This window comes from Haliotis cracherodii, unplaced genomic scaffold (genome assembly GCF_022045235.1).
Source record: "Haliotis cracherodii isolate W230 unplaced genomic scaffold, xgHalCrac1.p SCAF_1, whole genome shotgun sequence".
NCBI classification, from domain to species: domain Eukaryota; kingdom Metazoa; phylum Mollusca; class Gastropoda; order Lepetellida; family Haliotidae; genus Haliotis; species Haliotis cracherodii.
This window is the reverse complement of record NW_027266264.1, coordinates 2,086,409-2,351,275: the sequence shown is the minus strand read 5'-3', so window position 1 is coordinate 2,351,275 and position 264,867 is coordinate 2,086,409. Positions and strand designations below refer to the sequence as shown.

Below are 264,867 nucleotides of genomic sequence, written 5' to 3'. Positions count from 1 at the left end.
TCATCTGTTTACAAGTGTAGTACTCCTTGACACTGTTAAATTCCCTTATAACAATTATACAAGGGTCGCAACCCTTTCCAATGTAAGATTCCGACTATATCATAAGCATGTGCTGATGAATCCCTATCAATTAATGATTATACCCAGGTGTTCTCGAAAAGGTGAGCGTTTCCTGACCCACCCCACACAAACACGCACAAGGGCAAGTCAAATTCTCACCTAAACACATATTAATGCGGAAAAGTTTATAAGACAACCTGTGTATTTTGTTAGATTTCTTATAAAATGTTTATTTCCACTTTGTGTTTGTTGTGAAATAAACCTCAGACTGGTTTACAAGCCTCTATAGCGCAGCTAATGTGGAAAGTGTCTTGTCTAATGAAACGTCCTTTGACCAGGCGGAAAACATGTCTGTCCTGTGTTGTGTTACGCCACACTCAGCAATATTCCAGCCATATAATCAGATCTGAGCTAGACCACCGATACGAGTGAGTGAGTGAGTTGGGTTTAGCGCCGCTTTTAACAGGTTCCAGTTATATCGTACCGCGTCAGCTTAATGTGGGAGGAAAGCCCGAATTGATGCAGGTTTCAGATGTTACGCAGTCGAAACGATGACATGCTTCAACCAAGGCAGCCAGCATGACAATCCGATCACGTTAGTTACCTCTGTTGACAAGTATGGGTTGCTGAAGACCATTTCTAACCTGGATCTTCATGGGGACACTAATGTCCTAATAAAAGAGATCACATGTCCCAAGACATGCACTGGAGTTTTCTGCCATATTCTTTGGTTGAGGAATTTGTAATAGAATCATGACAGAAGATGAACATGTTTCATTTCAAACTGTTTATTTTTCACATGGAATGAACATGTAACCATGGCAGCGTGGAACACAAGAACATGACGTTTGAACTTCCATGGTTACGATAGGATAGGTGAAATGAGTGATGCTGTACGTATGATAAGTTATGGTCCCTGTCTCCTTGTCATCTCTGAAAGAAACTGAATTTCGGAAATTAGTAGAAAAGAGATGCACTCAATGTTCAGTGGTGTTCTCCGACACACATGTCATCAGCCGTTTTGCTATGTCTGTCCTTGTTGACACTTAGGTGGACATCTATTGCCCCTTGTGGACGACCCTGACCGTGACAACGTCCACACAACACTTAGGTGGACATCTATTGCCCCTTGTGGACGACCCCTGACCTTGACAACGTCCACACAACACTTAGGTGGACATCTATTGCCCCCTGTGGACGACCCTTAACGTGACAACGTCCACACAACACTTAGGTGGACATCTGTTGCCCCTTGTGGAAGACCCCTGACCTTGACAACGTCCACCCAACACCTAGATGGACGTCTATTGCCCCTTGTGGACGACCCCTGACCGTGACAACGTCAATAAAACACTTAGGTAGACATCTATTGCACTTTGTGGACGACCCCTGACCACGAGAACGTTCATACAACACTTAGATGGACATCTATTGCCCCTTGTGGACGACCCTGACCGTGACAACGTCCACACAACACCTAGATGGACGTCTATTGCCCCTTGTGGACGACTCCTGACCGTGACAACGTCAATAAAACACTTAGGTGGACATCTATTGCGCCTTGTGGACGACCCCTGACCGTGACAACGTCCACACAACACTTAGATGGACATCTATTGCCCCTTGTGGACGGCCCCTGACCGTGACAACGTCCACACAACACCTAGATGGACATCTATTGCCCCTTGTGGACGACCCCTGACCTTGACAACGTCCACACAACACTTAGATGGACATCTATTGCCCCTTGTGGACGGCCCCTGACCGTGACAACTTCCACACAACACTTAGATAGACATCTGTTGCCCCTTGCGGACGACCCTGACCGTAACAACGTCCACACAACACTTAGATGGAGATCTATTGCCCCTTGTTGACGACCCCTGACCGTGACAACGTCCACACAACACTTTAGTTGGAGATCTATTGCCCCTTGTGGACGACCCCTGACCTTGACAACGTCCACACAACACTTAGGTGGACGTCTATTGCCCCTTGTGGACGACCCTAACCGTGACAACGTCCACACAACACTTAGGTGGACATCTATTGCCCCTTGTGGACGACTCCTGACCATGACAACGTCCACACAACACTTAGATGAACGTCTATTGCCCCTTGTGGACGACCCCTGACCTCGACAACGTCCACACAACACTTAGATGGAGATCTATTGCCCCTTGTTGACGACCCCTGACCGTGACAACGTCCACACAACACTTAGTTGGAGATCTATTGCCCCTTGTGGACGACCCCTGACCGTGACAACGTCCACACAACACTTAGGTGGACGTCTATTGCCCCTTGTGGACGACCCTAACCGTGACAACGTCCACACAACACTTAGGTGGACATCTATTGCCCCTTGTGGACGACTCCTGACCATGACAACGTCCACACAACACTTAGATGAACGTCTATTGCCCCTTGTGGACGACCCCTGACCACGAGAATGTCAATGAAACACTGAGGTGGACATCTATTGCCCCTTGTGGACGACCCCTGACCGTGACAACGTCCATACAACACTTACATGGACATCTGTTGCCCCTTGTGGACGACCCCTGACCGTGACAACGTCCATACAACACTTACATGGACATCTGTTGCCCCTTGATCATACGGATTGTGAGGAAGTCGGTGAGCGTTGATGGTGGTGGATCAAGGGATGGTGAGGAGGGTGGTGTATATTGACGGTGGTGGGTCAAGGTATGGTGGGGAGGGTGGTGTACATTGACGGTGGTGGGTCAAGGTATGGTGGGGAGGGCAGTGAACGTTGACGGTGGTGGGTCAAGGGATTGTGAGGGCGGTGAACATTGACGCTTGTGGATCAAGGGATGGTGAGGAGGGCGGTGAACGTTGACGGTGGTGGATTATAGGGATTGTGAGGGGAGTGAACATTGACGGTGGTGGGTCAAGGGATGGTGAGGAGTGTGGTGAACGTTGACGTTGGCGGGTCAAGGGATGGTGGGGAGGGCGGTGAACGTTGACGGTGGTGGGTCAAGGGATGGTGAGGAGGGCGGTGAACATTGACGGTGGTGGGTCAAGGGATGGTGAGGAGGGCGGTGAACATTGACGGTGGTGGGTCAAGGGATGGTGAGGAGGGTGGTGAACGTTGACGTCGGTGGGTCAAGGGATTGTGAGGAGGGCGGTGAACGTTGACGGTGGTGGGTCAAGGGATGGTGAGGAGGGCGGTGAACGTTGACGGTGGTGGATTATAGGGATTGTGAGGGGAGTGAACATTGACGGTGGTGGGTCAAGGGATGGTGAGGAGGGCGGTGAACATTGACGGTGGCGGGTCAAGGGATGGTGGGGAGGGTGGTGAACGTTGACGTCGGTGGGTCAAGGGATTGTGAGGAGGGCGGTGAACGTTGACGGTGGCGGGTCAAGGGATGGTGGGGAGGGCGGTGGACGTTGACGTCGGCGGGTCAAGGGGATGGTGGGGAGGGCGGTGAACGTTGACGTTGGTTGGTCAAGGGGATCGTGAGGAGGGTGGTGAACGTTGACGGTGTTGGATCATAGCGATTGTGAGGAGTGTGGTGAACGTTGACGGTGGCGGATCAAGGGATGGTGAGGAGGGCGGTGAACGTTGACGGTGGCAGACCAATGTATGGTGAGGAGGGCGGTGAACGTTGACGATGGTGGATTATAGGGATTGTGAGGAGGGGAGTGAACATTGACGCTGGTGGGTCACGAGGATGCTGAGGAGGGTGGTGAACGTTGACGGTGATGGGTCAAGGGATGGTGAGGAGGGCGGTGAACGTTGACGATGGTGTTTCATAGAGATGGTGAGGAGGGAGGTGAACTTTGACGATGGTGTTTCATAAGGGTGGTGAGAGGGTGGTGAACGTTGACGATGGTGGATTATAGGGATTGTGAGGAGGGCGGTGAACGTTGACGATGGTGGATCATAGCGATTGTGAAGAGGGCGGTGAACGTTGACGTGGCAGGTGAACTTTGACGGTGATGGATCAAGGGGATGGTGATTAGAAAAGTAAACTCAGCTTTCCCAGACAGCCTGAAGATGCTGTACCAAGCCATGACCTCAAAGCTTCGTGTAGCGTGTGACAGCTCTGTCTCTCTGGAATACCTTCAGTGTTGATTGCAAGGCCTAGCTTTCAGTAATATTCGGGGGTATCAAGGAGTGGCTCCTCGTCATCATGTCTTATTGGGTTAATCATGTGGGAGAATAACGACATAAATGTAACAAACTGTGAACGTGATAAAGCCATGAAATGAAAATGAGAATGTGCATTTCAATGAAAGTATGTGAAAATAATGCAACGAAAATTAGATCCCTGTGAACGAAAACTTAACGTTAGATCGTCAGTTGGCATTACAAATGTATAACAAGCATGATGTTGACAGGGTTATTATGGTCATCAAAATGAACATGGTCAGCAACTGAAGTGGCACCTGCCTTGAGAGGCAAGGTTTGGCACGACTACAGCCGATATGGGGGCAACTTACTATTGAGAATAACGACTTTGGTGCTTGTAATCTGAAGATCCGATGTTCTGCAAACATACGTCCCAGCATCGGCCATCTTGGCTCTCTTGATATACAACGTGCTTATTATGGTTCTCTCCACGATAGACATAACGATCTGAATATGAAGTCGGTCATCCTGAGTGACCTTGTAGCCGTCCTTGAACCAATCAATGCCATCGGGGGGATAGCCATCTCCTGTGGCGTTACACACAAGGCGCAATGCATTTCCTTTCTCCACGTAACTGGGACCGGAGATTTTTATATCTGAAAAATAAAAGAAGATTTATGCCAAATACATTCAAGACAGAAATAAATATTGTTAGGTTTGAGAACTAAACGTACGAGAATAATAATGTATGCATAATTTGGTCTTTGATTTGACAGGTTTAAGAACATAAGAACATCAGAGACATGAAATACAAACACAATGTTAAAGTACTCCTAGATACATTATCAAGGCTACCACGTCATGGGAAAACTCTTATTCCACAACTGTATCAAGACATCTATGACAAATTGATGGTGACTATGAATAGCCATTAGAATGAAGATATCATAACGGGAAATGGAGCCTGTCTTGAGTGGCAAGGTTTGGCACGATCACAGCCGATATGGGGGCAACTTACTTTTGAGACTAACGTCTCGTCTCCGAGAAACTGAAACATGTGAAATAAAATGTATACATACTTTAATCTAAAGGAGGGCAGTATTTAGAGAATCTAAATATTGCAACAGTGAATATATCCACGCATTTTCAGGGATATTTAAATATTTGAATATTTGGTAAAACCAATATTTCCCTTGAACACTTCGTACGATATAATTTTCCCCGCTATTTTTACCTCCACAGTGCCTTAGTATTGTAAGCGAGGGAGAAGGTCTAATGACATCTTCCACCGCCCAGCATGCACGTGGATCGCAAATATGTCAACGTTTTTTCTCACCCATCAAACCAAAACACAAAACCATGCAACCCACTCCCTCAACCAGACACTCACTCACTTATTGCAAAATATTGCAAGCACACTTATACTAGAGGACGTCAGTGTATAACGTGTGTATGTCCTATACAAGTTTTAGCCTGTGTATATTTTCTGTTAGTATTTTACTCATCAATAATGAATGGAATTAATTACCATGTTTAGTTATGTAACGTCAAGTCCAAAATGACGAAGGTCAAGGACGTTTACCGTGTAGGGGACGCCACGAACACGGGGAAAGAGTTGACAGACCAAGGATTGAAATCGGGGCACACATAGGAATCGAACCAGGGTCATCATACCCTGGGAGGGAACGGACTTTAGCGCAGCGATTCACAGCTTTATTGGTGACCGCGTGTATACTATGCATGCCGAAGAATATTCCGAGAAACGTAACGAGGTTAATATTAAGAAATTTAAAAAAAGGCAAGAATGGTGCAATGTTCATATTATCTACACCAGCATGAATCGAAACATTCTTGGCGTGTCTCCTCAGAGTATAATGGGTATGGTGTGTGTGCTGATCAGGTTCATGTGACAGATATCATTGAACATATTCTGTGGTTCTGTTCATTCTGCAATCTACTGGTTTCATTCGCGAGTGGTTCTTGAGTCAAATTCGACTCCATCTATATCCTGTAATTGCCATTTTCTTGGTTCGTCAGCACCATGCTCTGTTGCCCTGCGACATTCGTTACTTTGGACTGTCATAACAGTGTAAACTGCATCGATGAAGTACAATTAAAACCGCACAAACACCATGCTAAACTCCGGGCAAACGAAAGCATGCACCCTTGTTTGACAATGGTTGAAATGAAACACAAGAAGTGATTATTCAATTGTGATTATAATTGTGTTTTGAACCTAACGTTAGTGATTCGGCGATTGTATTCAGACAGGTAACATTTTGATAACGTTTGTAATTGTTGGGTCAAATTCAATTTTCAAGTAAATACTTTCTTTCGCATGGCAGTTTAAAATACATTCTAAAATACATTCACTCTTGCAAGAGACAAAGCATACCTTGTACCGTCAGTAAGACATTGCGCCTCTGCATTGACTTTGATACCTGACAGGTATACAGACCACCGTCCTTGGTGGAGACGTGTCTGATGTGGAGGTTCCATTCCGGCGAGTGGCTCTTATGATGTACACTTATACGAGCGTCGCTGGTAAAAGCCATTGATCCAATAGTCAATGGGGACGGAGAAGACGTATGCCGCCACAATACCTGTAATGAGAGGAATAAGAAAGCAAAGTGACACGGAACAACATAATGGAAGGCAATGCTTTGGTTGTATTAACGTTCAATTGTAACTTAGGGACCGACAATTTGACAGTCTGGGTGGCTGTGGGGATGGAGCTGGAAGCGGGACATGGGCCTGGGATTTCGTAGAGACTGGATGTTTGTTTAACTACAGTTGCAATACAAGATACATGTATAATTAAAACTATGAGCCTATTCTTGAAGAAGAAACATCTCGCATCTCGCATCTCGGGTACCACCAGACATATGGAAGCAACATGAGTTCCCATGTTTCCATTCCATTCTTGGTCGCTAAACTGTCACAGTATACAACGCTCTGCTACAGGAAGAAAATCATTTCATTCCTACAGGTTTGTTATTATCCCGTATATTGTGTTATTCCTAGCGTTGACATCCACCCAACTCCTTCAGTGTCATGCAATGCAGCCATGGGGACAACAGACTTGTACACTGGTGCATTTTCCTGGTTGACAACACAGTTTGTGAGTTTTCCATGACGTTAAGTATAACCTTGACTTTCTCACGCAGGTGCCTCATCAAGTTAAAATAATATTGGTCGTTAATGAACTGAGCTTTCGACGTTAGTCCACCTGTAGTATTCCGAAAACCGAAACCATCACCTTGAAAGCTTAGTCTCTAGTTGATAGCTGTAAACCCAACACCCATCCACAAGTACAAAACCAGATGTGTCTGTCTCGAAATGACATTCTCCAGAAAGATTATGAAACAGGAACGTTTCTAATCAGGGGTCAGACGCCGTGAAAACCAACGTTATGAAACTTTTATAATGCCTTATTCATTCCTCAGAATGTTCTAAACTCCCTCGTGAGAGATGCCGTGTGTCTTGTGAAATCGATCATCAACACTCTTTTCATGTATTTATCAACCTTTTCCTTGGTATGGGCACTTGAATGTCTTCTTAATCTTGGAACATCTTCAAATGCTCATTCTTCCCATCTTAAACTCCGTTGTCTGCCACTGAACAGTGGCAAGAGAAGGAACATCATCCCCAAAAGTTGAAACCTTTGTCATGCCCACTTCATTTCTCAGACTCGTACTCAACTCTCTCATGATAGATGCTTACTGTATGAGCTGCGTGGCGTGCGGTGAGTCGTCGATTGTCTCAAATGCAAGCACGTACTTGTGTGGTGTCTTCATCATGGAGACTACATCTTCCTATCTTGACCGCCGCTGGCCACCTCTTAGCAGTGACCCATGAAGGAGCATCATCCATTAGAGTGGACACCATGTCCGCATGGATTACATTTGGAGTTAGCCCTTCAGTTTAGATACTTGGTGATAGCGCGGTAGAGATATTTTCCCATTTCCATCACCAGAGAATACCCAGTCACTTTCATTCCTGCAGAAATAAGCTGCCTGGTTGCGTATTTGATGCAAATGCGGCTTGTAAGCATGGGCGGTATTGTACTTAATGCGAGAAAACTGTTAAGAATGCACTATAACTTCTTCGGTGAAACAAAATGATGGACAGATAGGACGCACGGCCGAGACCTCCGACCCAATTCTCAAACTTAAACACCTATGATTTAATATTGCACTACGGATCGACTATGACTAATCATTGATGTCCACAGGGTGTCTCAGATTGCCTACTACTCAGCACAGTCAACAAAGAGAATCATTCCACAATTATACTAAGGATTGACTGTCATTACTTCAGTATGGATTCGAACATGGCGTCGCAGCTCAGTCAACACAGTCAAGCAAGAGGGGAAAAGACAGCCCTGCTGGGCTCGAACCTCCAGCTCAAAGACCAAGAAATATCTTCTCAAGTGAGGGTGAGTCTTTGACGGAGAACGAAACACCTGATGCCCTGACTCAGGCTATATCAAACGAGACTTTCCTAAACAAACTGATACCCGTCATTGTTCCTAAACTTATGTCAGAAATCCTTAAAAGGTTGGAGGAATCAGTCGAACGAGCTCTAAGATCAGCAACATCCGCCCTCATCGTCAACATTGAAAAACAAAACTCAGTTATTACTGCTTAAACACACTTGATTCATGAACTTCAAGGGAAATTAGAAACCACTGAGTCTAAACTTGAACAGTCTGTAGTCAGGTGTGAGGAACTAGAACAATATCCTCGCAGGAACTATTTAAGATTCATAAATGTTCCTGTTGCAAGTGACAAGGCTCAAACTGGCCAAATAATCACTGACATATGTTAAGATCGCTCAGAGTGATATTGATCGGCCGCATGTTATCGGAAAGATCACTTATGGCCGAGCACATTTCCTCGTTAAGTTTGTTGCTCACAATACCAAAACCCAGGTCTACATGGCAAAAAAGAAACTAAAGGGTCACCACTCCAGAACATGTGTAACGGGGCACCTAGCAAAGTAGCGCCATGACTTGGTGAGAAAACTTCTAAATCTAAACAAGGCCACTTCATTATATTCATTTTTTATCCTTTATGGGTGAATCTTTGCTTGCAAAGAAAAAGATCGACAACGATTCATGATAAAAAAAATTAAAAAAACTGACATAGAAAAAATGTTAAATGATTAAAACTCAAATCGAGGACAAAACAAACTCTGAGATCTCAAATCCATATACAATTAATTTTGTTTATGAGACTCGAACGTTTCTATAGAATGATGAATTATATATGAGATCAAGCTCTGTGCACTCAATATGAGATACAGCTCTATATCTTTCTTGTATATCATTCATGTCATTTTCTACCACATTCATATGTGTTGACCACAACACAAACTGCCAGTGTCCATACAACATGGCTTGGTAGCACAGTGTACTGCACTCCACTACATCTGCTTGTATCTCGCACATCATTGCATTTATGGACATGCTTAGTCCTAATGCTTACTATATGTATATGTTTATCACTGCAATCTATTTCATTTAGTTTGTCTGCTACTGTATATTTCATCACACTCACTCTTGTACTGTATGCACACACAAGAAGTTCATTGCATGTAAATACCCTTCATTTACTCATGTGTTTAGTGGTACAATGGTGTTCTACATTTACAAGTTTTAATTGTAGAACTTTGAGATGCTGTATCTGGTGTACGATTCATACTTGGAATAGACAAATTAACTTCAATTCACATAACATAAGCAATAGCAAACCTGTCGGTGCCCTTGCCCGGATAATACTATTTCTTGTTTTGGCCAATGACTGATTTGAGGGCGTGCAGAGCATCGATAGATTTGCATTACAACCAATTTTATTCAGCTCACCTAAAAAAGGGAAAATTCCGCATTATCAATCAATCATGCACTGCCTACTTTAGTTGGTTATTCCATGGATGTTTTGAACACTTCAAATCTCTGAATATGATATAGTATGTTTTACAGAGACACAACTTGATGATTCTGTAAACACAAATGACCTGAAAATAGACCTTTATCATTCTCCTTATAGGAGGGATAGGAATTGTTTTGGTGGTGGTATTATAGTATATTTCTCGGCCTAGTTGTACGTTAAACGTAGGGAAGATTTAGAATCATACAATTATAAAAATATTTGTTTCGCGGTTTTCTTGCCTCAGAAGAGAATATTATTATGTGCGTGGTACAGACCACCTAACACCCCTGTGTTGTATTTGGATCAACTAGAACACTCACTTGAAACTGCTCTAGAGTATACGCCTTACGTTGTTCTCGGTGATTTTAACGAAGATTTACTTAACAGCAACCTTCACCATCTGCACGATATTTTAGCTAGGAAGAGTTTACGTAATGTAATATAAGAGCCGACACGCGTCACTCAGCATTTACAAACTCTGCTTGATCCTATTGTTATCAGTGACGATTGCAATTGTATAGAGTCGAGTGTTGTCGACTTCAGCACGGATATAAGTGACCACAAGGGAGTTGTTGTTTCGCTAACGAACTGCATTGACATGAAAAAATCCTATGTAAGAGGGGTTCTAATTTATAAGATGGTGACTATGCGAAGTTACATGAATTGATTGAATCAACTGATTGTGTGTGCATGTTTAATAGCTGCGAGTCTATTGATGATATATGTGATATTTTTCCGTCCACATTTAAAAACTATATAAGCTTATGCATACCAAGCCGTGCTGTCACAATAAGGCCAAAAGATAAACCCTGGTTTGATAGTGAACTACGTAGAGTAATAAGAATAAGAGATCGACTGAGAAAAAAAGCTAGACGAGCATGCAACAAACGCGATTGATCTAAATATAGAAAACAAAGAAATAAAGTAAACAATTTGAAGAAAGCTGCCAAGGAATTTTTTTATCTTAACTTAGATGAATTATTATCTACACAAATCAAGTTCTAATTATTGGAAACTTTTACATCACTTGATCAAAGAGTCTTGAGCCAACGCCGTGATCCAACCTCTGGTCACTAACAACAACACTGTACCTGAAGCATTTTCTGATTTTGATAAAGCTGAAGCTCTCAGTTGCCAATGTTGACGATGAAGGCGCCTCACTACCACCATTTGTTAAACGATGTGATCATGAATTGGATTATACCATTATTGAAAGTAAATAAAGCAAGCGGTCCCGACAACCTGAATCACAGATTAATTAAATACTTCAATATCCATAGCCAATCCTTTACGCTTGTTATTTAATTTATCTCTTGAACAAAGCACATTCCCATCACAGTGGAAACTTGCTAATATAATGCCTTTGTACAAAAAGGGAGATAAATCCAACCCTTCCAATTACAGGCATATTTCACTGTTATCTTGTCTTGGGAAATTATTTGAAAGACTCATTTTTAAAAGAATGTATAATTACTTTCTGGAGAATTAACTACTTTCCAAATATCAATCGGGATTCATGCCAAACAATTGTACTACATATCAATTAATTGAAATTTACCATCACATTTGTCATTCACTTTTTTGTAATAGTTTTGTATGATATTCTGTGATATTTCTAAGGCATTCGACAGGGTATGGCACAAAGGTATATTGCATAAGCTTCAACAATATGGTATAACTGGTAAATTATTAGCTTGGTGTCGTAGTTATCTATAGTTAAATATAAATTAAATAGATATAATCTGTCAAAAATCTATCTGACATTTATAAGACCTATCGGAAGTATAGGACAACTGTTCTGCTTATAACGAAAATAAACTTGAATTAATACAACTTGACGCTTCCAGAATTGTGACAGGTTTGACCAAATTTGCCTCGAGAGAAAGTTTATATTTCGAAACCGGCTGGCTACCACTACAAGAGAGACGAAAACTTACGACAGTGCACACAATAATAAAAAATGAATGTCCCTCATATCTAAATGATTTGTTACCCCCAAATAGATCAGCTGCTTCAAATTATAACCTACATAACAAACAGAACATGTCTGTTCCTTTTGCCAGAACAAGTATTCAGAAATCAGACTCTTTAAAACAATGGAATTTACAAAATGAAAATATTAAAAATAGTATCTCTGTAGCTGAATTAAAAACAAAAATATATCAAAGGGTTATTAAATAACCCTTTGATTTCTTTTATGGTAAGCGTCAAATTAGTATTATCCACACAAGACTTAGACATAGATTTAGCAATCGAAAGTGATGATTTATTTAGGGTTAATTTGTCAGACACTATTTCTTGCCTTTGCGGTTCCCCATGCGAAAATGCTTTTCACTATTTTCTTGAATGTAAAAAATATTCTTTAATAAGACAATCTTTGTTTATCAACATTAGGAATATATGGACTCAGCCAAATTTAGAAACAATTCTTAGTGGTAACAAAAATCTATCTGAAGAACAAAATAACTTAATTTGTAAATATGTCCATCAATTTATTGTAGAAACAAACATATTTTAAATTGTATCCTAATACAACAAGAATTATATTTCACGAGCTACTTTCAATTTATCTGGATTTTACAACTGACTTGCACATATAATATATGGTTGTTTCAACACTCTGATTTTGATGTAAAACAAAAGCATTCTCTGTAACTATCACAGCTTAGTTACATGCTGGATTTCCCGCCCTTCACATAAAATTAAAATGTCTATAACATGTAGTTTATTAACTACTGTGTTGTTTTATAAATATATCATGTACCATTGTATACCATAAATGTAAATTCATCGTATGTATATATGTATATGTATGTGTGAGTGTATGTAGGTATATGTGTTGGTGTGTAATACTTTATATATTTATATATGAATATGTGTGTGTTATATTGTCTCATTACTTGTAATTCCTATGCACTGTACATTTATTCTGCACCACAGAATTCACATACCACAATGTAATGAAATGTATATAAGAGAATGCCTCGTAAGTGTGTCACTTGTGCCTAATCCATTTGATTTTCCGCAATAAAATATGTTTAAATAAAAAAATCCTTCGTAGTTTAGCTGAGAACATTTCAACCACCCCTCGTTTAATTACGTAAATAAGTTATACGTAACATTATCTGTTATCCTTCCTTTTTTGTCACATCAATACAATGTATATAATATACCAGACGTGTCCTACAGTAGATAAACCAGCACGAAACAAACACCCGGTACAAAAATGAAGCATTTGTGATTTATGAGTTGAATGTTCAAAACAAAACATAATATTGCGTTTTGTAAACAATGTCAACAGATTTCATAATGCATGCGCACAAAACACACTAGCTAGGAAGGGCATACACAATGCCATCTCGAAAGTAATCAAATGTAATAAATGTTTTATTTTGGATAACACTTTCGTAATAATGTACAAATTCGTGTACTTTTTCTGAACATGATCTAGACACTGTTGTCGGACTTTATTTTTAGTGGAAGCTCGGTGGCTGAGTGGGTTAGATTGCTGACTTATTGTGCTGGCGATAAGGTGCCTGACTCTGGCAGTATGTGTTCGAATCTCGGATGGGACTCATCCCCCAAAAGTACTGGAATTAAATTAAGTAAATGTTATCCCCAAACTAGCTCGGACTGGAAAGCTAGCTTAAAGAGGTGAGTCGTAAGACAAGTTCTGAACACAGAGATAGTATCCATGTTAATGTTGAAGATGTTGTGATTCAGACAAGATCAATAAATAATGGGTAGCCTCGCCAGAAATGTACTTGTATGCAACATACAAGACTGTGAAACGGGTTCTTTGACGCACATGAAGCCAGTGTAGGTCCTCAAGTAAATGAGAGACACGATCATGTTTATGAAGATGTGAGCCTATTCTTGCTGTTTGGAACTCATACCACACGACTTGCGTTTCACCACTTAGTTTAAGTCTGTTCTGTGACATTCAGTTCTGAAGGTTATTGCAACATTATGTTGTGTGTTCTGCAGCTGCCAATGTCATTACTGGTTATGGTTAAACGAGTTTGGGGATCAGTAAATTATGTGCATATTGGTGGCATTTGATCTGATGGTCTTCGATGACCATGCAAAGTTCTATTACATACAGGGTGAATAACACCGGTCTCAAGAGAGATCCTTGTGGCACACCACATATAAGATTTTCTGGAACCTAATTATCAGTGAAACCTGATACGACTGGAACTGGGACTGTGCAAAGCCAGAAATGTCAAAGTCACTTAAAAAACGTAAGGAGTAAATTATGTTCGCTGGTATCAAAAGCGACACTTAAATATAAGACCCAGTAAAGCTAAGTTGCCGTCATCCACCACAAGTCTGATGTCGTGTGATACCCGGAGGGAGCTGGTTTGGTGCAGAAGTATGGACTGTGTGCAGACTGAAAGGAACCATACAGATTATGACGCTGGAGATGTTCTGACTGTCATTCCCCGATTCCTTTCACAATAAGCTTTGAGCTTATAAACTTTCCTTCCACTAATTTACAAGGCTGAACTAACTAGACATAAAAAAGACCACTAAAACCGCCCCATTTGTTTCATATTTACATCTACACATTAAGATTCAGAGTGACATAAAACTAGCCACATGATTGCGTTCAATGTATTTATTATGGCCCTCAATACCTTATAATGGCTATCAAGGCTTTATTATGGCTTTCAACAAGTTTTATGATAGATTTGGTAGATATGTGACAATGACAAAAGTTTTACAAAAAATGTATTTTCTTGGTTTTCAGATGAACAATTGACTTTCCTTTGCATGTGTTTGTGAAGGCTGTCACCGGTGGGTGGCATAGGCTCACCTTTTCGCAAACAGGATAATATTACATTAACACCTGATGTGCAATGGAGTATGCTTTTAGCAGAAATTCCTTATGGTTATGGAAATAGTTGTGTCGCTTTGATTAGGCTTAGTACTGTATTGTCTTCATCATACCACACATTCACGTACTAACATGGAGGTTCAAAACCCAAACTTTTGTCTACAATAAATATAGTTAGATATTGCATGGACACGTTTATGAATACTGATATGGTTGCCTACTAATAGAATGACTCGATTCTATTCAATTTTAATTGAGATGTGTTAGTTAGTTTGTTTGTTTGTTTGTTTGTTTGTTTGTTGTTTAACGCCGCTCTTAGCAATATTCCAGCTATATTACGGCGGTCTGCAAATAATCGAGTCTGGACCAGATAATGTAGTAATTGACAGCATGAACATCGGTCCACCCAATTGGGGCATGATGACATGCATCAACCAAGCCGGCGAGCCTGACCATTCTTTCCCGTTAGTCGCCTCTTACGACAAGCATAGTCGCCTTTTACGGCAAGCATGGGTTGCTGAAGACCTATTCCATCTTTACGGGTCAATTCAATTGAGATACTGAATACGGTTGCAATTACACCTTATTTAGCAGCTTAGCGGTAATATTTTCAAGGTTATTATTCTAACCTCGCTATTGCCGAGGTGTTGCACGGCGCAGGGCAGCACGGCATTTGTGCCTTCAAACACAGTCACATTTGTGTCTCTCGTCAGGAACTTGGGCGTCAGGGCCTCGCCTACAACACAACCAACATGGTAAACTCTTCACAAAACGACACATTTTATATATTGTCTACGTCGCAGTCAGAAATATTCCTACTGTATAACGGCATGGGTCGGTCAAACTAGCGGTTGATAGCATTATCCCTGTCCCCCGTCGTTGAGATACGATAGCACACCTTGTCTCACTACCCATCTCCATTGTATTCACTTTCACAAGCATTAAATACTGATTTTGAAAAAAGAATTGTTCTCGAAAAACTGGACAAACATAATTGTTCACCAGTCACCAGTCACCAGTCATTAAAATCATGTGAATATCATGTGCAAGTTCTTACATGTGGTCTGCTAGTATGTATTTCCATTCATGGAAATTTGCCATTTTGGATCAATGCTTAGCCTCATTCATCATCAGTATCTGTACAGACAAGCAATAATGATGAATACATGGCACTTTTTTATGGATAGCAACTTCTTTCATTCTTTGTACGACGTTTCAGAGCTACTTCTTGCTCCTTCACCAGGTGATGGTCCATAAAATAGCGTCATGTAGTTATGTTCTGCCAACGTCTAAATGCCTATCAAAGGTTTCCAACAAAAAAAGACGCGCCACAAATACACAAGGCTAATGTTAATAGTATTACCACAAACAGGATTTAATGACACAATTGGAAACAACCCAAAAGAACACGGGCTAAAACTATATACTTGTCTTACCTTTTTCATTGAAACATTGTTGGGTTGTAATGCTCGATACTAAAACAGCGATCAGCAGTGCCGACGCCATCTTGTGTTATAAATAATATATACACTGCAAGGGTTTCAATGTGCCTGCTTGGACCATGCACTCAACAGGACAATGGCACTCTAACCGGATACTGAATAGTCAGTCACTGATATATGAGTCTTTGGCACATTAAGAGCTGTGTATGACACGTTCATATAAACTGTTTCGTTACAAAACTAACAGAAACGGGTTCAATTAATGTATTACTTTAGTTGTAACACGACTTAAGCAGCTAAATGTGTAAATGCATTTAAAGTATGCATAGTGGAATACAAATATATAACACAATGCAAACAGCCCACACTGTTCGTCCACACATTGGTATGCAGCAGTTGGGAGCCACACTCGTGGATCACAAAGTTGCTGTCACCGGCAGACAGGAAGGACAGACAGTGGACAGACCCAGGGCAGACAGTGGTCAGACAGGAAGGGCAGACATTGGACAGACCCAGCGCAGACAGTGGACATACAGTTGGCAGACAGGAAGGATAGACAGGAAGGACAGACAGTGGACAGACCCAGCGCAGACAGTGGACAGACACCGGGCAGACACTGGAAAGACCCAGCGCAGACAGTGGACATAGAGTGGGCAGACAGGAAGGATAGACAGGAAGGACAGACAGTGGACAGACTCGGAGCAGACAGTGGACAGACCCAGCTCAGACAGTGGATATACAGTGGACAGACTCAAGGCAGACAGTGGACAGACCCAGCGCAGACAGGAAGGATAGACAGGAAGGACAGACAGTGGACAGACTCAAGGCAGACAGTGGACAGACACAGGTCAGACAGGAAGGATAGACAGGAAGGACAGACAGTGGACAGACTCAGGGCAGACAGTGGACAGACAGTGGACAGACTCGGAGCAGACAGTGGACAGACCAAGCGCAGACAGTGGATATACAGTGGACATACAGTGGACAGACTCAGGTCAGACAGTGGACAGACACAGGGCAGACAGGAAGGATAGACAGGAAGGACAGACAGTGGACAGACTCAGGGCAGACAGTGGACAGACTCAGGGCAGACAGTGGACAGACAGTGGACAGACTCAGGGCAGACAGTGGACAGACTCAGGGCAGACAGTGGACAGACAGTGGACAGACTCAGGGCAGACAGTGGACAGACAGTGGACAGACTCAGGGCAGACAGTGGACAGACTCATGGCAGACAGTGGACAGACCAAGCGCAGACGGTGGATATACAGTGGACAGACAGTGGACAGACTCAGGTCAGACAGTGGACAGACTCAGGTCAGACAGTTTACACACAATGCACTGACAGTGGACAGACAGTGGACAGATTCGGGGCAGGCAGTGGACAGACTCGGGTCAGACAGTTTACACACAATGCACTGACAGTGGACAGACAGTGGACAGATTCGGGGCAGGCAGTGGACAGACTCGGGTCAGACAGTTTACACACAATGCACAGACAGTGGACAGACCCAGGGCAGACAGACCACGTGTCACCACACCCGACGAAGGCAGGAACTGGCATGTTGTCAAATGGCCCCCCTGAGACCACCCTTGATTCTTAGATGTGAACACGACCTAGCTCTCCTGCAAACAGACGTGACTAAATACATATCATCGATGTCTGCCCTTATTTCTATTTCATCTAGAGCCGGGAGCACGGGCCTAAGGCGTCGTAAATCGCTGTGCAGAGTTGCATCCCTTAGTCGTGACAGAAACGTGCCTCGGGTTGTGAATTGGGTGTTAGACCTAACTCGTTCACTCACTGACAGCCATGCCCGTGCATCGGGCTGTTAAATTGGGTGTCAGACCTAACTCGCTCACTTACTGATAGCCATGCCCGTGCCTCAGGCTGTGAATTGGGTGTCAGACCTAACTCGCTCACTTACTGATAGCCATGCCCGTGCCTCAGGCTGTGAATTGGGTGTCAGACCTAACTCGCTCACTTACTGATAGCCATGCCCGTGCCTCAGGCTGTGAATTGGGTGTCAGACCTAACTCGCTCACTTACTGATAGCCATGCCCGTGCCTCAGGCTGTGAATTGGGTGTTAGACCTAACTCGCTCACTTACTGATAGCCATGCACGTGCCTCAGGCTGTGAATTGGGTGTTAGACCTAACTCGCTCACTTACTGATAGCCATGCCCGTGCCTCAGGCTGTGAATTGGGTGTCAGACCTAACTCGCTCACTTACTGATAGCCATGCCCGTGCCTCAGGCTGTGAATTGGGTGTCAGACCTAACTCGCTCACTTACTGATAGCCATGCCCGTGCATCGGGCTGTGAATTGGGTGTTAGACCTAACTCGCTCACTTACTGATAGCCATGCCCGTGCCTCAGGCTGTGAATTGGGTGTCAGACCTAACTCGCTCACTTACTGATAGCCATGCCCGTGCCTCAGGCTGTGAATTGGGTGTCAGACCTAACTCGCTCACTTACTGATAGCCATGCCCGTGCCTCAGGCTGTGAATTGGGTGTTAGACCTAACTCGCTCACTTACTGATAGCCATGCCCGTGCCTCAGGCTGTGAATTGGGTGTTAGACCTAACTCGCTCACTTACTGATAGCCATGCCCGTGCCTCAGGCTGTGAATTGGGTGTTAGACCTAACTCGCTCACTTACTGATAGCCATGCCCGTGCATCGGGCTGTGAATTTGGTCAGCTATTTAAGGCATCTGGGTACAGTTAATGTCGAAGGATGCGATTTACATGCATCATGCGTGTTAAGTAGGGCTACATGTGTGGAGTATTTCATCAAATGAAAAAAAGGAACACACATATCAACGATATTTTTGTCTGTAGGAACTTGGAGACAAAAAACAATGTGAGGTGGGATGTTTTGTAGGTTGGGAAAAGAAATCTATTAATTATAATTAGAAGAAATTACGTTTTCGTGTAAAACATCGTACAAGCTAGAGGTCTGTGTGAATTTTGTATCAATAAATATTCTAGCTGTGTATGATATAACGTCACCAGCTTGTGATTGACCAATGACTTGTGGGTATGATACCGTATTCACGTATCTGTCACAGGCCAGGTAGCTGCAATACACTGTATGTACACCTACAAAAGGTTCATGGGGCATTTGCTGAGAAAACTAATTCTGAACGTTAACTACAATAGTCAAAGTAATTACATGTATAAGTATAATAAGGTCACAATACCCACTGAAATGTGTATTTAGCTAATGTGAAGTTAACAGAATGTTATCTAACCTCTACTTGATGTAAGGTAATTGTATTTAGTAATTCTACCAGTATATAGGAGTATTACCACTAACCAAACGACTGACGGTGATATTATTGTTTCCAGTTTCCGGACACTTTAATTTTTCATTATCATTGGACATTAATGGACACAATTTGCTTTGGTAAAATCGTATTGAGCATGTCGAATGTCGAGGGTTGTAATTGTACACACCAACTGTAACAACAGGGGGGACTTCTGTTAATTACATAGCAGTTGTGTGTGTAGATTACAAAGCATTTTGAAGTTCAATCATAATTTGGCTAGGAAAGTGTAATAAAAGTGCGCATGCGCCTTGCCCTTTTGATATTACGCATGCGCACAGACGGCGTCTAAAACGCAAGAATAGGAGGACGTGAGTACACGAAATGCCGCATTCTCGATTTCGTGTTTTTGTGTCCTGATTTGACAAGTCGCTATTGCGATATTGTGAAATGTTACATCATATCCAAATGTCGCCAAATCTCGCGTTCTTGCACTTTTGGCATCTTTAGCTTGAATGCGAGAAAGCGGGAGAGCGAGACAGACCGGTCACTGAGTGTATTCAGTATTATTAATACACAGACACCAGCATCAACACTTCCCATCCTCGCCACTTCTTCCCCTCATTAACTTCCGGTCCGTGTGCAACATTTCAATTGAAATACGTGAGTGGAGTCGGATGGGTGGGGGTGTCTGTAAGAAGTGGAGCTAGTCGGCCCTCCTTGAAACCCTTAGCTATGAACCATCAAACGACACGCGTGTAAAGCAAACATAATGTAGTAAAGGGCAATCACTTACTTCTTTGACTCTATATTTCTTGTCATATACACGAGACCATGTAACTGAAGCCTAGACATCATCATCATCATTTATTGTATTCTGGCCATAGGCCCATATACATACAATAACATTATATATATACAATTTTGTACATGTACAAGTATAAACATGCAGACTTATATGCGCAGAGATGTGCACGTGTACAATTTTGTGAAAAATAAGTTGCATCACAACACAACAAGTGTATTGATGTTTTTGGGTAAACCTTGGAAATATTTTGTTCTGAGCGATTCATAACATGGACAGACAAGCATAAAGTGGTATTCGTTTTCAATAAATGTGGGGCAAAAAGGGCAAAAACGCATATTTTTTTAAACTGAGGAAAAACGACCCGTATTACATACTAAATTGTTCAAACCTAATCTAAAACGTGTAAAACACACTCTAAGTTTTCTTGATGGCGGCTGTTCGTTGCAAGATTCATCCATGCACTATAAGAGGCCTGGCTGAAAAAATCTGCGCCTAAATATGATGAGCTGCGTTGATGGAGTTGCTTGCGACTTATTTTTCAACATAAATCCTCCCCAATACCACCACGCCCCCAACCCCCTACCGCAGGTCCAAACTGTTGTTGTGAGCCCTTTCAGTTGGAGATACTTGATACAGCGCTGTAGCAATGTATCCCCATTTTCATCACAAGAAAATACCTAGTCAATTTCATTCCTGCAGAAATATGCTGCCTGGCTGTATATAAAAACGCGGCCTGAAAGAATGGAAGCTATTGTACTTAATACGTGCAAACTGTTAAGTGTGTACTGTAAATCTTTCGTAGATCAGAACAGAAAAACATGCTTGATAACACGAACTTACAAACTTGATCCTCATCGCACCAGAGCCTCGAACTACTGATATAGTTTCGATGATACACGACTTCGATATAGTGAGGTTTAGTGTATATGGTTTGTACATCGAGTATAAGTTCACACAACACCGATTACCTGTCCCTCATTCAACTTATTCCAAATAAAAATTAGTTCCAAAGTGTTTGCACTTCGGGCCGAATGCCAGGGCTGAAGTTTCGGTATGGTTAGATGCCCGTTGTCATGTTCCCATGATATTGCTGGTATAGTGCTGAAAAAAGGGCGTTAAATCCCACTCTCAAATATACTGAACAACAAAAGTTCCTGTGACATTGAATAAGATTTAATGCAAATTTATGTTTTTGACCAATATCCGAAACAATTTCGGTTTGCAACAGATAAAAGACTGCTGTAAGTGTTCAGATGGTTTAATTTGCCGAAAATGCGACTTCCGAAAATGCGTGATTTCATACATGACCATGAACATGCCAAAATGTCAGTTTACAAACCAATAGCGTGTGTGTCCATGAAAATGGAGCAGGCGTCGCACAACGTCCTGTTGGTTATCTGTCCATATCTGCTGGAGCATGTTTCGAATTTAATGGAGTGTCTGTGGAACACGTGGTTGACGTCGAAGGCGCCGATCCATCTCATCCCACATGTGATTGGTGAGAGATAAGGGGAACGAGCCGACCAGGGATGACATTTACGTTGTTTTGTTGAAGGGGATCCTGAACAAGTCGAGCGGGCGTTGTCATGTTGACAGGCAAAGACGACGCAAAAACGGTAGAACAACAGGGCCGATAATCTCGACGCGGTAGCGCTGTCCATTGAGATTTTCCGTTACCAATATCAAACGGTTCCCCCGTCTTGCTGTAATCCCACCTCATACCATAACGCTGCCGCCCCGAACAGATCTTCTTCCATGACACAATGATTGACGTAACGTTCACCCCGACGTCGGTACACTCGAATCCGTCCATCGCTGTGGCTGATGTGAAAACGAGACTCGTCAGTGAATAGAACTTGTCCCCACTGCATGGCCGTCAAGCGTAGACGCTGTCTGCGTCACTGTAGACGTGCTTGACAGTTGTTTCCTGTCAAAATGAGACGTCTGGCGGGTCTTCTGGCGTCTGCTTTTCTGTACCAGCTGTGTTTTTGTGACTTGATTCCATACATGTACGACAATATTGAAAACCAAACTTTACTTGTTTGAAAAATACACTAAAATAGTGGTGTCACAGGAACTTTTGTTGTTGAGTATAGTTGTCAGAGCTATTTTCATCTTTACGCCAAATTGTATGGATAATCTAGACTGGTTATTCCCTTGCGTTGATCCTATTTTACCAATCAAGAAATGTGTCACTGAGTCGGACATTCAACAGAAGAGGCACTTTGAAAGATCACAAAGCATATTGTTTACAGAAAACTATAAATTCGTGTGTGTAAATATTAATGTTATCGTTTATTGATGCCGGTAAATCCGTTTCAATCTACCCCCTCTCTGTTCTCGGGTTACGAGTCTCGATAGCACTGGAGCACGAAGGCTTGAACCATGTAGTGTCATTAAAGGGATAAAGTGCCTTTAAATAGTGACAGCGCTAGTTCATCGTCGTCAAAAGTCTGCGGATCTAACGAATCTGGTTTCATTCGGACGGTACCCTTCTCAATGACAAGATTGACTTCTCAACGTTGTTCCCGACCTGTTAGAATTATGTCCACTCCATCACACATGCCTCTATCAGAATGCCAATCAAACAGGTTCTATCACACACTTTTACACAAATATGCAGCGAAACCCCTTTTAACGGACAGATCCAATAAATACATATCTGGATTAACGAATCATTCCTGAGTAACGCGGTTTGAGAATGTGGAGGCTCTTCATGAACTGCCGGGCAAAGGGAAATAACCCATGAAACAAACAAAACAATGGTTATCCAACGGTGATGTATTTGATAAGGGTATCAAAGTTGTGTTTTGGACCTTAAGTCCGCAGTGTCTCGGTGACTGTTTTCAGCCTAGTAACATTTTGTTAACGTTTGTAATTTTTGGGTCAAAACCAATTTTCAAGTTCGTAGTTTCTTTTACCCGGCAGTTTAGATTTACCGGTATTCCGGATTAACAAGGTGAATTCTAAAGGAGCTTCAGTTTATAATATATATATACATATATATATAACGGTATGGTGAGATGCTGACTGTTAACCTTCTACCACCTCACAGGCTGCTTGGGTGGTATACCCCTCAGGGAGCTGGGAATGAATGTCAAGGGCACACTGATCCTGTGGCCGGGGTAATGATATGATTTATAATTATCTAAGCGTATTTGAGCTGAAATGGATTCCGATGTGAAATCGAATAGAATACGTTGAATATTCCTTAGATCAATTAATATAGGATCACCGTATTCACAATCACACCAATCAGAACACAGAACACCCGACCACTCACGCAGTAAAACAGTTACGAATACAAAGAGACGAAGAATAAATAAAACAGGTTTCTTTAGTTGAAATGTGAAATGGACATTGAATTTCACCTTTCCTGTTTTCAATGTGTACCACTTAATGACAAAACTAACAATCAGGCAGTGTTACCACAGTGTCTTTATTCTTATCTACTCCCAACTTTACACGTTAATCCTGCACAAGACAAATGGTGCATCTCGAATCATGCATCTATGATGCGTTCATGCGTACATGTGATGCGTCCATGAGTATCCGCTCACACACCATAACAGTATCTTCGTGTGTGCCTCAAGCCAACGTAGCATCTCTTGAATGCGTGTTATTCTTCATATATTAAGCTACAGTTATGTTATTCGCGTTTCTTTTTGACTTGTACATTTTAAGAAATGCTTGTTTCTGGAGTACAGGGCAGTCTGTCAAAAGGCATCAGGGGTCAGATGAGGTAAGTGGAGGCTAGAACCGAGAATGCAAGTGGGAGACGTTGTAGGCGCGATGTGTGATATATTACAATGTGGCCCAACCGATATGAATGGCCGGTGGTCTGATGATGAACAAGAAAGTATTTGAAACTTATGTTTTGTCGTTGTGAATGAATATATATAAAACCATAGCGACAGAGGACATCACGCCCGTGATGGAGATAACGCCACACGGGTTGTCAATGAACATGTTCAGCAGAGAGGGCATATTTCAACACTTCTTTTTTCTATGTACATGTCGCTACAGCGACGGGGAATATCCTTCACTTGACACGTTCGTCATCACATAGTGATCAGAGGGTCGAGGTGTTGGTTGGTAAAACTGATCGGACGGTTCTTCTCGGGCTCCTCCGGTTCATTGTCGGAACTGTAACTCTGTACTCTGAAATTTACATGAAACGTGAAACATTACCTGAGCTAAATGGCTGACCATATGAAACTGATTTGTCAATATATTTGATAACTGTTTAGTAACTCATTTAATTGACAGGGCGGAGTGGGCAAGTGGTCAAAAGCACCAGGCAGGTAAGCACCAGGTGCTGAGATCGTATCCCGCTAGTGACCGGTTTGTTCAGCCTTGGGACCAACAATGTTTACAGTGTTGTCACCACCCCTAGTGTACAGTACACTCACTGGGCACTTAGTTCAAATGTGCCTCTGTTCACCCAGCAGCTAATGGGTACGCCTGAAAGCTATGATTTTGGGTTCGAATCCAGGCTCGCCCCGATTATGTTTCTAGGTTTGTCAGCACCATACCCGTGCTCGTGGGTTTCACCGAAGTGGTAAACGTCTGAGACCTGCATCACTTCGGGCTTTCCTCGCACAATAAGGTGAGACGCCGTGATATAACTGGAATAATGTTAAAAGCGGCGCAGACCCTACGACAGGACGATGGTGATGAAAGACCGTAAATCCTATCGGACCGTATCAAACCCATCACCCGGTGGTCTACGCATTGTCAAGGGACGCAACTCTGGACAGCGAATTCCGACTCCCGGTGTGAACTCCCCAAAATATAGAAGTCGTAGTTTGCTGTCAACGTCACGATTGTTGTGGTTGAGGAGTACATGTGTCGTCTGTATATGACAAAGATGGCAATAGCCAGGAGTACCTGTGTCGTCTGTATATGACAAAGATGGCAATACCTAGGAGTACCTGTGTCGTCTGTATATGACAAAGATGGCAATAGCCAGGAGTACCTGTGTCGTCTGTATATGATAAAGATGGCAATAGCCAGGAGTACCTGTGTCGTCTGTATATGACAAAGATGGCAATACCCAGGAGTACCGCCAGGATGACGATCAGAACACAGAGGCCGGTGGTCACGGGTGTATCTGAAACGAACATGGATTCGACTCAACATGTTTAATTGAGGAACTTTTCTTACCTTAACTTACACATGAACGCAGCATTCTGACAGGTGGAGATCCATTCTATTATTTTCATTGTACCCCGCTAAGAAGTAAGGTAAACATTTTATGTTCCCCGCTCAAATTCCCGAACAGTTGGCATTACCAACATACCAACTACAATTTTGTATCTCGAATTAATGATGTAAGACGCAATTACAATATTTTCCTGATAAAATCGGTCTGCACCTTACTAAACAGTTCAACTTTAGAGAGGGATAATCATATACATTTAAATATACACTTGATATATTACGAGAATCATTTTTGTGTATTAGGGAAGAAAAATTTCTATCAAAAGTGGATTATTTACAATTGAATGAGTATACGTCGCGATGTTAACCAGTAGTAGGCGATGAGAGTGCTACATACCGCTGAGGCGGACGTTGCCAACTTGTTTTGCAGCCCCGGTCAACCCGGAGTAGCATCGACCGCTGATGGGGTCGCACACGTTGCTGCCGAAACACCGGCACATGTTGACACAGTTAGCACCGTACCTGCCTTCGATACATTCTGAAATACAAAACCCATCATTAAGCATGCAGTATCTACTCGTACCTTATATAATTGATGCAATTAACAGTGACAGACTTACAGAAGTCCCCTTAACGATCATTAATGTCCATTCGGGTGACAGTTTCGGTTGTGTTGTTGCCGAAATCCTTTGAAGCGCTCTTTAAATCCTTCTCACTGTTCAGGCATTATAGCTTTCGTGTCAATATTTTTTAACGAAGAATTATTTGCACAGATTTTGCTCATTTATTCTGACAAATTCCCATAAAACACCCTACACCCCACACCCCCACCCCCCACCCCCAACAAGTTTATCATATGTAACCTTCCTAGAAACATTAATTCCTTTTATAAATAGTCCATTCTAGCGGAAGATCAGGGTCTTATTAATATCACATATTTAAGTATAACAACAGACTGAAAAAACTACACACTGTTTGTCGTTAACACACCTACCCGTTTTACAAATGTCGCCCATCCACCCTGCATCACACCCTGTGGGGCATCTGCCTGTAGTCTCATTGCACGGCTGGCCATCCATACACTGTCCGCAGGGAGTGCTACAGTTGAACCCGTACCGGTCGACCGGACATACTTTCAAGACAATTCAGAAATAGTTTCACATTTTATAATGTTTACAATTCGTCGTAAATTGAAACTGAGCCAACTTTTGAGATTGTTCTTATCCACCCCTCTCATAATCCCTTCGACCAGTAAATGAATACGTAGACCCATCACAGTCGTAGCGATATGATCACGTGGTCCCAAGGAACTCGCTGTCTATTGTTTTGAAAGGTGATTAAGAATGGGATGGGTTTGTGTGTTTAATCAGTTGATTTGTGGCCTCTAGGTGCTGGTTGACTGAGTGTAGATTGTGCTGTGATCACTTGGAGCGACAGTCTCACACGGTACTCAACTGTACTGGCTTCGCACACCACATCATCACTACTACTACTACTACTACTTCTACTACTCATACTACTACTTCTACTACTACTACTACTACTACTTCTACTACTACTACTACTACTACTACTACTACTACTACTACTTCTACTACTACTACTACTACTACTACTACTTCGCTCTCCCCTCAATTGCATACATTTACCAGTTATAGTGGTTTGATGAGCGTGGAGGCTCTTCATTATAGAATTATGTTGTGCACTGTTGTGCTGCTGGACGTGGTTTTATAGTTGCTTCGCACACCACTTCATAACTACTACTACCACTACTACTGCTTCTACTACTACTACTACTACTACTACTACTACTACTACTACTACTACTACCTTCGCTCTCCCCTCAATCGCATACATTTACCAGTTATAGTGGGAGGCGTGGTTTGATGAGCGTGGAGGCTCTTCATGATAGAATTATGTTGTGCACTTTTGTGCTGCTGGACGTTTACAGAACTGAGTGTCAACCAAGCGAAGTGCCACATTAATCAGCCCAGACTCATTTTTACAAGGAAAGGCTATCTGAACGACAATCAAGGACCAGTTTCGTCATTGTATCTACATTGCCACATACAGTTTCTGTCTTGTATCTACATTGCCACATACAGTTTCTGTCTTGTATCTACATTGCCACATACAGTTTCTGTCTTGTATCTACATTGCCACATACAGTTTCTGTCTTGTATCTACACTGCCACATACAGTTTCTGTCTTGTATCTACATTGCCACATACAGTTTCTGTCTTGTATCTACATTGCCACATACAGTTTCTGTCTTGGGTGTACATTGCCACATACAGTTTCTGTCTTGTATCTACATTGCCACATACAGTTTCTGTCTTGTATCTACATTGCCACATACAGTTTCTGTCTTGTATCTACATTGCCACATACAGTTTTTGTCTTGTATCTACATTGCCACATACAGTTTCTGTCTTGTATCTACATTGCCACATTCAGTTTCTGTCTTGTATCTACATTGCCACATACAGTTTCTGTCTTGGGTGTACATTGCCACATACAGTTTCTGTCTTGTATCTACATTGCCACATACAGTTTCTGTCTTGGGTGTACATTGCCACATACAGTTTCTGTCTTGTATCTACATTGCCACATACAGTTTCTGTCTTGGATGTACAATGCCACATACAGTTTCTGTCTTGGGTTACATTGCCACATACAGTTTCTGTCTTGTATCTACATTGCCACATACAGTTTCTGTCTTGTATCTACATTGCCACATACAGTTTCTGTCTTGTATCTACATTGCCACATACAGTTTCTGTCTTCTATCTACATTGCCACATACAGTTTCTGTCTTGTATCTACACTGCCACATACAGTTTCTGTTTTGTATCTACATTGCCACATTCAGTTTCTGTCTTGTATCTACATTGCCACAATATAGTTTTTTCTTGTATTTACATTGAGACCTTATAGTTTTTTTTTCTTGTATCTACATTGTCACTTTTGCATTGACTACAGACCAGATGCTATTCGTACTTGGAACATGTATTCACACTGGAGCCCTGGCTGCACGGCGAAGATGTGTAAAGCGTGTTTGTCAAGCTACATACCTCTGATAGTGACGTTCTCATACGGGCACCGGCCTGTCACCTTGTCACAGACTGACCCATCGCAACACTGGCACTTGTACTGGCAAGCCTCACCAAAGGTCCCGTTTAAGCATTCTGATAACATGCAAAATACATCTTAATTAACTCTCTCAATATTTCATATTAAAAGAAACCTTAAGTGACATTTGATATCCTGAAAGATTAAGAAATAAATATACTAAAGTAAGTAGTTAAATCTTTGATGCTTTTTTATCCAAATTTAACATATTTTTTCCAGTTTTGTTTGTTTGTTGCTTAACACCGCACTCAGCCATAGGACCTCGGTCTATAAATATCGAAGATGGACCAGTCAATCAAGCGATTAATATCATGAGCATCGATCCACGCAATTTTGGATACGACAACATGCATCTTCCAAGTTTGAGGATAGATATATATCAATCACTTGATTTTACGATCTAGACTCAATTATTTATAGAGCGCCGTCAGATAGTTGAAATATTGCAGAGTGCGGCGTTAAACAGCAAACAAACAAACAATTCCGCATGTATATGTTACATTTTAAATTTCAGATCTGACATTCAGAATGTGGGAAGTTATGATTCGCACCTCCCTTGCACTGGGCTCCGTCCCACCCTGGCTCACATCCGTCTGTGCAGTTTCCGCTGGTCCTCACACAGGGAGACCCATCTTTACAATGGCCACAAGAGGTGGTGCACTTCCGGCCATGTTTACCCTCAGGGCACCCTGTGTTTCAAACCATAAAGCGAGATACTGTTGTATGTAGGAGACAGGAACCTCTAATCTAGAGCTCATATACAAGTAGACACAAACAATCTGAACAGCTTGTTTTATTGTTCAAAAAGCGAGTTCTCTGTGCATATGTGTATGTCTACCTCGTGAATATAAATGTACTTCGATTACAGTGTATATCTACCTCGTGTACAGTGTATATCTACCTCGTGTACAGTGTACACCTACCTCGTGTACAGTGTATACCTACCTCGTGTACAGTGTATACCTACCTCGTGTACAGTGTATATCTACCTCGTGTACAGTGTATACCTACCTCGTGTACAGTGTATACCTACCTCGTGTACAGTGTATACCTACCTCGTGTACAGTGTATACCTACCTCGTGTAGTGTACACCTGCCTCATGTACAGTGTATACCTACCTCGTGTACAGTGTATACCTACCTCGTGTACAGTGTATATCTACCTCGTGTACAGTGTATACCTACCTCGTGTACAGTGTATATCTACCTCGTGTACAGTGTATACCTACCTCGTGTACAGTGTATACCTACCTCGTGTACAGTATATACCTACCTCGTGTAGTGTACACCTGCCTCATGTACAGTGTATACCTACCTCGTGTACAGTGTATACCTACCTCGTGTACAGTGTATACCTACCTCGTGTACAGTGTATATCTACCTCGTGTACAGTGTATACCTACCTCGTGTACAGTATATACCTACCTCGTGTACAGTGTATACCTACCTCGTGTACAGTATATACCTACCTCGTGTACAGTGTATACCTACCTCGTGTACAGTGTATACCTACCTCGTGTACAGTGTATACCTACCTCGTGTACAGTATATACCTACCTCGTGTACAGTGTATACCTACCTCGTGTACAGTGTATATCTACCTCGTGTACAGTGTATACCTACCTCGTGTACAGTGTATATCTACCTCGTGTAGTGTACACCTGCCTCATGTACAGTGTATACCTACCTCGTGTACAGTGTATACCTACCTCGTGTACAGTGTATACCTACCTCGTGTACAGTATATACCTACCTCGTGTACAGTGTATACCTACCTCGTGTACAGTGTATATCTACCTCGTGTACAGTGTATACCTACCTCGTGTACAGTGTATATCTACCTCGTGTAGTGTACACCTGCCTCATGTACAGTGTATACCTACCTCGTGTACAGTGTATACCTACCTCGTGTACAGTGTATACCTACCTCGTGTACAGTGTATATCTACCTCGTGTACAGTGTATACCTACCTCGTGTACAGTGTATACCTACCTCGTGTACAGTATATACCTACTTCGTGTAGTGTACACCTGCCTCATGTACAGTGTATACCTACCTCGTGTACAGTGTATACCTACCTCGTGTACAGCGTATATCTACCTCGTGTACAGTGTACACCTACCTCGTGTACAGTGTATACCTACCTCGTGTACAGTGTATGTCTACCTCGTGTACAGTGTATACCTACCTCGTGTACAGTGTATACCTACCTCGTGTACAGTGTATACCTACCTCGTGTACAGTGTATACCTACCTCGTGTACAGTGTATACCTACCTCGTGTACAGTGTATACCTACCTCGTGTACAGTATATACCTACCTCGTGTACAGTGTATACCTACCTCGTGTACAGTGTATACCTACCTCGTGTACAGTATATACCTACCTCGTGTAGTGTACACCTGCCTCATGTACAGTGTATACCTACCTCGTGTACAGTGTATACCTACCTCGTGTACAGTGTATATCTACCTCGTGTACAGTGTATACCTACCTCGTGTACAGTGTATACCTACCTCGTGTACAGTGTATACCTACCTCGTGTACAGTGTATATCTACCTCGTGTACAGTGTACACCTACCTCGTGTACAGTGTATACCTACCTCGTGTAGTGTACACCTACCTCGTGTACAGTGTATACCTACCTCGTGTACAGTGTATGTCTACCTCCTGTACAGTGTACACCTACCTCGTGTACAGTGTATACCTACCTCGTGTACAGTGTATACCTACCTCGTGTACAGTGTATACCTACCTCGTGTACAGTGTATACCTACCTCGTGTACAGTATATACCTACCTCGTGTACAGTGTATATCTACCTCCTGTACAGTGTATACCTACCTCGTGTACAGTGTATACCTACCTCGTGTACAGTGTATACCTACCTCGTGTACAGTGTATATCTACCTCGTGTACAGTGTATACCTACCTCGTGTACAGTGTATATCTACCCCGTGTACAGTGTATACCTACCTCGTGTACAGTGTATACCTACCTCGTGTACAGTGTATACCTACCTCGTGTACAGTGTATACCTACCTCGTGTAGTGTACACCTACCTCATGTACAGTGTATATCTACCTCGTGTACAGTGTATATCTACCTCGTGTACAGTGTATACCTACCTCGTGTACAGTGTATACCTACCTCGTGTAGTGTACACCTACCTCGTGTACAGTGTATACCTACCTCGTGTACAGCGTATATCTACCTCGTGTACAGTGTACACCTACCTCGTGTACAGTGTATGTCTACCTCGTGTACAGTGTATACCTACCTCGTGTACAGTGTATATCTACCTCCTGTACAGTGTACACCTACCTCGTGTACAGTGTATATCTACCCCGTGTACAGTGTATATCTACCTCGTGTACAGTGTATATCTACCTCCTGTACAGTGTACACCTACCTCGTGTACAGTGTATATCTACCCCGTGTACAGTGTATATCTACCTCGTGTACAGTATATACCTACCTCGTGTAGTGTACACCTACCTCGTGTACAGCGTATATCTACCTCGTGTACAGTGTACACCTACCTCGTGTACAGTGTATGTATACCTCGTGTACAGTGTATACCTACCTCGTGTACAGTGTATATCTACCTCCTGTACAGTGTACACCTACCTCGTGTACAGTTTATATCTACCCCGTGTACAGTGTATACCTACCCCGTGTACAGTGTATATCTACCTCGTGTACAGTGTATATCTACCTCCTGTACAGTGTACACCTACCTCGTGTACAGTGTATACCTACCTCGTGTACAGTGTATACCTACCTCGTGTACAGTGTATATCTACCTCGTGTACAGTGTATACCTACCTCGTGTACAGTGTATACCTACCTCGTGTAGTGTACACCTACCTCGTGTACAGTGTATATCTACCTCGTGTACAGTGTACACCTACCTCGTGTACAGTGAATACCTACCTCGTGTACAGTGTATACCTACCTCGTGTACAGTGTATATCTACCTCGTGTACAGTGTATACCTACCTCGTGTACAGTGTATACCTACCTCGTGTACAGTGTATACCTACCTCGTGTAGTGTACACCTACCTCGTGTACAGTGTATGTCTACCTCGTGTACAGTGTACACCTACCTCGTGTACAGTGAATACCTACCTCGTGTACAGTGTATAACTACCTCGTGTACAGTGTATATCTACCTCGTGTACAGTGTACACCTACCTCGTGAACAGTTCCTCCCGTCCCACCCGGCAGCACATCCATACAAGCAGGTGCCCGTCAGGTGGTTACAGGTGTCAAGGTCGTGACAGTGTCCACAGACGGACAAACAGCCAACTCCATAGAAGCCCTTCGGGCATTCTGCAAGAAGACAGTTGAATGTGATTGAGTTAGTAGGTAAGTAATAAGAAAGGAAGTGCTTCATCACTCGGGGTGAACGGGTACACATCTGTACACTGAGGTTCTGTACATTTGGGGACAGAACATCATGCAGATGTTTTGCACTTGCATCAGGTGCACTTTGCACTTGCATTTTCACCACAAATGCCATGGTTCTGCCTGCTTTAGTCACAGTTAAAAGACGTGAATTCTCATTTGAAGTTATTCCGAGACTTACAGAGGTGCAGCGAAATAATAAAGTTGTGCATTTAGAGGCTGGTAAGTCGAATCAGCGGTTGCTCGGCGCTTAAATGTGTCCTAGATCAGAATACGGAGGCATCATGGAACATAGAACATCACGTAATCGACATCGTTATAGAATACCACGTGTCACCATCCATTTACGGAACAGGTTTGCGTCGGTACACCTGCACTTCTTGGACTCCGGATAATCTCGGATCTAACCGCCAGGGAGCGTGTGCGTGACGCTGGCACACGTCCAAGATCAGAGCGTGGTCGCCATCCTTACACGACAGCATCGCCAGGGATTCAGACAGTGGTGTTTAAACCATCGCAACTGGTCATAACAGAGATTGAGAGCCGTCGTTTTCAGTGACGAATCACGGGTTCTGCTTAGCCACCCTGAAGGACGATTACCGACGCCGTCATGAACGGTATGCTCCGAGGTACATGCAGGAAGTGTACAGATTTGGTGGTGAGAGTTTTATGGGATGGGCGGGCATCTCGTACAGTGGGAGAACGGATCTCATCCAGGTCCAGGGCAAACTGAAGGCGCAAAGTTACTGTGATGAATCATCAGCAACAAGTTATTCCATTCATGAACCGTTAAAACGTCATTTACCAGCATGACAATGCTCGACCCTATACCGCAGGATTAACCACAGGTTTCCTGGCTAGGACACCATCCAGGTTCTTCCTTGGCCATCAAGGTCACCAGATCTCAACCCAAATGAACATCAAATTTTATGGGACGAACTGGAACGATGATGCAACGACTCCATCCCCGGCTTTGTTTTTGTTTTTGTGGGATAAGCATCAGAACATTCCAAGACCTGTAATCCGGAATCTGATTCAGTTTATTGGAAGACGATGCCAGACAATCATGGTGGTCAGAACGGTTATTGACATTCTCTGACCTTGACCTTTATTCATATGTCATTTGTTGTAAACCGCCTCTTTCCGTTGTGATCTCAACATGTATTACAGTGCTTTGTTCCTAATTGCCATGTAGCCTTTTTAGTAGTATATACACGTATATCCATTTAATGACATTACCGATAGACCGCCTCCGTGGTCTAGTGGTCTGCCCGAAGAGCGGAATACCAAAAGACGTTAGAAGATGGTACTTGTTGTTACCCTGCCTGACACTCCGCGTTAAGGGACTAAAACAAGGACTATGAAACCGACATAAGTCCCGGCTGCAACTGGTACTGGCAGTACAGAAACACGCGCATGCACGAACGTCACTATATATGTGCAATAATCCTGAACGCGACGTTAAACAACCACTTTACCTCAACTCACATTAACAATAAAGAACATACCATTCACGCACGTGGGCCGGGCGTACCCTGGCTTGCAGCTCCCTGGGCAGTGTCCATTCACCTTGTTGCACACTGCATCATTTTGGCAGTTTCCGCAGTTGTTGGTGCAGTTGGGACCCCACGTCATGTCCTGACACACTGTGGTAATAGTAACAATGACGAGTTAGTTGAGTGAGTGAGTATGGTTTAACGCCGCTTTTAGCAATATTCCAGCAATATCACGGCGGGGCTTCACACATTGTACCCATGTCGGGAATCGAATCCGGGTCTTCGGCGTGACGGGCAAACGCTTCAACCACTAGGCTACCCGACTGCCCCAGTCAGGTAAGCATGACGCCGATTTGAACACTCTGTGTGTGAGTTAAATGCCCCATAACAGCCGTAAAAAACTGACATATGGAACGTAATTTAACCTCCATGCGTACCGGGGAGATTTCTTTCAATAAGAATGTATGTAATGTTTTGCTGCTTATTTAAGCTTGCCTGGCAACAAACATCCTGGTAACAAATTTTGAAATGTATGCAAAAAGAATATGCACCAATTTGCTGTATGCCGTGACATATCGTAGAAACCATAAATGAATCCGTTGAATACATGCAGTTTCATAAACTAAACAAAAAGTATTAACACCAGAAAGAACGCACCAATGGTCAGCTTGAGGGTTTGGAGGTTAAAGATGAAGGTTGAAGGGTCTCGAAGTGGTGTATGTAGCATGATGTTTGGGGTGAGAGGGGAGTTGATTTAGGGGTTAAAGGTTAGTGTTGGGGGTTGAAGATGACCGATTTGGGGTTAGTGGTTAGTCTTGGGGGTTGAGGGTGAGTGATTTTGGTTAGAGGAAAGTATTGGGGGTTGAGGATGAGTGATGTGGGGTTAGAGGTTAGTGTTAGGGGTTGAGGATAAGTGATTTTTGGTTAGAGGTTTGTGTTGGGGTTGCGGGTGAGTGAGTTGGGGTCAGATGTTAGTGTAGGGTTTTGAGGATGAGTGATGTGGGGTTAGAGGTTAGTGTTGGGGGTTGAGGATGAGTGATGTGGGAGTAGAGGTTAGTGTTGGGGGTTGAGGGTGAGTGATTTGGGGTCAGATGTTAGCTTTGGGATTGAGGGTGAGTGATTTGGGATCAGATGGTAGTAGGGGGTTGAGGATGAGTGATTTGGGGTTAGAGGTTAGTGTTGGGGGGTTGAGGGTGAGTGATGTGGGGCAAGATGTTAGCGTTGGGGGTTGAGGGTGAGTAATATAGGGTAAGAGGTTAGTGTTGGGGATTAAGGGTGAGTGATTTGGGGTTAGTGGTAAGTATTGGGGGTTGAAGATGAGTGATGTGGGGTTAGAGGTTAGCGTTTGGGGGTTGAGGATGAGTGATTTGGGGTTAGAGTTTAGTGTTGGGGGTTGAGGATGTGTGATGTGGGGTTAGAGGTTAGTGTTGGGGTTGCGGGTGAGTGATTTGGGATCAGATGGTAGTAGGGGGTTGAGGATGAGTGATTTGGGGTTAGAGGTTAGTGTTGGGGGGTTGAGGGTGAGTGATGTGGGGCAAGATGTTAGCGTTGGGGGTTGAGGGTGAGTAATATAGGGTAAGAGGTTAGTGTTGGGGATTAAGGGTGAGTGATTTGGGGTTAGTGGTAAGTATTGGGGGTTGAAGATGAGTGATGTGGGGTTAGAGGTTAGCGTTTGGGGGTTGAGGATGAGTGATTTGGGGTTAGAGTTTAGTGCTGGGGGTTGAGGATGTGTGATGTGGGGTTAGAGGTTAGTGTTAGGGGTTGAGGATAAGTGATTTTGGGTTAGAGGTTAGTGTTGGGGTTGCGGGTGAGTGATTTGGGGTTAGAGGTTAGTGATGGGGGTTCAGGGTGAGTAATATGGGGTTAGAGGTTAGTATTGGGGGTTGAGGATGAGTGATGTGGGAGTAGAGGTTAGTGTTGGGGGTTGAGGGTGAGTGATTTGGGGTCAGATGTTAGCTTTGGGATTGAGGGAGAGTGATTTGGGATCAGATGGTAGTAGCGGGTTGAGGATGAGTGATTTGGGGTTAGAGGTTAGTGTTGGGGGGTTGAGGGTGAGTGATGTGGGGCAAGATGTTAGCGTTGGGGGTTGAGGGTGAGTAATATAGGGTAAGAGGTTAGTGTTGGGGATTAAGGGTGAGTGATTTGGGGTTAGATGTTAGCGTTGGGGTTGAGGGTGAGTGATTTGGGAGTAGAGGTTAGTGTTGGGGTTGAGGATGTGTGATTTGGGATTAGAGGTTAGTGTTTGGGGTTGAGGGTGAGTAATATGGGGTAAGAGGCTAGTGTTGGGGATTAAGGGTGAGTGATTTGGGGTTAGATGTTAGTGTTGGGGTTGAGGGTGAGTGATTTGGGATCAGATGTTAGCGTTGGGGGTTGAGGGTGAGTGATGTGGGGTTATTTGTTAGCGTTGGGGGTTGAGGATGAGTGATTTGGGAGTAGAGGTTAGCGTAGGGGGTTGAGTATGAGTGATTTTGGGTTAAAGGTTAGTGTTGGGGTTGAGGGTGAGTGATTTTGGGTAAGAGGTTAGTTTAGAGGCTCGAGGGGTGAAGAACGAGGGGTTTACTGTGAATGATGGTTAAGGGTGTAGCATTGATTGTTTACGGGTGAATGTGATATACGACGTAACGCCAGTTCACCTCTGAGTTTGATCAGCCTTATCTTGCGCCACTTCGACATGGTTTTCCCAAAGGCGTATGTCGTGACGGTCCCACCCGTTGCCGGCACTGACTGAAACACGTTTCTGAAGGAGATATACAAAAATACGTCATAAGATTGTTCACATCTTGTTTCATCTGCATGTAACCCGCAACGTAGGTGCAGAGGACTAAATACGAAAAGTAAAAAAAAATCCGAACGAATTTCTAAACTTTCAACAATGTGAACAGGGTCCATGTAGGCACTCTGCTTGTCTCGATCTAGGCATCCAAAATGTGTCCTATACAGTAAACTACGGTTATAACGAACTTAAAGGGACAACTCAATTTAATTCGTAATAACCGTAGTTCGTTATAAGCACATATACAGCATAATGGACGGGGCCTAAAACATTTCCTTATATCCGTCAGTTCGTTATAAGCGTGTTCGTTATAAACTTTTACTGTATTTGATATAACTGTTATATACACTGTTCAAATAGCCTCGGGGAGCCGAGTGGTTAAAGCGTTCGCTTGTCACAGCGAAGACCCGGGTTCGATTCCCGACATGGATACAGTGTATGAAGCCCATTTCTGGTGTCTCCTGTCGTGATATTGCTGGAATATTGCTAAAAGCGGCGTAAAACCACACTCACTCACTCAAATAGCTCCAACACATTAACTCATTCCCCACAGGAACTGACAGAAGTACCTCTTAAGGAGATCCACGAAGTATAGTGTTCCGTCGACGTATTGGACGTCGTAGTAGTGTGTGTTGTAGTTACTCAGAACGACAGTTGTTCTCATAGAACTTAAATCTAAATACTGAATCTTCTTTTTGCTTCCATCGCACCAGAACAGCTTAGTACCTGAAAATGAAGTCGAATCTCATGACCCCAACACTGCGATATATATATTGTCATGGTTGTGGCTAAAGTGTTCCATTTCACATTAAATTGAAAGAGGTAGGATATATACAAACGTAATACGATGTCATTTAAACCATTAATGAGGTATAAGGCTGGACTACCTCCCTTCCCATATAAGATTAGGAGTCGGGGTCAAGACAACTGCTGCTACTAATCAATTGTCCTCAATTAAATCACTTTATTAGTTATATCAATATATCTAGGTACATTTTATACACCGTGCAAATAAATAGAGCAATTCTAGAAAAGTTATTGGCTTCAAAAATTCATGAGACTAGTTTGCGATCTTTAACTGTCGATACTTCATCGTCCAAGTGAATCAGCATCTAAGCACATGAACCCTCTTCTACATCCACACTTGAACCATCATTCAGAACCCTCTTCTAGACCCTCACATGAACCCTCTTCTAGACCCCGACATGAACCTTCTTCTAGACCCTCACATGAACCCTCTTCTAGACCCCCCACATGAACCCTCTTCTAGACCCCCACATGAACCCTCTTCTAGACACCCACATGAACCCTCTTCTAGACCCTCACCTGGACCCTCATCTAGACACTCACATGGACCCTCTTCTAGACACTCACATGGACCCTCATCTAGACACTCACATGGACCCTCTTCTAGACACTCACATGGACCCTCTTCTAGACCCTTACATGAACCCTCTTCTAGACACGACATGAACCCTCTTCTAGACCCTTACATGAACCCTCTTCTAGACACTCATATGGACCCTCATCTAGATCCGCGTCTAGACCCTCACCTGGACCCTCATCTAGATACTCACCTGGACCCTCACTTGAATTCTCATCTAGATCCTCAACTCGACACTCACCTGGACCCTCATCTAGACACTCATATAGACCCTCACATTGACCCTCTTATAGATACTCGTCTAGACCCTCATCTAGACCGTCACATGGACCCTCATCTAGATCCTCTAGACACTCACCTTGACCCTCGTCTCGACCCTCACCCGGACCCTCACCTGGACCTCATCTAGACATTCACCTGGCCCCTTATCTAGACAGCCACATGGACCCTCATCTAGATTCTCTAGACCCTCATATAGACCCTCACATTGACACTCTTAAAAATACTCGTCTAGACCCTCATCTTGACCGTCACATGGACCCTCATCTAGACCGTCACATGGACCCTCATCTAGATCCTCTAGACCCTCATCTAGACCCTCATATGGACCCTCATAAAGATACTCGTCTAGATCATCTAGGCCGTCACATGGACCCTCATCTAGACCCTCATCTAGACCCTCACATGGACCCCCATCTAGACCCTAACATGGACCCCCATCTAGATCCTCTAGACCCTCATCTAGACCCTCATATGGACCCTCATAAAGATACTCGTCTAGATCATCTAGGCCGTCACATGGACCCTCATCTAGACCCTCATCTAGACCCTCACATGGACCCCCATCTAGACCCTAACATGGACCCCCATCTAGATCCTCTAGACCCTCATCTAGACCCTCATATGGACCCTCATAAAGATACTCGTCTAGATCATCTAGGCCGTCACATGGACCCTCATCTAGACCCTCACATGGACCCTCATCTAGACCCTCACATGGACCCTCATCTAGACCCTAACATGGACCCCCATCTAGATCCTCTAGACCCTCATCTCGACCCTCACATAGACCCTCATCTAGATACTCCTCTAGACCCTCACCCGGAGACACATCGCGAGCCTTAAACATGAAACAACAATAGTAATCCTGACAGTTTAATGAGAGTAAACATTAAGAGCAGCCTTACGGGACTCATCAAGCGAAAGTGCTATAGGCCACTTCATGTTGTCGGACTTCAAAACTTTTCGGCCAGTTCCGTCATAATTCGCCATCTCTATCTTCGCTGGCGTGCCGATGTCACTCCAATAGAACACTCTGTCAACGACAATACTGCACTTGTCATATGCATCATCAATGGCTTAGTTTCCACGAGAACCGTAGACAAAGCGGAAGTTTTCTGTCTATTTTCTACATGCATGCACTGCACTCCAAAAAGAAACGCGAAGTGGTAAAAGTAAAAGGCTGAAGACTCCGTAGTTTTCATGAGAAACAGCAAGATATTTAATGTCACTTAAGACAGCATGCCACGAACTTCCTGCTGCACTTCGTCTTGGAATGGTATTTGAATGATACGTGTTTATCACTGCATGTTAGAGAGGGTTAACGGACGACGTTCCTGAAGCCGGCTAATTGTGGAATGATGGTCACCATGGCAAATTGTAGCACATTCCACCCAGCTTCAGCAAGACCGACTCCCCTCATCCAGCTTCACTTAGACCGACTCCCCTCATCCAGGATCAGAAAGACCGACTCCCCTCATCCAGCTTCAGTAAGACCGACTCCCCTCACCCAACTTCAGTAAGACCGACTCCCGTCATCCAGGATCAGTAAGACCGACTCCCCTCATCCAGCTTCAGTAAGACCGACTCCCCTCACCCAACTTCAGTAAGACCGACTCCCCTCATCCAGGATCAGTAAGACCGGCTCCCCTCAGCCAGCTTCAGTAAGACCGACTCCCCTCACCCAACTTCAGTAAGACCGACTCCCCTCATCCAGGATCAGTAAGACCGACTCCCCTCATCCAGCTTCAGTAAGACCGACTCCCCTCACCAAGCTTCAGTAAGACCGACTCCCCTCATCCAGCTTCAGTAAGACCGACTCCCCTCACCAAGCTTCAGTAAGACCGACTCCCCTCATCCAGCTTCAGTAAGACCGACTCCCCTCATCCAGTTTCAGTAAGACCGACTGCCCTCATCCAGCTTCAGTAAGACCGCCTCCCCTCACCCAACTTCAGTAAGACCGACTCCCCTAATCCAGGATCAGTAAGACCGACTCCCCTCATCCAGGATCAGTAAGACCGACTCCCCTCAGCCAGCTTCAGTAAGACCGACTCCCCTCATCCAGCTTCAGTAAGACCGACTCCCCTCATCCAGCTTCAGTAAGACCGACTCCCCTCATCCAGCTTCAGTAAGACCGACTCCGCTCATCCAGCTTCAGTAAGACCGACTCCCCTCATCCAGGATCAGTAAGACCGACTCCCCTCATCCAGCTTCAGTAAGACCGACTCCCCTAATCCAGTTTTCTCGAGTTATAATCCAACCACAAACCTACGAGGTATTTTTTGAGGCAAGACGACAATGTGTCATACGAGTCTGTTGAAACGTTTTTAAATACTCTGGTAATAAAAAGTGCATTTTCCAGAACGTTCGATCAATTATTGTAAGTTGCATGCATTCTTTTGGAGTGTAGTTTCAAATATTTCTGGGGGTCAAAATGATTTTGTCTGCATAGAATGTTTTGAATTATTATTTCTTTGTCTTCTTCTTATCACAAACCACCTATTGATATATACCTATTAGAACAAACCACCTATTAATCTACACCTATTCGAACAAACCACATATTAATATACAGCTATTAGAACAAACCACCTTTTAATCTACACCTATTAGAACAAACCACATATTCAAATAAACCTGTTAGAACAAACTACCTATTAATCTACACCTATTAGAACAAACCACATATTAATCTACACCTGTTAGAACAAACCACCTATTAATATACACCTATTAGAACAAACCACCTATCAATCTACACATATTAGAACAAACCACCTATTAATCTACACCTATTAGAACAAACCACCTAATAATCTACACCTATTAGAACAAACCACCTAATAATCTACACCTATTAGAACAAACCACCTATTCAAATACACCTGTTAGAATAAACTACCTATTAATCTACACCTATTAGAACAAACCCCCTATTAATCTACACCTATTAGAACAAACCACATATTAATCTACACTTGTTAGAACAAACCACCTATTAATCTACACCTATTAGAACAAACCACCTATTTATCTACACTTATTAGAACAAACCTCCTATTAACATACACCTGTTAGAACAAACTACCTATTAATCTACACCTGTTAGAACAAACCACCTATTAATCCACACCTATTAGAACAAACCACCTATTAAAATACACCACCTGTTAGAACAAACCACCTATTAATATACACGTATTAGAACAAACCACCTATTAATCTACACCTATTAGAACAAACCACCTATCAATCTACACCTGTTAGAACAAACCACCTATTAATCCACACCTATTAGAACAAACCACCTATTAAAATACACCTGTTAGAACAAACCACCTATTAATATACACCTATTAGAACAAACCACATAATAATCTACACCTATTAGAACAAACCACCTATTAATCTACACCTGTTAGAACAAACCACATATTAATCTACACCTATTCGAACAAACCACCTATTTATCTACACCTATTAGAACAAACAGACGTCAAAATAAACTAAATGATCTTAATCTCACCTGTCTACCATGTCGACAGTTATAGCCAGTGGGCGGTCCATCCCTGTTCGGAGAAGGACTTTGTGAGCCGAGCTGGTGAGGTTATGCATGCCAACAATGTCGATCTTTTCTTCAGTGTAAAACATCAGACGGTTGATGTAGTCGATGGCAATCCCTCGGGGCGCTGCGGAGTGGGGAATACATCATTATAACTTATCAAAGATGGGCAATGGTGCTATGTGGTGTATTCAGAGCTAGTTGAAGTGTTTAGCTGATATCATTTCGGAACACACCATGGCACAGGATTATGCATAATGAAGCTATTAGATGTGGTTTCGGAAAATAATGAAACATGTAAGATAACGTTCCTCATTACAAAATGCATATTTAGATAAAAAAAAGTATGTAAATGGAGTGAATTTAAACTATTTTACCAATGACAACATGTAAATCACATACAGCATTAGGATTCCGTACACTAGTAAACACACGCCGCATGATACGAGAGGTGGTACGAGAAGTTCTGAGCCTCACATTGAAAGACACATGACTCAAAGACATTACCTTTATTTCTTTTCACATTGATACACTGTTGCCAAAGTTATATGATTATGTACTCGCTCCTGGGAAATACCATCTGAACCAATCACTTGCCTGTCCGTCTGGATATCTGTCTGGTGTTGCTGACGTCACAGGGGTCGATTTCATGGCTCTCTCTGCCACGCTTAACATTGTTGCCCTCATTATTTGGGCATCGCATGGCTCACCCTTCCCTATGGTTGTAGTCATATCTTCAGGGATAGCTTAATCCCTTTTTCTGCACGTACCTTTTCACTACACGTTCCTCAAGTTTTCCATTTCCAAACAGACTCCTGTTTATGTTACTGACTGGTCACAGCGAAACAATTTGATCAAATGATTCCCTGACATCATGTCGTGTCAACAGCAAACGACTTTTTACCATGTCGCAATTACTACATGCAAGGCTCAGAACTGATCAATCAACCCTTGTTCTCAGTCCTTCAATACTTCTTACAATACCAGATGTACATTATCAAGTTAAACCACGGTTCGAGTCAACAATATATATACATTTATATACATGTGTGGATGATTAATTGAGATATTATAGTGTCCCACCAACATGACTAAAGTCTAATCAAATGTTACATTTCTCTGTCATTTTTTAAAGAACCTACTTTCTGTTTCTGATCTGACCGTCCTTTCGTTCCGACCGTCAAGATCTGCTCGCTTTATTTTATCCGATCGTATGTTGGACCAGAATATTTGAGAAGTAACAGGATCGTAGTCAATAGCCTCGGGTCCTTGGCCTGAGTCCGACACGGGGATGCGTTCAATACTCTTGTTGCTCATGCTGTACTTGTAGATCTTGCCGTCGAAGTCCGTGACCAGTGTGAATAACTCCTCATAACCTGGACACAGAGGACAAGGGGACTTAGTGTCGTCGAGGACCACAGAGACAGTCAGTGTCTTAGAGGACCACAGAGACAGTCAGTGTTATAGAAGACCACAGAGATAGTCAGTGTTATAGAGGACCACAGAGACAGTCAGTGTTATAGAGGACCACAGAGACAGTCAGTGTTATAGAGTACCACAGAGATAGTCAGTGTTATAGAGAACCAGAGACACAGTCAGTGTTATAGAGGACCACAGAGACAATCAGTGTTATAGAGGACCACAGAGACAATCAGTGTTATAGAGGACCACAGAGATAGTCAGAGTTATAGAGGACCACAGAGACAGTCAGTGTTATAGAGGACCACAGAGACAATCAGTGTTATAGAGGACCACAGAGACAGTCAGTGTTATAGAGGACCACAGAGATAGTCAGAGTTATAGAGGACCACAGAGACAGTCAGTGTTATAGAGGACCACAGAGACAGTCAGTGTTATAGAGGACCACAGAGACAGTCAGTGTTATAGAGGACCACAGAGACAATCAGTGTTATAGAGTACCACAGAGATAGTCAGTGTTATAGAGGACCACAGAGATAGTCAGTGTTATAGAGAACCACAGAGACAATCAGTGTTATAGAGGACCACAGAGACAGTCAGTGTTATAGAGGACCACAGAGACAGTCAGTGTTATAGAGGACCACAGAGACAGTCAGTGTTATAGAGGACCACAGAGACAGTCAGTGTTATAGAGGACCACAGAGACAGTCAGTGTTATAGAGGACCACAGAGATAGTCAGAGTTATAGAGGACCACAGAGACAGTCAGTGTTATAGAGGACCACAGAGACAGTCAGTGTTATAGAGGACCACAGAGACAGTCAGTGTTATAGAGGACCACAGAGACAGTCAGTGTTATAGAGGACCACAGAGATAGTCAGTGTTATAGAGGACCACAGAGACAGTCAGTGTTATAGAGGACCACAGAGACAGTCAGTGTTATAGAGGACCACAGAGATAGTCAGAGTTATAGAGGACCACAGAGACAGTCAGTGTTGTAGAGGACCACAGAGATAGTCAGAGTTATAGAGGACCACAGAGATAGTCAGAGTTATAGAGGACCACAGAGATAGTCAGTGTTATAGATTACCACAGACACAGTCAGTGTTATAGAGGACCACAGAGACAGTCAGTGTTATAGAGGACCACAGAGATAGTCAGAGTTATAGAGGACCACAGAGACAGTCAGTGTTGTAGAGGACCACAGAGATAGTCAGAGTTATAGAGGACCACAGAGATAGTCAGAGTTATAGAGGACCACAGAGATAGTCAGTGTTATAGATTACCACAGACACAGTCAGTGTTATAGAGGACCACAGAGACAGTCAGAGTTATAGAGTACCACAGACATAGTCGATGTCGGAGAGCCGGCGTGATAACAAACCTGAAATCAAGTGCTGGACCAAACTTCCAGTCACACGATAGCATGTTTACTGATTTTGTAAGCAGTAAACACAATTACTCAGCAGTAAACACAATCCCAACATTTGATTACACTGCGTAGCAGCGGGTGAAATGTTCCCAAATTTTAAAAATGCAGGACATTAGTTTATTACGCACAGGTATGTAAGAAATTGTATTACAGTCCGTAAAGCCAGCATCTGCCCGATGACTACTGGAAACGTCTGTACAAATATTAACAAAATCGTATAAATGATCCATGAAGAACGAACGATATGAATCCTGGCGATTCCCGAGATACAGCCTGTCTTGACAAAGCTGCACACCAAGTTGTCTCAGGGCAAACATGAGTTTTACTCTTGTGGATGTACATCCACCTAGTGATAAAGTACATACTGCTCGAAAGACATTAAGGAGCACTATACTATCGTCACAGGGACAGATCGGGCGTTCTTTACTTCCTTTGAGTAGAATACTTCCGTGGCTCGGGTATCTACCACATAGTTCTGGAGCAATGCAGTTAAACATGGGAAAGCTCCAAATAAGGGCGTACATATGAAGGATCATTTCTGTGTTTTTTGTAAAGGAGTGTGTGTGTGGTTTTACGCCGCTTTGAGCAATATTCCAGCAATATCACGGCGGGGGACACCAGAAATGGGCTTCATACATTGTACCAATATCGGGAATCGAACCCAGGTCTTCGGCGTGACGAGCGAAAGCTTTAACCACTAGGCTACCCGACCACCCCTGTTGTCGAGGAAGCCACACTATTTGAGTTATGATTATTCCTACATGATTAATAAAATACACATACTGGAGTTGACTATTATGCTAAAAAAATGTGATTATTTTATAGGATTCACCATGAAATCAAAGTCTGCGCTTTCGTATATATCTTCCATGTCGGTAATATGGAGTTGCTGCAGTGAGTGCTTGCAGTGTTTCAGTGATACTAATTGACGACCGACATTTGTGTTTGTGTCCGCTCCCACTGGCTAATCACAGACACACGGGCTGATGGCGAAATGCGGGTGATGCACTCGGAAATACTCACTTTGCATTTAGTGAGACCCTTTGCACAAGATACATGTTGGTCATGTCACTAATTCTACACAGTCGGAAACGTGTTTCGACCCTCAACACAAACCTAAACACGTTGTCCCATAATTTTATTTGGTGACATGTTTAGAGAATATAGTGAGCTGGGTTACCTGAAGATTTAACCGCACTAAATTTAACATTTTAAGCCTCACACCGCGCTTACGGTTCTACATTCAAGTTAGCCAGGTTAATTCTACAGTTCACAGGGACGGTCGGGTAGCCTAGTGGTTAAAGCGTTCGCTCGTCAGGCCGAAGACCCGGGTTCGATTCCCGACTTGGGTACAATGTGTAGGGCCCATTTCTGGTGTCCCCCGCCGTGAATATTGCTAAAAGCGACGTAAAATCAAACTCACTCATTCCACAGTTAGCATAGCTCCACATTAAACACGCGGGATGCTTATTGTCCTAATTCTGCTTTGACATTTTAGAATCCTGCATTCTGATTGGTCCACCAGAGGTATCGTATTGGGAGGCGAACCAACATGTTTTTAATTTCGAGGTTTTGATTCCTGTAAATGTAAGTCCAAATAAATGCTTCTGGGTAGATATTAATTGCAAGATGAACTATGTTTGTGCAGACGGTGCTGTTATTATTGTTTTTATAAGAATAGTGTAAATTCTACCATGATATTTTAGATCCTGCATTCTGAATGGTCCGCCAGCTTTGATCATTTATGGACACATGGGTTAGATTGAAATCTCTATTTGTTGTGAGAAGGCCGCCTCTAATCTCACCCTTGTGAAGCATGTCAAGGCTCATGATGAAAACAAGGCATTCCACAGTTTTCTTAAACGAGCCAAGGATGTAGGACATAATCTCAATGTCAGTGTTGATTTGGTTGATGGTGCTGTAGTACTGGATGGTACAGAAATGAGTGTCAACCAAGCAAAATGCCATATCAAATCGGTCCAGGCTCAGTTTTTCAAGGAGAGACTATTTGAACGATCGCTGCATCGAGTTTATGTACAGTGTGTTGAGATGATCAGCAACACTGCAGAGTCCTTGCTTGGATGAGGTCAGCTGGCCTGAAAAGTGAAACAGAAGGCTTTCTGTTTGCTGCTCAGGACCAGTCACGTCCCACTCGAAACCGTCAATGTGTGATTTTGCATCAAAATGTAAATATGAAATGTAGATTATGCAATGAATTTATGAGACTGTCCAACACATTGTCAGTGGATGCCCAGCTTTGGCACAAGCGCAGTATCTTAAGCAGCATGATGGAGTGGCTCGATCATGTTATTACCGTCTTCACAATGCTTGTGGTTTTGACACAGAGGTCCATCCATGGTACGACCCGGAATATGTAGAGGGCGTCATGGAAAATGATAAATACAAAATTCTTTGGAATAGGCCCGTCTGCAGCCTCAGACGTATCCAGACCAACAAACCTGATCTTGTCCTTTTTGATATATCCAATGAAATCATTGAAATATTATTGAATGATCTGTCCCTTTTGACACCAACGTGATTAACAAGATTGAGGAAAAACATGTCAAATATGCGGACCTCGCTTTCAAAATGTCACGCTTGCATCCCAAATACTAAGTTGTCTGACTCCCCATTATTCTCGGTGCACTCTTACGTTTGGTACCTCCCAATCTGTTGACTGACATTGGGTGAGTACCCGGGTTTGCTACCAGAAATAAAGCCCTTCTGACAATCTGGGTAATGCAGAAGGCTGCAGTGTTGGGGAGTCTTCATATTCTCCGAACAGTTCTGGGTGGGTTTGACCAGGCAGCGCTTCCTGAGAGAAGTCCCATTGGCTGTCTGGGCTGCGTGTAGAGGGGTCAAGGGCCCTGAGCTGATGATGAGCCTAACCAGCCTGATTGAGCCAGGATCACCTAAACTAAACCCTTTATTTTAATCTGAACATCATAATGAGAAGGCAGTGGGTACCTTTTGATGCATGTAAAGTGAAACTCAGATATCGTCCGGATTAACAAGGTTATTAACGGATCCTGTTTATGTGTATTGGCTTATGTTTATGTGAAGGTTCCAAACAAGGTTAACGGCCTCCGTGCTAACTCTGACTGTATTCTGAGTTTACTGATACAACATAATGGATGTGTACTAGGACAGGTAGTTGAGGTGAGGTGAAATGGGCTTTAACGTCGCGCCCATAATTATTGCACGTATATAGCGACGTGCATGTACGTGTGTGTGTGGCTGCTTGTACTAGTCCGGACTGATGCCGATTTTAGTGCTAGCCCACTGAGATACCATCCCGCAGTTTAACATGCATACCCCACATAGACACAGTATACTGACTCCGAGCCGACCTGTCCTTGTTTTAGCCCCTTAATGCCGAGCGTCAGACAGGTTAACAACAAGTACCATCTTTTAACGTATTTTGGTATGACGCGGCCAGGGATCGAACCCCGGACCTTCCGCTCTCTGGGCGGACGCTCTGCCACTAGACCACGGTGGCGGCCGTTCTACGGAGAGTAATAAAGAGACAACTGACAACTAAACACTTACATGAATTACCTAACATCTGTATGAACTAATGACAGAGTGTCTTACCTCGTTTGAAACATGGCAGTGACGGAATGCACGACAGCAATAAGACAGCGTAGAGGAGGGACGCCATTTTGCTTAATGACGCCTCATCAACCTTTGCAGGGAAACGACGCTCTGACCACACTAATTTTTAAAGTGGCATTGCCCTCTCATAGTCTGTGCTGCAGAGACTGAACTAGATCGGAACACAGTGTGTCAATTCGTGTCTTGTCAACCTACGAGGTGTAACTTTAACTTGACTGAGTCTTGTCACCGCCTCCACAGAAGAGGCAACTTCCGGTCGCATGAAGCGCGGATCTCCCGAGCAGAGACAGATGGGGCAGAGTAACACCGCCGGAACAATCACATCAAACAATTATAAATACATGCTTTGGGGTTGTCAGGCAAATAGGGTGGCCCATAATAGGTATACGGGACAAATAAAACATCGCAATTTAACATCGTGGAAATGAACTTCGCTCAGCTGTCAGCGGGGTTGATTCATTTAGCGACTTTAAGGGATGTAAGCTATATTAACAACCATTGAGTAACGAAGTCGTGGACATCAGATAAGATTGTTATCAGTTAGAGTATGTGGTGAATGAATGGGGCCCCGCTTTAAGAAACTACAGCAAGAGCATTGAGAAGGCCACCAACAATAGAACCCTACCTCATCGCAGAAACGTATTTATTTGTGTTATTTGAAACCTAACCTGTACCATCACACACGCCATATAGAGCTATATCGGTATCTACGGTGGCTGGGGTGTGCTAGAGTTTTTCTGAGTTCTTCTCAAATCGACTCGCCTCTGAACATAAATCCATCTCTTTATCGCGCTTGTTTAGAACTGGCTACACTAAAGAACAAGACACCACAGCGAATGTCCACAAAAGTAATAATTAAACATGGCCGAGTGTTTGTCTGGAAATTCCAAAAGGTAAAGTGAAAAACAAATAATAAACTGAGGGGCCAAATGAAGTATAGTTACCGAGTTTTTTTATGTAATTGAAAAAGAACTGTTGTTAAATTTGATTGTGCATATTCAACCATCACTCATTTCTGCAATATTACTGTGAAAAGTAATGTGTTGGTAATTTTGTGTAAAAATAATTGGTCCACTGACGTATGGGACAAGAAATGAATTTACAACGTGACCCCTATCATGTTTGAAATGTTGTGAATTTGTGCCGAAAAAAGCAAATTATTACCCATCAGTAGTTGTGTATTATTGGATTTTTTGTTTAAATTGGTAATAGTTTAAATTCAAATAATATTTAAAAAAAATAAAACCATGTGGAGGTATTCTCTGGGTGCTGATTAAGCGCCAGGACAGTTAATGTTTTGGATATACTATCAACAACTTAAGATATTTTCAGTTGAAAACCAAACATCTGATAAAATCAACTTAGAGGTCTAGTTTCTTTTGCTCCTCAGTTTATAAAGAAAAACTACCAAGCGTATTTGGAACAATCCACCTGAAGATTTATAGAGTTCTAAGATTAAATTGCTATTGCCGAAACCCTGACTCGGTGTAGACAGAATGTCTACATAGGTTTGACCAGCCCTGACCTAACGCGGAAGTTGTATAGTTTATGAATGGCGGGAATTGTACGTGTGACTCGGTATGAGAGGAAAGGCAGTTTTCAATACTCCATGTTTATCAAAGCAGCGTGTAAATATTCGGACCAGCCATACCAGTGGGCGATGTCATGAGCACCCATGCGCCCACAAGTCAGGTCACAATGACATATACTCAGTTAGTTCACGCATTCTCACATTTCGATCCCCGTGTACGTCAGTTCTTGAAACAAGCATGGATGTAGCAGTCATCGTATTTTCCCCAACTTGTCAGTTACCAGTAATGTTCATACGCCCCTTTTTGTTAGCATATGTGAGCTATTCTTGGAATGATCGCACGTGAGCTATTTGTAGACTGTGAAGGCCATGTTTTACGAAACAACCTTATTTTATGTTCACCTTAACCACTAACGTTAGAATTAGGGTTACCCCAGTCTGAAGTCACGCCACTTTCGTAAAGCAACGTAACACATCTTCGGTGTGTCAACCTTGGCGCTGAGGTAGCACTCGTAGGGCTGTATGGCATCGCGTGGTGAAACCAGTATATTACTCGATATGCTGTTAAAACACGACAGTTTACCATTTCGTTGCATATTTCTAACACAATGTGTGAGTGGCGATTTTTAGAACGATTTACATTATGGTCAAACGCAATTTCTAAACATGAACGGTTACGAAACTATGGCTAACTTCCGCCACATTGTAACCTACCATTTTTGATAGCATGCCGTCGGGTTGTTTATATCCATGTGCCAGAGGTCTATTTAATTGATCCAAGGTCAAATCATGTAGCACAACAAATTCTGGATAACCAAGTTAGAGCAGTTGCCCTCAACTACCACAAGATGAATCAAATTGCGGAAAGAATGTGAAGACTCATATGCCTCGACAGTGTATCTGAATGAGAATCATACAGTTCTTGATTGTGTCAATTATCTTTGCATATAGACTATCAGAAGATGACAATTCCCAACCATGTACTATGAACGCCGCTAAATATATATTCACAATGTATTACATATATCGACTCACTCACGTCCTACTTATATTTCCCTACACGCTTATTTTATACGTCAATTGTTAATTCTAATCAGGTGTCCACGGGTATGGTATCTCGAAAGTCACGAAAATATTATTATACCCCGGATTGACAATATAGGCAATATCAGCACACACACCCCACACCCCCCGACCCCCCACTCCCCCCCTCCCACACATACACACACTTACCCCCACCAACCCTCCCCAAGCCCCGCAACCCACCCACCCCAACACCCCCACCCACCCTCCAAAACATTACTTCGTGTGGGCCTGTAAATCGGCGGCGCTTCCAAACACAACACTATAATTTTGAAAAATAAACTTGGAGGAAAATACAAACTTATTTTATATTGTTGTATTGCGGCGACACGTAAAACAATGCCGAAAGAAGCGTTCGTAAAATATATATATATTTCCATAGCAAATACATGACTTTTATTTGCAGCAACTGGTGCGTGTAACCTGGAACCAGTGCAAACCTACGCGCGACCCTGCCGTTACTATACTTAGTGAGTGAGTGCGTATGGTTTTACGCCGCTTTTAGCAATATTCCAGCAATATCACGGCGGGGGACACCAGAAATGGGCTTCACGCATTGTACCCATGTCGTGAATCGAACCCAGGTCTTCGGCGTGACGAGCGAACGCTTTAACCAGTAGGCTACCCGACCGCCCTACTGTACTTAGAAATGAATGTAATTACGAGTATGTAGGTAAATAATGTGTCATCGTACACGAATATTGTAAACCACATTTCTGATAAATGCGTAATACCATCTCCGCATGGGGTATTGGCCAATTGTGTATGTAAATAGTCAATTTAGGTCCATTTGCATAGTATATTAGTAGGAGAACTGGTCATAGCCATTTAGTCAGAATCTGCACAACATGTTTATTTCCGATTTCGAATTTCCAGATGAAAATGGTGGAAATGCACGCAGGGGTCCATCGTATTAAGCGTAGATTTAATCCCTTGATGTTTACAAAGCTATCAGTTATCTGCTATCCGGCAATGTGTACACAACCACTAATGCATCGACACTGGTTCCTGTCTGTATGACGGCTGAACTAACACAAACACTGGACTTTACCCACAACCACGCACACCGACGAGCTGTTCGCTATTGTTTGAATATTATATTTCTATTGACGGACGGCTGGTCCTGTAGCTAACGGTACTGTTATGGCAGTGCTATAGAATTAAAGGCTTATTTGAATTATGATTACACAACTACTGATACCGTATACGGGTGAAACTGAACAATCATGCCTCATCTAAATTAATTATTGACAATGCGATTTGGTGTCTAGACAAGTAAATCAAACTTTCAGCGTATTTAGCTCTGGAATATACAAACTGAATTATATACACAGAATTTACGTAAATACACAAGGTAACGTTTTTAATGAAATCGTCAGGTAAACACATCCGTGATCAACAAACGAGGTAATGGCATGTGTATGCAGACTTTCTTTAAACTAATAGTTCGGGGTTTCTGGAACACCAGATTATTATATTGGAGAGATTGATGGCGTTTGCTGGATATCCATCACCACGTGTGTGTTTGTGTGTGGGTGTCTGGTGTATGGATGTGTGTGGTGTGTGGGTATGTGGTGTGGGGGTGTGTGGGTGTGTTTGTGTGTGGTATGTGGGCGTTTGGTGTATGGATGTGTGTGGTGTGTATGGGTTAGTGATGTATGGTTGTGTTTGTGTGTGGCGTGTGGTGTATGGATTTGTGTGTGGTGTGTGGAGTTTGGGTGTGTGGGTGTGTGGTGTATGGATGTGTGTGGTGTGTGGGTGTGTTTGAGTGTGGTGTGTGGAGTTTGGGTGTGTGTAGTGTATGGATGTGTGTGGTGTGTGGGTATGTTGTGTGTGGGTGTGTGGGTGTGTGAGGTGAGGTGAGGTGAGTGTGGTGTGGTGTGGTGTGGTGTGGTGTGGTGTGGTGTGGTGTGGTGTGGTGTGGTGTGGTGTGGTGAGGTGAGGTGAGGTGTGGTGTGGTGTGGTGTGGTGTGGTGTGGTGTGGTGTGGTGTTGTGTAGTGAGGTGAGGTGTAGTGAGTTGGGGTGTGGTGTGGTGTGGTGTGGTGTGGTGTGGTGAGGTGAGGTGAGGTGAGTGTGGTGTGGTGTGGTGTGGTGTGGTGTGGTGTGGTGTGGTGTGGTGTGGTGTGGTGTGGTGAGGTGAGGTGTGGTGTGGTGTGGTGTGGTGTGGTGTGGTGTGGTGTGGTGTGGTGCAGTGTGGTGTGGTGTGGTGTGGTGTTGTGTAGTGAGGTGAGGTGTAGTGAGGTGGGGTGTGGTGTGGTGTGGGATCGTCCCGCTATTCCGGACCCTATTGTTACATAGTATTGTGTTACAACAGTCAAGATGAAAGAATAGCCACAGTAAACAATAGTCTAGTGCAAGACGGCCAGATCAATGAGTAACATTCATATTCAGATATACAAACATTGATCAAAAGAATCAAATCCAATCAGATGCAAAGCGCTGTCCAAATGTTGGATAAAATACTTCTGTCCAGACTGAAACCGTCTCTTGTGCTGGATAAGGCGAGATCGGGCTGTCTATGGTTACATTGGCCGGACGCCTTGCACCACCTACACGGAACGGGGCAATTGTATAGTGAACACCGGGCTGTTCTCACCATTGTGGGGAGATTTGTGTGTGACTCCACATCAGTCTTCTCCGAACATCCTCAACCCAGTAACTTGTCACAGTGTCTTTAAACTCTTCAATCTTGGCGTTTTTTCTCTCTCGAACGTACCACCACGCATCACTGATGAGTCGACTGGGATGAGTGGAAGGGCTCATAGAACACCTCTCTTACGTGGGGTCAGTGTTAAAGCATGTCCCCCCCCCCCCCCCCCCCTCCCTCCCTCCCCCTACACTTTTGAAAACAAAATGAAGCATGTTGTAGGCAGTAGAATTATCTGCGTGAGATTTTGATATTTTGGACCCCTCCCTTTTAAAAATGCTAGATCCGCCCTTAAAGTCAATCACCAAGCCGCATTCTGCGTATCTCCACGGGGTCTGTCCATTGTGAAAGAAACATTTCATTCCTACACCTGGAAAAGCTACAGCGTGGAGTGGAGACGTTGGTTGGGTTGGGTCGGCTCGGCGGTTGATGAGGACATTGATTATCAATCACAACATGATGATTAACCCTGATCACTTAGTCAAAACATAAGTGGGGTGAGGGAGCAGGGTTGTCATGACAACCTGGACCCAGACCCAGACAGGTTCATCCTGACAATATATAACATTTTTACCAATGTCGTCGACTTCCATAGCAGTAGCAGCGAAGCGTGCGTGAATGCGTGCATGAGTGCGTTCCGGATGAATATGACAATTATATCATAGTCGAGCTTGATCAAATGAATTTCAAGGATGACTCATTATCATATGGAACTTCCAACGACTAACAGGCAGCTCGGGTTGTATATTCCCCAGGAAGTTGAGTATACACGTGTAATGCACACTGATTTCTTGACCGTTGTAGCAGAGATGCGTTTTGAACCTATCCATCTGAGTCTTGCTCTTGTTATAAGTTATTTTTTATTTATTTTCATGATAACAAGCAGTTGTCACGAGCACCTGTCTGCCCATCACCTACCCACACCCACCCTTAAATATATTTAAAAAAGCAATATCTGTATATAGATAAGTGAATATATTTGCAACCCACCGGTTCTCCCCTAAGAAGTAGAAACCCGACGCTGTGAACATATATATTCAATCAATGAAATATGTCCGTGTGCCATGAGAAACTGTTGGGCCTTTGAGAGCAATAAATGTTTCAAAATGAAAAAAATGGACCAAAGTCCAAATTCGTCCTTTTTATCCTCAATATGGGGAACATGTACAAACATCAATGACCCGAGTATAATCAGATTGATTATTATGCATAAAACAAATCGGATCGTTTCATACCGAAGATTTATGAGGGTTGTCAGAGACCTCAAGATATCCAGGGTATTCTTGGTTATTTGTGGAGTTGACGATGCCGAAGGATTTCTCGAACCTCATGAAAAACATGTTGTAACCGTGCTATAGCATATTGTAGAGGCAAAAGGCAACGATTGAGATAAAAACACATATGATATCTTGCGCTCGGTAGTTTGCAGCAGCTCTCGTTTATCTTCCTTACGAAAAAATACTTTCCATGTGGGATATATGTGAGAATATGGCTCGTGGAAGAAATATGTGGCATTAAATCGGCATAGATATATTCACATACATATTTTTAAAGATAGTTTCACAAATATATATCCATATATATTTCCTCTAATAGGGTCTGTCATAAGATAAACTTGTATAACAAACTGGACCAGGGTTGATAAGACAATAACACATTGTATAGCTAGACATTGTCTAGAGTTGCGTACCTTTGTGATGCCAAGATCCGTTGGTCGCGGGACACATCTATCCAATGTGAAGAGTTCTGCCCCTTAGCCGTGTCAGGAACCTCTAATCTGTGGTTCGAATCCAAGTGGGTGATTTGTAAACTATATCTCATTTCTTCGACCGCCGCTGTTCTAGCTAACAACGTTTCTTCAACCTCTACTACTGGGGGAGTCAAACGGTTTAAGGTGACACGGTTAATTAGGCCCTTATCCATCAGTCCCCGTTTTATGTCGTGTGCACCCAACTATAACTCCTTTTGGAAAACAAAAGCATTAAAAAGCAAACAAAGATGCCAAACAACTCAACTGTTGCCCGGCCACTAGAAACTGTCACCTAGACAACGCTTGTCATACTGCGAAACACGTTAGTACAGATCTCTTGTAACGCACTCGGGTATTGGCAACGTATATAACATACGCACGCATGCGCACGCACACGGACACTCTAGTATTGTCAACGTATGTAACACGCACACGCACGCACACGGACACTCGGGTATTGGTAACGTATGTAACACGCACACGCATGCGCAAGCATATGGACACTCGGGTATTTGCAACGTATGTAACACGCACACGCACGCACACGGACACTCGAGTATTGGCAACGTATATAACACGCACACGCATGCGCACGCACACGGACACTCGGGTATTGGCAACGTATATAACACGCACACGCATGCGCACACACACGGACACTCGGGTATTGGCAACGTATGTAACACGCACACGCACGCACACGGACACTCGGTTATTGGCAACGTATGTAACACGCACACGCATGCGCACGCACACGGACACTCGGGTGATGGCAACGTATATAACACGCACAAGCATGCGCACGCACACGGACACTCGGGTATTGGCAACGTATGTAACACGCACACGCATGCGCACGCACACGGACACTCGGGTATTGGCAACGTATGTAACACGCACACGCACGCACACGGACACTCGGGTATTGGCAACGTATGTAACACGCACACGCATGCGCACGGACACGGACACTCGGGTATTGGCTACGTATGTAACACGCACACGCACGCACACGCACACGGACACACGGGTATTGGCAACGCATATAACACGCACACGCATGCGCACGCACACGGACACTCGGGTATTTGCAACGTATGTTACACGCACACGCATGCGCACGCACACGGACACTTGGGTATTGGCAACGCATATAACACGCACACGCATGCGCACGCACACGGACACTCGGGTATTGGAAACGCATGTAACACGCACACGCATGCGCACGCACACGGACACTTGGGTATTGGCAACGCATATAACATGCACACGCATGCGCACACACACGGGCACTCGGGTATTGGCAACGCATATAACACGCACACGCATGCGCACGCACACGGACACTCGGGTATTGGCAACGTATGTAACACGCACACGCATGAACACGCACACGGACACTCGGGAATTGGCAACGCATATAACACGCACACACATGCGCACGCACACGGACACTCGGGTATTGGCAACGTATGTAGCACGCACACGCACGCACACGGACACTCGGGTTTTTGGCAACGTATGTAACACGCACACGCATGAACACGGACACTTGGGTATTGGCAACGTATGTAACACGCACACGCACGAACACGGACACACGGGTATTGGCAACGTATGTAACACGCACACGCATGCACACGGACACATGGGTATTGGCAACGTATATAACACGTACACGCACGCACACGGACACTCGGGTATTAGCAACGTAAGTAACACGCACACGCACGCACACGGACACTCGGGTATTGGCAACGTAAGTAACACGCACACGCATGCGCACGCACACGGACACTCGGGTATTGGCAACGTAAGTAATACGCACACTCACACGCACGCACACGGACACTCGGGTATTGGCAACGTATGTAACACGCACACGCACATGCACGCACACGGGCACTCGGGTATTGGCAATGTATATAACACGCACATGCACACGCACACGCACACACACGGACACTCGGGTATTGGCAACGTCTATAACACGCACACGGACACTCGGGTATTGGCAACGTATATAACACGCACACGCACACGCACACGCACACGCACCCACACGGACACTCGGGTATTGGCAACGTCTATAACACGCACACTGACACTCGGGTATTGGCAACGTATATAACACGCACACGCATGCGCACGCACACACGCACACGCAAACACAAAAGGCATTTACCCAAAACTCATGGTTCGTTCATCTGGACAGTTTACGGTCTGCATTAACGAGGTTTAATTGCAGTAACCATAACCTCTATGAATAATGAGTCTGAATGCACGAAAAGCACTCACGTACGTCCTCAAACTGTCCTGGATAAATCTATCTCAAACCAAATAAACAAACAAATATGGCAGATGTACATGCACCAATCTTTAAAAATAACAGCTGTAGTGAATATAGCATTCTTCCTGCCTTAAACATGTTGCATGTAGACACGTGCAGTTCCCCGCCACTCGCTGATTTACCTTGACTTGTCAACATAAATATGGATTCGGCATATTTCTCCAGTGTACCGCATGGTGAATGATCCCAATTGATGGTCGGCTGTCAAAGTTTGCGAACTAAGATTCTTGCTAGCTTTATTTATGCCGAAGACCGGATGTCAATACTCAAGAAGATGAATAAGAAATTGATCTTCGAGACTAAAGATGTCTGAATCGACAATCAATGGCGGACACCACTATATCTTAAGGGACGAGATCAAAACATCAGTGACTTGAAAATTAATACTACCAAATTAGGCCCTGTTCTTCATGGTTTCCCTCAAAGTCAGTCCATCGTGGCCGCACCGAGCTCCATGCACTGAGATATGTTTGTCCAATCGATCGTGGGCCTCTTACTGCTCCCTAACCACGTTACACTTTTTCTCCTCAATCGATTTTTGAGACGGCCCCCACAAGTCAGGTGTAATTGTACTCTCAGCTGTCGCTCGGCTGCCCTTACGAATGGAATAATGGAAATAAACATATTTCCTTCGGGAATCGAAGTGTCACAGTCTCTGTCCGAAATCTGCCCGATGACGTCACAATAGGCAAGATAATTTGGGGTGATTGAAATGGCAAACTAAATGCGAGAAACTGGAATGGAAGGGTAGAATTATAAGTCAATTATTTCGGAGATGATTAAGGAGGAAGGGGGTAAGAGGGACGAACTAATCAGCATTGTCTGGTAATGAAAAGGCTAAGGACAACCCGGTGACAAGAAGACCAGCGTTATCAAATTAAATTCCATACGTCATGTTAGCAAGCAAAACGTAAAATGATGGATGCAGCGAGAGCAACCAGACTCCGCGTCTGTTGGGGCTATTGTTTTACCATGCATTCATTGTGGTGTTTGGGTTGAATAAAATGATTTAAGCTGTTTTCGTTGTTTAACTGCTTCTTGTTGAACTTCTTCTTCTATTTAAATTAGCCAGCGTGTTGGGTTTAATGCCGCATGAACAGAATTCAATTATATCACTGCATGTCCGCGCATTATTGGATTCATCCAAAGTGATCCAGGTTTCTGACGTTCGCGAAGCTCATGAACATTAGGGTATGGTGCAGACAAACCACGTACTGTAATCAGGCCGAATGTTAGATTCGAACCACGACCATAGGTTTCTCTGCGTAGCGTTTCGCGAACACCTGGTGTCATCACTGATTTTTAGTGATCCATTCATATAATTTTCACCTCATGTTTGCCTTTTACGTCCAATGGATTCCCCAATGGATAACCGAGACTGGTTATTCGCTGGAGTTGACGTTGTATATTTAGACGTAGGCTTTAGGCCGTCCGTAGTAACGCTACTGTGTTTGTACCTGGTCAAAGCATGTGACTAATGTAATTGTAGCGTACATGACACATTATTTCAGCTGGCACCGACATGCCATGTGACAGCATCCTCTACGGCTGTGTGGAACTGTGGCGTTCAGCAACTACAAATACTGATGTCTATTCCGCCACTTCCAGCATTGATATAGTCACTTGTTTTCCCTTGCTTCATGAATGTTTCTATAACCTGTCGTGATGTTTTTACCCCGAGGAAAGATGATTTGTGAACCTCGTGGGCTTCATCTTTCATCTTCACAGAAGCCAAAAAAATAACGTCACAGATTTATATGAAAAACATGAAGCCCTCGAAATCATTTTGCGAAAAAATGATAGAACACCAAGTGCGGTGGGAATCTTAGTGCGGTGGGATCAGTCCGATTGGTAACTCATAACTGTCCTTTTCATCCAGTTAAAGTCCTGCATTTGATGATGAATGGGGACATTTATTCAAACCCCAATTCCATACTGTTGTTTGAAGTTCCATTCGTTTAAGACGTTCTGCCAGGTCCGGCATTGCGCCCCTGTGTTGAGCCAACTGCTCTGATTGTGTCGCATGGGTTCTTCAATCGACCAGCACCGCCGGTGTCAGAACGCTGTAAGATGAATCGTTCATAGGCGAAGCATAAAAATCGCGATGAGTGAACGAGGTAACCTATTGGGTTCCAGATGGCAATAGTGATGCCGTCTTCTCGCAATGGATGTTGTCACCATGTGGTCAATCATTTGGTAAGATTCAGTCCTAACATGCAACCCAAAACACAACCACTTTAATAGTCAGCAGAAGTGATAATATGCTAAGGTTGAACATTTGATGACGATATTTCCTGTTCAAGGCTTTTAATAAGTTGAAGCAGGAAACAGAACGGAGTTTGTGATAGCAATCATACATTTGGTTTTCGTCATCATGTTTATTGCCTACCCGAATCATCTTATAGCTACAGTAATTGCAGAGTCATTCCTCGTGGGCAATCCCAACACCGATAAATGTCAACTTATCCAGGAGTCTACTGATCTGTTGATGTCTACCTCCCAACTTCCGTCCACCACAACAACATACCTGAGATCAGCTGATGTCTACCTTCCAACATCCGTCCACTACAACAACATACCTCAGATCAACTGATGTCTACCATCCAACTTCCGTCCATCACAACAACATACCTCAGATCAACTGATGTCTACCTTCCAACTTCCGTCCACCACAACAACATACCTCAGATCAACTGATGTCTACCTTCCAACTTCCGTCCATCACAACAACATACCTCAGATCAACTGACGTCTACCCCCCAACTTCCGTCCATCACAACAACATACCTCAGATCAACTGACGTCTACCTTCCAACTTCCGTCCATCACAACAACATACCTCAGATCAACTGACGTCTACCTTCCAACTTCCGTCCATCACGACAACATACCTCAGATCAACTAACGCATGCATACATTATAAAGAAAGTCGATTAAACATGCACAATAAAGCTCTTTTTAAATTTCGTTCAATATGTGTTTGTGTGGATACGCTGGTTGAAGGCAGCCATAGCCGGTCAATCATCGTACACTCACGTGTGAAAGAAACCCTGTCGAAAAGTTCAATCTTATCTTTAACTTTTCCTGTTATATTAAACGCATGTGTACACACTCGCATATACACACTAACACACGCGCACACACGCACGCAAGCACGTACGCACGCAAGCACGTACGCACGCACACACACACACGTATAAATATTCGCATACACACATATTCACACAAAGGAATATACATAATATTACATACATACACAGAGGCACATACAGACACACGCACATACAATAGTTTTCCCTCCATCTCTCCTTTCCTCCTCCCTCACACCCTCCCTCCCTCTCTCCCTCCCCCCTCACTCACTCACCGGATAAGGAGACAATAAGTACGTGTCGGTATCTCCAGTACAGTTGTATCCTCAATGTTTTATTGTCAGCCCGGATTTGCCCGTCTCCGTGAAGGACGTAGCTGTCGCTATCGAAGATAAATGGTTCCCCGGTGTCCGGTAAGTTGAATTTCTGGACTAGGCAGGTCCGGCGTTGTTTTGTCGACTTCTTTCCGTTTAGCCCAACGCTGAAGTGCACTTTTTGCCCAATAAACAGCACTGTCGTATTAAAGTCCACAGGACGCGGATCGAACATTAATCTGTCATCCATCAACTTTCTGTCAGTGGAAATCTTCTATGTACAAATCCCTCTGGTTCTAATTATACAGTTAGTGCACCGAATACGCTACCTAACTGAATATATTTCCGAACAACATGGGTGATGATAACGATAATGATAACAATAATATAATCGGAAAACTAGCCCGTGACGTGCATCTCCTTGTCCAAATCACAAGGCTACTACCATTATAAATCTAAAATGTAACACTGCATCAACAACAACGTAAACCAGATGTTATCACCCGAGGCTTTTAATGTTACTTGACGAAAAGGTGAATACCAAGAGGTTCTCATGACACCCAGCAAGTATATTTTACCTTCTCCTCTTTATCCGCACTAGTAAAGTCACAAAACCTTATCTGTTGCGTGTATATAAATTCGGTCAGTGAGTACAGCCGGCTTGATGCCACCTTTTACCATGGTCCTACCATGGCTGAGGCACCCGAAATGCGTTTTACATTTTTACATATGTGGGGAATTGAACCTGGGAATTCGACTTGGCGAAAGCTTTAACCACTGGCCTACCTCATTTCCTATAGTCTGAATGACAATTGGAAAATGTATACTTAATCTGACAGTAAAGGTATCTGAGAGAGTCTCGTGGTCTCAATATGCTCAAAAACATCTCCTGTCCGTTGATGCACATGCAACAAAACTGTGTATCGAACACAATGAGCATACGTGTTTAATGTGTATTGATCAAACATTTATGTAGTTTGAAGGTCTGATGTGAACAGAACGCAATACATGCTGTCAAACATTACGTTCTAACTCGTCTTGATATTTAGGAAAATAAAGGAAACTGCGACATGGTGGCACCAGGAGTCGAGAGGAGGACTGACCTGAGCTGAGGTGGAGAACAGTCGTTAAGGAATAACAGAAAAACATCCACCGTTGATGTACATCTAAAAACAATCAGCTTCTATTGTTCGCAGCTAGTGTCTCAAGAGAATTTACAATGAGCCTTGAGATAAGACAGGGCGTTTTAATAATATTTTCTCTTCAATACTTATAGTTAACACTGGAACCTTCTGCACTCTTATCCCCAGTGTTTTATCCAAAATTAAATTTGATCCTGAAGTGCAAATTGCGGTCGCATTTTGCAGATTTCCTTAGATGTTTGGAAGATTCACGGGGCCGTCGAGGAGACGCTCCGCGGGATGGGAATCTTCTTTATACCACAGATCGCATAAAAAGACAAATGCAGAACGTATTTTTGTCATTTATTATAGAAAATCACAAGAGCAACAAGAGCTAAAAAACAATGTGTAATTATTCTTCTTGTGTGGACGTGTAACGAGAAGATCTCTGGTTAACACTAAACAGAGCAGGCTTAAAGGCCTTGCCATATGTACAACAAGAGGACGCATGGGCTCTATCTTGGCAGACTGGAACACCCCGCACCCTTCTGTGTGGAGGGAAATGGCTGCGACTGAAATATATATGTTTGCATGATCCTAAAAAAATGTTTGTGTTTTGCTTAGTACATAATGTTACGTGTCTTTTTCCAAATTAAAAAAACAACTTAACACTTACTTATACGCTAACGAATTCAGTGTGAAACATGCAAACATCAAAGAAATGTTATTCAATCAACAATTGTACCATCAAATTAACTAGGTTTAGAAATCAATATGAATTGCTGCGAAGTAATTACAATAGGGGTACACAATAGAGTGACAGTGCAAAATTCAATGGGAGTACAATGTTTGTTTTTTATTTGTTTTTTAACGCCGCACACAGCAATATTCTAATTTTATGACGGCGGTCTGTAAAAAATCGAGTGTGGACCAGACAATGCAGTGATTGATCGATCCACGCAATTGGGACACGATGATATGCATCAACCAAGTCAGCGAGTCTGACCACCCGATCCCGTTAGTCGCCTCTTACGACAAGCATAGTCGCCTTTTACGGCAAGCATGGGTTGCTGAAGACCTATTCTACACCGGATCTTCACGGATCGGGAGTACAATGGCAATGGCAGTATAAACTGCATTAGTATTAGTAATGACAATAAAGTCGGTGATAATAATATTCACAAGCAGCAACAGTGGTCAGACTTCCAAAATAGGCATAGGCTGGATATCCAGTGTGGCAATATGATCTTCACACAATCGCTGGCTTTGATGTAATGAGCGAGAAGAATGCGCTCGCGCACTTATATGGTCTAAATAGCATTACCTTCTAGAAGTGTCCATACCATGCTGAGTCTATACCTGTTCTAGAAGATTCCAGATTACACTTGACTCCAAAAGCATCAATATATAGTAACTTCCACGCCACTGTCTACATTAGATAGCACCACATTCATGACAACCAGTTATTGTAAAAAAACATAATGCTGTGAACTTCTCCTGAATATAATTACAACATTGGTTAACATTACATTGGCACTGTCATGTAGCAATAACTACTAAAGAAAGATGACACATTAGTATAATCTTCGGTAAATATTACAATACCTGAAAACAGCAATCATTCTTTGAGGTACTCCGTTAACACAATGTTTGCAGGGAAGTAAGGCCTCGTCCTATTCTTAAAAAAATAATTAATGTGAATACAACGGGGAACACCAAAATGTCCATAATAACAATCTCAATATTTAAATATAATCTATTTCATGTCGAAATGGGGGGCATTGACAGTTGATACTCTCCGTCAACGCCATAGAATAATCAGTCTCGAATACCTGAAAAAAACCCAGGGATTAGAAGGGCTTAAAAGGGCTTAACAGGCACATAGTGATGAAAATAATAATTAATCAACATGCCACGAGGAGCAGTGTGTGCTTCCTGTGAAGACTTCAACGCCCAACACAGGGCTGTGTATCCTTGCTGTAATGACTTCAACGCCCCACACAGGGCTGTGTATCCTTGCTGTAATGACTTCAACGCCCCACACAGGGCTGTGTATCCTTGCTGTAATGACTTCAATGCCCCACACAGGGCTGTGTATCCTTGCTGTAATAACTTCAACGCCCCACACAAGGCTGTGTATCCTTGCTGTAATGACTTCAATGCCCCACACAGGGCTGTGTATCCTTGCTGTAATAACTTCAACGCCCCACACAGGGCTGTGTATTCTTGCTGTAATGACTTCAACGCCCCACACAGTGCTGTGTATCCTTGCTGTAATAACTTCAACGCCCCACACAAGGCTGTGTATCCTTGCTGTAGTGACTTGAAGCCCCAGAGAGGGCAGCGTACTCTTGTTGCAATGATTTCAACGCCCCACACATGGCTGTGTATTCTTGCTGTAATGACTTGAAGCCCCAGACAGGGTAGTGTATTCTTGCTGTAATGGCTTCAAGCCCAAGACAGGGTAGTGTATTCTTGTTGGAATAAATTCAACGCCCTACACATGGCTGTGTATCCTTGTTGTAATGACTTCAACGCCCCACAGAGGGCTGCGTATCCTTGTTGTAATGACTTGAAGCCCCAGACAGGGTAGTGTATCTTTGTTGTAATGACTTCAACGCCCCACACATGGCTGTGTATTCTTGTTGTAATGACTTCAACACCCTACACAGGGATGTGTATCCTTGTTGTAATGACTTCAACGCCCCAGACAGGACAGTGTATTCTTGTTGTAATGACATCAACGCACCACACAGGAGAAGCGTATTCTTGTTGTGGTGACTTCAACGCCCCACCTAGGGCTGTGTTTCCTTGCTGTAATGACTTCAACGCCCCAAACACAGAACAGTGTATTCTTGCTGTTATGATATCAACGCCCCACACAAGGCTGTGTATCCTTGCTGTATTGACTTAAACGCCCCACACAGGGCTGTGTATTCTTGCTGTATTGACTTAAACGCCCCACACAAGGCTGTGTATTCTTGCTGTATTGACTTAAACGCCCCACACATGGCTGTGTATTCTTGCTGTATTGACTTAAACGCCCCACACAAGGCTGTGTATTCTTGTTGTAATGACTTCAACACCCTACACAGGGATGTGTATCCTTGTTGTAATGACTTCAACGCCCCAGACAGGACAGTGTATTCTTGTTGTAATGACATCAACGCACCACACAGGAGAAGCGTATTCTTGTTGTGGTGACTTCAACGCCCCACATAGGGCTGTGTTTCCTTGCTGTAATGACTTCAACGCCCCAAACACAGAACAGTGTATTCTTGCTGTTATGATATCAACGCCCCACACAAGGCTGTGTATTCTTGCTGTATTGACTTAAACGCCCCACACAGGGCTGTGTATTCTTGCTGTATTGACTTAAACGCCCCACACAAGGCTGTGTATTCTTGCTGTATTGACTTAAACGCCCCACACAAGGCTGTGTATTCTTGCTGTATTGACTTAAACGCCCCACACAAGGCTGTGTATCCTTGCTGTATTGACTTAAACGCCCCACACATGGCTGTGTATTCTTGTTGTGGTGACTTCAACACCCTACACAGAACAGTGTATTCTTGTAGTAATGACTTCAAATCCCGAAACCGGACTGTATATCCTTGCTGTCTATTTGCTGTAATAACTTCAACTCCCCACGCTGGGATGTGCATCCTTGTTGTATTGACTTCAACGCCCCACACAGGGATGTGTATCCTTGTTGTATCGACTTCAGCGGTCTACACAGGGCTGTGTATCCTTGCTGTAATGACTTGAAGCCCAAGACAGGACAGTGCATTTTGTTGTAATGACTTCAACGCCCGACACATGGCTGTGTATTCTTGCTGTAATGATATCAACGCTGTACACAGGGCTGTGTATTCTTGCTGTAATGACTTCAACGCCCAACACAGTGCTGTGTATTCTTGCTGTAATGACATCAACGCCCCACAAAAAACAACAACGTGTCCTGACTGTATTGTGTCTATTATGACCAGTTCAATACTGTATCACTTAGACTCAGTATCGTTCATGAACTACGTGGGCCAGAATTATACTGTACAAGGACCACTACGGTGGTGTATCTACTTGGTTCAGTGTGGTACTGTATGTACTAGGGCCATCTACAAGGGTCTATATATCACCGTGTACGTATATAGCAGAGTCAGTATATCACAGCGTTCGTATATAGCAGGGTCAGTATGTCACCGTGTACGTATATAGCAGAGTCAGTGTATCACGGTGTACGTATATAGCAGGGTAAGTATATCAGAGTGTACGTATATAGCAGGGTCAGTATATCATAGTGTACGTATATAGCAGGGTCAGTATGTCACCGCGTACGTATATAGCAGGGTAAGTATATCACAGTGTACGTATATAGCAGGGTCAGTATATCATAGTGTACGTATATAGCAGGGTCAGTATGTCACCGCGTACGTATATAGCAGGGTCAGTATATCACAGTGTACGTATATAGCAGGGTCAGTATATCAGAGTCTACGAATAGCTGGGTCAATATATTACCGTGTACGTATATATCAGGGTCAATATATCACATTGTACGTATATAGCAGGGTCAATATATATTACAGTCTACATATATCTTCTTCATGTTAGGATGAGCACATCAGACATTGAGCACCAGAGTTGGAATCGCTGTGTCTTTAATCGTGTGTCACATCAGTACTCGTGCATCAGTGCGACTACCATCGAGGGAGTAAGATCTGGAATATTCACGTTGACGCTTTGCTTCTTCATCAGACTGGTACGATGTCTCTAAATCTCACCTAGATCATCATCAAGATACTTCCAAGAATCAAGCGTTTACAGCGTTATGAGCGTTTTTGGATGATTGTCCCGGAACAACCTTCTGCCATACTGTTATGTTCCAGTTGTATTAAAAACATTTTTTATAACGGAATATGTAAAATTTCACAAGTTTGCTTTTCGAGAACAAACTATGTTTATATATCTAATTTCCATTTGCAAATATATATGTATGCATGTGAATGCTGATACTTTTTTGTTTGTAAATATATTATATATATTCAAAACCTTTATGCACATGCATTTGTGTGTTCTGTGCGTGTTTACTTTCACTGATATAACGGTACACAGGTAGGTGCATCACATATACCAGCACGTATACAGATGCTGCCATGAAGGAGTGCAGATTGTCTGAACCTTGCTCACCCTGGAAATGTACGGTCATCTTATGTCGCAAGAGAAAGCAACCTACATCACCTACTTCACGCAGCCTCTTGTAAATAGACACGCGTCCCAAAATAATATACTGAACCGCAACAGGAACGCCACCCCAGGTAATATTGCATGAAAAGTTGCCAGTTAAATATCTGGGTAATTTTTGTCAAAGTTTATAAAATTAAACATTACCTGGTCCGGAAAAATGAAATTTGATGATAAAACCCCCGAAAGCAGATGACAATCAAACCGATCGCCCAAACGCATCACGACAACAGCCATGGTAACCCGATGCACGTGAGTTCCGTGCAAAATAAAATGCATGTGCGGTCCCCCATTTCTTGCCCTATAAAATCCACCCAGATCGGTTAACATTCATTCGTTATTGAATTGCTACCACATGCCAAGATTGACAAGAAATCAGCGACACCAAGCCCTTGGGCGATTGCAAGTTGGACAAACTGCCCGACAAGTAGCAAATGCATTTCAAGTCCACGTAAGGACCGTATACAGGCTCCAGCAACGGTACCAGACCACCAACACTACAGATGACCGACCACGTAGTGGAAGACCAAGGGTCACCAACCCGACGTCAGGATCATTAGATTGTGCAGCATCTTCAAGATCGCTTTGTTACTGCTGCGGAAACTGCTCGACAGACCATGGGGTACACCAGCGACACATAAGTGCGGACATCGTGCGTCGACGATTGAAGAGCAGACACCTCCACTGTCACAGGCCACACCGAGGACCCATTCTGACACCACGTCATCGCCGGGACCGTCTTCAGTTGGCAACATCGCACCAGCATTGGCGCCACCACCGTTTGAGAAGAGTCCTCTTCTCAGACGAGAGCCGTTATTGTATCTCAACAGTAGATGGCAGAGATTGGGGGGAACGTTATTCGGTCCAAGCATCATGGTGTGGGCAGGCATTGGTCTTGTACAGAGGGCGGCCCCGTGGTCTTCCAGAAAATCGGTCCAGGGACAGGCAATGGTATCACAGCAGCTCGGTACATTCATCAGTTCTTGAAACCACACGCCATACCACATTGGGCACGTCACCGCAACCACGAGTTTCAGTATGATAACGCCCGTGCCCACACTGCAAGAGCAACAAGAGACTTCCTCCAGCAGAATGGCATCAGACCCATGCAGTGGCCTGCCCTCAGTCCCGATTTAAATCTCATTGAGCACATGTGGGACGAGATTCAAAGACGGCTGAATGACGTCCGACCAATGCCGCCAACTGCAGCTGAACTGCGTCAGGCGTTCCTCAGAGTGTGGGCTCAAGTGCCTATGGCCTTCATTAACCGCCTCATCCATGCCATGTATCGACGTTGCACGGCAGTCATATGTGCACATGGCGGACATACGAGAAACTGACTTGTGATGCCATTTGTTCAGAGACTAGTGTTGTGCTTCACTTTAAGAACATTTGACACTTTAATTTCAACCTTGACTATCAGTTTTGCCAAGTTTCATCTTTTTAATATGTCTCAAAGTATGTTTACAGTGTTACTGTGAAGTGGAAGTCAATGAGAAACGCTTTCAGGGACGCATATTCCACTTCCATCACACCCACAAGACCAGTCGTCGCCAGCTTGGAACAGCTTGGAACAAGTCAGAAAACAGAACAGTTCGCTCATCCGTATTGACCAGAAGGGCCGTTTGCCTCTTGTCCGTGTTCTGCTGAGAAGCGCAGAGAAGCACACTTGAGAGATTAGATGTATAGGGTTCTCTCGGGACGTATGTGAATGTTTAAGTTATGGACATGCTTGTGTGCACACAAATGTTTAGCCATCTGGTACAATCTGGCCATATTCTACTCACAACCCACGGAAAACAGTAACAGTACAGTATTGGCTTCGTTAAACAGAAAACTTTGGAATGTCACGATGAAGTATGCCTCTTTCCTAGCCAGATTTTATACACATGCTTTTTGACTACAGTTTGAAACGGAATCTTTTTAACGCTTTGAATTAAATCAGTCACAACAATTGTAAAGAAATTTGATAGGCATGGGACACAGGAATGTGGCATTTGATATGATGTGTAATATGCATGCATTAAATATCGCCGGATGTGCTCAATTGTATACTTGCAGATGCGTCCAATGGGTGTCGATGTAGATATATGAAGTTGCAGAATGAACCATGCATTGAACGTGGTTCGTTAATAGAGCAAAGACAAAGCTAGATGCAAACTTTTTTAAAATGTCTTTCAGAGTGGATTTAGCCGGTGAGTGATGTTGTCCTTGGTAGAATGCACAAACTTGAAAAGAGGAAACAGAAATGGAAAAAACCCATTCTGTCTGGCTGCCCTACATGAAAAGTTTGTACTTGTTCCCCCTGACAAGGCCTCAAATAACACAGACAAACTTCATTCTGTTATCCATGGGGCTTTTGTTACAAAAGGTGAGTATCTTTATTCAGAGGTTCAAGACAATCTAAAAAATGAAAGCAAATGATTAGTTTACTGAGAAAACAAAATGTGAAATTCTGGATTTGCTCATTGGTAAGGCATTTAATCAAGAAGTAGGCATCCCCATGGGCACCAATTGTACTCCCCTTCTTGCGGATCTGTTTCTTTATGTACATGAGTTTCTGCAAGGTGATTGGCCAAGGAGTTGAGCTTTAGCCTCAGGTATATCGACGATTCGATATTGTTCAATAATTATCAAATAGCCAATCTCCTTCAACTGAATTACCCACCAGAACTAGAAATAAGGGAGACCAGTGAGACCGCCTCATCTTTTTTATAGATCTAGGCATAAAGATTCAGAGTGACAAAACACTCTTCACAAGGCTGTATGACAAGAGCGATGAGCGATCATCTTTCTAATAGAAACTATCCCTATATGTCGAGCAATATTCCAGCAGGTCCAGCCTTTGGTGTTTACATTTCACAACTTTTGAGATAAAATCGAGCATGCCCTTTCTACCAAGATTTTAAGAAGCGTCATACGACTCTTGCTCAGTTGTTTGATCAAGGGTATAACATTCGAGGCCTCAGTAAAGCTTTAAAAAAAGGTGTTTGGAAGACATGTATAGGACATTTCCAAATTTGACATATCAATGTTAAAAAAATAGTGTCCGGTGCTTTTCCCTATTTTGGTTTGTACCTTATTATATATGTTCCCGTGTTTTTTCAGGTGAACAGCTGACTTATCTTTGCATATGCTTGTGGCGGTTGCCACCGGTGGGGCAGGGTACGCTCACCTTTTCGCAAACACCTGGTATCATCACTATTTGATAGTGATTCATAAACACATGCTCATGATATAGTCAGAATCGTACATTCGACTCTGCTTTCTGCAGGGATTTCTTTTGGATATTGAAATGGTTTTGTCGCGTCATTGACAGTAATTGCAAAGTATAATTTTCCATAGGCTTCTGTGTATTGTGATAAGAAATATATTAATCACTTATGTCTCACTAGCGGTACGTTTTTTAATGTAAGTCGATACACTGTTTTTTGCGTACCTTTGTGGCAGTGGATTAGCGCCCTCCTGTCAGAGGGAATTATCGTGATTTGGCACAAGAAATGTAACCTTCTGCAATCTGGTGTCGGCTCTGTGACAACCGGAGAACCAGGAAGTTTGAAACTCAAGATACCAAAGTATACTTCCGTCATTAATTGTAACAGAGATTACTTTATTAAGCTTTGGTCAAGCTGTCATCCTTTCTTACTATGAATTTTCATGCAAAACCGTGTAAATGTTCTAGAAAAATATACAAATTATAACAAAAGAAGTTTGGAACATGTTAATGTCGCCAGTTAATGTGGCCAAACTGGAACGGAATTGTAAGAAATTAACTCGGACCTATATGGAGAATAAGCACTGTAAGTGTTTCTATGTAGACGTGTATTGTATTGTATGGCATTGCAGATAGCCCTGGGTAGTTGCAGATTGTGCAGCATTACATATAGCCCTGAGTAGTTGCAGATTGTATGGCATTGCAGATAGCCCTTGGTAGTTACAGATTGTATGGCATTGCAGATAGCCCTTGGTGGTTGCAGATTTATGGCATTGCAGATAGCTCTTGGTAGTTACAGATTGTATTGCATTGCAGATGGCCTTTGGTAGTTGCAGATTGTATTGCATTGCAGATAGCCCTTGGTAGTTGCAGATTGTGCAGCATTACAGATAGCCCTTGGTAGTTACAGATTGTATGGCATTGCAGATAGCCCTTGGTGGTTGCAGATTTATGGCATTGCAGATAGCCCTGGGTAGTTGCAGATTGTATTGCATTGCAGATGACCCTTAATTGGTAGTTACAGATTGTATTGCATTGCAGATGGCCCTTGGTAGTTGCAGATTGTATGGCATTGCAGATAGCCGTGGATAGTTGCAGAATGTATAGCATTGCAGATAGTCCTGAATAGTTGCAGATTGTATAGCATCGTAGATAGTCCTGAATAGTTGCAGATTGTATAGAATCGTAGATAGCCGTGGATAGCTACGGATTGTATGGCATTGCAGATAGTCGTGTATAGTTGTAGAATGTCTAGCATTGCAGATAGTCGTGTATAGTTGTAGAATGTCTAGCATTGCAGACAGCTTGATGCAGTTTTGATGTGTACTGGGAGTAAACAAATGGAACGCGTCGTCAAGTGTTCTATCCTTTTCATACTGCTGGACGAATCAGGTCAGGCATTTCACCATAACGTGTAAAACGAACACAAACAGTGACCAGAATTAGAAATTTTGATTTGAAACAGAAAAATACAATCTTTGCAGAAACCCATAGGACCAAGCGTCAGCCCAATTGATCTTCAAAGAAACAACGTGTAGCGTTATGTGCTTCCAAATAAACACACCCTGGGAAGAACATGATCACAGGTTTGTTGGGTACATGTATATCACTGAGCATATTAATACTGACAGTCAAACGCCGATTGTATCCATTGACACACATAATATGCTCGGCCTGACGTACTGCACTTGATTCATAACGCGGCATGGACATCATTTATCACTGAGTCAATGAAGAAAGCATTCGCATTAGTTTTTCAAATTTATTTTCTGTTTTGGATAACGTTTTTTAAACAATCAAGTTAAAATCAAGTTGACATCAACTGCATATTATAGCAACCACTGACACGATTAAATTAACATCACCGCATCGACACAGAAGCACAACGCAATCCCAGGTCATGAAGTGCTACTGAATTTACCCCCGCCATACAACAGTACTGAACGTCTTTCTGACATTTGTTTAATGATAGAACCAGTGCTGTGGTGTAATTCCTTCAAAACGTCAACGCCTCATGGTATACATCGGATTAAAGACACTCTACTGGCCTATTCTTCATAACAAACATCTTCCAACGGTAACATCGACCTGAAAGGCGGAAGAAGCCATCCAAAGTGATATAGCTTGGCTTCCTACAGTGGAACTGAGAGAGTTAACTCAGTGTCATCAGTAAGCGGCGTTGTTAACACCAGTAAAGTCTAGCTAACGTTTGTTTCATCACACGGTTGTCTAAAGGCAAGCGTTGCAGACAGTTATGACGCAGTGTCAATCACCAGCCAGCAGCTGAACCCACTAATCGCCCAAGCTCAGAACCATGTTTTTCATCGTCCGACCACTGCCCAGTCCATCCCTAACTACATCACGTTGTGTCTGTGCGGCATGACAGTCTAAAACCTTTCAGGCAGTGATAAGGATCTGTTGTCTGTCTTGTCAAGCTTACAGAAAGAGTGTGCGGTTTTGAGCATTGCTTCAGACTGGAGTTGTCACAGCACCAAGGAGATGAACAGTTAGCTTACATCTGATTGTCTGCTGATTGTCGACCAGGGGATAGAACCTCATACGACATCATCGTGCTTTTCACAGATATGGTCGCACATGGTCCGTGTGGACTGCCCCGACAATCCCGCTTTCTGGACGATTATGGTTAAGGGTTAATTATGTGCTCAGTCCCGTTTCATGTTTACATTCGTCCACAACATATAAAATCCGTATGGGTTTGATTTTCTTAATGTAGCTACCATCACAACTCTTCTCTGTGTGTTTGTCAAAAGGTTTCCCGAAAAAAATATATTTCGCGAAGACCACATATTTAAAAAAGGAATGATTACATAACATGGAGGCATCGCGTAAATGCTATACATAGCGAAGAATTCCCTCTACAGTGTGTATTGCAAATACAATCCTGTACACGTTTGTCATTACATCCATGTGTTTCTGTAACAAAAGAAGAAGTTGGTGTGAAATAAGTGTTGATTCAATTTTAAAAAGATGACATTCTAACATATAAATGTGATAGCTCTAATATTTGTGAAAATTAGCTACTATACCGGTTTGGTTTCATATAGTATACTTGGATGTATGTTGGAACCAAAACTAACTTTCGGCATGGTGAGTGCGAACGTCACCTACTGGGTCTTTCCGCCTTCCCTTCAACAAGAACGTCCTCGTCCAGTGAAGCGCGTGTTGTGACTGTGAAGTGAAAGGCAGTGAGAAACGCTTTCAATGACGCATATTCCACTTCCATCACACCCACAAGACCAGTCGTCGCCAGCTAACAGCTTGGAACAAGTCAGAAAACAGAACTGTCCGCTCAACCGTAATGACCAGAAGGGACGTTTGCCTCTTGTCCGTGTTCTGCAGAGAAGCACACTTGTGAGATTAGATGTATAGGGTTCTCTTGGGACGTATGTGAATGTTTGAGTTAAGGAAATGCTTGTGTGCACACAAATGTTTAGCCATCTGGTACAATCTGGCCATATTCTACTCACAACCCACGGAAAACGGTAACAGTATAGTATTGGCTTCGTTAAACAGAACAACTTTGGAATGTCACGATGAAGTATGCCTCTTTCCTAGCCAGATTTTATACACATGTTATCTAACTAGTTTGAAATAGAATATTTTTGTAATGCTTTGAATGAAATCAGTCACAACATTTGTACAGAACCTTGACAGGCACTAGATAAAGGGATGTGGCCTTTGAAAAATGCATTGGATATCGCTGGATGTTCACAGTTGCACACTTGCAGGTGCATCCATTCGGAGTCAGGTGCGTGGATGTTGATATATGCAGTTGCTCAATGAATAATGCATTGAAGTTGGTTCGTTGATAGAGTGAAGAGTACAGATCATATCATATGTATCAATAGTAACAACCTACATCACCTACATTACATCCACGTGTTTCTGTAAGAAGAAAAGAGGTTGGTTAGGAATAATTCAATTTTAAAACTAATACATTCAAACATATGAATTTGATGGCTCTAATATTTGTGAATATTCTGAAATATAGTTAATATATCATCCTGCTAATCTGTCATTGGCAAATTGCAATGGATGTAATAAATGACGTTTTTCTCTTTTTGTGAAGATATGAGATAATCAGGGCAAATTTAATATTTCTGATACAACTGAATGTACATTTGATAAATGATAAGAAGATGTTATTGGTATCAAAATATCTTTATATGTTTGTATGAATTCAACAATCTTTTTTAAAAGATTGCTTCGGAGATTACTCGCGTGTGGCCTATTGATATTACGAACCAGCTGTATATGTTTCTTCACTCAACACGAGCAACACCATGAGAATGTAGATCACATGCCGCAGTTGCTAAAACATCTCAATTTAAATTTCTCGTAATACTTTCGCATCAAAGTATCCTGGTGCAGTTTCTTCACTCCTGCTTGCACAGTCTGAACTATGAAGTGAACATGTCTTTATTTCATTTGTATGACAAAACAAAACAAACAGATTTGTGAATTTATCAATCTGCAACATGCGGTGGTACTCATGTCATATCAAAGAGAATCTTGAAAACAAATTCATTAGGTACGCCGTCTACGAATTAAATGTGCCCCAAAAGATAACCCAATGTGGAATTGGGAAGTAGGAGTGTTCAGAAGCTTAACATAGGCCATCACTCCTAACGTTGAAAATAATCTAAATTGAATACACAGGCGCTCAATACATGTGTTGCTATGGAGCTTTTTTCTAACATTCCCGTGTACCTGTACATACCGGTGATATATGTATTCAGATTAGTAATAACTTTATCACTGGCCCTTGCGGATACCGGAGCTTGTTGGCGACTGAACTATTCAACAAACAAGCTCAATGCACAAGCCAATTTGCAGTGTCTAATAACATTTGTTGGGCAATTTAATACTGATCGTGAATTGTATTCATATCATTTTATCAGCTAATCAAGGGCATAACGTTTAAATATCACTCAGTCATCACGTATCAAGTGATCCTTTACACATGGCTTTCTGAAGGTCTTCATTCTGCATCTTTGTAAGTCATTTTCACTATAATAGCCCTTTTCACAGGCAGGCATGTTATTATGTTCGTGTTAGTCAGTGCCCGGGGACATTATTACAATAACGCGGAAAAATAACCTGACATCCACACTCTCCAGCTGTAATCTAGTATTGTATCTTGTTAAATCATTTGTGAACTGTATGATGGAATCAACCTCTGTCTAGACTACTGTATCTATTGTTTGCATGCTTGGGTCAAGCAACAAATGAAGCTCCTCTTATATGTATATTTTTACATCAATTTAATTAACAACATCAGAAAAGGGTCCTTCAAGATTCCTTCCCTGTCAACAGGCCACGAGGAGTTATCCGTGTTCGTCACTCAACATGGCCAGAGCATTTGTATGAAGGTCATCCAGAGTCCGGGGGCAGGTGGAGGAGGTGGGGGAAGGGTGTGTGGAGGGGTGGGGGAAGGGTGTGTGGAGGGGGTGATTGAAGGGTGCGTGGAGGGGTGAGGGAAGGTTGTGTGAAGGGATGGGGGAAGGGTGTGTGGAGGGGTGAGGGAAGGGTGTGTGGATGGGGTGAGGGAAGGGTCTGTGAAGGGGGTGAGGGAAGGGTGTGTGAAGGGGGTAGGGGAAGGGTGTGTGGAGGGGTGAGGGAAGGGTGCGTGGAGGGATGGGGGAAGGGTGTGTGGAGGGGTGAGATAAGGGTGTCTGGATGGGGTCAGGGAAGGGTCTGTGAAGGGGGTGAGGGAAGGTTGTGTGAAGGGATGGGGGAAGGGTGTGTGGAGGGGTGAGGGAAGGGTGTGTGGATGGGGTGAGGGAAGGGTGTCTGGATGGGGTCAGGGAAGGGTCTGTGAAGGGGGTGAGGGAAGGTTGTGTGAAGGGATGGGGGAAGGGTCTGTGAAGGGATGGGGGAAGGGTGTGTGAAGGGATGGGGGAAGGGTGTGTGGAGGGGGTGGTGGAAGCGGGTGTGGAGGGGGTCGGGGGATGATGTGTGGAGGGGGGCAGGGGAGGATGTGTAGAGGGCGATTGGGGAGGGTGTGCGGAGGGGTTGGTGGGGGAACGGTGTGTGAAGGGGTGAGGGGAAAGGCGTGTGGAGGGGTTGGGGAAGTAGGGGGATGTGGAGGGGGATGGATGGGTGGTTTCGCGGTCTAAGCTAGGTGTCCGTCGTTATTTTCAATATAGCCTATGCAAGTCTATAATATTAGGCAAGTCTAGATTAACGCAGTGTTAGCAGTGAAGACAAACTCTTGTTTTTATAATATTTTATCAAGATAATTCAACAATTGAGTTTTTCTGTAAAATAAGTTCTATCAGAGACTAGATGTTAGTCAAAGTTCGTCTTGGTTCACCCTGGTGTTTGGTCATCGTGTGTGTTAAACGTAAAGGGTGGTAAACGTTTGTGCTGTTACGGGATATAACAACAATATTGTTCAAGGTGGCGTTAAACTGAAAACGCTTACTCACTCATTCATTTATACGTACATCAACTTGGTACGTTAGGACCGACGTTACAAGATAAGGGCATCAGGCCAACATTTGTATCTCCCCCTCCCGACAAGCAACGAGTCCCCGTGACACTGACCGGACAAACGGTAGCGCACTACTACTCCCGAGGGATATTCCCCTCCTTGACCGCTAAAGTGACCAATTGAGCTTTCTTTTATAGCGCTTTTAACTCCATTCTCCCTCAATGTTAATTATAGGCATTGATGCCCAGGTCCATTGAAGCTGGAGGGCTTCATCAGTGCAGAATAGGATATTGTCTTTCACAATCAACCCTGGTCATTGTGCTATGGAGCAAGGCGTAATTAGGTTCAATGTGACACATCAATCTTTCTCTTGCTCAGTACGTTGGGCATCCTTGCTTTCACTAAGATGCGGACAGAGGGTCCGAGAGCCTCTACGAGTTGGGACATCGGTGGAGGGAATCACAGTAACAATTGACCGATATACCAACGTGCATGATAAGACTTTCGAATGAACATTTGTGTTGATTATGTGTACCAAGGGAGAGGCAGGTGGAGATGATATGACCGTTCTATAAGTAATTTATGTACTTGCACTGCTGTTCCTACTTCCTACTTATTAAAGTTTGAGAATGAAGCAATGTCTGAGTGTTTTGCATTTGTTGAATTGTAATTGTTTGTCACAGTTAGACCAGACTGGTACCGTCAATACTACTAGAATATTTATAAATGTGTGTCTTCATAATCATGTCTACGATGTTGTATGGTGAACCATTGACTGTAGAATTCACCATGCAGTATCGGATATGAAAAGAATGATTGTTATTTTACGCCGTTGTTGGCAATATTCCAGTAACATCACGACGGCCCGTTTTTTTATCAAGTCACGGTTAGGAAAACCTGTGGTCGAAGTCATGAGCAATGATCCACGTCGTAGGGTTCCCCGTGTGTACAAGGAACGGATACAAACTAGAAACATAGCGTCTACTTTTAGTTATAGAAAATTCTAAAACTACCATTTTTCAATCAATGCATTTATTTAATAAAGTTCGAATGCCACTGTAATATTGCTGGAATATTGATATCTCATGCAGAAACCTTTACTCACTCACTCATGTCGCATGTCATACACGTTGCCGATACACATTACATTTATTAAAACATATTAGGACTACATTGAACATATTGTACAAGAACTGATATGATTTGCCTCATAGCGAACACTTCAATTACAAAGGGTTAGTACAAGCGTTATTGATACAGAATAATAGGTAACACCTGTACACATACAACAGTTTCAATCAATCAACAAATGTTAGTATCCCAGGAAAATACCTACACAGATAATAGGCACATCAGCTGTTTGGGGTACTTATATACACCTGTATCTTCTCACCTGTAATCAATACACGCAGCATCAGGCGTCCGTGCTCGTAGTATTGAGTAGCGTATAGACAATAATCGACACCAGCTTCTTTTTAGATACATTCGTCTTTCTAACACGTGAAAAACATTTGCACGAAATTCTGTTTACACTGTAAAAGGATACAGGCAAATATCCCAACATCTGCACGACATATTTCTGTCGATACATCAGAACGGCACAGATGATGATGCCGAACCTGTTTCAAGTGGAGAGATATTTCCTAGAAGCTTGATACGCTGTGAATCACAACTGTTCATAGATGGCGCTTCCAGGACGATGAAATGGGAAGAATCGTTCCCGGCTAACTAAAACATTATATTCAGAAGTGTTTGAGACACATCAAGGTTTATGTATATGGCCCTAGGAAACGTGAAGCACGGGGGGAATATCTTGATTGTAAAAAGTGGATTGAGCTGAAAGGTTTTGAATGGATGAAAGAGGAGAGGGGATTGCGAATCTTTTATTGGCAACGTTGGAAGGAGAAAACTTTTCATTACCGTTTTTTCAATTCGATTCATGAAATAGGTACAGTGTGGAACTCACTGACAGCCATATTTTCAGTTCCAAGCAAATGCGATAAAAATAACCTCGTAGTGCCCTGGTGGATCGGGTTGTGTTTTTTTATTCATCCCTTGAGGATAGCGTGCGTCGAGTCTGAATTTCAGATTATCCCCATCAAACTACAGAAAATGTCCAAAAACACCAACTCATAACTTGTGCAAGTTAAGCCATAAGTAATCCAGGCCGAGATTGCAAGAGATAAGCGAGCGAGCAGGACGTACCTGACGCTGGTCCATAATATCTCTGGTTTATCGCCCTGCTGTCAGTCAGCCCCCTGAAGTCTATATCCCAGGATTTCTACAATCAGCGAGGATAACACGGACATATAGATGTCTGGAAGTGAGTATGGCAAGGTGATGCCCCTGGTGCAGTTTGGAAATTAATACTCAGCTGTATGTGTAAATCAGGAAGGCAGTGAGAACTTCACCCAGGATGTTTTATCTTAGCAATTGTAATCTAGTTTTGTCTCGTTGTGTTGTGTATCTATCTATCAATCTATCTATATCAGTAAGTATCTATCTATCAACCTATCTACATCAGTAAGTATCTACATGTATCTATCAATCTATCTATATCAGTAAGTATCTATATTTCAATCTGTGTATATCAGTAAGTATCTATCTTTCAATCTATCTATATCAGTAAGTATCTATCTATCAACCTATCTACATCAGTAAGTATCTTCATGTATCTATCAATCTATCTATATCAGTAAGTATCTTCATGTATCTATCAATCTATCTATATCAGTAAGTATCGATCTATCCATCTATAGCAATACCTATATATATTTTTGCATCAGTATCTATCTACGTATATATCATTATCTATCTATCTATCTATCTATCTATCTATCTATAGAAAGCCATGTCTTTATATAAGTATATATCTACATCGGTAAGTATCTATATCTATCTACCTACAATCCTTCAATTTGACTATATATATCAATACGTACATGTATACATCTTTTCATATCAGTATCTCTATCTATATCAGTATCTATCTACCTACCATACTATTTAATATCTTTAGCAATATCTATCTATCTATCTATCTATCTATCTATCTATCTATCTCACAGCTATTAGCCCCTGTCTATCTTCCCTTCTGTTGATCTGTACGTGTAACTATCAAGCTGTATGTCTTCATATCGCTTTATCTTTCTGTACCCCAAATCCACTCCCCGCCTCAGTTAATGACCACAATTAACATCTAATTAATAATTCATACAATAAAATACTTCATTATCAATTCAGAACACGTTCATGCATGTATAACATGACATATAGATCGTACTAGTTAGTCACTGCGGTACTTGTTGCAAATTAAACCGACCTTTTACAGAGTTACCCCCCCTGCATTTCTACCAACCTTCTAACAAGAGTGCGGAGCTCATCGAATCTCGACAGCAGCGAAACTACAATAGCTGAGAGTGAAAGCGCCCCTCGCGTAGTTCTCCTAGCGATCGCCAGCCTCTGGCTGCTCACCAAGCGACGAAGGACGCGGGAAGTTCGCACACAAGAAATAGATATTCCAAACTTGTCAGCCCCGTAATGAACCGGTAACAGCTGCGAAGACGGTGGTATGGGGCGGGCTGTGGTAGTTGTGTATCCATCACAATGAAAGGGAGAGAGACACGCTAAACAGATATTGGCTTATATTGGTGTTTCTCCACGCTTGACCTGGGGAAAAAAGGAGGCGGTCTTTCTTTGAGTTGTGTGTGTGTCCTGTGTGAGATGTGAGGAGAGCGAGAATTGCAAGGGAGTAGCACGGGAGTCAGCTGACGGTGGGAGTCACTGCGTGAGTGGCTAACGCTTGTTCTGGTGATTGGCGGAGCCCCATGCATGTGCTGTGTACGACCGACTCAGTGTTCTAGACTCCGAGTAAAGGATATACACTATTGGACTTAACATCAACAGGTGGGTTAGTACATGTTCTTTTGCCAACCTGCAATATTCTGTCAGCTTCTCTTTCAGCCGTTTTGTAGACTTTTCAGTACGTTCAAAGTTTAGTCTGGCAAAATACTCGCATGTCTTCTCTAGCTGTGTAAAAACCATTACGTGAAATTAAATATAGATATATTAAGTTTGTGCCGGGACGACTATGCCAACTCAATATGTTATGAATGTGTTTGTGATTTGAACGGTTATCTGCTGTGGAATTGGTAATAGAAGTCTATAGGTTGATCTACAGATATCGTTTTGATATACCTTGAACTGATTATAGAGTTACATTACATTATATGTGATTCGTATGTATCATGTTTCGAAAAGTCATGTAAGTAATTCCGTGATATCAACCACAACGCGAGCGTTTTGTTGTGTTGTACACACATAGCCTCTGACAACTTTATCAAGCCGATCCCCGAGCGGCACCCACGTGTCAAGGCGCACTTCACGCGGTGTGATTAATACCGATATCGTTCCGTTCCTTTGTTCCCCCGGTATTGTAGACATTTATCAAAACAGATTTTACAAACGGGCGCACCCTTGACGCCAGCAACGAGACACATTTATGAGTTCTTTTCACGTATAATTTCGCACAATGTACACGTTGATACACTTTCAGACAAATTGATCGTGAATGTGTAACTGTTCAATGCTTTTAATTCTTAGCTAGCCTCTATTGTCAGTCACAAGCTGGTATGATATGTCGTAAGGTGGTAGCAAACGTTGTATGAATGTGGGTACATTCCACGAGACAGGCGAACAGAGAGGCTGTCAACCCCGGACTGCCGCATTCACTCCCCGACGATTATAAGTATTAGTTATGCTGCTTGTCCTCGTTACATCGATCATATCCTTTAAGTGAAAGATTTGTTGACAGTTTTGACATTTCCTGATTCTCGGGGAACGACGCAATTCAATTTAGTACTACCTTGAGGTTTAAACAAGCTTATCTAAAGTTGATGTTTTACACGTTTAGACTTAACGTTCAAAATTGGAAATGTGTTCACTGTTGGGTGTGTAGCAATTATTGTAAGATGGGACTATTAGGACGAGGGGCGAGGGGACGTGCTTATTGGACCTGCTGCAGGTACAGCCCCTGAAAAGTAGCTTATGTTTGAAGCCATTTGCTGTTCTAATGTTACACACTTACATTTCAAACGTCTATGAGGTGAGAGTAGAATTCAATTAGAAAAATGGATTGATTAAACTGACATTCGTGGCAGTTTCCCTTCACTCTTCACGCACCACCAAACACTCGCGATGCAAAGTTCAAAATTATTGATTGATTGAATTATGGCGGTTCAACATTTGGAGATAATATCAGGAGACTGGAGAGTACTTAAACTGTCCAGTTTGTGGGTTACAGAATAAAACAGCACTGTTACGGTGGCACATTCTGGCCAATAAAAGAATATAATGCAAACAAATACGTTTTTCGAACACTTTGGAGTCATTTCCAGACGTTGACAGGGTAATGAACCCTGCTTACAAAGGACATAGATGCGACCTTTGTGCCATATAAAATAAAATTAGCTGATGGACAGAATTACAATTAACGGAGCCAAGGATGAGATAATGGCGTTAGAATTATCGGTAATATCCCCGGGGTTGATCACGGGAGACATGGGGATGGTGGAAGGAAAGCCAACTGTTTCTACATTAGTTTGATCCCGGAAGACAGTACTGTCTAACTTAAATGTCATTCAGGTTCTTCGTGAATACAAAAAGTGGATGGTCCTAGCGGAGGGTGGGCGTGTAGTTTTGTACTTGGAATAGATGTACAATTTTAATTTACGAGCCCAATGCTACATAGCCTCTGTCCGATAACGGGAGAGGGCATGGTGTAGCGATACGGCTCCCTCTCTAATGTCACAAGGTTGATGAATTTGTCTGCATTTGCTACCATCTGCCAAGGCCCTTTGTGATGTATTGACAATACTGAAGAAACAAGTTAAAGGTTAATTGTTTTATATTGAGGTGTGTTGATACAGGTACATATAACCACGGCATTTACCACGGCACAAGACTATGATTGATTAAATCTAACGTTGAAATGATCCAGTCAGCCATGTAAGAGACATTAAGAAAGTAGTAATGAGGAAAAATAATCAAACTGAAGCTATTCTTGTTCCCAATATCTATTACACCATGTTCGCCAACTGATCAGCGGAACTGTCACATGGCTATTGCTATATGGAATAATCTAAATATAGGACGTATAGCGCCCATTACCATCCACTATAACCGAGGCAATAATACACGATGTCATTACACAACGAATCATATCTGTGTAATTAATAAGGCTGCAATGTAACGGCATGTCTGCATTCACAACTACCAAAATCGCGACCTAAATCAGACGTATTTTAGCAGTTTATGACCAAATGAAGTTCGGTGTGTTTGCTTGCGTATTGTAGTTAATAGTTGTGAACAGGTTGTACATTTTCAAACGCTGATGGTGCGCCACCGAGGCATTGGTATCATATTCATGTTCAAGGACTGACTCCAGCGGTCCTGTTCACTTGCGGATGACTGATGATTTGTAATCGTAAGACTCTGGGCAAATAGAATATTTTTCACACGAAGTTGTTCAATGTTTATTCTTTATAAAATCTACCATTGCCCTTATTACATATAAATCAGATTTCATTCCATTTATTGATTTATTGCCCTGTACGCTGAATGATGCTAGTAATAAAACTGATTTTGCAAAAGTATTGGAAACGATTTGACTGTAAATGACTGCTCGAAAAATGTGTTAACCGAACGATTCGTTTTACATATTTTGAAATTAATTTGGTGTGAGGAGTAATGTTAAAGTTTCCGGTATAGGAAACGTGACGAAGCTTTAGCTTGGTGTGATGTTTGTTGTACAAGAGGATGTAGGGCCATAGTTTAACACGCTGGTTCTAATTCCCTGGTATTTTTTCACTTTGTCACCGACTGCATGAAGTGTGATGGTTACCCAAAAATAGGCGGCGCTCATTATTGCTCTGAAGTTAATAGAAGATCAGACAGGAGAAGCAACACCGCCGTCTCTGATTTGTTCTGTACAGGCTTGCTGATAACCATGAAAGGAAAGTCCAAGCATCAAGTCATAAACTGCTTCAGCTGTATCATAGAATGCCATCTAGGCGACGTAGTCATTAATTCTTTGTTTTTATTTAGCCGAGCGCCTGTGTGTCTGCAGTCAAATGTACTTGATAGATTTTTCAATATGTAGGACGATCCATGATTTGTATCGTCTACAGACATTATTCGTCTCCTAAACTCCATAAACCTTTCCCTGCCCAGAGAATGTGTTGAATATGGTCTACAGACAGTTAAGTTATCCAAGTCCCGTTACAACTCAGAGAAAGTGTTGTACATGCTAGACAGTAGACACTCCATGTCCCATGAGCCTAACAATTCCTTCCGAGCCAAGGAAAAACTAAAACATCTACCGTCCTCATCCCAATCACTATATGTTCCATGGGCCCAACAAAGTCTTCTGAGCTTGCGGAGAGCCTTGAAGATCTACTGTCTTAATCCCCGTCACGCTATGTCCCATTGACCCTATCAAGTCTTCCGAACCAAGGAAAGACTTGACTATCTATTGTCTTAATCCCCGTCACGGTATGTCCCAATGACCCTATCAAGTCTTCCGAGACTGGGGAAAGCCTTGAATTTTTTCTGTTTTAATTCCCGTTACTAAAATTCCCATGGACCCTATCAAATCTTCCGAACCAAGGACAGCCTAGAATATCTATTGTCTTAATTTCCACCCATCAACATCCATGCAAGAATGTCCGTCCATCCGAAAGACAAGATGTGCCCACTAAAGCCATATAAAGCCTATGGCATGGTGTCACAGCCATGGCTGTTTCGCGATTCAAGCGCAAATATCCCATAATCTCAAATGGTCGGAGATGAAGTAAGGTTTGGCGTTAATGTCCAATATATTGTCTTAAACTTTGGACTTGAAAAGCTTTTAAGACATCAACCAAAATTGGTATTTAAATTATTGGTTCTCAAAGTCACTATTTATCTTCCTCACATAATTCCTTTTCTATTGAGATAAAGTAACTGTGAAAAAAGTGTTCTATTGTTCATGTGTCAGATGCTAGAAGCCAATGTGAAGCCATGTCAGTCCCAAGGAGTATAGTTGTGTCGATCTGACCAATTAACCACGAGGAAGTGTTGTAATGTCTGCAGACAAATACATCCCTTAAAACCCAATCATTCCTTTCGAAGCCAGAGGAGTGCTGTACGGTCTATGGGTTTAGTGCCGGTCTGTCCCTTGAATGCTAAATAAACGCTAACCAATCACCAAGGTGTCATCTTCCAAGATGATATGATGTAACCTCCGTGGACGATTCCCAATGCCGAGAAACAAGTGCATCATTGTATTGTTGATTTGATATATATAATTTATAAAAAATGTGACTACTTCCAAATGAGAAAGAATAGGAATGCCGTCTAAAATGTTACATGACAGTTCATATTTATGTTTTAAAAAGCTAATACAAGGAACCGTTAGACGGTAAATAAGGCCTTCTTAAGAATCTGATTGATGCCACTGCATGGATTCCGAGTGAAAACATGGACAAAATGACGCCCGTATTGTTAGATTCCTTGAGATTTCGTCCGTTATTTTCAACCTCGACGCCAAATGTCTTCTTTTCTTTTGATGGCTAGGTTTTGTTCCTATAATGTAGGATTCTTTTATGTGATTATACGCTCAGTTACACAGGGAAGACGTACTTTACGGTCACAGTTGGAGACCAATATTCACTACTTACAGCTATTTATTTAATCGATGCTGTAAGAGATATCGTCACTCAGCTAGAAGGTTGTTAGACGGGAGTCATTAATACATCTGAAATGACACCGTCAACATAATAGTTCGACCATTTGAATGCCTGCCTGTAATAATTCCTTTATATTTTTTATTATTCTCATCCCATTATTTTTGCGAAATTGTTGTTGATTAATCAATATTACGCACGCCTGTATTCATACGCAAATCATTTTCCAACAGCTCGTGAATCTTATATTTATATCGTTATCTATTCTATAAACAATTCCAGTTTGTTATTGGAATTTGTTTTATTTGAATAACTTCTTAATCTCTTTTATAAAGTGTTTTGATAGAATATAATGGTTACGTGTATATGGCATGGTAACATATTACAAGTATTCACTGATGCTGAATAACTGTAAATAGATGATAACAATCTGTTATCTGCGTTACACTAGGCAATAAACCGTTATCAGCATATTTATCCACCTGAAGGTCAATACATTTGTGGCGCCCTCATAGTCCATGTATTTAAGGGGTACGTGACATGTTCGCATGTTTTTTTTCGGATGGCCATTTGACTTGTCTTTGCATGTGTTTGTGACGGGTGCCACCGATGGGACAGGGTACACTCACCTTTTCGCGAACACCTGGTATCATCACTATTTGATAGTGATTCATAAACACATGCTCATTGTATAGTCGGAATCGTACAATCGATTTGTTATGAATAAGCAAAGAGTTTTGTCGCATTTAGTTTCAAATACATTGATCTGTGGTTCATTACTTTTCATATGTAGGACCTTGGCGTCATCTGGTTCTAATATTTGAAAGTTTATCGACTTTGAAGAACCATATGGCAGACCATATCAGTAGAATATTTCCAGCATTTTCAGGTTCGTAACAATGTGTTGCTGTACATTACCCAGGTGCTGTCGAAGAATCCTTATTTATGCAGTTTTGTTTAATTAATTACTTTAAAGATCATCCGATCCAAAACGTAACAATTCTGCAAAAAGTAAACCTTGGAGCACATCCGTTTTTCCGTCCCGCTGAGTCTGTTAAAAAAGCCCTTCAAAGTAGGAAGGGAAACATGTCTTCATTGAACACGAGTTTTGTCTTTCAACTGACCGACAGTCTTGAAATGGGGCTACTGTTTTAGAAATGTATTTTTTTCTATTTCGATCATCGCCCCTGAGGTTTTGGAAAACACACCATTGAATTTACTATTAAAAAAGAGGTAATAAGAAATGTCATTAATGATAGGTGGCATGCGTGGCCCACTGGGATATAGCATGGCGACTGCCTGGTCTCCTTCTTGCCCATCTCCTTATCAGCGACTCTAACTCCGTGAACATCTTCGACTTACATTAACAACTTTTGTGACATGAAAAAGCTGAAATACTGATGTCATCGCATTAAACTCGACACCCACTCTCATTTGTCACATCCGGAGCTTTAAAGCTGTTTCAAGTCATTCGTCATACATACACGGAACAATGTGGGGATCTATAGTTTTCACGATTGAAGATCGAAAGAAGAATAGTAATTTATATCAGTGGAAAGAAATGTTGTTTTCCTTAGTATTATTTATTGAAGCAGAATCCATTATTCAACACTACATCTGAGGTGAACATTACATATAGAGACAAATAAGACGCTTGACATGAAGCTCTTCTTGTGTTCCTTGTAGCTCTTGGATGTGTCATCTCATCTTATCTCTGACAAAAGCACATGTGCGAGAACGGATCCCATGATCCGCCATTTTGTTGCAGGAATTGGAAAGAAAAATGCCTTTGCTTCAATTCCATTTCAAAACAAAAAATAAGTGATATGTTTAATGGTATATTGTGTTGAATTTAACATACATTGGTTAACGAGATCCCAAGTATTCGAACCTTTATTAGCTTCAACGTATTATAATCACATTGCGTCAAGTACTCGCGACTCCTGAAGCTATAACGTGTTATAATCACATAGCGTCAAGTATTCGTGACTCCTGTAGCTATAACGTGTTATTATCACATAGCGTCAAGTATTCGTGACTCCTGTAGCTATAACGTGTTATAATCACATAGCGTCAAGTATTCGTGACTCCTGAAGCTATAACGTATTATAATCACATTGCGTCGAGTATTCGTGACTCCTGTAACTATAACGTGCTATAATCACAAAGTTACAATTTCCTGTACTTATATCCAGCTAGTTTCACAAATACGTATCGATATTGCATTTTATGAAATTATCCTCACTCACCAACTGAATAATGCATTTTACAATATATATAGAACGTGTAAATATTTTGTATTTTCCTTTCCGTTTTGATTTATACGTGTGAACGTAAAGACACGACGAGCGAGTGTTACCAAACGGGCGGCGTGTCCCTCGCCCCTACTTCCTGCAGGAGTAACACCATCGACACATTGGTACCTCGGGGTATCACCTGACCACATTTGCGTGTAAACGACTGAATATCGTGGTACTAGTCGGTCCCATGCGATTATCAGTATCATCATCCAAACGTCTTTATATATATCATCCCTATATCTATCAACATGCCATCTTCCCCCCTATGCATATATACCCATCCACAAAGAAATGCCTCTATACACGTTATAACGGGTGACATGATTTGTAATGACTTCGGATCCGTTTTTGAAACTCTCAGATAAGGAGACTTCGCAACAAATCACCTGGTCTTGAATGCCTTCTGTGTTCTGTCGTTAATGATGTTGCCGTGAATCACACCAGAGCTATTTTCTTCACAACAATGTTGCTCTATCAAATGAAACGTATATACCATATGTTCCATACACAGACTATACAAACCTAATGCTGGGCAAGTTACATCAAGTGTCATTTGCCACCCACAATTACAGTCTCCAAGAGATTTGTCACGAAAATGACGAAAACACAGTGACGTGAAGAGGATTCACAGCAACGATGACGGATTGGTATTTTAAGTCTTGACATTCCAATTTCCGACCCGCCCCCCAACCACGAAGACAGCCAGATGACCTTCTGTTGCGTGGTGGTCTTGGCTGATTGTTCCATTGTGTCTTGGGTGTAAAGTTGTCCCCAAAGGTGACTCAATAACATTTTATTATGCAATGATGTAAAGAAAATGCCCCTTTTTGTTATGTTGGCATCAGTATGACGCAGGGATGACGTCTTAATTCATTCATTGTTGCAACAATCCACATGGAAAGCGACATGAGCCATTTATTCTGTGTAATGAGTGAGTGAGTGAAGACCACTTTAACATTATTTCAATTACATAACGGTATTTCAGCTTAATGTGTTAGAAAAGCCCGAACGTTGAAACTCTTAATGAACATAAAATGCTCGCCTATAGATAAATAACTCCATATGTATGGGGTGTACAGTTAGTATATCACATCAGCTAACTACATGGTAGTGGAAGTGAACGTTAACGGAATGTAGCCACTCTTATAACAGTGACGCTCACTGTCTAAGTGTGCAAGATGTAGTGAGAATAAAATGCTACCATACATGACAATTCGTTTCACATTGAACAGAAATACCCACAAATAACAGAAATGAAAATGGCCATCTTCATCTTCCCATAGTTCTACAAATATATTAACATCAAGTAAATCACATTGTAACCTTAACGTGGGAAATTCAAAAGTGACGTCAATGATCGCAGATAAAATGTTGAGGATCACAATCAGCGAGAAGCTGGGATTCGAACCCACGATCATCATGATCACGTGATCATGGCACGCCTCAGGTACGTAACTCGTACGTAACTGTATGCCATTGTGGCACGAGGGACAATTGGGCCACCCGTGCCCTCGTCTTCATTGTATGAACACTGATACTGTATACTTCCATACTGAGTTAAACAGATTCCCTGGGACTTCTGCAAATAATTATAAGTACTTGTACATTAACTTATGGGGTACGTTATTCTTAAAAAAACCCAACAGTTTTATGTTATGCACTGACATCAACATTGAACCCGTTGTATATTTTAACGTGCAATGGCATTTCAACGGTAAATGTGAAGGACAACATCAATCAACACAACTATAGTACCTATGGAATCATTATTGAATGCGTTATCTTGGTTCTGTGTGATGCGTTACTCGTATTGTAATACATATCTTGGTTCTGTGTGATGCGTTACTCGTATTATTATACATATCTTGGTTCTGTGAGATGCATTACTCATATTATTATACATATCTTGGTTCTGTGAGATGCGTTACTCGTATTGAAATATATATCTTGGTTCTGTGTGATGCGTTACTCGTATTGTAATACATATCTTTGTTCTGTCTGATGCGTTACTCGTATTATGATACATATCTTGGTTCTGTGAGATGCGTTACTCGTATTGTAATACATATCTTGGTTCTGTGTGATGCGTTACTCGTATTATTATACATATCTTGGTTCTGTGAGATGCGTTACTCGTATTGTAATATATATCTTGGTTCTGTGTGACGCGTTACTCGTATTGTAATACATATCTTGGTTCTGTGAGATGCGTTACTCGTATTGTAATACATATCTTGGTTCCGTGTGATGCGTTACTCGTATTGTAATATATATCTTGGTTCTGTGAGATGCGTTACTCGTATTGTAATACATATCTTGGTTCCGTGTGATGCGTTACTCGTATTGTAATACATATCTTGGTTCCGTGTGATGCGTTACTCGTATTATAATATATATCTTGGTTCTGTGTAATGCGTTACTCGTATTATGATATATATCTTGGTTCTGTGTGATGCGTTACTCGTATTGTAATACATATCTTGGGTCTGTGAGATGCGTTACTCATTTTATTATACATATCTTGGTTCTGTGTGATGCGTTACTGGTATTGTAATGCATATCTTGGTTCTGTGTGATGCGTTACTCGTATTATAATACATATCTTGGGTCTGTGAGATGCGGTACTCATGTAATTATACATATCTTGGTTCCGTGTGATGCGTTACTCGTATTGTAATATATATCTTGGTTCTGTGTGATGCGTTACTCGTATTGTAATGCATATCTTGGTTCTGTGAGATGCGTTACTCGTATTATAATATATATCTTGGTTCTGTGAGATGCGTTACTCGTATTGTAATACATATCTTGGGTCTGTGAGATGCGGTACTCATATTATTATACATATCTTGGTTCTGTGTGATGCGTCACTCGTATTATAATGCATATCTTGGTTCTGTGTGATGCGTTACTCGTATTGTAATACATATCTTGGTTTTGTGTGATGCGTTACTCATGTTATTATACATATCTTGGTTCTGTGTGATGCGTTACTCGTATTATAATATATATCTTGGTCCTGTGAGATGCGTTTCTCGTATTATAATATATATCTTGGTTCTGTGAGATGCGTTACTCATATTATTATACATATCTTGGTTCTGTGAGATGCGTTACTCGTATTATAATACATATCTTGGTTCTGTGTGATGCGTTACTGGTATTGTAATGCATATCTTGGTTCTGTGTGATGCGTTACTCGTATTATAATATATATCTTGGTTCTGTGAGATGCGTTACTCGTATTGTAATACATATCTTGGTTTTGTGTGATGCGTTACTCATGTTATTATACATATCTTGGTTCTGTGTGATGCGTTACTCGTATTATAATATATATCTTGGTCCTGTGAGATGCGTTTCTCGTATTATAATATATATCTTGGTTCTGTGTGATGCGTTACTCGTATTATGTTATATATCGTGGTTCTGTGAGATGCGTTACTCATATTATTATACATATCTTGGTTCTTTGAGATGCGTTACTCGTATTATAATACATATCTTGATTCTGTGAGATGGGGTACTCATGTAATTATACATATCCTGGTTCTGTGAGATGTGGTACTCATGTAATTATACATATCTTGATTCTGTGAGATGGGGTACTCATGTAATTATACATATCCTGGTTCTGTGAGATGCGTTACTCATATTATTATACATATCTTGGTTCTTTGAGATGCGTTACTCGTATTATAATACATATCTTGATTCTGTGAGATGCGGTACTCATGTAATTATACATATCTTGATTCTGTGAGATGGGGTACTCATGTAATTATACATATCCTGGTTCTGTGAGATGCGGTACAAATGTAATTATACATATCTTGGTTCTGTGAGATGCGTTACTCGTATTATAATACATATCTTGATTCTGTGAGATGCGGTACTCATGTAATTATACATATCTTGATTCTGTGAGATGGGGTACTCATGTAATTATACATATCCTGGTTCTGTGAGATGTGGTACTCATGTAATTATACATGTCCTGGTTCTGTGAGATGGGGTACTCATGTAATTATACATATCCTGGTTCTGTGAGATGCGTCATACTTATGATAATGTAGCTTGGATGTGTGCGGTATGTCATGCATAAAATTATGCATGGTTTGGTTCTGCTTGATGCGTTACGCACACTCTATAATGTGTGTATTGGTGCGGTGCAGGAAACTAAAGTCATCTCATGATATAATGAACTCTGAAGGAAGTTCTAAAATAGTTGTATGACCGGAATTCGAAACAATTACCGTAACGACTACAGCAAGGGATTACAACACGCTTACGTCATATCCAAGTTGAAACCATCAGAATTAGTTAATTGTTGTATCAAATAAAACATAGAGTTAGTCCTAATTTAATATTATTTAGGATCAAAATCAAAGTATGCAGTCGCATGCCACAGATTTTAGTTTAATTCTGTCGCGATTATGCGACTGCGAATCCTATGTTCACACTGTTAATGTCGCTCATTGAGTCAGTGATTAACTAACTCAACGTATTTTACTTCTTACAAACTCCATGCCTTCGTCTGTGTCCTCTGTAAACTATGCACAAAGTTAGGCGAGAAGCAAATGTTATGTTGGTGGTAACATTTTGCTCACCTTCAATAGCAATGTGGGCAATGCAAGATTTTGGCCACGGAGGCGGTAATGAGACCTACTCGTTCACGCTGTGTGCCGGCTATTGATAATAACATATTTTGACACACTAAGCATTGTAGCCTGCAGACCAGCACGATTCTATTAGTGGGTGCTTGAAGCTATTTGTCCAACAATGTGATGCTTTGTCGTGTACAGAAATGACTTATTCCAGTGCTTTTCTGTCGCGCCTTCGCACGTCTGTTTGGGTATTGACAAAGAGCAATGACTTGAATTGAACCAAAGCAGTAACGCATAACTTTGAGCATATGAAGTTGGTCAAATAGCTGGCACTTGTTATTGCACTTTATTTGAAAATTACATTTTTTAAAAATGAAAGGACATCACAGATAGGACGTTTTTAAGAACATGAAATAAGTTTATAAATCCATTTTTTCGTTTGCAAAACACGAATACACACCCGCTGATGAAACGCTGACTGAAACGTGATATTTATATCTATAAGATGTAAATGACAGGGGAGCTGCTGAATGCATCTAAAGGCTCAGTGTTTGCATTCATGACATTTATAGAAAGTACTCATCTATCGGGCGAACTTCTTTCCTTAGCATCGCGTGCGAGCAAAGAGAAAAGGAATTAATAATTTACAGAGACCGTCAGTGTATTATTGCATAATCTCTGTTATTTAGCTTCGCGGGATGCACAACGTTCCGCGATGTGTTGGGTCGCATTCTGAAAAAGTCAGAAACGCATCAAAGAGGGTGATAATGGCTTGGTTAGATGGAAAAGTTCACCACCTTTGAGCACGTAACTGCGAGGAAGGGTACACGCAAGTTGAAGTCATTTTACCAACGCCTTCTCCACCTACAGCTGTCGAGTTCACATGGCGACCGGAGAACAACAGCCTCGGTGGTCGAGACCCACCTTATCGCCGCAAGCCCAATCGCAGTCTGAAGTTGATACGTCGGTTTGTGGGTGGCTATTGGATTTAGGGTATTGGTGTGAAGCGGGTGACACCTCATGCACCTACATTGATTCTTCATCGGTAGTAAGGCCTCCATGAGAGACGTTTTATCGTAAAGACGTTATCTGTTGATACAACACTCGGCAAACTTGACTCCTGACTCTTTCTGGGGTTTGGGTCCTGCCTCCCACCGAAACATATACAGAAACATGTGATGAATGTGACAAAAGTTACCTTGTTCAATATTTGCAGGAAATGGGTACCAGGTAGGATGAACAGTATGGATGACCTTCAAGGCATTTTGTATGTATACTGCTCGGGGAGCTGAGAATGCTGATCCAGTGACCGGGGTAATAATGTGACGCGAGAGCATCGCTCGCTGTGGCGTGGTTCGTGCGCTTTATGAGTCGCCTGTACGTGCTTGGGGGTTTCCGCGTTAGAACTGGCCCTCCTCCCATGCGTGGGTCAAACTCAGTAACCCGGATTGTGTGACATCGAACTCCAACGGCGTGGATCATTGCTCACAAGTAGCAATCTGGAGATTGCCTGGTTCTGATTTGGAGAATAACCTGCGGCCATCATACATGTTGAATATTGCGAGTGCGGTGTTAAACAAAATAGACACACACAGGCAGACAGACGAACACTACACATTCATATTGCCAGACAGACGGACACTACACGTTCAAATTACCATACAGACGGACACTACACGTTCAAATTACCATACAGACAGACGGATACTACACATTCAGATTGCCATACAGACGGATCCCTAAACATTCTGATGGACAGACGAACACTACAGAGAGACACTACACATTCAGATTGCCATACAGACAGACAAACGGACACTACACATTCAGATTGCTGTACAGCCATGCAGACGGACACTACACATTCAGATTGCTATACAGCCATGCAAACGGATGCTACACATTCAAATTTCTATACAGACACACAGAGACGGATGCTACACATTCAAACTGACATACATACAGACAGACAGACAGACAGACAGACGGATACTACACATTCAGATTGCTATACAGACTGACAGACAGACTGACGGATACTTCCCTTTCAGATTGCCATACAGATATGCAGACGGATACTACACATTCAGATTGCTATGCAGACTGACAGACAGACTGACGGATACTTCTCTTTCAGATTGCCATACAGATATACAGACGGATACTGCACATTCAGATTGCCATACAGACAGACAGACAGACAGAGTGACAGGATGTACTCCCTGCTGCAGCGCTAGTGATGCCTAGTAGGAAACTCCACCGAAGAAGTCCTCCTTTCCTACAGTCATTCCAACACACGTGGACTGTTATGTCTTACAGGAAATGTGTTACGAAGTATTGATGCGTGATTGTGTACGTTTATGTAGACCTGCTGACACGCCTTTAAGTGGTGCAGAAGCGTAATATTCGTTGATGTAGGCCCGCTAATGACTTGACGCCATCAGTGTGTCAGTCTTCAGATCCCTGATGCAATTACCACCATACTCCGACAAGTCTAAAACACACACAGATTACTAATTAAGGCCCTGGCAGGAACTGGCTTATTCAAGCAATTAAAAAAACATACGCATATTAGAGTTGATTGAACATGCTCAGAGAAACCAGCATCCAAGTCCAGGAGGAGAGAGGCATGGAGATCTACGCCAGCAGACACTTCTGTTACCACCAGTTTATAGAAAACGTTGTATTGTTGACGTTTGAGTAGCAATGATAGGTTGTTCATTGTCTCATGGGAAGGTAGCGAGGAGAGAGTAGACACATGCGGTGGAGGTGAAGTATCCGTGGCTACGTCTTATGTGCTTTACGAATACCGTTATAGTTATCCTATCACCTTGAGAATCGATTTGTAGAAACTGATGTCAATTTTAGCCTCATAAGGAACAGAACTTTCTACACGAGTCGCTGTTTTTGTGTGTAACCTTCTTGAACTCATCCCGAGTCACCATCAGTAGTTTCCGGATGTAAACTAGAAGGTTTTATGCTTGTGTGGCACCATTAACCAGTGATCACTCCTTCCCTCTTTTGATCTCATGCCAGCTTTATCAAACTTTATGGTAGCTTGGAGACACGTGTTTATTGTTTATGTACAAACTTAAGGAGACTGATCCTGGACCCCACAATCAGTCCTATCTGCATAACAATTCAGTTATGTCTTGGGTTGTAATTTTTATTCATTGAAAACCACCTTCCTTTGATGGTGATGTGGATTGTTGGCTTGGATAGCTTCATCTTCTCAGACTCTGTTCCTAGGACACATAAACATTGATGACATGTTCACATTCTTGTCTCAAACATTTGCATGATTATGACCACGTTATTGCCTGTTGCGGCTACTGAAAAGGTGGAAGTTAGCATGTTGACCATTTCTGGGAAATTTCTCATGCATAAAACATACTGCTAATTGATCAAATAGACGGTTTGCATTAATGGATATGACGAACTGGAAGTATACGCTTATCATTGCATGTCATTTAATCAATATCGCTCGAAGTTACCTCCAGGTACCGACCACTGACCTATCGCCTTTCTATCTCGAGGTGAGACCACGCACATGTTACCATCCGATCTCGAGGTAAGACCACATATGTCCCATTTTAATCTCGCCGTACCTTGGAGTACAGACCACCATCCCTCGTGTGGCCCCTTCTATCTCAATTGTCTTCGAGATAGGAGTGGTCACATAGGTGTTGTCATTGAGATAGAAGTGGTCACATCTATGTGAGCACTTCTATCTCAATGACAACACCAATGTGAGCACTTCTATCTCAATGACAACGCCTATGTGACCACTTCTATCTCAATGACAACACCTATGTGACCACTATTATCTCGAAGACAACACCAATGTGACCACTTCTATCTCGAAGACAACACCAATGTGACCACTTCTATCTCAATGAAAACACCTATGTGACCACTTCTATCTCGAAGACAACAGCTATGTGACCACTTCTATCTCGAAGACATCTGCAGTACGCAGAGGCAACGCTCGTGACTCTTTCTGACTCGGAGTTATCACTTCATTTGATGTGACACCGCTTCATCGCCTTATGAAATTAAATATACTACAACTGCCCTACAACGTTAGAAGTGTACAAAAGTTGACAGAAATAGTTCAAGTTTATGGTGTCTCTTTGAAAGGTGTTAGTCAATAGAAATATATAAATATCCCTTTATTGCTGCCACACCACAGGCGTGGTTGTAAATTGAGTTTAGTGCAATTCAATAGGTACGCTGCACCATGATCTTATATATAGGAAGCATAATGCGATATGTGCCCTGCCACCAGGTGCTGAGATAATTAAGTTATATTTCTCAATTGTGTAACTGATACCCACGAAATGAATGCACGGGAATTCCTTGCCTTTGTTCTTTCAGTGATGGTGATGAATGATCACATAAAGTGTAATTCACGAATGAATTTCCTCAAAACTAATATTAGATTAGGGCAAATCGATACCCTTTTTAGCACGAGTGTCTGAATTTGTTTAATACTCCATACTTCTGTTTCCTGTTCTATTGAGCAGCTGTTGACATATGCACATTATATGCAAATGGATTCCATTTTGTCATCGTAAATTATTTTCTGTTAACTTATTTTTTGTAATGAAATATCTTTTTCATATGGCACGGTAGTAAATCATAACGGTTGCAATGGGTGTATGACGCTCAGCCGTATTAGTTGCAGGAAATTAATGGCATTTGCTAAGACTTGCAATAACAACAGTCGTCTATTGAACAATAAAACAATAGGGCGAAATGAATACAATTGTGTTTAGGGCACAGGGACGATATTGTGTTATCCATTTTGTAGTGCAGGTAAGTAAATAAATATCATAGCCAACAATCTGTACGTGCTCTACATTCTGCTAGCAAATATCACCTCTCCCATGGCCTACTGGTATTTCTACAGGAGTCCAGACATATGCGAGAAGTAGTTGTGCTATAGCCATTATCTGTTGTCGTCATCTATGCTAACCCAGGAACGGGCAGATGCTTCAGTTTTATAGCTTCACTAGCTGATGTAACCCCTCGTCACCACCAGTCTGGAATAATGCTGAGCTAAGTAGTATATTGAGGTAACCGCTATGGGGTCATTGCATTTGCCGTTGGTAATATCCTGGTGTTGGTATTTCTGGAACGTTTGATATATTGGTACTTTTGGGGCTTCTTGCCCTACAACATAGTATCCCCCATGTTGTAAAGAAAACAGTTGGTCCGGAACCCTTTGATCATAGTTTCAAACAGGAATCAGTAAAGTTCAGAAAATTGAAGCCTTGTTTGTGAAGAATAACGTCAAGAGAACTTTATAGATATAGTTGTCTTACTTGGCAATATTACAATTCATTGCTTCGGTCACATCATACATATTGCAGGTTAATGTGGTATTTCATAAAGCGTAGACATGGAAAACATCACATGATGAATGCATTCATCTAGACAGAGTGAAATAAGACTTTGGGAGGAAGACAAGAAAATCTTTCATCTGATCCGTCAGTAAACATTCCAAATGTGTATGTATATAAATGAAAACAAGATCTGAAGGGAAAGGAGAAATAAAAACTCTTGATTTGTTTTTGATGAAAACGTTGCTTCCATGTTCCACTAGATGCCATTGTTGCTTAGCATCACGTGCATATGTAGGATCTACCAGGTTCAGTTTTTAACATTTCTGTTTATCTTCACCAACCCTGTGCAAATGGCGTTACCCTGCATCGGGTACTGGGGGAGTTGGTTTTCAGTCGCGGCGGCATTCAGCATACACATCTTGTAACAGACGTAGCCGATGCGAACATTTCAACCATAGTCTATCCACATTCTTATTTCAGAGTGTGATAATTTGTCATGAGTGTCGTGTAATAGTTTGGGCTTGTCGACTTTAGCCGTCAACATATTTAATTCTAAATGGAATTATCTTGCCTTCCGTTTTTATGACATCGCAGTAGTTCTGTAAGAATGGAGGCCATATTCGTGTAATCGTTTGTTGAAGCGATATCAGGGGGAACAAACAAATCTGAGAGTAGGAACTGGTCTTCAGCAACCCATGCATGTCGTGGGAAGCGACCAACCGGGTCGGGTGTTCAGACTCGCTGACTTGGTTGATGCATGTTATTGTATCAGTGTCTGGTCAAATACTCGACCATTTACAGACGATGGTCATATAGCTGGCATATTGTGAAACTGAAAACTGACTTCTGATGTTGTGTTCGTATCTAGGTAAACTCTGGACTCTACCAAGGACGGACGGATACTAACGGATACCGTCACTTTATAGTTTTACCCAAGCTGAACATGTTCGTTGATCAAGAATGTACTTTATAGTTTTACCCAAGCTGAACATATTTGAAGATCAAGAATGTATTTTATAGTTTTACCAAAGTAAAACATGTTTGAGGATCAAGAATGTATTTTATAGCTTTACCTAAGCTGAACATGTTTGAGGACCAAGAATGTATTTTATAGCTTTACCCAAGCTGAACATGTCTGAGAATGAAGAATGTATTTTATAGTCTTACCCAAGCTGAACATGTTTGAGGACCAAGAATGTACATTATAGTCTTACCCAAGCTGAACATGTTTGTAGGATCAAGAATGTACTTTATAGCCTTACCCAAGCTGAACATGTTTGGGAATAAAACAAAGTAAAGTCTACTCATTCGGCAGGATAAAACTATTTATTCGTCTCATTTGCAGCTGATTGTTCGATCAGTTATCTTCATTTGTGGAAGGAGTCCCAACTTGCTGTAAACACGATTCACACGTAGTGTTAACACCATTACTTAATGTAGTTCTATTACTATCAGTGGTACCTCGCTACCATCAGTGGTACCTGGGCATATATGGTATTCGAATTATTAAGTAATTAGCTTGCTCTTCATTTGAAGAATACGAATGTGTACGTGATTAGGAAATTGATTAACATGGCAACAAAATAAACTTCTCTCGGTTATCCAAAAATGGGATCTAGGCCAAGAGAAACATTAATTGGCTAATACGTCTTTTTAATACCAGAAAACGAGGCTGCAGAACCTTGGAATGTACTCCGACATTGAGATCCTGAAGTAATTGGCCAAATCGTCCCGCGAGGAGAAAAAATAAGTCCCTCGCTGTCTTGTCTGATAGGCTGGTGCCAACATATCTTGATTTCTAATTTGTTGGAGATCAACGTGTTGAAATTAGGATTCTCTGTTTAGCCAGGTTTCAAACTTTCTTGCTCACAAATAAATCAAGAGGACTCCCTATCAGGGTGTATTAGGCTCCTGTTGCTCTTTATCAAGTTAAAAACAGAACCCTAAAAGTGTTCGAAAGAATTTAAAGAATGATAGTCAAAGCTGTTTGTTTCAACTTGGCGTTTGGAAATCAGCTTAAGATGCTGAATGCGATATTAGGGTAACATTATTTGTATATTTGATACCTTCAAACTGGTAATTTCATCATATGATCAAATAGTGATGACGCAAGTTTTAGTTTAATGCTGGTTACTTCAGAAAGTATTCTCATTTTGTTATCTAATTAGATTTCTAGCTAGGCAGTTATCAGGGCGAATGATGGGAGCTCTCACAAAAGGTCGGTGTTTGAATCGTTACACAGAACAATTTGTGATGCACAGCGTTGCTATAACTTATCATGTTCCAAACTGCTTAGGGTTGAAAAGACGTTACTCAATCCATTCTTTATCCACCACTCAACGTCTTGTTTGTAACTTTGTTTTGCATTACACTTGAAAAGGCCTCCTGGATCTCTTCGAGGTACCCAGCAGTTGCAGAGCCAGTCATAACATTTTAATTCTTCACCTACACAATCACTCCCAAGTATTTGGGAAATTTTGAGAGCCAAAGAGTACACTGCGTAAGGACGTATCTATTTAGGCACACAACACACGCGATGAAAGGGCACGTTTGTTGGGAAGCTTTGAGAGAAAGGGCCTCTTCTGCTTCCTGGAACAATTTGTATGTCATCTCCTAACAAGCTCCCTGTCAGTAACTGGTACCGTCTCGCTGAAAGATGCATATTTATTTTTGCATCCAAGCTTTGGTACATCTTATTAGCCTGCCATGGCATACCAAAGCCCTATGCAGTAGCAGGGCAGGTTTGAAATCGGACCAGAAAAGATTTAATGTTAATGTTAGTTATTCATGCTAGTAAAACTGCATAAGTGAACCAGTTTTATTTTCAGTTGAACCATAGTGATTATCCAAGGACTTGATATATTCATGAATAAACGCTCGACCGGAATTGAAAATGTGAACCTTGATTGCTGTGTAATCTAATTCATCAACGATAAATATATTTTTAAACATTATGATACCACATGTCGTAACCACATGTTTGAAATTCAGTTAAGGTTTTAACGATCAGCATCTTAAACAAAATCTGCATTTGAATCAGGAATAAAAAAACAGTGAATACATCAATTTTCCGTTTGTCATTCAAGTGCAAATTGCTTGGTTTTGCAGAATATTTTCTATAAGTCAAGCTGTTCAGTTCTATCAACATTTGATGATTTGTGTTGCTATTTTATCAATTAGTTTAGAACTTGCACAGCTCAACATTATTTAATAACGCATACCCCAATGCTTTGCAACAGCCATGAAATTTTATCAGCACCTGAAGCAGATTCTGGAAGCTGAAATAGACACATTTTACGTTGCATGTCTTACATAGATAAATCCGTATCTTGCTGATTATCGTGATGTATTCATACGCTACAGTAAAGGTTGTGGAACTTTTTGTCATGAATATCTCCGGATACCATTATTTTAGCACTTATTTATGTAAAGGATATTCGTTACATGAGAGGATACGATTCATCCGTTGACATTCCATTGCATATTGAACGCGGAAAAGCTATCGCAAGTTATAGCTTGCAAATTTTCCTCGGGGTTTTCAAGTAGAGCTGAGTTGAAGGGTAAGGTTGGCCATTAAACCAATCAGGTGAAAGATTAAAGGAGAGAAGTGATCAGACAAATATTGGAGTGCCGCTACAAGATCGGTCAGCGGGAAGACAGAAATCGGGACACACTTCAACTCAATCTTCAAAGCCGGAAAAAAATACAGAAGCTTTTTTTCTAGAAGAAACCGATTCCAAAAATATCTTCTTTTGAAACATTTTAATGCGGAATAACACGCACTTTAGATATAGGTATATAAATCAGTTACTTAAGTTTTCGAGGTGACATTCTTGCAAAGAACATAGATAATGCTGATTGCAATCAGTTGATTCTGTGTAAGTCCTGTCCTGTGATAAAGAAGGATGTCACCCTCAGCTGTATTGAAGATTTTTCTGTGAATTTGTCTTAAAGATATTCTTCGTCATTTTGGAATATAACAAGATGTGGCATTTACAAACATAAATTGTTATTCTCGAATTATCTGGAATGTTTGCGAAATTTAGGCTATCTCTAAATCGATAATGAAACGTAGTGGGCCACGTATTCTCCTGTCGGCGACTGGCCCCTGATAAAGAACACAGCTTTTTTCTCAAACGCCAAGCAGATTTCGTTGCCATACAAACTGAATTAGAGAAGGTGAGATTTAATGTCTGAAACGAATGCCTTGAAATAAATTCCTTGCGGCGATAAAAGTGTTATAGGAGATAGAGTCGTGCAGATGATGAAGGAACTGACGAATCTCTATCTGCAAGTGCCACCAGCCCTGTGGAGCTTTTATCTAATCACGAAGAGATGCTCAACACGGGTTTAACATTAAATCCCACTAATCCCGTGATTCAAATAAATGAGAAATAAAGAGTATAACTCAGAAACCCATTGTGTAAAGGTATCTTTGCCCTTGCTAAACTGTATATTATGCTCTCTGTTGAATTTGAAATATTTTCTCCCATGAACTTAAACCTCATAACTCAGCACTAACTTGTGAGAAATTTCCCCTGCTAAATAGAAACTAGAATGTGCCATCACGTGCACAAATCTCTAGCTGTCAGTTGTTCGAAATTAAACATTTGTTTTTGTAAGATCCAGGGGAATACAAGCACTACAGATTGATTAGTAGGCTTTGAACTAATGAATCGACCAATTTCAATGTCTTGAAACACATCTTTTAGCAAAATATGAAAAATGAAGAATAATTGTCTGCGCGAAAAATCTGATATATCAACACAAAGCTTCACGAATGATGTTGAGTAAATGTATTGCCAATACATAAACCTTCTCGTGGGACCAAGAGATCCGTTCCAGATAGCAGCACAAGCACAGGCAGGCACTTCTCCCCGGGCAGATTGGCCAAATGTAGTTTGTGTTGGTAATAACGTGTTCGTTCCAAATAACGATAACCAATCGTCCACCATGACGTTTGGGAATGTTCGAATCTGATTAGTCTATAAGAGGTTCCTAATCACAAAAGTATGCTCTAATCAAAACATCCAACGTTAATATTTATAGGAAAGTACATGTTTGTCAGTCGTGGGCAGTTTCAAATAATGGTATTAACGTAGGTTACAAATGCCGAATTACTCTTCCTAGAATATTCAGTGTTCAATTATGCCACAACAAACTTCATTCCCTGATCCATGAGGCATGTGTTACAAACGTGGCGATCATAGATGTAGTTGCTTCTTCATCTTAATAGGTTCCCGACACTTTGTGACAAATGAACGCAAATGTCATCTGCAATTTCTGAGAAAATAATATGTAAAATGCTGGACTTCCTCATAGATGACATCTATCTGAAATGTAGGGATAAGACATTCAGACATGAAGTAGTCTTCCCCTTGGACACTAATTATGCCTCACTTCCAGTTGTTTGTTTATGCATATAAATTGGAATTTTTTGCACAGATTCACATGTCAAAACAAAGGACATTTGGCCAAGACGTTCAACTGGAACCTCAGGCATACCAGTGCATCTGATGACTTTCAGGTCATGGTCAAATAATCACTTCCCTTTCACTTATGTAGCATCCTGATTTGGAATTAGAAGAGACCAGTGAAACAAAAACTATCCACACGTAACATGAAAAAATGACGTCAACTTCCCAATATACATTTTCCCGTTTATGTCGAGCAATATTCTAAACTTTTGAGGTACAAAATACTCTTTCTACGAAGATTTCAAAGCGCTCAAAAGTTGTTTGATCATGGTTAGAATATTCAGGGCATTCGTGACGCTTCCAAAGCTTTTTTACGCAGACATGTGGAGGACATTTCCAATTTTGAAACATCAGTTACAAAAATGCTGTACGATGCAATTCCTTATTTTCACTTAAAAATGTGTCCCGTGAGCTTTTATGTGAACAATTTACTTGCCTTTGACGAATGCCACTGGTGTGTCAGGATACGCTCCCCTTTACGCGAACACCTGATGCCATCACCATTTGATAGTGATTCACAAACATATCCTTGTGATATAGTCGGCATTGCACAATGGATTCTTTTTTAGATTTCTGATGATTATGGAAAGAGTATTTTCGCTTTTATGTGTTCTACTTCCTGTTGTATCTGGAGTCTGTTTCTCTGGATTGTTGGAGACCGAACTTCTAATCTGCGTTCCTACTTTTTCCCACTATGTTTTCAAAGTTTGGCTTCAACCTAACAAGGGGAAATGTTGTTGATGACACTTCCTAACCTATAAAGTTCTTCGATGGTTTAATGTATTTCAATTTGGCCTGCATGAGTTAATGTTGTCCAATAAAACCAAGTTCATCTGTTATTGTTTTTTCGATGCTTGTTGGAATTAGTTCGTATCAAGTAATGCGTGTCAGACGAAGTCTTGACAGATAATCGTCCCTTGTGACTTTCCGGGTTCCAAACCAAAATCTAAATGTTAACATAATCCGCATCTGACAATATTTCTTCGACTGGTAACCCAAGGACAAAGTGTCTGGAGAGCCTTTCTTATCACAAGAGCACTACCGGATGATATCTTATGTCCCCGCTTGAAATTGAGTCATTGCATGCATGTCTCTGGCTCTATTTTTAACGCATCATTGTTTTAACAATGTATGTTGGTTTTAATGCAAACACAATTATTTTTAATGATCACTACTGCGTAACATGGAAATGCGCCTTTAAAGGTCCATCCTGTCTAAATATATCCCGCTTGGTGGCGTTGTTTCAATTTCAATACATTTTAGCCAGAAAACCCTTTCCAAAATTCCATACAATCTATTAGAATTAGATCCATTATACTATTCCGACTGTGTAGTATGCGTGTATGTATGACTCACTATAAAAAAATGCAAGTAGTGATGGTACCAAGTGTTCGCAAAAAGGAGAGCGTATCCTGGCCCACCGATGGCACAAGTCACGAACACATGCAAAGGCAAATCTGATGTTCATCTGATGGCAATAGTAACAACGAAAGTTTGATTAAAATCCGAAAAAGAACTCGAAAAGCTTTCACGTAAAATGTGCTTGTAACAGTATGAAAATATGACGCTATCTCTCTGGCTGCCCAAGCCTTGAGAATATGTTATACAAGCATTACTATTAGCCGAATTTCAAATAGAGAAGAACAGGGCAGGTAATAGGCATGGTTGTCGAAAATCCGTCATGTTTGCTGGGCACCTGTTGTGCAGGATTGACTAATGGGCCCAAGGATGGAGTGCAGTGATAGTATTTGCATGTACAGCTGTACTCACACATTCAATATATCTTGAAAAAAGATTACAGAAAGGTGTTTAAAAGCTTTGCATGACAAAAACATATTTCATTTGTTGTGACTTACACACTTGAGATGTACCTGTCAAACTAAAAACATCTTCAGAAGAAACACCAATTACGTTCAATGACTTCTGTTGCTGGATCTACCAATTCCAAAGAGACACTAATGAATAATTGATTAACAGTAAATCCACCTTGGATGTAATTGGTTTATTTACAATATAGCTAGTTTCCAACATCCTGTTATAAATGTGAGTTCTCTTTTCAGTGTGTAGATTGAAAGCAATTCAAATGAATATCATAGACACGAATAAAATGACACATATTATATAATTCAAGAGGACGAATATTGAACTCATTATGTTCTACGTTAGTAACGTCGTATTGAAAACTATCGACATCAAGCCTCATCTAACTGAATGGCTTGTACTTCAACAGAGAGATTACGTCATTCATTCTATGACGACGAAATTTCATTCCAAAGTGACGTCATGTGTGAAGTATCTGTCTCGTAGGTCACCATTGTGTCAATATCTGTGTGTGGCTACACAGGCAACTTTTTGTTTCAACTGATTAGCTGTCACACTTCCATCACTCGTGAAACGTAAATAATACGAATCTGATTTATGTTCCTCTTGAGACCTAGGTTGACCGATGTATATTCAGTCTACGTTTTATGGTTGTGATTGAAAACCCCGGATATTAATAGTGATATTTATGCTCCGTCAGCAATAAACACAATGTTTGTGGTGCATTTGAAAGCAGTTCTTTGTGCAAAAGACATTCTTTGTTTCGTAAAACTCTCATGATATTTCAAGTTTCCTTTGAAATACAACTCCACTATACATTTCCATGTCTCGTTAAAGTTTTAATATCTCTTGTCAAACCCGTGACAGCCTCTAAATCACGAATCGATAGTATTAGAAAGAAAAACAAAATCAAACGTGAGGTTGAAACATCTAAGCTATTGGCACAGGGCGAGATAGTTGTTCGCTCTCTACAAGTCTTCTTAGCACTTTAGGAGGCAAAACCAGCTTCCTAGTGGGGAGATAAAAGAGACAATTATCCTTCACTGACAGCTAATCGTTTTGTGTAGTAACTCATCCAATCTGAATAAGCGCGAAGTGGTCGATAAATCACGAGAGATATGCATTTATTACCACGCTTCTTTACGGAGTAACTGTCACTTGACACAATAACTAATATTCTCGAATTCTCTACCACCTGTAGTCTCTTCAGATTGAATTAATATCCATCGTGGTAACGTTTGTATAGCAGGATGTTTAGATTGTACTGAGTAGATAATAAGCAATCAGTGTTTGCAAGTGGTGTTCTTGTACAAATGCGTAAGAACAGACCCTGGTGTGCTGTTCATCAGCATTATGAATGAGCATAGAATGTTTTATTTACCTTTTAAGTCATCTCCATATCCACTGCCTTTGCCACTCGCTTGGGTTTTCTGGTACATAAGTTATAAGTGAACGAGATTTATACTCTTTAATGAACATTATGGAACATTGACAAACTTTTACACCTTTAACATATCTTATTATCGTTCAAGACCGCCTTCAATGGAACGTTATTAGCAAAACGTTTCCGACATGGTAATTTTAAACACTTTAAACTAACAAGGTAAATTTACGATTTTAGCATTTAGCATCCACGGTATGTGATCTGCAGTTTGTAAGTTATCCCACGTTTCTGATCGAGCCCATATGGCCGTGGTGTAATTGGCCCACAGCAGGATCATTAACTATAGATGTAACTTGAGACAAGCTCACCAGCATCAATAGCACCTATTCTGCTTCTTTACACTTATGAAAATACCTCCATGCCCGAAGTAAAACGAGGCTAGTGACCCGGTAATGAAGATAATAGGATACTTAAGCCGTGTATTTGATCACGGCACGTGTCTTTACTGACTTTGTAAATTATATATTTAATAGAAAATAGTAGTGGGAAGTGTAGTGAGTCATGTTTTCTAGGCGGTAGTACTTCTCGATCCCATATAGTGGCAGTATGGCAGACTACAGTACACATTGAGCTTTAATCACCTACATAGCCAACTACCGTTATTAGTTCTGATATAGACGAGATATCGTTGTACGTTTTTTTAATATCACAACCGGAATCTGGGTAACGACGATAAGCCTCAATATACACTAATCACCAATTTACAATATAAAAAAATGTCAGTCTTCTTCAGGATAATTGAAACTCCGATAAAGCCTATTTTGTTTTATGCATCTGAAATCTGGGACATTCTAATGCTTAACGTAGGTAGGCGATATATAACTGACAAAAGAACAAGACTGTTATGTATTATGCAATTAGTAGAAGATGAATTTCACTTTTTCTTAATATGTCAATGCTTTTATATTTTAAGACAATATTATGTTAAATACCCAGATGTATGTAAATACAACTCCCGTTTATCATGCCTCCAACAAAGTTTTATCTGCTGATGTTGTAATTGTGTAAAGGAGGCTTTAGCTAGAAGGAATGCATTGTTACTGTAATATAGTTTATTAACTTGTACATGTCATCCGTCACATGCTGTCGCATTCATATTATATTTTAATGACATATTTGTACGTGGGTCAAACGCCTTTCTACTGAAATAAAAACTCTGCAATCACCAATGAAACTGGGCATATGATGAAACCATATACATGTTTCTTTTCGTGCCTGGTAATATTAGAAAAAAACCGTATTGTTTTCAGTACCAGTTCTTGTCAACCGTTTAATAAAATGTATTTCCTAGTTAATTATCCTTTGGACATTGTCTACTTACAGATATTGCGTTCATTTGTGGTTACTTGTGACAGTGAAAGTGAAAAGGTACTTCATATTGATGAGCTTAAGGTATGTAACCAACATCCGACAAGGCTTGAGCATAATTCTTCGATAATGACGGTTAGCATTTACAAATACAAGCAAGTGTGTAGACACAGACAGTCATCATTAACACAAGGCCATAACAAGACAAGTCATAATTCCTTGACAACTGACCATTACAAGACAGGTCATAATTCCTTGACAACTGACCATTACAAGACAGGTCATAATTCCTTGACAACTGACCATTACAAGACAAGTCATAATTCCTTGACAACTGACCATTACAAGACAAGTCATAATTCCTTGACAACTGACCAATTAAAGACAAGTCATAATTCCTTGCAAACTGACCAATGCAAGACAAGTCATAATTCCTTGCAAAATGACCAATACAAGACAAGTCATAATTCCTTGACAACTGATCATTGAAAGACAAGTCATAATTAATTGACAACTGACCATTGCAAAACAAGCCATAATTCCTTAACAACTGATCATTGCAAGACAAGTCATAATTCCCTGACAACTTTTCATTAAATGCTTTTCAATAGTACATGGACAGCTGTCGCACACGCAGGAATCTCGTAGTTATAAATATGAATATACTTGTAAACGCATATCTAGAAATTGAGATACCAATAATTGAAGTGGATCCTGTCTGTCGGAACACCCCCGATACATGTACTGTTGAAATTAACTGGATGTATATTAATGTAGATTCCTTGTCAGAGAGAACAGTTTACGAACTACATGAAACAAGATAAAGTGGAAATTGATTTATTAGAAACATTTGCTTTCATAATCATTACGACTCGTTGTGATCAAGTGATAATGTAAATAAATATCTGACACCAGCTGTCAATAATTAAGTATGTCATGTTTCTTGTTGGCTACCGATGATATTTAGCAAGCGAGGTGACAACCCCATGCATGTAGGCAACAGGGCTTTGTATGCATGTTCATCTGTGCGGGACACGGACGTCTTTCTGGAGCAGGGGCGGTGGGGTAGCCTAGAGGTTAAAGCGTTCGCTCGTCACACAGAATACCCGGGTTTGATTCTCCACATGGGTACAATGTTGAAGTCCATTTCGTATCAAAGGGAAGTGTACCTAGTTGCGATGGGGAGGGTACCTAGAGCATCAATAGGGAGGTACCTAGTGCAGCAATAGGGAGGTACCTAGTGCAGCAATAAGGAGGATACCTAAGGTATCAATGAAGAGGGTACCTAGGGCATCAATAGGGAGGGTAACAACGGTATCAATGAGGAGGGTACCTAGGGCATCAATAGAGAGGGTAACAACGGAATCAATGAGGAGGGTACCTAGGGCATCAATAGAGAGGGTAACAACGGAATCAATAGGGAAGGTACCGACGGTATCAATGAGGATGGTACCTACGGTATCAATAGGGAGGGTACCTACGGTATCAATGAGGAGGGTACCTAGGACATCAATAGAGAGGGTAAGAACGGAATCAATAGGGAAGGTACCGATGGTATCAATGAGGATGGTACCAACGGTATCAATAGGGAGGGTACCAACGGTATCAATGAGGAGGGTACCTAGGACATCAATAGAGAGGGTAACAACGGAATCAATAGGGAGGGTACCTACGGTATCAATAGGGAGGGTACCTAGGGCATCAATAGGGAGGGTACCTAGGGCATCAATAGGGAGGGTACCTACGTTATAAATAGGGAGGGTACCTACGGAAGAAGCTTGTACGAAGATGCTGAATCGTTTTCGCATCGTGTTCTGACTGTGTGGCATGATCATCAGTCATGGCGTATCAGACGGTCGCGTGGATCCCGTCTTGTCCTTCAGTCGCTGATATCCTGCCACCAGCAGTGATCAAGGGAGTTCATACCACAGCCTTATGCTCGGGGCCACATTGTATCACCGACGTTCACAGATTACACCCACCAGTTAGTTGGGGGACTTAGACGGAGACAGCAATATTTGAAGATATCTTAGCATGGAACTTATAAAGGATGGAATTCCTCACTGCTGGCTGTGACGTTTTAATGACTAATCACCTAAATGAATCACTTCATGATTTATGTATAACTGTCGTACCTACACTTGATCATGACATATACATGAGTCCAAGGTAATTACATCCATTATGTCTTGTAAGAAATAGATTCAGGTTTCAACCGTTTGAAAACGTTGCAAGTGAGCATTCGTCATTGATCTTCGTTGGTTTGAAATATAATATTATGTGTTGGTGCAAGATAAACAGAATATCCCATGTAAACATGACAACGGCAGCCGACCGGCAGTGGGACTACGAATCATCTTCCAAATGTAATGTACTGTGTGGGTTTTAGGCACGCCATAATGGACGCCGAAGGCATGGGCCCATTTCATTAACACCATGCCTAAAGACTTAGTCATTCCGATTGTGTTCGAAGCCAATGCGCCATAAATCACAACGTCAGCATTGTGGTCAAGATCCGTGCAAACATTATGTCGTAATTAATCGCCTTTGATGTTTTTAGTGTTTGTTCAATTTGATATTATTTCCATCGACTGTACAATGTCTATTCTTCCAAATAGAAATGGATCCATATTTTGCCGCATCCTTTGTCGGAAAACAAAACAGCGCCACTTCAGTGTCTACAGTTACACGAAAAGCATGAGCGAACTGTTTTTTTGCGTCATGATTGCTAAATTGAATATTGGCACTTCGGGATACACTGTAAATCGAATTCCTGCCATTTAAGCTTTTTCAGCTCTCACTGACTACGTTGATGGCCATATCACAGCGCTTATATAATTACGTGATTCAACTGCAAAAACAATTGTGTCAATTAACATAAAAATGACGCTCATGTTATTTCTAGCTTGGCAGTTAGTTTGGCTGTGGGTGACTGGAACGATGGTCGGGATTCACCTCAGAGTGTGCTACTGAGGTAAGTGTTCTGATATATGTATAAGTATCGATTTAAAATACGATCCACTTGCTGCATAAGGAAACATATTATATCATGTACTCAGATATTACCTGATATGACGATTCATTTAAGTAACAAGATAGCCAACCATAATCTGGGTAAGCGGTAACAAAAGACGATATTTTTGTGGATTAATTGTTCTTTGGAATGTACATGAAGCTCGAGTCAGTTTATTGTTTGACCTTACAAGAGCACACTAACTGATTGATGAAGACTTGGCACATGCCTGCAGGTTTTAAAAATGCTATGCGTGTACGCAGCTATTATTCGGTAATTTCGACTATTGCAAAGAACATATATAGTGGAATCAGGTGATGAAGGATTATGTATATGGTTAACCTTTCTGTGCGTAAGCACAGTTAGATGATAGAATCGTATGTCAACATTTTCGTAGCCCGAAGTTGTATTGAAAACAGAGAAACAGGTTGGGTAACTACATCGTTCTAATTATAAACGCGGCAGATGACAGAAACAGTCTGCCATACAGGAACAGTTCCCGGAATATTGTTATCAATAACATTGAGATGATCAACCCCATGGCATACGAACGTATGTGCTTAAGTCTTAACATATGCTTGAATCCACATCGGGTAGCCTAGTGGTAAAAGCGTTCGCTCGTCACGCCAAAGGCCCGGGTTCGATTCCCGACGTGTGTACAGTGTGTACGTGTGTGAAGCCCATGTCTTGTGTCCCCCCCCGCCGTGATATTGCTGGAAATTTGCTAACAGCGGCGGAGAACCATACTCACTCACTGAGTCCAAATGTTTCGTTCCTGGTTACTAATAATTCAGATTAGCAAATATGAAATTACCAGTTATCATTACTGTGGTCAGATCGTCCAGATTTAATAACACAAAACATTATAGCTTTTAGTCCACGAAATTGAATTGCCCCCAAAAATAAATGTCTGGTCTGAGAATAGCATGTATATATATAAATAATACGGTATCTCCTGTCAAAATGGGAAACTGGTTCGTACATAAGACGTATGTCTAATGTCAGATTTCCACTGAATAAATGTGTTTTTCAGCTTCAAAACGCCCGAATATGAAGTTATGGAAATATAACTGATGAAGAGGAACTATTTATGTATTGTGTGAAGGATGCCAAAGCATTATTTTATGTGTAATTAAGTTTGGGAGACTCATAGCAGAAGAAATCTAATTCATTTTAAAAAGACAAAAAACAAAGGGCTTCACATATTTGCATTCCGGCTGGCTCGTAGGTTAAGATGACAATACAAACCTGCATGTAGAACGAATAGCGAATTGATTTATTTCCTTGTACTGAATATATACTACATGACACACTTGTTCCACGGCGTTCTGTTATCGCGTGTTCGAGTTCCAGATTCGCCCTCACCGCTTGTCAGCACCATAACCATCCCCGTGGGTTTCACCCAACTAGTAAACGTTTCTCAATCACTCCGGGTTCACCCAACTTGTAAACGTTTCTGAATCACTCTGGGTTCACCCAACTTGTAAACGTTTCTGAATCACTCTGGGTTCACCCAACTTGTAAACGTTTCTGAATCACTCTGGGTTCACCCAACTTGTAAACATTTCTGAATCACTCTGGGTTCTCCAAACTTGTAAACTTTTCTCAATCACTCTGGGTTCACCCAACTTGTAAACGTTTCTGAATCCCTCTGGGTTCACCCAACTTGTAAACATTTCTGAATCAGTCTGGGTTCACCCAACTTGTAAACTTTTCTGAATCACTCTGGGTTCACCCAACTTGTAAACGTTTCTGAATCACTCTGGGTTCACCCAACTAGTAAACGTTTCTGAATCACTCTGGGTTCACCCAACATGTAAACATTTCTGAATCACTCTGGGTTCACCCAACTTGTAAACGTTTCTGAATCACTCTGGGTTCACCCAACTTGTAAACGTTTCTGAATCACTCTGGGTTCACCCAACTTGTAAACTTTTCTCAATCACTCTGGGTTCACCCAACTTGTAAACGTTTCGGAATCACTCTGGGTTCACCCAACGAGTAAACGTTTCGGAATCACTCCCGTTTCACCCAACTAGTAAAAACCTCTGAATCACTCTGGGTTCACCCAACTAGTAAACGTTTCTGAATCACTCTGGGTTCACCCAACTAGTAAACACCTCTGAATCACTCTTGGTTCACCCAACTAGTAAACGTTTCTGAATCACTCTGGGTTCACCCAACTAGTAAACGTTTCTGAATCACTCCGGGTTCACCCAACATGTAAACAATTCTGAATCACTCTGGGTTCACCCAACTTGTAAAGGTTTCTGAATCACTCTGGGTTCACCCAACTAGTAAACACCTCTGAATCACTCTTGGTTCACCCAACTAGTAAACGTTTCTGAATCACTCTGGGTTCACCCAACTAGTAAACGTTTCTCAATCACTCCGGGTTCACCCAACATGTAAACATTTCTGAATCACTCTGGGTTCACCCAACTTGTAAACGTTTCTGAATCACTCTGGGTTTACCCAACTTGTAAACGTTTCTGAATCACTCTGGGTTCACCCAACATGTAAACGTTTCTGAATCACTCTGGGTTCACCCAACATGTAAACGTTTCTGCATCACTCTGGGTTCACCCAACTTGTAAACGCCTCTGAACCATAAAGCTAGTTCTGCACCATGAGGTATTTTTTTTATTGAAAGCCTAGGCAAGCCTAGATCAAACTAACCAAATCTAGTTTGCTTTATTCCACATATGAAAACAGCAGAAGAGGAAAGGTTCTCTCGAAGAATTAAAAACATATGTTAAAGACATGTTTTCATTGCCTAAGTGTTAGTCTACCATTAAGCGTAAGCGCCGTGATATAATGAAGTACTGTTGAGAACGGAGTACATCACAATCCACTGAGTCGTGCTATGTGTACGGTGTCTTTCACTTTCATTTAAATATCCTGAACCTATTTGGTAGGGCATGCTTTAGGGGAACCACGTGTGTAAAGATGTATAAACACATTATATATCCTCCTGTAGGAATACGTTTTTGTCTTTAACGTTCAAGATGTCACATTTATATGTTTAATAAATTGATACCGTAGGAATATTACACAGCAGCGATTACATGTCACAAACTTCCTCCATGATGAAGTGCATCAGCGTATCCATTAATACAATCTGAAATAACTGCTTGGGTGACTGGTCTGATGGCTGTTATATTTAGAGTGTTGATGTTTGGTCTATGTCATGTTCATGATAAAACAATAACTGCATTCTCATGAACTGGAGAAATCGAGGGTTGGAACTGTGATTAAATGGGCGGAAACTGACGCGATACCTCGCCAGCCTCCAACACAGCAATGAGATCAATCTGAGATAAAGAAGTGGTGGTAAAGTAGTCTTCAGCTTCAGTTTCTGCCCACTAACGGATTGAGTTTCTTCATTCCGGGGCACGTCTTCGTAAACGTCAGTTTCCCTTTCCCTCTTGAATCAAAACAAGACTTAACTCCAACAAACAATAACAACTTCATTGATCGTTTGTTAAGACAGTTGGACGTAATATGCCTTGCGTTGTTTTCTATTTTCTAATTTTTTGTCAGCTGGCAATTTGTTTTAACCCCGGTTTCAATGACGTCCAAGACATTCTAAGTCCATCATGCAGGGGCAGTTTGTCTCTACCCTCCACGACGATGCCGCAACAAGCGACGTCGTTGGAGAGTGGCAGCGCAATCGGTGCTGTCAGAGGAAAAAGATAGTTTAATGACATGAGATCAGAGAGGCATTTGTTTCTGGTTAAATTGGATTGTTTTGTGATTGGAGTGCATTTTTGCGTAAGTGGACTCGTAAATCATTGGATCTACCGAGGTTATTTCATCTGCCTGTACTTAAGTATGCGACATGAGTTCTTCAAATGACTCCGATGCCCTACAGCTGACCCTAGTTAATGCTGCAGGAATACCTTTATTCTTTACTGAATGCGTTCAGTTAAAAGTGGTTTAAGTGACAGAAAACCGTATCATTACATCATTAGATGGGCATACTGTAGACATGCAGAGTACTATATGAATATGTCCTCCTTCTGGTCTTGTGATTGCACGCTTTCAGTGTACTTGTTTGTCTGTCTACCCGCCAATATCAATTGCAAAATACTTGCAAATAGAACATTTACTTAATAACTAACTCATCATGCAAATAATTCCTGTCATTGTACCTCATCTACAATGAGACCTTATTATAGCTGAAAAGAGCAAATATGGTTCCATGACTGGCAATGGCCTTGCCCGACTAGTCCGCCGAGTGTCCTGTCTCACATACTAGTCAGATGACCACGGATTAATGCGATTTATGGCTGTAAGTTGTAGACGCATTCTTCCTGATTACAGTTTACGAATAGTGACACCATACATAATTCATTCATTGGAGTCGGTCAGTGCACGTTAGACGTGTATGGTACCACAACTGGACAAATGGATACTGCCAATCTGAACTGATACTGCCTCGGAATATCGTTTTGATAGACGGCAGAGATTGAATGGTCATTCGATATCACACTTAATTTGCTAAGGCTATCACTTGCGAATCAAATTGTATCTGGACTGAGAGCATTGTCAGACATAATGATGGGTACAGGGGTCTTTCAGAGGTTAGTATTGTAGGCTGACATTGTAGACCGCTGCCGTGGCGTCCAAGCGGATGTAGAAACACGGGGTAGGTTATGCGGAGCTCCCATATGTATTGGAGCTTTCCTTGTAGAACTAAACGACTTAAGGTTCGAGTTATGGTATGACAACCCTTTTTATCAGTCGCTGGTGCAACAATTGTACATACATATGAAACGTCAGCACCGAATAACCAGTCTAGATTACCCTCCGAAACATATTCCATTGGACGCAAAGGGTAAAATTGTGGTGAAAATGATACGAATGGATCACCGAAAATCAGTCATGACACCAGGTGTTCGAGAATAATTTCAACGACCAGTGTCCACAATTCACTGTTTACATGAGAGTAGGGACATAGTAGGTGTAACCCTGACATCATCTGTGGAATACATACAAATGTGAATGTCTAATGCAGACTACACGTTAATGTAAATGTGCTGTAACCAATGGTGCGTTTTGCCTGGAACTTGAAGTTCAAGGTCAGGCTGTACATATTCGTGTATCGACAGTAGTCAGTTGCGTCTCCGAGTCCAGTGGAAGAATTTGCTTTCATTAGCTTTACCAATCCAATGATTTTGATTATCGGGTTTGTAGATGCAGACATCTTTTATCTAGTTTGTGCTGTACAACCTATCACGAAACTTTCACTTGGACGAAGAAAACTGGTGAAACTAAACTAAACTATTTCGGGGTTACCGCGCTTGAGGGCGTAAATACAAAACTCCCTAAAACTGATGATACAAGGAAAACTACTATGAATCTTGCTGTTCCTTGCGTTAAAGAAGGAACGTTCGGAGTTCTGTTTGCGTCTCTAATGGTGCCTTAAGGTATAACACATCTTGAGTGGGAACGTTAATGAACTCACACAGTAATTTGAGCTCACATTTGACCCGACCGCCCTTGTCTGTGTATAATTAAGTAGCGGGCTCAACCCAGTGCTGTCTTATAAGCTTCCTGGAGTATAAGTAGCTGTCCCTCTCTATTTCATTTAAGTCGTCCTGGGTACTCTACAGCCCCAACAGATCTCCCACTCCCATGTCTGGGATCTTTCAATGGTCCATTGGCCACTTGCCTAACTTACACATTGCCGGATTAATTAATTACTAATGCTGTAAATATCCTAGTCTATTCACTAATTGGCCACCTCTATGGGATCGTATGTGTGAATCCTTACAAGTGTCCTCGGAAACAACTTTGGTGGAGTGGTGCTATTGACCCAAGACGTCTGTCTGTTTCCACCTTGAGAGTACACCATATCGTTCCTCCCTACAGCTTGGCCAGTCTATTGCTCAGTACGACTGGACTTCTGAGGTCAACAGCGCAAGGTGGTAGTTTTGTCTGCCCGCCCAAACTTTAGACACATGAGACGATGGTGCGAACATTTCTGGCGACGCATTAAGTTGGGTGCTGCACACGCCCAGACGGTATGCTGTCGAGATAATATTCACACGCTGTTTGTCCACACTGTGGAGGATATAGTCGGTGGTGGGACGTATTTACAAGAGGAAATGGGCTCATCTGTTGCTAGCTGTGTACAAAGTGTGAGAGCCGATTATATTTTCCGTTGTATGTTGTGAAATGAACAAATGTACTATCATAAAATTCATTCTGGACAATCTCGCAGTGAACACTTTGACATAACATAAGGAGGCAACTTGTGTGAGCGCCTTTGTGACCCTGTGTCTGTCTTTGTGTGTATGTAAAACCTACAGATATATATAAAACTTTCTTGAGTTAATATATGTGAGACATACTAAAATACAATAGATTTATAACACACAGCCAACCCTAAACAGGAATGTTAGGGTTCCCCAGAGCTACGGGTATTGAAACTATTGTACGCAACCGTCGCTTTGCTGACTGGAAGGAGCCGTGAATCCTTACAAGTTCCCTCAATACCACACGACCTGGGTGATAGGTTATTTCAGGACATTAAGACCTGACTGTAGCTGCTTGTTCTACTTTACATGGGAAACTATGTTCGTGCCGGCATCATTGTTCGATGAATGTCATCACAACAGTGTTGTTTTCTTTACATGCATTTCGTATCTGTTCTTCTCGTTCATGATCCGTCGCTAAGCAACAAAAGAATGTTAATAAATTCACACTTAGAGCAACACGATAAATAAATACATCATCCTTCTAATTTCGGGTTGAAAAACACACAAAAAACGTGTAGCCTCTCTAGTCGGCGGGGAGAGATATCCAATTTTTACGGACTGGTGATGAGAAAAACATTTGGAAACAAATACGTATCTTATTTGGCTACAGTTTCACCTTGCTATATTCGAGTCACGCACTTAACTCTCTGCAGTTGTCAGTCGTATTATCGCGTGGGGATTGCATCTAGCGGTGAAGTCTGGAGTTAAACTGTGGAATGACTTGAAGTTTTACTATTATCTGAATATAGGTGTATAAATATAGGTAGTCTGCGTTATTTATGGGGTGTTTGAAAACCTGTACAAAAATGTAACGTATTCTGTGTGACAAGAAGTTATTTACTGTTGGTATTTATCTCACGGCTGGTGACGAGGGTGATGCAATTTCACCAATCTGGCATAGACGTCTTTATCTTACACAAGGTTTATGACACAAAGCTAAATATAAAATGATTTATCAACTTGTAATGGGTTGAGCTTAGTGTTTTATGTTATATATTCTAAAGTGCTGAAGGCAGAATATTATTTATACATGCGTCTTGCTTAGGTATATAGTGTATGTGAGGAATCTACAACACACACGGGACACTTTGTATAAATGATTGTATAGATACGGGGAATTGGTACACACAATTAGATTTTGTCACATTTACAGAAGGATATAAGCATTCAAACGGAACACGTGTAGAATAGTTTAACTGAAAGCGATACTGTTCGAATAATAGGTCCTTCTTAAGTTTACAAACAGCTTTATAAACCAGATCTTTTACAAATAGAAGGTTTGGATGATATAGACTTAGTGTAGTTGAAAGAAACGATATTTATAGAATACATTTTGAGAATATGTTGGAAATATAAGAAATGGCATAACGGGATACGAATAAAGTTAAACTATATGGATACTATAATTTCATGCAACTTTAATTCTTCAGATGATGCCCAAACAAATAAGTATGGCTTTATGGTGTATATCACATAAAGGCGTATTACGGGAAGTTAAACAACAAGACTGACATGGCAAAACTACTAAACATAGTTGTAATTACGCTTTAATAGGGATTTTTTGCATACTCCTTTTTGTATGACCTGTTTATGTCAATGTTGATTTTGTTGGTTCTGTACTGCTGGGCGGTACGAAAATGAGTGTCAACCAAGCGAAGTGCCATATCAAATCGGCCCAGACCCAGTTTTTCAGGGAGAGGCAGTTTATGTGCAGTGTGTTGAGAAGGAAAGCAACCCCACAGATGAAGTCGGCTGGTCTGACAAGTGAAACTGAAGGTTTTCTGTTTGCTGCTCAGGACCAGTCACTTCCCACTCGAAACCGTCAATGTGTGATTTTGCATCAAAATGTAAATATTAAATGTAGATTATGTAATTAATTTATGAGACTGTCTTACACATTGTCAGTGGATGCCCATCTTTGGCACAAGCACAGTGTCTTAGGCGGCATGGTGGAGTGGCTCGATTATTTCGTTACCGTCTTCGCGTGGCTTGTGGTTTTGACACAAAGGTCCATCCATGGTACGATGCAAAATATGTAGAGGGCGTCATGGAAAATGATAAATACAAAATTCTTTAGAATAGGCTTTTATATAGCTTCAGACCAATCCAGGCCAACAAACCTGATCTTGTCCTTTGTGATAAATCCAATGAAATCATTTATATAATTGAATTTACTGTCCCTTTTGACACTGATGTGATTGACAAGATTGAGGAAAATCATGGCAAATTTGCTGATCTCGTTTTATATATGTCACGCTTGCATCCCAAGTACCACGTTATCCGACTCCCCAATGTTCTTGGTGCCTCCCAATCTGTTGACTGACATTGGGAGAGTACCCGGGTTTGCTACCAGGAATACAGCCCTTCTGACAATCTGGGTAATACAGAAGGCTGCAGTGTTGGGGAGTCTTCAAATTCTCCGAAAAGTTCTGGTGGTTTTGACCAGGCAGCGCTTCCTGGGAGAAGTCTCATTCGCTGTCTGGGCGACGCGTAGAGGGGGCAAGGGCCCTGAGCTGATGATGAGCCTAACCAGCCTGACTCTGCCAGGATCACCCAAACCCTCTATGCTGCATTTATTTATTTTAATCTGTAAATAATAATTATAGAACTATGGGTTAAAGTTTGCAGAAACATATCTTTGTATGGTAAGCCATTGCTTTTATGAAAACATTTTTACAAAACCAAACTGTAGAGCCACAGGTCAGGCCGTATTTGTGTGTTTTATGATAATGTTGATCATATGTTCGTCCTGGAGTATTCTTCTGCGGATAACACTATTGAGAGCGCTATTAATATTGAGCCAAGGGTATCGTGAACATGGTATACACTTGGTGAAAATGGGCGTGGCATGTCTAACCCTTAGCTATCTACGGTGATACTGACTTTACTCTTGTACACTGGAACCAGCTCTACCTGGGATGTGTAGAAACCCAGCCAACGAGAACAGCCAGACCCCAACACGTAACTCTACCGAGGAATAGGTGAATGAGGAATAAATGAGCAGGTTATTTTCCTAAAGTTGATTACTTTCATAAATTTCCTACACTAGAACGGGGAAGTCTGGTGCTACTACCTTCAAGCCTTTAGATAGCGAGGAAGCCATAAACCACTCTCCTGCAGTTCGAGATATCATCCGTGCATGCTATGAGATTATGCATCAGCACTGTGCGTGTGTACTGCTGATGCTGCACTGAAGGAACAAGCTAATATATATAACAACCTTTGGATTTGACCTATAGCGATTTTGTTCCTGATTGTAGTGATAATTACCGTATCAGGTCCTACGTTAAATGTTTATGGGTGCTATGAATAGACAAGCTCCTAACCTGTTCACACAACATTGACTTGCAAGAACAACACATTACCCAACATATCGCATGTCGTGTGTTATTGTTCCTTAGTGGTAACGAATACACCGGAACATATTTTATTGTGTACTGAGAGAAATTAATTGGGTCCATATGGATCTGTTCTGTAACACATGGAAGATGTAACACATTGGGGATGTGTAACTGATCGCCCCATTGGCATTTGCACTGTTGTCGGTGTGCATTCGTCCTCCACATCTGCAGCTGTTGGGATGTAGAACATTGTCGGCTCGTGTGGTGCCATTAAATTCTAAGTTTCAACATGAGAGATAATTAATTGTGTCACTTTCCCAAAAGTCTGGCATTATTAATTTTATGAAATGACATGGTAGTTGATTTAAAAAACCGCCACAAATCAGCTGAAAATGTACAATTATACATGTAGATCACTATAGATCATGAATAAATAAAACCAACTATAACTGCCTCCTACATTAGTTCATATCGCTCAAAATCCCATCAACATGACAGAGATATTACAAGTGACACAGTTTCTTGCACATGGAACGACCGTTGAGTGTAAGAAAAGTGACACAGCATCAGAATACTTAAGGACTAATAAATAGACAGTCAATCAATAAGGCGAACAGGGGAGTTGGGTTGTCAATCAGCGAGTAATGTAACGTGCTCACTACATGATCATCTAAAGAAAGAGTTGAAGGATATTCAAATGAAGATTGTTCACGTTACTGTTACAACTGTGCCTTAAAATGTGACAAATGTGCACCAAATATACACCAAATATACACTGTTATGAAGCAGGGTGTTGTCTGGCTCGGCTTATCGTCCAGCGTGATGGTATTATCATTATGCTTTAATGACGCATTGTTACAAAGTGAACCTCTGTCTCCGTACCGTTGTTTAGTTCTTGTAATCGCCTTAGCGTGTTGATAAGGCACTCGCTTTAAACCGACGTGAGATGAGAATGGTTATTGCCTTGACATGAGCGAAACACTTCACCCCACAACGCAACTAATTTACATCTAGTGAAAGTATCATTTTAGTGCCTGTTATGTGACAAAATCTGTAAATTATCAAATTCATTTAAAAAATGGTGACAATAAATTTAGAATTTATTGTCTTTTACATTTTATACCACGCTGAATAACGACGGCATATGTGAACTTTATGTTTAAAAATCTATTAATCAGGGACAATTTTTCCTTTATTACCGTCAAAGTGATATCAAGGTAATTGCGCAGTTCAAGTTAAATATATCCCTACGCTTTCATCTGATAGCGTTATATACGCCCTACAATGCCGGAGAATGCTTTATATATTGTTCGTAAAGGTTGGACAATAAATATCACATGCTGCAAAGGTCTGATAGACACTTTGTTCATAAAAGTTGACAACATCCAGTCAGATTAAGGTTAGAGGCTGATTATAAGATGGCATGTGTTTTCTTGAAGGCTCATTGCAAGGCTTAAACGTCACATCGAATTAGTTTTGTTGTAGGTTGTCAAGTGAATAACCGTTTGTATATACGGCAGTGGCATCTTAATTCCTGTTCTTGTGAACTTTGCGCATAAACCTCGGAGATGGGCGCAACAAACATGATATTAAGCTGCATGTGTGCGTTTGAGATTTGTCCAAGTTGTGATCAATGTTCGGCATGCGACAGCAAGTGTTACTATAGGCATGACACCGGCCAATGGCGCAATACTTGCAAATACTCATTTGAATTTAATGTGATGTTTTAATGTGTTTCAGTTGTAATGTACGAGAGTGAACTGCTAACCAGTGACATCTGTAGCCCATATTCGATACTTGGCTTTCAATATTATCAATTGACATTAACGGGGCTTTATATCAACACACAGGTGTTGCCTTCGAAATAGTGCATCCAAAGGAAAGCGAATAGCTTTCATTATGAAAAATTCAGAAAATTTGCTAAATATTTCCTGATCGATATGAGGAATTACTCTGAAACTAACCAATCGATTAGTTTCAGAGCGTCATTTGGGATTCATTAGAAACTAAGTGACAAAAATCGACCAAAGGATTAATACCTCGCTATGTTCAATTTTCCATCTGTCTGCATTTCCAGTGCTTACTGTCATGTTAAACACATAATTGCAATTTCCGCGGTGAATAATTTAACGGTTGTTACATGCTTGTGCAGATACCGATTATGTTTCGGTGTCTGTTAACGGCCAGGTGCCAGGACAAGGAAGTACCTAACTTGCTTGTGAATCAATGGACACCGCCATGTATTCATGGGTACACACATTTATAGACTCACGATTGAGTCCTGATATTATTAATTTACTCTGGCAATGGACAACGATTATCAATTATCAGGAGTTCAAGGTGTCATTGATTGCAAAGCTGAAGGAGTGGCAGGTATCCGTGCATCGTACAACGTGAGACTGTACACGCGGACGGTACACTGAGTCGTGCAGTTCTAGAATCATAGAAGCATAGAGGCATAATAACACAACGGCATGGAACCATGAAAGCATAGCGACAGAGATGCATTGAGGCATACAAGCATAGAGGCAGATAAATGCTCTGAGGCATGAAGCACGGCGATGGTGATGCATTGAGTCACACACGCCTCATAGCAGTATAGATGTGTGACATGGCTTTAGCATATACACATGTGTTACTAATTTAACTACAAGTACCCGAGGTACTATTGGTGCGACTTAGTTACTAGACGCTGCTCCTGCTACTCCTGCAACTACTTCTTCTCTTTCTGGAGCTGGCGGTTCTACTGCTTCTGTTACTGCTGCTGTTGCTGCCCCTAATACCTACAAGGGGATAGTGGTTCAAGCGTAAGCTCATCACGCCAAAGGTCCTAGTTTGATTCCCCATGGGTACTATGCGTGAAGCCCATTTTGGGTGTGCCCTGTCGTGATATAATTGTTGGAATATTGCTTAAAGCGGCTGAAATCCTACTCACTACTACTGCTACTGCTACTACCACTACTACTACTACTACTACTACTACTACTACTACCACTACTTCTACTACTACTACTACTACTACTACTAAAGTAACTGCTACTATTGCTTCAACTGCGTCTACTTCTACAATGTATAAAGTTATTACTACTACAACCACCAAAACATCAGTTCTGAGCAACTTTTAATGATACTTGTTGTATATCGACTGAGTTGCGACTATGAATTATTCAGTGGCGGCTAAAACAGCTCATACAACTTATTATGAAATTCGCCAAACAACTTTCCACATCTGAAACGTGTTATATTCATCGATTGTAAGCGTTGACATTGTACAGTAATCTTCAACTTTAAGATCTTTGATGATTATGAGGCGTCACCTTCAATCATTTTGAAGATCATAAATAATTCAATTTCCGCGTGTGCAAATATAAACAAGAGGTTCACATTCAAAATTTATGATGATAACAGGGAGTTTGAAGTTCGACATTTCGGTGATAAATGAATCCTCAGTTTTACAGCGTTGCTCCTCAATCTTCAACTTCCAGAAGCCGATAATATTTCAACATGCGTTATCTTATTAACTTTATGAGTTTAATATCACTCACAGTATGCCCCCCTTCAAACCCGGGCGTCATATTGCGCCCGGGATCATGCATCAACTTACATATAATGGAGGAAGACCCATTAACCGTTATTCTAATAAAATAAATAGGCCAATTGTTGTGTCGCATCAATCACAGCTGACGATATATTTTGTTTGAGTTTGGTTTCCAATTGGATAACGGGCTCCCATTGTTGACCCCAACATCCTGATCAAATGTCATCAGCAACAACACGCCGCTTCCACAAGCCAATAAACCATGCATATGGGCCGTAAACAACCCAGGCCCAGGCAGACCACTATTGGGTTTCTACATCTCCTTTCCGGACCAACCCAAGCTTTTGTCACGTTGAAACACTTTACACAATTAATGTGTTTAATGTCACTCGTAAACCTCCTAAATAAGCATTCCATTGGAGAACTAATAGCCTAGTGGTACTTCAGCTAAACGGGGAGGAGTGGTGGGCCCTTCAAGGTGGGTGGAACACGTGGTATATGGACACTCTATTTATAGCTGCTGTCAAAGTAAGAGACTGTGAGTATCATTTGGAGGAGTATTTGCCTTTTAGGAGCAGAGAAAATGCCGATGTTCACATTTTGAATACAATTAGTTTTAAGAACCGATATTAAGCGCCCTATCATCTTTGTACTTCATCGGGATGGAGATCATTATCTCAGTCCGCTCATCAGACCTTTGCTCTTTATAACACCCTCGACAGATAAAACTGTCATAACTACATGCTTCAACCTGTTTAGACATATTACTTTCAGAATAGTACCTAATGTGATTTTGTTTGCTCGTCAACTCAGCTTCATCTGTGCAAGCATAGGACCGTATGATAGAAGAATGAAGAGCTAAAACAGATATGTCTACACGAATGTTTATTTGCACATGTATCCGCTGTCGGATGACGTATTGTTCCTTTATAACGGTACTCTGCCCACATGTCGTCAGTGAACTTTCTCCCCATGAATATATAACAAAGAAATGAAACTCCTCTATGTGCATTATAAAAACAAAAGAATTGCATATGTAGATTAATAATATAAAACATCAACGCTAGAGCAAAATCGATTATCTGCCGAAACAGACTTCACTGGACGCACAAGGCAAGACAGTGGTGAACACAAAATGCGTAGATCACTGAAATGCATGTTTGTATATAGTGATGATTCTCCGAGTGGCCCAAAGCTGACAGTAATACAACAAACTTCATTGTGGACTGTATCATTGAGGCAGTGATAGCGACGTCCGTTATGGAGCTGTAAGGTAACGCTAAGGCTTATCGGCATATAATCAGTCAACCCCCTTCTTTAGATGAGCGGTAAGATAGAAAGATACGAAACAACATTCTGGATGCGCAGGCATTTGTGAGATACATCACTGTCATGTTAGGGTCGGCCTTACTTCGGTAAATGAATGTACCAGGGGTACCACGAAGTATATATTCATTAAGTGATTGTCTTGTTCTCCAAGACATCTGTTCCTCTCCCCCGGAGCTGATGTTAAAAGCTGTCGATTTGTATATAATAGCAGTTCACGTCCATCTGTTTTTTGTGACATGTCATTCTGCAACCGACCGCCTCCGTGGTCTAGCGGTAGAGCGTCCGCCCGGAGAGCGGAATTTTCGGGGTTTAATCCCCGGTCGCGTCATACCAAAAGACGTTAAAAGATGGTTCTTGTTGTTAGACTTGTCTGTCGCTCGGCATTAAGGGGCTGAAACAAGGACTGGTTAACTCGGAGTTACACAGTATACTGTGTTTGAGTGGGGTATTTTTGTATCTCAGTGGGCTCGCACGATAAAATAAAAACGTAGTCCGAACGGAGTACAAGCAGCACACACACGTACATGCACGTCGCTTTAAGAGTGCTGTACTCTTAGACACCTTCACCTCTTCTCCTGCATCCCGCTTCTCCACATGTCGTCCATGTAGGATGTCGAGCCTGGTGGACCTGCCCGACGGCATACACGCCGTCTTGTATAACAATTGGTTTGGCCTTCTGGGTCAATGGTTTCGAACAGTCAATATGGCCAAACCTAAAGGCGAAGACCTTTGTGTTGGGAGTCTGTGGAACCACATGTTGTCGAGCCCAGAGTTGGGGTCGGGATGTAATATATCGCTGCCTAAAGGCTTCAGGGCATTACTTTGTCGCACTCTTCTTTGGTATATTATCAATTCAAGTCTTGCAATTTCTCTGTATTCCCAGCCGACAAAATGACATCTGCTTCGTCCGAGTTTAATAAATTGTGTCGGTGGGCAAAAAGAACTACATCCTTTGGCATCAATAGGAGACTGATTTATCCAATCGCTTTACAGTAACGCCTTAAGCACATAACTAGCATAAAAAAATCTTAAGAAATCGGAATTGTGATAGAAATTTCAATTCAATACGATGTGTTCTTGGATTGAATTAATTTCCATTACGATTGGAAACTAATTATAAGTGACTCACGAATCGAAGCGGTGTGTCTTTTGTAACCTTAAGCGTACCCGAATTAAGCTGTCTATTTCAAAACTATTGGATTTCCTGCAAACAGTCATTACCAGCAAGACAATCTCTGGAGTTATTCGGCGGGGCAAATCAGGCTGAATGTGATGCCACAGAAATATAATTGACAAGGAAACTACAACATTAATGTTGGCAAGACCGTCCGTCACATGGTGACATCTGTGAATGCACTGTAAACAGAAGTAAGGTTAAGACCTCTTCAACATGGCACCATTAAGACACACGCAAGTGAGCTGTTCAACCATTCTGACTTGAAATCACCTGTTTGAGTTCCAGTTAGTTTCTGTGATAAAGAGATCGGATCGTGAACTCTTGTCCTGTGTGTCTTGAGCGTAGTCGTTTTAAATGTAAATGCTGTCTAAAGCTGTTCGGCGCATTTCTTCGATAATGGGCTCTGAAGATAGATTTATATCATGTAAAATGAGGCGTCATCCTTCACGTGGGAATACATGAGTTAGTCCTGAGGGTAATGTATGCTCTGGCTTCTGAATTATAGCATTTACTTCGGTAGGAGGCCATCGCACTGACTAATGGGTCAGGGAAAGGCTTCGGAAGCTGTCATATTGAATTTGAACGTGGGGTACGTGGAGAATTAAACCCGGAAATCGTGCATGGAAAAACAGCAGATTTTCTTCTAAACTATAGCAGAGTGTAGAAGTTTACTCGCTGCCGGACTAATGGAGTCTGTATAGTCCGTGACATGATAATTATTATTTAATCGATAAACATAATCGAAGCGAATACCCGGATTGGACTGTCCACAGAGGTACAAGGTTTAAAGCCGATGTCTGTTTACACTTTCTCATTTGAATATGGGAATTCAGGTTGGTCTCTCGCACACTCATGCTTAGAGTACCGGTTTGAAAAGGATTGACGTTTCAGGATTGAATTGCAATCTTTTTATTTTTGCGTGTGTAGTGTATATATCAATGCAGGGCGACATTCTTAATCTTGCCAAATGTGACGATACAAATGTGTGGTTTGAGATATCTGAATGCAGCTGTACACCCGGACCATTATGGAGGTACAATGTAGAACTCAAAACCGTTTGTGAAATCTTCCTTCCTAAACCTTCTCTAGTTTGATTTATTTCGAACAAAACAATACAATATCAAAAGCAACATTTAACATGAATTTCCAAAGTTATGTGAATGATAAATTGCGCGAAGCGGTTAAAAACGATCTGGACAGAATTCAATTTTACGCTCTATAAAAATCGCGTACTATGGGCTGACGCATATTCTGCGGATCATGTCATAAGCACGACAGACCACCATCCACGTACCGTGCATCTGAATGGCTTACAACCCTGTATTCCAAACGCCGGTGTACGTGTTTTGTTATTGATGTGTTTGAGAACAAAGCTCAATAACTTCGTGAGAGGTACTGAGGAGAACGCACGCGAAACTTTCCTTGGTAATGGCTAACTATTGATTTACAGTCATATGCGGGGCTCGAATCAACAATCCTTTGTAAATATTATGTTATGGAAATATTTATAGAGAGTTTACACAAAGAAGTGTCGACACCTATTATTCTGGGACATAAATATATGGACTATTCCAAAGCCGTAAGGCCCCGCTTTTATGACTTCCATGATATCAAGACATTAAATACAACCTATTCCTCGTAAACAACGACGTGACGTAGCGTAAGTCTAGCTGTATGATGCTCACTACGAGATGGTCGTGAGAAGAACAGACAAATAGCAACACCTCAACACAAAGGAAGCCCCTGAATGCGCGTCATCCCATAGAAACCCCTCGTCCAACACGTAACCGGCTGAATGGGTTGACTCTCCATTCACAGAACCATTACTTACATTGCTGCGTCTTCCAGTACATCTTCCGTCTTTAAAAACAACGATTTAAGTTTGTGAGGTCATGCCTGCGACAGTGGCAACGTTTTATTTACCGTTATGTCAAAGAAGGTTATTGAGATCAACATGCTTCATGTTTCAAACTACATATAGTTTAAGAATTCGGCTGATTGATTATGAGCAACAAATTTGTCGATGTGATGTGAAATGCATGTTAGTAAAACATCAAGCCTAAGGTTAAGAGAGAAATATTAGTATTTAAGAGCCATTCTGCAATTCTATTGACTTGATGAAGATGAACACGTTGTATGAACCGGTATTAACGATCTATATATAAAGTGTTAGATTGTGTTTCACAATATGATATCGAGGACAGGGATTGGAACAAAGCCTCTGTACAACTACATCTGATCTGTTTCCAGTATTTAAGGCTATTATTTCACTGTCTTAAGTAGTTTGTAAACGAGGTATGTAATACGATCCCGACTGTTGGATACGCGTCAAACGCAGGTTCACATCATCAAAGATATTGTCATGATCTTGTCAGTGGATGGAAATAATGTTTTTGATGAAATACATGCTCCTGGATTGACCGTCATAATCACGTCTTCAAAACTACTGATTATCTTCCTGTGCATGAGAGGTGCGTTAACGCTGTCCATTTGGGTGACATAAACACTTCTGTCCTTTCAAGAACGATATTCACATTATGACATCCAGCCACTTCTTTCACAATGGAGAATTATCAAAGGCACTGTGTTTGCTTGACAGGGGTTAAAAAGGGGCAGTAGCAAGGAATAAATAGAGGATATTCAATGTGTCTCGTGAAATATCATATTTCTCTCATCTCGTGACGGGGAAGGAGATATTATATGAGACACATGGAATATCCTTTTTATTGTATGCTTTTTGTGTAGTTTTCTACCGGAAAATTATCGTATTTTCATTACAAATATAAAACCTGAAACGTAAATTCTGCCTACCTAACACGCAGGGCTCGCTCAGCATATCTTGTAATTGCGACTTAAAAAGTAGTTCCGAGTTTGTAAAATCTTTAAGACTATGAACAAAAGTCTCAGAAAATATTTAGGGTCACGAAAATTCTTCATCATACATTTGGATATGATTCCATGCAAAATCAACTTCACAATATTCATATTCACAGTCTTGAAAGCTTTGAGACAGCTGTTAGAAGCAAAGGAATACACGCTGGTCAAATAACAAAAATGGCGCTTTGCAAAACGAACAGTTTCGATTGACGAGTGAAATAAGGAATTTACAGTTTATAACAAAACATTTTCGAGAGAATAACAAACGGTAAGAAGAGACATTTACCCCATAAATGACCATCTGCCATTATGTTGCTTTGTCAATGTGGAGCTTTACTAAAGAGGAAGTCAATAGCTTGTGTACGGGACAGACACTGACGGTAAAGGGAGACAATTTAAGATGATGTAACTCTTGTATGACTATTGTTGCGTCAAAGTGTTTTGTTCACTGAAGTGAAATATGAAGTGTTATGTTCACTGCAATAAAAATATCACTTTTCTCAACGTCAGAAAACTCAGACTTTCACACAGAAGTATATGATAAAACCATATATTGTCATGAAAAAAAAGAACAAGCCAAAACGATAATTACTCTATCGAACATGAGTTGCCAAGCACTAAACTGTAGGGATGCATGCGCCCATGTTATCCCTGGGGTAGTAGTATGTTCTCCACGTCCGTTATTGGAATTGGCATGTCTGCGTGTTGCCGACCAGACTGGGATCCGCTTCTCTTGTATCATATCAACATAGACGCCTTTCTTCACCACATGGATCCAATACCCCAACCCTCTTGACAGTTGAGACCGGGGCCTCCCCTCCTCTGCTGCCAGATACCCGGACTAGTCTTTGATATCTCCACCCCTCCAGGGAGGCTGACTTCGTACCCTGAGAGAGCACTTTCCAGTGCTTCATCCTCAAGAATCCTTAAGAAGTGGAAACGCTAGCCGAGTAGAATATCCACTTGTTTAGAGCGCGCAGCGTATGTCTATCTCTGATCAGCTCTGGTGTTTAATATCATAAGCTTGAATACTTATTTGCTAAGTAAATATTCACCCCCTTGCATGGTTAGGTGTCTATGATATGCCTATTACATCTGCGGATAACAAGAGCGCCCCGGGACGTAACACTGGTCTATTGGAGTGGTATCGAGTTTACTAACATATTGCTTAAGCACTCATTACAATGAGCATCGCATGCAAAGAAGCAGCGTGGGGTCTAGGTGGTATGACTGCTTATATAACATCACTTCAGGTGTATTATAACAATTCATGGTGAATTACCGGATGCCGCGAACAGGTGCAAGTAGTATACACATAAATATTTGTCTCTACATTTTCTTGAAAGCAAATCAGCCAAGATGTATCTCCAGTCCACTCATTGAACCCCCTTATCACCAGCTTGTTCGTGGCCCGAACCGCTTTGCCTGGATCAGCTGATTGTGATTTAATGTCGTAACACTGAACCCTCTTGACGGACTGGGGCTGCTCCAGTATTTATTCTATATGCTGTGCGCAGATCATCTTTCGAATAGACCGGAAGTGACACAAACGTTCTCTCCCTAATGGATCCTCACATTGATCATTGAACAGCTCGCCGGTTCCATCACAAAAAAACCGGACCACTGAGGTGCCGTTCGTACCCGCGTCCAACAAATAAAACAATGTATGTGAGTGAGTGAGTTGGGTTTAACGCCGCTTTGAACGTGATTATGCGTACATACTTCACATGCCTGGGAGACCCACATGATACCAAGTTAATTAATTTGACATCGTACAATGGTAACTTTGTCAATCAGTGCAACACGTGTTAACATTTCCCAGTTGTGTGTTGTAGCACTGCAACACGAGTTAACCTTTTCTAGTTGTATGGTGCAGCAATACAACACGTGTTAACCCCTCTTAACTGTGTGTTGTAGCAATACAACACGTGTTATTCTCTCCCAGTTGTGTGTTGTAACAATACAAGAAGAGTTAACCTCTCCCAGTTGTGTGTTGTAACAATACAACACGTGTTAACCTCTCCCAGTTGTGTGTTGTAACAATAAAACACGTGTTATTCTCTCCCAGTTGTGTGTTGTATCAATGCAACACGTGTTAACCTCTCCCATTTGTGTGTTGTAACAATACAACACGTGTTACCTCTGCTAGTTGTATGTTGTAACAATACAACACGTGTTAACCTCTCCCAGTTGTGTGTTGTAACAATACAACACGAGTTAACCTCTCCCAGCTGTGTGTTGTAACAATACAACACGTGTTAACCTCTCCCATTTGTGTGTTTTAACAATACAACACGTGTTAACCTCTCCCATTTGTGTGTTGTAACAATACAACACGAGTTAACTTCTCCTAGTTGTGTGTTGTAACAATACAACACGTGTTAACCTCTCCTAGTTGTGTGTTGTAACAATACAACACGTGTTAACCTCTCCCATGTGTGTGTTGTAACAATACAACACGTGTTAACCTCTCCCATATGTGTGTTGTAACAATACAACACGTGTTAACCTCTCCCATATGTGTGTTGTAACAATACAACACGTGTTAACCTCTCCCATATGTGTGTTGTAACAATACAACACGTGTTAACCTCTCCTAGTTGTATGTTGTAACAATACAACACGTGTTAACCTCTCCTAATTGTATGTTGTAGCAATACGACATGTATTAACCACTCCCATATGTGTGTTGTAACAATACAACACGAGTTAACCTCTCCCAATTGTGTGTTGTAACAATACAACACGTGTTAACCTCTCCCAGCTGTGTGTTGTAACAATACAACACGTGTTAACCTCTCCCAATTGTGTGTTGTAACAATACAACACGTGTTAACCTCTCCTTGTTGTGTGTTGTAACAATACAACACGTGTTAACCTCTCCCATATGTGTGTTGTAACAATACAACACGTGTTAACCTCTCCCATATGTGTGTTGTAACAATACAACACGTGTTAACCTCTCCTAGTTGTATGTTGTAACAATACAACACGTGTTAACCTCTCCTAATTGTATGTTGTAGCAATACGACATGTATTAACCTCTCCCAGCTGTGTGTTGTAACAATACAACACGAGTTAACCTCTCCCAATTGTGTGTTGTAACAATACAACACGTGTTAACCTTTCCCAGCTGTGTGTTGTAACAATACAACACGTGTTAACCTCTCCCAATTGTGTGTTGTAACAATACAACACGTGTTAACCTCTCCCAGCTGTGTGTTGTAACAATACAACACGAGTTAACCTCTCCCAATTGTGTGTTGTAACAATACAACACGAGTTAACCTCTCCCAATTGTGTGTTGTAACAATACAACACGAGTTAACCTCTCCCAGTTGTGTGTTGTAACAATACAACGCGTGTTAACCTCTCCCAGCTGTGTGTTGTAACAATACAACACGTGTTACCCTCGCCTAGTTTTGTGTTGTAACAATACACATGGCTGTTTCTCATCCTGGCATCCATTTTGTATTATATCTGAGGCTGCGTTGGTAACAGATATGGATGAGAACATTCTGTCCCTCTAGACATCACCCGCAAAGAAATCATATAAAAACTCCCATTGACAATTATGTTTCATGTAAATTGAAAACGTCAACGCCAGAGAACAATCCGTCTCAATTACCTCCCGAAACAATTCCACTGGGCGTAAGAGGCAACAAACTGATGAGCCTTATGTGAATGGATCACTAAATCAGTACTGACACCAGGTGTTCGCGAAACGGGCAGACAAGTCCTGCTTCATCGGTAGCACCCACCTCACAATGTGGATGTGCACGTTCATCACACATTGATACCTGGTTGTTCTTGCTAAGTGGGCGGTGGGGTGTGGCCTAGTGGTTAAGGCATTCGCTCGTCACGCTAAATACCGGGGTTCGATTCTCCATCTGGGTACAATGTGTGAAGCCCATTTCTGGTGTCCCCCGCAGTAATATTGCTGAAATATTTCTAAAAGCGGCGTAAAGCCATACTCACTCACTCACTCGTGCAAAGTATTTGTAGATATACGTGTGCTAAACAAAGCGTTATTCAGATTATATTCAAATGCACAGAAGCGTTAAGTTCCCCCTCCCTATTGACAACCGTGACACATGCAGGATATGTGATAAAATGTAATTTTCATTATTTCTCAATAACGCCACCTGTTGTCGCTATCAGCGTCACAGTTCACGGCTGATGCACACATGCGCTTTGTAGAGTAGACCACGTAGAGTGCGGGTTTCCGAACCAGCGGAACGAGTAAACATGATTTAAACTGAAATTCAATAACGGATTTTTCATGAAAACTGTTATTTTATATTTATATTTAATAGTTATATTTAATCGCAATGAAATACTATTCAAGAACAATACTCTAGTGTACACACATTTTGCAATGTAACTATGTACTATATGTATTTATATTTTACATATTTTATTTTTATATTATACCTATATGCATTTTGTGAAGGATGTGAATGTAGTATGAATTGCATGTTTCATCTGCATTATGTAAGAGTATTTTGTCAAACACTCCATGTATGTTACATGTTAGTGTAATTTATTCGTTATAACCTGATTCGGTTTTATTTAGGTGATTATATATTAAGTGTAGTTCTGTTAACTTTTCTGACCTACCAATGAAAGAATGAATCTAACTGGGCTTTGTAACGCGTTTAAATGATATGTGCATTGTTCATATGTGTCAATATGTTATATGTATACACGTATCAAGGGTCAGCGCCAGCAAACAATCAGTCTCGATGTCCTCCATATATACTCAGATGTTTGAGGAGCAGATGAAGTAGTCCAGTGGTACAAGCGTTGTCTTGTGAGGCTGCAGATTCGATTCCCTACATGGGTACAACTTGTGAGGTGGATTGTGTACTCCCAGAGAACTGAGAATGAGATTCGAGTGCATACTGATCCATTGACCATAATCATGCAGTAGAATAATGGAATTATTATGTACAGAACAAAATACAAAATGCAACAAAGAGGGTTTGGGTGATCATGGCACAGTCAGGCTGGTTAGGCTCATCATCAGCCTGGACCCGGGTACTCTGCCAATGTCAGTCAACATCAACAAATTGGGACGTACCAAACCTAAGGCACTGAGAACAATGGGGAGAGGGTACTTGGGATGCAAAAGCGAGGTCCGCATATTTGCCATGTTTTCCTGAATCTTGTCAATCACATAAGTGTCAAAAGGGACAGAAAATTGGTATAAATGATTTCTTTGGATTTGTCAAAAAGCACAAGATCAGATTGGTTGGCAAGGATAGATCTGAGGCTGTATACGGACCTATTCGAAAGAATTTTGTATTTATAATTTTCCACGACGCCCTCAACATATTCTCGGTCGTACCATGCCTAGACCTCCGTGTCAAATCCTCAAACATGGCGGAGACGGTAATACAATGATGGATCCACTCCTTTATGTCGCTTAACATACTGTGCCAAAGCGGGGCAATGTGTTGGACAGTCTCATTAAATTCATTGCATAATCTACATGTCATATTTACATTTTGATGCAAAATCACACATTGACGATTCCGAGTGGGAAAGGACTGGTCCTGAGTAGCAAACGTATATTTTCATTTTGATAATTATGATTGGAACGGCGTACAATTCGTACAAGTGCCTCACTTGTACTCGCTCTTGGTTTGGAATAAATACATATAGTAAACAATACAAAAGGCAAAATATACATTGATGTCAACTCTTGTAAATGAAAAAGTTAACAATAATAACTTCACAAACTGTTCATTTAGTCCTTAACAAAAATAATCCATGGAAAAGGATATCAAATCAGTGACATCATGGAACGCAATACTGCGACACAAGCCACGCCCACTCTATTATCAGCCAATGGGGAAAAAGTCATTCTGAAGTGGACGTAGCCTAATAGTTTTAGGTTTATGGAATCATATACTTCTTGGTTAGGCAACCAAATGCTATAGTATCACAAAATTATATATAAACTATTGACTATATCCGAATTGAGCGTTGTCTTCTACATGGAAGACAGTGCGCAACTAACAAATTATTCACGGAACAAAAATCATTGACGCATGCTTCGCATCATCGCCAGCTATTGGCATGTTCAGCCATAAGAACATCTTCTCTGACTCTCACGCATACCGGGCTTATACTGCATCCGTCCTGCTATTGTCAGAGGTGTACGGAGCACGTGGTGTTTATGTCTCTGTCACGGTGCCACTGGTGACGTTGTATCCTTGCACCTCAGTGCATGACAGATATATATTGGATTTGGTACAACACCGTAAACCCAGTGTGTTGCATTATGGCTAAAGTGTCAACATCCACCTGTTTTTGTCATCATGTAATGTCACGTGACATGCTGCGCTCCAGCTCGACGTTTTCGCGAACCTTGTTGCTGTGTTTGGCTGTGGGTTCTCTCTACCGTGACCGCAAAAAACTCATTTCGTTCCACAACAAACATTATTACAATAACTATCGCACGACATACATCACAGCGTCCGACACACCACTAGCAAGGAAAAACCTCTTCCTCTCGTCAAGAGATCCAGTTATCTTAGAATCTACATCTGACTCGACGATGTACACAAAAAGTCACAACAGTGGAGATATACATTCATTTTGACATTACAACCTTATGTACTCTTTTCTCCACACTTGCCTGCGGTGTGATGGATTGTAAACATGGTGTTATGACACGTCCCATCGTTCTTTATGTGTTCTGAGTGTGGTCACAATACAAAGATAGACATACCACCTTGCACTGCCTCCAGATCGCGGTGCTTGCTGTAGTAGTGGCAGGTATTTTAGCCTGTTCTTGAAGAAGCAGTAATAAAGCATAGGTATTAATGCGTTCATAAAAAACAGTGCTTCCGGTTTTTAATTCCTATTCTTACAATTTATAATTCGTATAGTCTGGCTGTAATATTTCTCAAACGAGATGTTTCTTCTATCCCACACCCGTTATTTTGAAACTCAAATGGCAAGGTGGAACGAGATTGTGAGATTCAATATTTCGAGGAAAATATGTTTATGTTGAGGTAAGAAGAAATGGAATTAACCTCGCGTTCAAGGATATTTCACTTATAAAGCGACGTGAAAGCACGCGTGTGTGTGGCTGATTGTACTTGTCCGGACTAATGATGGTTTTATGGTGCTTTCCCACGAAGATACCATCTCGTAGTGTAGTATAAGTTTAACGTTAATACCCCACTTAGACACAGTATACTGACGACTCCGTTTATCCTCGTGTATCACATTGATGCCGATCGCCGGGGTAACAGCAAGCAACATTCGTTACGGTCTTTTTGTATGGTGCGACATAGGGGATCGAACCAACGACCTGGGCGGGCGCTCTATCCACTAGACCAAGGATGTGGTATATATTTTTGAGCTGCAAGTAGAATGTGAGTGTGTTACAGCATCATGCAGTTGGCACCGTCTGCCTGAGATGGACTGATATCAATATTAGTCTATGAACCAGTCAGCGTCAGTCCCTGGCGACATGTGTTCAGTTAGTAAGTTGGCACAACTGTATCATCCTGCTTGAGGAACGAGTTTGTGTGACTGATAGGTTTTTGTTCGCGAACTACATGAATGAAAGACAGCATCTCAAACTATAACGAAGCGAATACAACGCGCACAAATTTGACCAAGAACTTAAGCTACAATGTATATCGATGATCTGATTTCTTTCAATAACCATCAAATAGCTAATCCCTTCCACTGATTCACCCGCCTGAACTAGAAATAAAAGAGACGAATGAGACCGCCTCATCTGTTTCATATTTAGATCTTACATAAAGATTCATATTGACAAGACACTCTCCACAAGACTGTACGACAAGAGGGATGACTTCAACTTTGCAATAGACAACTTTCTCTTCATGTTAAACAGTATTTCTGTAGCTCCATCCTTTAGTGTCTACATTTCACATTTTGAGGTGCAATCGAGCATGCTCTTTCTACCAATATTTCGAAGAGAGTCTACGACTCTTGCACAGAAGATGTTTGATCAAGGTTACAACATTCAAAGCCTCAATAAAGCTTTCATTATTTTATGATAGACATGTTGAGGACATTTCCAAATTTGACGCATCAGTGACAAAAATGATGTCTGATGCAATTCCCTATATTGATTTGTACCATGATCTCCCGTGTTGCATAGACATTATTAAAGAGTCTGCGAGTCGTTTGGTCGCTTTTATTTATTGGAGTAAAAATTAATATTATGTCAGCTCCATCGTTGTTGTGGTTGCCTGTGTACTGGTTGTTGTCCCCACCTGTAAGATAAGATGGATGTTGAAGATACAGACTTCTGATGAATGTAACCTGTTGGCTGCATCTTCGTCGTTATCTCTAAGGTTTCGTGAATACCCAGGTGAGAACAGGTACCCGGTACCCAATTGCAGGTGACATTAAATGCCTGTCGGTGGTCAGGCATTGGATGCAGATCGTGCTCCAATGGTACGGAATATCTTCAATCTCTGGATTGCCTGGTCCAGACATTGAGTATTTACAGGACGCTGTGATTTAGATGGAATATGACGTAACCACCAGTCTCTCACTCTACCTCTTCGTTGTTGTTCTATAAATGAATGAATGATGTTTATGAATGAATGATGTTTATTCTCGTAAATCACGGCAGTGATACAGAGATGTAATTGAACACAGGAATAAGATACAATGAAGAAAACATGTCAGTGGAACATTTCCATACATGATCTTATATGACTTGCCAGTTTTAACAGAGTTGGCTTATAAGTAATGGACATCAAATGAGAGAATTTTACGGCAGAAGGATACATACGGTAGTATTGAGGCAAAAACTTGTTTCTAATTTCTGAGAGTTTTGGACATTCTAATAAAAAGTGCATTTCATCACATATAAATTTTTTACACATGTACATTTTCTTTCCTCTCTCACAATATTATACCATCTTCCTGTTTCAATGGGTAATCTATGATTTGCTGTTCTAAAACGAGCAAGAGAGATGCGTAAGGTGATTGGTAGTTCTAGTAAATAGGGTTCTAGAGATGGTAACTCTTTAAACATGTTATAATAGTAACCTTTTGATGAATTTTCCTTTGTTTCTCGCCATCTTTGCAGAAAATTATCAATGAGAACATGTTTCACATTTTGTTTCAACCATGCGGCACTAATAAAGGTTTGAGACAGCCAAATGTAATTAAAGCCTATATTTTGAAGAATGCATTTTACTTCTTTTAATAGTGGAAAATGGTAATCTGGATTTGCAATGGACATTTGGAACATAAGTTTATATACTATACTAGAAAGGCTAGTTTGTGATGATGTTAGCTTGCACCAATATGAAATCATTCTTATCTTAATGAAAATGCTGAGAGGATACTTCCCTAGTTCACCATATACCATGTAATCGGGTGTTGACTGTTTTAACTTGAGAATATATTTACAAAATTTAAGATGTACACGTTCAATGACAACAGTATTTTCAAAACCCCACACCTCAGATCCATATAACAATACTGGCTGAACAAGTTGATCAAATAATTTCAGTTGACAGTCAATATGAATTTCTAATATTCTAATTTTACGAAATACAGCGTACATTGCTCTAGATGCCTGATCTGTCAGTCTCTTTAGTGCCTTACAGAATCTACCAGTGTTTGTAAATAAAATACCAAGGTAAACATATTCTTTAACAACATGAAGAAAAGAGCCATTTAACATAAACTTGAAGACTCTATTTGTGGAGCGCTTGGCAAAAATAACAACTTTCGTTTTGTCAACATTGACTTTAAGTTTCCAGATAGTACAATATTCTTCAAATATAGTGAGACACTTTCTTAAATCTTCTGGGCTTTCGGCCATTAAAACAGTATCGTCGGCATACAAAATGAGAAAAAGTTTTATGTACAGTTCAAGTGAATCTATTAAAAGGTTATTTACATTATGCAGTCCTATATTCAGTAAATGTTCCAAACATCCTAATCCCCGATAATTAAGCACTACATAATCCCGTCCAATTATCAGCGGACATTTGCTTTTAAAGGTAGGGAATCCTCACTTCCGCCAAGGTGCGAATGTTGACGCTATAACCCTGGTATATAACAAGATATACTTATTGACAATTAAAGTTATATCGGTAATCCGTGGCAGCATACTTGGCCTGAACGCAAATAGTTCCGATAATCCAGTGATGTGACACTAGACTGCATTGACGCCAGTACTGTGTGTTTCAATATCATTTAATCACGTACAAAACTTACTTTTTATATACTCGACGAATGTTGTTTATACAATGTAAAGCTACTGTAAATCGAGCGATTTACATTATTTGATTCGTATATTTCACTTATAGCAAAATAAATATTTGTTGTATGGACTGAGTCGCGGTGATACTGCGCCTAGAGCGTGGCTGGACAGTTATCTTGCACGCCAGACACTCTTCCTGTCAGTTGTTAATCTCTGACCAGAAAACGTTCAGGTGTTTAATCATCCACGTCATTTCACTCAATGAACACATCACTGTACGACATGAAGCTTTGCATCTACAGACATTACGTTGTCATCACCATCAGACGAACATCACCATCACAACAAACACACACACACATACTTAACAGTAATATGTTTTGACATGCATGTTACATTATACTTTAATGGGTGTTTGAACTCGTAGCACAAACGTAGGACTATAATTCCCTCAGGTGAACTTCATTGAAGGCTCTTATCTCCATTCAAGGGAAGAACCCACCAAATGGCACCTTGTAGCAGCACACTTCTATCTTTCACAGGGTAGTCCCCAATAGTCCCGACGGTCCCATCTACTTGGTTAGATCTTGAGCAAGCAAAGATGTCCCGTACCAGACATGTAATTGAGCAATTGATTCCGCCCTTACCTTTATACAACCCGACGGCAATCAATAGTAATGGAATTACATTATGTCGCTTGTACCTAGGTCGCCTGTGATAACAGAGTTACCTTTTATTGTCCTTCTCTTTTATCATCTGCTTGAGTTAATTCCGAACTGTCCCTATCAGTGTATTAGCGGCGCCTAAGTACACACAGTTGCTTCTTAGCCATTAAGCTGCGCAATGTGAACAGTCCCTGAGGCTTGTGGTCTTCAGTTTATTTGTACCATGCATGCATATTGTTATGCGATACAACAACAGTGTTGGTTGTAGAGGCAAGTAAAATATTGTTCTGTTCATGAAAACATGAGTGGTTAATATACAAGGGCAGAGTAAGGATTTCCTATTTCCATGCTATTAGGAGAGACGATAAAAAGAGCTCGCCGTTTCTGAAGCCTATTTACATTTAGAAAGCAAATGCAAACCCTGAAATATCTAATTTAAACGTGGCCTCGGGTGCCACTGTATTGTGTTCAAGAGTACTGAGAGTAATAGGAGGTTTTGAAAAAATATATTTTAACTCACATTCAACATGGCATAGTTTTTTATGGTTCTTGTCAGTCGAGATTTCAACTGACTGTTTCATTGGAGATGCCCAACCGAATGTGGATGATGGTATCAGAGTATTGCCTGCACACGTTCAACTGATTAATAAGTTACAAGAGCCATCTATACATGTCACAGTCTGTTCGTAAACGTGCACACGAACTACAACGTCAAGCCTCAAATGTAGTAGAAGTTCGTCATGTTCGGAGGCTGGATGCGTGTTCAAAACAGAACATAAACGCACAGCAAGAAACACTCCCTTACGTTGGTAGGGACCCTGCACTGCTAGTTATGACGTCACGACTAGGTCTCTGGATAATTCAGGAAACAGCTTATCGACCTGTGTGGCATGAAATAGCTAAGTCAGTATGTGATACCGATTGTTGGTATATATAAATATCATATAAATGCTTCTAAATACCCGTAAACGTAAATTGCACTTTGACGTCACTCTGTAAAGGCTGCTACAGAAACATGGATTGGGAACGTGGTCAGAGCAATGACATGGGCTGAGACCAAGGCTTGCTACAAATGCAGACTTTCCGGGAAACGTTTTGAGAAGAAATTCCATGTACTTAAATTTATTTGCTCGAAACGCTGAGAACATGCTTTAACTGTGGGTTTTATGGCTAACCAATAACTTTCCTGTTAAGGTTAGATTTGAAATTTCGAGGCCACGTATATATGCAAATGCAACCATTATAGCGCATGTCTTCGATACTTCGGTAAATGTTTAAGAGATTGTTCGACGAACAGACCGAATATATCAACAATTACCATCTTCGAGTGACGATTTATGTTCGGCTTTTACTCACATACACTTGGGTTTAGCCAACGGATAGTGACAGGATCCTTCAAGACATGTTGTTTAACTGTTTAATTGAAAAGCTCTGTGCGTTCTTGGTGAAACGAAAGTTCACTGGAAGCGGTAACTGCTGTCTGTTGGGTAGTGTGTGTGTGCATGCGTGTGCGTGTGAGTGCGTGTGAGTGTATGTTTGTATGTGTGCGTGTATGAGTGTGTATGTGTGTACGCGTATGTGTGTGTGTGTATGTAAATGTATGTATGTGTGTTTGATTTGTATTTGTACATGTGTGTGTATGTGTGTGTATGTGTATGTGTCAGTGTGTGTGTCAGTGTGTGTCTGTGTATATGTCTGTGTATGCATGTGAGTGTGTGTCGGTGTGTTTGTGTCTGTGTCTGTGTGTGTCAGTGTGTGTGTGGACCTTGTAACTAATCATGACGTTGAGGTATCAAGTGGTATCAAGTGGTCGCCACTTTCACCCTCAAGGTGTGTTTGGAGAAATCAGACCTCCTTGTAACTGTTTCCCATGAATAACCCAGGTTCTCGAACAAAGACTCCTTACCATCAAGAGAGTTCCTGTATTAAAAATGGACCACATTGCAACGAAACAATGGCTATTTTAATAAGACCCGACCCTATTCCCTATTCACCACCGCCTTGAGGGGTTGACCTGAGCAGCACAAGGTCTGTCAGTTGCTTGCAGCACAGGGAACGTGGGAAGTAATAAACTCCATGCGCTTGACAGAAGAGTCAGTCCTCAGGCGCATAACGGGAATTATTTTGACGATTGATTACACTGTTACGTTTGGTATTAGCACGATGCTGACTTCACTTTTAACGTACATGTGGAGTCAGGCGATGTTGGTCAGTCCCTGTAGACTATTCCCGAAGTAAAATTTAGGTACAAAAAATGGATCTTCGATTTAATGTCTTTTCTGGGAGCAAAGAAATAAAGTCAGATGTATAGGAGTACAGACTGTGAGGTTTTAATGTCCTCTAGGATAAAAACTCTACTGAAACGCAAGATATAAAACACTGCCATATAAAGAAACAGAGACATGAAACAACAAGCCAGGGACCCTGGACTGATTGAGAAACTTGTTGCCATTTCTACTTTTATAGCGAACCGATGTATCGACGAATTACTGAATCACAGGAAAGCCACAGTATTTCAAAGTGGCTAAACCCTTTTCGTAGACATGAGAAATATCCATACTACTCCGACTATGCCATGAGCATGTGTTTATGAATCTTTGACGATACCAGGTGATGGCGAACAGGTAAGCGTATCCTGCCCCAGTGGTAGCACCCGTCACAAACACATGCAAAGACAAATCAATTGGTCACCTTAAACAAAAAACACCTCACATCTAGAACAAGTCACACTAGGGAACTACATTTGACATTTTGGTTACTGATGCTTTAAAAGTGGAAATGTCCACCACGTGTGTGCCTTAAAACCTTTGACAGCGTATGCCTTAAAAGTTGTAACCGTGATCAAGCAGCTTTTGAGAAAGGGTCCTTTGATGCTGATTGAAACCTTCTTAGAAAGAGCATACTCGATAGTATCTCAGAAGTTGTGCAAGTGTGACACCAAAGGTTGGAGCTTCTGGAATATGGCTCCAAGTAAGGAGAAACTTGAAATTGGTGTTTAAGCCTGCCAGACGAAGATATATGTTCCACACAATGCACAAATAGTAGTAACATGGTTTTCTTTGTATCCTTGTCACATCACAAGTCCATTTAATCATCGTTAAGTTTCGCTCGAATCGTGTTTATGACTCCAGCTATTTATCAGCCTATGCCACCTTAACTCCAAGACTCCATTCCCGTTTCTTGTCTTATCGTCTTAATTGAAGGATACAAACCACATAGCCGTACAGGTTGGTATAAAACACCCGGCTCCTCTGACATTTCCCGAAACATTCTAGATACGTTTCAGATTGATCGATCTGACGATAGCACTTAAATCGTTAAATCCCCATAGACTGCACGTCATTGGTAGGTATCAGTTTGATTAACTCCTTTTGAGGACTAACGAAAAATAGATACAGCTTATTGCCATGTGGTGTTATAATAACGTTTATAGCAGTTGACTACAGGACGATGGGATATCCGCAATAGTGGTTACTCGGTTAACGGTGTTTCACTGTATATAAGTATGCTACTTTGGGGCTACCAAATTTGGAAGAAGTACTTAACTGTAACGTAGGTGCAAACGGCTTTAAGTATCTTTATATTTTAACATGTATGTTTAGACCCAGTAAAACAAAGCATCCCTCCAAAAGGACGCCATTGAAATATGGTCAGGGGTGCGTTTAACGCTGCTTTCAACAATATTTTAGATTTAAAATAGAATATCACAATCTCTTAGGCTAATTTGTGACGGAGGTGGTTGACGTTTAACACCCTTAGCCCTTTCTATGAGGCGTACGCGATAATATTGGACCATGATGGCAACTAATTCGGAATTGGAACCGACGATCAGCGGATCCCGACAAGATAAAGGGAAGCAATTCTCCACTGTTATCCTCGCCGACCACTCGGTCACACATGTTCCGTTTTAATATGGACAAATGTCAAAGTTTAGGGGCAATTTACCGGCCTGGCAGTGTCAGTGTTCACGTCTCCGTCGTACAGGGGCTTTCGGCAAGATCACTCAAGGGGCTGACGATTTACGCAGAGCCCTTTAAACAAATGTTTCGAATCGTTTATAACAACCTATGACATTATCATTTGCAAGTGAATACTTAATCAGCCTTATCGCAGCCATTCATCATACCCGAACACTGTGGAGTATTCAAACTGAGGAGGAGCGTGTGCTGCCGCCTGGCGCTCGGTCAGTTTAACAATAATCAAGGTCTGTTGAGATAAGGAGTCAATTAAACACAAGTATTATCCCCGCCTCTTCTCGTAACATTTCAAACTTATCAACGACCCTTCTAAAAGCTGTTTGTACAACTGTGACATGCTACTCACCACATGACTAGTTACAAGGGAGGGGAGGGCGGGCAATCTCAGCTGACAGTCATCTGGTATTGATACCACAATGACCCACAGGGGTCTCCGGCTGTGTACGCAAAGGGTACACTGACTGTTTACGTATAGGGAACTTGTGAACTGTTGATTAGCTTGTATTTCTTTGTTTCAGTCTGGTACTATACTCCACAAGAATCGATGGAATTCAAGGAAGCACGACCCATTCCCCAAGGCCATCTACATATTGAAAGAGGAAAATCAGAATGAGTCGTCGAGCAAGTGATTTGTGCTCTCTGTTTGTGTCCTTCATATACCTGTGGGTTCTCACCCCGTCTGCGGGTAAGCATTATCAAGTGATTCATGTCACCGTGTGTGTGTTCCTACTGTCAGTATGTGTCGTGTGCATTTTTGAATGTATTAAAGCTGATATTCCCTTCCTCGTGAGTGAGTTAAATTCTGATCTTCAGTTTGTGAATGTTTTGGCATTGGTTGAAGATTGGAAGAAAAAAGCGCTGTCATTAATACGATTATTCAACATCGCCGTGAAAACAATTTATACGTTTCTTAAATATGTATAAAAAGCATCTCATTGCATCCTTTTGAAATATATGTAAACGTATGACACCAGGTGTTCGCGAAAGGGTAAGCATACTGTGAACTCTTAAACTTTTAATGTGAACTCTTAAATTATCTAATTAATGGAGATAGAGGATATCAAAGTTTCAACTCGATCCAGCACTTTAATATTGTCTTTAATTTCAAACTTCACAAATTCCATATACCATAATTCCATATATTCAGTGAATATTCACACAATGATTGAATAACATATCACACACTCCAAGAATAAGTCGTAATATAATAAACAGTCGCAGCACAGTTGCAGGATAAATGCAGGATAACTTGTACCGTGGCTCGGACAGTAGCTCGGACAGTAGCTCGGACAGTAGCTCGGACAGTAGCTCGGACAGTAGATCGGACAGTAGCTCGGACAGTAGCTCGGACAGTAGCTCGGACAGTAGCTCGGACAGATTGAAAAACCGTATGTCCTCTATTCCCTTAACACAATCTTCTTACACTCTCTTAGAAACATGTCTTACTTCTTTCGTATCTTAAAACTCTCTGCTGTCTTTCTCACACTCATTCGTCCAGCTATATATCTGAAATTCTTGTGGGATGCTTATCGTTGTTGATCAGGTCACGACCTCTAAGACTCCACACAAAACAATTAACTTTAAAGTCTTAGCTGCAACATTATACTATTGCTGTCACCAACCCCTGGGAAAATAGCCTGAAACGGCCACTGGCAGCAAGGGCTGGCTGTTTCTAATGTTTTATCTTATAATTATACTAAACACATACATCCATGCACACATACAAACCCTAACAAAGTTTCAATTAAAAGGATTCTCAATGAACCACAAATACCTAAAATTCGGCTCTAACATTCCGGCCCCTAATTGTTACTTGTATTTGACTATAACAATTACCAAGAACTCATGGACAGAGCGAATTTTGAATGTACAACAATGTCTTCCTAAGCAACTGTAATTAGCTGCATAACTACATTCTATAACATAAGATGATCCTGTCTGTCTTATTTAAATCTTAGTCTTTTACATTATGCATGAATGTAGTAAACATACAATATTGATCAATGCCATTCATCTTAACATCAAGACAGCTCATTGTCATTGAACATTGTACAGGAATTACATCCTATGTTCTATACTGTCAACACTTCATAAGCCTCAAAGTCTTGATCCTGTCTTTAAGGCAGTGTCCACATCACACAATCTCAAAACACAGCTTAAGTGTCACTCTCTAGAAGCAAACATAGCTTGCTAATAGGTCTGTCCAAAACCTTTGTCTGGGTTTTCACCTCAACCCGTCTTACAACACCCTTTCTGTCAGGCATAAGCTTCACAACCTTGCCCATCGACCAAGAGTTTCTAGGTGCAGTATTGTCCACTATGAGCACAATGTCACCAATCTTCAAATTTCTTCTAAGCTTCACCCACTTCTGCCGCTCCTGTAGTAATGGCAGGTACTCTCTTAACCATCTCTTCCAAAACAGATCTGCCATGTACTGCACTTGACGCCACCTCCGTCTTGGATAATGACCATCCATACCAAACATACCTGGTGGCAAATTTGGTTTTCTTTTCAAGAGCAACAAGTGATTTGGCGTGAGGGCTTCCAAATCATTTGGATCACTTGATGCTCTGGAGATAGGTCTATTATTGATAATAGCCTCTACCTCACACAACACAGTTCGCAAAGTTTCATCATCTAACGTTTGTTCTCTTACCAGAGATCTCAACACTTTTCTCACGGTTCTGATTTGTCTCTCCCACACGCCGCCATGGTGGGAACCAGCAGGAGGATTGAATGTCCATTCAACATTTCTTTGTAACATCTCTTGATGAATCTGACATTTGTTCCAGTTTTCTAACTCTTCTCTGAGCTCACGCTCACTTCCAACGAAGTTGGTACCATTATCTGATCTGATGACTTTGACTTGACCTCTTCTAGCCATGAAACGGCGCAATGCATTAATACAAGAGTCAGTGTCTAAGCTATACGCCACTTCTATATGCACAGCACGCGTTGTGAGGCACGTGAACAAAACTCCATACCTTTTTTCATGCTTTCGTCCACGTTTTACATCAAATGGACCAAAGTAATCCACTCCAACAAAGGTAAAAGGAGGTTCATCAGGAGTCACACGTTGAGCTGGCAAGTCAGCCATCTTTTGATTACCTGCTACAACTTGATTGCGTCGGCAAGTTACACATCTGTGTATTTCTTGCCTCACTGCTGCATTGGCTTTGATAATCCAATATTTCTCAAACAATTTTGAAAGTACAAAGTTTCTGCCTGAATGCCCACATTCACGATGAACATGGCGAATTATCAGTTCCGAGACATGCGATTTCTTTGGTAGAATCATTGGGTGTTTGGAGCTTTCGGGCATGTTAGCGCGACTTAGTCTTCCACCCACCCTAAGCACACCATCTTCTACAAATGGATCAAGCTTGGAGATTGGACTACCTTTGTTCAAATCAAGCTCTTTGTTTGAATTAAGTCTTTCAAGTTCACTTGAAAAGTATTGCTGTTGAACATAGCAAACAATGGCTTTCTCTGCATTTTCTAAGTCTTTCACAGTCAACACTACAGGCATGCTTTGCTGAGGTGCTAAGCCTGCCTTCTTCTTTTGACTGCGATCCAGGAGTACTTCCCGTATCCTGAGCACCCATGCGATAGCCTTCTTCAGTGCAAACCAGTCAGAATAGTGACTGATAAGGCTGTCTATTTCCTTACATGGCTTGCTGTAGTCTATCAAGTTGACTCGGGCAACCTTCTTTAATTCAACGTCTTTCTTGGGAATATCTCTTAAAATGTGTGTCTGTTGAGGCCACATTTCTTCATCTTCCCACAGGAACTTTGGTCCAGAGAGCCATCTGGTATCTTTCAGAAATGCATCTATTGACAGTCCTCGAGATGCTTCATCAGCAGGATTGTTCTGAGTGTCCACATACTTCCATTGAGATGGGCTTGAGCCTTCATGAATTACTGACAGCCTATTTGCCACAAAAGTATGGAATCGCTTTGAATCATTGGCGATGTATCTTAAAACTGACATACTGTCTGACCAAAAGTAAGTTTGGTCAATTGGCATTTCCAGCTCTCGTTTGAGCATACTGTCTACCCGTATTGCTAGAGTAGCGGCTGATAGCTCCATTCTTGGTATCGTGATCTGCTTAAGTGGGGCAACTCTTGATTTGCTGATGAGAAATGCACAATGAATTTGACCAGTGCTACTGACTTGTCTTAGGTAAGAAACAGTTCCATAACCTGTTTCACTGGCATCCGAAAAATGATGTATTTGAGATACCATCTTCTGATTACTATCATTTGGTTGAATGCATCTTCTAATCGCCATTTCCTCAAGCCTGCGTAGTACCGACAACCATTTGGTCCAGTCCTTCTGCAAGGGAACAGGGATTACATCATCCCATCCTATCTTAAGTCTGCAGAGGTCTTGTAGAATCCCCTTTGCTTTGAGAACATAAGGGCCTGCAAATCCCAGTGGATCATAGATGGAGCTGACAGTTGACAGTATTCCTCTTCTCGTTACTGGTTTGTCTTTGACTGCAATCCGGAATTTAAATGTATCTGATTCGACGCACCAGTGTACACCTAATGCCCTCTCGATTGGTAAAGCATCATCCATGTCCAAGTCTTTAACTTCTTTGGTTCGCTCCTCTTCTGGGATTGATTCTATCGCAGCTCTGCTGTTACTTATCCATTTTGTCAAGCGGAATCCACCCTTCTTACAGATTTCTCTCAGCTTATGTGACATTTCAATAGCCATTTTCTCAGATTGGACTGAAGTAAGACAGTCATCCACGTAGAAACTCTTTTCAACAGCATGAACCACTTCCTTGCCAAACAAGTCCATGTTGTCCTTCGCTGTTTCTTTCAAGGCAAAGTTGGCACAACTTGGTGATGAGACAGCGCCAAATAAGTGCACTTTCATCTGATATTCTTGTAATTCTTCCTCCAAGTTTCCATTGGGCCACCATAGGAACCGCAGAACATCATAGTCGTCTGGTTCAACTCTAACCTGGTAAAACATAGCTTCGATGTCTGCCATCAGAGCTATTGGTTCTTGGCGAAATCTCAGGAGCACTCCCAGTAGGGTATTGGTTAGATCCGGCCCCTGTAGAAGGTGGTCATTTAGAGATTTCCCTCTGAAGGTTGCTGCACAGTCAAATACAACTCGTATCTTCTCTGGCTTTTTTGGATGGTACACACCATGGTGTGGTATATACCACACCTTTCCATCCTTACGGTCTTTCTTATTCTCTGGTACTTTCTGGGCATAGTCTTTGTCCAGGAGATCTTTCATGAATACCTTGTAGTCTTCATAAAAGTTTTCATTCTTCTTAAATTTCTTCTTAAGTGAAATGGCTCTTTGTTCAGCTTGTACTTTATTGTTGGGCAAATCTAATTGGGCATCTTTGAATGGGAGTGACATCTGGTAATGTCCTCCTGTCAGTGTCTTTGAGGAGTTCATGATGTCTAAGAATTGCTTGTCGTCTCTTGACATCTCAGGTTGATCATTACTGATGCGCTCGTTGAACTCCCTGTTGAAGTATCCTATTAACTGAAGATCCAATTTCTCGTCTCCAAGAACATCAGTCCTGTTTACTGAGATCTCACTGGGAGATTCTGATTCCTGTACTAGCCCATTTACAATCCATCCAAGAATGGTTCTGACTGCATAGGGCCCGTTACCATCGCTGTTGATTATCTCATACGGTTCCATTGCTCTTGGGACATTGTTGCCAATAAGGAGTCCTATCTCCGCATCTATAGGTGGTAGTGTGACGTCCTGTAGATGGGGCCATTGATGGATGAACTTTTCTTTGGGGACTGTGCTTGTGGAAATTGGCATTTCATCCTGTGTAAAGACAGTAGGCAGTTTGACCCAATTGTTTCCGTCAATGTCACCAACTTCTAGATTTGATAGGATGGAGGTATTAACAGTTTTCCTTTGAGTCATGGTGCTGACAACTATGTTTGTCATCTTTCCAGTGACTTGGAGCTCCTCTGCCAACTTGCTGGTACAAAAGGTCGCTGAACTGCCGTTGTCAAGGAAGGCATATGTTTTGACATATCTGTCACCAGAGTTGACTTTAATCCTAACAGGGACCACAGGCATGTAGCTCAAGTCTTTGTGGTCCCCGCTCTCACTCGTAGCCAAACTGTTGTTTGTGACAACCCTTGGCTTCGTTTGGTCCATTTCTTTCTTTTCTCTGTCCTTACCGTTGTCATGAAAACAGGTTGCATGTCTCAGTTTACATATATGACATGTCAATCTGCTGGGGCACTCGCGACTCATATGTCCAAATTGTAAGCAGCCAAAACACAAGCCCTTTGGTCTTAAGAAGTCAGTCTTCTCATCCAACGTCTTACACTGCGTTCCCTTGCACATTTCCATGGTGTGGTCCTCATTGCAGAACCAGCATGGCTTGATGAATGCTCTAGACGTGTTGGCTGTTCTTTCTCTAGTTGCAGATGGCTTACCAGATGTCATCAATTTTGGTTGAACTGGGTAGGCTGCCCTGGTGGCAGTTTCTTGACCTAATTCAGACTTTGATGTGTCGGTAGCAAAGCTCTTATATCTCTTTGGCGCTTCTTTCATCTTTGGTCTTGCTTGAACTTGGATGTCGTCGATGATATTGCCAAACAATGGGCTTGACAAGATCTGTGCTTGTTTATCTACGAAACCAACAAGGTCCGCAAAGGTGACATTTCTCCTTTCCAAGATATTAAACGAAACTGTTCTCCATCTTTCTCTTAACTTATATGGCAACTTTTGGATCAACTCTCTGATGTTCTTTGGATGTTCTAATTCTCTTAGATAGTCGATATCGGTCATGGTATTTCCACAGCTGGTCAGGAATACAGCAAAGCTGTTGAGTGCTTCGCTGTCCTCTGACTTAATAGCCGGCCATTTCAATGCTTTGTCCATGTAAGCTGTTGCTATCTTGTACTTGTTCCCAAATTTCTTATCCAAAAGTGACCTGGCTTGTTCATAGCCACTTTCAGGGTTCATGAATAAGCAGCTTCTTACCAAGTCATTCGGTTCACCGTTGGTGTACTGATCCAAGTAATAGAGCCTATCTTTTGGATTGATGGTTTTATCTTCTATGCCATGCTCGAATGCTTGTATGAAGGGCTTAAACTGTAGTGGGTCACCACTGAACACAGGAATCTTCCTAGTGGGTAACGTGGCCAATTTCTGGTGTTCTACCACTAGCTGGATTATCTCATTCTGTTGCTTACATACTTCATCAAATTTTGAATTGTGGACTCCAACCTGTAGGTTTGTACTCTGAATAGGGGTAAATTCTTCAGCTTCTTGGTTCAAATCTTTATTTCGGGTCTTTACTTGCTTGAAGGGCCTTAGTGAACTTTCTGGTTTTCGAGAACTGTGTGATTCTCGGTCATACTGGTCAAAAATTTCATACTGGGCATCGGCAATTTCTACTTCTGTCTCAAGTTCTAATCTTTCTCGTCTTTGTTTTAATCTGTTTTCTTCTTCTTCTAATTGGTGTCTTCGTTCTAAACATTTTTGTCTGGCAATAAGTTCGGCCCTTTTCGCTAGGATCTCAATTTTGGCAGAGGAGGCAGAGGAGATTACTGAACCCTTAGGTAATCCAACTTGAGAAACGCTATCTTCTGGTCTAATGTCATCTCCCGTACTGTAATGTTTAATGAAGGAGGTAACATTTCTTTCAAACTGCGTAAAGGTGCATAGCTTTGATTGGAACCAAGTTGCTTCATCGTCTTTAGCTGATTGGCTATGAAGTTTTTCATGATAAGCTTTAGCCGATTCTTGAAACTTGTCACATAATTCCTTCCAATCTTCAAATTCATTTTTGACGGCATCTAAATCTGCATCAGAGCTCATCAAGTATTCAATGTCCTTTATCTTTGAAGAAACCTGCTTGTATAAGAATTTCATTTTATCCTGTGCCATGTTCAAAACATAATTTTGGCCCTTTTCAGTCTGTTTTCTTAATCTTGATTCAGTTATTAATGATTTAGCATTTCTTGCAGGTTCATGAATCAGTTCTTTGTCACTTGTAACAGCATCACTCAATGTTCTACTTGCCATGATTTCAAATCGGTTCAACACCAGTTCCAATAATCTTGAAATATTTGATGTAACTTACAGTTCTTGAGTTCCGTAATCCTATGTGATAAGTCCAATTCAGTGTATACACGATTCCAGTGACATATAATCCCTCATGTATTTGCTTGTTTCTGAATAAACACACACTTCAATACTCGAACAGGTAGTCTTATTACCCGTAAGTTCTTTTATCATGCATTGATAAAACCATAAAAGTCACATTTACTTCACAATCTCAACTTCTTGAGAAAATAAAATACCTTACTTCGACTTCGAGTCCTTAATCCAATCTGTGTTAATCCGTTTTGAACTTTGCAGGATCCTGTTGCCAATTCACGAATGGAGAACACAATCTTCTTTATGTCCAAGTCTTAGGTTCACATCCGGATTTTCACGGGTTTTTCAACTTTTAATGTGAACTCTTAAATTATCTAATTAATGGAGATAGAGGATATCAAAGTTTCAACTCGATCCAGCACTTTAATATTGTCTTTAATTTCAAACTTCACAAATTCCATATACCATAATTCCATATATTCAGTGAATATTCACACAATGATTGAATAACATATCACACACTCCAAGAATAAGTCGTAATATAATAAACAGTCGCAGCACAGTTGCAGGATAAATGCAGGATAACTTGTACCGTGGCTCGGACAGTAGCTCGGACAGTAGCTCGGACAGTAGCTCGGACAGTAGCTCGGACAGTAGATCGGACAGTAGCTCGGACAGTAGCTCGGACAGTAGCTCGGACAGTAGCTCGGACAGATTGAAAAACCGTATGTCCTCTATTCCCTTAACACAATCTTCTTACACTCTCTTAGAAACATGTCTTACTTCTTTCGTATCTTAAAACTCTCTGCTGTCTTTCTCACACTCATTCGTCCAGCTATATATCTGAAATTCTTGTGGGATGCTTATCGTTGTTGATCAGGTCACGACCTCTAAGACTCCACACAAAACAATTAACTTTAAAGTCTTAGCTGCAACATTATACTATTGCTGTCACCAACCCCTGGGAAAATAGCCTGAAACGGCCACTGGCAGCAAGGGCTGGCTGTTTCTAATGTTTTATCTTATAATTATACTAAACACATACATCCATGCACACATACAAACCCTAACAAAGTTTCAATTAAAAGGATTCTCAATGAACCACAAATACCTAAAATTCGGCTCTAACACATACATTATACTTATGGAAGGGTTCGAAGCCAGTGTTATTTGTATGAAAGACCTCAGTATCCTATCCACAGCCACGTACGCGTGTTATGTTTGAATCTTGATTTTATTAAAAGCACCATTGACCTATTTGTATACGATCTTACGTTGCTCATGATGACTATTTGAGGGCAGTGACTCTTGATATTTCAGTGCTCTTCGTAGTGACAATGGCAGTCGTTACCCCTGTGCAACAGGCGTGTAGTTGTGTTTACTGATTACATTCAACGCGGGGCATAGCAATTATAAGTAGGGAGTTTCTCCGTGATACACGTGTGTCAATGCATGTGATTACAAATGTGTCTTCTATGTCAAGTGAAAGTTCAGAATGAAGGTGAATGTTTAAATTATCAAAACAACTTGACGATGAATGTAAACATAACTGGGCTTTAGATGTACGAAATATTCGCGGATTGAACAAAATGTTAGTGACAAAAGCTTTTCATATGTATATTTGCGCAAAGAGTTGAAGATATTTATATTCAAACTGGCACCAACCAATATGTGTACGAAACCTTTCAACGCATTATACATGTATTTAAGCGTCATTTGAAAAAGAAATGTACATCACAAAGTTCAATGACAAAGAGTGGCAATTAGGGTATTTTGTAATTTAGAATCTCTCTCCATACCTTTAATGTGAACAATATCCGTAAAGAAAATTGACGACCACATATAGCTGCTATGTGTAAGAATTGTGATTCTGGTGATATTGAAGATGAATTTCTTGTGTTGTTCATTTGTACTAGGTTTTCACAATTACGATAAAAATATTGATCAACATCTTGAACAGATGCAAGATGTCAAGAGACACTGATCAATGTGCTAAGTTGAAGAATGTTGACACTGGTCACTCTCCAGCTTCCACGTGTTCCTTTAATATAAAACCAAGTCTAAATAGTTCTTACCACCATTGTCAGGTGACCAATTATTTTGTCACAAATTATACGGCAGGCTATTGAGCCTTTACTGCTGAATGATATCTGAAAGTTCAGAAAAAAACACAATGGGTGAAGCCTTATATAGAGTACTCACTCACTCACTCACTCACTCACTCACTCACCCATCTGTATGGCGTCTAACTCTCTGACTGCTTGCCGCCTTCTTGTTAAAAGACTAATAATGACGTCAATTTTTCCTGTTGAACCTGTTTGCACCTTGCGTTACAATCATGAGAGTATGACAAAAGTTTCACAGAAATTTGTGTTTGTTACTTGTGAACTATTAATGATAAATTCATAAAATACTCACTAATCCACCCTTTACCAAGACTTGTCATACACTGTTGTAATATATTGTTGTGTGCATGTTGTAATTATCCCAGTATGTTAACGTGTATGTGATGTAATGGCGGTGTATAGAGAATGCTCGGAAGCTTCGTAAGAGGTATATCCGTGCACCTTTAACTCTGTCTATTGACAGGGCATACGTTTTCTTTGATTTCAACACAATTTAAGAACTGCGACCCTGTATGGTAAATCGTAGGCTAGGTTAATCACATTACCCGGCGGAGATGTATTAAAAAATAATAGACCCCAAAGTGCATTCGCCCGCGGGGTCATTAGGGCGAACATTTACTAATTTTCTCAGGTTCAGAATGTTTGGCCTCAACACTGCTCTTTGATCGCTGTCTTTGAAAAATAAACCATTCATTTAGATCAGTCGACAGGAGAGCCTGCAAACGCATCAACTTTATTTCTACAAACAAGTTTATCTCTATCTTCAGAAGCTTTTAATAAAGTGTTCCGTTTCTTTAATGAAAATGAGAAGTAATTGTTACGATGCCCTGACGCCAAAGACAAGGTGTCTAATGGTGAGATTTATAGTGACGGATTCGTGTCGAGACCGAGAGCAGTGGTTCGCATGTACGACGAGACTGGTGCGGCTGCTGTAGACTTGCACAAGTCTCTAGGGCAATAATTATTAGTTTTAATCATAATTTCTAGATTATGTAAATTATAAGAACAAATTGTTCCTACAAGAGACTGGAGACTTATATCCACATATCTAGACTTGCCTGATAGAAGGAGAGAATTACTACAGATCCATGGCCTTGTATGTCAGTAAAGCCTTGGAGCAAGGCTACGGCTGGTGGTACACGGGGACTTAATGCAAGTCTCGGTAAACAGAGATTACATATATTTTTGTATGATCTTCACCGATCTTGTATACAGCACACTGTAGACATGTACTGGCTTTGCGTTACCAAGTATTGATTTAAGTGTCTTGCAAGATTACGTACAGATTAGATTACCTCATGCCTATTGCACACACCCCTGGGTGTCCGGAACGATTAATACAATCAAACTGCAGAAAGCTGAAGCATAAGGCACGGAAAGTGGTGACGTGATGTCCATTATGTAACGTAAATGTCAAAATCTATCATAAGTGAATGTCAAGTTATGGATTTTCTGGACGCATCAAGGATAAAATTGGCACATTATGTGCAGATCCAGAAGGCACTTAATCGTACTTAAACTCCTGGACTATGACGGGAGCCGCATTGAAGACATGCCTAAGTTTATGTTCAACGTGCAACGTTATTACGGTTCAGATAAATACACATTACAGGGGAGTTATGGAGTGCCGTGTGTGATGGCCGCATCACATTTAAGACATATCAAAAGTATTAAGTTACTTAAACTATTTCTTGTGTTGCTTGTACCCTAAACCACATACCAGAAGTGTCCGAGCGTGGGTATAAGGTTGAACCGTAAGATTATACATGTATTTTGTGAAGGTGCGGTATAGACAGGTAACAAAACGGCGGTAATACGAGCTGGAGTTCAAAATCGATATATTAAAGTGAATGATGGAAGGTCAATATTTGATAATGCAACAAATGAAGTTCCATCATCAGAAACAGCATCCTTAGTGTGTATTTACGATGTGCCAGTATTATACAGCGTTGGACAGGCGAGGTTGGAGGAGTTATCAAACTGAGATGTTGTCCGACCAATCTTCCCTCTCTTCTTTCCTCTCATTGTCTTATAAACTAAATAGTTGATATAAGATAGACATGACACCACATCTTGGATACTCGACGACGAAAGCGTCAAGTTGACCCAGAAGGCCACGTCACTCAGAATGGTGACAGGAACCGCTGGTTGTGAACGTTGTTTTCAGGCGAACAATTGACTTGCCTTTGTATGTGTTAGTGGCCGATGCCAACGGAACACCTAGTATCATCCCTATTTGATACTGATTCATGAACACATGTTCCTGATACAGTCGGTATCGTTCAATGAACTCTGTAAAATGAAATGTCGGTTTTCTTTGCACCAATATTCTCCATGATTGTGACCCGGGTTTTCTCAAACCTTACCCCTGCTCAGGGATGGCACTTTCCCACGTGATATGACGAGATTAATGTCGATATTAAACCAAACCAAGCACTTATTGATGAAAAGTTGAAGCTTCGATATAAGAGTGAGTGAGTATTGTTTTAAGCCGCATTTAGCAATATTCCAGCAATATCGCCCCGGGGGACACCAGTAATTGGCTTTACATCTTGTACCCATGTGGGAATCGAAACCGGGTCTTCGGCGTGACGAGTCAACGCTTTAACCACAAGGCTACCCCACCTGCCCCTTCGACATAAGAGCTTGTCATGTTCACTCATATGTAATATGCCACACTAACATGAAAGATAACTTTATTCAAGAAAAATGTACACACGCGACACCTATCAAATGACACTCGCGTACTCACATGAAACAGATGGCTGCCGTAGCATGTGAAATTAGCCACTGTGTCATTGTTATTGCTATAAAAATGTACACCAACACGTGGTGCAACAAGCAAACAGATCGCCTCGCTCCACATCGCTGCAGCACCAATTTCATTTCGTTTGGTCGACTGTGTTTTAGACATGTGCATAGATCGCTTTATGCTAAATTTGAACTCACTCACTGCATTTGCCTTGACACGGAAGCAATAGTGAGATTGTGTCAGCACAATTTAGAACGTAATATGTTGATACTGATGGCACAGCTGGCGGAACGTAATGATTATATGCTTTTATGTATGTATATATATATATATATATATATATATATATATATATATATATATATATATATATATATATATATATATATATATATATAAACTGGTCACGGACCCAATACGGAATGATTATATTATATTATATTATATGATTATATTTATATTTTATTTATGTGATATCAAAATGTTAGCATAGCTTTAACTCTGTTTCTGCAATTTGAGAAAGTTAATGTTTTCATTTATCATATGTGTCTTTCAATTCTGTTCAAACATATTTACGTGCACGTGAGTTAGACTGTTTGTGTAGTTTAGTCTCCTCCACGGCGAGGATAGAGGCTGCAACCATGTTCATTTGTATTCTGCAATTGCTTCACAGTAACACATACAATCAATTTACAATACGCATATGTTTTGTTCTAGGCAATAACCTGCTTCTAACTGTTACCATGTTAGAAAGGTGCCTCACTTCACCTGACCTGCGTGTAACTGTGACCATGTTAGAATGGTGCCTCACTCCACTTGACCTGCGTGTAACTGTTACCATGTTAGAAAGGTGCCTCACTTCACTTGACCTGCGTGTAACTGTAACCATGTTAGAAAGGTGCCTCACTCCACTTGACCTGCGTGTTACTGTAACCATGTTAGAAAGGTGCCTCACTTCACTTGACCTGCGTGTAACTGTAACCATGTTAGAAAGGTGCCTCACTCCACTTGACCTGCGTGTAACTGTTACCATGTTAGAAAGGTGCCTCACTTCACGTGACCTGCGTGTAACTGTAACCATGTTAGAAAGGTGCCTCACTTCACGTGACCTGCGTGTAACTGTAACTATGTTAGAAAGGTGCCTCACTTCACGTGACCTGCGTGTAACTGTAACCATGTTAGAAAGGTGCCTCACTTCACGTGACCTGCGTGTAACTGTAACCATGTTAGAAAGGTGCCTCACTCCACTTGACCTGCATGTAACTGTAACCATGTTAGAAAGGTGCCTCATCCCACTTGACATGCGTGTAACTGTTACCATGTTAGAAAGGTGCCTCATCCCACTTGACATGCGTGTAACTGTGACCATGTTAGAAAGGTGCCTCACTCCACTTGACCTGCGTGTAACTGTTACCATGTTAGAAAGGTGCCTCACTTCACTTGACCTGCGTGTAACTGTTACCATGTTAGAAAGGTGCCTCACTCCACTTGACCTGCGTGTAACTGTTACCATGTTAGAAAGGTGCCTCACTTCACTTGACCTGCGTGTAACTGTTACCATGTTAGAAAGGTGCCTCACTCCACTTGACCTGCGTGTAACTGTTACCATGTTAGAAAGGTGCCTCACTCACAATCGAGTATGCTCTTTCTACCAAATTTCAAAGATCGCCATACGACGTTTGCTCAAAAGTTGTCTAATCTAGGTTGCAACATTCAAAGCCTCTGTACAGCTTTTAAAAGGTTTTATAGTAAACATGATGTCCGATGCAAATACCTATTTTGACTGGCATGGTACCATATATTCCCATGTTTAGGTGAACAATTGACTTGCCTTTGCATGTGTTTATGACGGGTGCCATCGGTGGGGCAGGATACGCTCACCTTTTCGCGAACACCTGGTATCATGACTGTTTTAAAGTGATTCAGAAACACATGCCCATGATGTAGTAGGGATCGTACAGTCGACCCTGCTTCCAGGAGAGACTTGTTCTGGCCACGAAAAGTTTGTGACGCTTTTATGCATTCTTGCCCGGGTTCCCATGGTGGAGATGTGATAGCAGACCCTGTCACCGACAGTTGTATTGTCTAGACTTACCATGTACTTTGATATGTAATATGAATATGTATTTTGGAGTAATATGAAAATGTTGATTTTGTATTGTAGGCGATGACCTGACGACGTTAGCACCCTTGCCGAAGTTCCTGAAGACGGACACAAATGTGACTTTCAACAAAGGAGAAGAAGCCAAGCTGCAGTGCGCCATACAAAACATTGGCACACGAACGGTAAGAATGACAATCCTTTAATGACTCCATAAAACCGATGCCATACATGTCTCATAAAACATCACCATTGAATAGAAACATTTGGATGCTTCCTGTGGAGCTGCCCGTCAGCCCTGGTGCAGGTTGTACAATCATTTCCATGATGAAATCTATTCTGAAAAAGAATTCAACCAACGGCAGCGTCTTGTTTCTTGAAAACGCTACAATTTTTATAATGTTACAAAATGCCATACACCATCTTCAAATTACTTTCAACTTTTTACCATAAACAGCTCACTTCGTTAAGATATTTTAATTCTGCACTTCCTTCTTATGGAGCAATAGTGTGGATATTTTAAGCATACAGACCCCGTAATGTGTCAGGCAATTTTGAGAAATTGCGAGGAGATCCTAATTTCTGTTTGCATTTAAAAGATTAAAGAACACACTAAAGTGAAAGAGGATATTTCATGGAATATAGAGTCATGACAGCCTCTCCACACTGACACGGAATCTTCTTTATCATAAGGATGAACTGTATCAGACACTTCATCATTGTTACACTTGCATCACTGATCTGTTTTATATAAACGCACATTTTCAGATAAAGATTGCGACGAAACACTCCATCATATTTTTCAATATAATGTTAGGGTATTAACAATATTATGACGTTACAAGGTGGCCGATAGTTACGCTAAAAATGTCTTTACACCAAAACATAAGAAGTGAAATGGAGTTCGTGGTGATGTTTGTTTCTAGCTTAAACCATCCCGGAGATATGGTGTCCACAATAACAGTGTCCGGCCTGACAGAGTTCCGCTGTTTCATTATTGTACATTTATTACCGTATTAGCCTAAGGGATCGTGTATGACATTTGAAATGATCTTTAAACACTTATACATATCGCATTCGACAAGAAACAAAACTTTGTAAAATGTTAGTGGTCAATAAGTGTAGTCATCGATCGTTTATCACAGGCTTAACATTCAGCAAAAGATATCTTCCTAAGAATTGAAATAATCTACTCGCTTGAGAATTTCGAAAATCGGGTTTATTTAAGAAAAAAAGAAGAAAAACTTTCATCTTTGACTTTTTAGTACGGCAACACGAACCGGCAATTTCTTCTGTGTACTGCTTTCTTGAACTCTAGAGTATTATACATACGGCTGATAGAGTTATTTTGAGGCTGAAACAAACACTGTGAGGAATCGTTCCTGCAAATAGACTGTACACATACTTACCCTCACCGTCCGACAGATAACCGGCCTTTCTTAATGACGTAATGACAAAAACGAGCTGTTGTGTGGTTCAGATGAGGGCTTTGCTTTTGCAGTGTATGTAGCCTAAGTAGGACTGATCATTACTACAGAGTTCTGTGTTTGTTCGAGAAGTTCATGAAGTAAGCACACAGACACAGGCTGACTTAAAGCGAGTTTGTTAAGTTCACAAAATACGGGAACGGTGTGAAAATTTTACGGTCGTAAACATTTGATGGAAACAAGATTGTATCCAAAAGGGAAATATGTCAGCTATTGGTTTCAGTTTTAACGTATGAGCTCACTCGTACCAGAGCAAGACGAACGAAATGTCAAAAACTGGAAAAACATGTTTTTGATTGAATGTTACGTCAAAGCTGCTTGAGGGTGTGCTTCAAATTACGGCGTCACACAGGGTAATCCCTGAATCATAAACGATCGGGTGTTGACTTTATCTTTTAAGTTGAAACTACAACGGCCTACCCACTGGGAATTATTCAGTTCACAGTTTCAGACTGCCTAGGGATTATCTAAACTCTGTATGTAAGGGTGCAATACGACAGAGCATGGCAGTTTTTTGGTGGCAAAGAATGTGAGCGAGATGAAAGTGTTTGAATTTAATCCAATCTGAAGAAATTATTATCAACATTACATACTGCTATAAAAACTTACATCGACTCATGCATAGTTCGAGACAGGCAGGGTGCCGATATATTAGGGCATATAACTTCGGCCTTTCAACAATCGATCAGACATTTCAGTGATAGATCAATCCAGTGACACGATAGTGCGTGTACTGATTTTTGTAAAACTAAAAACGTCCTTCTTTGATTGTATTAAGAATTATGGTTTTTGGAGCCAGTTGTTGATGATAAAGAGTTTTAGGAATTTGACATGGCTGTATAATCCAAAATATCAATTGAATGTTGTATGAAATATACTTCGGCTTGACATTATGACAATAAGTATAATTTGCAAGGGTCATTTTAAGCTTTTAAGATCACTCGGTGTCAAGGCACTAACATTAAAACTATCTTTATCTAGATTATTGCCTCATATTGATAAATGTATGTTTTATATATTTCATGAACTGTTTCATAAATCGTCTTTCGCTTCTCAGTACCAATTATAATACACAAATTAGTAAAGTAAAATGTATGGTTGCATCGGTTTCCTATTTAGGTCTGTGAATAAAGATTCTGAGTGACAAAACACTCTCAACAATCCTGTATGATAAGATGACTGCAGCTTTCCAATAGTCCACTTTCCCTTTAAGTCGAGCAATATTCCTGCAGCTCCAGCCTAAGGTGTCGACATTTCGCAACTTTTGAGATACCCTCGAGCATGCTCTTTCTACCAAGATTTCAAAGAGTGTCATACAACTCTTGCTGAAGTTGTTTGATCAAGGTTAAAACATCCAATGTGTAAACAAAAACAAAGCTTTCATAAAGTTTTATGGTAGACATTTGGAGGACATTTCCAAATTTGAAGCATCAATGACAAAAATGATGTCCGATACAATTCCCTGTTTTGACTTGTACCATATTTCATGTGAACCATGGACTTGTCTTTGCAGGTATTTGTGACGGGTGCCACGGACGGGGCAGGGTATGCTAACATTATTGCGAGCATCTTGTATCATGACAATTTGATAATGATTCATTAACACATGTTTATCATATGGTCGGAACCGTACAATAGGCTCCTTCTTTTTCAGAGATTTGTTATAAATATGGAAAGGCTTTTGTCGCTCTTATTATTAAAATCAATATCACTGAAAGGTACATATGAATACATGCTTTACTATGTGACCGACTTATTACTTGGCACGAAGACGTTTGACAGGCCTCATATTTCAGGAGGAATCATAAAGGTTTCATAGACATAATTAAAGAGCCTTCACAATGTTTGGATCTTAAAAGCTCCTAACAGTCTTTGCGGCTCCTCCATCGCACATCTCCTTCCCTGGATTCCATCAACTAAACATATATTTGGCAATGATGAAGAGTCTGCAGTTTCAACTTGCCACAGATGCTGTGAAATATGCTGTGTAACAGAGTGTAAGGTAACCTTTGAAAAGGCTTGTAAAGCTTTGGACTGTAAAATGACAACTCTTACTACTTACCAACGTACCCGACACGCCGCATCGCAGTGGTCTTTATAAAACGTATAATACTCGAATGAATCTGGCCTGTAAACCAATGAACCCATCAATAGCCATTATCATTTTTTGCATATCACGAGGCGTTCAAAAGTTTAAATCACAGGTTTGGTATTTAAAAATAGAATACATGACATCAACGCCCGAGGATGATCACCCCATCGGGTGAAATAGTGATGCAGATTAGATGAATGGATCACTGAAACTCAGTGATGACATCAGGTGTTGGCGAAAGCGAACCAAAATCAAAAACAAACTCAAGGAAACACATTTTAAGAAAACTCATCAATAAAACAAGCACACAGAAAACATAAAACACTCAGAAATAACAACAAACATTCCCAAACCAGCCAAAAAACACAACCATGCTGAGGAAGGTTATGGCTTCATCGGGTTTTTGCTGAGTGCTGCAAATAAAGAGTAGCGAGGGAAACAACATGCCTCTAAACCCACCTGTGGATAATCGATAACAAAACACTACCCGCTGACACTTTAAAAAACCCAGCTTTCACTGCACTGTCCAATTATGTAAATGGGCAGTTGTAGTCGCCAAAGGTTTCATTTACGAGGAAGAAAAGAAAATTGTTGCTGTCACCTTTACTTTGCACTTGATCACTCTTGCTGCCGTGACCGCTTGGGGCTGGGATACAACCAGGAGGACCTGGATGAATTTCAACGCTAGGAATCATACAATATACCGGATAATAACATACATGCAGGAACTTAATGGCAGACCTGCTCGGCTTCTCTTAGCAGAGTGCCGCCAGTGGTGAATACTGAAGCAGTTTGGCGACAGGTTATTGAGATAGTGGAACCATCTTGTGCCTTCAGATGTCTTCTTAGTGGGTGGTTCTCTGCTTTCAATATTCTCAAATTGTGGCTAAACAGATGTGCGGATATTTAGAAAAGCTGGTTACTGTTTGCTTCCAAAATGTAACAGATATTTAGCCTCATGTCAGGTTCCTCTGAATGATCGATTTACGTGAGAGTAACTTTCTATGTTTTTTCAGGCGTAACGAACAAGCGCTTTAACCACTAGTCTACCTTACCGCCCCGTATTAATTTGTCATGTCCAGCGCTATTCCCTCGAATTGAGCTGTGTCTGGAAATTCATTCCTTAGTTCATTATTAGCACTACTCACATGGTACATTGGACCAATACCGAGGTCTAGTGGATAAAGCGTCTGCCCAGGTAGCGGAAGGTCGTTGGTTCGATCCCCGGCAGCGTCATACGTTAAAAGATGGTACTTGTTGTCATGTTGCCGGCCACTCCGTTAATGGGTTTAAACAAGGACTGGTCGGTACCGAGTCAGCATACTGTGTCTGAGTAGGGTATTCATAGCACTATACAACTATAAAACGGACACTTGTCCGGGCTCACGCGCAACACGCACGCACGCACGCACGCACGCACGCACGCGCGCACACGCACACACACACGCGTACGTGTGAATACAATGCTATATACAACGTAAGTGCAAGAATCTTAAACTCGACGTTAAACCTCACATGTTGCATAGATAGAGAAACGAAAAATACTGCTTGTAATTTGTCCAAACCATTAGAAAATGTGCGTTATTTCCATCAGGCATAATAAATGTTTAACAAAGTAGTTTGTCCTTACTTTCTATTCCGTTAAATCACAAAGTGACAAGTGTATCTAAATGTTTATAACATTCGTAGATGCGATAAAAGAATGACACTTGTATGTGACGATAATCGTCACATTGTTGTTTCCAATACTCCTTAAGACTCGTATATATTTCAATAAAAGTGTCAAGAATGGAATTCCACACGACTGCAACGTTTTGGCTGCGTATTTAATTCATCTCTTTTGTTAAAAACAAGGTGTAGTTTTCGCCTGGTTCTAGTCATTATCTAGAACAATTCTCTCTTCCTTTAACGCCCCTCAGCCTCTAATGAGTATCTCCCCTCTAAACCATGACAGCAATTTATAACCTGAGTATACTTCAAAGAATAATCAAACCCAACAATTCACGGAAAGAACAAAAACGTCGTATCCTGTCTCTAATTTAAATAGAAGCAGATTTTCTTTGGTATTTTCCTTGTAAGAAATATCTGTCGTAAGTCTCAATTATCCAGCGTACCGCGTCATAGTGTATCTCGTCCTCCACTCTAGGACACAAGGCGGCAGGGTTGAGGTTAAGGTTTTATCATTCTCTCTAGAAAGCAATTCCAACGATCCATTTAACGATGCATTGTATGTATCTTTCTAAAACGCATACCAGACATCCTCTGGCTTTCGTGTGTTAACTACTGCCCTCGGGTTGGCGTTCTGGGGACCAAGAAGTTTGAATTGTTTTACAAGTTATTGATTGATTCTTGTGAATAATTACTTCTAATTTTTATTTCTACTTGAACAACCTAATGGCACACGTGTGGTTAACGGTCTCCTATTTTGGGTTTTCTTATCGTTATGAACCGCGAATGTTATTGTTTGAAATCATTGATTTCATTGTGTGCCATGTGCCACCTTGGTGTGCCATGTGCCACCTTGGAACAACATTGTAAAGATGGAACCTTCAGCTGCTCTGCCTCACTGGCATTCAAAGTGTCTTGTATTCCTCATCTTCAGAAGGGTAATACTGAATACTCATGTTTCCAATGTTTCGGTGGGCTCTAGTGTCCCAATCGCTCCAGGTGCTAGTTATTGCTATGTCCTCATCTTCAGAAGGGTAATACTGAATACTAATGTTTCCAATGTTTCGGTAGGCTCTAGTGTCCCAATCGCTCCAGGTGCTAGTTATTGCTATGGTCTTTGGTTTGAATCCTAGATTCGCCCTGGTAACGACACTTGATGTGTCTGTCCATAGTCGTGGGTTGAACCAAAGTGGTTAATGTCCAATTCCAAGCGACACGCCACTTTCCATATTCATAAGAAATCTCTGTTAAGGGGAGAGTCCACTGCACGATTCCGAGCTTGCGTCTGTGAATCATTATCAAATAGTGACGATACCGGGTGTTCGCGAGAAGAGTGGGGTCGGGGGTGTGGGTGTGGGTGTGGGTGTGGGTGCGGGGTGTGGGTGGGGGGTAGGGTGCATCCTGCCCTACCTATGACACCAGTCACAAACACATACAAAGGCAATCCGATTGTTCACCCAAAACACAATAACATGTGGTACAAGTCAAAATAGGGAATTGCATCGGACATAATTTTTGTCACTGATGCGTAAAATTTGGACAAGTCCTCCATATGTTTGCCATAGAACGTTTTGAATCGAATGATACTCTTTGAAATCTTGGTAGGAAGAGCATGCTCGACTGTAACTCAGTAGTTTTGAAATGTAGACACCAAAGACTGGAACTGCTTGAATATTGCTCGACATAATGGGAAAGTTGATTCACCTGGCAGGAAAGACCGGAATCAATTCTGTTAGCTGTAAATTTAAGCCATGTACGATAGTGAGATTTTGTGGCAACTGTCACACAAAGTCTACACAGATAAAGAGATATTGACGAATCTATTTCCATGGTGAGTGGTGCTGATTCTTCACCATCACTTCGAACCGTACTAAAGTTATATCATGGCGTGTCAGCTTTATGTATGAGGACATCTAAACGTGCCACAGGTCCAAGACGTGTCACAATATTGGAAAACCCACTTACAGTAATGATGCTGTTTCATCAAAGGTCAGAGTATCCCGTGAAGATCCAAGTCATAATTGGTCTTCAGCAACTCTTCATTGCGTAAGAGGCGACAGATCGGGTGCTCAGGCTTGCTGACTTGATTGACACATGTCGTATCGCAATAGCGTAGCTCGATGCTTATGATGTCAATCACTGGAATGTCTGGTCCAGAGTTGATTATTTGCTGACCGCCGTCATATGGCTGGAATATTGCTGATTGCGTCGTTAAACAACTAACACATCAATAAACAAACAAGGATCATAGTCTGGGCGAAACTTGGGTTCGAACTTCCCAGCGTATCCCGTCACCTGACCCTGATGGGCCACCCTTGCAGACATTACGTGGATAGAAACCTTCCATGCATGTATCTGAATAAAATCTCCCAGCGTCATCAGTTTCATAATCAGTTTGTATTTCATAGTGTTTCATGTCAACAGAGACGATATATTTGAATGAATATGAAAATATTGAAACCTTGTATTCATGTGCTTGACGGCGACATACCTCTACATATGGCGGTGGTTTGTAGAGAAAGTCACACCCACGTACCTCTGTCCTGTAGTTAAGTGAACACATCGTCTAATACGGTTAAGCCCCACCATGACGACAGATTATTCCTTTGTTCTGTCTGGTTCCTGGTTGACATGATGCCACGATGACCACTTGTGTCTCAACCTTAGACTACAGATGTCCAAATGTTCATCCCACATGTTATCAGCTGGTTCTGTAGACATACATCGTCTCACGTTAAGAACTTCACAAGTTTATTGACAACTTAATCCTGTGTTGTGAGCTCATGGGAACGAAGCATACTACATCAATCAAAACATTAATTACATCTGACAAAACCACTATATGCTTCAAAGGATTATTAAAGCCATGGTCAGGCTTGCTTTGGTCTTTTTGATCAAATATTTAGCGGAATATGAATAAATAATGGATGAGGTATTGAAGCCATTTGTGTCGAGGTTTGTGGTCTGGTGTACATTGTAGGTGTTTAACCAAGCCTAACAGTGGGTAGCACTGTCGAGCTGAGACTTCCAAGGGACACTTTAAATAGTCAGTGATTTACAAGAATGATGAATTGTCACACATTTTTCTCAAAGGAACGGCAATTGTCGCTTGATGTGCATTCGGTTTACGAGCTATAATATCACATTGAGTTGATTTCAAAAATAGATATATAATTTTAAAAAGTAATGTAAGTCATCGCCGGGGATTTCTCTGTCATGTGATGGACACCGAAAGGCGTGAATTTCATTTCCTCTTTTCTTCTATAACCCCAAATTACATATAAATAGATTATATTTTATTCATAAGAGGGGATATTAAACGCGGTAAATTTAGACGTCACAAATGAAAGATTGGAAAACTATTGCCAAAATGTAAAGTAGGTATAATTGAGATCCATGGTTACAAACGGGACCTGCTGTCATGTACTAGTATTCCCAGCTTAACGCTTACACGTTTGGAGGTCATTGAATGTCGTATTTCCTTTCTCGTAAAACGTGATTTGTATCTTGTATCACAGTACAATTATACGAGTGGATATACCAACCAGTATAGCCATTCCTGTATCATCTTACTGACAGGAACCCATAGTGTCGTGCCGTAGAGTCGTTTCAGTGGTTCCAATCTGCCTGAGATCTTTTCGTCCACGGTCTAACGAGGTGCACTACTTAGATATGTTTTAGAATGACATGCATTCTTGGTGCCTCGCACAAATCTGTTGAAAGTGGTTCACGCGGGTTCCAAATACCACCAATATCCGTGTTTACATTCTAAATGTGAAACATGTGGGAAGGACAAAAAGATGTTGAGTAAGTTTCCTCTCTAGCATTCAACATATGTACAGGGTTCGTATTTAACGATTTGACTTTACGTCACTCAAATGCATTCGGTCAACCTAGCTCCATGGCAATACAGATGGCATCCTTGGGAACTAGGATGGAATGTGAAAACTTCCTGTTCAGACGAACTCGCTATGATAGCAATAATTAGATGTGATATAATGATAAATAAACTCATTACAACTTAGCTCGTCGCCGGTATTTTGAAATGTGTATTTTTTTCATTGCAGGTAGTTTGGCGTCGTTCTTCTGACCCAAACCCTCTGACTATCGGAACCACAACGTATTTCCGGGATAAACGTCTCTTTGTAAATCATGAGAAACTCTCCCTGGAGTGGAACCTCCATATCCGGAACGTGTCCCTGGAGGACGCGGGTGTCTATGAGTGTCAAATCAGCTCAAAGACAAGGAGCATTCGCCATAATGTTTTACTGAGGGTCGAGGGTAAGCTTTCCAAGACAAAATCAACTCAAGTGCATTCTTTCCCATTGCACCTTCGGGAACACTTCGGGTATAAGTTATATGTTACAGACTCTAAAGCACACAAATCTATCTTCATGTAGGGTTTATTTGGAATTGTATGAAAAGCATTAAATGATAAAATATACATAGACGAAACACCTCCCATTCAAAAAGAAAAACCTTTCGCACATGATAACATGAGAGCAAACTAGACACGTTTGTGGAATTATTTGAAAACATTCACTGCAACTATACAGTTTTTACAGGTTTTCCATGTGTCGACTTTGTGTTAGTCGGTCGAATGGTTTGAGCGTAAAGATAGGTTCAGAACCTGTCTTACTAAGAACCATTTAAATCCCCTGGGATATAGCGTGAAACAAAATATCTTACATGCAATTTACAAATTGGTTAAAATGAAAATTTGAAATAAGAGAAAACAAATCATAGTTGCTTTGCTTAAAAAACACTTTTGTATAATTGAATTTTTCCACCAAAGGTTATGGCATTTAGCACCGGGCCCTGAAGACATATAGCATATAACTAGAAACCAGTAAAAACTCTCATGTTTATAATGTGCCTTCCAAAATTATCTGGAAGACGAGTATACATGATTAGATAAAACTTCATCGGCTTATACTAAAACTAAACACTTAAGTATGGTCCTCATCAAAATAACCTCATCTCCATGTTTCAAAATAAATCCTTGTTTTTCCATGGGTTGCAATGGTAATGCTGTATGATAGCAGCAGTGCTCGTAGACAGCGTAGTGTAAGCTCATTTATGAAAGCAATTGTTCTAACCCCGAAGCCACAATCTACATCCGATAAACTAAATGAATATGCGGAAGACACTTGTTAGCTGGTCGACTCTAAACTCCCAGCGGCGCCTGGAAGTTATGAAAGTCGAATCGTTCAAAGGAAATATGTATTTGTGTGGTTCGAAGCAGGATGTATGTTTGGACAGTGTCATCTATAGAGAATAGATTTTAGGAAAGTGGAACGTAGGATTAAAGGAAATGTTTGTGTTCTGACATTACCTTGGCAGAAATGTCTGAGTCTCATATTTGTCTGAGGCTAGCTTTATCCATGATTTTATCCTATGGTAATTCAGGAAGATTTCATGAAAAGTAGCCTCCATTAGTTCGAGGGAGGGATGATTCACTGAGTTTAAGAGAAGGGGAGGCCATGCCAGGACTAAAACGTAATAGGAATAACTAGGTGCGTGCGTATATATATATATATGTGTGTGTGTGTGTGTGTGTGTGTGTGCGCGCGTGCGTATATGCATGTATATGCGTGTGTGTGTGTGTGTGTGTGTGTGTGTGTGTGTGCGCGTGCGTATATGCATGTATATGCGTGTGTGTGTGTGTGTATGTGCGTGCGTGCGTGCGTATATGCATCTATATGCGTGTGTTTGTGTGTGTGTGCGTATGTGCATGTATATGCGTGTGTGTGCGCGCGTGCGTGCGTATATGCATGTATATGCGCGTGTGTGTTTGTGCGTGCGCGCGCGCGTGTGTGTATGTGTGTGTGTGTGTGTGTGCGTCCGCATGTGTGTGCATGTGTGTATGTTTATGTACAGTTGCGTGTCTGTGTGCGGGTTGTTAAACAGACACTACAGGAATGTACTGGAATAGAACAGCTGGCGATGGTTGTGGTTAGTCTAGACAATTTGATTCCAGAACATCGTGGTTGAGTTAGTGAGGTGGGCTTGCTCTCTACATTGAGAGGGAACTTCTACAGAATGGTGTTCCCATGCTATTGCTGTTCATGGTCGTGTACATTCTTAGAATCTTCTTACAGCCACGTTATTCCTCGGCTGTGTCATCATGTGTTTCTGATACTTTGGTGCAGACATGGCGTGAAACTACAGAAGGAGAGACGGGATATGATAGGCTTACAGGTGACATTGACCCACGTGAAGGTGTGAAATGTTATAACATCCCACGTGAAGGTGTGACATGCTATAACATTTCGTATCTCAGGTTCACATTTCGGGTAACTTTGATTAACCCTAAACAAGACATTTACTACAGTTTCGTTTGGACTGTTTTCGTGGATAGTTCCTGGGCGTTCTACCACAGAAGAAAATACGTCAGGTTTACCTGAATGAGACCGGGTATATTTTTACGCCGTTGGTAAGCGGAGTGAGTGAGTATGGTTTTACGCCGCTTTAAGCAATAATCCAGCAATATCACGGCGGGGGACACCCAAAATGGGCTTCACACATTGTACCCATGTCGGGAATCGAACCCGGATCTTTGGCGTGACGAGCGAACGCTTTGACCACTTGGCTACCCGACCACCCCCGTTTGTAAGCAATAGCCCAGAAATATAACGGCGGTATACACAAGACATTGGCTTTACATTTAGTACACATATGGGGAATCGAACCCAGACCGACGGCTTGTCGAGCAGGCACATAACCACTAAGCTACACCTTTACCCCAACAGAAAAATTGATGTGGGCTAAGATCCCTCTAAACGAACGGATACATTACTATCTAATATCCTTCCCCGCTCGAATGAAGCTATTAAATCAGTAGGAGTTCGTAAAATGACAGAGGGTTATTGATGGCGGGATAACATGAAGGTTCACAGTGGTTGACGATGAATGCAGGGACAGATAGAGGTTGTATGTGTGTGTAAGTTGGGGGATGTGTTGACCTGACCAGAAGAGATGAGCGTGGGTAGAGGTGCTTTAGCAAATGTACAGATCCAGGTACAGTAAGCTGGATTTAACGCCGCTTTTAACAGTATTCCAGTTATATTGCGGCGTGTCAGCTTAATGTGGGAGAAAAGCCCGAAGTAATGCAGGTCTTAGACGTTTACCACATCGGTGAAACACACGAGCACGGGTATGGTGCTGACAAACCTAGAAAAATAATCAGGGCGAACCGGGATTCGAACGCACAATCAGGTTTCTGGCGTACCCAAGGGACACAGCTCTGTACAGAGAATCGCGGCGCGTTAGACGACTGGGCCATCCGTGCCCCGATCCAGGTTCAGTTTGATATGAGATGAGATGAGATATGAGATGAGATGAGATATGAGATGGATGATTGTGGTGTAAAATCCAGGCGTAGATCGACTTAATCCCATCAGCTGTTGTTATTGCTAATTAGAAGCCAAAGAAGCGAACACACGCACGCACACACACAAGTGCCCGAGCGTCACCTGTATCAAGAAGATCTTGTGTTCAGTAAAGGCACACACGCCTGTAAAGTAACTCTATTGTTCGTGTGAAGGTTGTACTACAGTGTTAGTGCATGTTATAAGGCATGTTTATCTAACATGTTACTGAACGATTTTCAGATCGATCCCCGAACTGTGTTGTTAATGTTTGTACCTGCTAGAACCAGGAATGTCACGTACGCAGTGAAACAACAAATATCACTGTTTGTAAGCATAACGTATAGATTACCTGCTCGTGTGACCTTACAGTGAGAGTACAGCATACGAGTGTGAACCTAAGAATTCCTATTTAAACTCATGACATTAAATGCATGCAGATATTCTTAAATTTAGATAAACAACACTTACATAAAACACGTGCTCATCGCGCGTGCATCACATACTCTACGTGTTAATGTGTGTTCATTTACCTACTTGAAAAGTGAAAAACTGGAGACATTGACGATGTCAAAAATGTGCATGAATTTGGCAAAGACGCTAAGATTCTCTCCCCATGTGCCGGGAACTACTAAAATACGAGGCAATGTGATATCACCCCGTCTGATTCCCCAGGAATGTCTCTTAATGTGCACGCGTTCAGACTTTAATTTGAATTAATGGTATGAATGTTACGTTGAACAGGTGTAGATAAAGAGAGTGATCATATCTCCAAGCAAGGGAATTAGGCAGCTGGGTGTTGTACGCTTGTTAATGCCGCGCTGCCTTTTCATGTACCTATGCAAAATATGTATTAATGATCTCCATACTGCACACAGAGTGATTTATATGGTAATGAATCTAATGTACATAAATAGGTATGTGAGACGTATTTAATATGTTGTTAATCAACGTCATGAATATGAAACGAATGACTCATGAAGAACTGAATCTCTCTTAACAGAACGTGTAATTTCGTGTTTAATGTTTTATACATAGCCTTTGTTAGAATCTTAACACCCAATCTCTCTCCCCCCCCCCCCCCCCCCCCCAATACACACACAACCATCACTCCCTCACCCTAATTACCAAAATTGACATTTCAAAGTTATCGGTTCATGATTCAGAGATACGTGTAGTGCCTGTGTGATTGTAATAGATATATTTACTGATATATACATATATATTTACTGATATATATAACACTGGCTTGCCTGATATTAGTTGTGTGTCTATTAAAGTATACATGATTATGTATTGTTTTTTTCCATTTCAGATGCACCCTTCAGGCCAACCTTTAAACCAGGTAGGGTTTCTTCTCTTCTCTTCTCTTCTCCTCACTGTGTATGCCTTGTATCATATTTGCTGATTTCCATCCGAGTCGGGGACGATTATGTTGTTAGGTTAGCACTAGGGATTTTAGGAGTTCATGTCACACTCGAGTAGTAACTGTTTCATGGGCGTGAAGCACCATTAACAGACTTACACGATGTGCACTAGGAGCAGGACTAGGAGTGGCACACTTGGCCAAAGCATTGCCTCTTTGTAGGTGTTCGCTGGTCCCAGGCAGGGTGTGCAGACAACTGAAGTGTTCTCAGAAGCACTCGGAGACCAATGCCACACTGATTACTATTACCTGTACTGCACAGGCGTCTCGAGATGGTTATAGGGCGCTGTCATGTGTTGTGTCGGGAATGCTTAAACTGATCTGTCATAATTCATAAGGTACATATGTATTACACAGAAAAAATGCGTAAGTACTGAAACATCATCAGTCATAAATACTTTGTGATATTCCGTCTCACAGGCGGAAGTTAAAGAGTAGGAACATTAAGCGTGCTCACAATGTTTCTTGCTGTCAGATGCAGTGAACTCTTTCTTTGTGAGATAAAATTATTATATGCAGATTTGATAAGGCTATTGAACCAGGTGAGTGGCTTTGGTATATGTCGAATCGCAGTGCTTTTACCTTAGGTGCCCATCTGAAATATGGGTAGGCATGTTTTTAATGCCAGTATGACTGCTTTTGAATCCGAACCGTGTGATAGATTATTATCTACTTATTAAATATCAAACTACACAAGATGTCTCTTGCCCCTGTGGGGGTTCAGGGTAAGAAGAGGTGCCTGGTACCTAATGTCTGTTGTAAGCGGTCAGTCAAATTAGAATCAGGTAGTTAGGTTCTGTGACCCCTGATTGTATGTCATCGTTCCCCAGATGGCGTAGATCGTTGCTGTCAATCATGATTAAGTGCTTGACTTATTGTGTGCAAGGGAGCCTTTTATACACAGCCTTTTTTTTGCAAACCATGTTAAGGCAATGCAGATGTTTATCGGACTTAGTATTAAACAATCAAATATAAACGTCATGCCCAAGAGAGTATCAGTCTCGATTATCTGTCGAAACAGATTCCATTTGGCGTAAATGTTAAAATAGCCTTGAGAAAATCTGTGATGACACCAGGTGTTCTCGGAACAAATGCACTGTTTGTTCTGTTCAGAATGAATGGTTTTCAGGTGCTAGAGAGGCACTGGTATCGACAGGTCACGTGAGTTATTACGATAATCACTAAATGGCTGTCCTGAATTACAGTTTACGTCAGGAACTGATGACCGATCTGGTTTTGGCTTGTTTCTCTGTCAACGTTCAACTGGGGAACATAAAAACATGCGTCTTATATACAGACACATCCTGGTCTTTAATGGGTCTTGGTGAAAGGGATCTGGAAGTAAGATTGATACTTGGCCTCTCTTGATCAGCTTCGTTTCGTGACGGGTCCCAATGTAATGCCATTGTAGGCACATTCCAGGAATACACACTTTGTTTATCTTGAGTTCAGAAAAATAATGACAGCGTAAATTACGAACTCCAGCCTGACATTGACCACTTTGATCAACGTTACACAACTTTGTCTTATCTTAGTCTCCTTTATCACCAGCCCTGCGTCTATTACTGTGGCTATTATAAGGAAAACCGTGTTACGAGTATAGATATGTACCATATGGTGAACAGGATACATTGAAGGTTAAGAGTATCGAAGAGATATGCTGTTTATTTTCAAACGACTGCATTTCGCGAAGCCTTTATTAAAGTTACGTCTTCAATGTCACCCCAAACATGAACTTCTTCCTGAATGAACGCTTGCCGAGTAACGGAACGCCGCCATCTTGCACGTGGCAAACCCCAGCATCCTTACTGTGTACCCGTGTGGTCGGGATCCTGCCACATATATGCTATGGAACGAAGCGAGGAATTCACTTGTTGCAAGCCACGGAGAGACGTAATGCCGACAGGCAAGTGATAAAAAGCCAAATAGCATTGCATCCAACTGTACCACAGCAGGGATCGAGCCAAGGACTGTCTGCCAGAAAGCTTTGCATGCGATTTCGTTTACTCCCTAGTAAACAAACCCACCACCCTTGGATTTTACCACGTGGTGGTCCATGCCGCGTGTACACTCTCCCCATGGGGTACCCATACCGACAGGGAACCACCCATTCGTATAATAGAGAGCGGGGGTTATTAAATGATGAAGGGCTTGTGAATATGGAGACAGTGATAAGAATGTCTAGTTTTACCAAGTATCTCAATTATGCTGGTTGCCTGACATTAATGCCTCATCAATTGCATCACAATCTCCTTCCATCTGTGACAACGTCTTGTTTTGCCTTTCCCTCTGCAGACCGTGTCAACTAGTTATCTCAAGATACAGAGTGGTCTTTGTTTATGGTTTTCTCACAACCATATCTTACAGACACCTTGTATATGAAACATATAAAATATGTCACATATGAAATGATGACTCAATATTGACAATTACCACAGAAGTGATAAGATGCATGTTTTCAACATGTACTTACAATCAGTTTACCTTTAATCTCCCGTTGAGAGCTGTGGGGAGATAATTAATTTTCGTTAAATCTATGATGAAGTTTTTACAACTAAAACGGTTTTAGATAACCCCAATAATTGCTTAGCCAGCTGAATCTGCAATAGAGAAGAAGGCATTAAGAACATTATCGTAGGAAGAGACAAAACCTTATAGAAGTTCCTGTATGTTCATTGCGTTTGCGACGTGAATAACTATATTTCGCAATCTCGCACCTGCTCCCCTCGCAGGACCAAAACGTTTGATAAAAACAGCAATCATTCTGACGTTATTTGTCCGCGTGAAGGTTTGAATTTTGTATTTAATTTTTTACGTTATGAGAATGAACAGAAAACAACGGAGACTAGATTGCTTCCTAATTTCTTTCCTTATGCTAATATTGACACTTTCCTTTGGGAATCTATTTCACCATATTGCAGTATGAAACAGCAGCTGATTTTGTGTAAAGGTATTTTCATCCGGCTCAACGATTTCTGAACGGTTGTCGCACGTATTACTTTCAGTTTGTTTAGCAGTATTGGAAGACCAGAATGACACTTAATTATTCAGTATAGGACCTGAATGGAGACAGCATGAAGTTATGTGATATTACAACAATAAACAGCAGTGATGAAGACACATTGCCAGTGCTGAAATGTTTATATGAATAAAACCCCGTCTATAATACAATTATAAATGTTTCCTATCTGCGTATGGTAAATACAACTTATTAATCTGCGCAAAATCGAATTTTTCCTACCTCAACGTGTACAACAGCATGAACGACAAGTAATCTAGAACAGCATTCTGTCTATCATTATATACTTTAGCATACCCACTATTTTCACTATTGACAAAATGTCTTACATATTCATCAAAATTATTTAAAAATAGATACATCTTTAATTTCTATGAACTTTTATACCAGTCTCTGTCTGCCGGTATTCCGTCATCAGAAGCAGAGCACTTCTTGGCTGGAGCGTCGCGGTGGAACATGTTGCTTGTCCCGTGTTCAAGCACGTACATGTCTGAAGCCAGCCCATCCTTGGTGCTCGCTACTGTGGTGCGGCTGGAGTAGTGTGTTACAAGCGGGGGACACTCATTTAATCTTCATGCTTATATACGAATTTGATTATAAACATTTAAATACAACGGTGCGATGGGAAGCCTATATAAACAGGATTGACATGAAACGGGGCGGTGGGAAGAAAGTGAAATATTGATAAAAACGGCGGAAATCCCTGCATAAGAAGTAACATTTTTTCTTCAAAACAATATTCTAAAAAACCGAATGGGCGCGTGTGCTGCAACCTGATTAGTTGAAAAACGTGATTAAATGGGATTCTGAGGTTAGCGTTGACTGTACACAAAATCAGCGGTACTTCATATGCCGGAAGCACTAAAACATGTGTATGAGATTCCATCTGTGGTGGGAAAGGCCGTATGGCTAAACTGAGAAGAGCGGGATTAATGTTTCTATCAGAGCCGTGTTCCAGCAGAGTACTCTCGGTAGAAGGGGGATCAGTGGCCCCATGCTGTTGTATACTGTCGTGAGAAACAGTGCCTCCTCATCCAGCGTCTGGTCAGCGGTTGGGATAAGCTAGTACACAACACTCATGTCACACCTTGTCGGATTTACAATGACCAGCCAACTTGACCTCCACAAAGTCAATTTCCGCAAGCTTTGTTCTAATTATTTTCTCACCAACTCGAAATTCGCGGCTGTATAAATCTCAATTACTTTCTGTACGTGTTAACGGTATGGAGATGAACGCTACCTTAAAAGCATGGAGCGGATAAATTCTCTCAATGTAGTGACCGTCGCGACTCAAATCTCGAGGCAAATCATTACGAGTCGCGGTCGCATTTCTACCAGTCAAAGGTGTTGATTGAATTACATGCACGCATTCATGTAGTGGTCTGGGGGTCTTGGTCTAATGGTCAATAAGGCCATCGGACAACTTTATTCAGGACATTCTTAGATAGTGGTTATGCAAAGAAACGAATATATCTAATCTAAACTAATGAACATATTTCACATTTTTCAAAATGTCAGATGCATCTCGAGGGAAATTTGAATGACATCGAGAGCATTCCAGTTGCCTCTAGCTAAGCGAAGTGCCCTTGTGTTATCAGGCCTATAGAAGACCTGGTTTGCCAAAGTGAGATGAGAGGAAACGTGTGTTGCCTCCAGAGCAATGTGTTGGTCTAATGCAATACATTCGGTTTAAATGTGATGAAAAACTAATCTTGAATACATTCGTTACTGCATGGCATCGTCGCCCAATCGTATTGGCAATTGTTATCCACGTGTCACGCTCCATTATTGCGAAATTGCATTTCAGATGGAAAACTGCTGATACTTAATCACAACCACTGCCTTGCGGTAAAAAAATCAGCCTTAATGTAATGTATATAATTAGTGTCTTCAACCGACTGGTATGTCTTGAGATATTGCCTGGTTTTAAATAATTGTATCTAATATAATGTTCTTATTCGTGGATTATGGTGTGTTTGTCCCTTGTCAAGTTTAGGTCGTGGTAGGCTTGTGGTTAAAGCTTTCGCTCGTCACGCCTAAGGCCCGGGTTCGATCCCCCACATAAATAGATCGATTCCCCATATAAATTGAATGTGTGAAGGCCATTTTTGGTGTCACCCGACGTAATATTGCTAGAATATTGCTTAAAGCGGAGTAAACCCAACAAACTCACTCCGCATCAATATGACTGCTCATATAACCTGTTACACTTTGTTTCCGATCAGTGAAGATTCGGGTTATAATAGGTCTTCAGTAAACCATGCTTGCCGTAACAGGCGACTATGCTTTTCGTAAGAGACGACTAATGGGATCGGGTTGTGAGGCTCACTGACTTGCTTCATACATGTCATCGTATCCCATTTGCGTAGATCGATGTTCATGATGCCAATCACTGGATCGTCTGGTAGAGACTCGCGTATTAACAGACCGCCGTCATATATCTGAAATATTGTTGAGAGCGGCGTTAAACAGCAAACAAACACTGTGTATCCTGATGTGACGATGGATACCAATTCACGACAGTTTAACATGAATTTGCTTAGCCGTTTTTTATGACACAGAAATTGTATGTATGTATAGCATTCATTATTGCTTAGAATGCATGTACATCCTGATCATCATCAATCATTTCCCACAGTCGCCTCCGCAGGTAGCGTGTGTTATGAAGTATAATCACTTATTCATTTCATCATCTGAAGGCAATAGGCATAGGACGTACCAACAAAGAGCACCTGCTCGTAAACTGCAGCATGTTCAGTCGACTAAGCTAGTTAGCTATTTCGTAACGCATATCGTGTCATAAGCTATTGCAGTTAATGTCATGAGCAAAAACGTTGATTGGAGGTCGTGCATAGAACAACATATAGCAAAGGCTTGATACCTGTAAGTTGGTATAGTGATGACAACGTGCCCGCTGCGCATGTAGATAAACCGAATACCTTGATTACAAAGTATATGCGAGGAATGTTCTGCATAATTAGCGGGCATACCATAGTACCATTTCCAGCGGCATCAATAATGTGTCTGTAGTTGGAGTCAGAGCCAAGGCATCTTGAAGATACAGTCGCCTTGGGTATCTGAACTCTGAAAATAGAACAAAGCCTTGACATGTTAAAAAGCGTCTTTATGAAAAAAGTAAGAGAGGCTTTATGCAAGAAGAAATGTAAATGGTTCACGTTTCAAACGCTAATACAGAAATACATACGACACAACAAGCATGTTAGAAAATGATATGAATGCTTTATACATCTTCATACATAGTTTATTTTTGCACAGTAAATGTTAACGTCTCGCACACTTGGCCTGATTCTCGCCACAGTACTGCGATGTGTATACGCATAACATATATTTCTGATACTAGATTGTTAAAATCAGTCAAAACAAGAGGTCCACAATGTGAAGCATTTCTTATGCACACGTTCAGAGTAGGCCGGAAATACACAATTTAACAGACATAACTGTATTTACCAAAGCTAAAAAAATTATTATTCCAAGCAACGTACGTCAAGCTGTTAAATCTGAAGCACTTAACTACAGCATAGTCTAAAATTCCATGTGGCCAGTTTTTAGGCCCATTAAGTCATAGTCAGCCGCCAACTTTAAAGTGTAATAAAACAAGTGTTTGGCTACACCCACAAGTCGGTTTCTGGCAATCAATGTCAATATTACCCCAACAAACGAGAAAGGATGCAATGGAACAATCCAATGCCCAGCATAAAGACTCACCACCATGAAAGTGTGAAATAAAACCCAGAAAAGCAATTCATGTGAACAAATTGAAAATCTTCTGAAGCAATGCTGTGAGTCGGGAATTCCTCGTGTGTGATCTGTTCATTGAGGAGGATCAACTGGTTTGATAGGCACATAAACAGACCGATTTAATGGCAGCATAAATAATCTTGTCAGTTACAAATTATGTCCAATGCCTTAAACATGGTATATGTAGTCCTCGTGGCTTCTTAGCCATTAAATATAGCTTTGGTTGAGGACTGACGATGACCACGAACAACTTTCTGACTCAGAATGACTAAGAATAGGAACACGATTTTGATGTAGAATGGTTATTGCTTTCTGCAAACTGACTTGATGGAACTCATTTATCAATCGAGATAAGTGTATAATAGGCACCATACATGTCTAAAAGGATTCTGTTTTGGAGTTCTTTTAAAAATCGTCCAAATGTAGTAGACGGGTGATATCGCGGAGTCAAGGAGCAACTATTATTGGACTGGGAAATGGCGTTCACTGTATTAAAGTAATATTTCATCGATCACATCGGCGCTGTTAACGAAGAGAGTATTTATACGTCAGTTTGCTCTGTAAAGTAACAAATGTTTATCATCGCTAGTTTGTTGATCTGGATGAGATTAACACAAAATAAGAGAATTGACAAATCAATCAGACCAGAGAAAATCCCCCACAAAGTTTCTCCTTCTTCGATTGTAAACAGGATACAATCAGGGGAATTTCAAAGTAAACCTCTCGTTGAGATATTCACAGAAATCCCATTCCTAGTGTTTACACAAAACGACTTGAACTTTAAATTGCAACTCAAAGTCCCAATGTTAAATCAATGGAGGGGTCACCTAGCCAAGTAGAAGAAACCATGAAAGTGCACGTGAGGTGATTGCGCGAGAAATGCCATCTTCTGATGTACCTATTCAGCATCAGCGTTAAACTGTACCCTAAGGCAACCCGCTTGTTCAAACATTTGAATCAATCAATCTATTTATCTTTATTGGTGTCTCGGGCCGTCGCTTCCATCGATCAATCACGTCAATTCAGACGTACAAGTGTTCAACGCCCGATCCCAAACTACAAACTGGCATTTTACTCAAATTCCGGCTTATGGCATTTCGTCTCGCAACTTTACAAGCGGCCGAATCGGTTCAGTCTGAATCCTATCATAATAGCTATATCGAACTCTGCGACAGCATGTCTTGTAAAATGACTATAAATCTTTAGCGTGCTTCTGTTCTTTTTTACAATCAGGATTCACATATCGTTGAACTTTCCTCTCTATCGTTCATACCTCTTTCCAGATGTATGATTGTAAAATCATGTGGTACTCTGTTGCATGATAAAACTGGCGGTAACAGCAACGATTTGTAATAGAATATTCTCAAGTCAATTATAACGCATTATTTTCATAGCTTCAATATCCTCTAGGGCAGAACATGGCAACTACCTTCATTCAGGACGGATGTCACATCTAGAGCAGGAGATCGCAACTGCCTTCATTCAGGACGGATGTCACATCTAGAGCAGGAGATCGCAACTGCCTTCATTCAGGACGGATGTCACATCTAGAGCAGGAGATTGCAACTGCCTTCATTCAGGACGGATGTTACATCTAGGGCAGAACATGGCAACTACCTTCATTCAGGACGGATGTTACATCTAGAGCAGGAGATTGCAACTGCCTTCATTCAGGACGGATGTTACATCTAGGGCAGGACATGGCAACTACTTTCATTCACCACGGATGTTACATCTAGGGCAGGAGATTGCAACTGCCTTCATTCAGGACGGATGTTACATCTAGAGCAGGAGATCGCAACTGCCTTCATTCACCACGGATGTCACATCTAGAGCAGGAGATTGCAACTACCTTCATTCACCACGGATGTCACATCTAGGGCAGGAGATTACAACTACCTTCATTCAGGACAGATGTTACATCGAGGGCAGAACATGGCAACTACCTTCATTCACCACGGATGTCACATCTAGGGCAGGAGATTACAACTACCTTCATTCAGGACAGATGTTACATCTAGGGCAGAACATGGCAACTACCTTCATTCACCACGGATGTTACATTTAGGGCAGAACATGGCAACTACCTTCATTCACCACGGATGTTACATCTAGAGCAGGAGATTGCAACTACCTTCATTCAGGACGGATGTTACATCTAGGGCAGGACATGGCAAATACCATCATTAAGGACGGGATTGACGAGCATAGCAGGACATGGCAACAACCGCCGTTAACCACGTGTGTTACAGGCATACTCCTACCCTTTTCTCCCCGATGGGTGATCGCCCTTGTCGTCTACACCTCGTTTGATCATTGTTTACAATGACTTGTGTCATTAACTTCGAATGCGTCGGTAGTTCCAACGTCACTCAAAACTCATTTGTTTCTTTCATGTTACACAGATAAGAACAAGAACACCCCGAAAACAGGGGTGTCCAAACTTTGGACCTTCCTACCCATGTGGTTGGTTGGAGAGAATGACAACAGCTCTGACCAATAGGGTATCCAGTGCAAAGAAAATAATATGTCAGGTTGTTTTGACAATTTTTTTATTTATCTCGAGTATTACAACGCTAAGTAATTTAATTATTCATAATGGGTTTGGTGCCCGTCGTCCATAAAAAGCAACATTGTCTTAATTTAATGTACTTTGAACACACTGCTAAAAGTAGGATCGTATAGACTTGACTGCCGTGGTTTTAACTCCGTGGTCTATTACATAATTTCTGTAATAATGTTTGTGTCTTGTCGTGTTGGCTCGGATGCATTTTAAATTGGGTTTGCTTAAGCACTGTGATGAAGGAAATGCATAGCAGATCTCGGTTTTTGCCCTCTTTTTGCTTTCATCTGACAACCTTGATTGATTTTGCCCGCCATCATAGGAATGTTTTAACACTTAATGTTTTCAGAATTAATTCTTGTAAGCGACCTTGGGCTTTATAACTGTAAATGTTCTGTTAAGCAGATTTATCCAAGGCAACATGATAATTTCCCTTGTCTGTTATTATCAATTTTACAAAATAACGCTCTCGTGTTCTATTTCCTTGAATCTAATAGAACCAGAAGCCCATTTGAATGTTTTATTTTTCATTTGAAATTCGCACGAAGTAGCTGATTAAGGAATTTCAAAGAAAGTGAGCTCTGTCAAAAATGACACTTTAAAATCCAGTTAAAGCAAAACTGCGACTGCTCGTATCAATTTGTCTGTGGTGGCAAAGTACAAGAAAACCTACAGAAACCGTTCATCGTTTGGATAGCATGGAACGCTTAATTTTCACAGACTTTAAATCAATAATCTTCCAGTCGACAACTTTGTGTGCGTATTAGAGTGAAAACAGTCCCAGTTCTTTCTATGGAGACAGAGGCGCACATTTACTGATGTATCTCATCATTTCACCATAACCATATCTTCATCCACATCGGTATGCGCTGAGGTTGCTGTTTTCAGCATGGATTCAGCAAGGAAGTTAAAATACCGTTCTTAAAATAGCGATAGCCTCCCCCCCCCCCCCCCCCTGTCCCCCTATATGAGCCCTGTGGAGGAGGCGAATACAGGCAGACGTAGGGCGATCCTATCTATTTTATCAGGATATTTATCTCGGTCAGTGTAAAGGCTATTCTTCACTGCCCGAGGTTTGTCCTGTTCCAGACAAAAACGAATTATTCTACAGTAATGTGTAAATGTCGGATATAGATAATGAACATTAATTTTTCAGGCAGATGTCATGTGTCCAGTCGGGAACTGGACGATGTTATCCTGCCTCCGCTATGTGAAGGCAGATAACTGGTGATTATCGCCATAATAAGACTTTACGGCTAATTTAGAGGATGACCGCGGTGAAAGCGTATTGACGCCTAACGCTTTATTCTGTGCGTGTGTGTGTGTGTGTGTGTGTGTAGACGTGTGTCTGTGTGTGTGTGTGGACGTGTGTGTGTGTGTGTACGTGGACGTGTGTGTGTGTGTGTGGACGTGTGTGTGGACGTGTGTGTGTGTGTACGTGGACGTGTGTGTGTGTGTACGTGGACGTGTGTGTGTGTGTACGTGGACGTGTGTGTGTGTGTGGACGTGTGTGTGTGTGTGTGGACTTGTGTGTGTGTGGACGTGTGTGTGTGTGGGCGTGTGTGTGTGTCTGTGGACGTGTGTGTGTTTGTGTGGACGTGTGTCTGTGTGGACGTGTGTGTGTATGTGGACGTGTGTGTGTGTCTGTGGACGTGTGTGTGTTTGTGTGGACGTGTGTATATGTATATGTATATCCGCACATGTGCGAAGGGTGTCATTCCTTATTTTGACCCTTTCAAGGAAGGTCGGTTAAACTCTCTCCATTATTGCTGTCAATCTTATTGATTCTGCTAATCATACACTGGGGATGTACTTGATTTCATTCATTGTTTGTGGATGAGCGACGTCTACGGGCTATTGGCATGCTGAAACTGGCAGGAGTCAGCGTGCAGTGGCCAATACGTTAAATGTTTCACAGTCTGTGATTAGCAAACTATTAAACAGGTACCAACAAACGCAACATGGCTCACGTTCAGGCCGTCCTAAGTCAAGGACGAGAGTACAGGATCGATTGATCCGAAACCAGGCATTACGAAGTCGAGCTCAAACGGCGAATCAAATTACTGCGAACTTTCATCAGGCTTCTTGAGTACGAGTTATGGGACAGACGACGAGGACTCGTCTCCATGCAGCTCATCTCCATGCTCGACGGCCACGTGTTGTGTCACGCCCTACATATCGCCATACATCGATGGTGTATATAGCGTCAAAACTGGTTAACCGTCGCTGGTCACGTGTCGTGTTGTCAGATGAGTCCCGATTAACTTTGCACGTCCTTGATGGGTGTGGTCATGTTTGTGGACAGACAGACTCCCCCAAATTGCCATTATGAGAGTTATCTGCAGTATGTCTCGTCGAGAGAATGAATGTTTGACATATCGTGACGTAAATACCCACTACTCATCCAAAAGCCTCAACTTTGAATTTTAAAAAAAATCAACTTTTTCCCATCATAGCATCATTTGAAAATGTGTGTGTGTGTGTGTGTGTGTGTGTGTGTGTGTGTGTGTGTGTGTGTGTGTGTGTGTGTGTGTGTGTGTGTGTGTGTGTGTGTGTGTGTGTGTGTGTGTACATTTGTGTGTGTGTATATTTGTGTGTTTGTACATGTGTGTGTACTTGTGTGAATGTGTGCACGCGCCCGTTTTTGCGTTTGGATCGTTGACCTTTTTTATATATTAGAACTAGAAATACATCAGGGGCATTATTGTTTTAAATGTTGTTCGTTGTTAAGGAACCCAGCTGTTGGTACGTGACTTTGGTGCAATCAATCTGCAGTTTCCCTTGGCTCTTTGTGCGTCGGAAACATTAGCCCCATGGCCAGGAAAACATAGGATGCACACAACAAACTGTTAATGGTTTAATCCATACGTTCTATTTGGAACACAAAGCCTTCCAGAATGGTTTGGGATTCCCAGTGTGGGATATATGGTGCATTAAACATGAAAGAACCTTTAGAAATTTAAATGTTGATATGGTTAACTAATTTTCAGTGATATCAGTCAATCATGATAACGATCACATCCGGGCATGTAGACACGCCGACAGAACACCGCAACTACTAACATGACGTAAAGTGGACGGGGACAAAAACTAAGCTGGCAAAAATAATAGCTACTTCTACTACTACTACTACTACTACTACTACTTGGGAGTTTGTATTATCTGCTAAAATAAGCGCTACTATTAACCCCACGCACTCATTCAATCATTTCATTCTTCAACTTTTATTTAACAAACGGAAAAAAATGTAGCGGCCATAAACTATCAAAGTCCCACAATGGGATTCGAACCTTCTGATCAGAGGACGGACGCCTTGTCCACTTGACCAAAGAGGTTAACCGTGTCAGAAAGCTGACAAGGTAAGGATATCATCTGTGGGATAACACAACGCCCTGCTACAATAAGAACATAAGTGTAACATGAGTTAGTTAGAATCGTTCCAATATAAGAATCAATACATCACAGGAAACTCGGTTCAAATTAAATCCCTTATCGTATGGGTTATTGGTTATTATTTATAGCGCTACCACGGATGTCTGATATTGTGTCTGTTACGAGACTATGGGCATTACGGTAGGCCTCGTCTGTACAAGTTGATGTTGTGTTCACGTCAAGTCATAAATATACATCGCGTTTGCCTCGCCAGTCCGGCCTAAGCTGCTTGGGATTAGTCAGGCGTGTATCTGGGAGCATTACAGATCACCCAAGAGACTATGTTCTTCATGCTGGCAAGAAACGGAGTGCTTGTTCGTTATCATGTCTCAAGAGCGGTTGTATTGCACGTCTCCCGGCATGGTTATTTTTCATTTCTCGAGACGACGACTCGCCAACAGTTAGAAAATGTATGTGTGAACCAAAATCCCTTCCTTGGATTACCATTAAAGGACAATGTCAACGTGTTGCTCAAAGATATGCACATCGGAAGTACTCGGTCTTATTTCCTACTTTTGAAAAAAACACGCTTGTCGGCAAAACCCCCTCAGCATTTGTGTTAAACATTACAGACCAGACACCCACGATGACAGTTCCTTTGACATTAATCCAGAAGGCTAGCCACTGCACGCTCAACATTGGCGTAATTGAAAAGTCATACTAAGTCTTTGGTATCACATTCCTCGCAGTCGGATGTTATGTCATAAACTTTTATCGAATTAGTCATCCACCAAACTCAGCGACGTTAGTTCCAGCAGGCATATGGCGCATCTCTATAGCGATAATAATTCATATGATGTTGGACATTACATCGTTGAGTCTTGTGAGACCCGCTCGTGCTTGCCGCAGCTAACCAGAGGGAGGCCAATAAACTTTGAAAGTACGCCACATTAACTGAGCTCCCACTTCGAGGGACAAGATATTCCATCATAATGGTCACTAACTGGTCCTTTGAGATTGACAGTTCAGGATTCAGATGTACTATATTCAATTATTCCGTACCATATTCAATTATTCTGTTTGATACCTGTGAGATATACTGCTGTAACAAAGTTGCGATGTGGGTAATAGTCTGCCTTGACGAATCCGGTGAAGGATCAATTTAGGTTTTGGGAGATCATTATATTACATCACATGTATGTGGAGGCAAAAGTGTATTCATTAAAATAACCCAACTTGCTTCCAACACATGTGACCTTTTCATCAGTTCTGGAGTAAAAAAATGTGTCTAAAATAATCAAATGTGAATTCTCTTTGTAACAGTCATCATTCGTTTCTTTCAAATGTCCAAAAGAGAATTAGACAAACATCATTATTGATTTGTGCACGTGCATGAATATTCCTGCACACGTGCAATGGGTGTATGTATATGGCATATATTACCCATTCGTATTACGTATAGACTATGCTATTTAGCGGTTTAGAATTGGGGCCCATACAGACTATGTATCATGTTTAATCCCATTTCAGTCATCGCTGCCTCGCGCGAATGTCATAGATGTCTTGATACACTTGTTTTTGTCCATGACTAGGTAGCCTTCACAATGTATCTAGGAGTACGTGAACATTGTGTTTGTATTTTATGTCTCTTATTTTTCTTAATCCTCAAACCTATACTTATTTCTGTCTTGAATGCATTTGGTATAAATCTTCTTTTATTTTTCAGATATAAAAATCTCCGGTCCCAGTTACGTGGAGAAAGGAAATGCATTGCGCCTTGTGTGTAACGCCACAGGAGATGGCTATCCCCCTGATGGCATTGATTGGTTCAAGGACGGCCACAAGATCACTCAGGATGACCGACTTCATATTCAGATCGTTATGTCTATCGTGGAGAGAACCATAATAAGCTCGTTGTATATCAAGAGAGCCAAGATGACCGATGCTGGGACGTATGTTTGCAGAACATCGGATCTTCAGATTACAAGCACCAAAGTCGTTATTCTCAATAGTAAGTTGCCCCCATATCGGCCGTGGTCGTACCAAACCTCGCCACTCAAGACAGGCTCCATTTCCCGTTATGATATCTTCATTCTGATGGCTATTCACAGTCACCATCAATTTCCCATTTTCACGTTTGATATCCACCTTTTAATGCCCATTCATGATCTAATGTTATCTGTTGAGCCAGTTGGGTGGGTCTTCAAGATGACGAGTATCTGGTAAGATCAACAGCGTTGACTCCGAGCTGTACGCCCCTAACTGAAGTTGATAATACTCTCGTTTCTTACCACGTCACGCAGATACAACATTTGTATACAGCTGTCTTCTCTATCTCTCATATTGATTCTACCAGAAGCTGGCAGCCAGACTTACTTTAGTGCACCATGGTTTAGGGAAGTTGCCAAATTACTTCTGTTGTCGCCCAACAGGAACCTGTTAATGGGAATTATTACGACATTATCAATACGAATGCAAGGCGTAACAGTATTCCTCGGCTGTCTAAATCATTGACGTTAACATAATAATGTTCCGCGAGTGTATATGACGTTGACGTTTTCCAGTATTCTCCGTTCGAGTACGACATTGGCATAATACTGTTCCTCTAGTGAGAGGCGCTAAAGGCAACCCTCGTTGACTGCTATGACTCTGGTATTTTCCCCAACTGTATAACATTATATTACTCGCCGACTATGTAACATTGAAGTCAACATGTGAACATGGCCCCGTGGCACATTGGTATATTCCCTGACTGTGTAACACATAGCCGTGAACACGGGTATATTCCCTGACTGTGTAACACATAGCCGTGAACACGGGTATATTCCCTGACTGTGTAACACATTGCCGTGAACACGGGTATATTCCCTTACTGTGTAACACATAGCCATGAACACGGGTATATTCCCTGACTGTGTAGCATATAGCCGTGAACACGGGTATATTCCCTGACTGTGTAGCATATAGCCGTAAAAACGGGTATATTCCCTGACCGTGTAACACAGTGCCGTGAACACGGGTATATTCCCTGACTGTGTAACACATTGCCGTGAACACGGGTATATTCCTTAACTGTGTAGCATATAGCCGTGAACACGGGTATATTCCCCGACTGTGTAACACATAGACGTGAACACGTGCACGGGTATATTCCCCGACTGTGTAACACATAGACGTGAACACGTGCACGGGTATATTCCCTGACTGTGTAGCAGATTACCGTTAACACGGGTATAATCCCTGACTTTGTAACACATTACCGTGAACACGGGTATATTCCCTGACTGTGTAGCACATAACCGTTAACACGGGTATATTCCCTGACTTTGTAACACATTACGGTGAACACGGGTATATTCCCTGACTGTGTAGCTCATACTGTTCCTCTAGTGAGAGGCCTAAAGGCAACCCTCGTTGACTGCTATGACTGGTATTTTCCCCAACTGTATAACATTATATTACTCGCCGACTATGTAACATTGAAGTCAACATGCGATAATGGCCCCGTGACACATTGGTATATTCCTTAACTGTGTAGCATATAGCCGTGAACACGGGTATATTCCCTGACTGTAACACATTACCGTTAACACGGGTATATTCCCTGACTTTGTAACACATAGCTGTGAACACGGGTATATTCCTTAACTGTGTAGCATACAGCCGTGAACACGGGTATATTCCCTGACTGTGTAACACATTGCCGTGAACACGGGTATATTGCCCGACTGTGTAACACATAGCTGTGAACACGGGTATATTCCCTGACTTTGTAGCACATAACCGTTAACACGGGTATATTCCCTGACTTTGTGGCACATAACCATAAACACGGGTATATTCCCTGACTTTGTAGCACACAACCGTTAACACGTGTATATTCCCTGACTTTGTAACACATTACCGTGAACACGGGTATATTCCCTGACTTTGTAGCACATAACCGTTAACACGTGTATATTCCCTGACAGTGTAGCACATAACCGTGAACACGGGTATATTCCCTGACTTTGTAACACATTACCGTGAACACGGGTATATTATCTGATTATGTAGCACATAGCCGTGAACACAGGTATATTCCCTGACTTGGTAGCACATAGCCGTGAACACAGGTATATTCCCTGACTGTGTAGCACATAACAGTAAACACGGGTATATTCCCTGACTGTGTAGCACATAGCTGTGAACAGGGGTATATTCCCTGACTGTGTAACACATTACAGTTAACACGGATATATTTCTTGACTGTGTAACACATTGCAGTTAACACGGGTATATTCCCTGACTGTGTAACACATTACTGTTAACACGGATATATTCCCTGACAGTGTAGCACATAGCTGTGAACTCAGGTATATTTCTGACTGTGTAACACATTACTGTTAACACGGATATATTCCCTGACAGTGTAGCACATAGCTGTGAACACAGGAATATTCCCTGATTGTGTAACACATTACTGTTAACACGGATATATTCCCTGACAGTGTAGCACATAGCTGTGAACACAGGTATACTCCCTGATTGTGTAACACATTACTGTTAACACGGATATATTCCCTGACAGTGTAGCACATAGCTGTGAACACATGTATATTTCCTGATTGTATAACACATTACTGTTAACACGGATATATTCCCTGACAGTGTAGCACATAGCTGTGAACACAGGTATATTCCCTGATTGTGTAACACACTACTGTTAACACGGATATATTCCCTGACAGTGTAGCACATTGCAGTTAACACGGGTATATTCCCTGACTGTGTAACACATTACTGTTAACACGGATATATTCCCTGACAGTGTAGCACATAGCTGTGAACACAGGTATATTCTCTGATTGTGTAACACACTACTGTTAACACGGATATATTCCCTGACTGTGTAGCGCATAGCCGTGAACACAGGTATATTCCCTGATTGTGTAGCGCATAACCGTTAACGTAGGTATATTGCCCGACTGTGTAAGACATTGACGTTATAATCGGTTTATTTACTGACTGAATGACACATTGCCTTTAATATCGGTGCATTCCCCGACTGTGTAACACATTGCGATAATACTTGTTATTTTTACTGAGTGTATAGCACGTTGCCTTTAATATCGGTATATTCCCCGACTGTGTAACACATAAGCGTTATAACTGTTATATTCCCGGATTGTGTAACACGATGATATTTACATCGCTTTATTCCCCGACTGTATAATACATTGACTTTTAACGTTGGTGTATTCAAAGATTGTATGTATCACGTCTGAGTGTATACGTATTATTATCAAGATATCTCAGTATATATTTCATATAGGGCCGCGTTCATGTTTCGTTTTGATTGCGAAGCTGTCGCAATTTCAACGGATCCCGATAGAGGGGAGGTTTGTTTTGACCAGTAGTGTATTTTGTAATATGGTAATGCAGAAGGCGGTGTTTCGGGGGGCATGGTTCATCGGAGTCCAAATTCTAAAGCTTTATTTCACTCTTTGTAATTTTAATATTATATTGTTTAATTTAAGTGTAAAACACCGGAATTATGTTGTCTTGTCTAGTAGAAACGTACATGATGGTTTTATGGCGTGATGGATCAAGTGCAATCCTATCTGTGGCTTCTATTTTTCATACAAGACATTCATTGTCTATTTGATTTATACTTGCTAAATGGTTCAGATTAATGACTTTGCTTTGCAGTGTGATTGCTATGTCCATAGTTGGCCATTTGAATGCAGGCTATTAAGCCTTTTAACGTGAGTGTTACATCGAGCATATAAGAAAGGCAATAATTTGGACATCAGATCCTTACAAAGGCAGACATAACAGTCCGATATATTCGCCCTTTCGGAAATGTGAGAAAATGTGATAGGAGAATACCTTGAAGTGTTGCTCTTTCTGACTATCTAAGCACACGTTATTGCCAAAGCCAAATTCTATTTCAAGACGTTTCAGATCGTATGATGTAGTAATGGGGAGTTATGATGTGTAACGGATAGGGAAATCACTCGAGTAAAATGATAGCGTTTCAGATTTATATGGCTTTTCCCTCTGTTTACTGACGATGGGTATTACTTGGAATGTTTGTTTTATTTTTGACGGCATTGGGCCCATTAAGTTCTGGCACCAAAGATTCAGTCTTTAATTTTAAGAAATCGCCCATTGCATTACTATCATTCAAACTGGCGCCACAATACTTTGTTGTTTGACGATCAAATAGACGCATCTTGAAAAAAAATATAATCATTTTCACTTCTAACCACATCAAACAATCAACCATGTTAATGACACCGTTCATGCGATTTTGTTTCACATGAAATAAAATGTCTCATTTTCTTCTACTAAAAGCTTAATATTTACATTCGCCAACACGGATCTCAATGTAGCTCTCGACATGAGGTTGCTGCGTCTTTCAAAACCATCTTCATCCAATAGGAATACGAATGCAGCTTTGTGCTATGGAGTCTATATTGCCCTCGTCTCAATTGACTACCCCTGACAACCCTAGATAATATATTGCGTAGGTAAATATCACACACCGTCGCCTCAGATACAAATAGGACGATGTATTTGCCCACGTTGTGATGTACAACGACGTCGTTGATGATGGCGTCGTGTGTTTGATTAGGAAGATGAGTGTGACAAATCTGCCCTTCCCAATGAGTGGACGGACGCAGCTTGCGAAGCGTGAGTGAGAAGTTCTCGTGGCTGCAGCTCGTTAGAGGAACCTCAGCATTAGTTCTGGCAGATTGGTACAGCAAACCCGCAACCTATAATAACTCTGTCTAGCGATAAAAGAAGTTGTAAATGCATTGTATGCATACACTAAGCGTAAGTGATGGTAGATGGCTAGAGCAAGTCAACAACCTATAATGTCCAGCTGTGTAACGATAAAAGAAGTTGTTAATGCATTATATGCATACACTAAACGTGACTGCTGGGAGATGGGTACAGAACAAGCGACGTATTGTAGAAATGTCAGTACAGCTATTGGTAAAAGATTTGTAAAATTAGTAATGTAATGTTTGCATACACTAAGCGTTACTGCTGGTGGAGCAAGCTCCAAGACGAATAAGAACTATGAGTTACGATAAATGTTATATATGCAAACAGACGTGAGTCATATCAAGTTCACACCATTACTTGTCGTTGAGAGTCGTTTAGGTCACATGCTGCTAAATTGTAAAACGTTAATTTACTCAATTACTCAAAAGCGAGCTCTTTCCTTATGTCATGACATTTATTATTGTTACGTATGCATAATGGTTAACATGCTGCCAACATATGTGAACATGATGATATTTGATCCTGATCTATACCAATAACATGGTAGAAGGCGTAAGGATGGATTAAGGAAAAAGTATTGTTGATTAATTTCCTCGACTCAATCATTTGCTGAGACTCATTGTAGTCATCGTATGACATATTGCAGTCATCGTGTGACACATTGTAGTCACCGTGTGACATACTGTAGTCATCGTTTGACATCGTGTAGTCATTGTGTGACACATTGTAGTCATCGTGTGACACATTGTGGTCGTCGTGTGACACATTGTAGTTATCGTGTGACACATTGTAGTCATCGTGTGACACATTGTAGTTATCGTGTGACACGTTGTAGTCATCGTGTGACACATTGTAGTCATCGTGTGACACATTGTGGTCGTCGTGTGACACATTGTAGTTATCGTGTGACACATTGTAGTCATCGTGTGACACATTGTAGTTATCGTGTGACACATTGTAGTCATCGTGTGACACATTGTGGTCGTCGTGTGACACACTGTAGTTATCGTGTGACACATTGTAGTCATCGTGTGACACATTGTAGTTATCGTGTGACACACTGTAGTTATCGTGTGACACATTGTAGTTATCGTGTGACACATTGTAGTCATCATGTGACACATTGTAGTTATCGTTTGACACATTGTAGTCATCGTGTGAAACATTGTGGTCATCGTGTGACACATTGTAGTCATCGTGTGTCACAGATTACCATGCATCTAGCGATCCTCACTCGGATCCTTCACATGCCAATTCATTTATGTCTTCAGGGGCAATTTGCTTTTTGATTCATGTTCGTTTAGTGCTTTGACAAATTCTCTAGACAAGAGGTAGGCTTGTTAAAGTCTTCCTGGCCGTGAGAGAAATGGCTGTTAGACTTTGTTTTATCATGGTGAGTTCTCTAAAGGTACAAGTAGCTTCATTAATCAAGTTGCCAGTAGCTATTATCCGCAGCGAGATCAATCCCTCGGTGTTTGTATGACTCAGGTCACAAACCTGTTATGATTGTTCTGGAATAAGTAACGTTCTACTGTTGAGTATTGTTCTCCATACAAGAATTAGCGTTAATGCATGGTTGTTGATGGGGTTCCTGGTGTCAGGTATTCCTCGACAAATGGAGCACATTATCGATCATATGGATACGAAAAACATTTCCCATGTACAGTTGCTTAGTACCCCCAAACCTAAGAATAATCCTATTATTTGTGATAAAGGGGATACTCTCGCTTCATGTGTCTGAATATTCACAAATAGTTGTGATAAATTATGTATGTGACAAGTGTTGGTATCAGCAATTGAATATGTTCTCTGTGCACTGGCAGCGCCAGTGGGGGGGGGGGGGGGGGGGGGGGGGGGATTTTCTAATTTTGGATTTTTTATTTTTGGATATTTTATAGAGTTGGGGACAAGTGATACTTGTACAAATATTTACCCCACTGTCAAAAAAAAGTTAACCACGGCCTTGACTGGTGTGGTACGTTTGGCAGTAGTGATATCTCATGGACCTGATTATGTATGTAATTTGTGTCTTAAACTCGAAATACATGTTATCACACCAGTAGAACACCTTATTCTAAAGACAGTAGCCAGATGTACAGTTTTCCTAAGTTTAGCAATTCAACTATTAGTTTAGGAGGTTAAACATTAAAATTGCAAGATAAAACAAGATATCAAGGTGTATTGGTTTCATTTTCTAAGAACTGTGAAGTAAACTTTAAACATTTGTCAAATCCTAGAAGTGGTTGGCACTTCTAGGCACGTGATAGCCTCCAGGTCAGAAATCCATGTCACTATTCGAGGTGATCCGAGCTTGCGTGAGCGTCATACCACTGGATCCCTTAATGGAAGTCATTGTGTTGGTTAGTGTCACAAGACAGGAGACCTCAGGTAGGTGTATTCCCCTTCCGGCTTCTTCATATGTACCCATCCTCCTCCGATTCCTGTCCATCCACAGCTGAAGGGGGTACACGGATAATGCCATTACTTAATAGGATAAGGCAGATGACATTAACCCTCGGTGTGTCTGATGTGATATCTATTTTGTATCTTCCGACCTAGATTGAGAGATTTGTTATGGAAATGTACCTTCAAGAACTGTATATGTGTTGGCATGTATTATTAATGTGTTGGACGTATATTGCAACTTGCAACCGTTGGTGAAGCAAAGTTGAAACTTGCTAATGTAGCATACATTAGTAATTGATCCTTAACCTGTACAGGGAGAGGCGAGACTGGGGACAGGCAGAGGAGGGGAGGGGGTAGATACTGAGAACGAGATAGTGGCACAGCGACAGAGACATGTGGGAGGGGGGAGGGGGAATGGCTGACCATGGGGAAAGAGAAATAGCAATTTGATATATGTAGGGAAATGTATGTTTACAGGTAAAACATTGAGAAGTGTCAGACGTCACGTCACACCATTTCGGATACAGAAGCACGTGTACTCATGATGTATCTGGCTTTCTTCCATCAGAGAGTTCAAAACAGTGTACAAACTAATTAAACTTGAACAAAAGAATGTTCCATCAAACGGAAACCACATATGGCGTAAGTAGGAACATGAACATCAAGCTGCGGCCGAGACAATGCAGACTCTAAACTGATACCAATACCGCCTTGTCTCATAAGCCAATATTGACTTCTGTGGAATTCTCAAGAATAATACGTCTAGTTCAGTAAGATAAATGAAGGTGATAGTTGGACTAATATAGTCTAGACTTACGTCCTAGCGAGTCTGTGTGGTTCTTTCTTCTTGATAACGTTTGCGAGAAGAAGAAATTTGTTCCCAAGGAGAAAGGTCCATACGACAATACTAAATCAAAGAGTGGGAATTGCTTCATTTTTTATTTAGTTATCCTTACACAGGTATATTAAACGGACAAAAAAGTAATCAATCATATTTGCAGACACAGCAAAGCAATATATCATATATATTCTTTGGTTATGCTGGCCTTTACGACAGCCTATCTGATGAAGAAACAGTATATTAGATATAATTCCTTGGACCTTGGTGCGTCCATATTATCAGTTCAGTTGTAAACCATATACACACTTCAGTTGCCACTTTTGCCGTGTCAAATGTCTAGTTTGTGTAGTTACAAAGTGAATTTATATACTAGTAATCATTGAATTTGGTCGAAAGAACGAAGAACGAAGCACATACTAACCTGGTAAAAATCTTAAATAGCAGAAAGTGTGTTTATGATACCTGAACTGGCATGTCGTAATATATATTTTCAATGGCTTTGATACGTTTGACCGTTTTTTCTTGTTGGAAACGCATCTACTTTGTACTCGCTTTATGAACATATGTTTATCAAAGTTGGTTCAATTGGTTATGGTTGTATATGCCTACAGATACATATTTTGCCACAGCATTGTGTCCAAACAATTCTCATGCACACGCGTATTGCAACATAAAAACTAGTCATCAATATTGCTTCACGTTTTGCTTCACGTTTGTTATTAAACAGATGGAATAAAACCTTTTTTGTGAATAAACAATAAATGTATATGGCTCTAGGGCAAATGCCACGAGACTGAAACAATAAAAAATGATTAGAGCCAAACATGGAATGCTTTCACTGCCAGTTTGTACTCAGTATCCATTTTGCGAGTTACGAAACTTTAAGCTTCCTATTGAATACCCATTATTCTATTGCAATTTCCGCCCTACTAGTCTTAGATTCGATGCAGCAGCTTCGTCGCTAGAAATGTCGAAACTCCGACCGTCTGGCCAAACGTAGAGCTAGGGTGAATTCGCCAGACTGTCTATACTTTTGGGTTGGAACTTTTTATCAAATGATGTCAACATTTGGATCGATTTTCCGACACGTTGGCTTCTTAACCACCCCTAAGTATCCTGGGGGATCTATTGTTCCAGAGCCGGTTAATGACACTCGTGGGGAGACCATTATCAAACCCAAACTTCGCCCAAAAACATCTTCTGTTGTTTGTAGAAGGACAATACAAAGAGAAATGTCCTTAATTTGCTACACATAATGCAATTAATATCCGTTTTACAAAACCAATTTTCAGCTTAGCATGGCATCAGCTGATTAAAGTTTGGTTATTTTGGAAACGTGTCAAGCTCCATCCCGTCCCGTGTATTTACTTTAGTTAATAGATTTATTTAGATATTCCAGAAATAGAATAAAGTGTTTTCTTCGTAATGAATACAAATAGAAATTCAATATATATTGGATCCCGACGTTTCGAAATGTACAATTTGAATCTCATTTTGATGCCTCCGTCGGCACTGATCATGTTGCGTCATTAAAACTCATCAGGCTAGATACAAGATGGGAGGGCGACAGCGGAGAAGCCCGTCACAATCGCCTCTGTGGGATTCAGTGCACACAACTACGATTAAACCGACTGCAGTTTCAAATGTCATGCTTTTCTTGTATGGATATTTTCTTTAAAATACAAGTGCCCCCTAGAGGAAGACTGTGAAAACCTTATTAATGCAAAATAGAAAAAGAAAATCAATCTTGTGACGTTAGTGAAAAAGGTCAAAATGTCAAAATATACGGTGTATTCTAGCGACGAAATTCCCCGTGTCCCTTGATAAACTGAGAACAAGGCCACTATTGCCTCTGTGTCTTGATGAGGCACCGTCATGAGCGGAAATGCATTATGGACTATGAAATCATTCATATATTAGCATGAGAGCACACCAATGTGGACCTTTACAAAATTGATCAACAAGCAGCTCCACAGAAAAAGTAATACATGGACTGTTAAGCCAGTTTTCCTCTCGACGGATGTCATGGCGCTCAGAGCAGCAACCACTTGAATGGTCGCAATCGCGCCGATACACCAGATTTCTCGTTTACCTTGTCAGTAGAATATGTTCGTCGAAGTTGATTACTTATAATGTTAAGGCGTTCTTAATTAGAGGTTGACTGTGTTGTGTAACGCGTGTGTGATTAAACAATTAATTTGTGGTAACGAGGAAGAATATAGATAAAATAGCTTCACAACAAATGACGCTTAGTGATATGGATACAGAGTTACTGTGTTCAGTAGACATGCGTTGGCTGGGTAAACAGATGTGTCGAATTAAAGAAAGATGTTCTCACTGAAGAGAAGCCTTAACGCAGAGCCTAACCGTCATGTATCGTTTACGATATCAGCATCAATAATATGTCAAAGTATGCTTCCTTCGAACTAAGGACTAATTTCCACAGATAATCACGGATAAATGTGACCGGTTATTCTCTGGCTTTGACGTTTTATATTTCCTACGTAAGTTTAAACTTTGAACTGGAAGTAAATGTACCTCACAAGTTGCATCTGATATAAGTCATTGATTTGAAATTATAACAGCAGCATTACAAGAGAAGTAATGGTCATGAATATAACGGGCTGATGATGTTTTGACGAATTCTCTTTGCACTTTCATGGTCATTGTAGCGATTGCCCCTGGTATGTGTCATGGTATTTGGAGATGTTTGACAAGAACCTTTGAGGTCTTCTAATGTAATTACAAGCATTGACAGTTGATGGGCACAAAGCTGTGAATGTCGAAGATGGTAAAAGCAAAAATTCCGATCAAAATTAGTCGTAAATGATTGGGAGCACCTTTGCTGGCACCGGGACAGGCAGAGTCTATTGATTAGAACTGAGCTTTCAGGGCTGCTTACAATCTAACTCAGAGGTGAATTTCAGACTGAAACTTCTAACAAGAGCCAGAATTTGTCTTAATTAAAGTAACCTTACGGACCAGTTGATAGAGGGTATTGATTGGACACAAAGAAGCAATTGCGATCGAATTCACTCGATAAGCAGACAACTTTCGCAAGATATAAAATCTCCAATCTGTACGATATTCGACTCTATAGTCTGTTTCTGAAGACTGCTGCCTGCAGAGGCAGTTGTAAGGAATCGGTCTTCGCAATACGAAATGGTAATCAAGAACCTGTTACGTGCAAGTTGCGTGGTGTATTGATTCTACCCTTCTCCAGGAAATAAAGCGTTCCAATTAGTACATATGATGTTGTTATGATCACTTTTGGCTCAATTTGACCCCAAGTGGCAATTTCACATTACCAATATTATGACGGAGAATCAAGTAAGGACATGTTTTGTTTAAGAAAGTTGAGAACACCGCTGCTTGACAAAGCGAGATTCCTATTTTCGAGTTAACCAACAAAGCATAATGACGGGTCAACAGACGAAGGTGCCAAGAAATACATTACTTGTACATTATACGCTGTTGAACATACAGACGTTTTAGTTACAGACTTGGTACCGGTGCGTGACGGCACGTGGCTTTCTGAAAAACGTAACCGTCAGATTCCATCTGGGTTTGCTGAATGGATGTATATTGTTCTCACATACGACACGTTCAATGTACGTACCACTGACAGACGCATCGGACTTCAGGATCTTAAATGTTATGGTCTTATCTGTTCTATATGTACCCTTCACAAAGATTGTATTAAACAAATAACCTGTAGTACAACGTGTATTCATGTTGTCAGTCGGTTTCTTCATATATCATCCATGAACTGTATTACCGAGGGGGCACGGGTAGCCAAGTCGTCTCAGACACCGCAATTCGCTGTGCAGAGTTGCGTCCTTTGGGCACGCCAGAAACCTGTGATTGTAGGTTCGAATCCCGGTTCGCCCCGATTATGTTTCAGGGTTATCTGCACCACACTCGCGCTCGTGGGTTTCACCGAAGTGGCAAACGTCTGAAACCTGCATCACTTCGGGCTTTCCTCCCACATTAAGCTGCCGTGATATAACTGAAATACTGTAAAAAGTGGCGTTAAACCTTATTCACTCACTCACTCACTGTATTACCGTGGATCACAGCTGATTCTCATGACTAGGAATTGTTTGCACTATATCTAAGAAGGCCTGTGCCATACCTATTGTCCTATCGACCTATTGTCGTCGCGAGCATATCATCTATTCCGACTTGATGAATACTCCCAAGAGGTATCGACTCTATTTCAGATGTGACCATCAGTCTATGGCAATTAGTATGTAAAGAATTTACGTATGTAATTAATCCTAAGTAAAGTCAGATCGTGTTATTGGTACACTGAGTTGGTTGTTATGTGCCTTTCACGAATGGTAAAGCAAGGCTAGTGTGTAGTCGGAATCAGTTACTCTGGAATTGAAGCAAGCACATGTCTGCAGTTTCTATTTTCCTGTGAGGTCTACTGTTTTCACGCATAAAATGCATGCTGTGCAAAATCTAAACGTTACATGTACCTTAACACTGAAACCTGTTTTACGACATGATCGATTAATACGCAATTGTACTGCCATCCCAAAATGTGGATAAGGAAGAAAGCAAGCCTGATCCTTATCTCTCCCAATCTCCCTGTACTTTGTTTCCTCGATTAAGCTATTTTCTCTTTGTCCAGGAGATTCATATCGTCGTAAATACTGCTTCAGTATCTAAAATATCAGTTTAGATATTTTATGTGCTACCATCAGTATCATTTCAGCAAACTATGCTCTTTAGAATAGCAATATGCACATGTCCGTACGTAGTAGACGATGTTGTAGTAGACGATGCTGTATGTAGTATGGGGATTATTATAAGCTCATGTATGATGTTTATCAAATAGAGCTTTACCTGATCAATCCGCTATTATGTCTGTAGTACATGCTATAATAGATATTGATATCTTAGTTCACTTTCTATTCAACTTCAATGACGTTTGGCTTCAACCATACTCTTTGATACAATTTCCATTCCCTTGCAAAAGTATGACAGCATCTTAATTTACACTTTTGTTATTTATTGTAGCTCAAACGAACAACGAGAAAAGAGGTAAGTTTCTTTTTTGTAAATATAATCATTTTTTAGCTCGGCCTAAAAGGTGTAATTCTGTAAAATGTAATTCAAACTCCGAAACGCGCTTTTATATTGACTGACAACACCTTTGTCAAAACATGATAATATGTCCACTTAGGAGCCTTGTATCGAAGATGCCTAACACTTCATCATCTAAGAACGAAATTTGTGTTTTGTAATTCTAAACTGAATTCAATAAATAATTTTAGAGAAAATCTTTTCTTCTTATGTCACATTTGGCATTGAAAGTACTATATAGATATTAATATTTCAAATAAAATGATTTAAGAGAAAATCATTTCTTCTTGTGTAACATTTGTTATTGTGAAGAACAGGATTTGATGTCATTCTGTCATATCTATCATGGGAACGTTATTATGCATCCATGTTTTGAACAAATTTATTAATTCAACATTTATTAACCTTTACTCACCGCATAAAATGTAAGAACACAAAACCTGTTAAATTAACGAAACAATATGTGCATTGTGATTATAAAGAACCATTTTGCACGTATATGTTTGTGTTACAGATATGAATGATGACACGCCCAAGGGCTCAGGTGCAGGAAGGAGGTGTGCTTCATGGCGAGACATTGTGTTTGTGACGCTCTTTGCAGTGATACTCATTCTTAATCCAAGATGATGATTGTGTCTGTCAACAGAGAATATGTGAGGTGTAATGCAGTCTCTTGCTGAATTCACAGATTGGGATATTTATGTTTGTGTGGGAGGCAATAATGTCTGCTGTTATTGTGTGTTAAACGGAGGCCTCAAAGTACAACAATGGAAACCCAAGTGATGTGGTTTCGGCAGAGAGGTTTGGTCCTACATAATCAGCAAACTCGGAACACTGCCAAATAAACTTGAAGAATGGACGAGCAGTGGGACCATTACGCATGGAATGGCGGAAATTCAAGATTAGGAGTTCTTCCGTATTTGTCTTGACAACTTTCTAGTTTTAATAGTTCGCCGACGTGGCTGAACGCCACTGCCGCTGATAAAGACAATTAAAGATTCAGCGAGTGGTTCTCGGAGATATGGAGAAGGGTTCTACCCCATGCATCGGTATTTTAGTAGTCTGTTGAGATTCACCTGCTGATATGGCTCGATACTGCCACATTCACTTTCATCGAAGTGCGCTCGCAGGTTGCCGTCATCTTGAGTCGTGGAGGAACTACCAGACGCTGTAGAGAGCTGATGTACACTTTGTATGGAGTTTCATTGCTAAATGAGTATGGTGATATGCGATTCGTCATGTTGAAAGCCGTGTTCAGGAGTAAGGATTTACGGGTCAACGAGAGTGCACAAAACAATATTGCAAAGAATCCCGATTCCAGAAAGCAAAGAAGTTATAGTGGCATACTGCAACCTGTCTAAAGTTATTGGTTCCATGTCTACCTCCTGCATTATTATGATCAATCATGGATTTGAGACTTAAAATACCACCACAAGCTTTAGTTGATAAGATTTATAATTTCCATATCTCTGACCTAGTGTCATCACAATGGATAATGGAAGTATCAGTTGACGATATTTCTATTTTGTTATTTCCGAACAGTTTTCTTCATTTTTATACGATGAATATATTAGTTGAAAACGTACGTTCTGAATTGACTAACAAGTGCCACTAAAAAAATGTGAATAATTAAACACTTTTCGTCTAATTATTTCAGAACATGAAAGTTTTCCGTTAAATGTAATCAATGTTTTAGTGACGGCGAATAGTAGGTATATTGACTAAACATAGTGCTAATTTACTGATACCCGAAAAGTTGTAATTGCATCCACCAGCAGGCGTGTTGGAATCAATAGCAGTGTCAGGAGCGGACCCGAATTAAAGCAGTACTTTGCAACCGTGTAATAATTGCTTCTTGTAGCGTCCAACTTGGCAGCATGTTATGCCAAGACCAAGCGGTCCACAGCACACAGCCAGAGCACATTGTGTGAAGTGTTGTCAATAGTGCGAAGACATCTTCTAAAAAATAGCATACACACTGAGCTGACACGCATTCAACACAACCGTGGAAGCCTTGCAAAGCTTCTCAAGACACAAGATAAACTGTATATGCATCTTAATCCGAACGCTAGAGCTTTATGTTTCTGCTGTATAAACATAATGTCTTTTTGGCGCCCCAGAGAAAATTCATTCACCGTATCTGACTTCAGTTTTAACACAAAAGCTAAAATTACTCCCCCTGGTCCTAAATATGACATCTAAATGAGAGCTATTAAGCTGTTGCACCTATAATTAACCCTTATAAAAATGCCACATTCTCTCAGTATGGAATTTGTTATGTGATAGTAATGAAGAACAGAGTCTAACGATGAAGGGTGAAATGGGTCATCACAGATAGCGTATCAATGTGATCTGATACAGGCTCATAGTGCATATGGGAGTGAGCTGTGAAGGCAGTTGACTGCGTGCACGCGCTTGGAACCAGGACAGAGGACGGACGTGTTGTTAGACGATAGTTATGTTTGATGACAGTAACAAACGCTGCGATTGCTACATGCTACCTTTCAGGCATCAACAATCAAATACGTTTATTCATATAGCACGAAAGAACGGAATACCTCCTCAGCTTACAAGGAAAAATCAAGGTTGTCATGTAACTGGTGAGACTTTTATCATTGTTAGATTTGTAGATTGTTATCCGTCACCTGCTTAAAACTTTAAGGTCAATTGATGTGAAATTGATGTAAACTGGCGGCAAACAGACTGTTAAAGTGTATCACATTAACGTCAACCCGAAGCACGTGCTAACTTCCCGGATGAAGATGAACTTCAAAAGGCAGCAGACGATGTTCCGTCGGGGTACGGAAATATCACGTATAGCGGAATGTCGTAAAGGCGACGTTTAACGCCTATAACGACGATGCAGTGAGCAGAACACAAGACGGGAATAGGTTCAGTGCCGGGCAGCACTAGCTGACATTGTAATGGACTGGCGCCATTATCAGCTCATCTACATGTAGAAATCCCCATCTGTTACTTAAAGCATTGATAAGGCTTTCCTTATCACGTTATACATGTTTAAAGGGAATGAGTCATATTACAAATGGTAGACAGAGCACAGCATAATCAGTGGACAATCTCCCCCTGAGCTACGATCAGGGGGCATCCCTACACAAGTAATAAGTTTTCACCAGCTGGAGCAATGCATGACGAAAGTATTTAAATATGCCTGATTTATTTAGTTTCTCATTCGAATATTGAATTGTTTTCTTAGCAATACGAATGGGAACTATTCTTTTCAGTGTACATTGTATTTTATGAAGAATCGTTATTATTCATATAGCCTTCCTCGTGTGCACATGCGACGTCTCATCGGCTACAAGAGACTAACTGACCATCTGCCAACAAATGCCATCTGTTGTCATAAATGAAATCCTACTTTAATAAGAAGATATGTTTGTAGTAGCTGTTATAAGTATTACTTTTCTGAAATTTTAGCATGATATGGAAAAGGTGTGTTTCTAACAATGCATTGTGGTGAACATGTAATATGTCATTCTTTGAGAAGATATCATTAGCCATCTTGTGTTATGAAATGATGTGTATTCAAACATATATGAACATGCTGATATCCAAAGGTAGCCTATGCGTCATGGCATTTGGCGTTACATTACATTGTTTTGCATGGAGTAGACTATCATTAAAACACTGCACTGGCATCGTAAGAACCAATAGTAAAGAACTCATAAAGGTTTAAATACATGTAATAGACACAAACGAAACATAAATAGTGAATAATAGACATAATTAAAAGCTGATTACTATCGCATATCACAGTAAACAAACTGGTCCCGGCACTGTATAGGTTTTAGGGTTTGCGAGTGCCAATGTTATCGACACATGCTGTATATTATTGTATATATAATACACTTCAGCGACCCCGATGAATATACCGTGTTTTATGTATTTATTTCCGTTAACACTGGCATTGAAAACATTGGCGTGGAGCCTGCGTTATTATGACATCTATGAACGTTTTCCTCTGCTTAAAACAAGCGATGAGATATGGTTTTGTCAGAAAACATAGTCATGAAATCTACATATATATATTTATCATAGGCCTGTAAACATAACGTATGTGTATATATCTCCCAATGAGTCTACCAGTTACCGTCTCGCCTCTGCACAACGTCTCCCGGTAGAACCTGAAGACTGAACTCACTTGACACGTTGAAGACCAAAAGGAGCAGTTTCTCATTTTTACCCTAATGTTCGATGGCCATGCTTACATATAATGACAACAAAGAGATGAAGAGAATGATAAAGAGACGAAATTAAATTTCAAATGCTTATGTCAAAGGGTGCTGAGGAGAAATCTAAGAATAATTGCTGCAAATTATATTTGCAATTCAATTTGCGTTGTTATCTGAATGTTAACAACTTGGAAGAACCACCACGGGGTTTATTCTGGTACTACATTTGGCATGCATCGTTAAATTTGCAACCAATTTTTGACAAATGAGTTAATTTCGACTTTTTACAACCCAAATCCTTGGTTTCAAGAGTAAGTCAACCTTTTAAGACGGCGTTACAGTATGATTAGAACGTACAGCATTTCATCCGATAAGCCATCAATTAGGTCGTCACACATCGTATCTGTTTCAATAATTAGACCCAGAGGTATTTACATTAAGTAATTAATTAACGCTTGGGGTTACATTACTCTCATGCATGCTAACGGAAATTTAAGAGGTTACTCGACATTCCCGATGGAACCAAAGCCAAATCGTCCATAGTCCATTAGAAGGCCTCATAGTAAATGGACGTAGCTGTGTGGAAAGAACAACCTCTGATTATTGGTCTGCTCCTTGAAACATTAACTTGAGAAGTCGAACAACTTCGCTCTGTCGACATGAAGCCAACCGTAACTCGCTCGACTTTCCGTCGGATGTTCAGAAGTCAGTTTGACAAGCACTTCTTCTTAAAGTACATGCCATGCATTTGTGGGTGATGTAGTGGCCCGAATGATGTGACAAAAACAAATCACTTGATCGATCCACCAGACGAAAAAGTCGGAAGAAGCTCACTCTATTCCACGTCTTTAACTAGCATGCCAGCAATGCTCCTATTGTTCCCTTTGGCAGACCAGCAACATATCGCCTTTGTTTAAAGTTACGCCCCCAAGCGAGCTGGAACGCTTTCACACCTGTCGTGGCTCGTTTGGTTCGCGCAGCCTGGTATATCCTGCATTTTCTGTAGTTGGTCGCGGCATTCAGTTTCTGCAAAGTGTAAAAATATAATCATGGACAATGTGATAGTACACTGAACTACTAATATCCCTTTGGGCGAATATATTCAACTGTAGATCACATAATCGTACGTTTATGTATGCTGTCCTTTACAATTTCACACACAGTAAATTAACCTTGCATATAAGGAATAGTATTCAATATGTAATCCACATTATCATTCGTTAACCCAGGGTTTTGTAGATGGTTGGAATATTGTGTCGAGGAGACAATTGAGCAGTGCTTATGTCCTTTTTAGTGGTGGCTGATTCAGTGGACAATATCGGTCACTCGCCACTCACTCGCCACCCAAGACGGTCCTCAGTTCTCCCGTCACCATGCAATGCCAATCTACCCTCTCCATGCCTGTATACCGACTGTGCAATGTGTATAGTGTAGTTATGTATGGAACAACAATCGGACAAATCGAACACTACGTCTTGGATTGATTGTCGTATTTGGGACTATAACCCGTCAGTGATAAATTTTATATGTACAATTGCTTCTCATGTGTATATGTCCAAGAGTTTAGATTTCAGCAATGATGAACCTCAGGAACGTTACACCTGCATTCACACGATTCACTGTGGCATAACTTGACATGAAACATCATTCAGCAAGGTAATATATACTGTAAAATGCCATTCGAGTGTATCCTGGGCACTTCGTGATTATCAATCTCGTTTTCAAGTCACAGAATTGGACATGACACGATTATGACATCATCTTCCACAGACGTTGTTTATTTGGATATGTAGAATGTATTGTATGTTAAATTTGTCAATGCCCAAAAGTTCCACTGCCATGAGGTATGAGATGAAGGTCATATAATTGAATATGTGTGTCATTTTCTGTTTTATACTGCCCAAACAGAATCCATTGGGCATAGAGGGTAACATAGTGATGAAACTAACATGAATTCATCACAGAACATCAGCGACACTCTCGCATGTGAAAAGTGCTTCTTAGTGTACACTAGCAAAGGTGTATGTTCTGAATTAGCAGCCATATGTTTATACCCACACGTTAAACATCGTATCGTGTTAAATAGTTATTGTAGGTATAATATAATTGAATGAAACCCAATCGATTGCATTCATAATATTCAGTATACAACTGTTATTTTGTTTAGGTAACTGATTTGTGATGATATTCTTTGAAAGCAGTACATGTAAGCAGTACTTAAGAAATAGTTCCTGTCAAACGAGAAAAATAAGACAGCGATAATCAAACGCGAAAGAAATTCAGAATACACAGTTTCTAAGCAGACCCGCTGTGTCTCCTTTTGATTTTTTTGTTTCATCAAACGGAAGTAACTGCATAATGGACCTGTAAATGTACGAAGCAACTTAACAGTTCCGAATAAACCGTTTCGTACATGTCATGTGTTGTGACGAGTTGTAAGCATTTCAGCTACCATTCAAATTACTGTATTGATTAGCTCCGATGTCCCATGGATGTCGTAAACTACCTCTGTGTCTCCCATCTCGGTAAGCTGGGGTGTCCTGACACCTCTGTGTCTCCCATCTCGGTAAGCTGGGGTGCCCTGACACCTCTGTGTCTCCCATCTCGGTCAGCTGGGGTGTCCTGACACCTCTGTGTCTCTCATCTCGGTAAGCTGGGGTGCCCTGACACCTCTGTGTCTCTCATCTCGGTAAGCTGGGGTGCCCTGACACCTCTGTGTCTCCCATCTCGGTAAGCTGGGGTGCCCTGACACCTCTGTGTCTCTCATCTCGGTAAGCTGGGGTGCCCTGACACCTCTGTGTCTCCCATCTCGGTCAGCTGGGGTGTCCTGACATTTGATAGTAATTAGACCTGTCAGGTGTGTTATGTGAAATGAACATGTAAGCTAACATTGAACCTGAAAGTTTAGGGTTTGCCATTTTCTTCTCGAATTTCACGTATGTACTGAATTAAAAGGAATGCATTAATGTGTAAACTTACCAAAATAACACTTTCGAGGCTGGCTCTGTAGAAAATATGTCAAATGGCTATCATGTGTGTGATACACTGTATCATAAATAGAACTGAATGAGTCTTTAAGAAGTCATATTTGACGTTTAAAGTAATATAATGTGTACGCTATGGTGTATATTATTTGACGTTACATACATTGTGTCTTTCGAAGTTTTTGGTTTATTTTAAAAACGTGTTTGAATGGACCCTGCTAGCTCCAAAGACACTGTGTCCACGAGCAGTCAGACTGACGAACGCCTAGGTATATTGGAGATTTTCCCTGCATGGAACACGTCACGTGATTGATCACGTGAAGTCTAAAGATTATACATACACTAGATATGTTTGTATATATTTGATATGTAGATGTTCCATTTTAAGAGAAACATACAGTTTCTTTATGTAATAAAGTCAGTGATTTTTCGAAATAGATTCTTGTTTTCCTCTTTGTGCTTTGCTGAAGTCTTGGTGATTTCTTCATGATCTTAACGAGTGAGTGCGTGACTCTATGGGACATCATGTTGAGCGTACACTGGACTGGCCAATTGTAGATACTGTTGGCACTGAAAAAGTCTGCTAGAGTAAAACATCCCCCAGGGGGATCTCGGGTTAGAAAAGATGGCCAAATGGATCGGGTGGTCAGGCTCGTTGATTACGTGTCATCGCACCGCGAAGGCGCGGATCGTTGTTTACAATATCAATCACTAATGACACATCAGCCAAGATAAACATGAAACATCTTAAAAGATGGTACTTGTGGTTACCCTGTCTGGCGTTCGGCATTAAGGGGCTCAAACAAGGACTGGTCGGCTCGGAGTCAGTATACTGCGTCTGAGTGGGGTATTCATGTTAAACTGCGGCATGGTATCTCAGTGTGCTAGCACTATAAATCGGCATCAGTCCGGACTAGTACAAGCAGCCACACACACATATAAGTGCAATAATCTTGGACGCGACGTTAAACCCCATTTCACCTCACCTCATTCAGTAACACTCAGCAGTTTATCGCAAGAAGTATGTCATCCCAGAAATACAAACTGAGGACTTGCATAGAGAGTTTCACGTCGACCAAATAATTTTCATTCAGTACAATAATCAGCTTACTTGTTGATTCTTAGTAACCTAATAACAGAGTCTATCTCAATATTTTGAAGTTTTAAAAGATATAGGAAAGTATAAAATACAAACATAAGAATCTGGGAGAGATCACACCCTGATGAGAGTGCGAAACAGCTTTGACAGGAATGGTAAATAAGAAAATGTTCTTTCGTAAAGACAAATTCATAGCATTATTGGTCTCCTTGAGCGGAACATAATTTGCCGTGGAACAAGTGTTCCCCGTTAGAGCGTGTGTTGTGTCTGGGGTAGTGGCTTTCCCCAATGCTGTACATTCCTCGGTAAAGGTTGGGGATATGCGCTATGTTGTTAACTACCAGGATATGCTTTGAAATCAGCGCTTACATTTTTCCTTGGATCAATTTCCACAGCTACGTTAGTCAGGGATTTCGTGTGTCCATATTTATCTCCACAGCCCTTTCATGGTACCAAAACATCAAATTAGGCAGATAAAAACAAATTACAATTTTCTGAAAGCTGAAAAGTAGCCTCCGTGAAGGTTTTGGAGGTATCTCTGAACTATAAGACGCATCTTGAGTATTTGTCTTTGGCACCAACGGGAACACAACTCCAGTAACGTTCCAGATTTGCTATCTCAGAGAACAGTTACAGCATGTTTTCACAATCTATGCAAACAAACAGATGAAAGGAAATACGCCCCTGTCGGTGTGTCAGTGGCAGAATGCAACCCCGGCCCAGCAATGAAGCTAGTTATTTCTTTACGAGACGACGAGGAAAGACAAAGAGAGTCATCTAAGATTTTCAAGGAGGAGAGATGGTGGCTGTCCCTACACTACCCCTACCCCTTGCAGTGCTCTCTCTCTCTCTCTCTCTCTCTCTCTCTCTCTCTCTCTCTCTCTCTCTCTCTCTCTCTGTGTGTCTCTCTCTCTCACTCTGTGTGTCCCTCTCTCTGTGGTGGCAGGCAACAGTGCTGAACATTTCGAGAGACATCACAATTTTCAAAGGCGGTATTGGTGTCCCAGTCGTCGATTCAGTGCGTTGCGTCCTCGTGGTGTGCGATAGTCCTATGATCCCGGATTATCTCAGATTATGACCATAAGTATGTGAGCACCGTGCCCGAGCGTCTGAGATTCCCTAATTATAAATCTAAAAGCGGCGTTAATCCCAACTATACTCGTTCATTATTGTTTAAATGTGTCTTCATGTACCATTTCTAAAAGCCTAAAGACCAAGCATGGGTATCAGCGAAATATGTATCAACGATTTCAGCATACTAATTACATTTTATTTCTTCATTGTTCTGAGATGTGCTATATCTATGTGCTCCAATGTGCTACATGTGTGATGACATAAGGATAATGAAGCTTTGGTGTATTCTCCCCATCTGAAACACACCACTGACATGATGTGTGAATATGTCATGATGTTTAATGACTAGGTCCATGGCATTGCATGTTAAATCGAACGATTTTCAGTCGTATGCTGATTTTCATCGTATGCTGATTTTCAACGATAATTTCTGTTATCAGTAAAATCAATCATTATTCTATTATCCTTGATAGTTGTATTATGCAAATATATTACTTTGTTTCATGCCACACGCCAACACAAAAAGACATTGTCACAAGGCTGGCGATAATTGTAGGAATTGTCTGAATTGTGGGCGACAGCGTGTCTCTAGTTTTGGGACGAATTCATAGTGAGCAGTTCTAACAGTTGTGTACAAGATGCTCCAACCACGCCAAGGTATCTATGACGCAATACATGAGGTTTAGTCTTTAGTTGTAAATAGCCTTACTCAAGTTGTAAACTAAAGTTTTTATCTACCTCCAAAAGATTCGGATGAGTGAACATAGCATTGAGTCATTTCTTTAGATACTTTCAATGCTGGCTGTACTGAATGATGTAAGCAGTTGCGGAGTTGCAAAAGAAACTGTCAAAGAAGCCTGACGTAGGAATGGTGTGAATCGGGAAAATGGCTAGCGTTAGAAATGTTTACGAAACATGAATCATGGTATGTTTGTTAACCTACTAATACCGGAGTACACAAATAAACTTTCACTGATTCTGAATACCATCATGCATACACAGTATCCAGAGAAAGTAACGTGGTCTAGGGCGTTGAAGAATAACATTCCTCAGCTGTGCCAGGATCCGCTTCTTGTTAGTTGGAACCCAAGAGTGAGTGAGTTGGATGTAACGCCGCCCGAAGTGATGCAGGTCTCAGACGTTTACCACTTCGGTGAAACCAACGCGCACGAGTATGGTGCTGATTAACCCACAAACATAATCGGGGCGAACCGGGATTCGAACCCATAATCATAGGTTTCTGGCGTGCCAAAGGGACGCAACTCTGCACGGCGAATCACGACGCCTTTGACGACTGGGCCACCCATGCCCCCTGGAACCCAAGAATCGGCCCGAGTATGAACCCTGGCTGTCAACAAAAATGGGAAGCCACGTGGTTAAAGTGTGCTTTTATCGGGCATGAGAGCCGGGTTCGACTTCCAACAAGGGTAGCGTGTGGTAAGTCTCTTCTTCTGAGTTTCACATATGACTATATACGTCAGTGATGATGCCACAAGTGATATAACGGTCAAAGTAGTAGTGTCGACGTTACTCCCATTTACTCTTGCCAGAAGAAAGACACATTCAGTCGAAACAGGTGGGAAATAATTCACATATTGATTGATTAATAACGCGGCATCTTTAACAATTTGACTTTGGGTCTGTGACTTTCGGCTCCACTGTTCATGTTGGCTATAGATTGCCTTAAACAAATGTCGTTAAATCACCCCGGTATACTTGTTAGAGATGCCCCGAGAACAAACGCCAGACCACTGGTATTCGTTTTGAAGCTTATAAGTCCTACTATTCAAACTACCAACTGCAGTATTCTCGAGTATTCTCGAGGGATATTTCCTGTTTAGCAAGTCACCATTACAACCTACATCTGCAGCTGGAACCAACACATTTCGCACCCTCTGTAACAGATATTTACAAAACACAACCCAATGTTTGGAGAGACGAGACAAAAGGATAATTCCAACCATATTCAGCCCGGCTGAAAGATTTACTCCAACTGTGGCAGAGTGTAACAAACAAACAAACTGAGTCGACGAAGTCTTGTATATCCCCAGCAGATCCTTCCATCCGAAGACATCAGTGTTACGAGAGAAAATATTTGACTTCTTAAATATCCAACGCGTGTTGGCAGAGAGGCGAGGTGGGCGTCACACACAGCTCAGTGAAGGATGAGCGGAGGGAGGTGAAAGAGCTGCTGTAAGCATACCAGCCGTATATTGCTGAGGACTGACGAAATATAGTCCCATCCCCGAGTGATCATTATCATAGTCTTCCAAGTCGCTCCGTCGTCAGCTGCTTGTAGCCTCAAAAACAGGAACATAGGTTTTTCCGCTCTTGATGATAGGCGAGCGTTTGGAAGCAGAAGTGCTTCTCTAGATATTTATCTTCCTCGTTAAGCATGGCTTTCTCTGTGTGATTTGGACTTGATAGATAAAAAACAAAATAAGACCCATCGTAGACGTCGGCAACAGTTGCCTGTGCACTTCTCTGAAATCAGTGATTTTTATCTTCAATACATGTAGCTAATGATATCTAGAAATAGATTCTAAGGCTGCCCAGATTGATTGATCTGACGTTTCGTCTCATGTTTTCGTTCACCTTCCAACCTGACCGTGGCTATCACGTCGGGAATATGGCCTTGAAACCATATCACATTGTCCTTTGAAAAGATGCGCTTTCAGTATCACTTAATCTATACATGAGTGTTGCCTTGCCTCTTAAAGAGTGCCACACGTCCAAGCATATCCAATCGTTAACGATAGTTACTTAGCTTACTTACCGCCTTCCGCTGCTTTCATCAAGCCAATGATTGCCTGACCTTTACGAAGGGGATCATTGACGTGTACGTACGCTTGACGTCGCTTTATATGGAACTGGGTTACATATTCTGCTGGGTTAATTAAACGGTATGGTGGTAGCAAGTTAATCCAAGCACCCACTTAACATCCATCATAGAGTATAACTAGACGTGAACCATTGGCAAATTGGCAGTCTGGTATTATGATCCGTCATATCAGTGAACTTTGATGCTGGTGCACTGGTGACTGCGAGATTGGAAATGCATTTATAAGTGTTTTACCAAGTGTTTATGTTAAAATATACATGATTTATTTCAGTTCAACATGTTTGTGTGAAGTTACTATTGAATGTCACAGACACCACAGGAGACAGGAGATAAGGGACCCTATGGGTGAAATATCACAGGTTGACTTTTCATTATATTATAAAACTACAGCATCTTCGGCACACAAAAATACAATTCATATTCATACAGAGATACATGACATCAAATATTTGGATTCATTTTCCGACTTACAACTGTTTTTACAATAATTACATGTTTTAGACATAATGTCTGATAATTGAAAGTAGATATGTATGCTAAAAAGTTTTGGAAATAATGTTTTTATTACATCACGAACTAACGAGAGAAAATAAGATATTTGTGTACAGACCGCACGCATAGCGATCTTGAAATCTTATGACGTCACAGCACAATTGTATCCTAGCACCCGTGAGGTCTCTTTTCTCCTGGTGGGGCACATATGACTTATGACCAGATCCGCCTCACGTGAGCAGATGGGCACTGAAACCCACGACTGTTTATGACGTATGCAAACAACATATTTGTACTTTATTGATTTTATCGCGTGTGAACACATTGTTCTGCACCACAATTCTCAGTACTTATTTCTACTGATGTGCATGTGGTAGCAATATGTTAACATACAACTCTGTAGTAGGAAAGTGGGTCTTAGAAGGGAAAAAAGGTCATCCTACGACTTGATATCATTGTTATATTGACGTAATTTCCCTGTAGGATTCCCACACGTTTACATGAAAATTAAAAGTGATGCTCGTCAGAGCACACAACTGTGTTCCAGTGAATGATTGAGTGCGGTTTTATTCCTCTGAATGATTGAGTGAGGTTTCATCCCGGTTTAAATTTGTTTAGTTATATCACGAAGTGTCTGCTTAATCTTGGAGGAAATCCCGGTATAGCGGTGAATCATATTCAGGGCTATTCTGGTATTTGAACCACGATCAAATTGTGTTTGTTTGTTTGTTGTTTAACTCCGCTTTCAACAATATTCCAACTATATGACGGAGGTCTGTAAATAATCTAGTCTGGACTAGACGATCCAGTCAACCCAGTCATCAACCCAGTCAGCGAGTCTGACCACCCGATCCCGTAGTCGCCTCTCACGATCAAAGTAACCCGAGATGCAACTTCAAAGAGAACTGCGGCGCCGAAGACTGCAAACGGGTCCGGTTTACACGACGTGCAATATCGCTAAATCAAGATATAATATTAATCAAGAGAGTGACATAAAAAGACAGGGACACAAAAAATGAATTAATTAAAAAATAACGACACAGTTTTATAATGATACGAAACAGGTGTTCAGGTCAGGTGAGAGTACGGTGCACTCGAACTATGGATTAATGCAGCTTATCATACAGTAAAGTGGCAACCAGATTCTTGTTGAGAATAATGCCGACGGTGAAGTCTCCTGGTTAAAGATCGACAAAATGAAGACCCCGTTCCTGGAATTGTACAAAGCATCTTGCTCATACGGTCACGCATATGATTGCCTGATATCTTCTCACCATGTTCATTAAGATGTAAGCAAATTACACTTCCCTTCAATACTGAATGTCGTTAAGATATTGTTCTGTGCCAGCTGAGAAGCCCATCATAACATAAAACGACAACGATAGAAAACAACCAGTCTCGATTATCCGCCGAAACAGATTCCATTGAGCGTAATAGGAAAACAGGGTGAAGATGTTATGAATGGATCACTGAAAATAAGTGATGACACCAGGTGTTTGCGAAAAGGGAAAGTTTGTTTGTAGCCTGACCCCGCTCAGCAGTACTCTTGCCATGCGACGTGTAAACAAACCCCTCCATCAGTTGATGGACCATAAGCTCCAATGACACGAATGCGCATTTATTGATTTTGTTGAAACAAAAAAAGATAGGTTAATTATTTATTTCGTGTGCTGTGTAAAGAAAACATGTTTTCGTTTTGCAACACAGAGGCGGGCAGTTTTAATAGATCTGCCCACACATTTCTTTTGTAGATGACTCTACTGAGCATATGATGGAACTCTGGGACTTCTGACCACCAGCAGAAACATCGACCCAGTTCAAGTATATATAAACTTAGAGATGGATGTAAGATAGATCCTATCGCAGTGCGATACACTCGCATTAGCAGGCGATAATCACAATCGTGAACCAGCAACAGGCTATCCGGACACACGCCCCTGTCTGTGGTGCTATCAATTTCTCCTACACATTGTCAAGTCGGAGAATTATTCTCATTTATCAGAGTAAAATACCCACGACGCCACAAGTGAGCCTTACACCAAGAAAATGTGATTATTATGCCACTTTTGCGGTTTTTATGATACTCGCCTCACGCCAGAAAGTAATTGTGCTAATAAAACTACGGATTTTACTTCCAAGATATACAAATTTGTCAGTTTCAGCTGAATATTTCATTTCTACCGCAGACACGTTTTTCAAAGTCAAAGAATATTTCCGTGATTTTCATGCCGCTAGTCTGTAAATTGTACGGCATTAGTCCTAACTGTTTGGATAATCCTGTAATCTCGGAACGCATTTCGCTAACCTTTAGACCTCAATATATCACCGGCTTATATTCATCAAATATATTACGACAACAACACCACCACCCTGCATCACACATACCCCAGCCTGCCAATGATTAAAGGAATTATAAAACTGTCTACAAGCCTCGCTGGCACGAGATCCGCTCGTTAACATTTGAACACCGTTCCTCAATGGCGGACAAATATCATCTCATGTGATCACGAGACCGCCGGCCCACCGGAAGGTTTTCGTAGCTACCAACTCCGTGTGAGGTATTGTGTTTCAATAGTGGGTGTCATGTTGGGGTACAGGCTCTTTGATACCGATATGCTATACCTGCGGCAGGGGAGGGTACCATCCAAACATCGCCAGCCCTCAGGCTCTAATCCTATTCTATTCAAACAATATTACCCCTTTAATTCATATGTTTGCTTATGATCAGAAAACAATTTGACGAATGACTTTGTGACGGTGGTTCGTAAAAGTTCTAAAATGCGGTAAAAATGCATTGTTTCCAGCTCAGTGAAATATTTGAAGAACAGGCGCCTAGATTCAGAGTAAAGAGCTAACTTTGTGACAAAGGAATCTCTCAGCACAAGAAACCTTGGATTTGTTGTTGTTTTTACTAAAACGTATGGCAAAATCGAAATTCTCAAACTGCAAACAAACTTTGTTTGTTTCGACCATTATACACATGAAAAGAAACAAAAGAGAAACACATCTGTTGAACCCACTGTTCCGATACTCCAGTCAATGTGACATTGAAATGAAATGCTCAATATACTCTCTAACTCGAACAACAACTTAATATGAACTCGAATGTATCTCATCCTGCACTTCACGCCGTCATATACCTGGTATACTCTTCAAAGCGGCGTTATAACCAACTCACTGAACTTCTTCCAGTCTTAATACACAACTCAGTGTATCTTAGCAGCCTTCGGGAAAATTCCTCAAAAAGGAAATTCCTTAGAGAAAGGGACGTGTTAATTGGGGAACTGGTTTGCATCTGACCACGGAGAGGTCTTTAGTTCCTTTTACCTAGATATCAGCTCCCAGGATAACTCAAGGTTCCATTATAATGTTACATATATACAGAAAAAGAGAAACTTGAGCGTTCAATTAACAACTCTGCATTTCAAGTCAACCTGCTTAATGCTCCTTCGGAATCTTCGTAATTTAAAAGTTTGAACTTATCCTAGATGTTCCGCCCGTGAACAGACGGGATGAACATTACTTAGGAGGCTGAACCTCTATACACAGCTCTTTATTACATTATGCTGCCGATAGTAATTACATTCACAACACACTCTTACACGCACACCACTAGTAGTTATAAGTGTGTTGTTAGCAAGTCCCCACAGAGTTGAGTAGAAAGCCATGTCGCATTCATATGATTGGGTCCGAGGTCTTACACATTAGTACGTGTACGACCGTGACCTGTGATCAGCTGTGATATGAGTATGTAGGGGGTGTATTTATTCCATTGTCAGAAAAGTACCTTCAGTTGGCTGTAGCAAAGCAGGGCAAGGAACCAAACGTTACAGCATAAGACGTAAACTGACTCATTTCGGATGGTTAAATGGTTACAGGTTAGTTTAAAACTTCAATGGAAGTACAATCTGGATTCGCAATGCCATATTGTAGTAACTTGAAAACGCAAATTCGTTGAAATGTGAAAACCAGATTGCATTGTGTTGCAGAGGGTCTGCGATTTCATTTCTAAACAAGCAATACCATTTAGAAAGTGGTCAATTGTAACAAATGTTATAAACATTTCACCACTTTCTAAATGGCATTGTGTGTTCATAGCTTTCGGCCATGGGAGCCGTGCCAATTTACACTTGTCACAGGTGTACACAAAGTATGTGATCTAGACTACCATGTTGAAAGCTTGACCACTGTTGCTACTGGGGATTGTAACACCTCCTGTTATATTCTATACTACCGTTATAATTGTTCTGCCATTGACATTTGTACTACCATTCTTTTGTGTTCTTCAATATTGATTTGTAGACTAGTTAAATGTATAAAACAATTGTTATTTGTATACTATTTCTTTGTTGTTTGTTGGTTACACATTGATGTTTTACGTACAGATTTGACGCATGTCTAATTTGATTCCTCAATAGTAGCTGTTTTGAAAGGCGGGTGTCCGAGAAATATATCTCATTAAGATCGGCAACAACTTAACTTTTCAGCTTGTGAAAAAAGTCTGATAACCTTTAAACATACACGTAGTAATATATAATATGGTAATATATATAAATAATTAAATATAATGCTTTTTTGTTTAAATTTTGTGCACCCCTGTCAACAGTAAAATGGGTTGATCAGCAAAGTCACTCATCCCTGACTGTACCTGGGTTGTGTGGTTGCTACTGTTTACCTGTTGTTAAAAATTAGACAATGCAGGTTGGTACAGACATGTCAGAGATTCTGTGAATCCGTGCCTAGTACTAGTGCTAACGTGTTACATTACACTATGCACATGGCTGAGTGTTTTATGATACCTGGACTGACTGCTGGCACACATTATGCGATAATCTACTGCAGTTGCATGTTGTTGTGAGATGAGTGACTCTAGGTGAGACAAATACCGTTCTGGTTTATTTATAAACAGTAATGGGCTACAAAGACAATCGATGTCTATCTTTATAACCTCGCGGATTGAAGGATGCGTGCGTGTGGAACCCGCTCCTATAATTGAAAAGGAGAAAATCTAACAAGATCTTTTTTTTAAATTCAAGTTACATCATGGTTATTTGACATGCCCCTACTAGCCATACTTTTGACATACATGGGATCTACACCGGTATTATATATATAGTATTATAGACAACACAGGTGACCTGAGACGATCCGGGGTAGAATAGGTCTTCAGCAATTCATGCTTGCCGTGGAAGGCGACTATGTTTGTCGTAAAAAGGCCTAACGGGATTGGGTGGTCAGTCTGGAATATTGCCGAGTTCGGCGTTAAACAAGAAACAAACAAACAAACAAACAAACAAACAAACAAACTACAACACATGTCTCCCCACAACTAAAGGAAAGGATCGCGAGTATTCTGCATCCGGCTAGTTGTACTACGCAATCAGTTTGCAGGCCTAGCCTGCCCTGCTAAGTAAGCCACGCCTTCTCGTTAGGGCTTTTAAGATTCGTGTGGGTTGTTACAACCTCAAAATACGTACTTTTAATTAAGCGTAACAGCGCTACGTTTTCGTTTTCACACTTTTTACTCAACCATCGTATTGTACATCATACTGGCTACAATGATGAAAGAAAAATATATTACTAGTTTCCCTGATACTTGCACTTTAAACTTCCAACCATTGCATCTCACTGAGGCAACATTATGTGTTGATGTGATAGGGTAAACGAAGTCATATATTCCAGCACTTCGCTCTGTTAAGCCGATAACAAGGCTGCCTTAAGAAGAGCGAACACAGGGGTCCTTTTGTATTTCTGAATCCTCCAGAGAATTGATTTATGAATGAACGTACGCCGTGAGCGTAAATCACATATACGACTTACATTAGATACTATCAGTTTGTTTTCAACAGGTGCAAGAGATATCAGGTCTGCACTGTTGTGTGGATGGGTTTCAATCCCCCATCTTCACACTTGAGAGATTCTTGATAGGCAATCACACGTTTTTCACCTGATTTATGTCAATTTTACACGTGATAGCAGTCCATCGTAACTCAGGTTTCCCTATCAAGGACATTTCTAAATATGGCGTCATTTCTTTCGTGAGTTGCCGTGTAGAAGAAATATTTGCGACAGTAAAATTACCTCGTCGATGGACGTTGACTGTGTTTGTTTATTTGTTTGTTTGTTGTTTAATGCCGCACTCAGCAATATTCCAACTATATGACGGCGGTCTGGAAATAATTGAGTCTAAACCAGACAATTCAGTGATGAGCGTCGATCCAAGCAATTGGGATACGATGACATGCTTCAACCAAGTCAGTAAGCTTGACAACCCGATCCCGTTAGTCGCCTCTTACGACACGCATGGTCGCCTGTTACAGCAAGCACAAGACCTATTCTACCCCGGATCTTCACGGGTCCGACGTCGCCTCTTTAACGCGAACAGCATGTCAAAGAACGGAAATCCTCCTGCGTTAGTTACACCTCTTTGCGTTCAACGCTCACTAAAAATACATGCAGGCACATTGATTTCCAATATGACTGTCGGGTAACATTTAAGATCAATTGGAAAGAATGTAAATTTTCGAATTACCTGTTCTGGCAAACATGCGTGTGTGCGTCCAAATATTTCAATCTGTAGCCTGAGCTGTTGTATTTATTATTGCACTGGCATTGTTTGAGTGGCGGGTGCTACATGTAGAGTAGGACATGCTTACACTTTTCGCCAACACCTGATGTCATCACTGACTTTCAGTGTTCCATTCATATTCTTTTCACTGTCATGTTGCCTATCACGACCACTAGGAGCTGTTTCGGCTGATAAGCGAGACTTGTTATACTCTGGCGTTGACGTTCGACATTTCTTTAAATGCATGTCGCATGAGGTGTGTACACTTTTTCAGATTCGGATAAAGCGTAACATCGTTAGTGCAAATATCGTATTCAACGATATGCGATACATGCTTTTTCTTTAATTACGTTTATTGTTCACGTTACGGTACTCATCTCATTTATGTTTTTGAGAGACGTTTCTTTGTTAAAATATTGGCTGATCTGTGTGTGAAATGATAGGGCATCGTATATACTTCCTTCCTTTTAGCGATATCATAACCCGTCCACCCAAGCCCCAACCTTCCAGACTTTACTGTTGGTAACGTAACCATGTTTAGTGAAATCGACATTTTAGAAAGAATGTTAATCTAGATGATTTTCTTCTGAGAACGACAGTTTCCGGATTAAGGGGAATTCATTGTGTATAAATCTGTGTTTTCGTGAAATTCAAAGAAAACAGAATAGAACACCAGAAGTAACTAGTGAAATAATTCTCCAGACTCTGGGACGATGTTGTACATCCCACACTATTGACCTACGCGAGTATCGGAGTGAATTGTGTTTGGGACTCGAGATGAAATCCACTCTGCTTTGTAAATAAAACGGCGTCATCAAAGAGATCAAAATCCTTAAAATGGTTGCTTGAAGATAGCATTTTCAGGCGTCAACGTCAAAGTTGTAACCTCATAATGGCTGCACTATCTGCGTCGATCGACCTTTGTGGCGGGTTCCCCTTCTGATTCTCTTGCTGATGCTTGCTGAAGATCATAGTCTCTACAACAGCAAGCTAAATCAGGAAACCATTGGACATTAAAAACCAATAATCTCTGTCGCCGTTCCCTTTGGCTAACGTTGTATCTGAAGATCGTATTCCTCACATAATGATATATATTCATTGTTATGACTGTTCTAATAAAGTCTGTGTCATCTCCAGTAATTTCATTGTCTGAAAAGGAAAAGTCTTTGTGTTCATGACTCATACGTTAGAAAGGTATTAGCCATGCCAACACTCGAACTTCATCAGTCGCGGAGTTATCTGGTAAATAAAGTGAAGATGGAAAAGGAAAACCCAAACCTAAATGTCAGATGGCTCCGTTGTTCTTCCATACCTAATGTGCACGACAAACCTGAAACCCACTGCTTCTGACTTTACAATTACATTGAAATATTTGGTGTAGCATTGTTTTGACATGTTTCCAGGAAATAAAATCGACAAAACGATACGAAATCTAAAACACAGAATTTGGTTACCGGCAGTATTCAATCCAAAAATACATATCGGTGTTAGATCTTAAAGTAAACACAGGTCGCAGGTCAACATTAATCTGCATGTCTATCAACTGTTAAGATGTCAAGTTGTTTACGCTCTCCCGATTGGTTGAATTGGATCTCACAAAGGATGGATAGTCTGTGTACATTGTTGATATAGGATGATTACATTCTTACTTTCACGAATGCATCCGCAAGATATGGTTGCAGGTAATAAAATTATCATTACTGATATTTTATGTAATTATTTTACTACATGATTTTATTGACATTTGTTGGTTCATCGAGTTAAAAATAGGTAAGCCAGACAGAAAGCAAATATTTTTTGAATGACATGCAACAATGAATAAAGTTTCTGAACTTATTGCCAGCTTCAACTTTGGAAATCAACGAGACGTCTGTTGAAGACTCTACGCAACGAATTTGCTCTTAAGAACCTGAACATCTGTGACGCTGGTGAGCTGGCATAGCTCTGGGTGATGCTAGACGCTGGAGCATAGCTCTGGGTGATGCTACTGGACCGTCACCCCTGTGTTATATCTTTGCACAGAAAACTGTTTTCCTGGGTCTTTAATCCGATTTACTTGTTTACGTTGTTTGAGGTTTGTGTTTTGTGTTGTTGTGTTGTTGCAGCATGTACTTTTAGCACACATACCTTAAAGATGATATGATATTTATGAACATTGACAGTTAAAAATAACGTGTTTTTTGTGTTTCACATGTTCTGTATATTGTTCTTTGAAATAATTGTGGTTATCAGTTTCATGTGTTGTTGTGATGTGTCATGGAATGTTTAAATAGCTGCAAAACCCGCGGAGATCCGGGATGGAATCGATTTTCAGCAACCCATACTTGTCGTATGAAAGCGATTAAAGGGATAGGTTGGTAGGCTTGGTGGCTCGGTTGAAGCATGTCATTGTTTCCAAATCGCTTTGGTCGATGTTCATGATGGCAGTCACTGGATTGTGTGGTCCAAAATCGATTATTTACAAACGTGAAATATATATATTGCCGAGTTCGGCGTTCGGCGTTCATCGAACAAACAAATAGCCACCAGCTTACATGTACAGTTGTTGATCTAATCACTTAATGTGACCTTAACACTTTTCGTCATGACCGATCAGTTGGTTTTACCATGTGGTACAACATTGCAACTAACCGTGGTATTGAATTCTAGGCGTCAAGACGACAGCAGCGTGCCTTTAAAGTAACGGAATTGTGTTCAACGGTAATAATGAGCGACATAACCTTTGAAAAGCAGAATACTTTGACTAACAACAGAAAGAAGAGGCGTTGATCGCAGAACTAGAGACCATATATTATCTGCGGCCTATTCGCCATGTGTGTAAATCACCCTCGCTATGTTTACTTTCTGTTGACTAATTACAAACAAACAAAGTTCACGTTACATAAAATGAACAATGTGTGTTACACCGAATTATATCAATATGCTTTTGCAGAAAGGAAATGCTTCACATCAGAAGATAAATGATCCCGAAACAGAAAGTCGGTGACGTTACTCCACAAATAAAAGTCTGAAATAACTATCATTCTATGGATGTAACAGGCTTGTGATATTTACCATATGTATTTGAGTGTTTGTGAAGCTACCACATAGATAGACAAGCAAACAGGAAATTCTAACGCCAACCTGTTAACATGTATCCACTTGAAGTTGTATTCTTCCGCCCAGATCGCACATTGTAATGGATAACAAGTTAACAAACATCCCGACAATATGATATACTACGGAAATGCCACAGGGCCATGCATTGGCCGCTATCAAACATAGTTGGTATCTTAAGCCAACATATTGGGAGATTATAGACATATGGCTTTCATATTTGTTGATATAACTTCCCAGACAATAAAGTTCAGGAAATGATCGCCCGTCTGAAGAGTTACCTCTCCTTGGATTTCCCACCCCTATGTCTGTGCTATAATAAGAACAAGGAACAGAATTTAAGTCGCCTTTTCATGAACTTGTGACATTATTTCTAGACATGGATATGAATATGGGGAGTTATTTTCTGCGTAGACCTGGGTAGCTGAACGTGTGGCCTGGTCGTCTTAGGCGCTTCATTTCGCTGTTCTTAGTTGCGTTCCTCTCGCCGTGTTGGAATGCAATGATCGTCGGTGGAGTCCAAGAGTCGCCCTGATTACTGTATCAGTATTTCAGCACCATACCCTACACTAAACAATAGTGATAGAAGCAAACTACCTCTGAAGGCGGGCCCCAGTTGGATTCTGTGGGAAACCAAAACTTGCTCCATTTAGGACTATAGCATTACAGTAAGGGCTGGTCGGAAATTGAAATAATATGGTTCAGGGACTCTGAGACGACGACACCATGCCCATGCTCGTTGGTTTCACCAAAGGTTAAAACGGCTAGAACCTGTCTCACTTGGGGCTATCCTCCAGCATGTTGCGGATGCGTTGTGGTATGACTGAAATGCTGCGACGTTAGACAACTTCCGCCGTTCTGTATTTGTCTAACATGTTATTACAGTACGTCTTGTATACATGGAATCAAAATATCCTGATTTATGTCAACGACCCATTTATTTTTTTTTATCTTTTCTTCATCATATGCCAGGTGTTATGGATAATCCCTATCTGTGTGGACACTAATCCCAGTAACGGGATTGTGGAACCATCATGTATAAACCAATAAACTGACACACACACACGACCCTTTGGTAGTTCAAAATACTTAGAAAATATTCTCCGTGTTTACTCATGCCAGTGGTTTGACGTAACTGGTTTTCATCATGACTGATTGAATTAACATTGCATGATTCAATTATTGCGATCTAAAATAAACAAGTCAGTTTTTCATATTACCTTCATAATTAGATACATATGTAATATCATTTAACACGTGCATATATACATATCCCGTGAGTAATGTCATAGTCTAGAAACACCTGCTTCAAACGCAATACGACGCCACAGCTCATCCATGCGTTCATAATACGCAGATGAGTGGTTCACGGACTTAACATAGGCCAGTTCTAATTGGCAAACGTCGACTAATAATGATAAAAAATATATGCACATTTTCTTAATAAGACGTGATAACAACAACATCAGAGAATATATATTAAACAATAGTGACAACAATAGATACACAATAAAGTCAATATTCCCTGATCATATCTGAGTTCGCATTCACCATAGAAGGTTTCTGTGCCGCTTCACGATGGTTAGAATTAACGCGCGCGTATCAAGGTTATGTAATGAACGCTATAGACATTTAAGCTTAAACGAGCACTTGACCTTGACATCACACCGCGGAATAACACGAATGTTCACCCTAGTAACTTTTACATCTCATTATTTTAATATATCCAGTTATAAATTTGAACTTTGGCTATCAAACGTGGAGATCCCATACTGTAAACTCCACATATATTTCATATGTGGGATTTCTAAATAGGATCCCCGCGAAGACGCGGTTTATGAAGGCGCTCAGGGGCTCTAACGGTATGAACACAACTGACGCATCAGATAAATAGTTCTTGAACAGGTGTGGTTTGCAATTTTATGCTTCATTTTGAAAAACACACACGTGGGAGATAAGCTTTGGTTGCTGAATACATTGCTATTTCTGTATTTGATAATTTCACACACAGCCACATTGACCAGCCTATAATGTGAAAACTCCACACACGATACAGTGGACTCGATATCCGATCCAAATCCAATGATATGTTAGCAATAGGGGTTCGCAGTTGTCTCGTGTTCTCTTAATGCTTGAGGCAGGGTTGAAGCAGCTGATAGGGTGAGTGAGTTGGGTTTAACGCCGCTTCTAACAGTATTCCAGCTATATCACGGCGTGTCAGCTAGGTTTGAGAGGAAAGACGCAGATCTTAGACATTTACCACTTTAGTGAATGTGTTATGTTTGATGAATGGAGCTTTTACAAAACGTGGTGACCATAGATATAGTTACACATCTATCTTCTGAGGTTCAGGGCAATTTGTCAAAAATGAAAGCAAATTCCATCTGAAGTTTACTGAGAAAACAATGCGTTAAATTCGGGGCTACCTCAGTGAAAACATATATGTAAAATTAAGGGTAAGGCATATGGGCAAGTAGTGGGCATCCCAAGGTCACCTACTGTGCTCCCCTTTCTGCGGATCTGTTTCGTTATGCATATAAATCGGAATTTCTGCTCGGATTAGCAAAGTCCAAGCAAGGTAATTTGGCCGGGAAGTTCAACTTAAGCTTAAGGTATATCGGCGATCTGATATCGTTCAATAACAATCAGATAGCCAATTCCCTCCGACTGAGTTCCCCACATGAACTGGAAAAATAAAGAGACCACTGAAAAAGCCTCTATTTCCTATTTAAATCTATGCATAAAGATTCAGTGACAAAACACTTTCCACAAGACTGCATGACAAGAGGGAAGACTTCAACATTCCATTAGTCAACTATCCCTTTATGTCGAGCAATATGCCATCAGAACCAGCCCTTGGTATCTGAACTAAGTATAGGTTTGCAATTTGTAATTTTCCTAAAAACAGCGATAACTAGTGGAAAGTGGGTATTGGGAATATGACTGCCCAGGAACGGGTACCAAAAACACCTCACCCGAACGCGCCACATTTGACGGCGCTCGTGCGGTGACAAATAAATGGTGAAACAGGTTTCCCGCCTATGGCATAAACTGCACGTGCATGTTAGCTGTACAAATGCGTTCGTGTGCATGGTATAACCACACGTGATGAAAGCACACAAAAGAAATGACACGACTGTCACAGGAGCAGAGAAAGAGAGAGAGAGCCATCGGTATGGCCGAAATTGGGGCAACACAGGTCCTAATTGCCAGAAGGTTTGGACGACCCCGAGTGACAACACCAATGGAAGACGGTCAGATACGGCTCATTCACCTGAGAAACAGATTCGTAACGGCGAGGGCGACGGTAGCAACAGCGTTGGGATATCTCTTTAGCCAACGTAGAGTACTACTACGACTTCGTGCTGCTGGAATCCGAGCGTATCGTCCTTTCCGAGGAAAGGTACTGACTGCTCAACATCGACGCCCGAGACTGCGATGGGCGAGGCAGGTTCGACGCTGGCAAGTGAGAAATTGGCGTCGAGTGCTCTTTACTGATGAAAGTCGGTTTAACGTTTGGCTCCGGCGTGTAATAGAGAGGTTCATCCATTCGGCGTGGAGATCAGAAGACTGATTTGGTGATTATACAGGGAAACCTGAACGCTGTGCAGTACAGAGACCAGGTGTTGCGGCCAGTTGTGCTTCCGTTCTTACAAAACCAACAGCAGGGGACATTGTTTCAACACGACAATGCCAGGCCCAATACTGCAAGGCTGACTCAGAACTTTCTAAACCAGCAGAACGTTGACGTTTTTCCCTGGCCTGCCCACTCACCCGATATGAATCCCATTGAACATCTGTGGGACCATCTTGAAAGACGGATTAGAGCACGCCATCAGCCTACCGTCAACAGACAAGAATTGCAGCAGGCCCTGAGAGACGAGTGGCAACGGATTCCAGTCCACGTCATCAGAAGACTGACGTCATCGATGAGGCGGCGTATCACAGCATGCATTGAGGCAGCTGGAGGTCATACACGCTATTGAAAGCAACTGTGTCGACAATGAACTTGTAGTGTGTTTGACAACTTTTTGGTGACATTTCAGACAACTTTTGAAAATGAAATTTCTTACCCCACCATTGTTTACCTTTAGCTTACATTACCTGTGATTGCACAATTTCATTCAAACTGAGGTTGATCAATCATCAGTGACCCCTTCCTAGATTAGATTATAATTCACAACAAAACCTCTTCTCGTTATTTTTTTATCGATCATGGAACTCGACCTATACTTTCTTTTGCCGCCCAATTTACTTATCACAAACATTGAGATACAATAGAGTATGCGCTTTCTACGAAGATTTAAAAACTCCGTCAAATGACTCTTGATCACAAATTGTTGGATCAGGGTTACAACATCCTCAGCCTCGGTAAACTTTCAAAAGGTTTTATGGCAGACATGTGGAGCATATACCCAACGTTCGAACACAATGATGTCAGATACTCTGTTTTATACTCTGATTATACACTCTGACTATATGTATCTATACATACTAGTATTATGATGATGTAAAGGAAGTGGAATATGATATTATACAGTTTAGTGTTTAGATCTAGATTTAACACTGATGTTGATTAACAATCTACAGTATCTGTTAGTCGTTTCAATATATATGTTAACACACAGATTATATTATTTATTCAGTAAAACATTTATATTTCGGTTACCAAACAAAATACTGTGTATCGTTTTGTATCAACCACAATTAACAACAGCTGACAATAATGTCTAAAGGGGCACTGATCTAACGCAATTCCCCGATTTATTAAACGTCTAAATTTTCAGTTATTTTACAAAGAGACTGAAAAACATTTCCATCTGCATTATTATGATAACAAATTCCAAACATTTTCATGTTTAATGTCATCACCAAGAGACTGAAAATGTTACGTTGAAAAGTACATTTCTATGTTGTTTGGCTTCTAATCCTACATAATAATTTGTTGTGATGTTTGTAGGCCCTTTTGATCGTCTTAATCAATCTGGACAGATTTTTTAGTCGAAATGACTGAAATATTTACACATTTTATAAATTGCCTGAGAGAATCACATTTTAAAAATTGACGGTAATATATACACGCTTACAAAGGAAAAGACTAGACTTCTTACAAAAGAAAAGTCTATCGCGCATTGAAGAATTTCCCAACCAAGACGTAGAGAAACAAGAACGAATCGGTTTATCATAATTACAACCTACCAAATTTATGTGTATAAATTTTAGGCAGCTTCCTTGTTCGAGGAATGTATCCGTGAATATCCATACAAAGGAACAATATCCCACTCGTCTGCAGCTGTACAAAGAAACTTATTCGATGTCACGTGTCTCACTAACAATCAAATAATTTAAAAGATATATATCGTTTCGGGATATTATAACCCGTGTTCGTTTCTCAACTGAACACTTGTATTGTTTCAGGTGTTTTACATAGGTGTCACGTCTCAATGGTCGGCTGAGAAAGCCCACGTGACAACTATTTTCATAACGTCTACGGTTCCTAAAAAATCCATTGAGTGATAGATAACAATGATCAATCAATCAACGTATTATCAGTTAACCCTTTGAACAAAGTATGTTGTTTTTACATCGGCACTTCACGCCATTATATGAGTGTATTCCCTTTGTATTAGAAAACCTAGACATGTAAACACTCACTCTTGACATATCCACTGTGCAAGATAACAGTGATTAATCAATCAACGTTTTCTGTTAATCCTTTGATGACTAGGAACGATCCGTTGATTTACAAAACAAAGTAAATCAACTGATCATTCATCTCTTGCTGGGCTGACACGTGCATATTACATAACACACATTTCACCTCACTTCAAACCTGGATTTAGATTGAATAATTACCCCAGACACAATAAATGCCAAATGGGAACCTTTGTCAGGTAATGTAAGTGGTGCTACCACTAATTGTACCTGTAATAAATTCATTAACTGAGCATCAAAGTGAATGACGACAAATACACAAGTGTAGGATTAGACGAGAAAACGTGGATGACAACAAGGGAGTAGTAATCGTATTTTCGACGCAAGCCGAAATCCGAAAATCTTTCCACTGCATGGATACTTTTTTAAGTATTAAACTATAACCATCTGGGGTATTTCCAAATGACATCTGATGAGCTCCGCTGTTCTTTTTGTCTGTTTGTTTAGGCTGAAGAAATTAATTAACATACGCCCTTTGTCGAAATCTTTATAGATCACATTTAACCAATCAGTGTTTATGCAAAAGTGCGTAAAACAAATATTGCCTCCAGCCTCCAAGTTTATTTAGCTGTCCTTGCAGATGGTTGCCCAGTCTCTGGTCACGCTCAGTTGCGTTGTGTATCATCCGGGTACTCACGGGGGAAAAAACAATAACAAAGGCAACAACCAGTCCGGGGAATGGCGTTAGATTAGTGCCCCTTTCAGTCATATAGTCATGTAACGTACATTCGAAAATGAAATGAAATCAACTTGCACAAGGGGCGTCGCATTTACAGGAAACATAAGGATACCATAAGCACGCGTGTATGAATAACTATTAAATAGTGATGATATACCAGGTGTTTGGAAAAGGTGAGCATATTCTGTACTAACAGTGGTACAAGTCACAAACACATGCACAGGCAAGTCAATTGTTAACCCTATAACCACGATAAGGGTTCATTTATATCCCCTCAGCAAGTGGGAATCAGGCCCCAACACATCTGTTTTGTCATGTATCACGTGTCATACACTTAGTTTGTCGGATCGCATTTTTAATATATGCATCAATATAAGAAAGCATATATATTCATATATTTGTTAAGCTCAAAAACATGGTGAGTAGCCCGGATATTTCCTCGAAACCTTGGGCGACCATGTAGCTTCAATATCTTAATTAGTTTTATCACAGAACATTGGTCAATGTGTTTATTCGGTGCGCAAAGATCTGGGCAGACAGAGGCTGTATTTCCTTCATGGAACACGCGCTCCGCTGATCACACCTGGTGACGTTCTAATCTCTGTAGGAATAATGCAGTTGTTAGGCCTATTAACGAACTCGCACTTGTCTGACAGGAAGGTTTCGTTAAGATTCGTTCACCTGTTGTCTCTGGCCTGCCCTCGACCTCCTTAATCACAAGTCAATGGGTTGGAATCCCATGGACTCCTACATGGCCTATTGGTAACATTGTCAGCAATTTTAGATCCTCTTTGTCGGTACTTACGTGGACTCATTTTCCTTAAAGTTTAAACATCTCATAAGAGTAAGTCATGAATGTTTTTATCCCTCGCCACGACGCGTCTTTCCGTCCCTCCGTCCACTTCTGAAAAGTGACAATTTTTCCCAAAAACTATTTAAGTTAGAGAACTAAAATTGTATCCGTTATTATTACTGGTCATGACCTCAAATGAGTTCGAAAATTGGTGTCTTAAATTCATTCTTTACAGAGTTATGGGCCTTGCTCCGTGCTTTTCAACTAAATGCATACTGCGTGAAATGGGACATGTTTTCTCAGAAACTGCTGAAATTGCATGAATGAAAGTTTGCGTGCTTATATGAGAGATACATGACAAGACGGAGTTCGGAAAAGCTGGAGCTGTAAATTATGTTTTGTTACAGAGTTAGTGCCCTTGCTGTATGCTTTTCAGAAGTTACTGACGTTACATGAATGGAACTTTGCAAGCTTATAAAAGGGATAGTTTTCAAGACAGAGTTAAAAAAGTGGTGTTGTAAATTATTTTATGGAAAGAGTTATGGCCCTTGCTCCAATGTTTTCCAACTTTCCTCATAGTGTCTGTTTCAAGTTTTCTCAGAAAATACTGACGTTACATGAATGACACCGCATTCTTATCTACGAGATACTTGTTACGACTGTTCTCGAAAATTGGTTTCCTTAAATTTATTTTTGTCCAGGGTTACTTCCCTTGCTGACCGCCTCCGTGGTCTTTTGGTAGAGCGTCCACCCGGAGTTCGATCCTCGGCCGCGTCATACCAAAAGACGTTAAAAGATGGTACTTTTTGTTACCCTTCCTGGCGCTCGGCATTAAGGGGCTAAAACAAGGACTGGTCGGCTCGGAGTCAGTATACTGTGTCTGAGTGGGGTATTCATGTTAAACTGCGGCATGGTATCTCGGTGGGCTAGCACTATAAATCTGCATCAGTCCGGACTAGTACAAGCAGCCACACACGTGCATGAACGTCGCTATATAAGTGCAATTAGCTTGGACGCGACGTTAAACCCCATTTCACCTTTCCTCACCTCACCTCACAATACTTCCTTTGCTATTTGGTTTAAGATTTTGAGCATACACAATTACGACCCTTGATCCATATAACTTTGCTTCTGCAATGGGGACATTTTTCAGAAACTACTGAAGTTATCTACTTATCTAAGAGATACACTTATCAAGACTAAGTTCGAAAATTGGTGCCATACATTAATTTTCCAGAGAAGAGACTTTTGTGTGTATTAATTTCACATTTAATTATTTGTTTCTGATGACATAAAGCGGCCTAAGTGCCTACCTCTTCTTAAGGCTTTATAGGAACTTTTTTTTATAGTTTGTATTCAGAACTGTATCAACAAACAAAATTCTAATGTGCCCCATGGCGGGGGGATAGGGATAACGCTGTCGTCTTGTTTCATTGACAGTTTATGAAGCTATACACTGTTTAAGTGGTTTTTATGCATAAAAAACCGCGTTGTCCATTTGAAAACTTTTAGGGTATGAAGTTTGTATGTGACTTGTCTCCTCCCTGTTCTGAAACATCTTTGTAAATATAACTGATGATATTATTTAAATACATAAATATACTTCCAGTTGTATGAGTGTACATGTAAATGCCACTGATATACCACATGACTGATATACGTATGCACTAGTGCACAAACTACATGTATTACCCCATGAACAGTTGCGCAAATTTGGAAGAAATGCATACATTTCAGTATGAAACAACCAGCCGAGTATGAGAAAACAAGGGAAAATGAACGATAAGTACTACCAAGAAACATATCATCAGTGTTGAGACTATAGACATGATGCGTTACCGACACATTTCTTCTAAAGATAATAAACTTATTCTGCACACTTACACAGCGCAATGCATGGGAAATATATCGAGTTTTCACTAAAAGTGTGGAAATATATCGCTTTTTCACTAGAAGTGGGACCCGTGAAGATCCGGGATAGAATAGGTCTTCAGCAACCCATGCTTGCCGTAAAAGGCGACTATGTCGTAAAAGGAGACTAACGAAATCGGTCAGGCTCGCTGACTTGGTTGATGCATGTCATTGTATCCCAATTTCGTGGATCGATGCTCATGACGTCAATCACTGGATTGTCTGGTCCAGACTCGATTATTTACAGACCGCCGTCATCTAGCTGGAATACTGCTGGGTGCGTCCTTAAACAACAAACCAACCAACCAACCTAAATATTGAATTTACATCGCTATAATAGAGTCACACGTTTGCTTTCTTTACAGGGTAAATGAATTTGACTATCTTTGACGTTGCCTTGAATCCCAAATGTGTTGACGTGCGAATGTCATTGTGAAACAAAAACGTCTCGTCAAATACAGTGGATGGTTTTCGATAAGGCAATCACCAGCAGGGGATGGTCGTGGCGTCTGACAGTTTCAATCTCGCCATGTTTACACATGAGATACTCTTGAGTGACTGCTAAAGTTTTTTAACAACATTGATACAAAAACAGTATATCATAACATTTTAGAATGCTGATACAGGAAATGCTCATCCATGAGTTTTTCTTGAACATCAGTGCAGTAGGTACCCCAATCAAACTGACACATCTTAATGGATCATCCTCCGTAGTTCCTTGCAGCTGAGATTACGGAAACGTGGTCGCAAGCACAATCTGAGATGCATCAGTTTCAGCTCATTGCTAAGAATACATATAAGCACATATGAAACCGGGACTGCTTCATGACATGACGGACAGTCACGGAAATGGATCCCAAAGTCCATGCATGAATCAAACAACAATTAGTCCAAATTGTGAATACCACAACGTCCAATGTTGTATGTGTGTTCGACACTAACATCAAATATGATATATAAACTGTAGTAAAAACTAAACCCTTTGCCCTGGAGACAGTAATCTACAAAGTTAAACACTTGGGCAGGCTATTGTGTGATAGTGCACTTGGTGATTGATCTGGACCTGACAACCCAGTGACTCGTGTTATGAGCAAGGATCCACGCAGTAGGGATAAGATGACCCAATCAATCCCCCCCCCCCCTCTCCGCCCCCACAGGGCCTGCCCATTCGTCCCTTTTAGTCGCCTGTAAGGTTTCTGGAACCTTCGAAGCGAAATCCACACGGGCACATATATTTTGAAGGTTAGGACTTTCATATTCCACTGATAACGAATCCATATTATAAGAATATTAGTGGCTTGGTGTTGGTATATAATATTGTCAGGTGGCAGTATTTATTGTAAGTTTATTTCTGATGATTGTTAGTGGCAGAAACATTAGGGGCTCATAACATGTCAGGTTGGTCTGTGGTGATAATCCAACGGTTGTTTACAGCACAAACTCCACCTCAGCAGTTGACACCTTCGTTACCCTCCCGGTATATATATAGAGGGCTTCGCTGTGAGGAGCTGGTTTACAGGCTTGTTAACATTTATTCACTTCCGGGATTTGTTATATTGTAGAAGACATTTCCATGTAGCAGTTTCTAGAAGGCTGGCTGTACACATATAAGAGCGAGATTTGGGCGAGTCGAGGCAATCTACGACTTATCTTGAGAGTAATGCACTGGCTACGTGCCGACGGAATACCTGTCGGAAAACATTATACTTATTGCTTGCTTCCAACACTCCTGTATTCAAGGACGAAACTCGTGCCTCCTTCAAGATATTCGACTGTGACAAATTCTACATTCGTGAATGACATGTGTATACGGCCTATTAATTAAAAGTGCTGCCTCATATTTGACCCAATGTATTGCCTTATTTCGATTGTAAATAAAATATCGTGTATTGAAATATAACTTGTTGATTGTTCTTTTATAATTAAAGTGAATCATTAGCGTCGACCCCGCACCCAACATGAATGGGTTGAAACCGTTCTAAATTTTGCAAAACCGTTTAGGTCTACGCGTAGTTGCCCATTATATAGGAAACTGCATGGAATGAAATCCGAACGAGAACCGGAAAGAAAATGCAAGTTACATTTGGGAACACTTGAGAATTTTATCTTAACTGATTTCATACAATCGCGGATTTTTGTGCTGCAGTATTTGTGACTTATTCCGTGTACGTAGGGTTCATACACTTATACGTCATCTGTGCAACAACAGGTTCTATCAGTGCTGATCGCTGACAACGCTGCTTAAATAGACATGTACATGAAGCAGGGTCAATAAAGCAGCATACAGGAAACATGTGATTACGATTCCCAAATAGTCTTACATTTACGATATTTGCGATATGTCCCACAAGCACTTGAGTGTCTGTGAAGATCCTACATGGAAGGACAAGCAGACAGGGCATCCGTACATGAACGCCGACCTGTCAACCTTCTGGAGACTGTATTCATTCACTGAGTGTGAAAATGGTAATAAATAAAATGATCATAAGCACTCGACATTACAAAGGGGCATTTCATTTCCATGGGACCACGCAGCGGCGGAGGTCAAATATAAGCTGCCGGGCAAAAGAATTGCACACCCATGTTTGATGGTGGCTAATAATATTTTTAGATGATGATGTATTTGATGCTGGTATCACAGTTGTGTTTTTGACCTTACGCTTTTCATAACGTTTGTAATGTTTTGGCCACATCCAATTTTGAAGTGTGTGATTTCGTTTGCCAGGTTGTTTAGATGTATGATCTGAAGCAAACATACTGACAATTGTAGACACTCTAGCTTTCCTATTTGTGGATTTAATATATTGTGACTTTGAAACAGAAGGCCGGATGATGACCGCCCATCTACTGCGATACGCCTGTTTGAGTTTAACGCTGGTATATTAAGGTATACAATAAGGCATCACATCTGGTTTAAGGCCAGTTGTCATAGCACAAGATCTATATAATCGAAGCGACCCTGGAACATCATGGCTTCGAGAGAACCCTCGACAAACACACTTGACATCTGTGTGATCTGTGCAGTGTACACAATATTGTATAGTACCTTGAGTTCTCTCCCTCCTGGTGACACACGCTGAATGTTAACTGGGTTGTAATTTCACGATGCAGTACACCACATTGCATTCCATGTAACAAAAGTTTGACAATTGTTTTTTCCGTTACTGTCTAAAGCTGAAGCCATTCGTTATCTCGTATGAGAACACTGGGGGAAATCGGTTGGTCTACACAGCTTTTGGTTCGAGTTCGTAGATTGAGAGGTAACATCGCACAAAGCAGTTTTTCATAACCTTTTTGTTAATTCCTTTTCAGCAAACATCTCCTAACATAGTGTGTCCTGCCATGAACTACAGCCATTACATGGGTCGCGCTTTGAGACAATATCTGACTGGACACACGAGATAATTTACGTTGCAATTATGTGCCATTTTCATAGTTCTTAGTGACCAGGTGTGTCACTTGTAACTCAACATGCCGTAAAAGGTGACTATGCTTGTCGTAAAAGGCGACTAACGGGATCGGGCGGTCAGGCTCGCTGACTTGGTTGATACATGTCATCGATCCCAATTGCGTGGATCGATGCTCATGATATCAATCACTGGATTGTCTGGTCCAGACTCGATTATGTACAGACCGCCGCCATGTAGCTGGAATATTGCTGAGTGCGGCGTTAAACAACAAACAAACCAACCAACCAATGTAACTAATGTAACCAATTATTTCTCCCCCTATGGCCAGAAACACCTGACGACAACAGCACCCGAAACATCAGGTGGATCTGGGCGATACGCTACCTTTTTCAATAACGTCTAACATCCTTCTTTTAACATCATTGATAATACCAATGATAATTGAAGATGTTCTTAACAAACGCGACCATTTGGAAAGGTTAATTTATCTAAAAAGGACGCTTTGAATGGTAACAACGAAGGAAGACTTGCCATTGATTAAGAACATATGGATTAAAGATCTTTAACCCCTCCCTAGCGAAAGTTAAACGTTCGTTCCTGTGACACATAGGTGTCTGGGACCATCCACATCTACGTAGAATACCGCGACTGATCCGCCACCACACCCACTGGGGTCGAAACGTTCAACACATTGACGTTTGAAAAAAGATGATAAAGTATGAGCATTTTGTATGATCGCAAATGTCTTCCAAATCAAGGTCCTTACTCTATTTGTCTATCACTTGTTTTGCTGTTGTATTCATGCCACTACTGGTTGATAGATGTAGTGCACACATTTGGTGTAACGCCCTCTTGAAATGATGTTGTTGAAACACATGGTTTCAAGAACGTCTCGTTACTGTCGAGCGTCTAATCGTTACGTTTTCGCGATGGACTGGAGATAAGTAAGCTATCATAATAAAAGTATATGTTTATCGTTACGTGAACATACTTTCAATTACCTTTATTACGTGACATTTCGCAAGTAGTCGTCGTTATGATGCAACGAGAACGGTGCTGTAGGAATTATGTAATACATCTACCAAGTCAGCTACAGTGAGAAGAAGTTATCTTTCTTACAGCAGCGTCTTCCCCTGGTGACTACTTGTCATTACGACGACTGATTCAAAACACGGTCGTAATGGTTCTGTGACTGCTTATTACCACCTATCACTCCTGTGTCTGTTTCTGGGTGAAGTGGAATACAGAGTTGGAGTAGATACAATGGGGAAAAGACCATTCATCCATTCATTCATTCAAGCCGTAAAGGCCATTATGCTTGTCGTAAAAGGCGACTAACGGGATCGGGTGGTCTCGCTGACTTTGTTGATGCATGTCATCGTATCCCAATTGCGTGGGTCGATGCTCATGATGTCAATCACTGATGTGTCTGGTCCAGACTCGATTATTTACAGACCGCCGTCATCTAGCTTAAATATTGCTGATTGCGTCGCTAAACAACAAACAAAACATTCCTTCATTTCAAGAGTCATTCATTGTTCAATTTATTACTCGAAAACCAGCAACAGGCATATGAGCATTCATATATACATTCAATACATATTGCAATATGACAGAACTTGAATTTTGTTTCATCGGCAGCATGTTTAAAGGGTACGTTAAAATTTGCAGAACGATTCTGATAGATTAATCACATATTGCTTTTGAAGTACATAATTCGCTGCAAGAGCATTTGGATCAGAAGAAATGCTTTTCAAAAGATAAAGGTTTTAAAAAAAATTTCTATATCGTACATACACCTTTTGAACTTTCCATAACACAGCTACGCCAGTTTTGCAGATATTGATCTTTATATATTTCTTATACTTTTGAAGCCAGCCACTGCACAGAACCTATACACGGCTTATCAAACAATTCAGTAAGTCCACAATCATTAAGTATTCTCTTCACGAAACACATTAATCAGTTTGTCAGCAATATGGAGTCCATCATCTTTCCGAGTCAACTGAAAGAGAACTCCATAACTCCAGCCTATTTCGACCAGGATGGAAACTAGACTTTTATAGTCGGTTAACTCCCTTGCCTCCTGAAGATGGGAGTCCATTAAGAGTGACAAACTGGTATAAAATTTCTTTAGAGATTTCCATATATATTGTTTTATGCCAAATCTGTATTACTGTTGGGAATTTCAGGTTTCTCAGTGTTGGATTCTCTGTGATTGTTGTGAAAATAAAGGATACAAGAACGAATCGAAAACAGCTGTTACTTTAAATATCATTTTTATTTTTATACAGATTAAAATACAAAATGCAGCAAAGAGGGTTCGGGTGCTAGATGTGCTTCGGTGTGGGGCAGGACCGAATCCCTAAAAACGTTCGGGAGTCAAGCTGCTGACCGCGGTCACCCATCCAACTCTTCTGCCCGATGTCTGTTTGTAATGTCCCTAACAAATCACCAGCTGTCTGATTTGTGGAAACGTCAGTGTCTTCCATGCCAATTGTATAAGTGGCGAGTGCTACCTTTAGAGCAGGACATGCTTACCTTTCTCGGGAACACCTGGTGTCATCACTGGTGTTCAGTGATCCATTCATATAATTTTCACCGCTATTTGGCCTTTTACGCCTAATGGAATCTGTTTCGGCAGATAATCAAGACTGATTATTCCCTGGCGTTGACGTTATATATGCAGATCTACAGGAGAAGTGACAGTCTACTCATTAGGTCATTATCTGTTGCCGCCGCGGATATCTGGAATGTGCCGATGGTATCTCCTGCCTCATTCTATCACCCAGTGGCCAACGATACATCTGCTGAGTTAACTTACAGGTATTACACTACTCGACTCACTGTACATGGTGCCCGCCTCCGTGGTCTAGTGGTAGAGCGTCCGCCCGGAGAGCGGAAGGTCCAGGGTTCAATGCCTGGCCGCGTCATACAAAAGACGTTAAACGATGGTACTTGTTGTTACCCTGTCTGGCGCTTGGCGTTACGGGGCTAAAACAAGAACTGGTCGGTTCAGAGTCACTACCCTGCGTCTGAGTGGGCTATTCATGATAAACGGCAGCATGGTAATATATTGGTGGGCTGGCACTATAAAATCGCTATTAGTCCGGACTAGTGCAAGCACACGCGCACACACACGCACACATACACACACACACACACACACACACACATGAATATATGTCGCTAGATATTGTATTATATCGCGCAATAGGCTTGGACGTTAAACTCCATTTCACCTCACTGCAGGGAACTAGTTCTGCGACTTAAGCTCTGGTAGTGGCCTTTACAAACGTCAGTTAGGAGCTCTCTGCTCCCATTTATTGTTTGATGGGTATTACTTAGATGCTGACGGATGGCAAAGTATACGTAGACACAATTTATGGATAACAACTTCTTTAATACTGTAAAGGCGACGTTTCGGTATAGATCCTTGCCTGACAGCGGTATAAGGATCTATAGCGAAACGTCGCCTTAACAGTATTTAAGAAGTTTCTTTCAGTAGCATTTAGAAGTTGGTGTGATGAAGAAAGACGAGTTTCTATGGATGAACAACTTCTTTATTACAATTAGTGCGACGTTTCGGTGTAGATACTAACACCTTTAACAAGCAAGTGATAAATAGTGCTAAACAACATAGGTATATATACTTATTAACATCAAGTTTATACAGTAAATTGATTGATGGACACAGAGAGCTGATAAAGATAATTGGAAGCCAGTGGATTAAAGAAGTTAATTTAAAGAAGTTTAGTTTATTTATACAATAAGTCTTGCGTTTATAGGTAAAACTGTTCAAACCGGTGTGCAAATTGTGTAAATGTACCGTTCGGACGCCGGTTTTCACGTTCACAACTCCATACAATATTTTCGGTTTATGGAAACAGAAACTCAAATAAAACATTAGCTTGATTAACCAATGAGATGCCGCGGAATCGTTTGCAATTTATTTAGTCAGATGTATGCCCACGAAAACCCTTAACGACAGGATTATTTTGTTTGAACAAAACGGAGGTAATTAAATTTGGATTGCAAATGCCTTCCCATTTTAGGGGGACCTTTGATGTAGGGGCATATGAATATATTTACACTTCATGTTTTCACTCTTTCTACATTCTAAAACCGTTGCTTTCTGTGCATAAAAAGTCTATTAAATAGTTATTGCACTTTCGTGTTTAGTGCAATAATCAGCTAAAGGTCGTTCGTCTCCTTTAATCCTTTACATGCATCTAATCAAATGTTAACTTAAATGATGAAGACTATAGTGACATGCCGTTATATGGACCTATAATATATTGCAAAGGTGAATATTTTCTATGCATAGATACTAAATACGTGAGCATGTGGAATACATATGAAAACTGTGCCTAAATAATTTGTTCTCATCTCGCTGTGCCTGTCATGGTCACATGTTTGTGCGGATTGTGATGCATGGTTAGTAGATTCATGGGAGCCCAGTCGTCTCAAGCGCCGCAATTTGCTGTTTAGAGTTGCGTCCCTTGGGCACGCCAGAACCCTATGTTTGTCGATTGGAATCCCGGTTCGCCCCGATTATATTTCCAGGGTTGTCAGCACCATACCCGTGCTCGTGGGTTTCACCAACGTTGTAAACGTCTGAAACCTGCATCACTTCGGGTTTCTTCACGCATTTACGCTGACACATCGTGATATAACAGCAATACTGTTAAAAGCGGCGCTACCCCCAAATCACTCACATACTCACCACAATATCTTTATATCTATGTAATGTATATGTATTGATTACTGTAAATAAACAGACGCACATACGTAGACCTCAAATACATATAACAAAATAGTTTAAATACTGATAAACAACATTACCACGTCTATTCACTTATCTATGTTTACTCGCACTCATCGCTTACCCTTCAAACATCACATCACATTGCCCTCCAACATATACATATCACACGTAACATGTATCTCATTCCATACATCTGATGTGCAGTATATCACATCCTTGATTATCACACGTGCACATACACTGCTGATGTCATTTTCTGACACCTAATTAACACACTCTCGGGTATTTTTAAAGCTCCAGTTTCTACGTATCCGTGTTCATCCATGTACATTCCCCTCTCATAGTTTCACATCGACTGGGCGAACAGAAAACATCTTTCAATGCTTGCATTGCCGCTTCCCATGAAGTACCGATACATTGACGTTGTACAATATTTAACTTTCGTGATTCAGGTTTACCACATCAAAGAATTGCCGTTATTTCCTGAATTATGATTACGATCTACTGAAGTCCTCGCATACAGACAAGACAAATAAAGTGTTCCCGCGGGTAAAGAAAGTATATTTATCGTGAATGCTCTCTAATCACATTTACCTTCAGCACCGCTGACCGTCACGGAGATATTCGCTGATCACTCGAAATAATGACAGCGTCTGCGAAGAAAAGGGTAAATTCTGTGAACTGAGGTGCCTGGTCTTCTAGAGACGTTTGACGTGAACATTGGTGGAATGTTTAACAGCAAAAAGTAATATTGTCAATGATTCCATAATTTTAGTCATTAGTAGTAGCGGGAATCAATGGTGTAATTCGTTGCATCTGATATCACAAGCACTCATAATGAAATCAAACAATGCCCAGGGCCATGTCATTACTGTACATGGTCTCTCCAAAACGCATCCTTTATGCAACTCTCCATCCATTCTTGAGTAACTTCTCTGCACCGGTGCACAGCATGCGTTATTCAAAATTATCGTCTCGTTTTACGTGTCAGCAAAACCAGTAAATGTGCATCCGTGTCACTGGATGTTCCGGTCCAACACTTGACGATCTGTTTTGTTTCCAGACCGCTGTCCTGTTACTACTGTACATGATCCGGCAACAACTGTTAACAGTTTGATGCAAATTGTGTGAGTGGGAATTTGGTTGGTTGGTTTGTTGTTTAACGCCACATTCCAGCTATATGACGCCGGTCTGTAAATAATGAGCATGGATCCACGCAATTGGGATCGATGACATGCATGAACCAAGTCATCGAGTCTGACCATCCAATTCTGTTAGTCGCCTCTTACGACAAGCACAGTCGCCTTTTACGACAAGCATGGGTTGCTGATCTATTCTACCCCGGATCTTCACGGGTCTATCGGTAGGGAAGGACATGCTTACCCTTTACGCGAACACCTGGTGTCATCACTGATTTTCTGTGATCCAGTCATGTCATTTTCACCGCTACTTGGCGCTTTTACAACGAATGTAATTTATTTCATCAGATAACTGGGACTGGCTCTTCCCTGGAGTTGACATTTTACATTATAATTAGACAACCTTTGATAAATGTGATTTTTGCATTATCATCACCCAGTCTGAATCGAAAACCTAACAAATGAAGGCATGTTTGAGATGCAAAGAGAAGTCAAAGTCAAAGTTCACAACTTCCTGAGCTGGGACTATGGAACTATGACTGACTATAGGGGTATTATAGTCACCTCGATCGCAAAGGCGTTTTGAATAGAAGTACAAAATGGCATGGATAACTATAAAGAGTGTTACATCTTAAAATCAACCGAGTCTGAATAAAACGGTATTTGCGTATCGTTATTTTGCGAAACAAATACCGTTGAAGCCATAATAAATGAATTATCCGATTTTCATCCCGCGCCCGACTTTCTCGAAACACCCACCCGCTTGTGCTCTATCCATCACCCACGAAACTAGAATCCAACATCTTGTTTTCGACTTGGAGCCTTCAGAACTGGTAAACAGACTTTTCGAGCATTGTGCGCGGTCAAAAACTACATCGTATCGCTTCAGGTGAACGGACAGAAGAGAGAAAAGTTGGTCAATAAAATGTGAAACGTGCATTAAAACATCAGTAGACATGTTGATTTACAATTTCAATGGCATTTCCTGTTCTGTTCTTGTACTGTCTTACATGACGAGATTAAGTTTACGGTGTGTACTTGTCTCGTTAACTAAGCCAAAAACAACAAGCACTTGGACACACATTTTCTCCTATGTCTTCCGGTGATTCAGCTAGAAAAATTCCTACAAATATAACTTAAAGTATTTTGATACAATGAAAGCGTACTTGAAACTATTATTTCACCAGGAATAATATATTCCAATGTCATGATATTTGTTTTGCAGCTTTAGGTACGTAAACAGTCCCCCAAAAAGAAACGCATAAGTGGTATGGAAAGAGGGATTTCAATTAAGTTTTAGGAAACTGTTTTAGATTGTAACATTTGTACCAGCGAAATGCTTCTTTACGTTCATGGAAAGGATCCAAAACGCACCAGTTTGTACTGTAACGTATTTCTGTGTGAGGTGGTGTATACTTGCTTGAACATGGCAAGGAGAAAGTGCTGTTTGCAGTATCCACTTGCAACTTTGGGGTTTCGTGAGCAATGATACTGCCTATGTAAAACCTCATGACACTCAAACATTTATTAACCACGATCTGCCTCGTGGATCAAACACATCATGCCACGTCAACGCCTACACTCGAAACATTGCCATCGGACGTCTGGAGGCTGATGAGTCGTCAGGTGCACGTCATCTAAATGTTCACCAGAGCAGCATTTCTTGTCTTTGGGAAAGATATCAGCAATATATTCCACCCAAGATCGGCCCCGAAGTGGACCTAGGATAAATACTGCCACCCAGCATCGTACATCCGGGTACTTCATTTGCGTAACCGGACTGTTGCAGCAGTTTGAGAAGAGTGTCAGCACAAAGCATCCATAATCGTCAGTGAGACAGAAGACCGACCCTATTTTTGCCCAGTGCTGTGGTGGCTATATCGACGTCGGAGGGTACAGTGTGCCCTACTGAACGTTCTAATACGGAATCTGTGACACTCGCGACTCTTTTGGTTTAATGATGACTCACATGTTTTCTCTACAGAGATGAAATTTTACATCACATTGTTCCCATTATTGACTGGCAGATGGAAATGTTCCAGCAAGATAATGCCAGGACACATGTTATTGTTAGAACAGATTCTGAATGAGAACATTACAGTTCTCCCATGACCTTCCAAATCAGAAGATATTAAGCCCATAACATATTTGTGGGATGACCTCAACGTCATCCGCCAACCCAGACGATTCAGCAATAATTCTGTGACATCTGACTACATCTGTGATGTACAAATTCGATTCATGAGTCACACATAACAGTACAATTTAAGTTGGTCTTTGTCACTTCCGAAGAAAATTAAGTGTCATTTGACCAGAACCAGAATTATTTTTTTCTACTGCCAGCTAACAGTGGTGGCAGCAACGAAAACCTGACTAATTTGACAATGCAGATTTTTGGTGACTTGTGTGAGCTGTAAAGTCAATGTTGGCATTTGTTTGCGCTGATTAGGGTTTTTCACCAATCGTTTTTCACAGAATGGATATGCTTGAACCATGGTTTAGGTTGGTGTAATGTTGTCATTCAAGTTTTACAAAGAGAAAAATTTTAATGGGCGCAGTGGTCGCGTTGACGTTTGGGGCTGGGAGGCTTCTCACAAACACTTGGTATCATCACTGTTTGATAGTGATTCATAAACACATGCTCAGTCGGAATGTTTGTTGTTCTATTACGATTTCCGATAATATACTCACACGCAAAAGAAAAGCAAGTGGTTTTAAGCAAATAGGTAACAAACACGAAACCATAAACTGATACGAGTTTTAGCATGTAGTGAAGCCTGATGGTGTTATCAATATTTTTAGTTGTATTTTGGAAGCCCCGAGTAAAAACGCAACATAAAAAACGAATCGCCAAAACGCAACATTTCAATGAATATTTGGGTATCATGCACCCATTTCTCGCGAAATCGTAAATGCACGAACTGTCACGAACTGTAGTGGGTATAAAACTGTGGACAATTCTTGGACCTACCACTCATTGTCAAATTCAGAAAAAAACAGGCTATCGGACGTTTGGAAGCTGGGGAGTCTGTCCAAGATGCTACCCGTCATTTCAACGTTAACATAACCACAATGTACCGTCTCCTGCATCGATACAATGCTACCCAGACCAAAGATGACCTTCCCCGGAGCGGTCGTCCTAGGGTCACTACACCTCGACAAGATCGGCAGATTACCCGTCAACACCAGCGACATCCGTTCCTAACTGCAAGTGAAAGTGCTCAACAGACCATAGGAACACAAAATCGACACATTAGCCGGAACACTGTGATCCGACGTCTCCGTTCCAACAACCTCAGATGTCGCCGACCAGCACGTCCTCCTGTTCTCCAAGCACGGCATCGACAAGCACGACATCAGTGGGTACAGGGTCATCGCAATTGGCGTCATAGTGAGTGGAGGCTTTTGTGTCTCCCATGCAGACGGAAGAGTCAGAATTTGGCGGCGTCGAGGTGATCGTTTCGCTGACAGAAACGTTGAGGAAAGGGATCCATGGGGTGGACCTAGCGTCATGATATGGGCAGGGATTGGACTTCATGCGAGACTAAGACCCATGTGCTTTCTGAATGTTGGTCAAGGTCGGGGGACACGGCGTCACTGCTCAGCGGTATATCGACCAAGTGATCAGACCCCACGTTGTTCCATTTTTTGCACAATATCAAACACACATTTTCCAGAAGGACAACTCTCATCCCCATGTTGCCAGAGCTACCATGGCCTTTCTGCAACAACACAACATCCGTGTTCTACCGTGGTCAGCCCTCAGCCCTGATCTGAACCCCATCGAACATTTGTGGGATGAAGTTCAAAGGCGTCTGCACAATGCGCGCCCAGTCCCTACAACTGCCGATGAACTACGCACAGCCGTCTGTGTGTGTGCAGGAGGATCCATAGGGCCTTCACAAAACGTCTGTTCGACTCAATGTACAGGAGATGTGTGGCAGTGATCAATGCTAATGATGGTCACACCAGGTATTGACTGACATTTTGGGTATTGACCCGAAACTGTGTAAGCCCTTAACATTTGAAAAAAACACAATTATGTCTTCAGTCAAATTTTTGTCAATCTTGCCCTATTAGTATTTCTTGTCTTTACTGTTGAAAATAAATAACATGTATACTGCATACTCGACTTGCGTTTCTTTTGCGTGTGAGTATACATAGGTAGCAGGATTTAGGTATGCCATATTAGTCGGTACTTATGTCGAAAGGATCGTCATCATCAGTGGAAAGGTGGTAAGGATATGTTTGTATTATCCTACCGTGACAGTCAGTGAGACCACCTACACCTTTATCTTCAATGACCATTTGTCAACTCCAATGTTAGTATAATTAAACCGTTGTCGAGACATCAAATTATCCATAGTGTTTGTGGGCACCGTTTCGAGTAAAATAAATTGCATAATTCTGTCACTGAGTACCTCATACATCTGTTTATGACTTGAACATGTGTCAAACGTCAAGACAGCCATGGTCACAAGAAAGGACGAAGGCCAAATGATACTAATCATTTGGAAGATTTGTCGCCTCCCATTCAGGAAACAGTGGGACTGCACACAGCAAGAACAAGACTTCTCTGTGTCATTGAAAGAAATCATACAGCAGCTTTTGCCGATGGTTGGGTCAGGAAACAAAAAAAAAACACAGTATCGACTAGAAGTATATTTATTGCTTTTAAACGTTTGGTTCCACTGAAGCAAAGATCACATATTCTTGAATTTAAAATTTGCAAATAAGAGGATTGATCCCTTGAATTTAAGTAAGATTCTGTGGCAAAAATCAAATTTCACATTTAAGGAACCACCAACAGTTACACTTTCCTATACGAACATCATTTCATCCAAGTTGTTCAGTTATAGGAACGTGATGAAGAACGTGAACTTTACGGCTAATAATACATTCCACTAATTGGGGCTGAAAAGACTCATCCTGCAGCTGCCAACCCGATGGCCATGGACAGGTGATGTATCTATTGTTGACAATAACAAACTGTATTTAATTATGCTCCCACAATATCGTGCGCTGCCTCCAACATGTACCAATTGGGATAACAACTTTAAAATCATCATGGAAGATGTCGAAGCATATGACAAAAATGGTCCAAAAGAGAACAGGAACCTGTTCAGTGTCTTTCAGAGTGTCAATTCAGTGCGTGATGTTATCATTGGTAGAATACACAAGCTAAAAAAATGGAAATGGAATTAACCCATTATGTCCCAACCAGCTGTCGTCCAAAGTGCCCCACATGAAACGTTTGTAGCTTGGCCTCATGTAACATAATCATAATTTGTAAGCATCACTATCTTAATTGTTCGATAAATGAACTTGGTTTAACCAACAAATCTGCTAAAACTATTCATTCCACGAAGGTTTCAAAGAGCATCATGTGACTCTTGCTCGAAAATGCTTTAAAAAGATGTTATTGTAGATATGTAGAGGACATTTCCTAATATGACGCATCAGTGACACGAATGATGTCCGATGCAATTCCTTATTTTGACTTGTACCATATGTTCCCGTGTTTTTTCAGGTAAACAGTTGACTTGCCTTTGCATGTTTTTGTGTCGGGTGCAACCATTGAGGCATGATTCCCTCACCTGGTATCATCACATTTTGATAGTGATTCATACACACATGCACGTGATACAATCGTACAATCGACTCTGCTTTTAGCAGAGATTTCTTGTGAATTTGAAAATATTGGTTTGTCTTTTTTTGTACATCATGAATAATTGCTTCAGTTTAGTTGCATTGAAGTCTCAATCAAATACACATTGATACTGGAACACTAGCAGAGGATGATCATGATGCTTGACATTCTCGCATTCCACATTGGAGATTTTCTTGTCAGTTGTTTTTATAACATTCAAAATATCCGGTTCGATATTTACAGGATATCTTCTGTCATAATGTGTCCATAAATTGTGGAATAGTAACCAATTCAAACTGACGTATCTCCATTGGTTCTAGTTCCATCCAGGGAATACGGAAACGTGATGAAATACACTCTCTCGAAAAAGAAACGCAACCCCAGTCTGAAAATGTTAGAAAGCCCCAAGAAGGAAAATGTTGATTGTAAATACAGTTTTTCTGATATGCACGTATACCATGTACACTGTTTATTAACCTAAGCGCCCAAACACACCCATATTCGTGCACAAGGGCATTTTATTGTTACTTTTATCATAGAGAGCAAAATTTTCACGTGGCCCATGCCAAAAGCCTCATGCACGTGCAATTCATGGAAAGAGCAGTAGAAGTATGGGTTTATAAAAGCACGTGTTGATTAGCAATTCACTCTATCGTTTTCACCGAAAGACAAGGTCGAATATGCCACTGTGGATCGTATTGAAGCCGGACAAAGCTTTGGAAACGTTGCCCCGGCACCTCAATATTCATAAAACAACGATTTCCCGACTTTGGAGCCAATATACCCAATTTCATGCAACTGAAGATCGCCCAAAAAGTGGTAGGCCAAGGGTTTCCACACCACCTCAGGATCGATTCATCCGGGTCACCCACCTACGTAATCGGCTAGCCACACCTACCGTCACTGCAACATAGGTGCCAGGTTTGAGAAGAGTGTTCGCACAAACAATTAGGAACCGTCTACGAGAGGCCGGTCTGCGTGCAGGAAGACCACTTATTGGACCTGTTTTACGCCACGAACATCGACGCCAACGACTCAGGTGGTGCACCAACGTTCAGAAACTGGAGGCGCGTCTGGTTTAGTGACGAATCACGTTTTCTCTTTCAACGCCCTGACGGAAGACAGCGTGTCTATAGAAGAGGAAACTAACGTTTTGCCCCGAAATGTGTTCGGCAGGTCGACAGATTTGGTGGTGGGAGAGTCATGGTGTGGGGAGCCAACGTTCAGAAACTGGAGGCGCGTCTGGTTTAGTGACGAATCACGTTTTCTCTTTCAACGCCCTGACGGAAGACAGCGTGTCTATAGAAGAGGAAACTAACGTTTTGCCCCGAAATGTGTTCGGCAGGTCGACAGATTTGGTGGTGGGAGCGTCATGGTGTGGGGAGCCATGTCTTACAACCAAAGATCAGACTTGGTGATCATTTGTGGCAATTTGACAGACCAGCGCTATATCAATGACGTTTTACAGCCTCATCTTCTGCCGATTATCGACCAACAGAGGGAGCTGTATCAACACGAGAACGCCCGGACGCACACTGTTCATGCAACAGTGAATTTTCTCCAGAATTCTAACGTCAACGTGTTACCATGGCCCTCACGATCACCAGACATCAACCCAATCGAACATCTTTGGGATTATCTGGACCGACGAGTACGTGCACGTACACCGCCGCCGCAGACGTTGGATGCACTAGCCGTTGCACTTGAGGAGGAGTGGAGAGCAATCCCTCAGGAAAGAATCCGGCGTCTAATCCGTTCTGTTCCTAGGAGGTGTAATGCTATGATCGCAGCTCATGGCGCTCATACGAGGTACTGAGAAAGACGCCCCCTTGCGTCAAGTCAATCTTAGTGAGAGAACTGTCGAAGCCTGGACTTAAATTTGCATAACTGTACTGCCACCATGCCAAATTTCATATTGTTGTCTTCAATAATAAATGCGTTATGATAACTTGAATATTGAGATAAACATCTTGAAAATATAGGGGTTGCGTTTCTTTTTTGAGAGAGTGTAACAGCCTGAGATGCAGCTCTTTCAACGGAATACTATTTACCCTCGCAAAAATATAACATATTAAATTAAGCACTTTCATTTTTCAATTATAGTAAATCCAGATTCTGTGAACATGATTCTCTCAATGCTGGTATGATACAAATATACTTGTTCTACTAAAAGAAATTAATCAAATGCACAATAACCTTTTTTTCGTACCAGGAATCATTTATCAAAGAATTTTTTTTTTATCTACTTCCGAAATATTTAGTGGGCGATGACTGCTGAAGCAAGTGGGATGTGGAAACAGACGTTTTTCTGTGTCACTGAATCCGTCCATCATGAAGCTGTTGACGTGGCTGTGTCTGATCTTTGACAAACCATTTCACCTTTGTATGACAAACTGCAATGTAAGAAATCCACAAGAGAAATGAAAACTAACTATATCTTACGGGACTTAAGCTTCCCATGTGAGATTAATATGAGGTTGTTCTCTTGAGCACAAGGTCAAAAGTATGTATCTTTTCCAGCTCCAGTTGAATTGATTCACCCAAACATTGGAACAATATTTCTGACTATATCATTGACTGACGGTTGATACAATTTTGCTAAATATGTGCATCAATATGGGCATCCAGTGTACAGTGTCAATCTTACGTGGACATCAATGGAATATATGTGTAGGCAATTCAAGCAACGGCCATGAAGCACCACATCAGAAATATGTGACTACAACTCGCCCATCGCCTTCTGTCTAACATCTCAGGGGCAAGCAGACAGGACATCCTTACATGTACGCAGACTGTTAACCTCTTGAGACTGTATTCGTGTAGTCAATCTGTGAATAGTAACAGTGAGTCTGTATATGGTGGTACATAAAAGGATCACAAAACACACGAAAATATGAAATGCAAGGGAAATAGCACGGAGCCATGGGATGACTGATCTCGAAAATAAATGTATGATCTTAAGCAGACATATTGAAAATTATACACAGTGTAGCTTTCTTACTTATTGATAGTGTGCCTTGGACAGAGAAGGCCAGGAGATGACTGTGGGTCCCCAGAGATACGTCTCGTCGGTTTTCTCGCTCGTAGTTTATCAAGGATAAAATAATTTATCAAATCTGGTGGCCACGAGTCAGAAGAACACAAATTTACAAACAATGTAAAACTTTGGTGAGCAATTTAGCTTTTGATAAGACTAATAAGACGCATCTCCTTGCAAAGAGAATATCGAAATGCACAGACTACAATTCGATTGAAACATACTAATTTTAGTATCGGTACCAAACAGTTCCACCCAAATATTGTATTTATGTGTGTTCACAACACCCACAAAATATTGCAGCTCAGTCCAACCGGCAGCTTGGTCTAACACATTAAATTTGGCAACATCGACCTAAGTATATTCGTGAAGATCAAGGGTAGATTAGGTCTTCAGCAACCTAGGCTTGCCGTAAAAGGCGACTAAGCTTGTCATAGGAGACGACTAACTGGATCGGGTGGTCAGGCTCGCTGACTTGGTTGATGCATGTCATCGTATCTCTCGAGGTTTATGATGTCAATCACTGGATTGTCTGGTCCAAACTCGATTATTTACAGACCACCGTCGTATAGCTGGAATATTGCTGAGTGCGGCGTTGAACAACAAACAAATACGTATATTGTTTTACAGTTTTACAATTTATTCTTTTTGCATTCAATTATGCTCATTTGAACTGATCTGACAATTTTCTGACACTGGCTTTAAACAAGAAGTAAGCGCATATTTTATGAGATATAAAGCCCTAACCCAATACCGTATGATAACGTGTTCTCGAGGGTGTATAAAAGCAACCACATTTAGGACTTCTCACCATGATTGATTACCCACCAAAGCCTCAAAGCCCCATGAAAGGTGCTGCTATGATTCGAGCCTTTTCCCAGATAGAACTGATGTTGTTGAAGCATTGGTGTCTTGAAATGTCATTACTTACACAGATAGTCGAAAGTCTAATTGCCATATGTACGCGGTGGATTCCGAGATAACTGAGCTATCATAATAAAAGTGTCTGCGTATATTGCATGTTTAAATATTTTAGGTTGCCTACGACTACACTTTTCATGTAGTCGTCATAATGATGCGATGAAACGGAGAGGAACTCAGGTAGCACGAACCAATTACTAAGTACATAACTGCTGCAGTCTGGGCATGTTGTCTGTGTCATAATCTCTGCAATATGCTAGCAATACACCGAAATGAAGACATGAACACGTAAAATGACTACAAAATCCGCATCACGGTAAGTTTTCAATCTAGTCACACCTGGTCAATAGCTCAATGTCCTTGACTGATAATGCGAGCGATAAAGATATGTACAATAGATAGTTCAACCTCCTTGTTTCGCAAAACGTCGCTTGATAGTTCAGCAACTGCCCTGTTGTTGTTTTTTAATTCACATCTTCGAAGCTCTGAGGAAGAGCATGAGCAGTGCTAATCTACTCTCTTAGTTGTTAAACGTGGCTGTCATGACTATCTAAACTGTGTCGATGGCTTTTCTGACCTCACTCTATCATTCAGTGCCCGACGATACCATCTGCTACAGATTACACACATTCCTCAACTCACTGGACATGAAACTATAAATAAACTATATCACATGTTCGAAGTTGCTGAAAAGTTCTGAGTTGCTAGAGATTTGACACACTCCTTGTCTCGTGAGATAGGAAACCTTTTCCTACAAAGAAGTGACTGAAAGGTTTTGAGCCTATCTATGATTGACTGCGTTGAAGAAGTTGCTACAGATTTGACACACTCCTTGTCTCATGAGATAGGAAACCTTTTCCTACAGAGAGGTGACTGAAAGGTTTTGAGCCTAACTGTGATGGACTGCGTTTATGGTGTCATGAGTTGGTGTCAAACATTTATCAACATTGTTTCCTCAGTCAAGATCCATGCTCTTCTGCCTTCGATGCTGGAGTGCCTGGAAACCAATGGAGTACAAGGTTTCCACCTGGTGACGTAAAAAAAAGCACAGCTGAAATGACGTCATTCTCATTTAGGTAATGCTTGCCCTTTCTACCAGTGTAGGAAGAGGACATTTGACGGTGGAATACGGAGGATGTTCAATGACTTCAAAGCCACATAATGCATTGCAGCCATAGCGACAGCAGACGTGTGCATGTCCTTGTGGGATCACACACCTTTCGTGAGATTTCCACGACATTTCGCCCTGATATTAATAATCTTGACAGGATTGTACGTTGTTTAACTAGTTCATTGCATGTGTATATTTGGTCCGTCGATGTCGTTTGTATATTAGTGACAGCCAGGGTCCAAATGGACTGAAAAGAACACCTTCGTGGAAAGCGTTATGACGACAATGTGACCTCAAAGCTACCGTGAACGTGTTTTTCAAGGTGGTTTCAGAAAAGATTTTGGTGACTGGATTTGAAAAGCTACACTATCGATATGAGAAGTGTATTGAAAAGCAGGGGGATTATGAAAAAAATATAATTACTTTCACATTTGTTGGTTTTGTTTGTTAGGTTTATAAATGTTGTTTTTTTACCAGCCCTCTCTACTACGTTTTTCTCAGTTATCTTTGTTTACCCGCTCTTGTCACCGAAGAAACATCACATTACTGTTTGGGTGGGGTTTCATTTGATAGGAATCGCTGTCTAAAAGAAACCAGTGTAAATGCCTCTGTGAAACTGATCTGTGTCATATTTTGATTTATGCATCAAGTGAGACAAAACTCCCCACAAGACAGCATGACAAGAGCTTCTGCTTGCAAAAGTAAACTTTCCGTTATTCCAACAGCTCCAGCCTTTGGTGTCTACATTGCACAACATTTTAGGTACAATCGAGCTTGCTCTATCTACGAAAACTTCAGAGAGCGTCATATTACTCGTTATATAACAAGCCTTTAGGCACAGAGCTTGCTTGTAGCATTTCTTAACGTTTGGCTTCAAACATGCCTCCTGTTCGGATTTGCAAAGTCAAAACAATGTAATTTGGCCAAGAAGTTCAACTTCTGATATCGTTCAATAACCATCAAATAGCCAATACCCTTCCACTGATTTTCCCACCTGAACTAGAAATAAAGGAGACCAGTAAGACCGCATCATCTGTTTCATATTATAATCTATGCATGAAGATTCAGGAAGACAAAATATTCTCCACTAGATTACATTACAGGAGGGATGACTCCCACTTTCTTCCACTTTCCCTTTATGTCGAGCATTATTCCTGCAGCTACAGGTACAATCGAGCATGATCTTTTTACCAAGATTTCAAAGAGGGCGATACGACTATTGCCCAGAAGCAGTTTGACGAAGGGTACAACATTCAAGGCTGCAGTAAAGGTTTCACAAAGTTTTATTGTAGACATATCGTGCACATTTCCAAACCTGACATCAGTGACAAAAATGACGACCTATGCAATTCCCTGTCCGACTTGTACAATATGTCCTCGTGTTTTTGCAGGTGAAGAATTGCCTTGCCTTTGCCTGTGTTTGTGACGGGATGGGGAGGATACGCTCACCATTAACACCTGGTATAATCACTATTTGATTGTGATTCATAAACACATGCTCATGATATAGTCGGAATCGTACAGAGGACTATTTTGGAAGAGATGTATTATGAATATGGAAAGGGTTTTTCTCTTTTTTATTTTATTTTATTGAGAGTGATTTCCGATGAATGATTTGTTGCAAGACCAAGGTATGCTGTATGTAACCAAAAGGATCAACACCAATATTCAACACGTTGGTCACCATGCGTTGATATTATCTAACTGCGGCAGTCATTCAGACAAATTCCAATTTTATTTTTCCAAAATTAAATAGCCATTTGACAACACTGATACTAATGATTGAACTGCATCAGTCCCCCATTTAGTCTTTTAACATCTCCACATGGAAGGAATCTGTGTTGATGTGTACAGTATGTGCACCTTCGTCGTTGTATGTGCATACTGACGTCTGTAGAAAAGAAATGGAAAACAAACTTACACAAGAAATGTATTCCCGAAAACAAAACGTGCTTGTCTTTGGCATCCCCGACAGTGAACAACCAGGTTTAGCGTGTCAGAAACTTTTCCCGGACATGGGGTTAACTTCCGCCTTGGATGTTGTAAACATTCAGCGGATGCCACGTCACACCACAAATGAACGTAAAAAAACTCTCCTAAGCCTAAAGTTGTAAAATTTGTACACATGGCCGATAGACAAGATGTTTTGCAAGCTAACTTCTCAAACTCGGCAAAGTTTAGAGAAAAATATCTACCTGTTGCTTTAAAAAAAAACCAGAGGCAAGTTGGCGACAAGGCATACACTCTCCGCACAGAACGTAAAGTGCAGACCAGAATCTTCGAGAAGGGCATCCATGTGATCCTGGAGTACAGGAAGAACACTTATTCTCCGTGGAAAGCCATTGGGCTTGATGAAAATATCGATCTGTGACATGAGCGTGAAATGTACGATCAGCTGACACTGACACACACAAACTAAGTAAGTCATGACAAGATAGATTGGGTCCTGGACCCTTGTGTGTACATTTATATATATCTGTTTTCATCTTGGATGAGTTTCGGTTCATTATTTGTTTAGTAAACATATGGATCTAACATTGAATCTTCATCGGATCTCGGTATGATTTGATAAAAAAGGAGGCCATGAGATAGCTTGCCGATAAACACGTGGATTTGTTGACAACTTTGACCACGTGACATCGTGAACTCTGAACCGGATGTTTTCATTTCCAAGGTGAAGGATACATTCACGTGTTTTCAGACCATGTCCATGCACCAGGGACAAACGGGTTTTATTGACTTTAACTACATCTAAGTAAAAAGACACATTCAAAAAGACTTTAAGATGTCAATGCTCTATTAATATATTACTCTTTACCATATGAGGCATTGATTTTTTGTCGTTGTACAACTGATAATACTTGCGTTCGATACGGGAAGTGAAGCTGTCACTGACGTTCGGCGCTATTTTACGTCCCTGACATTGTACTGACTTTGTTGTCGACTTAAACTTGGGCGGTTTCGGTAGGAACTCGGGATGACCTCAAAGGAAGCATATATGGTTTATGCTTCACTATGTTTATGTTTATGTTTCAAACAGAAAACCTTTTTTTCATCCAAACCTGCAGTGTGCAAATATAAAATCTATGCAAGACAAAACTATACCTATATATTATGGCAAAATATTAATTTATGACAAAATACAAAAAGGGGAAATTTAAGATATTAGCACTCAATTGTAGAGGCTTATATAATACTTTTAAAAGGAAACAAGTATTTAGTTTTTTGAAAAATAAAAAAAACAGATTTACTGTCTACAAGGTGTACATTTCACAGTTGATCAAGAACAAATAATTATACAACAATGGGGTTATAAAGAATGTTGTATTTGTCCTTTTAAAAAGCAATGCAAGGGGTTAATTTTGAATTCAAGGCTATGCCTTCAATTATAGATAAAGATGAAGGTAGCGTTGTGGCATTAGATGTTAGTATTGATGACAAAATATATACCATAATTAACTTATATGGAGCAAATTCGGACAAACCAGAATTCATTAAAAAAATAAAGAAACTAGCAGTAGAATTAACTGGAGAAAGAACCATTACATGTGGTGATTGGAATTTAATAATTGATCAAGATAAAGACACTTGTAATCATAAACATATTAACCACCCAAAGCCAGAAAGGACCTTTTGGAGACAGTTGATAGTTTAGATCTTAAAGACCAATGGCGAGAATTATATCAATCTGCAAGAAGATACACCAAGCGACAACCCACACCAATAAAACAAGCTCGTTTGGATTATTTTTTAGTTTCACACAATGTGCTACATTTAGTTGAAGACAGTGATATAATACCTAGTATAAATTCTGACCATTCTATTATATCTCTTACTGTTTCACTCTCAGATATACAAAGGGGAAACGGCTTTTGGAAATTTAATAACTCATTTTTGAAAGATAAACACTTTGTTGCAATGGTTAAAAAACAATTAACGATACTCTAGATCAATATGAAGACAAGACAGCTAAAATTGAGAGAGTATTTACAATTGATGACCAACTACTTTGGGAAATAACACTTTCAAATGTTACGGGAAGCTCAATCTTATTCTCATCAACACGTAAAAAAGAAAACATAACTTTGGAATCCAGATAAGAACAAGATTTAAATCGGCTTGAAAATAAGTTTGGAGAACAAAATACAGAGAGAGACATGGGAGAATTAATGGAACAATTAAATTCAGCTTAACTAGAATTGGAAGATTTGCATAGAATAAGAGCTGAAGGCTCTCTTATATTAGATCAAAGGCCAAATGGATAAAACAAGGTGAAAAACCCTCAAAATATTTTCTGCAACTTGAATGTAGAAACTTCTTAAACAAATCCATATCATTACTTGAAAAGGGAGATGGGACACAAATAAATAAACAAGACGAACTAATTCAAGAAGTTAGAGAGAGACTATTATCAGAAATTATATAAAACTGAAGATTGCACACAAATTGATTTAGAAAACCTATTTTCTGATACCCATGTGCCAAGACTAGATGATGATATAGCTTCTTCTCTTGAGGGAGAATTAACTTATGATGAGGTTCTTGAAGCATTGAAAAAAATGAAACATAATTAAACCCCTCGCCCAGACGGGTTTTCAGCAGAATTTATGAAATTATTATGGGTGGATCTTCATAGTTATTTGATAAATGCTCTAAATCATGCATATATAAATGGATCTCTATCAGTATCCCCAAAACAAGGATTGATAACATGTATTCCAAAACAAAATATACCAAAATTATTATTTTTATTAAGAATTGGCGCCCCATTTCCCTCCTTAACACATCTTATAAGTTAGCTGCAGCGTCAATCACAAACAGAATAAAACATGTTTTGCCTTTAATTATTCATGAGGATCAAAAAGGTTTTGTTGGTGGTAGACATATCGGTGAGATTGCAAGAATGATTTATGATGTAATGGAATATACTGAATCTTACCAAATGCCAGGTTTATTGTTATTAATTGATTTTGAAAAAGCATTTGACTCTGTTGAAATAAAATATATGCAAAATAATAACAAAAGTTTCCATGCCTTCTGGTCTTCTCTACATGCATGACCGCCTCCGTGGTCTAGTGGTAGAGCGTCCGCCCGGAGAGCGGAAGGTCCGGGGTTCGATTCCCGACCGCGTCATACCAAAAGACGTTAAAAGATGGCATTTGTTGTTACCCTGCCTGACGTTCGGCATTAAGGGGCTAAAACAAGGACTGGTCGGCTCTGAGTCAGTATACTGCGTCTGGTATTCATGTTAAACTGCGGCATGGTATCTCACTGAGCAAGCACTATAAATCGGCATCAGTCCGGACTAGTACAAGCAGCCACACAAACACACACACGTACATGCATGTCGCTATATGAGTGGAATAATCTTGGACGCAACGTTAAACCCCATTTCACCTCACCTCGCCCATCTCTACATGTATTATTTAGAAACTCTGTATAACTATGATATATGATCTGTCCATGCTACAAACATGCCAATAAATCCATGCACACTCTATGTATGATATTGAAATATAAAATATGATGGAAAATGGAATGATAATAAAAAAAGATTGAGTCATCTTCACTGGTGCAAGTTTCAGGGAATACAGCTCAAATGTCACAAGAATGTTTCTCTTTCATGACATTGCTATTTGCTTTTAGCAGATATTTATTATGATTATGTTTTTTCTCACTGTTATTACCACTCGTAAAATATATATTATGAGGTTTTTCACTTTCATATTAAATTTCAAATGAATCCAAATGCTGTACATATGGATGCCTTTAAGGCGACTAAAATGCTATGCTATGGACAGTGAATCAATCCATTGTAAAGGGATTCAAATTGCTGTGTCATCCCTTTTGTAAAACCATTTCAATGCACGCATGAAGGCTGTCATTTTCATAGGAAGAATGAAAGAAATTTCCAGGAGAACGAAAGTATATGTTACAAAGAGAAGACTAAAGCCTCTCGTGTATGGTTATTACGATTTATCAATATGCATCAAGGTAAATCATGCAAGATTAACGGTACTCCTTATCGTAAATGTGTCAATACACCTCGCTTATGACATTAATTGTGTTATATCTTACCAGCTTTGTGACATTTGCCACAGGTACTTGAGTGTCTGTGAAGATTCCATATGGAAGGACAAGCAGACAGGGCATCTTTACATATACGCATAACATCTGGAGACGGTATTCGTTTACTCAATCTGTGAATAGTAATGGACAAAGGAATCATAAAGCCACAACAATATGATATGTTAGGGAAATTCCACGGGTCTATGAATTAGCCGATTTCGAATATAGATGTGTGATCTTAAGCAGACATATTGCAGAATATAGACAACATAGCTTTCCAACTTGTTGATAGTGCACATCAGTTATTAAAGGCCAGGAGATGTTCGTCAGTCTGCAGAGATACCTCTCATCGGGTTTCTCGCTCATGGTTTATCGAGGATACAATAATGTGTCACCTGCAGTGCCCATAAGTCAGAGGCCACATACAACATTACTGTGGCTTTCAACGAATGTCTTTTTTTGCGTGGCATATGTAGTGAAAAATAAATAATCATTATTCACGCGAGAATAAGGATGTCAAAAGTTGCTTTCCTGACGGTAAGTATAGGTATATCTGTACATATATATTACCGGTTGGACAGCATCATGTATATTGATGATCTGATATGATTCAGTAATAATAAAATGGTCAAAAACCCACTGAATTGCCCCCTTTCAAATTTATACTGTTTGACAAGAACGATGACTTAAACTTTCAAACAGTCAACTTTCCCTTTTCGTCGAGGCAGCTCCAGCCTTTGGTGTCTACATGTCACAATTTTGCGGTACAATCAAGCATCTTCCTTGTAACGACGATTTCAAAGGGTGTCACATGACTCTTGCTAAAAACAATTATGATCAAGGTTACAACGTTCAAGGTCTCTCTCTGAATTAATTTTCTAAATTGAAAATCTGAAATGATATCAGTGCAATTACCTATTATAACTCGTACTATATCAGAGACAAAATGATGTCTGATGCAATGTTTTATTTTAACTGTACCATGATTATGTTGCCGTCGTTTGTTTCAGGTGAACAATTGCCTTGGCTTTGCATGAGTTCGTGACGGGTGTCACCGGAGGTGCAGGGTACGCAATTTGAAACTGATTTATAAACAAAACCTCATGTTATAGTCGGAATCGAACAATGAACTCTTACCCTTGATTCTTATGACTATGGATAGTTTTTTGTCGCTTTCAGTAACAGGTTCCTGCGTGAACTATATTTGCAAACTACGTAAAACCTATGCTTTTAATGCATAAAGAGTGGAGTAGCTTCACACTTAGGTGCAGCGTACAAGAAGAGAATGAAATCGGTAACGCTCGATGACCATCTTTTATCATCCAGGTACATTGAGTGAAAGGAATATAATGAAATGTTGGCAAAGCATAAGGGATACAGGAGCTGGTCACTGCATGGCCAACATTGTATTGAATAGGTGTACATTCTACAAAATGTATTGTTAATTTCAAAGTCATTACCTTGAGTGAGTGTCATGCAGTACACTTTATGTAATTGTTCTAATGATCGCAAGTGTCAGACATCCGGTATACATTACAGAACATGAATGAATCATTGATCTGTCACAGAGGGCGTTTTATGGCAGACATACAGGTAACACCAGGTACACGCACAACTAGTTTTAGGTCACGCAATGTTCGGGAAGGATGTAAAAGACATTTTGGCTGTATTTTATTATTGTATTTACACTGCAGTGTATAGTCGCGTGCATACACGTTTCTCTTCATATCCCTCCAGGCTGTACCACGTGGAGCGTTCTGGGGCTTCGGCCAACAAACAAAAGTGCTCTTGAAATAATAGCAAAAACATTTCAATCGATACCAATATAGATTATTATCACTTAGATTAAAAATAGATACGTGGTTTTGTAGAACAAAATTTAATATTTTGACGAATGAATTTTCATCCATCTCGCCGTGCTATTACTGTGCTATTTTAGAATGTTCATGGTTATGCCATTGACGACAATATCAATCTGCCGTGTTTATATATGCCATAATCACTGTAGATAAACAGATGATACTGATAAAACATATTACTATTTCACTCACTTATGTTAACTCGCACTCATCGATTACCACACAAGCATTACATTACTTTTTTGTGGTGAGTTTGATCAAAGAGAATCGCTGTGCAAAATAAATATTTCAGGTGTTCCTTACTAACATCACAAATTGTACAATACGCTTTGAATATCAATTATGCTCATACATTGCTAGTGACATAATGTAACACAGATTGAAGACATACTCCATAATTAGCTAAAGCCGCAGATTCTAATACTTCATCTCGTGTGAACTCATGCGTGTACATGTCTGCATTCATGCTCCATTAATATGTATTTCATCCACTGGGCAAACAGGACATGAAATGCTTGCATGAGCGCAATATATTTGAGGTTCATCTCCCATAAAGCATGCATACATGGTGGACGGTGTTAATGTTTAATTTCGTGTTTAAAGTTTACAGCCACATCAAAGAAATGTCGTTATTTTATGCATTCTAATTATGATCTACTGAGAAAATACCATGTGTACACAACAAAATAAAAATTGTTCCCACGAGTATGGAAAACTATGTTTGTCTTCAATGCTATCGAATTGCATTCATTTTCAGCATCATTGATCGTCACGAATATCTTCCTAGATCACTCGAAATAATGGCAGTAGCATTTATCAGTTATACTGAGTCGCCCACAAAAGAATTGTTTGGGCCGATACATTGAAACTGCACCCATCACCCAACATCTCTACTGTACTATAGTCAACTCTTTCTCTCTACTTGTGAACATTTGCAACATAACATCTTCACTTGTCCGCAGCATACGTAATTGCAAATTAAAATATCATACTTTTAGTTCCAACAAAATCTTGACTGATCCATCACGTGATTGTTTGGCCAAGACTCGATTGTTTACAGGCCGCCGTCGTATGCTGTACTGCTGTTCGGCGTTAGGCAACAAACAAACAAACAAACAAACAAACACATATTTATGCAAACTGTGTGAGGGATGAGTGCTACGGGTGTATGGGACATGTTTGCCCTTATCGCGAACACTTGGTATTTTCAGTGATCCATTCATAAAATTTTCACGCTATTTTTGCCCTTTTCGCACAATAATCGAGACTGGTTATTCTCTGGGGTTGACGTTTTATATTTACGAATGAAAATAAAGGGTATCTCCGGGGATACGCAGGACACCGCACACTATAGCACTCTGTATTGAAAGAATAGAATGAATACTGTGAACTGCAGGTGCCTGGTTTTGGTGGAGTTGCTTCCAGTGAATATGTTACAAGAAACAGAAATGGTTTCAATGAAACCACCATGTTACTCATTAGTAGGAACATGCTGGACTAAATGGTGACGTTTCGTTGCAGCTGCTAGGATGATCACTTGTTCATCAAATCGAAGGATGCTAAGGGTCATACCATTACCTTGCAGTTTTCTCTCCGAACCATATCTTTTATGCAAGTCGCTATCCATTATTAAGCAACTTCTGATTAGAAAACCTCTACCTAATTGTTACTTTCTCATTCCCTTACCATACCACAGCCTGGGTTCAGAAATCGACAAGACACCCTAAAAATAAAAGAAAGTTTGAGAAACAAAGTTTTGCAAGTCAAAATGCACAATAACAGTTTTCCAAACTTATGGGCCTATGAAACTGGATCTCGCGCACATGTTCCTCCTTTGATAAGGTTAAACCTTGCACACGACAAAGACTTCAAACGTTCAGATTTATTGAGAAAGGGGCATTATTTGCAAAGTTTGCTTTGATTGTTTGACTTATTTCAATGGATATATTAAATTAAGAAAGACTGGAAATGTCCATATAATGAATAGAAATGACGACATAAAGAATATTGGAACAAAACCGTGTTGCATCCAGTTGATCAATAACTCATCATGTGAGTCATGTCATTAATCGAATGCTATGGAATATTTTCTTTTCAGCTTATTTTCCATGGACCATGAAACTTTAGATTCTTCTAGACGTTTACTTCCTCCTTCACGAGCACATGCAGTGCTGCCACTCATTTCCGACCTTTCAGTTGAGCTTAGGAGGTTCTTCCGGACAACTCCAGGCTGCATCTGGCCATGAGCCATTTAGGCTGCCGTGGATGGCAAACGGTATCAGCGACCTTCACTCTTAACAGGTGCAAGTAGATAGTAGACTGATGGTGATTGTTCAATTTGTATGGGATCTTCCTTGCTTGATCCGTTCTCTTTGTACATGTGATGCGAGTAGTACATATCCATGGAATGGGGTTTCAATTCAAAGTTACATTAAAGCGATAACAAACATTTCCATCATCATAAGAAACCGACACCAAAAGCATAGTCCATTGTCCGATTCTGACCATACCACGAGCATGCGTTTATGAATCGCTGTTAAACAGTGATGATACCAGGTGTTTGCGAACAAGCGAGCGTGTTCTACGCCAGCAGTAGCACCCGTCACAACACATGCCACGGAAAAAACATGGAAACATCATAAGGACTTTCATACACTATCTCCCCATATACTCGTACTTATGTGTAGGAACTGTAATGAAACAATGCCGTTTGAGACCCGTGTTGAGAAAACCGCCGTCAAATAGCTGGAATATTGCTGAGTGCGGCGTTAAACAACAAATAAACAAACAAACAAACAAACCGTTTGAGAAAGGAAACAGTAATAAGCATACCAAAGTTTGAAAGAGGCTTTGCTCGCAAGATTGTAGTCGGTAGCCTCTTTCAGTTCACCTCATCTCATGTTTCAGACATAATAATTGATTTGGCACGTCGTCATATTAGATGCGTGATACAAAGGTTAAAGTTAACAGTTTTGTGGATCAGAGATGAACCTCCGAAGACATTGCACAGTGTCTCTGTCAAAGTGTATTTGTGTATCAATCTACAAAATATAAGCTTCATGTAAGACAACCCATGTACAAATGAAAGTGAATATACTATTCGAAACACCGTTGTTCTGAGAAGCTAATGTCCAAATAAT

The 264,867-nt window shown here is 41.0% G+C and overlaps 2 protein-coding genes and 2 pseudogenes across 5 annotated transcripts; 1 reads left to right on the top strand and 3 right to left on the bottom strand.

Annotated features, from left to right (window-relative positions):
- Positions 1-855: 855 nt before the first annotated feature.
- On the bottom strand, positions 856-16,491 carry LOC139458808 (zwei Ig domain protein zig-8-like; annotated as a pseudogene).
- Positions 16,492-23,149: 6,658 nt separating this feature from the next.
- LOC139471340 (pro-epidermal growth factor-like) lies at positions 23,150-49,308 on the bottom strand. The gene is made up of 14 exons (XM_071253661.1): positions 49,096-49,308; positions 43,794-44,027; positions 42,616-42,778; positions 39,998-40,125; positions 37,996-38,152; positions 37,287-37,390; positions 34,666-34,803; positions 32,945-33,082; positions 29,297-29,434; positions 28,688-28,801; positions 26,608-26,745; positions 26,011-26,151; positions 25,473-25,563; positions 23,150-24,611 (listed from the first exon to the last, which is right to left on the bottom strand). The coding sequence occupies exons 1-14, from the start codon at positions 49,160-49,162 to the stop codon at positions 24,512-24,514; spliced, it is 1,851 nt and encodes a 616-aa protein (XP_071109762.1). The 5' UTR covers positions 49,163-49,308; the 3' UTR covers positions 23,150-24,511.
- A 31,989-nt stretch (positions 49,309-81,297) lies between these two features.
- LOC139471318 (zwei Ig domain protein zig-8-like) lies at positions 81,298-204,165 on the top strand. Of its 4 annotated transcripts, XM_071253637.1 has the most exons (10): positions 81,298-81,823; positions 108,961-109,029; positions 111,851-111,919; positions 145,869-146,035; positions 160,507-160,628; positions 169,758-169,971; positions 174,376-174,405; positions 188,926-189,210; positions 202,252-202,275; positions 202,832-204,165. In XM_071253637.1, exons 4-10 carry the CDS (start codon positions 145,960-145,962, stop codon positions 202,942-202,944), a joined length of 864 nt encoding a protein of 287 aa, XP_071109738.1. In that variant the 5' UTR covers positions 81,298-81,823; positions 108,961-109,029; positions 111,851-111,919; positions 145,869-145,959; the 3' UTR covers positions 202,945-204,165. The 4 variants fall into 4 exon arrangements, with proteins under 4 accessions (XP_071109738.1, XP_071109748.1, XP_071109730.1 ...); XM_071253647.1 differs by lacking the exon at positions 108,961-109,029; XM_071253629.1 differs by lacking the exons at positions 108,961-109,029; positions 111,851-111,919.
- Positions 139,171-140,183, bottom strand: LOC139458801 (uncharacterized; annotated as a pseudogene).
- Positions 204,166-264,867: the final 60,702 nt, after the last annotated feature.

Excerpts from the sequence above, each read along its gene's own strand:
- LOC139471340 (XM_071253661.1), bottom strand. The coding sequence starts at position 49,162 with ATGGCGTCCCTCCTCTACGCTGTCTTATTGCTGTCGTGCATTCCGTCA. Across the intron at positions 34,804-37,286 it reads AAGGCTGATCAAACTCAGAG|TGTGTCAGGACATGACGTGG; the intron begins GTGAACTGGCGT and ends CTATTACCACAG. Across the intron at positions 28,802-29,296 it reads CGGAGCCCAGTGCAAGGGAG|AATGCTTAAACGGGACCTTT; the intron begins GTGCGAATCATA and ends GCATGTTATCAG.
- LOC139471318 (XM_071253629.1), top strand. The coding sequence starts at position 145,960 with ATGAGTCGTCGAGCAAGTGATTTGTGCTCTCTGTTTGTGTCCTTCATA. Across the intron at positions 174,406-188,925 it reads CAGGCCAACCTTTAAACCAG|ATATAAAAATCTCCGGTCCC; the intron begins GTAGGGTTTCTT and ends TTTATTTTTCAG. Across the intron at positions 189,211-202,251 it reads CAAAGTCGTTATTCTCAATA|CTCAAACGAACAACGAGAAA; the intron begins GTAAGTTGCCCC and ends TATTTATTGTAG.